The following is a 280,418-nucleotide window of genomic DNA, read 5'->3' on the forward strand; positions in this document are numbered from 1 at the left end:
TACGTCACATTGAATCTTACGTCACATACACGAAACATTAAATATAAATGAAAATAAAAACTAATTATACAATTTAGCTGTAAATCGCGAGACGAATTTTTTGATAGTTAGTCAATAATTAGATAATATTTATTACTAACAAATGAAAATGTTATACTACTGAAATTTAAAAATAATTCACATCTAAACAAGGCCCTACAAGTCGAGGCACAGCCCCTTGTGATTAGACGGGCTCAATCATTGCCGAACCGGCGGATCGGCCACCACCATGTGTTAACATTTATCGTGGGACACAACAATGCTTATTGCAGCTTCTCCCTCAATTCTCTCTCTCAATTATGCATGAAGTAGTTGGTGAAGCTATTTTACCAAACACTTTTTTCAAAACAATTCAACTTTATCTAGAAAGTCACTCATGAAACTATTTTCTAAAAAACCAGCTTCACTAGTGAAGTTGAGCTGTGCCAAACAAGCCCTTTGTTAGGATCGGCTTAAGTGGTTTGCTAATAAGCCCACGATGCCCTGTCTACTTTGCACAGTCTATTTTGCAGATGCTCTACTGTAAACGAGCAAGAGGAAGGACGTGCTTCCAATTTCCAATGTTGGCATTCCATTTGGATGCGTCTCATTACTATGGCCAGTCTCAATGTATAATTTCATGGTACAGTTATCAACGCTAGTAACTGAGCCACATGAAACTCCTATTTCGTCTGATAAAAATTCCTTCGTTTAATAACCATACTAAGTCAGCAATTTTATTTACGTGACACTCTATTTAATGTGTATGATATTACAATAAAACATACATTAAAACTAGCCTAAAACAATCTTCACAAAGATGATGAGCAGCACAGGTTTGTTGCTGCTCGGGCGCCGGCCCACCTCTGTCAGTCTCACTACCGCGCGGCGTGGGGTTCTTTTGTTTAGTTCCCAAAAAATTTTGCAAAATTTTTCAGATTTCCCGTCACATCGAATCTTTAGACACATGCATGAAATATTAAATATAGATAAAAATAAAAACTAATTGCACAGTTTGGTCGAAATTGACGAGACGAAACTTTTGAGTCTAGTTAGTCCATGATTGGACAATATTTGTCAAATACAAATGAAATAACTACAATATCAATTTTGTAAAATATTTTGGAACTAAACAAGGCCTTGTTTGTTTGTTAGTTCCATCATCATCTTCTTCCGGCGTCCGGTCGGCGGTCGCGCTTGCACGGAGAAGGGAAAAAGGGGGAAAAAAGAAAAAAGAGGAAAGAAAAAGAAAAAGAAAGAGGGTGGACGGCTCGAGGCAGGCCTTAGCGCAGGTGCAGATAGGGCCATACTTTCACGCAGCTTTTTCTTTTTTGGCTGGGCCCTCCTACTCCTCTTCTCCGGCCCAACTCCACCCGTGCCCGTGCCGCACGGAAAAAAATGACTGCGCATGGTGGTCCCACCTCTGCTCCTTCCATGGACGCACGCGGGCTGCACGCAGCGCAGGCGCAGCGAGGCCTCGTGGTCCAAGCAGGAATTCACACAAGCGGGGTGCACTGCAGACGTGCATGTGGACACGATATTTTTGACTCATAATACTCTCTCTCTCTCTCTCTCTCATCTACTGTGCTCAAGCAGGAATTCACGCGGGTGCACTCAAAGCAGGAATTCTGTGCTCTTTTCTCTGTCCTCTTTCACTTGCTAAATTTTAACTAACTAAAATTATTTTAGTTATTTTTAAATGATTAGTAAGACTAAATTATTTATGATTAATGAGACTAAATTATTTTAGCTTTTTTTAGTCAGTATATTTAGAAATTTAATTACTAAAATAACTAAAATTTAACCGATTAAAATTTAATAAAAGAAACCGAACAAGCGCTGAGAGTCAGAAACACGAGAGAAACAGGGTTTCCGTGGTCGGCCACATCGGCACAAGCACAAAACGCAGGCAGGTACAGTCCCGGCGCGGATGCTATGCGTTACAAACAATAAAAAAAGTGTAATCTAAAGGTCCAAAACAAAACTCATGCATCATCGATAACTAAATGCACGTATTGTTTATTTAATTTTAAGATACACATGGAACAAAAACTAATAACAAAAGGCGACACTGTAGCACTTTCGTTTGTTTGTGGTAATTATTATCTAATTATAGACTAACTAGGCTTAAAAGATTCGTCTCGTAAATTTTGACCAAAATGTGCAATTAGTTTTTATTTTCGTTTATATTTAATACTTTATGTATGCGTCTAAAGATTCGATATGACGGAAATCTTGAAAAGTTTTTGGATTTTGGGTGGAAGTAAACAAGGCCTAACTTGCCCATTGATCTTTTTCATTGCTTTATTTTGCAAATACGTACGTGCTATTACATTTACATCTACTATAAAAAAACAATAGCAAATACCAATCATGCTACGAATTAAAAAACAATTCACACATTCACAGTCCTGAGCCCTCACTTACGTTGTCGCTTGCCCCAGCCCGCAAGCCGCTGCTCGCCTGGTTTGTCTTGGAGGCTTGGAGCTTGTTTATTTTCCAAAATATTTTGCAAAAATTTTCACATTCCATATCACATCAAATCTTATGGCATATGCATGAAGCACTAAATATAGATAAAAGAAATAACTAACTACATAATTTACATGTAATTTATGAGACAAATCTTTTGAGCATAGTTAGTTTATAATTGGACAATTTGTCAAATACAAACGAAAATGCTACTATTTCTATTTTGCAAAAAAAATTGGAAGTAAACATAGTCTAGGAACAAAATGAGCCCTCCACCAAACGTTGAATCAAGGGTTGCACCCTCGCAATAATGGATGAGGACTACTCTAAGTTTGACTAGCCGCCGATGCATATCTTGCTTTTCAAAAAAAAAAACAATAACTTCTATGTCTGACTAAATTTATAAAAAATAAATAGTAAATAGATTCATGTATGATTAATCTAGTGATATTTATTTGACATCATAAATGTTACTATTTTTATATAGATTAAATATAATTTAATGAAATTATTGGAATATGAGATGTGCATATGTTGTTTGGTATTGACGTTTTATGTATTGTAAATTGTAAAAGTATCACTCTGGCAGTAGAGATAGCTGGCTGGATTGGGCCGTGAGCCCACCTTCTCCGCTGGGCCCCATAAAGGAGAGTTCGTGCTTCAGACCTGAACATCGTCAACATCAAGCCCGTGCAAAAATAGGCTCTGTAAGGCCCAACCAAATATCACGCCAACAATAACATCTGCCCACGCCGTCGGCGGCCCAGAGAGGAAACTGTGGACCCAGCCCAGGATTCCTGCGACAAGTGAGCACAGACAGGCCCAGTTGCTACTCCTAATTTTAGCCCATGCCAAATTTGGTGAGAGTGAACTACAGCAATCGTAAACCTACAGCAGTCGCACTACCTGTATTGCTATTTCCCTAATCGCCAATAATTATATATAACAATTATAACGGAAAAAATATTTCAGTAATATGGGCATGTGATGTGACATCACATCTGCTTCCGACAATTAATAAAAAAAAAATTCCTAAAAAGATGATGCACTATATGTCATGTCACCACCACTTGGAATTGCAATGTACTACGCCAACTTGCTGCAACGCCAATACAATGATACATACAGTTAAACCAATACTATTTGATCACTTCTGATATGCTACTTATCAAAATCTGACAGCGTTCCAAGACGATTCAGACGACAACTCGCTCATTGCCTCACTCTCAAATCAAGCCCTAGATCGACAAGATGAATATGAACATCTCCAGTTCCTCTTCCTCCTCCTACTACCCACCCCAATCTCAATTGTCATCCATGGCAAAAAGAACAATCACTAGCACTGTAACAAATAGGTAGCACTAAGCTGCTACAGTAACACGCTGCCACTACACTCACTACTACAGCTAGTCCGGTTCGACTAGCTCTACTAGCCTGGCAGCCACGCTCCCTTCAAAACTTGCACACGCGTCGTCGCCGTCACACTCACCCGGCGCGCCGCATCCTGCTCGACGACACGAGCGGGCACGCCGCCGCCTTGGCCCGCAGGATCTCGAGGCGGCGCCGCCGGGCACCCGCCGACACGGCCGCCTTCTGCAGCGCGGCACGCATCTGCACCTGCCGGTACCACTCCACCGCCGCCGCCGCCCGCGCCTGCGCCTGCTGCTGGAGCTGCTGCTGCTGCTCTTCCTCGCCCGCCGGCTCGTTCAGGTCCAGCACCACCAGTGGCGCCGGCGCCGGCGCCGGCACCGGCACCGGGTCCTGCTCCCTCCTCGCGACCTGCGAAAGCGACACGTAGCCGCGGCGTCAGTTCGAGATAATGGACGATTCATGATTGGAAATTTGGAACTGGCCCTATCTTCTTTTCACTGCTTCGTGTGCGTACGTAGGAGTACGTACGTATGCATCTGAGAGATTCTGAGCGTCGTTCGTGACGACACGGCGACAGGCGTTCCTAAATCGGGAAAGGCGTCATCCAAAACGAGGAAAGCCAATCACACAAGGGAAACAAACTCCACCCCCCCCTTTTTTTTTTGTTTTGGTAAGATGAACAGGATGATTTGTTTGGAAAGGTCGCAATTTTCGTTCCTTGTTGGGGACGGGGGTGGGCAAGCAGAGGTGGAGTGGTTGTGGTTGCCGTCCGTCCAACACGCAAGCAAGGGAAGGCAAGGCGAGCGCACAAGAATTGAGCAGCAAGAAACCGTGCCCGTCTCCGTGGCAATCACGGCTACCAGATTTGACGGAAAGCGACCGAGAGAGAGAAGGAATCCACCTCGTGCGAGTGCAACTGGTTCGTCAAGCTCTCGTCCGTTCCTGCTCATCCAGCTCTGCATCCGAGCTCGGGCGCTGTGCAGACACTGCTCCTCGATCTGCTGCTTGGCTTGGGCTTGGGCTTGGTTTGGTTTCTAATGGGGGGAACGAACGCGAAGCCGCAGCGCTTGAATTTCTAATCAATCGCTCGAGGTCACTAATCGCACAAGCAAGCAATCGACGGGCGACACGCACAGAGGAAAAAAGGGGGGAAAAAAAAATCTAATCTCTCGAGGAGGAAGAGGAAGAAAAGAGGTGGGGGGGCGCTGACCTGGAGTGGACGCGCGTTCTCTTGGGGCGGGGACAAGCTCGCCTCCGCCGCCGCCGCCGCCGCTTCGCCGTGCTGCTCCTCCGCCCACTGCGAGCAGTCAACGGCAGAAGATTAATCGTCACCCGACCGACCACTAGAGGATTTTTCTTCCTCCAATTTTTCTTTCAAAAAAAAAAGAAAAATCGGAAAGCGAAGCGACGGAGGAAGACACGCGGCGGCGGGCGGCTGAGGCGCGTGCGCGCGCAGATCTCGCGGGTGGGCGGCTCACCTGGTCCCGTGGGTGGACGGCGGCGACCTCGCCCTTCGCCTTCGGCGACGCGTCGTCCCCGCCGCTCTCCGGGTACGCGAGCGGGGTGTCGGGACTAGCGGCGTCGTCCCTCTCGGCGGCCGCGGGCACGGGCGCGGGAGCTGGTGCCGGGGGGTCAGGAGGCGGGACCTCCGGCATAGACCGCGGGCGGCGGCGGCCCCACGAGGGGATCACCGGGAACGCGGCCGCGACCGCGTCGCGCGCGCGGTCGCGCCGCCGCTTCCGCCGCTCCCGCGCCCGCATCAGTCTGCTCATGTTGCACAGAATGGCGGCCACCTCCAGCTGCACCGCGTCCGCCTCCTCCTCCTCCACCTTCACCTCCATGGGCGGCGCGAGCTGCGAGGAATCGGCGGCGGCGGCGGCGGCAGCAGAGCGCGATGTGAGCGAGCGAGCGAGCGAGCGGATTGCTTCCCTGGGCTGCCGAGGCCGTGTGGTTTAATAGGGGCGGGGGAGCGCCGTGGCGCCACGTGGCACCGGGGCCGTGGGGATTGGGTGGCCTCCGTGAGGATGACACGCGGGCCCCGCACCGCAGGGACTGAGGGACTGACTCGCGCCCGCGCCGTGTGGTGGTGGTGGTGCTAGGCTAGTGGCTGGCTGCCTGGTGCAGCACTCGCGGTGGGCCCCGCCGCCTCTTTCCTTTCCCTCTCCCCCCCCCCCTGCCCGGTCGCCTCGTCTCCGCTAGATTTTCTCTCCGTATTCCTTCCTCCGGTTGCAGTGTGGTGGACGGACTGGACTCGGCCCCCGGTTTTTGAGGTTTTTGGGGGGTTTGTATTGTTTTGTGTGTCTGCTGGTTGCCCTTTTCTCGTCTCTCCCTACATTTATCCAGCCTCAAAGCTGCCCTTTTTCATGCGCCATGCCGTTTACTTACTCGTGACATACTACATTTGATCTTTTTCTTCTTCTTTTTTGTGAGAAAAGTAAGTAAGTAAATAAGTAATTTACGTCAAAATAAAAGGGTCGAAATGTAGCACTATGATCAACCTTTGAGATCTACCATACATTGCACCGCGAAAAGAGTGGACAACCACATTAGTTGAGTGGTGCTAGGAGTGTGAGGTTCATGGATAACTGAGACAAGTAGTGAAAGAGGTGAATAAACCATATATATACGAGGTGTGATTGGTTATTTTTGTGTACTGGTTTATGCCGACTGTATGCAACTTCAATATATTTGCTGGCATGATCTAATGCTCGGGCTAGACTATACTTTGTGCGGTCGTATTGCTCGAGCCATAACATTCTTGTTTCTCGTGAGCCAAGTCCGACAAATGCAATTAAGGAGTACGCACATAGAGAATATGTCTAGCACTTACTGCTAAACAATTCCGCAACAGATTTAGATCCAGCATAAGTAAACAACTAAACGCTGGCGTATGTAGCCATATAGCCAGACTTGAGTTAGGCTAGCCGAGAGTTACGAGCCAGGTTAGGAGCATTCAATAAGTAACCAGTCGCGCCCAAAAGACTCGACTTATACTAGTTGAGAGTTACGAGCCAAGCTAGGAGCATTCAATAAGTAACCAATCACGCTCACATAGTGTGACTGGTTTCTAGCTGGAGCCTAGTCTGGCTCGTACATGGAACCAGGCTCGAGTTAGCCTGGCTGAGCCTATGTAAATTAGCTATGTTCAATTTCCTAATTACATATATCATAGTACAACTAATCACTGGCCTGTTGTTGGTTGCCTAGCTATGTTCACATACCAAGTGTTTCCTCTACCATCTTATTCTCCCCCACCCCACCATGTTCACACCGCGCACCACACAAGCTAGACTCCGTGGAAACAAGAATAATTTCCACACCGCGTGACTTGCATGAGCTAGGCTGGAGCGACGGTTTTGCATCACGCGGGCCAAGCTATAGGGATCCATTCGTGGCATCTAACCATGCACAGCTTGTATTGCCAATCCTGGCTATGGCTCAAACCAGACAACCAATCACATACATAACCAACTAGTAGTGTGGCTGGTGTGAAAAAATATGGCTGAAATTATTGTTAACTGATTTATTATGAGAGAAAAATACTGCTGGGTGGCAGAAAAAGTACGGCCGATAATAGAAGCGAATGGCAGAAAAAGTATCTCATTTATACATCCGTGACATCTCACCATAGTACTTTCTTGCTTCACCTGAGTTATAGAATCAGTGTGAGAACAGAGACAAATACATCGATGATCTATATAGTTGTCACCTTTACATGTGTAGTCCTTGTTGATGTAAATAGGCCTTGTTTAGATGCAAAAATTTTTTGGATTTTGACACTGTAGTATTTTCGTTTTTATTTAACAAACATTGTCTAATTATGGAGTAACTAGGCTTAAAAGATTCGTCTCGTGATTTACAGGTAAACTGTGTAATTAGTTATTCTTTTTATCTATATTTAATACTTCATGCATATGTCGTAAGATTCGATGTGACGGAGAATCTTGTAAAGTTTTAGGTTTTTAGGTGTATCTAAACAAGGCCATACTCTCTTCGTTTTCTACATATCGTCTTAGGTTTGACCTTTGTCAAACATTTCAAACCTTGATCGTCAATTTAAAAAAATCTGTATAGTTTCATAATAAATTTTATCTTGTTATGACAGAGAAATACATGGATTTTTTAAACTTAGAAGCTAATATGATATGTAAAGAAGTAGAGGGATTTTTTTAACTCAATAGAAGCAATATATCTTGAGACTTGAGAGCATGAACACAACAGCAGATGGATGGCACGGCACCGACCTTGGTACACAAGCCATTGCTTGGAGCACGGTATGTACACGTCATGCGTGCATGCAGGCCCCACATGTCAGGCAGGCCGACCATCCTGCAAGCTACGCATGCATGTCACGTGAACCTGGCGCCAGCGTGGTGAACCAGTCCCGCTTTTCAGATACAGAGAGCCTGCCTTGTACTAGTAGACTAGTACTAGCAGTGAACTGCACCAGAAATTAATACTGTCCGTTAATTATAGGGCTGGTTTAGTTCTCAAAATTATTTTTTAGTTTTAGCTACAGTAGTACTTTTATTTTTATTTAGTAATTATTGTCTAATTATAAACTAACTAAACTTAAAAAATTATCTCGTGATTTATAAATAAACTATAAATAAACAAATTTTTATTTCTTTCTATAAAAATGGAAGCAAAATTGTTGCGCTCTGTGTTTAAATGGAAATCGTAATTGCTATTGCTATGGGTGTGATAAATACAGACAAAACTATTGTGGTTGTGGGTATGTTAAATACTTAAATGGATTGCCCTGGCTGTATACAATGGTGAGGAATTTCTTCTTTTTGTTGTTTTCTTTTGCCCTTCATAGCTTCATGTTTTATCTATTTCTTGTCACCTGCTCCGCATGTACTTTCATTTCTCGTTTGTTTATAAGAATTAATGCAAACCTCTAGGTTGGTTTTGTTGCCATTTTGTTTGCCACAATTGATGGTATTCATTCACCCAGGACCCCAAAGCCCCAAGCCCCAAGATACAGCAGTGGTGGACACTCAGCGATGCAGGATATGGTGGCCACGCCAGGAGCTGCAGCTCAGGCATAAGCCTTCTCACCGAGACTCCTCCTGTTCGGATGGTTCTTCAGCATTGCTGGTTCTGTCGACATCGTCATCTCTGCAGTTGTGCCCCAAGTTCACATCTTGCGCTCTTTTGCCACACTCGACACCCTCCAGGTCAATACTGATGATTCAGATTAAACATAGTCTGCCATTGTTGCTTCATTATTGGATACTTTTTTGGTAGATGCGTGAACTCATGTTCAGTAATCTATGTGCCAAATGCAGTATTGTGAGATTCCGTAGTAAAATCTTAGTTGAAGGTGAGGAAGTGGTCCATTTTGCATTTTAATCCCAAAGTAATAAGACTGCTTTAATCCAATTTTGCAAAAACTTTTTGGAAACAAAACATGCCTTGTTTACTTCCATTTTTTTTTGCAAAATATGAACCGTAGCACTTTCATTTGTATTTAACAAATATTGTCCAATTATGGACTAATTAGGCTCAAAAGATTCATCTCGCAAATTACAGATAAACTGTGTAATTAGTTATTTCTTTTATCTGTACTTAGTGCTCTATATATATGCTGTAAGATTCGATGTGATGAAAAATATAAAAAAGATTGCAAAATATTTTGGGAACTAAACAAGGCCCAAGGCTACTACTACATTAATTCTGCAACTGCACCAGAAATTAAACCTGTTAATTACAGTTGAGCCCTCCCTCTTCGGTCTCCTCTGGTACCATGCATATAAAAACCCTGGTAACATTTTATGGATCTCTCTTTTTTTTTTGCAACATCCCATTTTTTTACTGCTAAGTAGTATATACTTCTCTATAAATTAGTACGTCTGAATATGTAGCACCAATAAGCTAATCAGCAGCAGAAGGGTGCCCAGCTACATCAACCTCAGCTGCTGAGGCTGCCTGCCACCTTGGTACGGCGCGCAGAAAAGCTCCATCTGCGGCGGCCGTGGCGACGGCGGCATCGGCGGGGGAGCAAGCATGCCCATCGGCCGCAGTGACGACGAAATGCCATGCCAGGCTGCTGCTGCCGCCGCTGACGACACCGGGGAAGGCGTAGCCTCCGGCCTCGGCTGCTGGTACTGAGAGACATGGTACTGCCACATCTGCTGCTGCTGCTGCATCGGCATGAGTTGCTGCAGCTGCTTCATCATCATCGCCGACGAGGTCGCGGCGGTGGCGAGGCCGGCGCGCGGGCCGTACCCCGGGCTGCACACGTACTGCTGTGGCACTGGCATCTGCGAGTCCACCCAGAAACGAGACAAGACGCGATCGGTCAGACGCCATTTGGGAATTCAGAACCGCAACGCAATGCAGCAGGCATTGTCAGAAACCAAGAAACCAGAAGCAATAGTGATGACAGGAAAAAGAAAAAAAAAAACTACCTGCTGGAGTGCCGCGGCGTGTCCCAGAGTCCCCCTGCTGTAAGCAGGGAGGTGAGGGAACGGGTACGGCGTCGCGTCCCGCGGCGGCGGCCGTGGCGCCATCTGATGGTGCTGCAGGTACTGGACATCCTGTGCTTGTGCCGTCGCCGGTAGTGCTGACGCCGCCGTGGCGGGCAGGTTCTGCCAGGAACCACCGCTGACCTGAAACGCGCAGCGGCACAGCAACGGCTTCGGTCAGACAAGAGTTCAAATGAGCTCAGTTACTGGTAGCAGCTAGCGTTTCAAGCAGCAGCAGTGCCGCCGCGGTAGCTGCCACGCTCTAGTGGAGTAGTGTCTGTCGCGCTCACAATCTTCTGCCGGCCGGCACCCACGTCGCAGATGCCGCCAGCGGACGGCTGCTGGTGAGCAGGGACGCGCACGTCGAAGTGCACCTTGTAGAACTTCTCGTCCCGCACGGCGGCGGCGGCGGCCTTGTGCGAGGTGGTGAAGCCACCGCTCGGAGGCCTCGAGGAGCGGGCGAGGGGCCTCTCCTCAAGCTTCGCTTGGATTTGTGACGACGACGCGGCGGCCTTCTCCTTGTTCACGTGCATCTGGATCACATGGCTCACGTACACATGGGTGATGCTTCTCTTCCATGCCTTTGGCGCGCCCACGTTTTTCACCAGAGGCTGCTGCAGACAACAGTGTTGCATCCGTACAAAAAATATTCAGTTTTCTCAGGAGCTTGGCCAAAACCGTTTTGGATTAGATGAACTTTAGCGATCAACCAGATGATATTTCTGGTCGCGTTTGCCCAATAAGCAAGTTATAAGAACCTAGGCAAAGAATGATGTAGATGGCACCTGCCTTGTTCTGATTTCCAGGTGTGGTGAAGTTAGTGGATTCAGAAATTGTATTGCCGCGAGCTGCCAGTTTGCTTGAAGAGGGCCTGAAAACAGTCATACATTTATCATCTTTTTAATTTTTAAAACAACCCAACTAATAATGTCTTCATAGGAAAGAAAATATGTAACTAGTTCAAACAGAAACTTACTTTATTAAGTACCCAGCTGGGGAAGGCAATGGAGTCTGGACCAGAGGTGCAATTTCTGATAGAAGTAGTAGTAGCAACATATTAGCAGATAAGTAACAAAAACAAGTATTTAGTATAAAAAACTTCAACTGTTATGGCGTTCTAGATTTGTACGAGTACCTTGTGCACTGTTGTTCTTCGCCTTTTCCCTCTCATGTGGCACACCCTCAGATTTATCAGGATTTACCTGTAGAAAAATCATATTTCAGGGAACCACGAATGAAGGTGTAGTTACACCTGTACTTTCAGACAGATAACAGTGCAGTACCAGCCAAAGAGGAGTCTCTGGGTTCTGTGCAGGGTGACATTTGCTATCATCAAACTGCACGTTCTGCTGCTTTTGCATGCTACAAACAGAAATAAACATGAGAATGCAGTTTAAATAAGGACAAGATGAGCGACCAAAGGGCATCCATGAGCAGTTATCTACCTGTTATTGGAGGTGTGTTTAGATGGGCTTGGCAAATTTACAGCCGTTCCCATAGAAAGGTCCTGTATTTGCTCAGTTGCTGACAAAGGTGGGCTTTTGTTGCTGGATTGATCTGTAGTGCCAGCCACTGGATTTACATTTGTAACGAGATCGGTTTGTTCCATCACTTTATCTATGCAGGCACTTTGGTTAGCCAGTTCATTAGCAGCACTTGGCAGTATGACTGTTTGGTCACCCTCCTTAGTAGCTTCTGCATGGGCAATCAACAAGGACTATGATCATATTCTAAAATCATAATACTTCCTTTTTAGTATGATAATCAGAAAAGACTCAAAGAGTGCAGACAAACCTTTTGAATAAGAAGTTGAAGCAACATTTGTGTTTGAACTATCTGCTATAGCCTTGTTGGCTGTGCGCTCACTATGAGAGGGTACTTGAGATAGGGACAGCAAAACATCAGCAATTGCTTCCTCTTGTTCTGTAAATAACTGTAAACAGAATGTGCATCTCACTACCAGTTTTCAGTCTTGCATCAAGAGAAAACAGAGGAAATTGTAGCAGTAGAAAAATATTTACCGAGCTCCCATTGGATCTTGTTTCCTGGTCTACAAAAGAAATTTGAGCACTGATAGCCGAAAGATGACGCCTCTTTTTGACATGACGTGGTGATGTAGAAGCAAATCGACCAGCTCGCTTGTTTATGGCTGAAAGTAGGATGACAAAAGTTGAAATATCATCTAAGCTCAAAAATCACAAATGAAACTACCCATCCCAATATGACATCGTGACATCTCACAATCAACTGCTTCTTATTAACTAATTACATGATGCCATCTGTGGATACAACAGAACACTTGGAAAGAAATTCAAGTACCCACAAACACATAACCACCAAAGGTTTTAGGTGATCACTAGCAATTGTTCCCTGTCTAACAATAACAACATTAACAAGTTTTTCCAGCCCAAAGTTAAACCATGTTGTTAACTTAAATTAGAAAATAACAATGGGTGAGGAAACCAGAATTCCTTTGCTCTGGCCATGCAGAAGAATAAATAATGCAGTTAATTGGTACCTGATCTTAATTTTCTTGGAACTGGTGGATCGACAGCATCACACTGCTCAGTCACCTTTGAAATAGAAAGATGAACTCAAAGATGCGCATAACGAACAAAAAGCAAATGATTGAACACGGACATGGTAAAAGGCAGGAAAGATACCTTCCCAAGGGTCCTCACTCTTTTCCAACTAACCAGACCGCCGAAGCTGGCTGTAGACAGTGAGCAGAGTACTGCATCATCACAGACCTGATCAGATCCCCCCGCCTCTACCTTGTTGTTCATGTCGCCGTTGCTTGATCTCCACTTGAAGGTCTTAGCCTTTAGTTTCTTCTTCTTCAATGCTGCCTTTTGATCTCCACCTTTTCTCTCCTTCCCGTTACAGCCTGGAGACAAGCAATATGCAACAGCAATTAGCATTACAAATCATGGCGTGGTAATTTAGCGGTTAAAACAGCTACGCCCAGTTTTACAAAGAGCTTTTTCTAAACAAGAAACGAAAGGGACAGTTGATTCCATCTGTCCTTTTGGAAATGATCGGAATCTGAAAAGTGCCGGATCATAAACTTTTACACTAATAAAAAAATAGAAAGCAATATATACAGTGGATCACGCAGGGGGGAAAACCTATATGATTGCGGTACCAAAAATCTTTGAAACAATTTTAAAAGATTTTTTTTTGGAACGACAGTGCCAAAAATCTGAAAAGTTGGAAAGAAGAGCTCTAAAGGCTCCATGTATTCACGTTTCATCAGGCAGCATGGATCCATGTTCCATGAGGGGAGCCACAACCACAAACAGCATCTGTGAAAAGGACAAGAGGCTGAAAACGAAGGCTTCAAGGCTCGCCTTGCGTGCATATCTATCTACACGTAGGCAGTAGGTGACAAGCGAGCGATAGGACCCAAGCCAGCCAGCCAGCCAGCATCACCGTATCTCAGGAAATTTCTTCACGAAAAACTTCACCCAAAACGAACCATCCAAAACCAGGAAAAATCTGGGGGCGCTCCACAGCAAACAAAGGGCTTCCTGTGGCTAGGAGATCACTAGGAACACAGCTCACCACGTGAGGGCGAAAGAAGCACAGAGCATGATCTCAAGATGGCAACCTCCATCCCTCCTACGGTTTTACGCTTACAGTTAACTTTTAACTCCCCCAAAATTTAAGTTCATGGAAATTTTATAGATCATCTATCTAAGAGCGAGGAAATTTGAGAAAATCAGTTTTACTAGTAGTGGCTAGTAGACAAATGCTGTGGGGGTCTCCAGCACGAGCCCAGTCCATGATAGTACTACTGCAGCCAATGCTGCTGCAGAGTCATTAGATAGCTCACACTCCTGTTCGTTCAGTCCTGTCTGAAGCCTTGAAGGCCCTGAACCAATAATAAAAGGAGGAGATTTCTCGGAGGAGAAAAATAAGATAGAACCTTTAAAACCAATCACAAGAACACACACACTATACTATATCAAGGTGGTCAGTGGGGCCCAGCTAGCGTCCCCACCGGGTGAGGAAAAGAGACCAGAAAAGTTTTGATCTTTTGAGGATGAGGGCGCATTAGGAGAAAGATAAGGGGCATTTTGGGGACGAGGACTACAGAGATGGAACAGCCGCCGCCGGGTTAGTGCACTGTGAGTCTGTGACCGTCGCTGCTTCTGCTCATCTGAACATCGGCCGGCGAGTCGGGGGGAGAGAGAGAGAGAGAGAGAAACACCAATGGAACAGCACGCAAGGCGACACATCACAACACAACACATACCAGCGGCAGCAGTTGGAGGAGGAGACGAGGTGGAGGAGGTGGAGCCACTCCCTATGGCGTGTCTCCTTGCGAGCTGCTGACGCCCAACCACCGGCTTCAGCTGCTTCTCCCTCTTCTCCATATCCACCACCACCACCCAGAAAGGTTCACTCACCGCTAGCTAGTCCTAGCCTAGCCTAGTCTAGTCTAGCTCCAAAAGATCTCACAGAGTCACAGTGCTCCTCCTCTCTCTCGTGACTTGTCTTCACTCTACACGGACTCAAGGAGAAGGAATGCAGCGAGAGGAAGAGGAGGGGAGGAGATGAGGCATGGACGGATAGACATGCACACACAATGCTTAACTTAGGGCAAAGTGAAGGGACGACAGCTATCTATAGGACTGCTGCGACTGGGACAAGGAGACAAGCATCCACAGCCCAGCAGTACACTCGAAGCAAAGCAAGGCAGCAGCAGCAGCAGCTGGGAAAAGATAGGAAGGATAGATAGGAGGAAAACATGCTGCTTGGTCAGTTGGTCCTATGAATGCAGAGGAATCAGATGCCTGGAAAGTGTGATGAGGGCATTGCAAAAGGCAGCAGGCTGACGGGAATTTTCTTTTTATTTTCTGTGGTGGTGTGCGTTGCTGCCTGAAAACGATTCATGGATCTTTATTAGACGACCCACCCGCTCCAACCCCCACTGCACACACACAAGAATCTCAAAAGGAGAGGGCAGTGCATTTCTATACCTTTACCCAGATCCACCGAAATATAAAACAAAATCTTTTCCCAAACTATTATATAGGCAGAAAAGGCAGAAAGGGGGGGAAACAAAATCAGATTTTTTTTGTTTCTTTGTTCAAGGATCAGATGATGATGATAGCTTCTAGTATTAACTACACGCCCACCACATCTTTACCCGGCCAGAAGGAAGGAGAAGATAGATGGTAGCTTTACTACTACTAGTTGGGTTGGGTGGGACAGAGTTCATCATATCTTGAGGATGGTTACATTTATTTAACACCAGAAATGGTTGGTTCGGCAGATTACATGCATAGTAACCGCCGAATTAATCCTGGTCCTGAGCAGGGAGATGAGATGCCCCCCCGAGGTCCCCATCTCTCATGATTCCAGGCATGCAGCAAAGCTCGTGTAACTAAAGAAAAAAAAACACAAAACAAAACAAGAGCAAAACTGAAGTGATAAGATAACAGCAAGAAACCAAGACGCTGCGCTTGCGACTGCGAGAGAACCGTCGCTTGGATTGGAATCCGCAGGCCGCAGCCACAGAACAGCATCGCAAGAAACAGAGCAGAGTCGTCGTTGCAGGAGAAGATGCGACGCGGCGCAGAGCAAAAGCCCGAAAAAAACGGAGCTTTTCCGCACAGAATCCTCCAAAAGCTGGAAACGTACGGGAGCGGGAGCGCACGGGGCTTACCTCCGATCTGCATCTCCTCGACTCGAGTGGTTGACGGCGGCGAGCAGCGGCGGAGTAGCAGGGGAGGAGGAAGCACGGAACGGGCAGATTGCGGGCGGCGGCTCGGAGGGCATGCGACGCCGAGAGCCGGGCGGCGGTTGAGTGCCGCGTCGAGGAGGATCCGAGCGAGGAGATGGAAGGGAAGGGAGGGGAAGAAGGTGAGCGGGTGAGTGGTAAATGCGAGGGGAGGGGAGGAGCAGCAGCGGCAGGCAGAGGCAGGCAGGCGGCTGCACGGCCTGCAGAGGAGAGGGGAGGAGGAGGAGCAGGGGCTTGCTGCTGTGGTGCGACGTGGCCCGCCCCTTTTTGTTGGCCGCTCCGCTCCGCTTGGCGCAAACGGAAAGCTGCGGCGGCCCTTCTTCTCACTTGCGGCCTTCTCCCTGTGTCCCACTTGTTGACACTAGAGAGAGATACATTATAGCATAAATATCTGAGTCAAACTAATTTAATAATAAAATTTATATAGAAGTGGCTATATTTAATTAAGTATCTTTATTTAGGTTCGTCATAAGATATGATTTTTATAGAATATCTCTCTTAAAATAAATACATATCTTGTTTTTATGAGAAATTGATATTGATATTTATATCTCTAAATAAATTGTTATAAAATATATCCCTGCTTGATTTAATGGTACTTATTATATATTATAATATTAATATATTAACTTTAAAAATTAACTCCTTAGAAAAAAAGAGATGTCTGTTCACTTTGAAATATATACTCCCTCAGTCCGAAAAGAATATCTTTTAGGTTTTCGTACCACAATTTTGACTCGATTTATAGAAAATATGTTTAATATTTGTATTTCTCAATAAATTTGTTAAAAAATTAGACTTAAAATTTTTTCCAATGATACTAATTATGTACTGTAAATATTAATATTTTTCACTATATATTTAGTTAATGTTATTTCTCGGAAAGCGTAAATGATATTTATTTTAGGACGGAGGGAGTAGAGTATAATTTTGTACTTAGTTAAGGCCTGGTTTAGTTTCTAAAAAATTTTAAGATTTTTTATCACATCGAATCTTTGGACGTATACACGAAGTATTAAATATAGATAAAAATAAAAACTAATTGTACAGTTTACCTATAATTTACGAAATAAACCTTTTAAACTTAGTTAGTCCGTGATTGGACAATAATTATTAAATATAAATAAAAATACTACAGTAGTCAAAGAAAAAAAAATCCCGAACTAAACAACGCCTAAATTCTAGAGAGCTTGACTAACGATAGAGCTAGAATTACGTCTTTTTTCTAGAGTAGCCACCAGTGGTATGTTGGTGCAGGACTGGCAAACGGATGGTGATTGGTGCGTGCTGATCTGCTGATGCTGCCGCCGCTTCTTTATCAGGCTCCAACATCCCCTTTATTCCTTGTTTGTTTGTTGCCTCTGAATCTCGCGATCAAATCATAATTGCTGCAATGAGTTCAATTAAACGACCAAGAAGATCGCATAGTTTGGAAAGTAGACTGCAAGCGGGCAGTACAGTGACCAAGTCTACATTACATGTTTGGCATGGTTTAGAGACATTGGCGAATCTAGCCGAGAACATCATAAGAGTCAGCTCCATTACATGATATAATTTTTCTTGAGCTTTAACAGTGTTTTGCTAAAGGATTTATAAATTTTGATAAACCCCTCTAAATTCACCCCTGTTTAGAGGCTCATGTTGCACTTTCAATTGCAATCTCTGATTTGGAGAGCTCATGCTGATCAAAGGAAAGCATCGCATATGGTTTCTTATGCAAGCAAAACAAAAATCTTGAGAGCTGATGATCAGGCAGAGGCAGAAAGTTTTTTTTTTGGCCGAGGGCGAGGCCATGTGGACACGTATGACCTTACGATGAAAGATTGGACCGGACCAAAGCATTTTAGATTCCTGGGACGCTCAACACTCCGGCACCTTTTGGTAGCATTTTTTATAGCTCCCCGTGGCCATGAACCAAATAGGGCCATGTTTGATTTCGGAAAAATTTCGTGACACTGTAGCACTTTCGTTTGTTTGTGATACATATTGTCTAATCATGAACTAACTAGGCTTAAAAGATTCGTCTCGTAAATTTTGACCAAACTATGCAATTAGTTTTTTATTTTTGTCTATATTTAATACTCCATGCATGCGTCTAAAGATTCGATGTAACGGAGAATCTTCAAAAATTTTAGGTTTTGGGTAGAAGTAAACAAAGCCTAGATCCTCTCTCCTCCACCTAAGAAACATGAGCTTGAGTCCATTGTAGCAGGAGCTAAAAAAACGTGAAGGCACGGCGAGGGATGATCGGATAAGAAAGAGATGGAAGGAGAAGAAAGGAGAGAATAGAATGAAAAAATAAAGGAAGAAAAAAAGGACATTACATATATTTCATCCTTTTATCCATTTTAAACTGTTAAAAGAAGTCATTTTACTTGATACATTTTCCAACCAGATGGGCTAGAGGAAAAAAGATGCTTAATCAAAGGAGTTGTAACCGGTGTCGTTTCTGAAATAGGCGGAGCCCTATCAAAGATACCCTCCATAGAATCTTGGTGGGTGGCTTCTTTTTAGGGGCATTGCACAAAGGCAACAAAGGGTGATGCTCCCAAGTTTCTAGCGAATACCGTTTGAAATATTTGGAAAGAGAGGACTATGAGAATATATTTCTAAAGGGAAGACGAATTCACCGGTACAAAGTTGTTGACAGCCAAAAGTGTCCAAGGCTTAAAAAGAACTTTATGACAATATTCCTAGTGTTGAAATAGTCGAGAAGAACATTTGGAACTTCGCATTCAGAGCTTGGAGGGTGAAGAAGAGAGAAACCAACGCGAATCTGTAGAACTGGCCTGGCCGGTTTTCCGATGAGGTCGTTTTGGGACCCGACCATTGCTGTATTTCTCGTCCTATTCCGAATCGATGTGGAAAACTTGATTATATAATATAGACATGTTTCATACTATGATAAGGCCACCCCTCTATGTAAATCGAGAGGATCATGAATTATTGAGGATCCAATATTCAATCAACTTTTTACATCTATTATACCTTTTGCCCTACTTTTCCAATCTCTTGTTATTCGTGGTATCTCCCTGTGAAAACCAATAATATTCTAGGTGGCCTTGCGGACCCTAGAGCAATCTCAGATGTGCATCTTCATGACGGGTCTTTCCGTGAAGTGTTCCCAAGTTCTTGCGGCGAAAAACGAGCTCCAAATCATCCTAACCGATTGTTTGATCGGTCTCATTGGATATCAGGCTGCTGTGTGTGTGTGATAGGCCGTTCGTGCGACCTCGGATGCGCTAGCCATTGCTGATGTGTGATCCAATTCGACATGGGCAAATAGTGTTTGTCCTTGATCAAGAACGAATCGGCGCGCTGCGAAGGGATGCTCCTTGCTCTGTGCTCTTGCTGTTTAGTTTATTTTTTAAAAATAAAAAAAAAATCCTGCAGATGGATAGGAGTAAACCAGCAAAAAGCTCTTCATCGACCTCCCTGACGACATTGAGTGATTTCGCTGGCCTAATTTTAGTGATGACTGAGTCAGTCTCATCTCTGCAAATCTGCTAATGAACATATATACATGTACAGGCCTCTCCCCTCCCCTGTCGTCCTGCGTGTGTACCGCGATCTTGCCATTGAAGACGAACATGCGGTGTTTCCCCTCCGATCTCCATCATTTCCTCCTCGTGATCGAGCGTTTAACGCCCCCACTCCACTCCCATCAGCTTGTTGCTTCGTCAGAGCAGAACACAGCATGGTTGAACTTGGATCGTACGTACGAGCTGTACTGGGCGCCGGAGTTACTCTTCACGCGTGTACCGCACAGCACAGCACAGCACAGCACATGCATGCATTCTTGCTGCACTATCGGTCGGAGCTGCTCTTTGGAATCCAGGCATTCAGATACTAGTAGCTACTCCTACCAGTCTTCTATCTGATGAGCTACAGCCTACAAGAGTACAAGTGATCCAATTCTCGCTTTTCCTAGTAGAGGTGTAAGATGTGCATGCATGTACTGTAGTAATAAGGTGGATTGTAGGAAGCTAAGGCCCTGTTTAGTTTCCTACCTAAAAATTTTTCATCCATCCTATCGAATCTTTGGACACATGTATGGAATATTAAATGTAGATAAAAAAATAAACTAATTACACAGTTTAGTTGAGAATCGCGAGACGAATCTTTTAGCCTAGTTACTCCATGATTAGCCTTAAGTGCTACAGTAACCCACATATGCTAATGACAGATTAATTATGCTTAATAAATTTGTCTTGCAGTTTCCTGACGAGCTATATAATTTGTTTTTTTATTAGTTTCTAAAAATCCCTCCCGACATCCTTCCGACACATCCGATGTGACATCCAAAAAATTTTCGTTCCCAATCTAAACAGGCCCTAAGACAAGAGTGATGGATGTGTTAAACTAAGCATGCATGCTTGCAGGTGCGGATAGAGGGGCCAAAAAAAAAGTACCGGAGACACACTAAATTCGACTATCAAGTCAATTTTATACACCCTCCCTGCATATAAAAAAGTCATTTAGGACAAAAACACAGCCTTTAAAGCCTAACTTTAACTCTTTATTTTTATAAAAAAATATTTATTGAAAAGTGTGGAATATGTATATTTTTATGAAAGTATATTTTTCAAGACAAATGTATTCATATATAAAAGTTATTCATGATTTATATTTTCAATGTTTGACTCAAATTTTGTCAAAACGACTTTCTTATAGGTACGGAGAAAATATCTAGTGATGTGCATAGATCTTATTAATCATTTGTGTGGAGGCACTCATGGGGGAAAAAAGCATATACTACTGCTAGCAAATTTTGTGCCACGGTATAACCTTTGGGTCCGGTAGTACAAAAGAGGAAACACTGAGGGCGTGCCCAACGCTACACTTTGGATGTGTGCTTCGACCTCTATGTTTGCATGTAGCGTCCAATTCAGTTCAGATGTTAACTTCGCAGGCTGTCAGTAGTGCTTGCAGGAGACACCACCGCTTGGTCTGACAAAAGGCTAGAGCCACTCCTCCAACACCCATTGTGGCCTTGTGGCTAGAAAAAAGGACTGCGCTGCAGCATGCAGCTGCGCTAGTCCCGCCCTTATATGCCTCCGCTATGGCATTTGATGCCTTGCTAGCACTTGATTTGCATGGATCTCTCTTTTAGGCGAAACCACTAGTAATAGCTTGCGTTGCTCCTGCCCTCATAGTGATGTGTACAGGACAAAATGAAGGAGCTTGGTCAGCAGGATCGAACGTCAGGATGGACCTGCGTGTTGGCTATCTGATCGGTGCACAAGCACATATCGGTCAGACGGTGTCCATGGCCCTGGCCGGGCGGCATGGCAGTCCTCAATTCGCTACCCTCGTCTCGGCCCATTCTTCTCTGCTTCGTGTGTCTGTAAAAATTGCATCGTTGGTTTCTGATGTAGCAAAGGTAAAGCATTTCATTACCCATTTCTAATCCTGTATCTATCTATTAAAAAAATATTAAATTATAGTATAAATATACATTGTACTATTTTAGCTATCTCGTCCCCTACTCGTATCCCTATCCATTTGGACAATGTGGGAGTGTCTACCCTTATCCATCATGACATTGTGAGATTATCTACTACTATTTAGCTTTGTTTCCTTTCCTTCCCACTCCCCTCTCGGACCTGAGACCTCATTGTGCTGCTTGAGCTCTCTCCATCGTCATTGGCCCTAGATGTTGTCATTGGGCATTGCCTCCCCCTCAGTCGAATCTAGACCTTGGGCCTATTGCCCAAGCTTTGTCCATAATCTTTATGTAGCCCCCACCACAACGTTGTCTCTCCCCAGGCTACCTCCTACTAGAGTTTTGATCAGAGAGAGGAGTGATGATGGTGTCGCAAGCGAGGCGTGGAGGTCACACTTGCGGTCATGGTTGAGGAAGGGGAGAGGTATGAAGAGGAGGTGGTGGTGGCAAAGCAAGTAGAGTTCCTGATTTGAAGCTACCGCTACAGTTTAGCACAAAAAGAGAAAACTGAAATATTATTTCAGCCTCTACAAGAGTTTTATCCAACACATCAGTATAGATCCAATCTTCAGCCGAGTAAAGACTCGAAACAAAACAAGGTTTTGAGACAAACTCAAATTCACTAATATAGTAAGCATTTAATCCATGTAGGACCGCCTATTACCATAGAGCATGTTTGGATGTCTCGCCATGTAGCCTCGCCTGGCCTGGCTTGGCAAAGCCAGCCTCGCTAACGAAGGTGAGCCAAATTGACTACAGTTAAATGATATAAGCTTCATTATTGTTTTGTTTTTTTTGAAAAATCATTACTGTTTTATTACGCTTCTTATGTTTGTTGTACTATAGTTAAGCGCAAAAGCCACCAGGACACCTATAAAAGTGACAAAAAAAAAACTCTACCAAATAAAAAGATAGTCCCCCTTTTTGGCTTATATATATTGCTAAAAACCCAAAATGATCTTCCAACCTCTGGGCCCAGTAAGTTCCCTCGTCCCGGACCAAACCGAGGCCTGGGCCCGGCGTCATCATTTCCACTCGACGCCTTCAAAGGCCCATCCTGCCTCTCGGCCCGCGGCCACGTCGAGATTTGTGGCGGCCCAGCCCAACGACGATCCAGCCGTTGCTCCGTCCAACGTGGACTGGCGCCTTTGCAACCCGAAGCAAGGCAAGGCAAGGCAAGAGGATAGAGATGCTTCCCCTCCCCGTGTCGGCTTGGGCTCTCCGCTCTCGGCCGGCCCGCCTCCTTCCCGAGCACGCACGCACGCCGCCTCCCCTCCCCTTCCAATTCTTCCCCATTCGGTTCGGAGTTCCTCCCTCCCTCTTCCTCGTCCGCTCCGCTCCCCTCCCCTCCCCTCCTGGGTTGCCGTGGAGCGCTGGGGGTTCCATTCCACCCCTATCCGGACCGAACCCCGGCGTCGGTTCCTTCGTCTCCCGGTAAGGAACCCTATCCTGCTACTACGACTGGCTGCTCGGACGGATTCCCTCCTCCTCCCCCTCCTTCTTCCTCTACTCTGCCTGCTTATATTATGTTATGCTGCTGCGAATGCGGGCAACCAATTTGAATGCTTCCTCCTCCGGTCGCGCGGATTTCTCCGCTTCGCTGGTACGCCGCTAAGCTAATCTAGTCCATCTGTGCGTCCTTGCGGCTCGTCGCCTTCTACTGCGGCCGTCGGCGGCTGCTGTTTCAGGGGGCGCGCGCGAGATCGGTTCGGTTGACCTGGTAGGGTAGGATGGGATGGGATAGGATGGGACGCAAACGCAACTGGTTGGTCTTCGACGGTGGGCTCTGCTCCTACGCTAGCCGCGGCGGCTAGCGCTACGGCGAGGGATTGGGATTCGTGTTTACTGCTGGGTTCCCACCATGCCCCCCACCTCGCCGATATCCCCTGTCCCTGCCCTTTGTGGCGGTTCCTGTTGCGATGAATCCGTCTGTACCTGCTCAAGGGGATCTCTCAAGTATGTATGTGTTGCTACGGGCATGGTTGCCTGATGGTTTGTTTGTTTTGAGGGCTGTTTGGATGACACATGATTGCCTGATGGTTTGTTTTGGAGTGCTGTTTGGATGACACCCTGGCCTAGAGGTCTTGCTTGACCAGGCAGCAAATCCTGTCCACAGGCGTTGGAAATCCGACGCCTGAGATTGCTGCCTGGTGCGGCAACTCTGCCTTGGGCACCAATCCAAACATGGCAGGCGTGGTGCTTGTGGTGCTGAGTGGGTAGAGGCTTAATATGGAGTGTCGGTTGCTAGTGTATTGGCCGCATTCAGTTTATCTGGGGTGATTTTGTGATGCGAAATGGCGTTATCTCTGCTATCCTTGTTCACTGCTGCTATTTTTATCTGTTTGTGTAACGGACGTTTAATGCGGTGCAGGGTTCAAGATGATTGGCTCATTCATTACCGGAATTCTAACGTAAGTAACGACACTGAGCGTTTTTTTTGTCTTTTATGTTCTGTGCTACGTAGCATTGTTCCTGGGTCATCTGACCTGTCATCTGTTCGATCTGTGTATTCCTGTCTTGCAGGCTTGTTCTCGGATACGCGTACCCAGCCTACGACTGCTACAAGACAGTGGAGCTGAACAGGCCTGAGGTCGAGCAGTTGCGGTTCTGGTGTCAGTACTGGTTCGTAAGGATGCCCCTTCTGTTTTGATGCAGACTTGCATATGCGATCCGCTTCATGTTGTGGGGTCTTGGCTTTTGCAGGATTTTACTTGCGTTTCTCACTGTACTGGAGAGAGTTGGGGAAAATTTCGTATCATGGTAATGCCATCCCCTGCTACTTTTGGAGTTGCTATTTTTGGTAGCCTTTGGTGTTTGGAATTGGGGATAATGACTTACCTTGTTGCTGACTGTTCTGTTCTTACACAGGTTGCCAATGTACAGTGAAGCAAAGCTGGCATTTATCGTGTACTTGTGGTATCCAAAGACACGGGTATATTATCCTGTTTTCTTTAATTTGTTAGCTTATATACTTTTCTCATGGTTTGTTTGTAACAACGAGTTATTTCAGGGGACTGCCTATGTATACGAGTCATTCTTCAAGCCATACATTGCAAAACATGAAACTGAGATTGATCGAAATCTGCTTGAGTTGAGGACAAGAGCCGGTGACATGGCAGTTCTTTACTTCCAGAGGGTTGCAAACTATGCTCAGACAAGGTCCTATGAAATTTTGCAGTATATTGCCTCACAGTCTCAGACTCAAAGATCTCGCCCTCAGGTATTGCTTCCTTGCATGCTATTTCTCTCTGCTATTACAGCTATTTTAGCAAGTGGACATATGCAATTCACGCTGCACTGCATAGTTAATGTCTGTACCTAAGTATTTCCATAAATATAGTATGTGTTAGTTAGGTTTCCTTGAGCTTGTGCTCAAATGTTTGTTCCACTATGTAACCTGGACTAACCATTCTCATATATTGAATTTATAAAGAGCCACCTGTATTCATCACTAGTTTTTGTTTTTACAACCTACTCTAGTTATGTTTTTGGGATGCTGGCACATCTAATTGCCAATGTAGAATACAGGAGAGCCATGATGCTGCAGCACCTCTCTCTCTCTCTCTGCTAGATAGCGTTTCCACATATTCAAACACGCTGATGTTTTGAAAGCACTAAAATTGATATTCCAGCAAATTGACAGATTCAATCCTTGCCATCGCCAATTATCATGCAAACCTTTTCCCAGAAACTTGTCCACATGTTGTGTCAACCATGAGATTTTCTATTTCATCCATGTTCAACTGATTTTTGGAACCAATGCTAATTAGTGCATACTAAATTCACTAATCACTACTTTTTGGGTAAACATGTGTTGCAAAGTTTGCTGATCATGTACTATTGAAAGTTTTGACACATGCATATCTCAATGCGGATTTTTCCTCTTGTTGCTAAGAACTTATGTGCTATTATCTATGAGCCTAAGATTGATTTAGTTGTTTTCATTCTCCTAATGTTAATATAGACGACATTGTCATTAATTTCACTGACTAGGCTATTTTTTTTTCTCAAACATGGACTAGGCTAAAACTTTATGCAATCAAACTGGCTAAATTTTTTGAGTTATTGGCCACTGATCTATTAACAGTTTCTGTTGTGGATGATGGCATTTGGTATGGTTTATGGTGTCATTTGCCTGTGATGTTGCGCACTTGCGCTTTCTCCCATCTTGTGTCTAATTGCTGCAGCTGCCCAGCCCGTCTAGGCAATTATTAAGTGCTATATGGCATAGTCCTGTCTAGTACCTAGAACATTTTAGAAAACTGTGGTTCTGTAGTTCCGTTAAGTTTCCGTACTGTTCTACCCCCCTATTCTGAAAAATATGCACCAGGACCATTTGTCCTATCCTATAGTCTGCTTTACTCAATTTCTTTAGCATTAGCATGAGGTCTCTCTGGCAGCCATATTGCTGCGTGTTTTTGGTTGCGTGGGCCTGGTAAGTCCAATGGGTTATTGGATATTTGGATTGCATTCTGCAAACTTTAAGAAGAGGATAGCAGACAGCCATATTGTTTTTTCCTCAAGAAATCGAACTATTGCTGTGAGGTTATTTAGGAGCCTTATTCAGGCTTAGCATGTCCAGAAAATGTGCTTTTGAAAGAACCAAAATGAAATAAAATGCTGGCGAATCAAGTCTGTCAGATAGCAATTCTTTATGGGCTTTTCAGAGAACCAAAATGAAATAAAATTCTGCTGAATCAAGTCTGACAGATAGCCAATTCTTTATGGGCTTTTCAAAGGACATGAAATTAAATGCTGCTGAATCAAATATGTCAGATAGCCAATTCTGTATGGGGTTCAGCGATTCTGTAGTTCTAGCATGAGGTGATGGAATTTTTTTTGAGATTAGACTTAGAGCAGACGTGAGCAAGAGTTATATTCATTAAGGTTGTGAGGTGGCATGTCAGCTAGCATTTTTTCCTTGATTAATTCTGAAAATTGATTCATTAAGGTTGCGCAGCATATTGATTTGACTTCACTGCCTCTTCTTTTCTGCAGGCACAGCAACAGCAGCAGCGCCCACCACCGCCACGGACTCGGCAAGTGAACCCTGCACCTCCACCTGTTCCTGCACCATCTGCGCCTCCGATGCCACCACAGCCTGCCCAAGCTCAAGTTCCTCCCACTCCAATGCCGCCCCCAATTCCAGTGGCCCCTCCTGGTGCAGTGCCTCCTGCCCAGCCACCACCACCACCACTTGCTCCTGAAGCCGCTGCTACCAACGGTCCTCAGGACACTGAAGCCATGCAGGTTGACCCACCCCGGGTGTCATTGAGTGGTGCACCGCCACCACTACCACCCGAGGAGACGCTCATCGAGGAGGCGATTCGGTTGACACGGGGTCGGCTCAGGAGGCGCTTGGTCGGGGGATCTGGACCACCACCGAATTAGCATCGACCGAGGTTCATTTCACGCGAATCCCACCACACTGGGCTGGTTCATATGCTTTACTGAGAAGAGGGGGATGTGAGTTGGTTGAACAGAGTTTGGGTTTCCTGGCACACATTCTCCAATGTACGAACTGGACCCGGTTTGGTCTTTGTTTCGTGGCTCAAATTGTGAATAGTATCCCAGAAACAGAAGTGGACGGTGTGATGCTAGCCATAGATCAATTCACAGGGTAGCGCTAGGAAAATCTGATTGGGAACCATCTTCTTCTGCGAAACGCCAAGGCATGGCATGTCTGAGTACGCCTGGTCTGGTTCTTGAAGAACAAAAAAAAAAATGCCTGTATGCATTAGCATTTAGCAGCGATGATGCTACTGGTTACAGTAGTCTGGAATCCAAATGCGAAGAACCAAAAAGAATCGTGCCTGAATCTGTATGTTTGCATCCCTCCTGGTGGATTGTGACCCATCATAGCATGTGATTCACGTTTTTTCTGTAGCATCAAGGGATTGTGACCCATCATAGCATGTGATTCACGTTTTTTCTGTAGCATCAAGTTGGACTGCTTGTACCACAGCATACCTGTCGTATGTTCCTGAATAAGACACCGTCATCCCCTCCTTTGGTTATATGTCTGCAGCCACGAAAGTATACCTGATGTCGTATATTTCTGAATAAGACACCGTGATGATGCTACCGTTGCAGCCACGAAAACCTACTTGCAGCATGAAGCCTAGCGATTCTTAGGCCTCCTTTGGTTCCCTGGGAACTCATTCCCAACCGGAATACTCCGTAGTTTCTAAGTGTGCTTCACTAATTTGCATAATTTTTTTTATCAAGCTGGAATGTTTCCTAGGCGCATTCCGGGCCTATTCCTGCCTTCCTAGCTAACCGAACGTAGCCTTAATTGGCCCAGAATATATAAGGATATCATCGACATAATTGATCTAGACATGTAAATAAACATAAACACACGTATATACTCCTTCCGCCCTTAAAATAAACGCACACAACTTGTAAGTTAACCTCCTTTCTAATCGTACCTTTGCCACAAAGGTTACATTAATGACCAACGACCCACGTCCCCCATAGATATATTTGGGGATAAAAAAACAAGTGCATGTGCTCCAAGTCTCCAACATATATAATGTGAAAATTCCACATCGCTATTCCGGGCACAAAAACTGATATTTGAACGTAGGGGACGTTCAGGTTACTCACTACGACCTCTGACCGTCCCGGTATGGATCTGCCAAATGCCAATCACATTTGCTTTTTTTTTGTCTGCAGCAGTATGTTGTTATTTGCACATCTCTCTCTCTCTCTCTCTCTCTCTCTCTCTCTCTCTCTCTCCTCCAAAAAAATCCAGTGTTATTAAGTCTCTCCAAAAAATTATCCAAAAAGACTAACTAAATTTACTGATTTAGCTACTCTCTAAAATAGATTTAACAAGAAAATACTAAAGTTTTTCAAGAGACTATATTAGATGGCTAGTGAGGTAGGCTATCTAAAAGTAGAGAACGAGGGAGGTGGGATGAAGAACTACTAAATTTAGAGAGTTATTTATATAGTCTGTTGGAGATATTTTTCTTTCAATAATAACCAAATTTATCTTTATAAAATAATTTGGCTAATTTCTTGGGAATGCTCTTAGTCTTCCTATTTTCAGCTTCGTTGAGTTTCGTTCTACTTGCTTTTAGAATGGCATTCGCTATCAGGGCCTGCTTTGAATTCCGCCTGCTAAAAACTAGCACTATATTTCGATGGTAATTAGAAGGGACAAACATGCTTTAATTTTAAAACTAATTACATAAGCAGTGACTAATTGATAAGACAAATATATTATCCCTAATTAGCTTTTGATTAGCTTATGTTTACTGTAGCATCGTATGAGCTAATTAGGATTGATATATTCGTTTCGCCCTTATGCAATTCGTTTTGAAACTAGTTCACGTTTGTTCCTTAGCATCTAAACATAGTGCTAACTTTTAGCAGGTTGGATTCAAAGAGGCCCTTAGTTATTGACACATTAATTCTAGAAGTGACCCTTCAAACTTCAAAGGAACCACTTCGCTATGTAATTCTAGAGATAGAAAATAGAAGCGCCAAATACTAATTACAGATTTGTAAAAGGGAAATACGGGGTTGTGCTTTAGTGTATTACATGTTAAAAGAAACCACTTTACTCTGTAATATTAAGTAGTGTAGATAGAGGTTTCCGTTACCGATATATTCACGTCAGGGGACTACCACACAGGGTGGCCCAACAACCTTTTGAGGCTCTCTTTGGAACCACGATCTACAACCGCGGTGTTGGGAAAATGCGTACTGCACTCTCCAGCAACACGGTGAATCGAGGGCCTCCTCACGCGATGCAGTGAGAGACTAAGCGACAGTGAACGGTGGTCTCAGTGAAAACAGTAAATGCTCTCTCTCTTTCTTAATGACGGTATCACTCCCCTTTTATAGGGCTCAGAAACCGACCTAAGACATTTACAGAAATACCCCGTAACGGTAAGGGAATATCCCAGCATATTCCTATATTACAGTCTACTGACCCTAAGTCATTTGTGTAATTTCACACTACGAGCTCCTCACGCATTCCTCGTCTAGGGCTTCAACCTGTCGAATGCTCGAATCCTCCGCCCAGCTGCCGATCCTTCGACGCTTCTATGTCGGAGGTTCCTCAGCCTGGCCACGCCGGAGGTTCCTCGGCCCGGCCACTCCGGAGGTTCCTCGGCTCAAACGCGCCGGAGGCTCGCCCCCTCCGCCGCGTCCTTCGCCATCCTCCGGCGCGGGAGGCTCGGAGGTTCCTTCCTTCTCCGCTTGTAGACCTCCGCCGATGCCTCGGTCCCTGCATACGCTCAGTATCACAAGAGAAGTCGTCGGCGTTAGTCTTTCTCAGGATCCTCCGCACGTACTCGTATGAAGGTCTCTCGGGTGAAAGATATCCTACGACGCTACCAGAGGGAAGGATGCGGCCAGCCCCCAACACGCGGTGCGGTATCCTATTCGTGGCTCCATGGTGAGGAATCAGAGGTGTAGTTTATTTTTTTGTTTTTCCTTTCACAGGCGGTTGTGAGAATCATGGCCACCATGAAATGTTTGGTGGATTTTTCCTGATTCTCGTGATGGAGCGTTAGAAATGTAATTGTAATCAGTTCAAAATAGACGAGAACAGAAGATAGGCGCGGCGGTGTGGAGAATGAATGAGACAATGAATGCTCCTTCGGTCAATTCTCACACACATTCTTTTCTTTTTTTTAAAAAAAATATAAATAGCCTCACTGATGACACTGAGCCTCAGCCACCTACCAGAGTGGTTGGAAATAATAAGATATAAGGAGCAAATATAATAGATCCTACTCAGCAGGCTACAAGGTAGCCCATGTCATCAAAATCTTACATGAAGGAAAGAGAAGGCAAGAGAGAAGCAAGCGGGCACTAATCTTACCACCCGGTGCAGCACACACAACGAGGGACATGCGCTCCGTTCTACCAGCTTGCGCAGGCGGAAAGCTCCTCTCTCAATTTGCTAGAGCACTAAATGTAGAACTTCCTTAGAGCAAGACTAATGATTTAGCCTGCTGGCTAAATGCAGTACAGCGGCAGCTCCCAGCTCTATTAGCCTTGCTCTAACGCCCTTTAGGAGGGGACTGATTATGACCTTCAAATTGCAAGCGTAACATATAGCACGTGATTCACATTGTATTAGGAATCTAGCTAGTATATATTCCTCCAAGGAGGCCGTTTTCAACCAGTAGTGCCACGGAGGCTGTTTTCAACATGTGCTGACTGGGCAACCACAGAGGCTGTTTTCAACCGGTGCCAGGTGCCAGAATCTGACAATGGACACATACAGACATATATCAGACATGGATAGCATAGGCTGCATAGCCAAGACATACCTTATATAGTAGTGCCGGGTCGTTGCCTCGTTTTATTCGTAGCTAGTTCCGTCATTTACAGACAAGTAAGTATGGCTATGGGTGCTGCCCCTGCACACATCTTCCCCACCACCGTGCAGCCTCTTCTCCTTCCTGCAGCTACACCGGTGGTGGCCGGGGATGGTAGGCGAGGCGGTGGTCGCCTCGGCAGCCGGAGCTGCCCTTCGCCGGCGGCAACCAAAACGTTGTTGCCTACTACTAGCGACCTTGATGTCCAGTTCCAGCTCCAGGTATAGCTTACATACAATATATGTCGTAGCACAATGCGTAGAGCTGATGCAGAGAGAAGTTTTTGGGTCGTACGTCCGCTACTAGTTTTCTCTAGACAAGTGAATTATATTGGTTAACTCTCCCATCACGAAAACTTGTTCGTTAGGAAAAGTTTTTTTAAACGATGTTTAGGACAAGCTAGTTTTGGCTAAACCTAAAAAACTACTCCCTCCATTATAAGATGTTTTCGCTTTTTCTAGTTTTAGAGCTTTGGCTATATATGTACTTAGGTATATACTATGTCTAAGTACATAAAAAACTTGTTGCTACATGTTCATGTCTCCTATAAGATTAATGTGTGTAAGTTTGTAACAAGCTGTAGCGCTATCGGGTGTACAACAAATCCTAGCGGAGTTATAACCACTTGGGATGAGGTCCCCCAACGTTTAGAGGGGTTGATGTGTGGCGATTTGGCTGAGACTGATGAGTAATCGAAAACCTTTCAACTTTAAAAAGACTTGATGTTCTATAAGTCAAAAAATATCCTAAAAAACTCTGACATTCTAAGAAAAAATAGTGGACATATATACTAGTGGACATACATTTTTTGTGCGTACCTCCATGCAACACATTTTAATTGGAAAATTTAACCATGACATCCCTCCTTTTAAGGAAATCTTCTATAACAAAACAGGGATACTGAAGTCATTTTTCTTCTCCACGCTAATCTATCTGAGAAATTCTAGATCATCAATTTGTTTTTCTTTTTTCTTTTTTTTTTTGGGGGGGGGGCACAATTTAGGATGTATTATATAAGTCATATGTCAATTTGTATTCGAAGTGCTTGCAAAATCTCTCATGTATTTAAAGGGTGGGATATATCATAGAAAAAACACACAAGGCTCAAGACAAATATCGAAGATCAGTATTATTTGTGTCCAAGGGATCGGCCGCGCGTCAGCATCACGTCGTAGGTTAGGTCCAAGAGTGTCACCATCATTTGATTTGGAAAAATATATAATAAACGCGCGCTCTCACTCTCCACCACTGACGCTTGCATTGGCACACCAGAGAGGCATCACGGATGTACGAAAGACTTTTCTTGGATGTGGACGGAGCGGCCGGGAGATGACGATGGCCACCGTCGACAACCTGAAGCGCCTCTGCATCGACCATTACTTCGAGGAAGAGATCGAGAGCGCCATGAGCAGCACATGCATGGATCTCCTCCACAGCGACGACCTCCTCGATGCAACCCTCTCCTTCAGGCTCATGAGAGAGACCGGGCATCATGTTTCAGCAGGTCAGTATTAATAAGTATATATACACATATATATGGTGTAGAGAGAGACCATCAAAACTCAAGATCCAAGCTAATGTTTTCCACATGTGCAATTCTGTCTCTATATATACTGTGCCAGTAGACCACATTGGCAATAATACTTCCTCAAAAAAAAAAAAACATTGGCAATAATAGACCCTGTGAAAAACATAGGCATAAATAAAGCCACTGAAACTAGTACGGCAATGGTGGCACATTAAACCAGAAATTTAAAAAGTTTCACAAAGTGATGGCAAGACTCTAAATATACATCACAGAGCAATAATGGCTAAAACCAAAACCGTAATTGACAGTGTCACAAACATACCAAATCCACTTTCAGTAGTTTCAAATTGTAAGCTCATCCGGCCTCAATAGACATTGGAAAGAAAATATATATACTGATGTTCATGGCTGAACAAATAGCTAGTTTGTATGACCCCTCTGAATCAACGTGCATATGAATGCAGATGACGTTCTCAGGAGGTTCACCAATGGCGCCGGCAAGTTCAGCCTTGCTCTCAGCAAGGACACCATGGGGCTCCTAAGCCTGCATGACATGTCACACCTGGACATCGGAGAAGAACAAACACTCCATGAGGCCAAGGAGTTCTCAAGAAAGCACCTTGCATCTGCCATCAGCAACATGGAGCCAGGCCTTGCGAGGTATGTGAGGCAGTCACTGGACCACCCCTACCACCTGAGCTTGATGCAGTACAAGGCAAGGCACCACCTCAGCTACCTGCAGAACCTGCCCAGTAGGAGCACTGCTGCAATGGAGGAGTTGGCAGTTGCAGAGTTCCAGCTTAACAAAATGCTGCATCAGATGGAAATGAAAGAGATCAAAAGGTACATTATATGCATAGATATATATATAAGCCATCGGTCGTCCTTGCTAGAAATGCATATTTTGACCTGTTGGCTTATTATTTTCTTAACTAATCGTCATGCTAATCTAATAGAATCGGTCGTCCTTACTTGTTTTTCCTTTTTCTAAGAGTCAAGTAAAAAAAAGTCTCTTTAAATATATATGAACCCTAATTATTGTTAGAGAAACCCCAACCCATGTAATGCAGATGGTGGATGAACTTAGGATTAGCTCAAGAAATACCGGTGGCTCGGGACCAGGTCCTCAAATGGTACACATGGTCCATGACTATACTCCAAGGATCTTCCTTCTCCAAATACAGAGTTGAGATCACAAAGATTATCTCGATCGCCTATGTTGTGGATGACATATTTGATCTTGTTGGCACCCTGGAGGAGCTCTCCCTCTTCACCGAGGCAATCAAAATGTAAGCTTGGATATGCATGCTTCTTTGCAAAATAACAATGCCACATATACAATCTGTGAGGTTCAGAATTATTTAAAAACTTATGTTACAATCTGTAGGTGGGATGTCGCAGCTGCTGATTCACTCCCCTGTTACATGAGATCATGCTACAAAGCTCTTTACACAGTTACAAATGAGATGGCAGATATGGCTGAGAATGAGCACGGGCTGAACCCTATCGATCATCTCAGGAAAGCTGTAAGTTGCACACACAAATATAATATCTCCAGAATTTTATTTGGATGATAAAATTAATTGTATATATAAAAAATGTTATCAATGTACATGATTCCTCAAAAAGATGTTGTAGATGTAGCTATGATTCCTAGCTAGTTACTGAATCTTACAAGCGTTACTGAATGGAGAAGAAGATTCAGAATACTTACCTCTGCCATTGCTACGTACTAACCACAGAAGAATTAACTACTTACTGAATGGAGAATAAGATTCAGAATATTTGCTTCTGCCATCGTTAATAACCACAAAAGAATTAATTATTATATTACTACATGGGCCCTTACTACATTTCTTTTTTGCAGTGGGCAATGCTGTTTGATGCGTTCATGGTTGAGGCAAAATGGCTAGCAACTGATCAGGTTCCTTCCGCAGATGAGTACTTGAGAAACGGTGTCATCACTTCAGTAGTGCCGCTCGCATTTGTGCACATACTCTTCCTTCTAGGGCATCACCATGCAGCGAGTGGCAACGCCGCAGAGCTCAGCGACAGCATCCCTCCAGCCATCACCAGCTTATCCAAAATCCTTAGACTCTGGGATGACATGGGTAGTGCCAAGGTCAGAATGATCGATTGTAATATTTTTTGAAATATAGCATAGATATAAATGGATTTTATTTTCTGATAATATAATAGTAATGCATAGAAGAACTAGCAGTAGGAGTATACCTGTTACAAATAGGAGCAGGAGAGATCATCAGATGAATCACTATCACTACACGTTGAATTAAAATAAACTCAACTTGTTGCATTATATTAGTTGGATTTTGCTGCTTGCAGGATGAAGCACAGGAAGGGTTGGATGGGTCATACAGGGAGCTGTACCTGAGGGAGCATCCTGCAGCCGCCGGCGACGTGGAAGAACACATGCGCAGGCTGATCGCCAAGGAGTGGCAGGAGCTCAACCGGGAGTGCTTCTCCAGGAGGACCTTCTCTTCCTGCTTGGCGCAGGCCTGCCTGAACGCCGCCAGGATGGTCAGCGTCATGTACATGTATGACAAGGAGCACAGGCTCCCTGTCCTTGAGGACTACATGAGGCTGCTGCTGCTTTGAAACCTACTGCTCCAGCCTCCAGCTCATCCTCATAGATGCGAATCCATGCATGCAAGATGGCAAGTGCGCTATTATGCTATTATTAAAACAAAGTGTGTTACTAACAACTAGCAGTATGTGAGAGATAGATATAGATTAGGGACTAAGGAGTAGACAGGAGAGGATAGATTTAATTAATCCAGTTTGTACCTGTATGGCATAATGGCATTTTTTCCTCCTCTGGTTCTCTGCTTTCATCGTGGACTATTTCACTATTACATAAGTGGGCTACAGTCCTGGTTAATTAGGAAAGACCTTTCATATTGTTTTTTTCGACCAAGACTGCGAATCCAGGATGTTATGTGGTTATGTACCGAAAATGTACATGTGGTTATGTGAGAATATATATGTGTGGTTAACTGGTTATGTACTCGAAATATATATAATTATGTACTCAAAATATACAATAAATAAACAAAACTCTGTTTTTGTTTTTTTGCAAGGGGTAAAACGGTCCATAGAGCAAATAAATTTTGTTTTGAGGCCATAAAGCCAAAATTTGGACACAATTTTGTTCATGTCTCCTATAAGATTAATGTGTGTGTAAGTTTGTACTTTCTTCATGGAAATAATAATTCTGCTTGGTCAATTTGAAAGTCGAGGAAAGATCAATTTTTTTTTTGAAACGAACCGGCAGGAGAGCTGCCTGCTATATTAAAAAGAGGAGAGTGCCAAGACAGGCAAAATACAAACACGAAAAAAAGCAGCACCCGCAGAGGGTGAAAGGAGAAAAAATATACACAGGAGTGCCAATCAAAACTGTAGACGGTGGTGATTCACGAAATCGTCCAGGTGCTTTGCTCCTGCCATGATCCACACTCTCACCCCCTCCTTGATCTTTTGGAGAACCCCCAAGTTTGTGGACTCCGCTCGTTGAAAAATTCTAGCATTCCTTCCAAATTTCCCAACAAATTAGGATGATAATCGACCGGAGGCCTCTCTTGTTTACACTAGGCACGTCTGATATGGCTGTCCACCACCTCTCTAGGTTGTCGCTAGGTGGCCAGGCATTTGGCTGTAATTCATGGTTTGCTGTCCAAACGGCGATTTCACTCCACAGACGTTTCGTGAACCTACAATCTTTGAAAAGGTGCAAGCCCGTTTCTGCATGTAGTCTACATAGAGGGCAGATCCTTTGGTTTGGCCAATTTCGTGCTTGTAATCTGTCAGCAGTCCAAATTCGGTTTTGTATGGCAAGCCAGCTGAAGAATTTGCATTTAGGCGGCGCCCATGCCTTCCAAATAATAGTTTCAAAATTATTGCGGGTTGTGCCTATAAACTGGGCGTGGTAGGCTGACGAAGCAGAGTAGTCACCATTTTTCTGGAATTTCCATGTGAGGGTATCTGGCGTCCCTGTTCTCAACGTGATGCGCCTGGCCTCTTGCCACAGATGCCTGTACTCAACAAAGTGCTGGGCAGAAAAGCTTGAATGTTGTAGGCTGATGTCATGTATCCAGTTGTTGTCGAGTAGAGCTTGATGCAGCGTTCTGTTTTTTTTCCTGGAAATAGAGTAAAAATGTGGCACTACATCACAGGGGCGCTGGCCATTTAGCCATGCACTCTTCCAGAAAGACGCTCGTTCTCCATTTCCAATTGTGAGCGTTGTGGAAGCCGCAAAGATTTAGACAACTGCAGCCATCAATTTGGACACAATTTAGGATGTATTATATAAGACATATATGTCAATTTGTATTCGAAGCTAGTGCTTGCAAAATCTCTCATGTACTTAAAGGGCGGGATATATCATAGAAAAAACACACAAGTGGCTCAAGACAAATATCGAAGATCATTCAAAATGAAATAAATTCAGAAAACACTGTCTCTGGAGGGGATCTGATGATAATAGCAGAATTAATGCTAAGGCTGCTTGGAGTCTGGTCGCTAGGACAAAACAGAATGGTGGACTTGGGGTTTTGGATTTGAGAACCCAGAACGAAGCCCTCCTTCTAAAACAGTTACACAAGTTCTTCAATCGAGCTGATATTCCTTGGGTGCATTTAGTTTGGGAAAAACACTATAACAATGGAAAGCTTCCTGGCCATACTAAGAAGGGGTCCTTCTGGTGGTGGGACGTTTTAAAACTGCTTGACAAGTTTAAAGGCATGGCAACCCCCCAAATCAATGATGGCGCCACTTGCCTCTTCTGGGATGATTGCTGGGCTGGCCAACCCCTCAAGCAGACATTCCCTGAACTTTTCTCGTTTGCCAAGAAAGCTGAAATCTCCCTTAAAAATACCCTTGCTGAAAGTCAGTTCTATAGGCTCTTTAATCTTCCTCTCAGCATCCAGGCCTTTGATCAGCTTCAGGAGTTACAAGAGTTCTAGCATAGTTTAAACCCCAGCTCTAATTTGGATGTTTGGAGATACATTTGGGGAGATAGCACATTCTCTCCTAAGCAAGCCTATAATCAACTCATGGGAACAAATGAAGTTCACCCTATCTTTAGCTGGATTTGGAAATCTTCATGTCATTTGGAAATCTTCATGTCAGCCGAAACATAAAGTCTTTTTCTGGCTTGTTCTCCTTGACAGAGTCAGCACCAGGAATCTTTTAAGAAGGAAGCAGATGTTTCTTCCTTCATATAACTGCGCTCTCTGTAATGATGACATGGAAGAATATGTTGATCATTTGTTTCTGGACTGCAGAATCGCCAGAGATTGTTGGGCGTTGATTGGATTATCAGTAACCAGCTCGCCTGACATGGTTCAAAAATTTGAAAATCTCAGAAACAAAATTGGTAAGAGATTCTTCATAGAGATAATTATCATTATGTGCTGGAGTATCTGGACCATCCGAAATGATGCCGTCTTCAGGGAAGTCCCAGCTTGCAGCCTCAGGTGTTTGGAAATCTTCAGAAGCACCTTCAAGCAACTCCTTTGGAGAGCGAAGAAAAAATACTTTCCTGCAATTGAACTATGGCTGAGCAAGCTGTATTCTAGTTTCAATTTTTTTTCTTTCCTTTTTTGTTCCCTAATGTTCCTTTCAGTCTGTTCTGTTTTGTTTATATCTTGTAAACGCTGGTTTTGTTTCTTTTTAATAAAATTCCCAGTAGAGGTCCTCCCGGACCTCTCCTGTTCGCTCAAAAAAGTATTATTTGTGACCAAGGGATCGGCCGCGCGTCAGCATCATGTCGTAGGTTAGGTCCAAGAGTGTCACCATCATTTGATTTTTGGAAAAATATATAATAAACGCGCGCTCTCACTCTCCACCACCACTGACGCTTGCATTGGCACACCAGAGAGGCATCACGGATGTACGAAAGACTTTTCTTGGATGTGGACGGAGCGGCCGGGAGATGATGGCCACCGTCGACAACCTGAAGCGCCTCTGCATCGATCACTACTTCGAGGAAGAGATCCACAGTGCCATGACCACCACATCCACATGCATGGATCTCCTCCACAGCCATGACCTCCTCGATGCAACCCTCTCCTTCAGGCTCATGAGAGAGACCGGGCATCATGTGCAACACTCGGCAAAAGAAGGGCACCCAGCAAAATAAAAGTAACCTGACGGCCGCCCCCGCGTACGCTGTTAAAAAATATGTATTTTGCCGAGAGCCGGCATAAGCACTCAGCGAAGACGCTTGCTTTGCCGAGTGCCGGGATGTGGCACTCGGCAAAGAGGCCTCTTCACCGTTTGCCGAGTGCAGCTGCCTAGCACTCGGTGAAGTTTTTTTTGTTTTTTGTTTTTTTGACCCATGTTTTTTATGAGGCATTACCACATTATTTAAAACTCTATCTTCAAATTTGGGACAACTTTGAGTTTTTTTTAATATATTTCTTTATTTTTCTCCTCTTGTTGAATTTTTTGGAATAATTCAAATTTGAACTGTATGTTTTCATGGAATAATCGAATTTGATCGTTATAAAAATGATATTTATGATTTTTGGTTTATGATGAGGCTGTATTCAGGATCTCACATGAAATGTCAAGCATTTTGTTGACCTAACATGACGAGGTATTTGCGAGAAAAGTGTTCTTAAATTATATAAAATCCGAACAAAGTTCAAAAATCACGAAACTTGTTGAGGCGTCATGTTATTGCATATAGAGGCTATGATAAAAAATGGAGAAGGTTTCGAGCAAGTTATGATGTCGAATGTCTAAAACTCACACATGATCACATGTGATCACACTCATCATATGTGTGGTCATGTTTAGGTTTTAGGCATTCGACGTGACAATGTTCTCCAAATCGTTTAAAATTTTTATCATAGCCTCTACATACGATAACATGAGACTTTGTCAAGATTCATGTTTTTTCGGACTTCGTTCACATTTTATATAATTTTAAAACATTTAGACCACAAGGCGATCGTCATGTTACATGAACAAGATGTTTAAAAATTCAGGCGAGTTCATGAATACAGCCTCAAAATACACTTAAAAATATGAATATTATTTTTTGAAACACTAAATTTCATTATTTCAAGCACCTATAGTTCAAATTAACTTTTTTGAGAATAATGTAAGGAAACAAAATAAATTAAAAAAATTAGGAAGCGAACTCAAACAAGTTTTAATATTTGAAAATAGAGTTATGAATAATGAGGAGAAAAGATATTCATTTTTTAAGAATTACAAACAACCATTTTCTCTGGGATCGCACGTTGGGGCGTCTCATCCCTCACACTCGCCGTGAGCCGCTTCGAATTCTTTTTTATGTATTGAACTTGTGAACTTGTGGACTATGAGTTGTGGTTTGTAACATATTGTGGATTTCGGACAAATTTAGTCTTTTTGGATATAAATTTGTGGTTTGTGATTATTTGCTGTTGAATCGTGGTATATATATATATATATATATATGCATTGTTGTCTACATGGGGAAACAAAAAAAATCAGAGGTGGCTTTGCCGAGTGCAATGGTCATGGCACTCGGCAAAGAAAATACCGAAACAATATTAAAACATGTCTTTGCCGAGTGTTGGGATAGGGCACTCGGCAAAGAAAATACTGAAAAAATATTAAAACAAGTCTTTGCCGAGTGTTGCACTCGGCAAAGAGAGTTTTAATTTTAAAAAATAAAAATCTTTGCCGAGTGTTGCACTCGGCAAAGAGCGTTAAATCTTTATCGAGTGTCACTGTGGCACTCGGTAACTCCTTTGCCGAGAGTCCGTATTTTGGCACTCGGTAAAGCCGGCTTTACCGTTAACATCTTCGCCGTAATTCTTTGCCGAGTGCAATTTTGCCTTTGCCGAGTGTAATAGACACTCGGCAAAGAATCAGCCTGCAGTAGTGACTTTATATATATATATATATATATATATATAGACACACACACACATTGTGTAGAGAGAAAATTCAAAAGAAACAAGCTAATGTTTTCCACATGTGCAGTTTTGTCTCTATACTGTCTCAGTAGACAACATAGAGGCATGTATACAAAAATACAAGTAGGGGCCTCCCTGCTGACCTTTAAAAAAAAAGTAGACAACATATAATAGACCCAGTCAAAAAACCAGAAATTGAAGTTTTACAAAGAGATTGCATGACTCTAAATATACATTATTACCAAACAAATAATGGCTAAAAAACAAAAAACCGTAATAGACCTCAGTTACATTGCGAAGAAAATATACTGTTGTTCATGGTTGTATGACCCCTCTGAATCAACGTGCATATGAATGCAGATGACAATGGCGCCGGCAAGTTCAGCCTTGCTCTCAGCAAGGACACCATGGGGCTGCTAAGCCTGCATGACATGTCGCACCTGGACATCGGAGAAGAACCAGCACTCCATGAGGCCAAGGAGTTCTCAAGAAAGCACCTTGCATCTGCCATCAGCAACATGGAGCCAGGCCTTGCGAGGTATGTGAGGCAGTCACTGGACCACCCCTACCACCTGAGCCTGATGCAGTACAAGGCAAGGCACCACCTCAGCTACCTGCAGAGCTTGCCCAATAGGAGCACTACTGCAATGGAGGAGTTGGCAGTTGCAGAGTTCCAGCTTAACAAAATGCTGCATCAGATGGAAATGAAAGAGATCAAAAGGTACATTATATGCATACATATATAAGCCATCGGTCGTGTCCTTGCTAGAAATGCATATATTGACCTGTTTGGCTTATTATTTTCTTAACTAATCGTCATGTTAATTAATTCTAATAGAATTGGAGGCTACTTGTTTTTTTTTCTAAGAGTCAAGTAAAAAAGTCTCTTTAAATATATATGGATCCTAATTATTGTTAGAGAAACCCCAACCCATGTATTGCAGATGGTGGATGAACCTAGGATTAGCTCAAGAAGTACCGGTGGCTCGGGACCAGGTCCTCAAATGGTACACATGGTCCATGACTATACTCCAAGGATCTTCCTTCTCCAAATACAGGGTTGAGATCACAAAGATTATCTCGATTGCCTATGTTGTGGATGACATATTTGATCTTGTTGGCACCCTGGAGGAGCTCTCCCTCTTCACCGAGGCAATCAAAATGTAAGCTTGGATATGCATGCTTCTTTGCAAAATAACAATGCCACATATACAATTACAATCTGTGAGATACAGATATGTATAACCTATATTTAAATTTCTGAATGTAACACGATTTATAGGTGGGATTTGGAAGCTGCTGATTCACTCCCGTGTTACATGAGATCATGCTACAGAGTTCTTTACACAGCTACAAATGAGATGGCAGATATGGCTGAGAAGGAGCATGGGCTGAACCCTGTCGATCATCTCAGGAAAGCTGTAAGTTACACGCACATATATAATATCTCCAGGATTTTATTTGGATGGTAAAATCAATTACATCAACATGTTTTCAACCTATATGATTGGATGGTAAAATCAATTACATCAAAATGTTTTCAACCTATATGATTCTCAGAAAGATGTTGTACATGTAGCTATATGTTATCAAACTATTTCGAAATGTAGATGTAGCTATATATGATTCCTAGTTACTGAATCTAGCTTAATTAATTACAAGGATACTGAATGGAGAAGAAGATTCAGAATATATAATGCTTCTACCATTATTGTTAATACACAGAAGAATTAACTACTACTACTTTTCTGTTGTAAAAAAAAAATACTACTTTTCTTCTTTTGCAGTGGGCAGTGTTGTTTGATGGGTTCATGGTTGAGGCGAAATGGCTAGCAACCGATCAGGTCCCTTCTGCAGATGAGTACCTGAGAAATGGTGTCATCACTTCAGGAGTGCCGCTCGCATTTGTGCACATACTCTTCCTTCTAGGGCATCACCATGCAGTGAGTGGTAATGCTGCAGAGCTCACCAACAGCATCCCTCCAGCCATCACTAGCGCCTCCAAAATCCTCAGACTCTGGGACGACATGGGCAGTGCCAAGGTCAGAACGCACAATTGTAAAAACTTTTGAAATAACAAATGTATAATTAAGAACTAGTAGCTAGTAGAGTAGCAGTAGGAGAGTGTACATATATACCTTTTCCAAGATAGGAGGCAGGAGAGATAAATCACTAGGTAATAACATGCATGTTGAAATATATATATATATCGTTTGTGGATTTAATTAATTTGCAGGATGAAGCACAGGAAGGATTGGATGGGTCATACAGGGAGCTGTACCTGTTGGAGCACCCTGCCGGCGACGTGGAAGAACACATGCGCAGGCTGATCGCCAAGGAGTGGCAGGAGCTCAACCGGGAGTGCTTCTCCAGGAGGACCTTCTCGTCCTGCTTCGCGCAGGCCTGCCTGAACGCCGCCAGGAGGATGGTCAGTGTCATGTACATGTATGACAAGGAGCAGAAGCTCCCCGTCCTTGAGGACTACATGAGGATGCTGCTGCTTTGAAATCAAACCTATATTACTGCTCCTAGCTCGTTTGGATATATAGAGATTAGGGATATATAGATTACGAGACGGGAGGATAGATTTATTTAATCCAATTTAATTTGCACACCATTACGGGTATATGGTTTCTTTTTCTCCTCGTTTGGATCTCTGCTTTGGTCGTGGATGATATCATGATGAATCTTTTGTTTCTTTTTCCGAAAGAACGCCGGGGGCACTCGTTTTTCTAGAGCCAGGCTCTGGCCAACCGTCCGTCCAGTTCGTGTCACCTTCCGATGGTGGAGTTCCGCACCTCAACGCCCAGCACCCTCTTTCATTTTGCTTCGCTCCAGTCTGGACAGTCATCGTCTTCCATCCCAATATCTCCTCGCCATTGCCACCGCACTGCCCAGATTCACGCCCTCATCGCTCAGATCCCGCATGGTACTGCCACTCCTTCTGCTACCACGAGGATGCAGCGGGGACCAGCGCCTCCAGGGAGTCCGAGTGGCGCATGGGCGAGTACAGCGAGAGGTGGTGTCGGCGTACACGCCCTCGCCGCTGCAGACCGTGCTCGTCGTGCTCGCCCTCCACAACGACGTTAGGCCGGCGGCGCCGTTCGCGATCGATGGCCGGAGACGGAGGAAGTGGTGGATTCGTGCCGTGGGCACAGATGCGTCTCGCTGATCCAGGAGGCAGCAGAGTCACCGAGGCCGAGCTGTTGCGAGTGCGGGTCTGATGATGGAGGCAGCAACGCCGCCTCGCTCTGGTCCATCACGGCGCCGAGGCAGGGCGAACTGCTGCTCTGAATGTCTCTTTGTTCTAAATGTCGCTATGTTCTGAATGCTCACTGCCTCCTATCTACTCTGAATGTATGCCTAATCTGAATGCCTGAATGTGGCTGAAAGCCTGAAATTCTGAAACCTGTTAGATGTTACTCTGAATGTTAGCTAATATACTCTGAAACCTGTTAGATGTTAACTGCAGATTACTCTGAATGTGTTTGATGTGTTACTGATATGTTAGCTAATATTCCTCATTGAGATGCTCACTATAGATTACTTAAGCATACAACAACGAGAAAATAGGTGATGATTTGCTGATGTCCTCCCCGCATCAACGACTCTTCAGAAAGCAAGCAAAGCCAATGGTATCTCAATTCTGAACATCTTAGAACGATTGTGCAGGAAGACCAACCATGCGCCAAAGAACGTTCCGGTTGCGCTGGACGGCACACTGAAAGACTTGCAAACTGGCTACGTGTATCTTTACCAACTCCAACCATGTGACATGTGTGCATTGTCACAAAAACTCAAAATGTAAGACTTGCTGGTGACATTTCGTCAGATGCATTGGTCGGTCAGAACAAAGAAAGATAACCAACCAAACACACTCTGGAGCTAGCCAGGCTAATGTAGTATAGACAACCAAACAATAAGAGGTTGGCTTAGTGAGAGCAGGCTAAGACTGCCCAGGCTAGAACTGTAACCAGGCTAGAAATAGACTAGGAAACCAAACACACCCGTTGTGTTGTTGTGTTGACGTCGGGGTCCAAATTCGGTCGACATGTAGGGTTGGATCAACAAGAGACTGTTATGAGTGGTGCAGCACCAGCGAAGGTTTTGCAGCTCCAAACGATAAATTGAAGCTAAGCCTATATGGACTCCTAATTAAATATTAGGTATTTGAAGTGGAGCAAATAAAGAAAGAGTGATGATCCCTCACAAGTTGTAATGTATATGATTATATAAATGCGATGTGGTAGAGATGGATATTCCCACTTCCTAAGCAAAATTGTAATATGTGTGGCTATATATATGTGCATTGGTGGATCTAGGATTTTAGAGTTAGGTATTCCCACACATCCCACACAAAATGAAATGATTTGTGTGTATTGTACCGCAGCAGAAATGTAACTCTAGCCTTTTTATAAATGAGCTTAGCACAATTGAACAAATATTGTTGGCTGATTTGTTGTAAGAAAAAAATACTGCTGAATGACTGACAGATTTAGCTGATAAGCTCAAGCGAACAGGCAATGTATACACTATATATTCGTACTTAATATACTCCATTTTTAGCAACATGCAGCCCACCACATGGCTCCGCTCAACATGGCATCTTACAACATTTTTCAATAGTGGGAGTTTTTGATATGAACACAATTACTTTAGGAAAACATGATCCCACTATATATGTTTTAGGACGAAACATCCTAGGATTTTGCTATTCATAAGGAGCGGAAATACTAGCTAGAAGCCGCCGACGACTACGACCGTGGACGACGACTGACTTGACCATCATCAGTGTGTACACGCAGGACGTACGTATACGCATGGTCGATCGATCGAGAGAACCTTTTCTGGTTTCTGCCGCGGGGGCAGTATGTGGTAAGGCCGCGCCGATCGAGTGCAAATGGTCGTTTCCTGCTGCCGGCCGGCCATGTACGAACCTCTCGTCCATTAGAGACTGTGTGTTCCCATTTAGATATTGTTTGGACGTAGTCAGATTCGTATTAATACATATATATTGGGGTGCGTTGTAGTGGAACTTGAACTAAATTCTACCCCAATCCACTCCAATACATATGGATTGAGGTGAATCCGACAACATCCAAAGCCTTAGGGATGTACGAACCTCTCTCGTCCATGGGTGCGTCCTGCGGGCTGTGTACACACTGATGATGGTCAAGTCAGTCCACGGTTGTCCTCGTCGTCGTCGGCGGCGTCGGCGGCTGCAGCTGTTGCTGCTTTTACACCTTGTTTAGTTATACATAAAATCTAAAAACTTTTCAAAATTTCTCATCGCATCGAATGTTACGGTACATGCATGGAGCACTAAAAATAACTAATTGCACAATTTACATATAATTTGCGAGATGAATTTTTTTAGCCTAGTTAGTCTATGATTGAATAATAATTACTAAATACAAACAAAAGTACTATAGTACCTACAAACTTTTCACTCAAGGAACTAGACCTTAGTATTTCTGCTCCTTGTGAATAGCATGCAATATAATGCAGTGTGATCAGTTGGAGAGAAGAGGGGTCGCCATTGCTGCTACATTATTCATCGCTTAGGCACGATCGAGAACACACTTAGTAGGGTCGTCGTCCAAGTCCAGCAACTTGGTCGTAACCATTTGTGGCCACGATCGAAGAAGCTGCTGATGCGTGCAGATAATATAAGCGACGACAATGCAAATAAATCATTGTCCTCGTCCGATCGGCTTGTAAATAAAAACGAACAAATCCCAAAAGTATAGCCTAAAATCTTATATAGGTTTCATAGTATGGTTATAGAGCCTTTTTTTAGTAGAAAGAGTTTCGGCTTCAAACTTCTTCAAAGAAGAAGCATCAGACCAAAAGTTTATATTACGACTCTAATTAAACTATGTTTATGATCATGATGATGTTCACTACTACAGAGAGGATCTTTGCCGAGGGCTTACGGCCTTCGGCAAAGGCTATAAGACCCTCGGCAAAGGCTTTGCCGAGGGCTGCCTTCGGCAAAGAGCCGTCGAGAAATTTTCCGTCGGTAAAGGGGTCTTTGCCGAGGGCTGTTTGTCGGGCACTCGGCAAAGATTTTGCCGAGGGCTGACGCCGGCCTTCGACGAAAAAAAGATGCCGTTAGGCCACTAGCTGCAACTGATGGCGTCTTTGCCGAGGGCCCAACGTTGGGCCCTCGGCAAAAATTTTTTTAAATTTTTATTTTGGTAATTTGTTTGCCGAGGGTTCCCATACAGGCCCTCGGCAAAGAATTTTAAAATTTTTATTTGGGTACTTTCTTTGCCGAGGGCTACCATGCAGGCCCTCGGCAAAGTATCTTTTTTTATTTTTTCTGGAGAATTCTTTGCCGAGGGCCTTGACCATAGCCCTCGGCAAAGACCTGTTTTCTATTTTTTCTGAGAAATTCTTTGCCGAGGGCTATGGTGAAGGCCCTCGGCAAAGACCAGAAAAATTTTAAATTTTTTTTGTTTGTTTATTTGCATCCAGACAATAGACAAATACATATATATACCATCACACAGAGAGAGTCCACAACGAGCACATACATCTCACGAACATCACAGATATATATCACAAACATCATGTATACACGAACATCACATATATATATATATATCACGACCATCCAGTAGTCCACAAGTTCACCAAATCGAACCAAAGTTCCAAACCGCCGACACGTACGCACCGTAGGGCTGCGAGAACTCACCATCGTCCCCAACCGTCCTGCCTCTGCGTCGAGGGTGGTGTGTCGAAGGCTCCAGGATCCGGTGACGTACGAGGCGGGTTATTGAATCCCGCTGTCGACTGAGGCTGCACAAACAGTTAGATGTTTATGTGAGATTGCAGTAATTATTTCTGCACTATAGTTACAAAGAAGAAGTTAACTTTGACACTTACAGTAGAACTAAACGGCGTCGGAAGCTGAGGCGCTGTAGCTGACATCGTGACGTCCACACCTGTATGCTGCCCCAGAGCGGCCAGGACCCTCATCATCTCAGCCATCCTCTGGTCCTGGGCCTCTCGCGCGAGACGCTCAGCCTCCAGCCGAGCAGTGAGGGCCGTGATCTGCTCCGTCTTCTGGGCGTTGTCGGCCTGTAAGATTACACTCCAATGTTTCAGTAATGCAAATGTAATTCAGTTGCGAGAATATTAATTTACTATGAGTGAACCTAGAATTACCTGGAGCGAAGCTAACATGCTCACTGTCGGAGTCGGCCGTGCACGGATGGACTGGCTGGAGCTCGTGCTCTGTGCTCTGAGCTGGCTGAGAGTGGGGGTGGTGTTGGGGTCGATGGCGGCGTTTGCGATCCAGGCCCGGCCGTGCTTTCTACCGCTACCGAGCCTCATGACGCCCTCGGCATCTAGTGGCTCGGTGCGGACGTCGTACTCTGGCCCGTGCCGCTCCCGTACCGCCGACGTGTACTCCTGGACCTTATCGTACACGTTGGGGTCGGAGTACGCCTCGCGAGGGGCAGCTGCGTCCCAGGTGCGTTGGCCTGCAGTCTGGTGAGACGCAGCCCAAGCCGTGAACATGGACACCTCCTCGTCCGGGTGCGCAGCCTCCTACGAGAAAAGCGACAGAGGGTGAGTAATCAAGCATACATTAAACGCGAAACTAAATAGAAGACAAATCACTTACATATGATTTTTTGAAGGCGGGGAGGCTCTTGCTGCCTTGGTGGTGAGTGGCAGCTGGTCTTTGCAGACGCAGTGCCCGCTGAGACTCGTGCCTGTCTAGGTAGTCCTGCGTGAACTACCTATCCACGATCGCAGCCCAAGCATCGGCATGCGCCCGACACCACCAGGGAATCACCTACAAGACAATGAGTGTTTGACAGATATGAAGATATAATTGAATATATTAAATTCAAAAAAGAGACAATCTGAATGTTATTCATCTACCTCCAGGTACTGCTTCTGGGTCATCGTCATCGTCCGCGCCTGAGCCTTCGTGATAGTCATACTACACGCCGACGCGTAGAAGTCTATCACTGCCTGGACGCGCGCCTCGTGGTGCATGTCGGTGACATACTTCCTACAGGAGGCGTGCGCCACAGACTCAGCCAGGGCCACGTCTTCGTCCTCCACCCTGAAGTACCTCTGCACAAAAGATAATACATCCAATCATTATTTAAAAAAAATAGATTTTAATGTAATGGATGAATTATTGTTGTGCGAAAGGAACTTACCCAAAACTCGGCCAGTATCCTCTCCTGGGGGTTGCGGTACGTGTCGTCCTCCCCTAAAGCGTACCTGTTCTAGGTGGTGGCCGGCTCGCGGGCCCCCGACGCCAACTCCACGAGGCCGGGGAAGTACTTCCGGCACAGGGTACCCAGGATGGTCGAGGGAGCGCGCACGGGAGTACCCGACACCAGATCCCAAGACCTGCACCAGTTAGAAAAAATAGTCAGTTTCTCTCTAAACCCTCAAACCTAAAAGATGAGGTAGTTGTGATATCATTTAGATTTACTTACTTGGGCGGTACAGGGCGAAGCAGTGCCCGACTCTGAGGTAGTGGGTATGGAGGGAGCTTCGCGGGACCTCGCTGGTAGACACCCGACGTCGCGCCTCCCTCGTCCTCGGGCGCCGCGCCGTGCTCCTCGTCATGGCCCTCGTCCTGGCCCTCGACCTGGTCCTCGTCCTGGTCCTCGTCCTCCTGGTACTCCTCCTCCAGCGTCGGAGCCACGGGGTCTGGGGTGGGACTCCGCGGCCTCCTACGCCCCTGGCTGGTACTCGTCGTGGAAGGCCTCCCCCTCCTGCGGCGTCCTGCGGCGGCTGCCCCTGACGACTCTGCCTCGCCAGTGAGGGAAGGGCGTCTCGCGTAGGCCGAGGGTGTGTCACGTCGTGGCCGCCTGCTCGCCATCTTTGATCAAACACCTGCACACACAAAGAATGAAACAAGACTTATTAGTAAGCATATTAGAGACTTGAAAATAAATAAACAAAACAAAAATGTCAATAATTTAAAAAAGACATAGTGTTACATGTATTACGAATAGTCCTCGTGGTTGGGATTATAGGTCTCGTCATCACTGTCAATATTATCCAAATAAGCGACACTATCTGAAGGTCCTACGTCATCGTCTTCGTCTTCATCACCAGCGACAAGTAATCGCTCAAGCATTTGTATGTCCTTGGCATTTTGCACCACGTCTCCATCATCCTCGTCATCAACCATTTCGTTGTCTTCTTCCATTTCGAGGGCCTGAGGTAGGAGTATCTGAAGTGTCCCCGATAGCCCATCTTCTTGATAGAACTCTCCATCATATGTGTTTGTGTTAAAGTTGTAATCGTCATCGTTTGGGGCTGGGAGTTTCCCGTGTGGAGAAACCTGGTGCACAATAGCCCACCCCTGAAGCTCTTGTTTGGCTTGATTCGCATATCTCGTGTAATACACCTGCACGGCCTGTTGAGCCACAATGTAGATATCCTTTCCTGGATATACAAAATCTTCTCGCACCTCGACTAGCCCAAGACTAGGGGTGAGTCTCGTTTCGCGAGGATTAAACCAGTGGCATTTAAACATGACAGGTTTCAGAGGTTTGTCACCATCAAATTCAAGTTGGTAGATGTCCTCAACTCTTCCATGGTAGTCGAGGCCATCAGTGCCGGGAGTACAAACTCAACTATTTGTGGTTTTCCGATTGGGCCGGATATTCTCGTATCTTGTTGTGTGGAAGCGATAACCGTTCACATCATATCCGGTAAATGACTTCACCCTAACTTGGCAGCCGTTTGCAACCTATTTCAACTCGACACTCATGGACGAGTCGGTCCGGGCCTTTCGTTTGAACCAAGAAATGAAATCAGGCCTATCCGCTCCCGGGCCCCGGGATAGAAGGATGTCTTGTTCTTGCGGGGTTGGATCTCTTTGTTCATTCCAAGATTCACGAACAAATTCCCCGATAAACGGTTGCACCTCAGTAAGGTTGTTGAACAAGTATAGCATGATACTGCGCCATTCGTTATTTGTCAAAATCTTCACGGTGGATGCACTTGCGCTACCGAGTTGTCCATGGAAAAGACTTAGAGTCGATTCATTTTCGTCGACATTGTAACGTGGAAGTGGGTTGTGATTGCTCGGCAGATTGGGCTTGTAATACTGTGTAGTGAAGTTTGCCACCTCCTCCCTCAGGTATGCCTCTGCAACGGAAGCCTCAATTCTGGCTTTATTTGTACATTTCTTGCGAAGAGTCTTCAGTACCCTCTCCACTGTAAAACACCAGCGAAACTGCACAGGCCCCCCCAAACGTACTTCAGTGGGAAGGTGCACGATCAAATGTTGCATCGACAAGAAAAAGCCCTGTGAGAAGATCTTCTCCAGCTTACAGACCAACACAGGTGCCTGTTTTTCTAACTCTATAGCGACGTTTCGAGATACCTCCTTAGCACACAACAGGTGGAAGAAATAGCTCAACTCAGCCAACACTTTCCAGACATGCTCAGGGACATACCCACGGACCATTGCAGGGAGAAGCCGCTCAATCCATACATGGTAGTCATGACTCTTCATCCCGTTGACTCGCAAAGTGGTTAAGTTCACTCCTCTGCTCAAATTAGCGGCATAGCCATCTGGAAACATCAAGTTCTTGATCCATTCAAGCACTTCTCTTCTCGCATCTATTTTCAAGACGAAATCCACCTTAGGCTTTTTCCACTTCTTGTTTTGACCACTAGGAGGTTGCATCTCTTGTTTATTTCTATCGCATAACGTCGACAAGTCCACTCTAGCCTTAACATTGTCCTTCGATTTCTCTGTGTTCATAAGAGTGCCCCAAAGGGCCTCGGCGATATTCTTTTCAGTGTGCATTACATCAATGTTATGCGGCAAAAGAAGGTCATCAAAATAGGGCAGCCTGGTCAACCCGGACTTATGAGTCCACATATGTTGCACACCATAACCCACAAAACCACCTCCTTCGGCGGGCACAAGAGCATCAATCTGAGCACGAATCTCGGCACCACTCTTGATGTGGGGTTTAGGGTCTGTCACTACCACATCTTTTCTAAAGTTCTTGACGTCCCTTCTGAATGGATGGCCAGCAGGAAGAAACTGACGATGCTGGTCAAACGACGAATACTTGCCACCCTTTTTCAACCAAATAAACCTCACAGCTTCCATGCATACGGGACACGGAAACTTCCCGTGAACACACCAGGCGCAGAATAACCCGTACGCCAGGAAATCATGTAGAGAGTAGTGATACCAAACATACAGTTTGAAGCTTGACCTTGTAGCTCGGTCGTATGTCCATACCCCTTCCCAAGCTTCAATCAATTCGTTAATCAGAGGCTCCATGAAGACCCCCATGTTGCTCCCTGGGTGTCCAGGAATTATCAAGGACAGAAAAACGTTTTGTCGTTGGAAGGCAATGCCAGGGGGAAGGTTGAGAGCGATAGTGAACACAGGCCAACATGTGTATGGGGAAGACATCATTCCATAAGGATTGAATCCATCTGTTGCAAAGGCCACACGTACATTCCGAGCCTCAGCTGCTTTCTCAGGATGTCGATCATTAAAGTATTGCCATGCTTCAGCATCGGATGGATGGACCATCTTGTCCGGATGGTACCGCTTGCCATTCTTATGCCAAGTCATCTGTTTCGCAGTTTCCTCGGTCATGAAAAGTCGTTGGATCCTCGCCATGAAAGGAAGGTGACGTAACACTCTAGCGGGGATGGTAAGCTGCACCTTCTGGCCATCACCGGATACTGCCTCGAGGTATCTTGAGGCTCCACACTTCGGACAATACTTTGCATTCTCGTGTTCTTTCCGAAATAGGACGCAACCTTTCGGACAACAATGTATCTTATCATATGGCATCTTGAGCGCACGAAGTAGTTTTTCTGACTCGTACAAGTTGGGGGGCAGAATATGATCCTTCGGTAGCATGGTGGCAAACACAGTCAACATCTTATCGAAGCCTTCTCGACTCAGGTTCAGCTCGGCCTTCAGCCCAATCACACGCCCAATGCCATCCAGCTGAGAAATAGTTGTATGCCCGTGAAGGGGTTTAAACGCCGACTCCAACATTTTGTAGAAGGCTTCTACGTTTGCCTCCATGTCCTCCTTATCACGTCCTTCAGCGAACTGAGCTTGGTGAGTGTCGTCTAGCATGTCGGCTACCCCAGCATCATCATTAAACGACTCAAGACGTGGTCTCACCACCTCCTCTCTGATACGGTCTTCACCATAGTAAATCCACCGGTAGTAGCCCGGCGTATAACCATGGTACACCAAATGTTTACCCATGGTCTCCTTGTTCACCCTCCTCTTGTTGTCACAGTGGCTGCACGGACACCAAACTAGCAAATGCCCTCTAGCTACAACTGCGCCAAATGCGTGGTTCAAGAAAGCATCTGTCCTCTTCACCCAATCCATGTCGTAATCATTTCGGCTTCTTCGCCCGGTGTACATCCACTGACGGTCCTCCATCCTTTGACAAATACGACACCAAGTAACGTAACCACCTAGCCGGTATTCCTACTGTCTAATAGGTGAGGATAGGTCCTAATCCCACCCGCGTATGCGTAGATGAGGTCAGTTTCCATGCTCCGCTACGATCCGAGACAGAATTTCGGCAGCACCTCCCCTCTGTTCTCCCAATACACGTCCTGCAAAGGAGTTTGTGTATTCGGAGAACAACGGAAAGGTGATGCCGAAATTCTGGCCAAGATCGGAGCGGAACATGGAAACTAACCTCATCTACGCATACGCGGGCTGTCCAAGAAACATGGACAATCCGAAACAGATACGATCGGATACACACACTGATCTATATGCATCCAATCGTATCTCTTTCGGACGGGAGACGCCTAACTCGTTTACGCATTATACGACAAAGACAAAGGAGTAGAGCTGGTTTATACCTAAGGTGGCGGTGGAGAAAGGGTAGCGAGGCAGTGACGAGTCGGGGCAGTGGCGAGTCGCAGCGGTGCAGGCAGACCAGCAGCACCGACGTAGACGATCAGCTCCTCCGAAGCTCCTCTCACGTCCTCTGATGTGTAAAATAAAAAAAAACATTAGTTAAAAATTTCGGCAAAACCTCCCCTGTACGGGGAGGTTCCCAAAACCTGTAAAACAAAATCGACTCGATGGCCGACACACAGAAACACGGTATGACGGCCGATATATTATCAATAAGAGGCACGAAGGCCATCCGCATCAAAAAAACGGCGCGATGGCCGAGAACCTACTACTACTACTACTGAAAATAAATTTTTGAACCTAACTAAAATTTCTAACTGTACTAACAAACTAAAAATTCCAACTATACTAACTAACTAACATTTCTAACCTAAGGCCTTGTTTAGTTCTCCCTGAAAACCAAAAAGTTTTTAAGATTCTCCGTCACAAAGAATCTTGTGGCACATACATGAAACATTAAATATAGACAAAAACTAAAACTAATTACACAGTTTAGCTGTAAATAACGAGACGAATCTTTTGATCCTACTTAGGGATAGTATTTGTCACAAACAAACGAAATCAAATGAAACAGGGGCTTACCTGCTGCTCACGAGGGAGATCGGGCCGGGCACCACCAGCGGCGGGGTCGGCCGGCTGCGGGCGGTCCTCGGGCGGGCGGCTGGTGGCGGCGTCGAAGCTCCGGCGAGCGGCGGGCGGCCGGCGCGCGCGGGTGGCGGGCGGGGGGCGCGCGGGCCGAAGCGGCGCGCGCAGGGCGGCCTGGCGAGCGCAGGGCGGCGAGCGCGAGCAGCCGTGAGCGGGGCGGGCGCGAGCGCGGGCCGGCGAGCGGCGTGCGGCGAGCGGCGGCGGCGTGCGGCGGCGGCGGGCGAGCGGGCGCTGGGAAGTCAAATGACCCCAGCGCCCGCTCGGGCGTTTTATTAACTTCGGCCTCTTTGCCGAGGGCCTAGATCCAGAGCCCTCGGCAAAGAGATTTTTTTTTTAATTAATTTCTTTGCCGAGGGCTTGACCTAGAGCCCTCGGCAAAGATTATTTTAAATATTTTTTCCCCGAGTTAGTCTTTGCTGAGGGCCTTGAATACGAGCCCTCGGCAAAGATACTATCTGGTGCCACATGACCACTCTTTGCCGAGGGCCTTTCTGTAGCCCTCGGCAAACAATTTAATATTTAAATTTCTAAATTCTTTGCCGAGGGCTACGCTATGGCCCTCGGCAAAGAATTTTTTTTTGTTTTTTTTATCTAGTTTTTTTTCTGTGGCACACCTACACATGTGAGATGTTTGAGTTTTGTGCACCAGACGTTACCACAGACTCAGAATTTTTTGAAATTTTTATCATAGCATCCACATGTGATAACATGTTATGTCGCCAAGTTTCGAGATTTTCTGAGTTTGTTTTCATTTTATATATTCAAAAAAACGATTTCACGCAACTTGGTCCACATGTTTCGGGGGGTAAACGTTCGATATTTCATGTGGCTTTCTGCATACGGCCTGGAAATGCACTAACAATCATGAATGTTATGATTGAAATAATTAAATACTATTATTTAATGCACCTGTAGTTTGAATTTGAAATTTATCGAAAAATTCAACAAATTCAAAAAATCCAAAAAATATACCAAAGTTATTTCAAAATGAACCAAACTTTAGCATGTACCTAGCCACAGAAAGAAAAAAAAACATGGATCCAAAAAACAAAAAAAAATTTGCCGAGGGCCCACTCCAGACCCTCGGCAAAGATGGGAGTTGCCGATGGCAGGCTGGCGGGCCTTCGGCAAAGCCTGACCTCCGCCAGAGCTTTGCCGAGGGCTTAACTACGGGCACTCGACAAAGCCTAACGCCCATAGCGCCGTTACTCTGGGCCCACACCGCCGAGCGCCCCTTCTTTGCCGAGGGCCCGGCCCTCGGCAAAGATGGGCCTTGACCGAGGGCGTTTCTCTGCCGAGGGCCCGGCCCTCGGCGAAGAAGCCTTTGCCGAAGGTCACTTTTTGCCGAGGATTGGCCCTCGACAAAGATGTCCTTTGCCGAGTGCCCGAAATCCGGCCCTCGGCAAATCAAATAACCCTCGGCAGCGTTGCTGTTTCCAGTAGTGGTTGTTTCTATCTCTAAATCTTTTTTATTAATTACATGTGAAAAGACAACAAAATTCTTAGGTGATCACAATCATTTAGTACGTGTTCATCATAATGCACAGCCCTGACAGCCAAATGATTTCGTGTCTGTCATCTTGTGGCTGGATTCTCCGAAAGTCCGAATCCATGATAATCCCTACAATGGGATTCCAACTCCCGGGAGCACCACGTACGTTTCTCACGATGACAGACACGCTTCCATGGATGTTTCAACTCCAAGAGCCCTATTCAACCTCTGTTCGCTAACACGTACGCTTCCAAACAAACTGAAACATCAAAAAAAGAAAGAATTGACAGTGTCTTGGAAAGCGATTACAGAACCTGCCAACTAAGCATGCAGTACTAGCTCACATGTGTTACAACTTTTTTTCTTATAGATTTAATGAAATTTAAAAATTGTTTGGCTCATAATTAAAAAAGGAGAATTGCATTGTTTTTAGGACCAAGGGAGTAGCAAATATACAGGGCATTTGAGTGGCTTATTTTAGTCCATGGACGTTTCATTCAGAAATATTCCCTCAGTCCAAAAAGAAATGTTGTTTTAATTTACCTATGATTCTGGACAAATATTATCTAAATTTATAACAAAAATTTGGAGGGTTTTAGGACGGAGGGAGCAGTGTTTTTCACATGGACCGGCCTCGCAGCAAATTGCAGATTCACAGTTTCACACGCACACACAATAGATCGAGACTGAAGGACTGAAGGTGATGTATGGCTGCAGCTAGCGACAGGATATTGACTGCATGCAGCTTTGATTGGAAGCCTGCTTCAGAAGCTGCATGCAACACCACAGCAAAGGGTATGTTGTATGTGGCTCACAGTTACAGGCTATTATATGTACATGTTACTGTAACACGTACTACTACAAGCTAAATAAGAAATGTTTTCAATAGTAAAACACGTACGTACGTGCTTGCGCTGTTATATTATTAGGAGGATATGCCTCTAATAATCTTATTCAATTGGAAGCGGTGTCGTCCTAGCACGATGCAACCACTGCACATTTTGGCGTATGTACCAAGACGTGTCCTCGTACGTCCGACTTATATAAGTATATGCTTAAACGGAGAGAACAATAAAAAGTGGTATTTTACTAGACAACAAACTGCACTCCAGATTATGGATTTGGCACCTATATGCATCGTTGGGTGGCCTGTGTCCCCTTCCAATATTGGAGCATGAGCTAGCATGCATATGGGTAGTTTCAGTGTACGTATATATACCAGCTGAAATGAATTAAACTACCATGCATGGTCTCTGCTTTGAAGTTGCACTTGTACGCCACTAATTGGAGCTAGCAGCAACAGAGTTGCAGGTTCGTTCACGCGCACACAGGAACAATAGAGAATGAAAACAAGAGCTAGCGAGTAGCGACAGGATATATATAATTGTCTGCAGCTTGATGGTGGCTTCAGAAGCTGCATGCAACACCACGTACACACCAGGGGCGGTTCTAGCATGGGGGGACAGCTGTCCCCCCAAATTTTTTTGAAAAACATTTAATATATATACTCTTTAATAATATATACATATATAATACATTGTTATACATAATTGTTAGTCTACTTAGCTTATATAACAACCTTAACACTCTATATTTCACAACTATTTTATCACCATTTAGTGATCTAATTATGTTATATGTTCATATCGATGAACTATATCGTTTTCGTTCGTACCCCCATGATTGAAATTCTAGATCCGCCACTGGTACACACCACAGAAAACTCGGTATCTAGCTAGCTCACATAATATCTAGCTAGGTAGTACACATGTTCTACCTATAAATTGGAGGGCCTGTGCACACTTCTATGCATCATATCACTCACAAGCAACAGGCATCAGGCAGCAACCACACACTGCATGCACACAGCACTCTCACATTATTACCAGCTAGCTAGCTTGCTTCGTTTTCTGATTAAGCTAGCTAGCTCTGTTTAGTTGCAATGTCTGCTGCACCGGCACGCATCTTCTCCTTCTCCTCCGTGGAGCCTCTTCTCCTTGCAGCTTCGCCGGCGGCAGCTAGAAACAACAGCCGGCAAGGCCGCCACCGTGGCGATTCCATCCGCCCTTCTTCGGCTGCAGCGGCCAACACGCTGCTGCTGCGTAATGACATCGACCTCCAGGTAGCCTAGAAAGCAATATCCATCTTTCTTTCCATCATTTGTAGATCAAACAGTCGTAAATGACTTGATTAAATTGTAGCACGTCCGAAGTTTCAGGTTCGAAAATATATATATACATGTGCTCACTCTCCATGAAACATGCACCTGCTGTAGGAGGGATTGACAGACATCCAAAAGATTCTGCATCAACGTCAGAAGAATGCCCGGGAGATGATGATCACCATCGATAACCTCAAGCGCCTCTGCATCGACCACTACTTTGAGGAAGAGATCGAGAGCGCCATGAGCAGCACATGCATGGATCTCATCCACAGCGATGATCTCTTCGATGCAACACTTGCATTCAGGCTCCTGAGAGAGGCCGGCCATGATGTTTCAGCAAGTTAGTAGACACCATTACATAAACAATAACAATTCCTATTTCCACACACACTAAAGATGATTTTTCTAGAAAATTTACTCATCATTCCAAAAAAATAATATATTCATGACAAATACTAAACGGTGTCCCGCTGCACAGCAGATGATGTTTTACGGAGGTTCACTGATGACAGTGGTGAATTCAAGCTTCCTCTTAGCATGGATATCAGAGGGCTCTTGAGCCTGCATGACATGTCTCACCTGGACATTGGAGGCGAGGTGTTGCTCTACAAGGCAAAAGAGTTCTCAAGCAAGCACCTTGCATCTGCCATTAGGTACTTGGAGCCAAGCCTTGCAGAGTATGTGAGACAGTCTCTGGACCACCCCTACCATCTAAGCCTAATGCAGTACAAAGCTAGGCATCACCTCACCTATCTACAGAGCATGCCCATTAGAGACACTGTAGTGGAGAAACTAGCAGTTGCAGAGTTTCAGCTCAATAAATTACTGCATCAGCAAGAAATTCAAGAGGTTAAAAGGTATGTAAATGAATGCTGATCTTGTGCTAGACCAGTCGTTGACTTCAGTAACTTATGTAAAAGTGTTTAGAAAATTATATATTCCACCTTTTTCTTTGCATAGAGTGAGTGGTAATTTATGAATTATAATGAGGAGGTATTGTTTGATATAATGTTATGCAGATGGTGGATGGACCTAGGATTGGTTCAAGAAATACCTGTGGTGCGGGACCAGGTGATGAAATGGTACATGTGGTCCATGACAGCAGTCCAAGGATGTTCGTTCTCCAGATACCGGGTTGAGATCACAAAAATAATCGCGCTTGTCTATGTTGTGGATGACATATTTGACCTTGTTGGCACATTAGAAGAGTTGTCCCTTTTCACGGAGGCCGTCAAAGTGTAAGCTTGCATAGAGTAGACGATATGTAATAATATTGTTGTCATATTAAGAATAATTATTTTATATAATGCTGATGTTTAAATATGCAATTGGCAGGTGGAATATGGCGGCTGCTGATTCACTCCCCAGATGCATGAGGTCATGCTACATGGCTCTTTACACGGTTACAAATGAGATCACAGATATGGTCGAAAAGGAGCATGGATTGAACCATGTTAATCATCTTAGAAAAGCAGTATGTTACCAAATAGTTTTACCTTATATATGCTTGTTCAACTTTATATGCATAAATAGTAATAAATAAAAAATGTAGCTCCATCTAGTTGTGGTGTCCTATGTTCTATAGCTAAAGTCTATAAATTTAATGATTTGAAACTTGTTAAAATGATTCATAGTAAAACTTGTTGATAAATGAGACCACAGTGAAGAACTGCTAACACTAGAAATCCCATAAATTTCCACAGTGGGCAGTGTTGTTTGATGGATTCATGGTTGAGGCGAAGTGGCTAGCAACTGAGCAGGTTCCAACTGCAGAGGACTACCTGAGAAATGGTGTTGTCACATCAGGAGTGCCGCTTACATTTGTACACATATTCATCATGCTAGGGTATGATCAAAGTATCGAAGCACTTATTGACCAGATGCCCTCTGTCATCTCTTGCCCAGCCAAGATCCTCCGGCTTTGGGATGACATGGGTAGTGCAAAGGTTAGTCAAGCATACACTTGTTAAATGTTTTCACCTTTTGCATGTCAAAAGTTCCAAATCCAATCTATCTATAATATTTAGGAGCAAACCTATATCACTTTTGTCCATGGACTTTGCAGGATGAAGCTCAAGAAGGATTAGATGGTTCATATATGGACTTCTATCTCATGGAGAACCCTAGATGTGGCCCTAGTGATGTTGAAGCACATATGCGAAACTTGATCGCAAGGGAGTGGGAGGAGCTGAATAGGGAGTGTTTATGCAAGAGGACATTCTCCTCTAACTTGACACAAACTTGCTTGAACGCCGCGAGAATGATCAGTGTCATGTACTCATACAACAAGGAACAGAGGCTTCTTGTCCTTGAGGACTATGCAAGGATGTTGATACTTTGAAGTTTTACTCCATAAGAATCCATGTGTCATGCCTGATTTATCTCACTCCTTATTAGTTGATACCAATGTAGAAATCAGATCATGCAAATTAGATAGCTAGGACTAGAATATTTGGGCAAAGGAAGATGATATATCCATCTTTATAGGTGTAACAATAATGTATGATACAATTTTCTTCTTAAAAATATAATATTGAACTATATATGCAATGCAAGTATAGCTATGTAGGAGCCACCACAACTATGAGGCATGGCAAGGTTACCATGGTATCTTAGGGCTATCATGAGTCCTATATAGAGAGGAAGCGGTGGGTCCTAGTTTATAGATAATAAAGGAAGAGTGTGTATGGTCTTTGTGAAATATGGTTGTGGTGTAGTAAGGTTATGTTCTTGTAGGCGTTAGTCTATCAATTAGGCTTGATATAGTTTGAATATACTTCTTACATAAAGTATTGTGATCCATCAAAGGTTGGCATCACCCACTGAACAAAAAATATTTTATCCTATCTTATTTAAAGAGGTGGTCTAAATATGTATGTGTATCCTAAACTAGCTACTAAATTTCTCGGACGATAGGAACATTTATGGAAATAGTCTAATGCGCACCTCTATAAATTGATTTTCGTTAGTAGGACTTCTACCAACGAAAATATTTGGTCTACCATTTTTTCCTTGAGTTGACATTGATTCCCTTTTGTTTGACGAGATTTTGTACACAATTTTGCTCACATGTGCGTATATTTATACTACTGCTTTGTGCTGTAAAGAAGCGTTTTGTACGTGAAGGCAACATACGTATACGTGTGCACGCGCGCCGACATTCATCTGTAACCCTAGTATAGGAGTATGTAACAAAAGCCCACCAAGCGCGGCCCACTGACTCTTGTTCTCCTCCCTCTTTCCCTCCCGGCCCGCCGCCTCTCACTTCCGCACCCCGCCTCCCGCACAGGCGCCGCCGTCCCTGAGGCCCTCCACCCTCTGTGTCTGCGACGACTGCCGCCGCCGCCGCTCTACCCCAGGTGGTGAGGCCTTTGCCTACCTCTTCGCCGACGATGAGCGCGGACCAGGTATTCCTACCACCTTTTCTCTTTCCTGTCTGCTGTGCGAAACCGAGTTTAACTGTAACCTACTATTTGGCTATTTGATGCCTGCTAACTTCTAATTTTTTTGCAAAAAAAATGTTGGGTGTATATGTGTGAGAACCCCCATGCTCCTTTACTATATCCGGCCCCTGATTTGATGCCTACTAACGTTTTGCAAAAATTATTTGGTGTAGTATTCGGCGTTGCGGGAGCTATTCCGGCCGCACGTGGAATCCTTTGATTACTTCCTCGATAAGGGGCTCGACGAGATGATTCAATCCATCCGCCCAATGGTGATCAGGGACCCCAACTCCAACAACACACTAAAAAATATCCTTCATGCTTCAAATTCGTTTTTTCTTCTTTTGCGTGCAGTTGTGCTGTTTGTCAGCGCAGATATCCTGTGAAGTTTGATGTTTTTGGCGATTGCTGCAAGTGTTTGAGCTAACATTGTCTCAATTTAAGTTGCTATTACTAGTCAGTAGACATAGCACGACATAGCCTAGCCTACTCCAACTTGTTTGGGACTAAAAGGCTTTGTTGTTGTTGCTGCTGCTGCTATTGCCTACTGCTAATTTCCCCTGAAATGATTCATGTCCAAGTGAAATTAAAATGTACTGGAGTTATTTTAAAAGTTAAACTTAGTCTCAATGGCTCAGTGTAAAACTACTGAAGCACTTACTGGATTTTTGTTTGACCTTTTATGTATTGCATTGAGACCAAACAGCACTTGAGTTGAGTACAGTTTGCCTGGAATGTTATAACAGCAAAACTTGCATGAAAAAAAAAATCTTTTTCCCGTTTGTTTACTTTCTTTTGTTCTTCTTAACTATTATGTTTACTAATCTTGGAAAAGGGTCATGTGCTCTCGCCGATGAGGGATGCCCGGTCTGGTGTACTACCCCTCTACCCCCAGGAGGTTTGTCAAGTTTCTTTATAGAATTATCTTAGACATTGGAAATTTATATTTTTTCTGTTTTACCAGAAACATACTCTTTTGTTACCTTTTTACTGGCCATCTCTTGAAAAATTTAGACAGGTATTTGCTAGTCTGATCCTTTCCCATTTTCTGTTGGTTGGAGCAGTGCAGGCAAGCAAGAATTACATATCACGGGGAATTTAAAGTCGATGTCTGCTTCCAGTATAATGAAGGGGCACAAATCAGGCATACCTTCAATTTTGGCCATTTGCCTATTATGTTGATGGTTGTTACCTTTCCTTTTTTACTCCTGTAGACACTTTGCTTAAAATACTTTTGTGATGCTTCTTTTGGTAGAGTTTGTAGGTGTAGAAGTGAGTTTGGGTCTGCTTGGATCCTTTGCTAGCACAGGCTGGGCAGGTAAGCTTTGCCCAACTTGGCTGAGCAAGGCGAAGCCAGAAAGGTCCTTATGTTTGGTTGTCAACCTTGCTTGTTTCCTTTCCTCCCTTTCCCATTTCCTCCTTTTCTTCAACCTTCGTTTAGACAAATCCAGAAAACGAACCAAGTGCTAGGATGTGAGCATGGGAAGAGCCACAACTTGAATTCTGAGCATGGGATAATGGGCATCCACATCCACCAAGAAGCAGCTCACGCCTTGTACAGTGGTAACTGCAAGCCTAGAACTCCGGTGATATTAGGCTCGGTTCCATGTCTGAATCGCATGGAAGAACATGATTCAGGCTAGTAGGAACTCGAATCGAGAAACAAGAGGCCAATTTGGGACGGTGGAACAGATTTGGTGCTGGATTGAGAGATTCTTGCTTCTGTGGCAGGACTGATGTGCGGCAAACACCGCTGGTTAGAGGATAAGTCAGAAGGAACGACGAGGAACTTTCTGGAATTTTTAGGAATCTGAAATCGATTTTGGATGTACCTGGATTCAATTTGCAGCAATAGAACTCGATTTTGGAGACATCCGTGGTTCAGTTTTCCATTCCATAAAACTTATTTGGAGAGCGAAACAAGGACGTGTGACGACTCAAGCCAAAGGCGGGCTCTCCTGCATGGGCAAGGAAAACCTTGCTCATCCAGGTAAGATTGCTAGGCAGGGTAAGATGTATGAGCACTACCAAACACCTGGCCTTGCCAAGCAAGGTGAGGTGAATGCTTGCTCAGAAACCAAGCATGCCCTTTATTTTAGTGCTTTGGTTGTCCTTTGCTGCCATCTTAGTGATTGACCCACTTAGGCACATAAGGGTGTCGTTTTGAACATTTTGTGATGTCTTCATCACTAATCTTTGACAGTTTTCTTAGGTTGTAATGTATTGTTATGGAACCTAATAAAATTATAGCATTATGGAAGTGGTTTTTGAGTCAAATCTTAGCATATCATTTTCACCCCTTATTTATAAGGATATCAAAACCACATATAAGTTGGACACATCCCTAACTTCAATTCTGCTCACAGGCGCAGGAGCTTGCTTCAACATTACTTTGTTTTTGATGGTTCAAATACCTGGGGGTTAATGTGGCATGGACATCAATACGATATATACATCTGTTTCCATAATGTTGAAATGTAAAGTGTCGAGAGGGCGTAGTTCTTGGCAGGATTTTATATCAAGGATTCTCAACAAAAAAGAAAAAAACAATTATATTTCAATTATCCACTTGACTATGAACGTTTTGCTGTATTGTAAACACAACAAGGCTCTTCAATCTCCTTGTTTGAAATAAGATCAATGTGCATTGTTCCTGGTCTGGTGCTTGTATGGGACGTTGAATCAATTAAGGCAATCATACATAGTGTTTGGATATATTTGGATTCTCGGAATTCTCACAAAAGACAGTTGCATATATCAATATATTCCCCATGGAAATATTGAATGATAGCATGGTTTCCAACTCCGCAAAGCATGGAACAACGAAAATACCTCTATTTTTTAAAGTGGGTTGATAAGTAAAGTTTCTTTCTTGAGTGGATGACGGTGGGGGTAGGGACTTCTGTTGTTTCTTGTTCTTTTAAGATGGTTTCTCGGTTCCATAGGAAGCCACATAGCATTTGCAGTTCTCTTCTCACTCCAGCCTAGGTCTCCAAGCCATTATATTTAGTAATGGTTGACAAGTTATTCTGGTTCATCCTCGCATATAACAATTGATTATTCTCCCTGACTTCATGCTCTTGCAATTCCAGTCAAAACTGTGTCATCTGAGAGGTGCTGATCCCCATAAATTAGTTTTCCATGGTGAAGAGGCAACTGAAATGGGCGGGTGAGTATGTTTCATTTGCATTCAGTTGACCTTACTAGCGTACTTTTGCTGTAATTTCTTAATATGCTAATATTGTTTAAGTACTTTGTATGGGAAATAGTGCACAACAATTATATGTAACTCTTCCACTGTATTTGTCTGCTTAACTTGCTATTTTCGAGACTATCATACTTTTGTGATTCTCATTAGGAGACTATCATACTTTTGTGATCCTCATTAGGATCACACTTCCTTTTTTATTCTTGTTCTTTTGCATATGTGGATGATGGAGTTTATGATCAGGTTTGCTGCATAGAGCTCTGAATTTGTCCCTGGGGAAAAGGACTATTTGTATAGTTAGGAAAAATACTTCAATTGCTTTTGGGCTGTTCAAAGTAATGAAATTATCTATCATGTTCTTGTCTGTCTTCGTGTAATCATGTTCTTCCAAAGGCAATACACTGAACTGAAAGTCTGAACTATACCATATTTGATTTGGATTGCCACATTTTGTGATAAAAACAATATAGTTTTTGAAGCATTTATTTTATGGATTCACATTTTGTGATAAAAACAATAGTTTTTGAAGCATTTATTTGGTCCGACCCAAGGGTGCACAGTGCAAATGTGGTATGCCTTTTCCTTTTGAACTTACTATATTGCTAAATGTAAATTTTGAATTCTAATAAAGCGTGGACCTTATGTTGTCCACTTTCCCTTGTGTTCTCATTTTTGTGCTAGACCAATACAGCAAAATGTATCTCTGTCATGACTTGTCATAGTTCCACTGTAGTTTGTGGACAACTTTGTTGACAATGTTTCATATGTTACTGGAGTAATTCTCACACAGTTCTGAAATTCTTTTTAGGTACTTCATATGCGGCGGGATGGAGAGACTTGTGCGTATTCTTATTTTACAAAAGCGTAACTATGTAAGACAGATTTGGCTTTGCTTGGAGTGTTATTTTACAACTCAAAAGGCCAGTACTTTGAACTATATAGCATCATTCTGATGACGAGTTGCTTTTCTTTTTTTTTTCAGCCTATGGGATTGGTTCGCAGTTCTTTTCTTAAACGTGGTGCTGGATACACTGACAAAGCAGTGGTCATAAGGTAGCACACTAACAGATGAGGCATATTAGTTGAATATCATATAGTTTAATCTTGGGCGTAGCTTATTTTGTCATTCAAGCAATATTCGGTTGCAGTGAAGCTATCTCTATTTTGACTCCAAGTTCACTTCATGTTTTCACATAGTTCCTACTTATATTGCTGTCCAATTCGATTGTCTCTGCAAATGCTTTTAAGTTTTGTGAATGCTGAATGTGTACCTAACAAAAAATAACTAGCCATAATAACTTTTTTTGGTGCTAATTTCGAAATATATTTTAGTTAAGGGTACAAAAGAAACTTATTGTATTTCTAAAATATAAGCTGTGCTACAATATTACAAGATAATGTACATGAAGCTAGGTAAAATTAAAGGAACAATTTCAGTTTTTTTGTAGTGACCAGATCTGAATATTTGTGATGCCAGGTCCTTCTCTTGTCTAGTATTTTTCTAGCGTGTCTCACATACACAAGTCCTGCACAGGAGGAGACAACATTGGACAATATCTTATTATTAGTGACTGAGTCATTGCCCCTTTCCTCTATATTTTCTTATTCTTAAAGAATCTTGTTTTACTGAGCTTTCCTGTTCTTTCAAATGTACCTGTGGCCTTAAACTAAACTGTTTGTCAATCTCATGAAAGTTACAAGTATTGCATACCCAGCCTTGTTGATTGCTAAGAACCTCTGTAAAACATCAAATATTCTATTTTGAGCATTGACTACTAGTTATGTCTTTAACATCAAAGCTAATGTTGTGTGTTTTGCCATGCTCTTTTTTTATTTTTTTTTATTTTGACAGATGTGTCCAACGTGACCAGTCCAGTGTGTCAATGAAGTTGTATTACCTCCAAAATGGAAGTGCAAGGCTTGGGTTTTGGTAAGTTCTGTGCTGGTATACAGTGAGTGAACAACGAGTAACTCTTTGGATCAATTTGACCTTTTGAATGTCTGTTGAATAGGTTGGGTGGCAGAGAGTTTCTGCTTCCTGTTGGGATTGTTCTCAAGGTATAATCTATTGCCATTTCCTTAAGAATGCTTATCATTTCAAACCAGCAATATGTTCCACAAACATTCATTGAGCATTGTGTGTGCAATGACATGTGCTGCATGGATAAAAGCTACTCCCTCCGTTCCTATGTACCAGGCGTATATCAGTTTTTCAATTTGACCATAATAGGAGGTGGAAGGGGGTTTCAACAGCCAATTAATTACTTGGAGTAAATACGAAACATTGCATGCATGGCTACCAACGTAGCATCAGCCACTGGGATTGGAATAGCACTGCATGCATGGGTTATCAACGAGAGAAGAGGGCCAATTAATGTTAGGATGCATGCCATGCGGTGATTACTAGCCCTGTCTTGGTATCTGGAATGAAGGCCTTCACGCTGGGTAAATGGGATGGAGGGAGTATGTAGCATACTAGCTTGGGTTAGAGCAGTGTTATACCGGTTAGAGCAGTGTTCTTGGGGGTCTCCCCTTGCTGGTCCATGTTTGAATCCTGGTACAGTTTCTTATTGCAATGTTCAGGGGGCGTTGCCCCCCCCCCCCCCCTGGGGCATTGGCAACCTTTTCATCAGGTGCACCCTGCTAATGTTGTATCCTTGGTGTATTGTATAATCAATAAAGAGAGCTTGGGTTCTCTGTTGATGCATTCCACTTTTAGCTGTTGAACTTTGTTTAACTAAATATACAATCCACAAACTTATTGTTGGAGTATGTGTGTAACAGGCCCATGTGGCTAGGCCCATGAGGCCCATGTATCCCTAATTATATGGCACCCTGGTTAGGGTTAGCCCAACTAATGAGAAACCCTAATTCTAACATGGTATCAGCCTAGGTTTTCTTCCTCCCAGCCGCCTGCAGGCAAGCAGCCGCCGCCGCCGGCCGGCCAGCTGCCTGGGCGCCGCCGCCGCCGCCATGGCAGGCCGGGAACCTCCTCCCCCTCCTCCTCTTCCCTACTTCCAGCAGTTTCCGGCGCTCCCCTACCCGTCCTGGGCCCGAGCCGCCGCGGGTGGCCAGCCCCGCCCTCCCCTGCAGCAGCCAGCGGGCGCGGACGCCGCGGCGCGCGGGGAGGCCGCGATGCACGCGGACGCGCAGCCAGCGGACGCGGCCCGCCCTTCCCTCCTCCTGGCGGCCGTCGCGGGCGCTGAACCAGCCGCCGCCGCCGCCGCCGCGGGTGGCCAACCCCGCCCTCCCCTGCAGCAGCCAGCGGGCGCGGACGCCGCGGCGCGCGGGGAGGCCGCGATGCACGCGGACGCGACTGCGCGCGCGGGGCGCACCAGGACCGCGTCCCTGCGGACGGAACGCGTGCAGACGCCGCCGAGGACGCCGCGGCCGCCTCTGAGCTCCAGCTGGGCACCAAGAACGACGCCGCCGCAGCAGCCTACGCCCGGGGAGCGGCTGCCGCCATTGCTGCAGGCCTTGGCATGCCCCTGGACATGACCGATCTGCCCAGGACGCTGCTCACAGCCGGGGGCGCCCTGTCCAGGGGGCTTGCTGCCGGCCCGCGTGCAGCTGTGGGCGCAGCCCCCTTCCCTGCACCGCCTCCGCCGCCTGTGATGCATCGTCCGGACTCCACACTCATCGCTGCTCTCGTCACTGCTCGGGCTGCGGCTGCGGAGGGCCGGGCCCGCGTGCGTGAGGCCGCTTTTGCTTGGGAACGCGAGCGCGACGCGGCCGACGCCTTGGCCCGCCAGATCGCCGACGCCGAGCAGTTCCTCGGCCTTTCAGCCTCGCCTGACGTCGGGACCACGTCCTCGGGATCGGCTTCGGTCGTCTGGCACGATCCGGCCGACCCCCACGTGGTGCAGCTCCACTACCAGGCAGGGGGCGTCCAGAACATCCGCCTCCTCGTCCCGGTCGTCCTCGAGCCCGAGTCGCCCTCCTACGCTCGCTGGAGGGACTTGGTCCTCCTCACCCTCCGCGCGGTGTCGAGGAGGACGTGGTCGTCGAGGGCGTAGCGGCGGAGGGTTCCTGGCTCCGGCAGCTCCTCGTCGAGCTCCACAACCCTCTCTCCCGGAGCGCACTGGTCTACTGCGACAACGTCAGTGCGGTGTACCTCTCCACCAACCCTGTGCAGCACCAGAGGACCAAGCATGTGGAGATCGATCTACACTTCGTTCGGGACCGGGTCGCTGTCGGCGATGTTCGGGTCCTCCATGTCCCGACCACCTCCCAGTTCGTCGACATCTTCACCAAGGGCCTCCCGTCCTCGACCTTCGCCGAGTTTCGCTCCAGCCTCAACATCACCAGTGGCTAGTTGTGTCTGTGGGGGGGGCTCGTGTGTGTGATTCTTTTCGAGTCCAGTCTGCAACTCCGCTGCGCCGGTAGTTCAGACTGCGGGGGGGTGTTGGAGTATGTGTGTAACAGGCCCATGTGGCTAGGCCCATGAGGCCCATGTATCCCTAATTATATGGCATCCTGGTTAGGGTTAGCCCAACTAATGAGAAACCCTAATTCTAACACTTATTTTGTCCTGTGCTCTATGGTTATCAATCTGCTGGTTTAATAGAAATTATTTATGTAATTTAGTGTGTTTCTATCTCTATCCTCATCTTCTGTTAGACTCAGGGTCTTTCCATTGAAGTAGGTATCATGTACTTTGTGGACTTGTGTTTGACATGTCGCATAGTATGCAAATCATTATGCTTCTATATTTGCAAAATTTTAGTTTAGATTAAAAGTATTGTTAATGTAACTTCAGCATTGCATTTACTTGATGATGAATTATCAATCACAGGCCCTTATCGATGCAAGTGACCGGGAAATCTTTACAAGCTTGACTTGCTGCTTCAGTGATAAACATGGAAAAGGAAAGGGAGTTGTCAGTACTCAACTAATTGGTGAAAGGGCACAAATAGTTCTTGACGAAGTCAGAAATCTGTCCCTTTTGACTCGCACACAGTGTTTGGTGCATATTGGTACGTTCTGAGCTTATTTGTTTTTCCTGTGCTTAAGATGCCTTGAAGATCTGATATGCCCTGACATTGACTTTTATCTTCCAAATGCAGGGCAATACTTCCGATCTGTGATGGAAGGATTTGAAAAAGATGACTATGAAACTGTAGTGTTTAATGTTTCCTCTGTGTTTACATTGACGTACTACTGAAATTTGGACCATGCTCACTTTGGCTGTTCTACATTGTTTAGGTTGCTGAAGCTGTTCTAAAGGACTATATTTTTGTACACTTGGAAAACAACCATGATAAATTTAATCTATTGATGTGAGTTTCCATTTTATGACATTATCTTTTGTGAACATTTTCCCCTCTTAACCTCTCATCATGTGTTTCTTATTTCATTTTCTGGTTTAGATTTATGCTGCAGAAACTTTATGCTCTGGTAGATCAAACTGCTTCACCTGACAATGCTGACGCACTACAATACCAGGAGGCTCTATTGCCTGGGCACTTAATCACAATTTTTCTGAAGGTTGCTCAACTCTCTGGTGCCTTTCATGTTTTTTTTTAAATCTCTGCAACACTGCAAAAATGCCCCTGTGAAAGTTCCTTGCATTGTAAAGTAGTACAGCTGACCGGTTCACCTTTTTTTTTAATGTCCCCACCTTTGCTACATTTCCCAAGTTCCAGTGAATAGTTGGTAGTTGTCAACTCTGGTTAGATCTTCATTATAAAACTGCCTGGAGCGGTTATCTCTCATTAGATTTAGGTGCCAAGGATGACCAAAGGTTCAGCATTTTGTGCCCAGCTTTACCACATACTCTGCCATCTCGAGCCAGCTGCCTCTCAGTGAAGGTGCTTCACCAACTGAAGTGATTTCTTTCATGGTTCTGGCCTTGTACACCTTGTTGTCTCCTTTATATTTTATCCTCTTATTACATTACCTAAGATTTGTAATAAGATAATTTGGGTAAAAAAGAGTGGTTAAGTTGGTTGAAAATGAAGCTTGGAGAAGGAACACATGAAGCTGAATAATTTACTTAAATGGCACCTTTTCCTTACTGTCAGACTTTCCCCCTGTTTATTTGATGCTTGCTGTTGTTTCATTGTTTTATACTTGAGCTGTGATTCTTTTAGTGCAAAACCTGATTCTTAATATCTAATGTTGCTCTTTTAATCATTTATATTTGTTGGTGATATCTGCAGGATAGGCTTCAGGATTGGCTAAGAAAGTCTAAGCGTTTAATCATTGAAGAGGTTGCAAAGAACAAAGGTTTTGACCTCGGTAATGGTGAGTTATTCTGTTAATGTTATTATGCCAAAAACTTTAGCATTTGTACACTGGCACTGTGTTCTTACGGCAAAACAGTTGAATTTAGGAGTGGTTTCTCTGCATTAGAATGGCGATGATAATTCTATGCCTGTTTCTTTTTATAAGGTGCACATACTTTTGCGATTTGACTTTCAAAATCTTTGATCATCATTTAACCTAAGAATTTGCACATATGACAACTTTAGTCACTGGATTCAGCACTTTCATATGGTATTGAATATTGATCTTATGATTGCGAATTCTGTAATACAAGGGATATTAATTGTAAATGTTCAGTGTTGGAGACTGTACCTAGTCAAGCCACACCTTATATTTTGTGAAGACGCGTGGGGTGGGGTCAGAGTGACAAAACTACTGATAATAGTGTTTGTAGTTGTATCTCCATTAGTTTTGTGGTTCTAGATTCAGCTAAATAATATTTGTTGTAAGATCTGCTGTGGATGTGGTGACATGAGGATGAATAATATAAATAAATAGTAAGCCCTATATTTGGCTTTGGGTCCTCGGAAAAAGGAGAGTTCAATGCAATATTATGCGAGAATGAAAAAATGACCCTTGTTTACAACTTTACATGACCACTTGGTAATACGAGAATTTAAAGCGTATCTCATTCTTTATCCTTTTTCTTACGAAACGAGGACTGAATTGGATGATTGTATTGAGGCCAATGAGTATAAAGGAACATGAGCGGGAAACCCTAGACTAGGAGATTACCATTGTTTATGAGGCGTCGCCTAGGAGACAAGGCGTGGTAGAGGCACTGGGCGTTGGGGGCGCCACGACTTGCGTGTGTATGGTGTCCGCCATATGAGATTAGGCGTGGAAAGGCATCGAGCGAGTGCCTGTAGGCCTGTGGCGAACGTCGGAGCAGCAAATCGAGAGGAAGGCGGAATTGGGTGGGGAATCGAGTGGAAACGATGAAAATTGGTGGGAATCGACCACGTGCGATGAAAGTTGGGCGGCAAATCAACCGCGCGTCCGCGCTAAAAGGAAAAGGGAGGGAATCGACCACATATATGCTGTTGCGCGCAGCAAATCTCCCGCTTGGGGGCTTTTACCGCGGGTGTGGGCAGCTGCAGCTTCACAGAGAGAGGAGAGGAAAAAGAGGCGGCGGCGGTCCTGCTTCTTGGCAATGGAGGCAGAGGTGGAGGCTTGCCGCTCCTTGCTCGAGTCCACCGGCTGCGCCCCTCCTGCAAGTCCGCCCCTGCATCTCCGCCTGGCTGCTTGAGTCCACCAGGGGTTCCGTCCGCACTGCACCTGCAGCTCCTGCCCGTCCACACCGGCTCGCCTGCTTCCGTCGACCATCTGCCTGTCCGCCTCGTATGCTCCCTGCCTCCTCTCTAGTCTCTTCTGCAGCCCTGCTTCCCTCCTCTTCCTCTGTTTCTTTCTCTCTTCTTCTGTTTCTTTCCTGCCTCTCGTGCTCTGTTTTGCCCTAGCAGAACTAGTCATTAAGTTATACTATGTTATCAGTGACTAATTTGTTGCTATTGAGTGATGAGAGATGTCATATTTGCTATTTTGCTACTTTATGTTGTGCACTAGCACTGTGGTTGCATTATTTATTATGGAATTACATGCTAAGACTTGCAATATTAAGGTATGATTTACTTCTGAAATTTAGTAGCATTATATATTAAGATGATCATATGGTGCCTAAAATGTGTGTATGGCATCGCCTAGGTGTCCGCCATAAACGCCTAGGTGTTGTGAAGGGGGTAGGGCGCCGTGCGTCGCCGCAGCGCCTCAAAAAGACAAAAACAATGGTGATTACACTAATACCCTTGATTATTACACCTTAGAGACCATAATACCCTATCTTAAATGCGATGCGAATGCAATATCATTGCATTTGGAGAGTTCATGGTTGATACTATGCACTAGACATGAAAAAAGTAAGTAAAACTAGTACATCCAAAATCCAAAATCCAAAATCCAAAATCGAAGACGTCGTTGGATCGTGCAACTCTTGAACAGTGTCCATGTACAAAATGACCTTATCCACAAGAGGGTACTGCTTTCACAACCTGTACTTCAGCAAATACCTCGAATCTTCACAAACAATAGTTCAACTCTTCAAATACGAACCTTTGCTTTGGAGACTGAACCCGACCAGAATAGAGAAATGCGTCAAATCAAGCCAAAGAAAGAATATAAAGATCATTGCTCCATGATTGCAAGCAGCAGGACAGTTAGGTGATGGCAACAAATAAACTGCCATGACCACGGTATGTTGCAAAATGGCTACGAAAAGGACCACGAGGGCATAGTCGCATCAGCGATCATGATGATGATTAGCTAAATCAACGTGACTCAGATAACCATAAAGCAAAATGAAGAAATTGGTGGACAGACAATGAATTTGTGGACACACACGGTTTTGACCAACTTTACATAGGTGGACTTGGATTGACGCTGATGTAACTGAATTGGATCACAATACCTAGAGCTGTGATACTGTTACGAGTAATGATGACTGAATTGGATAATTGTATTCTGGCCAATGGGTACTATATATAGAGTACATGAGAGATATCAGAGGGAAACCCTAGACTAGAGATTACACTAATACCCTTGACTATTAAACGGTAACAGTTGTCACCTAATGCCTCTTGCATAAAACTTATTTTCTAGCATTTGGGTTGAGTGACAATACATGCTGTATTTGAACCTGAGTTTTCTATATATTTTTGTTATATTCTGGCAGTTGAATATTGCCATAAACTGAGCTAATTGAACACTGAATAATGAGGTAACATGACTGCTTTTGGGCTGGTCAAAGTCTTATGGACCAATTAAGTTTGGTATACTGTGGTTCAATTAGATTGTTTACTTCAATTTATTTGCTCACATAATTATTTACTCTTTATCTGTTTGTAGTCTTTTGCACTGTTCTTCTGGATGAGATGTGCATGTTGCGCTCTATCAGTGTTAACTTTTTTTTTGTGGTATATCACATGTTTTACATTCAGTCAGTAATAATATACTGTTATTTGTGTAGCATTGGAGATAAGGAAATTTGTAACTAAATATACATCATCTGTCAGTAGAGCTATCGAGAGTATGATAAAGGTTGGGAAAGTGAATGCACAATCAGGATTGGATCTTCCACAGGTGTATCTCTTACAATGCCTGCTTTATTCATAGAAGTACTGCTTAGTTTTAATGCATCATTTCCCTTGAACTTTATTGATGAATTTGCTTCTTTTTCTTGGGATTAGAGAAGCATGACATGTGTTGCAAGTAATGCTACCTGTTTTTGTAAAGCTGAATGTTTACAATAATGGTTTCCAATAGGCATCTGATCTTTCTGGTGCTTACATTGTTTCTGCGGAATATTTGGAGCTAATAATGGCTTTTCTGTTAAATTTGCAGAGAGATGGGATGACCATTCAAGCTGAACGGCTCAACTTTCATCGTTATATCTCACACTTCCGTTCTGTTCATAGGGGCTCTGCTTTTGCTAAAATGCGTACAACATCTGTTAGAAAGTTACTCCCAGAGTATGTTTATCCTCTTAATGCCATTATGCTGTTGTTTGCTTGCATCCATTGTACCACTACTGAAAATGTCATTGTAGATCATGGGGTTTCCTGTGTCCAGTCCATACACCTGATGGAGAGCCTTGTGGTTTACTGAATCATATGACTTCTACATGCCGTAAGATATTCTCATCTTGTCATTTCTCTTCATTTCTTGCTTCTCTTTCATCTTTGGCAGCGCATTGCATCTGCATTCTTCTGTCTAAATGTTTTTATATTTGTGTGCTTGTCTTTTTTTGGGGCAGTACAACTAAAGTTTATAGTGAGCTATCATTTCCTTAGCTTCAGTTATATTCGATGTGTCAGGTATTTCATCGTTCTACAACTCAGAAGGGGTGGTTAAAAATTTTGGGGAAATGAAGAAGTTGCTTTCTGCTGAGTTGGTTCGTGTTGGAATGAACCCAGTGTTACCAAAGATTGAGCGAACTGGTCCCCCAGAAGTACTCCATGTCCATTTGGATGGGCGCATCCTTGGTACTATTGCTTCTGCCACGATTGAGAAAGCAGTTAATTATCTTCGTACATTGAAACTTCTGGCACACTCAGGGGTCTGTTCTCTTATGTTATCATATTTTTGTATATATTGACATTTTTTTTTTGAAAATTTGTGCTGAGTTCTAACTCAAGAACATACTTAATTTTTTTTAGATTCCTGAAGACCTGGAAGTTGGTTATGTCCCACTTAGTTTTAGTGGAGCTTTTCCTGGCTTGTACCTCTTTACAAATCCAGCTAGATTTGTTCGACCTGTCAGAAATCTTTTTATTCTATCTGATGGAAAGCAAAGTATTGAGCTTATTGGACCATTTGAACAGGTTGCTTTTAATCAACTCCTTATTCGTTATAACTTGTTACCAATAGCACAATAATTTATTTTGAACTATAAATTAGGCATTTATGGAGATACGTTGTCCTGATGGTGGGGATGGTGGGAGACAAGAACAATTCCCTGCAACTCATGAAGAGATCCATCCTACAGCTATTCTCAGTGTAGTTGCCAATCTGACACCTTGGTCTGATCACAACCAAAGTCCTAGGAACATGTACCAATGCCAGGTTGGTACTCAGATCTAGACCTTATAGTGATTGTTTGATCATGCTTTCCTTTTTGGATTAATCAGTCATCCTCCTTGTCCGCAGATGGCAAAGCAAACTATGGGTTTTTGTGGACAAGCTCTAAAATTCCGTACTGATGTAAAAGCATTCCACCTACAGGTCTGTTTTTTGTAGACAGAAGAGCATACTGGTTGTTTCAAGTTGCTTTGTTGGGACATGTAGATTATTTTCCTGATAGCATACAGATCTGCATGTTTCTCGAGGAAGTAATAATTAGGAACACTTGACCACACACTTATATTTTTGGTAGTCGTATTGTAGCCAGGGTTACCAGATAGTTCTATGTTATCACTATTGGTAATCTCTGCCTGATTTGAATTCCAGTGTAGGGAGAATGCTTTGCAATGTGTTGGGGCCAGCTATATCTAATTAATCTGCCAGAATCGATAAATCTGTGTTTTTTTGCATAATCTACAGTTATTCATGATATTATGCAATAGTTTTAAGGAAATGTGACATCAAACCATTTCCATGTTGGTAGGATTTATTTATGACTAGCACTTCAGGTTAAACCAGAATATGGGTGTACCACATCAAACTCGTCTGAATTCGGAAACAAGATCTGACCTCTTTTTGGGAGTAAAGCCTATTTTTTGACCATGGTACTTCCGCTCGAGTCCGATTTTGGCAATCCAACTTGAAAACTTGATACCATTGACCATCGAACTATGTAAACAGGACAAATTTGGCCATCTAGCTAGTTTGAAAGGTGGTTTTGTATTTTCTGAAAATAACAAAATATAGTTTAATCTCCAAAAAAGTCATAACACTGATTGCTGGAAAGTACTGCTAACCTGCTCTTCTGTCTTGATGCTCTCTGTAGACCCCTCAGACACCAATTGTTCGGACAGGTACATATAACAAATATAATATGGATGAATTTCCATCTGGAACGAATGCTATTGTTGCAGTGCTATCATACACAGGGTAAGCCTTTCAATTTTGTATGAACTTTTTTTTTTTTAAAAAAATTGCTTGATACGATGAAAATCACACCTGACAGTTATGACATGGAGGATGCCATGATTTTGAATAAATCAGCTGTTGATCGTGGAATGTTCCGTGGACATATTTACCAGGCAAGTTATGTTTCTTTGGTTATATATTATAACTACCTGTGATCTGATATGTAATCTACATGCACATCCAAGGCATGCTTTAGCGCCTTACTGCCTTAGAATTTGCACGCTGCTATTTTATTTTATTTTATTTTATTTTATATTTTATTTTATTTTATTTTCCAAATTTTCTTTCATGATATCAGTGATGTTGGCTGAATTGTCATTTGGTCTGATTAGCTGAAAAATCAACTTAGTCTTGAATAATATTTCTCTTCGTCATGATTTGTATAAATGAGTTCAAAGTCGTAAATGTAAGTCTCCAGTACTCTGGTTTCACAATATGTCCATGCCCACCATTGTGCACAGACCAAAGAAACCAAACTCGATGAAAAAAAAACATTAAATCGACACAATTTGGTGTCCACCCCTTGAAACACGCAAACCTACCTTTATGTGCATTTTTTTCCCATCAAAAGCTTAATTTCACATTCCTTTGAAGACAAGAGGGCAATCCTCATTGTGGAATAGATAGATACTCATGGTGCCCATGCATACATCGCTTGTAGTAGGACGGAGTATTTTCTATGAGCATAAGATGGTATGCAACTATACAATACCTGTGTTAATTGAATTTGAGGGCATCTGGTCTGTTGTATTATATTGTAGTTTGAACATCAAAAGATTTCTGTTCACATCAAAACAAGAGCACATGGCACCCTATTTATATTCTTTTTCTTAAAAAAATTGTTTGCATGAAAATGTCAGTATTGGAATTGGTTTATTTGGTATAGAATTCCTCCAAGATGTGCATTAGAAAGATGCTCCGATAGGAAGCTTGGATAAATGTGTAATTTGGAACAAATATTTCTCAGCCCTTCAGTTTCAAAGCATTTAAAGTAATCCTTTTCTTGTGAATACTTTATGCAGACTGAATGCATTGACTTATCAACAAAAAGCAGAGATAATGTTCCAGAAACCTTTGCAAAGAGTGTATTATCCAGGGACACAAGTTCTGCAATTGATTCAGATGGTCTTCCTCGACTTGGACAGGTAGCTATGTGTTCGTTTTATATTAAAAGTTATTTTCTCATGCAAGAACAGCTATTGGATTCCTATAACACATGTATTTTCATGGACAGACTGTACATCCAAACGAGCAGTACTATAGTGTCCATAATAGCCTCACAGGCGTGATAAGGCCTGTCAGACTAAAAGGCACAGAGCCAGCATTTATTGACTATGTTGCTGTCAATGGGGCAGGCTCAAAACATGGCCTGCAGAAGGTAAGCCAACATTCAAGTAACCTTCAGTAGAATTTCAATTGGCTGAAAATTATCAGAGCAATCACACAGGTGTTGTGGATCCTCTATATATTTCTTTAAAACACATAACACCCTTTGCATTTTGTCTTGAACTCAAATAGCATTTTGTGTAGTGAGTTTTAGAAATGCTAGTATTTCTGATTCCAACCGTTACAAATTTGTTTTTGTGATCTTATCATGTGTTTCGCTACTTGATCTTTTTGCAGGCGAACATTCGTTTGCGTCGTGTGAGAAACCCTATAATTGGTGACAAGTTCAGCAGCCGACATGGGCAGAAGGGTGTTTGCTCTCAGTTGTGGCCTGACATTGACATGCCATTCTCTGCAAATACTGGCATGAGACCAGATCTGATTATCAATCCTCACGCGTTTCCATCAAGAATGACTATAGCAATGCTTTTAGAGTCTATGGCAGCGAAGGTACAAATATTTTCTTCTCTCACAGTTATAAGCCATAATAATTCTTTAACACCGTATAATCTGTTTCAGAGAACAGCCGGAATGAAGTTAATTTGACACTAATGAAATTTAACACTGTAATCATTCTTTTTCCCTTTTCATTAATGCAAATTTGTTGGCATGTTGACTTTTCTGGAGCTGCTGGCTTGAACATTATTCTATTCAGCTGGAGCGTAGCTTTTTCTTTGATCTTATAGTTTCTTGAAAAAAATATTTCTTTCACTTATGCGCTCCTGAAAACCTAATTAGCACAAATTTAGAACAGTATTATTTATTTTCTACTAATCGTCGATGGTTGCACTTTATTCACTTTGGAAACTGCCCCTTTTCACCTTTTGAGGACATTGACATACTTTCTAGACAAGTTGTCCTCCTAATGTCCTACTATAGCACTGTCGATCTTTGTAAAGATATATTGGTTTTGTCCTCACAGGCTGGAAGTCTACATGGAAAGTTCATTGATGCAACACCTTTTGCAAACTCAGTCAAACAGGACAAGGATCCCCGCAAGCCTAATTCGATTGTGGACGAATTGGGTCCCATGCTTGCATCTTATGGGTTTAATTATCATGGAAAAGAGGTCCTTTATAGTGGAGTTTTTGGCACTGAGATGGACTGTGAGATTTTCATCGGACCTGTTTATTACCAGCGTCTTCGTCATATGGTCTCAGATAAATTCCAGGTGATTGTTTTTTGTTCTATATTAAACAGGACCTACATCAATATTTTCATGCACCCTATATCCTTCCAGTTAGCCCTTTTTAGTTCTTTTAAAAATTAAAAAAGAATGAGGCTGTGAGTTTTCTCCAAAGTACTTTAGTTTCTCTCTTTTCTTTGGTACTGGATGCTGGATTGTAGAACTGTGGATAGTGCCCCCCATCTATTTATTAGACTGACTGTGGAAAAATTAAGCCCAATAACTGTACCTGACAAGTGATTTGGAAAGTGTAATTTTGCTCTCTTTATACCAGCATTACTATTTGGAATTTGGGATTCTCACTGAATACTAACGCTACTTATGTATTCAGGTCCGCACTACTGGTCGTATAGACCAGATAACAAGACAACCCATAGGAGGAAGGAAGCATGGTGGAGGGATCCGATTCGGCGAGATGGAGCGTGATGCCCTCCTTGCCCATGGGTCTTCCTACCTCTTGCATGACAGGCTCCACTCCTGCTCGGACTACCACATTGCGGATGTGTGCTCCTTGTGCGGGAGTCTGCTGACTGCGACAATGATCGAATCCAATAACCAGAAGAAAGCCAAGCACGAGATGCTTGGGCTCCCCACTGTGAGACCGCCAAAGAACTTTGCATGCCAGGCCTGCAAAACAAGCAAGGGGATGGAGACCGTGGCGATGCCGTATGTGTTCAGGTACCTGGCTGCTGAGCTGGCTGCCATGAACATAAAGTTGGAGCTCCGGTTGAGCAACAAATCAGGATTGCTTCCCAGCCAAGAATCATGAAGTTCCTCGTTCGTTCATCTCTTGGGGTGTTTGGCAGGAGAAAAGCTTAAATGTAGCCATTGGTCAGGTATGTTGTTCCATATGTAGGCGTGATGTTCTGATGTTTGTAAGAAAAACATCAATGCCAATCCGAGTTACAGTTTTTGAATGGTCGTTTTTTTTCATTGTCATGTTGTTATATACAATTGGATGGCGAGATTTGGCTATTCTGCTGCAGTGCCGAGTAAATATTTTAGAGGAATCTTTTTACATTGTATAGCCAAATGAACATATGGATGGTGAGATTTGGACAGGCTGCTGGAGATGCTCTTATGTTGTGATGAATTTGAATCACGACCGTTTGTCCTGTTTCCTTGAGGCCTGTTGGGAGGTGACATGAGAAGCTCATGCGGCAACGGTGCCTAGGCCGCTAAGCCTGTATCGTGTGGGTTGGTGTTTTTGGTGGTGGTTTCTGTTACCAGCCTCGACGATATTTTAATGTCTGCAGTCTTCTGTAGGTTTGATCCATACCTAATTTATCTTGTAAATAAGAAAAATGGATAGTGAAGGAAGCAGCACAAGGGCCCATAAGGCCAAGAAGAGAAAAAAAAAATAATAGTAAGGGAAAAGGAGCTCAGACTGAGGTGGTCACAAATTGTGGCTTCTCTTTATGTTCATTTTGCGAGGAGAGAGAAAAACGGTTTCTATGAACTACAAAAGTTTGTTGTGTGAGGAGCCAGGGCCGCAAGAAGTTGTGCCAACGAGACCCTGAAGCTAGACAAAGGAGCTGAACCAAGTAGAGAAAGACTGTTTTAACACAACATTTATGTCAATACAACGAAGCTTCCTCGGAGAAATTGTTTTTCCAATTTTGAAAGGAATGTGTGATCTGAAGATGTAATAATTTCTCAGCTTCCAGATGGTCCTGGGGTGGCAATGAAAAAAGACATCAAGGGGCTCGAAATTCATCTCTTAGCTTTTATGCACCAGGCCTAGTTTTGTTAATTCCCTACTCAGATCTTGTTTAGGTCTCTAAAGCCACTTCATTCCGCACTGGACTACGAATGAGATCCTTCTGGGTTGATGATATCCATGGTCTAGTCCATTGTTTTGTCCCTATGCTTGTGAGCTTAGCCCAAGAACAAAACGACACAGTACCTGGCCACACGCCTTGTCTTGAAACCAAAACCCTCCAGTTTAGGCCTTAATTCGGTTGTTAGGGTAAGGGCTTTGTTATCCCTGCAGGGTTACCCTGTTTACACTTTGATCCCTGTTGGGTTCAAAACCTCTTACCATTTAATCCCCTCACCTGTTTGATCTATTCGGTTACATAGGGTTTGCAGGGGTTGGGTTATACAAAATTTGCTGGGGTTTTAGAGCAGCAAAAGGGATTAAAACAGGTGGCACGCTGACATGGATAGACCATAATAAATTATAGCACGACAAATGAAAAGTAGCATTCTACAAGGAATAGTGTGTATGGTCTTGTGAAATATGGTTGTGGTGCAGTAAAGGTTATGTTCTTGTAGGCATTAGTCTGGATTAGATGCTATATAAGCCGTACTTTTTCTGCCAGCCAATAATGTTTTTCTCTCTTAATAAATCAGTAAACAATATTTACAGCCATGATTTTTTTCCAGACCAACGAACAAGAATGTACTTCTTGTAGATCCATTGAAAGGATGGCATCACCCACTACACAAAAATGATTTTAAGAGATATCCTATCTTATTTAAAGAGGTGGTTGGTCTAAATATGTATGTGTCTTCTAAAGTAGCTAGCAAATTTCTTGGACGATAAAAGCATTTATGGAGACAGTCTAATGTGCACCTTCTCTATAAACTGGTTTACATTGCCAAGCTTTCTAACATGACTGCCTCTGTAAATAGAGGTATTTATAAAGATGGGCCTCAACTATGTTGCTAAGGGTAGTCCCAATGCTAAAAACTACATATACTTTTTATATCTATTAATTAATTTCTATAGACACTATATATAGAAATCATGGTCCCAAGATAGTTTGTACATAATTTTTTTATCCAATCACATTCATTCTCTTTCCATTCTCAACCAATCATATCACTTCATGTCTTGGATCTCGTATAGAAATGGTTTGTAACTTAGGCCTGGTTTCTATGATTTTTGCTCTCTCTCTTCAATAACTATCTTGCCACATCAGCAAAATACATAGGTGTCACTATAACTAATGTCTATAGAAACTATAATTTCTGCATTGAGAGTGCTCTAATGCTCCATCCCTTTGCCCCGTGGATCTAGGTGGGAGCAATGTTTTTCCTAAACGACTAAACAGATGATTAAACGAAAACGGTGTTCCACTATGTAGCGTTTACACGATGTTTAAATGGTCTAAACGCCGTTTAGGCGAAAAGTGGGTGGGAGTAGCTCGAGGAGGAGGATGAAGGTGATATCAAGTTTGTCATTGTTGTGTCATCTTCTTCTACACCATCATCATCCCTGCACTATAGCAAGGGCACCAGTAGCAGCCTAGGATGGTGGGCTTAGCGACCGTCACATTAGCGGGCTTTCGTGCTTGGCTAGATCAGGGCGGCCTCTTTGGTTGTTCTTTTTTCTGATTTACGGAGGCAAATGTGCTTGCGATTTCTGTTTTTCTCTGAAAGAGAGTGAAAAGGTGGATGAGCGCCCCTCCTTTGAAAAGAGACTTTGCCCATCTCTATTAATGCAATGCTTACTGTACTAGTGTCTCTCTTTGTAGAAACAAAGTGGACACATGCAAAGTGATATGAGCATCACCGATGATGAAACCGCATCAGTAGTAGTTGGCCTATTTGGATCAGCGCCTAGGCAACAGGTTGCCTGGCCAGGCAGCTTTCCAGTCCATTGATTTTGAGCACCTAGTGGCTGAGATTGCTGTCTGCTGGCCAACAAACTGCCTGGCAGGTCATGATCCAAGCAAGACCGTGCGTTGCCACAAATATCAAACAGGAGTCGCATCCAAGGAATATATCAAAACATTAGCACTTGAGTCTGAATCTAATACAATCGTACGGTAGAGATTAGTTTTCAAGAAAATAGTTTGGTCAGTCATGAAATGGACAAGACTTGTGGCATCTGGCATGTCATCATATGTATGAAACCGCACTTGGTTGCGGCTTCAGTATCTAAATGTACATATTGTGATATCGATGAAAGCTGCATTGCTGAATCCAGGTTGAATTCTCATATTTGAAGTCACAAAAACTAGCAGCACACACACATCCAAAATTGACTTGACCTATGAAACCTCATAGGATCCCTGAACATCCGACATGTCTATGTATAGCCAGGAGGGGCCTGCTACGGGTGTGTTTGGTTTGTTGGTTTACTATAGCCTGGCTAGGAATCTTAGCCTGGGCACCACAAGCCTGTTTCCAGGGAGCCAAGAGGTGTTTGTTTGGTTGCTTGCGATGCTGAGCCTGGCTAAGATGAGCTCGTGTTTGGTTTGCTGTGCAAAGGGAATAGAATCACCTCTTTCTTCAACAGGTAAGTCTACCTTCTCTCAGTCATTTCACCAAGCACCTGCAGCACGGCCATGGCGGACTCCAAAGGGAGCCGCGCCCCTGCTGCCGGCGAGCGAGGAGGGGCAGAGGGGCGAGGGGCATGGAGGAGGAACATTGGGACCTTGCTGCAAGCATGGAGGAGGCGGAAGAGGAGGAGGAGCTCACCAGAGTCATTCAATCGGATGAGGAGGCGGAGGAGAAGCTCGTCGGAGTCGTTCGGCCGGATCTAGAGGAGGTGGAGAAGGAGCTCGCCAGAGTTGAGGATCCCGTCTGCGCCACTGTTGGGGCCGCCAACGCCATCTCCATGCCCCTCCTCGGACCGGATCTGGAGGAGGAGCTCGCCGGAGTTGAGGATCCCGTCCGCGCCACTGTTGGGGCAGCCAACGCCATCTCCATGCCCCTCCTCGGGCCGGAACTGGGGGAGGTGGAGGAGGAGCTCGCCGGAGTTGAGGATCCCGTCCGCGCCACTGTTGGGGCAGCCAACGCCATCTCCGTGCCCCTCCTCGGGCCGGAACTGGAGGAGGTGGAGGAGGAGCTCGCCGGGATGTGCTCTGGTGGGGGGAGCAGGGGATGGGTGCGGCGTCGGCTGTGTGTGCGCTCGTCGGCGGCGAGTTCGCTGCCACACCGGGCAGTGAGATGGATGGGACACGGGCTAGCTCAGGCCTGGCTCCACGAAAACGGCCAGCCTCTCCGTTCTTTCGTAGCCTGGCTAAGAGCTCCTTTTTGGCTCGCTGGAGCCTGGCTAACAAGCTGGATCGGCCAACCAAACAGGAGGAAGTTGGCTTCGAGAAGCCTGGTTTCGTGATAGCCAGGGAACCAAACAGGCCCTACAGATCCAAAATCTGAGTGTGTTTGCTCTTTATAATTGATCACAATTCACAACACTGACTTGAGCCAAACACTAACAACTGACCACACATTGACCAATATATATGTCATTTTTCAAGAAGTCAAATAATTTTTTATTAAAATTATAAAAATAATAATATTTTTTATGCCCAGGGTCTTAGGTTGTGTTTGGAACCATGTATCTCGTGGTGACGGTCGATGGAAGCGAAGAACGCCCCCAAATGTTGCACTCGGTCTGCTCTACGTAACCGTGTCTGACTCAACAACCACGGGAATGAACTACAAAGATGATTTTGTATATTTCATCTCGTGCAATATGGCAATCTGTTCGTTTGGCTGAAAAGTTATGATTGAAAATACTATTTGCTAATTTAGTGTGAGAGAAAATACTGCCGAATAGCTGGCTGATTTGGCTGATAAGCTCATCTTAGACAGTACTGAAACATGTAATATAATGTTCCTGGCTAGTACTATACATTACAGAGCTTATTCACCAAATAAGCTTTCCTCGGATTCAGGCAACGTGATCCCTGCGGACAACTGTACCCCTTCGCCTTAGACGACCTCGGCCGATAGACGCCTCAAGCGCTTCACCAAGCGAGTTACAAATGCAAGACAACTGCTACTTCTCGAGTTGCCTGGTGATGAGGCGGCCCTCGTCGGACGTGCACCGCCTTCGCTCTCGCTCCCCAAGCGAAGTAGACAGATAGCGGCACACGAAAACTCATCCCAACAACCAAGCAAGGTGAGTACCTTGTCATGAAACGTCTGGGACTCTCGATTGGGATGCCGCCTCCATTAATATCGACGATGACAGACGATGAGGTATTCAATGGTGACCCAGCTCATATGCATACTTTGCTTGAGTTGTTTCCTCTGGTTTTGGTGTTCAACAAGGCTGTGTTCATGAAAAAAAGCCACTAGGAATCTGTCAAGTTTTACCATGATTGGTTCTCGCCGCTCATTGCTCCATGTGAATTTGTGATTTTTTTGAGGTGGATCTTAACAAGGTCGCATTCGTTCCACGCTGCAGGAAACTGACGCATCAGCACGGTTTTGTAAATAAGATTGAAATCACCCAGGCCAAGAGACGAGCCAACAACCGGCCGGTTGCCGTGGTTTAGGCTTTAGTGCTCCCAATTCGTCAAAAGGAAGCGCGAACACAGATCAATAATGTTGCTCAATTTACGTTTCTTGGAGACATGTGATATTATGGATGCCAGGGAGCAGAGGCTATATGTACGGTCTCGTTTAGACCACGGAAACGTTCCAGCATATGGTGTCAACTGTCAAGGTGTCTCTGGTCCTATCATCAACCTGTGTGTGTGTGTGTCATCACGCACACAGTTGCAGATTCCTAGCATGCATGATGCACACTTTGGCATATATGTACCTAGACGTGTGTGTAGCGTGTCCACACACGTACGATTAAATTATTATATCTTAACTAATTAATAGTGTCTTCACAAAAAAGAATTAACAGTGTCTTTCATTCCAAAGCGATTACAGAACTAACTTGGACCAACTAAGCATGTATCACTCCCAATTAAATTATAAGACGTTTTGATTTTTCTACATGAATTGCTTTAACTATGTATCTAGACATAGTGTATATTTAAATGCATAGTAAAAATTATGTATCTAAAAAAGAAAAACATCTTATAATTTGGAATTGAGGGAGTACTATATACTCCTATATTGTTATATTTACTACTTAATTTGTACCAAATATATATGGCACATTATTTGAGTAGTTTATATATATATATATATATATAATCCATCGACGTTTCATTCAGAACTAGTAGATATTTTTCACATGCAGCAAATTGGAGCAGCTACACACAGTAGCAGATTCAAACGCACACAGGGATCGGATAAGAAACTGAAGGTGATGTATATATATGCCCTAATCGATGTGAGAGAACAAACCAGACATTTGTGCATGCGACTACAGCATTTGGACTGCAGTTTGATGCTGCCTGCTTCGGAAGCTTCATCTGCATGCAAACACGGTATCTGCATGGCTCACATAAATATCTAAGAAGCTAAGACGAGCTACTAATATAAGCTACATGGCTCACACAATATGTTTAACAGTGTGTCTTCGGGTTCTAGCTAGAATTACATGTGCTATGAGGCCTTGTTTAGGCCTTGTTTAGATGCGATTTTTTTTTGAATTTCGCTACTGTAGCACTTTCGTTTGTTTGTGGCAAATATTGTCCAATCATGGACTAACTAAGATCAAAAGATTCGTCTCGTGATTTACAGTCAAATTGTGTTATTAGTTTTTGTTTTCATCTATATTTAATGCTTAATGCATGTGCCGCAAGATTCGATGTAACGGAGAATCTTGAAAAGTTTTTGGTTTTTGGGGTGAACTAAACAAGGCCTTTCCACAAAAATTTTCAGATTTGTCGTCACGTCAAATCTTCTGGCACATGTATATAACATTAAATATAGATAAAGAAAATAACTAATTACACAGTTTATCTATAATTTACGAGACGAATTTTTTGAGTCTAATTAGTCTATTATTGAATAATATTTATCAAATACAAACGAAAATGCTACCAAGTATATTTTTGCAAAAAAAAATGGAACTATCACTAGGCTCTCCCTGTAATAAATTGCCGGGCCTGCATGCGCTCACCTCGATGCATATCTTCACTCACAAGCAGGCAGCTGCAACCACCAGTCCACCGCTACTGCATGCACCACGGCAAAATATACATATAGGCAAAAAATATACACAGGGAAATCAGGGATGCATACCACAGCTTGGTTGTTTTCTCTACCAGGAGCAATAATGTTTGCTGCACCTGCACGCATCATCTTCTCCTTCTCATCCATGGAGCCTCTTCTCCTTGCAACAAATTCGCCGGCGGCAGCTGCAAACAACAGCCGCCAAGGCCGCCACCGTGGTGACTTCATCCGCCCTATGGCGATGTCCAACAGCCTGCTGCGCAATGACTTTGATCTCCAGGTAGCCTAGCAAGCCATGTCCATTTCTTTTCATTATTTCCAGATGAACTGTGTTAACTCTAGTTAATTAATTAGATTTTCTTCCCAATACAATATGTGCTGACTCTCCATGAAACAAACTACCCTGTAGGAGGGCCTGACGGACGTCCAAAAGATTCTGCATCAACGTCAGAAGAATGCCCGGGAGATGATGATCACCATCGATAACCTCAAGCGCCTCTGCATCGACCACTACTTCAAGGAAGAGATCGAGAGCGTCATGAGCAGCACATGCATGGATCTCATCCACAGCGATGATCTCTTCGATGCAACACTTGCATTCAGGCTCCTGAGAGAGGCCGGCCATGATGTTTCAGCAAGTTAGTAAACACAAACAATATATTCCTCCTCCCAAATATATATATAATATTCATGTCAGTCAAAATTATAAACGGTATCCACCTATGAACATGTTTGCATAACAGATGATGTTTCACAGAGGTTCACTAAGGACGACAGCTGTGAATTCAAGCTTCCTCTTAGCAAGGACATCAGAGGGCTCCTGAGCCTGCATGACATGTCTCACCTGAACATTGGAGGAGAGGCATTGCTCTACAAGGCAAAAGAGTTCTCAAGCAAGCACCTTGCATCTGCCATTAGGTACTTGGAGCCAAGCCTAGCAGAGTATGTGAGACAGTCCTTGGACCACCCCTACCACCTCAGCCTAATGCAGTACAAAGCTAGGCATCATCTCACCTACCTACAGAGCCTGCCCATCAGAGACACTGCAGTGGAGAAACTAGCAGTCACAGAGTTCCAGCTCAACAAATTGATGCATCAAAAAGAAATACAAGAGATTAAAAGGTTTGTAAATGCATGAGTGCTGATCTTGTTCACTAGACAAGTCGACTTCAGTAACTTATGTAAAAGTGTTTAGAAAATTATATTCCACCTTTTTTTGCACAGAGTAAGTGGTAATTTAAGAATTATAATGCGGAGATATTTGATATTATGTGATGCAGATGGTGGATGGACCTAGGATTGGTTCAAGAAATACCTATTGTGCGGGACCAGGTTCTAAAATGGTACATGTGGTCCATGACAACGCTCCAAGGATATTCCTTCTCCAGATACCGGGTTGAGATCACAAAAATAATCGCGCTAATCTATGTTGTGGACGACATATTTGATCTTGTTGGCACACTAGAGGAGCTCTCCCACTTCACGGAGGCGGTCAAAGTGTAAGCTTGCATAGAGTATATGATATGTAATCATATTTTTGTCATATTAAAAATACTTAATTTATAGAATGCTGATTTTTAAATATGCAATTGGCAGGTGGAATACGGCAGCTGCTGATTCACTCCCCAGTTACATGAGATCATGCTACAAGGCTCTTTACACCATTACAAATGAGATTGCAGATATGGCCAAACAGGAGCATGGATTGAACCCTGTTAATCATCTGAGGAAAGCAGTATGTTACTAAGTAGCTTTATCTTATATATAGTTTTTCAAATTTATCTGCACTAATAAAAAAAATTCTACATCCATCTAGCTATGGCGTCCCGCATTAAATAGCTAATTAAGTCTACATTACCAATTTAAAATTTGTTCAAGTGATAATAAAATTTATTGTTAAATGAAACCATGGTGAACAATGCTAACAATAGAAATTCCATAACTTTCTACAGTGGGTGGTGTTGTTTGACGCATTCATGGTTGAGGCAAAATGGCTAACCATGGATCAGGTTCCTACTGCAGAGGACTACCTAAGAAATGGTGTTGTCACATCAGGATTGCCACTTACATTAGTACACATATTCATCATGCTAGGATGTGACCAAAGTACTGAAACATTGATTGACCACATGCCCTCGGTTATCTCTTGCCCTGCCAAGATCCTCAGGCTTTGGGATGACATGGGTAGTGCAAAGGTTAGTCAAACATATACTTGTTCAATGGTTTCACCTTTGCACATCAAAAATTCAATTCCAACCTGCCTATAATAATTAGCAGCAAACCTTTAATAGTTTTGTTCATGGACATTGTAGGATGAAGCTCAGGAAGGAATTGATGGATCATATAGGGACTTCTACCTCATGGAGAACCCTAGATGTGGCCCTAGTGATGCAGAAGCACATATGCGTAGCTTGATTGCAAGGGAGTGGGAGGAGCTCAATAGGGAGTGTTTATGCAGGAGGACCTTCTCCTCTAACTTCACACATGCCTGCTTGAACATCACTAGAATGATCAGCGTCATGTACTCATACAACAAGGAACATAGGCTTCTTGTCCTTGAGGACTTTGCGAGGATGTTGCTCCATGAAAATACATGTGCCAAGCCTGATTTATTTCACTCCTTATTAGTTGATACCAATGTAGACATCAAATCATGTAAATTAGATAGCTAGGATTAGAATATTTGGGCAAAGGAAGACGATATATCCATCTCTAGAGCAGTAATAATAATGTGTAGCCGATATAACCATCTTCTTGAAAATTCTAATGTTAAAATATGCAACGTAAGTACTCCCTCCGTCCATGAAAGAATACAATTCTCTCTTTTTTGATGAGTCAAACCGTTTGAACTTTGACTAAATTTATGTAAAACTACTATCATTCATAATATAAAATAAATACTATTAAATTAATTGTAAAATATATTTTTATAAAAAAATTATATAGAGACATAAATGCTAATATTATTTACTATAAATTCAATAAAAATTGAGTTGCTTTGACTGGCATGGATCTCATAATTACATTCTTTCTTGGATGGAGGGAGTAATAATTGTGTAGGAGCCACCACATGACACATGGCAAGGTTACCATGGTGGCTTAGGGCTACCATGATTCTTATATAGAGAGGATAGGTAGGTGGTAGTATAGACACTAAGGGAAGAGTGTGATGGGCCTTCTTTCCCATGCTCTTGTAAGTATTACTCTACTTCTTGAATGAATTATTGTGATCCATTGAAGGTTGGAATCACACCCTCTATTATAAAAACGACTTTTGGAATATAACCCCTTTTATTTACAGAGGTGGTCTAAATATGTTTGTATCTCCTAAAGTAGCAAGTGAATTTCAGATGTAATAGAAGCATTTATTGAGATAGTCTAATGAGTATTGCCTCTGTAAATCGATTTATAGTTGTAGACCTTCTAACATGGAAACCTCTATAAATAGAGGCATTTACAAAGATGGGCCTCCGGCCCGTCTCAGGGAAAACACACGATCCATTAAAAAGACTACCCCAACAGAAACATAGTGGACATATGCAAAGCGACACAAACATGACCAAAAGCTACACCAGTAGTTTGCATGCATGGCTTGTTATCAAATAGGAGTCGCATCCAACGAATGCATCGAAAGTTCGAAACATTCACACTTGAAGCTGAGGGCCTGTTTAGATGGTTTCAGAATTTCAGAAGTTTATAAGATTTCTCGTCGCATCGAATCTTTAGACACATGCATGAAACATTAAATATAGATTAAAATAATAACTAATTACACAATTTACTTATAATTTACGAGATAAAACTTTTGAGTTTAGATAGTCTATGATTAGACAATAATTATCAAATGCAAATGAAAGTGCTATAGTGTCCAAAATCTTAAAAAAAATTGGATCTAAACATGCCGTGAATCTAGGACAGCTGAGCTGCAGACACTAGTTTCCAGTCTATAGTTTGCATTGGTCAGTCATTCAATGGACGTTTGTGGCAGGCAGGTTATATGTGTGGAAGCAGTAGTTGGTTGCGGCTCCAGCATCTAAGGCCCAGTTTAGTTCTCCCCGAGAAATTTTAACATGGTTGGAAAGAATATAGAGCATTATATTCATTAAACGAGATCAGACGATAGAAAAATAAGAGGTACCTAACTGAAAGTACCTAGAGATGTACTAAATAGATAAACATAGTACCAAATTAGGTTGGTCCAGTATCAAAATATATGGAGTAAATAAATCTATTTTTCGTTTTATATTTTACTTTTGAATAGAGATAAATCAGTCATTTAAGGGTAAAAATAGGATTTCCCGTGTCATCTTCTCTGTAACACGAATTAGCAGGTCAAGAGTTTGTGGTCCTCCTTGGTCTTGATTCTTCTCTTATTCCGGTGGTAGGCAAGGCAAGCGAGGAGCTGCCGCCGTCGTGGGTCTCGGCGGATCGGAGGGCCACCGCCACCGGCCTCGCGAGCGTCCAGCGGCCGGCTCCCTGCAGGCTGGTGGAGCCGTACGTGGTTCAATTCAATGCTTCGTTAAGACGCTGACTGCTGAGGAAATCGTTTCGCTAGCTGTGCAATTGCGATCGCCAGCTGACGGTCTGCTTGGCCGCCGTTTCGCTAGCTATTATTGCTACAGTAACACAAATGTGATAATAACATATTAATTAGGCTTAATAAATTTGTCTCGCAATTTTCACAAATTATGTTTTTAATTAGCATTCGAATACCTTTTCCGACGTCCTATAAAATATCTGATGTGACATCCCAAAACTTTTCATCCATAAACTAAACAAGGTCATGTACGTCGTGATAACAATGAAAGTTACATTGCTGAATTAATTGTCGTATCTGCGGTCACACAACCTAGCAGCACGAAGATCCAAATTGACTTGACCTATATGAAACCTCAGGGTTCCCCTGAACAACGGCATGCATTAGCCAGAACCAGTTATCCCTACGGTAACCAAATCTGAGTGGTTACCAGCAGTCCGTTGTCAGCCAACCAATGACGACCGACCACCACATTGACTGACGGATTGCATCCTACTCCCTTGGTCAAAAACAAAGTATAACAAAAAGTATACTTCAATTTCTAAAATCTATATCAGTCAAACTTTTTTAAGTTTGATCAATTTTATAAAAAAAAACATCAATATCTATAACATAAAATAAGTATCTTATAAAAATATATTCTATGATAAATCTAATGGTACTAATTTGGTACTATAAATTTTAATATTTTTTTTCTAAAAATTTGATCAAAGTTTTAAAAGTTTGACTTAAGACAACTCTAGGAATTGAAGCTTTCAGAGACAGATGGAGTAATTTTGATGGGTTTAGAAGTAAATAATTTTACGTTTGATAAAATCTTTACAAAAATTTACCAACATTTCTGATTAATATAATAAGTAATATATTAGATTAATTATGAAATACTATTTCATAGTAATCCTATTTAGTTATATAAATGTTGATTCTACTTTCTGTAAACTTATCAAACTTAATTAATAAAAATTGATTTATGAACCAAGAATTATATTCTTTTGGGGACAAAAGGATCACTAGTGATTGTGTAGTGTAGTGGTAAGGAGATGTTCTAGTTGAGCAGTAAGTAGATTGCGGGTTTGAATCTCAATGACACTAATTTTGTTTTTTGGATTTTCTGGAAACCATTTTCTGCTCCTCTGTAAATGGCATTAGCAGAGGCGATGTCAGACTTTAGCTAAAGAGAAGCCAGACGAAAAATTAAGCTGAGTTTTTTCCTTTTTAGTATTAGTTTGAGATTTACTGAGGTGGTCGCATGCCTACCTCTAAGAAATATAGCTGATGTTAGACGTTGTTAATTGATTTACTGAGGTGGTCTTATGCCTACCTCTAAAAAATATATATAGCCGAATGACAGTGAATATCAGCTAGACCGGACGCAGTATGAAAATCGATTTTGCTTGCCTCCAGAAAAAATATATATTATGCTGTAGTGCAAACAAATTTAATATATCGCATGAATGTCCCAGCAAATGAGTTGCCATGAACCAAAGAAGTCGCCATCGAACCCACATATAGTTTTAGACGACATTTCCCGTTCAACCTGCTGGGCACATGTTGTAATGTTCTCGGCTAGTACTTTGGAGCTTATATTCTAGGAACACGATATCCCACCTATGCAAAATGTTATAAGATGGCATGCATGTTGTATAATATATATATAACTAAAAAAATGCTGATCAGGAAAAGTAAAGAAACTTGTTTGAATATAAACTATGCTCCAGATAAATTTACTAATCCCCGTACAGCTGTACACATATATTGGGTGTATACAGTGTACATCAATTAAATCTTACAAAAATCCAAACTTGACCACTGTAGACGATGACTGCTCCCCTGACCCCAGGCGCCTCAGGCCTTGTTTAGTTCTGAAATTTTTTTGATTTTCGGGACTATAGCACTTTCGTTTTTATTTGACAAACATTGTCCAATCATGAAGTAACTAGGCTTAAAAGATTCATCTCGCGATTTACAGTTAAACTGTGCAATTAGTTTTTATTTTAATTTATGTATGTACCGCAAGATTTGATGTGACGGAAAATCTTGAAAAGTTTTTGGTTTTTGGGTGAACTAAACAAGGCCTCAATCGTTTTCATGTAATAAACGTGCTACAGGCAGAATATACAGTGACTTCAACAGTGACGTCTTTATTATGCCCCATATATAATATATTTAATAGCCAAAGATGGGAAATGTATATAACGTCTTTTTCTTACACGATATCGGGGACCAATTGCAGTCACATTTCTATACATGGAGCTTATTGGCAGCATGCATAATGCATATATATAATATGGTGGCCTGGTTCGAAGTTCGATTTAATTTGTAGGATACTGCATATATACATATACATATATTGTACTCGAAACAATTTTCTATTTTCCTCTTTTATGGAAAATACCAGTGACATTATTCTCGAAAAAACAAATACCTGTGTAACAACAATATAATCCCAGTGAAAGAAAAAAAAGACAACGAATTAAGTTCAAGACCAGCTAGATCAGAAAACATCTATGTGTGTCGTCATAACTTGTTAGCAAATAAAGTGAGAACAACGGATGCACAAATATATATACTTGAGTAATTTCAGCCTCATCTTTGGAAGAATAATGTGTGATGGAATCGTGTCCTGAAATTAAGTTCCATTTGTGTTTCCTGTAGGACTTGAGGTCAACACTATCTATGGTAGAACTACACGTACAATAGAGATATTTTATCCATTGCAACAAGAAAGAAGTTGCGATGTGAGTAGCGTATATATGCATACACACACGAAGCCAATGCAATGATCAAACATTATGTTGTGTTAAACAATGTATCCTAAAATCAAATTGTTAAACATTATTAGTTTCATAACTATTTGTAAGTGAAAAAGTTGCTAAAAATAATGCATATGAAAGAATGTTCGGTGGACAATCTTCTCATACCATATTTTTATGTGTTAAATCCCAAACCACTGATGTGAACCATTAGTCATCAAAGTTTTTAAATGGTATGAATGAAGAGAGAGTAATTAACCTGTAAGCAAACTGAACACAGGGACACATAAATTTGCAGATTTTGGTCTCATTCAAATGTGGAATGACAACCGTTTCCTAAAAAAATGTATCACGTGTTCCCATTCAGGCCTTTCCTTTTCCAAGTACTAGTAGCTAGAGTGCTGTTTAGCAACGATAGTAGTGCTTGTGGTACAAGTACAACGACTATTCAACCTCTGTTCGCTTACAAGAGCTTTCATATGGTATGTAGTAAGGAGAAACAAACTGAAACATCACAAAAGAATTAACAGTGTCTTCAAAAGCGATTGCAGAACCTGCTAACTAAGCATATGTGCTACTCCATCCGCTTCAAATTATAAGTTGCTTTAAATTATTTATTTCATCTATTTTGCTATGTATCTAAACATATTATTATATCTAGATGCATATAGAAAAAATAAATTGCCAAAAAAATCAAAGCGACTTATAATTTGAAATAGAGAAAGTAATATATATATTTACTTAATTTGTAGCAAATATATAGCGTTTGAGTGGCTTATTATAATCTGTCGACGTTTCATTCAGAACTAGCTTAGTGTTTTTCACATGGGTCTCGCAGAAGGTGATGTATCTGTATATATATGCCCTGAGAAGAGAACGAACGAAGAGACCTATCACCTATACTAACGACAGGATTTGGACTCCAGTTTGATGCTGGCTTCGGAAGCTACATGCAAACACCACAGCTAACACGGTATGTGGCTCACATAAACACCATAGCAAACATGTGTATCCTAGCTAGGCACACATGTTCTACATTCATACGTACTACGCTCGCCCTATAAATTGGCCGAGGGCCTGCGCTCACCTCGATGCATATCACTCACACAAGCAGCCATACAACAAAATCATACACATAGGCATCATTAGTAGCTTTGCTTGGTTTCTGATTAGGTTGTTTAGTTAGTTCGAGTAGTTGCACTCTCTACCAGGAGCAATAATGGTTGCTGCACCTGCGCGCATCATCTTCTCCTTCTCCTCTGTGGAGCCTCTTCTCATTGCAGCTTCGCCGGCAGCAGCTAGAAACAGCCGGCAAGGCCGCCACCGTGGCCAATTCATCCGCCCTTTGGCGGCATCCAACACTCTGCTGGGCAATGATTTTGATCTCCAGGTATAGCCTATAGCAAGCCATATCCATTTCTTTTCATTAGTTCCAGATGAACTGATGTGTAACCCTAACTCTAGTCAATTAGACTTTCTTCACAACATAATAATGACTTGATAAAAACTGTAGCACTCCATAAGTTTCATATACTATATGTGCTCACTCTCCATGAAACAAACTACCTTGTAGGAGGGCCTGACGGACGTCCAAAAGATTCTTCATCAACGTCAAAAGAGCAACCGGGAGATGATGGTCACCATCGATAACCTCAAGCGCCTCTGCGTCGACCACTACTTCGAAGAAGAGATCGAGAGCGCCATGAGTGCTTGCATGAATCTCGTCCACAGCAATGATCTCTTCGATGCAACCCTTGCATTCAGGCTCCTGAGAGAGGCAGGCTATGATGTTTCAGCAAGTTAGTAAACGCAGACAATAATTAATCGTTCCTCCCAAATGTATATATATTAAGCTCTTTTTTTCATGAACATCGAGCTATACATATTAACATAATTTTCTAGAAAATGTACTCATCGTTATTTTCGAAAAAAAAGGATATATATCCACGTCCAAATTATAAATGGTTTCTACAAACATCGATGTGCAGAAGATGATGTTTTATGGAGGTTCACTGACAACAGCGGCGAATTCAAGCTTCCTCTTAGCAAGGACATCCGAGGGCTCCTAAGCCTGCATGACATGTCTCACATGAACATTGGAGGAGAGGCATTGCTCGACAAGGCAAAAGAGTTCTCAAGCAAGCACCTTGCATCTGCCATTAGGTACCTGGAGCCAAGCCTTGCAGAGTATGTGAGGCAGTCCCTGGACCACCCTTACCACCTGAGCGTGATGCCGTACAAAGCTAGGCATCACCTCACCTACCTGCAGAGCCTGCCCACCAGAGACACGGCGGTGGAGAAACTAGCAATTGCAGAGTTTCAGCTCAACAAATTGCTGCATCAGAAAGAAATGCAAGAGATTAAAAGGTATGCAAATGAGTGCTGATCTTCCTAGCTAGTTAGTCATATGATGCATATATGCTATTGTATTATAGATCAGTTGCGTGATAATTTCTTCGGAAATTTATGTAAAACTGTTTAGGAATTTATATTCCAGATTTTTTTTTCTAAGAGTGAGTGGTAATTATTTCCTGTCTTATGAATTATAATGGTGAGATATTTCATTATTTGATGCAGATGGTGGATGGACCTAGGATTGGCTCAAGAAATACCTGTGGTGCGGGACCAGGTGCTGAAATGGTACATGTGGTCCATGACAGCCCTCCAAGGATATTCTTTCTCCAGATATCGGGTTGAGATGACAAAGATAATCTCGCTTGTCTATGTTGTGGACGACATATTTGACCTTGTTGGCACACTAGAGGAGCTCTCTCTCTTCACTGAAGCTGTCAAAATGTAAGATTATATATATGGTAAATGATATGTATAATTATTATTGTCATATTAAAAATAGCAAATTTCAATGATGTTAATTTTAAAAACATAATTGGCAGGTGGAATACTGCGGCTGCTGATTCACTCCCTAGTTACATGAGATCATGCTACAAGGCTCTTTACACCATTACAAATGAGATTGCAGATATGGCTGAAAAGGAGCATGGATTGAACCCAGCTAATAATCTTAGAAAAGCAGTATGTTTCTTAATAATTTTATCTTGTATGCACTTCTTCAATTTATCTACATAAATAGTAATAAAAAATTTACCAACTTAAAACTTGCTAAAATGATTCATAAGAAAATTTATTTAAAAATACAAATGAAACCACACTAACAATTGCTGACGCTAGAAATTCCACAATTTTCTGCAGTGGACGGTGTTGTTTGATGGATTTATGGTTGAGGCAAAATGGCTAGCAAACCATCAGGTTCCTACTGCAGAGGATTACCTGAGAAATGGTGTTGTCACGTCAGGAGTGCCGCTTACATTTGTACACATATTCATTATGCTAGGGTGTGATCAAAATAGTGAAGCACTCATTGACCACATGCCCTCTGTCATCTCTTGCCCAGCCAAGATTCTCCGACTTTGGGATGACATGGGCAGTGCAGAGGTTAGTTGAATAAACACTTGTTAAATGTTTTCACCTTTTGCACATCAAAATTTTCAAATCGGCAAACCTTTAGCACTTTTGTTCATGGACTTTTTAGGATGAATCTCAGGAAGGATTCGATGGATCGTATAAAAATTTCTACCTCATGGAGAACCCTAGATGCAGCCCTACTGATGCGGAAGCACATATGCGTAGCTTGATCGCAAGGGAGTGGGAGGAGCTCAATAGGGAGTGTTTATGCACGAGGACCTTCTCCTCTAACTTCACACAGGTCTGCTTGAACATCGCGAGAATGGTCAGTGTCATGTACTCGTACAACAAGGAACAAAGGCTTCTTGTCCTTGAGGACTATGCAAGAATGTTGATACTTTGAAGCTTTGCTCCATGCAAGTCCATGTGCCATGCCTAATTTATCTCACTCCTTGTTAGTTGAGACCAATATAGAAATCAGAGCATGTAAGTTAGATAGATGGATTAAAATATTTGGGCAAAGAAGGATGATATATCCATCTTCTTGAAAAATGTATTGTTGAAATATGCAATGGAAGTAACAGTTTTGTAAGAGCCACCACAAATATGAGGCATGTCAACAAGGTTACCAATGGCATTTTAGAGCTACCATGGGTACTATATACAGAGGAAGGGGTGAGTGCTAGTATAGACACTAAAGGAAGATGTGTATGGTCTTGTGCAATACTATTGTGCTGTAATAAAGTTATGTTCTTGTAAGTGTTAGTCAATTGATTAAGTTGTATAATTTGGAAGTACTTATTGCATAAGTTATTGTGATCCATTGAAAGTTGGCATCACCTATTAGACTACTACTACAAAATGATTTTCATAAAAAATCCTTTTATTTACAGAGTCGCTCTAAAAATGTATGGGTCTCCTAAAATAGCTAGTGAATTTAAGAGGCAATAGGAGCATTTATGGAGACAACCGAATATGCACCATCTCCACTATAAACTTACTTATGGAGATAGACGTTTAACATAACCCCTTTGTAAATAGAGGCATTTACAAAGACAGAAATATTAGGAGATTTGTCCCTACAAAATCCATGACCCATTACAAAAAGTTCCCAACCCTAACTTACTCTCTCAATGCCTCTCTCTCTCTCTCTCATCCCCAGCATGATGCAGCCCAGCTAGCTCCCTAGCATGGTCGACTAAGGGCCTGAGCGGTGGCTTGGTTAGCATGAGCGGTGCGAGGGCTTGCGGCATGGATGCACCAAGGTGTGGCAACACAGGTGGCCTAGGATGACGAAGGCGACATCAACTTTGTCCTCTTGATTGCTATGCCATCTCCTACTACATCCCCATCATTGTGACACCAGGGCAAGGGCACTAGCATCAACCCTAGGTTTGATCTTGCTTGATCATAAACCTGATTTGATCACAATAGAAAGATTGATGAGTCACCGGTTTGATGCCCTTGGTCGTGTGGCTACCGGTTCGTATGTCAGCCACCACTTTTATTGATGGCTTGTTCCTTCATCTTTAAGTTCTCGAGTTTAATGAGTCAAACAATCAATCAAATAAGTACTAACAGTTATCATAAAATTAGTTATAGAATATATTTTTATAGTAAACTTATTGGAGACATAAATATTGATACTTTTTTTACAAAAAACATATTTAAGAAAAATTTTTGTCAGCCAAACATATGTTGGCCAAACCCTAGGATGCACCGGTGGTGATAAGATTATCACTATTTCTTATATATATGTCTGCGGGACATAATTTTTTACTACTTTTATTTATTAGGATATGTTTATCAAACAAGAATTAAGTGTATTAAAATATTTAAAATACTACTCAATCCATCCCAAATTGTAAGTCGTTTGACTTTTTTAATATCAAGTTTGACTACTCGTCTTATTCAAAGTTTTGTATAAAATATCACTTTTTTTTTGTGTATTGGTTTATTAATAAAAGTTTTTCAAGAATGACTTAAATTTGACTATATTTGTACAAATTTTTTTGAATAAGACGAGTGGTCAAACTTGGAGTAAAAAAAGTCAAACGACTTACAATTTGGGATGGAGGGAGTAGTTTCAAAGGGGAAACACTTTTATTAGTATTTCCAAATAACAAAACTCAATTCACAAAATAAGTAGCTCCTCCACTTCAAAATATAAGGTATTTTAATTTTTCAGATTGTTTTTGTTATACATTTAAATATACATTATATCTAAATAAAATAAAAATATTTATATTCATTTCTTAGAAATCACCCACGCGAGCGTTACAAAGTTTAACCAAAATTCATTAAAAAAAACGAGTGCAGAAACTGAGAGAAACGAGCGCGGCGTCATTTCCCGTCGACTCTAATGGGCGCGGGCGCACCGCCGGAGGCGGCGTCCGTGGCGGCGGCGCGGAAGCTGCACCACCTCCTCCGCTCCCGCGACCTCCGCCCGGCGCTCACGTACCTCCGCACCCTCCCTTCCCCCTTCACCCTCCTCCCCAACCACGCCCTCAACGCGCTCCTCCGGGCCCTCGCCGCCGCTGGCCGCGTCCGCGCCGCCACCTCCCTCTTCCGTTCCATCCCCGTGCCCACCCCGCACTCCTTCAACTCCCTCCTCGCCGCGCTCCTCCGGCGAGGCCGACGCCGCGCGGCGTCCGCGCTGCTCGCCGCTTTCCTGCGCTCCCCCGACGCCTCCCCTGACGTGGCCACACTCAACACCCTCATCCACGGCCTCTCCACCGCCTCGCCGCGCCCGTCCGCTCCCACGCTCTTCAAGCTCTTCCTCTTCCTGCCGGAGACCTATGCCTTCGCGCCCGATGTCATCACGTACAACTCCATGCTGTCTGCTCTGTGCCGAGCGGGCGACTTGGCCACCGCGCACAAGCTGTTCGACGGAATGCGCGTGAGCGGACAAGGCGGGAAAGCTGACGCCTTCCCTAACGTTGTCACCTACACTACCATGATCAGGGCGTGCTGTGCAAAGCGGCTTGCTGATGAGGCATTGTCACTCTTCAAGATGATGGTCGCAGATGGTGTGCCGCCGAACAGGATCACCTACAATACGATGGTGCAGGGCTTCTGCGAGGCCGGAAGGATGGAGCTAGTGAAGGAGGTGTTTGGGATGGACTCGTTTAAGCCAGACACGTGCACATTCAATACGCTGATGGCTGCGCATTGTAGAGAAGGGCGGATAGAGGATGCGATGAAGGTGTTCGATCAAATGATGGAGCTCCGTGTGAGACGTGACTCTGCGAGTTACAGCATGGTGATCCGGGCATTGTGTGAGAATGGTGAGTTTGGTCGAGTAGAGGAGTTTGTGGACGACCTCTTGGAGAAAGAGGTGCTCAAGAAAAAAGGTGGTTGTGTGCCACTCATTGCAGCTTACAGTCCAGTTTTGAAGTACTTCTGTGAGAATGGAAAGGCAAAGAAGGCCAGAGTGCTATTCGGGCAGCTGTTGGATAGGAGGAGCAAGGTCGATTTCCTAGCATTCAAGACATTGATCCTAGGACATTGTAAGGAGGGAGATTTTGAAGAAGGGTACCAGCTGGTGCTCTCAATGTTGAAGAGGGATCTTAGGCCTGACACTGAGTGCTATATTGCTGTAATAGATGGCTTTATGCAGAAGGGAAGGATGAAATCTGCTTGGGAAGCTCTTCACAGGATGTTAAATAGTGGTCTTCAGCCTAGCACAAGTACATTCCACTCTGTTCTTTTGGGACTTCTGAAGAAAGATGGCTGTGCGAAAGAAGCCGGCGATTTGATTGAAATCATGCTAGAGAGAAAAATCAGGCAGAATGTTGATCTTTCTACTAATCTGATTGGTGTATTGTTCAAAAGTGATCTTAATGATCGTGCATACAAGATTACTAAGCGTCTTTATGATAATGGTTATTACATTAAGATGGAAAAAGTAATCGCAACACTTTGTCAGGATAAGAAGTTCATAGATGCAGCGGAGTTTACTTTGTTTAGCTTGCAGAAGCGCCATGAACTGGGTGTGGAAGTTCACAGCCTGGTTCTGGATGGCCTTTGCTCAGATGGTAGAACTTCAGAGGCATTCCAGCTTTTCTATGAGCTAATGGAGAACAGAAGCACTTCTGCAGTTGCTGCACCCCGCAGCCTAGTCTTGCTTCATCATGCTCTTGAGGAAGCTGGAAAGGTGAAAGAAGCTGATTTTGTTGCTAAACAGATGAGACGTGCCACTGCCAGAATCAGGCAAAGGAGCTAAGGATTTACTCCATGCTTTTTTAGCATCTAGAGGGGACGATTCCCACCTGGATATTGGTGCAAAACCAGGGATGGCCTGCTGGCTCAACCACCAGGAGCTCATGCCACTACACTACATGTGGGGTTACTCCATGTTTGTTCCAAGAAAACTTGGGAGATCTTCACAACAAACTATGCAATGTGATCTGTGAAGAGAAAGGATGCTGAAACTGGATGACAATCTGGTTGCCTTTCCTCAGCTGATTAGCAAGGGAATGGTTGGTCATTCAACAAGGGTTGTTTGATGATGGAAGATTGCGTATGAAATTAAAGGATCTGTAAATGATTTTATTTTCTTGAATTTACTCCTATCAACAGATATTCAGATTGCACAAGCTCATCTGATGGTCAATCCTAAAGACAAATTAAAGCCTGTATTTCCTGATACTGATATACTGTGGTATTTACATCTCACTACTCCTGGTTAAAGGAAGTGCAGGTGACACAATAGAGCTGCTGCTTCTTCCTGTCCAACTGGATAAGAGTTGTGAAAATCAAAGTGTCTGAAAGTAAAAAGGTAACTCCTGGTAGAATGCTAGTGAGGTATCGTGAGTTGTACTGCTTTTAACTGCTGTGGAATGTTAAGAACACTTCAATCTGTCATGATATGTAGCAAGCAGTGACATCATTTCCCAATGTGCTGTGTGTAGGTGCTCATGCATAACATTTTCATCTGCAGAGAATGTAGCTGTTCTTCTCACCTATGGAGTAAAGTCAAACCACTTCCAGTCGAGAGAAAAAAAAAATCACTTCCAGTCATCCAGTGTCAAACACCCTGGGAAGTTTTTGTGTTTGGAAGGTGACAGACCCTGTGAATGTTAAGCAATCATGTTGCTGTAGCCCAAGTTGTCGACGTGCTGATTACTGGAGCAGATGACATATATGTCTGGGACTCAATTCCTGATAGATCGAGCAACTTGAGAAGTTGGGCGTGAAACTTCAGAATCAGAGCAACATGCCAGCGGGAGTCCTGTTGTTGCCTTATAGTTTGCTTGGTGAGGGAAAAAAAGTGTCATGGTTAGGTAATTGAGAAAATCTCTGTATTTTGGTTGCCGCATTTAAAACGCTTGTTACCTGCCTATGAGAAATGGCTGTAATTCATGCCTCAATTTCTTTTGCATTCAATCAGATGCATTACAATTGTATACTGTTTATAACTATTCATAAAGAGATAATTCTGGTCCATTAGCCCGGTTTGAAGATTTGTGCAAACTTCATGGAAAGATCCACCCAAGCAAAACTCTTGTCCCAAACGCCAAAGATACGATGTCAGTTTTTTTTGTCTGATCACACTAGCTTTGCAATCAAGGATACAAATTTGGCCCTCCAGAAACATGTGGCGTTTTGTGTACAATAGGTTCATCAGGATACATCGAATCAGCAAAGGCATACACGTTATATTTTCTTTTTGGAATAAATAAATAAATAAATAATATTTTGGTTTATTTTATTTGCTTGGTTGCGTCCATGAAGCAATTCAGTTGTTTAGGCCTTATTTAATTTCTCCTCCAAAAGTTTGCACCCTATTTCATCAAATGTCTAGACACATGCATGGAGTATTAAGGCCTTATTTAGTTCCAAATTTTTTTGCAAAATCAGCATTGTAGCACTTTTGTTTGTATTTGACAAATATTGTCCAATCATGGACTAACTAGGCTCAAAAGATTCGTCTCGCAAATTAAGGTAAACTGTGTAATTAATTAATTTTTTTATCTATATTTAATGTTTCATGCATGTGCCGCAAGATTTGATGTGACGAGAAATCTGAAAAATTTTGTAAAATTTTTTGGAACTAAACAAGGTCTAAATATAGACTAAAAAATAACTAATTGCATAGATTGCGGCTACTTTGCGAGACGAATCTTTTAAGCCTAATTATTTTATAATTTGACAATAAAGTGCTACAACAACACATGTGTTAATGACGGATTAATTAGGCTTAATAAATTCATCTCGTAGTTTACTATTGGATTCTATAATTTTTTTTATTAGTATCCGAATAACGCGACACATGATAGCCATGCAAGGACGTTCCTTCTCCAATAACGAGTTGAGATCACAAAAATAATCTCGCTTGTCTATGTTGTGGATGACATATTTGACCTTATTGGCACACTAGAGGAGCTCTTACTCTTCACTAAGGCAATCAAAATGTACAGCTTAGAACAGTAGTCTCAAACTTGCACAGTAAATTAAATGATATAAAGTAGTTGTCAAGTACAGACGCATATGCACATTGTAACTGATTTACATAATGTTAAAATGCAATGTAGGTGGAATACTGCAGCTGATAATTCACTGCCTAGTTGCATGAGATCATGCTTCATGGCTCTTTACACCATTACGAATGAGATCACAGATATGGTTGAAAAGGAGCATGAACTGAACCTTGTCAATCATCTCAAGAAAGCAGTATGTTACCCAATTGCTTTTTCGGATCTGCGTAAACAGTTCTTACTGCAAATATGATAATTGGACTACACTTAATAACATTTACTAACATAGGAAACCTATTCCACCATTCTATGCAGTGGGTAGTGTTGTTTGATGGATTCATGGTTGAAGCAAAATGGCTAGCAACAAATCAGGTTCCTACTGCAGAGGACTACCTAAGAAATGGTGTCATCACTTCAGGAGTGCCACTTGCATTTGTACACCTACTTGTCCTGCTAGGTATGGTCAAAGTATTGAAGCACTCATTGACCACATCCCTTCTGTCATCTTTTGCCCTGACCAAGATTGTCCGACTTTGGGATGACATGGGCAGCGCCGAGGTTAGCTGAATGTACAGTTCTTAAATGTTTTTGCCATTTACATATTAAGATTTCCATACCCATTTTTCTGTAAATTTAGTAGCAAACTATCAGCATTTTTGGTCATCGATTTTGCAGGATGAAGCACAGGAAGGATTTGATGGTTCATACAGGGACTTCTACCTCATGGAGAACCCTGGATGTACCCCCCAACGATGTTGAAGCATATATGCCCATCTTCATTGTAAAAGGGTGGGAGGAGCTCAACAGGGAGTGCTGACCTTTTCCTCCAGCTTCACGCTGATATGCTTGAATGCTGTCAGGATGATCAGTGTCATGTATTTGTACGACAAGGAAAAGAGCCTCCTTGTCCTTGAGGATTATTCGAGGATTTTGCTGCTTTGAAGTCATGCTCCATGAAAATCCCTGCATGTTCCATGATGATGATATGCCTCTCTTTATTAGCTAGCCTTTGTGGAGAGATCGAGAAGAAGCGCATTCGAAGAAAATGAACACTCAAGCGGTTTCAACAGATATATCTGATTGCCAAGCAGCAGCTTATTTTGCCAACAGTTTTCGGCTTTTCACAGCATGTGTAAAATCGAACAGATGTTTGAATTTTTAATTTTCTGCTTTGAAGTCATAGCTACTATTCACCCTATGGTTCTTCGGTTTCATACGGAAGAGAGCAGACTCTGTCCGCTCATGCATTAGATCGGACGCTTTCTTGTACATGCTCGGCCAGCATTTGTAGTCTGAGAATAACTGTAACCATATCCATTTGTCCTAATTTCACCTCAATCCTTATACTGGCCAAGAAAATTAAGACTACACTGCAGCTGTTATGATCATCTCACCTGATTCTGTGTGGGTGTAAATATCAGTCAGCCCAACTAAACATTCTCCATTGAAAACGCACGTTGTCCAGATTTGGAAACTTCAGGCACCACAGAGGCACAGATAAGTGCCATATTATACAAGCAAAAGCAACCATACCAGAAGCCTTGCTCAGTTGCTCGTTCGAAGTGTCTAGGTAATTAATTTGATACTACCAGTATTACAGACAATTTTGGTTCCACTTCCTAGTGCTAACAGAAATTCAACCCTTGATTGTTGCAACTAAAGCCTTTTGACATCACAGCAGTTACATCTGGTACAGTCGCTGAATTCATTGTGGGCACCGTCTACATGATTGCAACGCTCAAGTAATCACCAATCTGCAGAACAAGGCAGCATAGATAAATATTTTGTGCACTGACCAAAAGTGTAACCTGCAGTAGCACAATACAGCATTCGTATGTACCTGGAACCCGAGCTCTGCAAGAGTTTTGGCATCATCACCTCTTCCATGACCATATGCGAAGGTCGAACCCACCTTCAAATATTCAAGAAGACAGGTCATGAATGAAGGGGCAACAATGCAATGGTAAAAATGAACTAACCAAGTAACGGGCAGTATTTCAGTAAAAGTCCATGACCATCATGATGTAACAGCAAACTTGCATTAATAGACAACGGAAAGGGACCAGAGTTTTGCTAATGCATTCAGCTGATGCCAAGTGTTAAGTACGTCTACCTAAGAACATAATTGTTTGATGTCAAAAGTAGAAAATTGTTTTTAAGAGAAACAAGCGAAAGATTCACTGGGCCTAAGCTCATATGATAAGACAACATATCAGCATTAACACCTAGGAGCTTAGCATTTTAGCATTAATGACATAAGCTCATTCCACAACAGAACTCTGAATATATTTTTTTATTAAAAAAAAGTGGCAGTTGTATCTGCATCTAGACTAATGTAAAAAGAAATTTGAACTGTGTGCTTTGAGAAATAATGCTTTAAATATGAGTTGCAGTACTGTTCCAAATAATCATGCAAATTCTGAGTTGTCATGTGTGGGAGATGACTGGGAACTTTGTGATATGGCAGCCCCAGGAAGTGGAAAGTCTCCTCTATTTCAAACAGAAAATCCAGAAGAGTGAGGAGGCCTTGATTCTAAGGGAGATGCATCATGAGGCTGTGCTCAAAGAATTAACAAAAAGAGATATGTTTTAAGTTCACAGGAAAACAAATCTGAAACAAGTACCACAAGCTTAAGGGAGAATGGAAGGTAATTGTAGATGGAAAGCCTACAGGTGGTGCTAGTTTTGATGGTGTCCAGAAGATAATCCATGAATAAAGGTTGTGTAGATGAAATCTAAGTATGCATGTCTAAAATGTCTTGTTAGATACAGGTTTTTTATTACACACTGGATAAGTACTAAAGAAACTCGAACACAGGGGGAAGACACCCCATGGGCATTGCAAATAAGAAGCTATTATATGTCAAAATCAAATATAGGATGTCAACAGGAGAGCCAAATGCTACAATGTTCCAATTCCCTTCTATGATGAGATGGAGTTTATTTATGTTCACAAGAAAACAAACTATTGGAGAATTTAGTGTGCTTCAAGCATCTTTTGATGGCTGACCAAGACATAATGATGATCTCAATTGCAATGGGAGAAAGTCAAGAACAAGTAGATGTGCACAATGATCCTTCTCAGCAATATGATTCTGATACTCTACTAGATTCTAATGGTCCTGGCACAGGTAGCTCTAAGGGGAAGCCTAAAGATTACTAGAAGAAAAGGAAGAACGAAAAGAATGATTATGCCATGGTTCAAGACGTCACTGGTGCTAAGAACAAGTCTGAGACTATTCACTTCACTCATGCCACTGACCCAAATAAGGGAATTGACAGGATCATCAATAACATGGAGTATCCTTTGCTAGTGTGCCTTTGATTTGCAGACTTATCTTGCTGAAAATGTTAGGATTGCTGCATGTTGAAGGGGCAGCTGGAGGAAATCATCCAATAGTGGGTGGCATGGTGGGTCATGGATCACTATCCTATGGATTAAACAATTCAAATAACTTTGGTTAATGCTCATGGACTGACTAGTTTAGCTTTTAAAAGTATGAAGCACTATGACATACTGTGTTTTTGGCACTTTGAAACTAATGATGCACGGTATATGTTTTGTCCATATGAACCTATATAGGGCATAATGTGCATAGGGCATAATGTGTATGAGGTTTAATATGCATTTTGGACATATGAAACTATATATAGCACAGTGTATTTTGGGTATATGACGTGAGGAAGATTGTATCGATGGTAATGCTTGTGATGGTTCTCTCATTGCCTTGTATATATGTACGTGAATTACTGAAAATTTCCAAGCAGCTTTTGTTCATTTAGATGGATGGAGGCAATCTCACTTAAAGCAATTTGGTGAGTGTATATTCATGAGCAAGAGTACCTAGCAGTTAAACCACAAAGCTTGCCAGCAAAAACAAGTTTTTAACTAGGAAACCAAACAGCGCCTATAGCATTGCCCACCCAGGGAACGAACCAAGCATCCACCTTGCCTGGCAACAGCAAAGCAAGGCGAGGTGGAGTTAAGGGTCGAAACATGCCCAAATTCTTATGGCCTTACCTGTCTGACAACAAAACGACCATTCTTGTCTGGGTATACAAATGCAAAAGAAAGCCTCGCATTCCTTTTCCTTGCTGGAAGAGCAACCTCTTTCACCTGAAAAATAATCATAATGCACTGATAAGATTTAACATGTTATTGACATGCAGGCTCAGGTTCCACTAGCCATTGCTCAAACCCAGTGGTATGGTATTATAAGACATGAAACCCTAGTTTCCTCAAGCAAGTTCAAGTCTGTAGAAAGGACTTACAAGATCAGTGAGCTCGCGGAGAGTGGCATCCTTCCATGTGTAAATCTGAACTTCATCCTTTGGTTCCTTCCCTCTCACAGCAAACTCTTCATTTTGATGGTGACCAGCAACCTGAAAATAGTAACCAATGATCAGCTTTCTGCAGTACATGGTGCTTTATTATCAATCTCTACTGCAAGACATGTAAGATAAGACGTGTACGAATATATGTAGCACTCTTAATGGTACATTTGTGCAGATCACCCACATAAAGATGTATTCCCAACTTCTAGATTCTAATGTATCATGAGATTACTACTGTACTTTCCAAGAAGGATTAGGAATGATAAATGGCCACCTAGAATCTAAATAGGCAATATAATTTCCATTGAAGAGCTCCCACTGACCCAGTAAACCTTCAGGCCAGCTAAATAAAAACTGACACTAGAAATGTGCTAACAGAACACCAACAGAACAAATCCTGGAGCAGTGGATGGCTAAGATGTATTACTGCACTCAACAACTCTATATATAATTAAATATGAAGTGCAGGCCTCTAAACAAGATAAACATTTCAACCCTTGATTTAAGCATATCAACTTTTTCCAGAATCGTTCCAAAACAAGTAGAGACCACATTATGTTTGTTCCCCTCAGTGACACTAATTAACTAAGGCCTTGTGTGTAACTAAAACATCGCTGATTATTCATTGGTTTCACCATCAAATCACTATTTCCAGAATCATCCCAGAATAGGTAGAGCGGATTAAGTAGCTTCCCCTTTATGAAACTAATTAACCAAAGCTTGTGTTTAACTAAAATTTCACTGATTATTCATTTGTTTCACAATCAAATAATTATACTGTTAGTTATGCAATCATTTTAAAGCGTAGATTTCTGAATAAATTCCCAGTGTAAGTAAACTGGCAGTAAATTGCCTTTTAAAAAGAAGGCATAGTTTGATGATGAAAACCTTTCTGCTGATTCCACCATGCACCATAGGTATAACAAAATCAACCAAAAAGTTGCAGTAGCGATGCAAACAAGTAAATCAAGTATACTACAGGCTCTCAAATCTTACTCAATACACTGAAGTGCTAATCAGAACAGGGTAACCAATAAATAAATTCGTTGGGATTGAAACAAAAAGGAATGAGCATGCTTACCCTTGTGAAAACCCTGAGCAGCAGAGGACAGGTCTGCACACAAAATAAAATGTTATGAGTAAGATTAGTCAGCATTCATATTCCTCTGGACGGAAACAAAACCTAACCTAATGCTGTGTGGAGTTCCATATCAGTGTTCACTTGTGAAAGTGCAATCCACCAAAAGTATAATCCCATGAGTAATTAGAACTTAGAAGAACTTAGAAGACTGACACCGGGATCAAGGGGACAAAGGGTATAAGAACTGACCTTCTCACGGTCGATTGGTTCGGGGCGGAGGCGCGCCATCGGCGGCGGCCCGCGGTGCTGCATCGGCGGGCCCGGACGCGCCGGCCTCATCGGCATATCTCCCATGCCCGCCATCTCCCCCTCCTCAGCAACGAGGCTCTGCGAGTTTGAACAGAAGCACACGCATCAAACCAACCCTATTGGTTGCAAGAAGACAAGGTTTTGCCAAATCGATCAGTGGAGAACGAGGATTCGAGTTGACCTGCTCTGCCGCCGGGTGGACTTCGACAAGGGAAGGCGCTCGCCGCCGCCGCCGATCCTTCGCGGGGAGAGGTGGAGGTGGGGAGGGGGAGGAGCCGACGGCGTGGGTGAGGCAAACAAAACCCTAAATTTTGCAGTTCCAGATCAATGAGAATTGCGTAATTGCAATTCGGTCCGCTTTCTTTTAGATACCCATCAGTCCATCACCGCTGCGGTCCGTTTTGGCGGTTAAATGACTCGAGTCTAGTACTCTTTCACACCGTCTTGGCACCTTGCCTCAAATTTCAAAAGTTGTTTGAGAAAATAATGTTGTCATAGACTGTTTTATGCAGCATGTAACCGCTATTAATCGACATGTATATAGTACAGTTTATAGTTTAAATTGTTGATTTATGGTCCTATATATGGTTTTATGTGATAAAAAATACTGCTTAATGGCTGGCAAATTCGGCAGATAAAGTGGATTGATAGGTGGTTAGTGGAATGTAAATATACATACAACTAGCATAGGGCGATATTGTTAGCCTGCTCTTGATAGTCGTACAAACAAAGTATTTATGATTTTTTATTAATATTTTAACAATAACTCTATTTAGCTTTTTTAAAGTAACCATTTAGTTTGATCGAGTCAAGAGATTTAGTACAATAAAACCACATTGATGTGTTATTAGTGTATGGCCCAATAAAACATGCCAGTGTAGCGCGTCGTAGGTCCTACACTACCATGTCACACACCAACCTTCTGGCATAGAATGGGCATGTATCCTCTTACCTGTCCATCTCCCCTTCTCCTTTCACGTGTCATCACTCATAAACAATTTTGATTGACAATGATGTTAAAACTAAAAAATGATTTGGAATAAACTTAAATAGATACGATTTTGATCGAAGTATCATTATACTCCCTCCGGCAATTAGAAAAGTGTGTTTCAAGATTCCAAACTTTGATTGCATTGTATACTTCTTTCAAAAGGTGAGTTTTGATATTTGAACACCACATGCTTAGATTTTGTCTCAAAACGTAATTTGATATAAAATAGTATACGTTGTTGAATCATATAAATATTTTCTTAGATTTGACATTTAGATATATGAATTTTGCTTTGTATCCAAATATAGCTAGCGTGTATTTTATGTGTGTAGTAAAAGCTATACACGTAGGAAAAAGGCTAAAACGACATATAATTTGAAACAAAGAAGTCTGCTTTTGCATTTAGATGAAAAACATATTATGATGCAGGGAAGTCCTGGCGAGCCATTTGGAACCTCCGTAAATAGGATGGACAAAGATCAATGTCGACGGTTCATACATGGAACATATGGGAAAATGGGTCGAGGTCATTGCCTGAGACAGGAACGGTGATGTTCTATTCACAGCTTGAAAATGCTTCCGCAAATGTGCTAACGTGCTAGAGGTGGAAGCTTTGGCCAGTTGAAAGGTCCAAATGGCTAGAGGGAGGTGAATAGCCTATTTAAAATTTCTATAAACTTCAACTAGACAAGTTAATTAGTAAAACAAAAGGCGAAGCTATTCTAGCACTGGCACAACTAAGCTATGCAAGCCACCTACACAAGTCTAGCAAGAAAGCTAAACACTAGTTACAACAAGAAAGCACAACTAGAAGCTTGCTACACTCCTAAACAAGAAAGCTAGGCTAAACAAGCTACACAACTAGCAAGGTATGCACATAAGTAACGGAGAGGTGAGTGATTGTTATACCAACGTTGTAGAATAGAAATATAGCCAATCAAACAATCACAATTATAAGAGAATCCTCGGCAAGAGATGACACAAGATTTTTTACCGAGGTTCACTTGCTTCCCTTGCAAGCTAGTCCTCGTTGTGGCGATACACCCACTTGATGGATCACGAGCTAATTGGCAATCCAAAGCCAAGCCCTCAGCGGGTGCCGCACATCCACTTACAAGATGGGGATCCTCCAAGCCACGAGCAATCCACTAGAGTAGCCAATTGCGATCTCCCACGGGGAAGGCTCAAGAACCCCTCACAAATCACTTGGTGAGGCTCGAAACAATCTCCAATCACGAGCTCAACACCACCGCTGCTCCAAGCCGTCTAGGGCGTCGGGAAACACCCAAGAGTAACAAGAAATCCGCAGCAAACTCAAGAATCAAGTGCCACTAAATGCAACTCTCAAAGCAATGCACTTGAATCTCACTCAATCTCACTAGGATTAGCAATCAAGCGAGGAGATGAGTGGAGGGAGTGTTCTCTAGCTCAATGAATGTCTCAAGTAACCAAAATGCAAGAGAGAACCTCCCAAAGCCGGCCACCCTCAATTTATAAGCCCCTCAAAGAAACTAGCCGTTGGCCACTTTCGCTGGGCTAAAATCGGGGGCACCGGACGCTACCAAGTGATCACCGGACGCTCGACCTCCAGCGTCCGGTGCTCAGGGGTTGGCCACGTGTCCTTCTTGAATCTCGCGTGTCAGATTCTAACGGTCACCTGCGGACCACCGGACGCTCTGCAAGTCCACACCGGACGCGTCCGGTGCACACCGGACTCATGCGCAGAGAGTTCCGCAAACCTGCGGGTCACCGGACGCTAAGCACCGGTAGCGTCTGGTGCTCACCGGACCCATGCGTAGAGAGGGTCGCAAAACATCCGCACACCGGACGCTAACCACCGGACGCTCTCAGAGTGCGTCCGGTGCTCAACCCTAGTAGGGTCAAGCACACCGGACTCTGAGGCCAGCGTCCGATGCCTCCGCACTCAGCGTCCAGTGAGTGTTTCTCAGTGAGAAAACACTCCCACGACTTCTCCAATTTTTCCACCGGCGCAATAGAAAATATACACTTATTTTTCTCAAAAGCGCCGAGCTCGGCGGGAGGGAGAGAGGAACCCAAACCCCTCTCAACCCTAGGAACTCCACCTCCTTTGCAAATGTGCTAACACCAATAGGTGTCCACCACCAAAGTGCAAGTGTGTTCGCTTTTCACAAACATTTTCACCAAAGGAGTTGAGTTAGCACTATACTAGATCCTAATGCATATGCTCAAGATGTAGACCTAGTAGCACTTGATTCGAGAGATGACCGTGATTTTCCCTCTTGATAGTCGGCTATTTATCCTAAACCCGGTCAATCACTTCTCTACTCATCTTAGACCGGCAAAAGTAAAACCCTATGTTTATACCTTTGCCTTGATAACTTTGCTCCTCGTCTATCACCATGATCTCCACTTCATGCTTCATCCCTTTGTGATCGTGTGGCCACCTTTCCATGCCACCATGCTCCTTCATCACATGTGTTGCTATGCCTAACTCAAGTCACTTAAACAAAAGACATTAGCAACTTGGTGTCATTAATTACTAAAACCAAACTTGGGCTTTCTCCTGTACTAAGGGCCTCCGATCTATCCGAAGCATTGTTCATCATAGCCGACATAATCCTTGAATCAGACTGTGCAAGAATTATGCCGGCTATGATGAACAATGCTTCGGATAGATCAGAGGTCAGTTCTATCATCGAAGAGACGAGAAGCTAGATGTGTTTGTTGAATGGGTGCATCATCTCCCAAGTGAAAAGAGAGGGTAATAGTACGCAACGAATGCTTTCGCTTTATTTGCTACACATTGTAAACATTTTAGGGCTTGGTTGGGTCAAAGCATCTGTGTGTGCTCTGGATCTCCTCAATGCCAACTGTAATCGTCCTGCATCTAGCCAGTAAAGATCTCTCTTCACTCGGCAAAAAAAAGAGACATTTTGCATGCAATGAAATCATGATCCATCGGCACACCTAACGCTCATTCACACTGGCAATCTCAAAAGTACACTAGTTCAGTCAACATTTGCGTTCAGATCAGAAACGCATTATGGCAAGCACTTGCGTGTTTACACACTACTAGCTGTGAATTTAATTTGACACAAGTCGGTACAAATGCAAAATGTGCTACAATGATCAAATGCAACTGCTCCGCCTATTCTTCTGCGAGAAGACACTGGTGTACGGAGGGAAGCGCAAAGGAGAGTCGCAGGTGGAGGTGGGGTGGCGGCCCTTTCAAAAAGGCGAGCGAGGGCCGAAAGCCGGAAGCTGCTCTGCTCTCCTCTCCTCTCCTCTCCTCTCCTGCCCCCACACGCTCACGCCTTCCTCGCCCACGCCACCAGACGAACCACCACCTCGCCTCGCCCATGGCCGGCGGCGACGACGCCCAGGACCACGCCGCCACCGAGGACCCGCCGCAACGCGCCCCGGACCCCTTCCTCCGCTTCCTCATCCCGGCCCCGAAGCCGCGCCGGGCCGCGCCCACCGCGCTTCTCCAGCCGCCGCACCGCCTCATCGCGCCGCCGGAGCTGGTGATGCGCCCCGAGGAGCGCCTCTTCATCGTCCCGCCCACGCGCCCCGACTGGCTCCCGCCTCCTCCCCGCAGTTACCAGCATTCTCCCTCCTCCTCCTCCTCGACGGGCGCGGTGGCGCGCCCACGCCCGCCCGTCCCGCCGCCGCCGCCGCCGCCTTCTCCCTCCCGCCGTTACCATTCTTCTTCCCCCTCGCCGCGCCCGCGCCCCCGGCCGCCCTTCCCGCCGCCCACGAACGACCCCTGGGCGCGCAATGCGGGCCGCTTCGCTCGGCAGTTCGCTGGTGTGCATGTCAACGGCAATGCGAGGCGCGGCAGGAGCCCCGTCGTCCCGCTCCCGCACGACGGCGGAGCCCGCTTCCTCCCCGTCCCACTCCCGCACGACGTTGGTTTCCAGAGGCCCAAGGCGGCGGCGGCGGCGCCGCACAAGGAGAAGGAGAAGAAGGCGTGGGTCGCCGTGCAGAGGAAGGCCGAGAGTGGTGCGCGTGACGAGGATCGCGCCGCGGCGCTCAGCGAAGGATACTCCGGTGGGGACGAGGGGAGCGTTGAAGCCGAGGACGTACTCCAACCACAGGGCAAGGGCGAGCAGCAGGAGGACGACGATGCTAACCGTCGCCTGCTTCTCATTGACCAGCAAGACGACGACGTCGAGAGTTCTCTGCCCACGGATGGTACTCTGGACTGTTCCGGCCGCGCCGGCGGCGGTGATCGGCCAAGCGAGGTACGAGAAATAATCAAGCAAACTTTAGACAATGTCAGTTCAAACGCAATCCATTCATCGGAGCAATCACATCGCATTTTCTGAAACGCTGGCATTTGCTTCTGTTCATCTCTTCTCAGGTCACGCCTGGACCGGATCAAGTTCCACGCCTGCAGGGCAGAATGCGCAGGCCAGAGGCGGAATGCCGCCACGACATCGACACCTTCACGCCTGGCTTGCTCGCGCTCTACGAGTCCCTGAAGCCATCAGAAGAGCACAGGTCCAAGCAGAAGCAGCTCGTGGACTCCCTCGCCAAGTCTGTCAGCAAAGAGTGGCCCAATGCTCAGATGCATCTCTACGGATCGTGCGCCAATTCGTTTGGAACGTCGCACAGCGACGTGGATGTCTGTCTCGAGATGGAAACTGGCACCCAGGACGCGATTGAGGTTCTTGTGAAATTGGCAGATGTGTTGAGGACTGACGGTTTCGAGAACGTGGAGGTAACTCCTTAAAGTTTTGCAACTGAATTATGCATTGTTTGTCTGTTTCTAAAGTCTCATCAGAGTTTTACACCTGAGTGGCTATGCATTGTTTGTCTATCTCTTGCCTTCAGTTCAATGCTTACTGCATATTATCATCTTTGAAATTAAAACTCAAGACTCGCCTTCTCTGTTCCTGCCTGATTGAGTGTCTGTTGTTCCTCTCGGTCTCTGATAATATATACTTTGAAATTCATGTAGGCAATTACCAGTGCTAGAGTTCCGATCGTAAGGATGTCGGATCCAGGAAGTGGTTTCTCATGTGACATATGCATCAACAATCTCCTCGCTGTTGCCAACACAAAGCTTCTGAAGGATTACGCTCAGATAGACCAGAGGTTGCTTCAGCTGGCCTTTCTTGTGAAGCATTGGGCCAAACAGAGAGGCGTGAACGAAACATACCGTGGAACGCTCTCTAGCTATGCGTGAGTAAAAATTGATATATGCACTACATTCGTATTTCCCTTTTCTTGTCGCCGCCATGCAGTTTTCTTTCTTTACAAATTTGGGTTCTAATCTTTGTTTTACATGAACCTACAGGTATGTTCTTATGTGCATCAACTTCTTGCAGCAATGCGAGCCAAAGATTCTACCATGCCTGCAGGTTTTCTGTACCCAACTTTATGGAATTCATTATTTTGCATGTAGCATATTTTAAGATAATTAAGATCACTCCTCAATTTCCCTGCATTTGGTTCATTCATGGTGTTAATGTAGGTAAAGCAACCAGTTTTTTGAATTTCAAGCCCTTTGATTTATTTTTATTTTGTTTTCATTTGATAGTGGAGTGCTATGGTCGGGGATTTGCACAGTTTCACACTCCATATGCTTGCTTCTTTTTGGATGGCTCCCTCATCCTTCCATTATGGTTGGTTGTTTTTTCTTTTTCATCTTTTCCCTTCTTCTGTTTTTTTTTGTTGGGAAAGTAGGTCCATTGGATTTATGGTTTTCAGTTTTACATGTGATTCAACTATCACTGTGGAGTTCATTCAGGATTAAAATGGCTCGTCTAGTTCGGAAGGCACGCCAAATTTCAACACATGTCATGTCATTAGTGATTAGCCTTATGATTTGCATTTGTTTGTCAATTTCATCCTGATCCAACCTCCACCCTGCTCAACAATTTCTGCAGGCCATGGAGCCAACATATAAACTGACCGTTGACGGCACTGAATGCGCCTACTTCGACAAAGTTGACCAACTCCAAGGTTTCGGCGCTGACAACAAGGCCAGCGTCGCCGAATTGCTGTGGGGGTTCTTCCACTACTGGGCGTCCCAGCACCACTACAAGCGCGACGTCATCTCCGTCCGCTTGGGGAAGACAATCAGGTAATAGTAATGATGATATCAAGACTCCATGGTCTTTTCCAAACCACAAACTTTGAACAAGCATTCGATTCCGCCGAATTCCATGCGGATTTTAGGTTTCAGATAATTGTATTTATAATTACAGGCTCGTTTTAAAACCTTGGCTTGTGATTTGTTGTGGAATGGCAGCAAGCAGGAGAAGAGGTGGACGACTCGCGTCGGGAACGACCGCCATCTGGTGTGCATCGAGGACCCGTTCGAGGTCAGCCATGATCTCGGCCGTGTGGTTGACCGGCAGACGATCAGGATCCTCAGGGAGGAGATGGAGCGAGCCGCCGTCGTGCTGCAGCACGACGACGACCCCTGCGTCACTCTGTTCGAGCCCTACGGTTGTGAAAACTGATTGATTTGTTGATTGATCGGCATGGCCGCATGGGAACTGAGAACCCGGTTGCTGCTGCTTGATGTCTGCTTAGTTGTCTGAACTGCACATAAATAAGGCCTGTCAAAACCAAAAAAATTTCGCGAACTAAACAAAGCCTAAGGCTTCAGATGATAGTAAAAAATTGTGAAGAGAACTGAAATGATATCTCGTCTCTTAGAATTTGGCTTATGCTGAGTAAAATGATATCTCGTTGCAGTTAGGAAAGTACTAGAAATTGTATCAGGTGCATTTTAGTTGCCACAAGAATTGTGCAGGCAGCTACAGTTCACCGTCGCCGTCACTTCAGCACTTGCACGCTGTATGCTTTGAACACCTTGGGAAAAAGAAGCAAAATCACGAAGCTGGCTCGTACAGTTGTACTGGATCAACATTTTTGCGATCCCACTTTCCATGTTTTCTGGACAGCTTCAATAATAGCATTAACCTTCTCGTAATTCTTACTAACAGTTACTAACAAGAAAGAAATTGAGCACTCTGCAAACGCTCGCTTACTTCATTCTACGGGTGCGAAGTGTTGGAAAGCGTGGCCACTAACTACCATTCTCGCTTCCAGGAATCTGTGAGGTATAATTCCTAGGACAAAGGAAAGCTAACACCCTACGTAACATGATCTTGTGTAGTGTAGCCCTGATTCCCTAGCTACTTAGCTAGTAGGAGTATCCAACTCCCTGCTCCTGCACATTCCCCTAACAGAGGCATAGAGATTAGGCCGACTGGACAACTTCTGTACGAAACTGACTGCAGAATGATCTTTCCAGGGTTTTGTGACTCCTTCGAAATCTTCATCTTTGCAGGTTTTTGTGGTTCCTTTTTACATCTTCATTCATTATTATCAAACCTCATCTGATGACATCTTCACGTGGCTTTTGCCTCGACGTACTCAGCCTGGTTGAAGTTTTTGTTGAACAGCATGCCCGTTGGAGAAATAAGTCGTAGTAAAGCACTTCCGAACCGACTCTGGAATGGCAACATTGTTCAAAGACACGACACCAGGTTAGGACTAGTTATGATTATGACAGTACGTGCTAAATGTAAGGTATTCAACATATAGAAATGCCCATACCCACTGAAACAAGACGAGTACCCACCAGCATCCTGGCAGGCTACCTTTGTTGCGGAGAAGCTTTCAAGAATCAAGATGAAACAAGAACAGAAAATTCATCATTGTCAGAAAGCCTTTCGAATTTCAAACTGAGGACTTTGGACTCTCGCTAGTTTACATGCTGGGTAATCAATCTCACAGCCTTGACAGCTGACAGCATTCAAAAAGTGATGGTAGACAGTAAACTGTATTCTTAGCATTGATGGTTTAGATCTCAAATTCATGAATGGCCTGATCCGCTTTTTAATTGACGTAGAACAATTTCACATGGTCTCCCAGCAATGAGTTGAATGAAAAAAGCGAAGAAACAGGCATACCATCAAGAGAACTGTTCCAATGGAAAAGCAGACACCCATTGATTGACTCAAATATCTCAAATCCCTTCCAGCCTAAAATAGGACAAAAAAAAAAAGATGTCAGTACATTGTCCATCAAATGGTAGGCAAGCATATGCTGGCCTTACAAATATACTACTACCATCTCATAAACATTGAAGATTATTCCCCTTACTATACTGCAACTGCTATGTGTTTTTTGTCTGGAAATAGTACAGAGAGCTCTATTGGTCTGTTGCTTATTGCAAAAGCAATCCAAGCATGCAGATTAATGTGGCATGGTGTATTTGGTCTGTGCCAAATCTACCACTGAAAAATTTGGGTAGCCCCAGGAGTTTGGATGGTTGCTAAAATTTAGCAAAAATCCATGGCTTATGGTTCATATCCCATGCATTTTCCTGCAAACGCTTGGCCAAATGCATGTCAAACCAAAAGCTCGGCTGAAATTATTGCTAAAGTTTGGCAGAGCTATTTTTGGGTATAAATCAAACAAGTTTAGTCAACCAGTGTAAATTACATGAGAATCAGTGTGGGTCAGATAGATGAAATAAAGATTATCAGCTTACCAATAGTGTTCCCTCGAGGGAGTGTATTGAAGGAGTCACCACCAATACACTGAAATACGGAGCCAGTACTCGGTGCATCTGTTGAGAATATAATGCAGACTTGATGAGTTGCAGATGATGGTTGAGAAAATAATTACGTATAGGCAAAATTCAATGATAGAAACTAGTGCCTAGTGGTGAAGCAAGAATAATATATAAAAAATGTAAAGCAATGTATCAGACCTGCTGGATGACCATTTGGTCATTGGTAAAGACACTGGGGAAAAGCCATGGAACAAGTGTCCCTACTGCCCCCAAAGTCAATCCAGTTATCGCACCAATGATCACAAGTGACTTCAATAGCATCCTTGCCTAGATTAAAAAATTTTGCTTTAGGATCTTACAAAGTAATGAACAAAATCTCCATACAGTTTTACTAGAGGGAAAAGGAAGAACTGTGAAAATACACTTCCATACAAAGCATAGTACGTTTGTTGATAAACTAACTGATTAGGAGAGGCTAACTGTATCATTGATTCACTGGGGGTAATGAGTTCCATTTAGCTGAACCATATGAAATAAGATTCATAGTTGCACATGGACACACGATCATGAAATGACACATTGCTATCATTGCCAGTAAGGGTGACCATTTTGTTATCTGCATAAATTTGAACACAGTAATCAATAGGTACCTTGGTCAAATTCTGATTAGCACCATATATCAGCTCAGGCATGAATGACTGTGCAGTTTGAGACAGAGGCTCGCCCCAAACAGTACACATGCACAAGACATTGATCATAACCTTCAAAAGAATCAAGTAAATGGCACATTTGTCAAAATCCCTTTTTATAAATATTCCCTTGCGAGCAATCATTTCATGAGTTACAAAGTACAAACCTGATGGGCTGCAAGAGTTATTGCTCCCATAGAAGTCGCAGAATATGTGAGCAACGCATAGAATGCTACCTACAGAGAATTTTGAAATAATTCCTTACAGTGACATAAGGAAAGGATGCAAGATTGCCAGACCTCAAAATGTTACCTTGGACGTCATTGTCACAAAAACAGGAGCTGCAATTTCAAATATCTGCAACAGCTCTCTTACTGATGGGATCGTAAATGAGAAAGCTCGAAAACCCTTATTGCTTAGATTTTGCATCATCATGAAAGCTGCAACAACCTGATAGTGTGTGAAAAAATAGTCACTCTAGAAAACAATTGAATAATCAATCATGAAGAAAGAGGGGGGAAAAACTTGCTGATAAGCAATTAAGTTTCCGGTATCAATATGAACCACATAGGCTTCTGAAATGGAGTGAAAAAGGAAAAACTTTTACTAATGTGTGTTTCACTTATGAGCAAGTCAGATGATGTGCTTATTAAGCTAAAGAGTGGATGATCAACAACCCTGTGGAATCATGCTCACTTGCTCAGTGCTTATGAAGCTACACAATGGATGATCAACAACTTTGTCATGCTCAAGTTGTTACATTCTTGTTGGGATGTGGCTCGCCTGGGCCAAGCCTATGGCATAGCAAGAAGAAAGAATTTTCTTTCTAGTTCTTGCTTGCCCCTCATTGATTATCTCCTTTCCCTTAAATTGAGAGGAACATCCTTCCATAGGTACAAACCATTCTTTTTCAAGTTCTTGTGTGCCTGATTATATCCTTTCCCTTAAATTGAGATGAGTATCCTTCCATAGGTACAAACCATTCATTTTCAATTAAACCAATAAAAAATTTCAATTTCTAGCATAATGTGCAAGATGGCATAACAAGTCCTTCTACCTTAAAAATTCTCAAACATGCCTTCCTTAAAAATAGAGAGGAGTGCCATATAACGAGTTAAAAGTGCCATCAAGGAGAAATCACATGGTGATTAGGAAAGTGTCGAGTGTGTCTGTACCTGTGAAACCATAGTTGCCCAGGCAGCACCAGCAATTCCATAGCCACAAACAGAGCAAAGAAATATATCGCCAACACCATTTATAACACTAGCAGCTGCCAACGCCTTCAAAGGACCCCAAGAATCCTTCATGCCCAGACTGAGTTATAACAAACAACTATATAATAAGAGAAGCATCCAATCAAGAATGGTTGTAGTATAAAAGACTTAAGTGTTTATTACTATCTGAACCATTGTATTCATGTAAGCGTTTAGCAGTGTAGACCATGTCTGTTTATTCGTGGCAATAGGAAGAATAGGTAATTATAAGTGATGACTATTCTTGAAAGTACGTGTCAAACTCAAAGAGATACCAACCAGTGTTCAACTAGTTCTCACCTCACTGGAGCTCTTGAGACTTATATCCAGGTTTTCAATGCTCTACCACAAATACGCAATAATAGCATTGAAAGACAAGTAGGGATCTTGACTGGAGATATAACTTTTAGGTCTCATTCAAAATTCCACATCATGACTTGGATTAACTTTTAGCATACTTTATTTTGTTTACTTTTCAAATCTGAATAACACAAGCTGTAGTTTGACAAAGGAAGAAACATGGGACAAATCTACCAGGTACAAAACAAAAGAACTACCAAATCATATACAAAATAAATAAGAGAAGAGAATGGGCACAAGTACCTAGCACTTTGAGCAACTAAGCCAACAAGAACTGCAGGCCATGCGAAACCCCTTATCTGAAAGCAAGTATACATATTGATATACGTTACTGCAAACAAAAAGGAAAGGTTAACTCTATAACCTATAATATCTTACATGTAGACTTCATATGCAGGATTTTATTATTATTATTTTTTGTAACATGCATTTCTTTTCTGCCTCCTTCCCACTCTCATGCACAAGCCTCTGAGGTTTTATTCGACATACAACATAAAGCTGAACTTTTGAACCATATCAACTTATACTACTAATCCTCTTTACTGCTAATGCTCAATAAAAGAAAAGCTCAAAAATCAAAACCGCAAGATGCTAGCTTTACCCCAGAAATATTTCCTTTCCTAGCAATTAAATTGGGGCGATAACGCGATAATATTGCAGAGAGAAATGGTCAACTATAGTTACCTGTGCATATGTATTGGCCGAAGAAATAAGTTCATAATTCCCAGATCCAGTAAAAGCTGCAGAGGAGAACAAAGGAAAGAAGTTATAATATTATAGAGTTTATGAAGCAATGTATCATGAGGAGCAAGAAACTATATGCCAAAGAATAAACCGACAGGACAAATTCAAATGTATCTTGTACTTTCTAGATTCTAACAAAATGTCCTAATCTGACAATCGATTTAAAATAAGATCAGTAGTAAAGATAAAAAAAAAACATGTAGTCCCTATTTGCATGCTTAGTTGGTTGAGTCTAGGACAAGGCAGCAAAGCAGAAAATGAGATAACACAGTGGAAAAAAATAAGCCTCAGTTTTTTTTTCATTAGAAAATACAGACACGATCAGCACTTCCAAGGAAGTATGAAAAACAATATGATAGTTTGCAGGTTCACAGAATACATTTTTGTAGAGTCTTACCAGTCAATACTTGAGTACCAAACACCTTGGTGAACAAAAACATTCCTATGCCACAAGCAAGAGCAAGAAACAGTAACATAGACACTTGATGTTGTGCAAGTTCTTCATCCTGCGCATGGTTACTGCAACCAGATTAGGCAACAGATCCAAGAAGGTGATTGACATTTGACACATTGCTAAAGACTACTTGTAAGTAAACCTAGTCACATGCTTGTGTGGAGAGGGAGCAAACTTATATCAAAACAGGTAGCCATCTAAATCTAGTTTGGGAAGAACTTTATGTGGGTAAATGCCACAGAAGCATTGTTGGTAGCTATGGTGATATCCTCTTCGCCTGGCAGACTGCACCACAAACTGTTTTGCTACCACAGAAGAACATGCTCAGATAGAATTAGACAGAGGGTGCACCTTTTTGGCTAAGGAGGTGGCCACCATGTTCGATGTTGCGACCGAAAGGAACATGAATATGTAGCTTAGGTAGTCGCAGAACACTGTCCCAGGCCCTGAAAGGGAAGGAGAGCAAAACAGAACAAAATAAGAAGAATATACGGAGCTATGATGCAAATTTACAGATGTAGCTACTTTTATAGATGGAGCTATTTTGCAAATCTATGGACATTATAGTATATGAATTAAAGATATGTATGTGGCGAGCAATGCCGTGTCTCGCGCTTAGCTCGCTATGGGGGGAAAAACACAGAAAGTAATGTACAAAATTCAGCTAGAGAAAGGTTTGCATCGGGGTTGGATGACGAAGAGACGCTGAATATCAGTCGGCTGTTACAAAACTTACAATTACAATTCACAGTATCGCAGGACGATGCCTGTACGGAGATGATGGAGAAAGCATAGAGAGGAGGAGTGGAGGGCGAACCTAGCGCGGCGAGCTGAAGCGCGGAGGTCTGGCCGATGACCATGGTGTCGATGAGGCTCATGAGCGGGCCGCAGATCCAGAGCCCCAGCGCGGGGCCGGCGAACACGACGATGTCCCGCACCTGCTCCCATATCCCCGCCCCCGCCGCCTCTTCGCCGCCGTCGCCGCCGTCCTCGGCAGCCCGCGCGACCGCCGAGGCCTCCGCGGCACAGCGAACGGCGCGGGCGAAGCGCGCCTGGCTCCCCCCGAGCCGCGGCGGCCGCAGCAGCAGCCGGAGGCGGGTCCCGGGAGGAGGAGGGAGGCGGAAGCGGAGGCGGTGGTGGGAGGCGGGCGCGGGCGCGGAGACGGGGGCGGGTGGGCGGTGGGCGGCCGAGAGTAGGCGGAGGTGCGCGGACATGGCTGCGTGCGCGCGCCGCCGGCCGCCGCCTTACGCGCCCGTCGTCGTAGCCTCGTAGGGGAGGGAGGAGACTCGGAGTCGGAGTAGTGTGGTGGTGGTTCGCTCGAGCGGAGCGCTCCCCGCCGCCCCTTGTTCCCCTCCCCTCGTGCTGCTGCGGCCTGCGGCGGCGGGCGTCTCAAGGCAAGGTAGCCGCCCGCCGAAAATGGTGTGCCCACGGGCGGGCGGGCTCGACGGCGGCGGCGGTAACTGGTAAGGTTTGACGTGCACGTGCTGCTCTGCTCGCTCCCTCAGGATCGTGTGGAAGGGAAGCCAAGAGGGACTAGCAGGCGACTACTAGGGGTGGAGTGGCGGCCAGTGCGAGCAGGAGCAGGAGCAGGAGCAGCCAGCCGCCGTTGCTGTCGCTGTAGCTCAAACTACTCTGCACAAGAGGACGCGTACCTGTAGCATTGTACACTACGCATACGCCAACGACATGTACGTGTACGGGTACAATACACGTATGTTGCTGATACGGTGCCTCCTCAGGGTATGTTGCTGTATTGGGGAAGCCAAATGTTGGCAAGAGCACGCTTATATACCAAATGGTTGGTCAGAAGCTTTCGATTGTAACCGCATAGCATTGTTGTGAGAGAAAAATACTGTTGAATAAGCTCTAGCGACGAACAAGATGTTGGTATATGTTGTGAACCAGAGTACCAGGTATCAGAATTTTAATTCAGTTCAGTGCAATGCAAAACTAAGGTCCTCGCAAGTTTCTGGTCCCACTTATTTATCATCAAGGGGATCGGCAGTATGATGATGAAGAATGTTAGGGGTGCTATCGGCAGTGCTGAGCTGACTGTGTGCTTGTTGTTGCTGATGCTTGCAAAGCACCTGAAAAGGTAAGGTATTGCCAGCAATATGAAAGGAAGTATAAATCCATCCTGACATTCAACCGTTTTTACCTTACATCTTGCAAAGCTTTGAGCTTTTAGATTGATGAAATGCTTGAAGAAGGTGTGGGAAACAAAGATATTGGACTTCCTGTACTGCTGGTATTGAACAAGAAAGATCTCATAAAACCAGGAGAAATCGCAAAGAAACTTGACGTACGACGAACCTGATACAAATTGATGAAAGGTGTTTCATAACCTGTTTCTTTTGTGCTTTCCTCTGCATGCAGTTGCAGTTGGTACTGATTTCTGGACAACCCTTTTGACAGTGGTACCAAAAATTTACTAATGTTGATGACGTTATACCAATAAGTGCTAAATTTGGTAATGGGGTGGATGATATCAAGGAGTGGATATTGTCAAAGCTCCCTCTGGGTCCTGCTTACTATCCCAAGGTATCAGCAAAGACCATTCATATTTTTCTAATGGCATCTCCCCCGTGCTTTGTTTACCTTTATAAATGTCATTGTGTGTCCTCGTATATATTATAAACCGAGATAGTCAGGTTCAGACGCTCAGAACATTTTAGTAAATATTTTTGTCTGTGTGGTAAAGAGTGTGCTCCTGAATATCATTATACATATATAATTATACATGATGCTGGCTGTTTCCCTACAAATTTTAAAATACATACATGAGATAGAAATTAGGATATTTTTTTCAAACTAAGATTAAATCTATTGTAAAAAAAAGGAAATAGGCCATGAATTCCCCACCGGACCCCGGTCTGTGTTGTCTAATAATAATAGCAAAATATTCCCCTAACATGCATGTCCGATGGATGCAGGATGGCAAAGCCATAAAGATGTTGGCAACCACATCAAGGCTTGACATTGAGGATTTCCTACAAAAGAAAGTCTACCTTGAGGTTGTTACATCTTCTTCACTTGTTATGTGGTTGATTGCTGTGGACTTTGCCGGCCATCTCCTGCTGCAATGCAACTGACTATCGTGGAGATGTTTCTGTCTAACGCTAATGCGTGACTCCTCCTTCCTTGTACAAATAGAGGTCAAAGTGAAGGAAAACTGGCGGCAAGACGAGCGACTTCTGAAGCGGTATGGCTATGGCGGCGAGATTCGAGTGCTGTGAGCCTGTCACTGGATATGTAACCTGTGGAACTGATAGCGCATGTTTTTTTTTCGAGAACATGCATGGCATGTATTTGATTAAGCAGAGAATGGGAGTTAAACAACAACAATAAAAGTCCCGAAGACACCCAAACCCGACTCACTCACTGCTTAAAAACACATGAAACATGAAACAACTAAGCATTGTTTAGTTCATCCTAAAAATAAAAAACTTTTCAAGATTTTCCGTTATATCTAATCTTGCAGCACATCCATGGAGCATTATATAGATGAAAATAAAAACTAATTGCACAATTTGACTGTAAATCGCGAGACGAATCTTTTAAGCAGACAATGTTTGTCAAATAAAAACGAAAATGCTATAGTGTTAAAATCCAAAAACTTTTTATGTCTAGGCCTAACTTGCTACTGAGGGAGAAGAAACCGAGCCGGCACATCAGCCTACTGGCGAAGAGCATCGAAAGCCGACAGCGCCCTGAAGCCAGCTGCAATCCACAGGGACGCTTCCTTCAGGATGGTGTGCAGCACCTCTGCCGGCTGCCGAGGAGTGCCGTCGAAGGTCCACGCGTTTCGTTCCTTCCATAAATTCCATCCGACAAGGAAGAATGTTGTTAGTCAGGTCCTCCTCTCAGCAAGTTTTGTGCTCTGGTCCTGTTGTTTTGTTCTGTGGAACTGATTTTGCTGAAGTGAGCATGGTTGAACTCTCTGTAGTCTGATTTGTTTTAGGCACTATTCTCTCAGATGAATTAACTAATCCATCAAGTGAATTCGAATGAAAGCGTCTCTGAAATGAATCAACTGCTCTCTCAAGTGAGTTGGAAACAAAGCGCCAGTTTTTTTTTTTTTTTGGCCGAATGAATCAGAACTGTTCTCTCAAGTGAATTCGACACAGGTGCCCTATTCATTCGTATTGAGCAGCGTCTTTCTTAACATCCGTGCAGCAACCTACCCTAGCACCCTCTGTGCAGGTGCAGCAAATAAGTACCAAGCACGCCACCAGTGTCTTGTGAGTTCGAGCGTCCAGCCAGCAACAATCATAGATGCAGCCAACCATACAAATTCACAAATGACGGGTGCAGTTTTACTCAAAAAGAAATATGCTGGTGCAATTGGAGTGGTTAGCGGATCACATACAATCTCCAGAAACAACGGACAGTCATCATACAACTTGAAACAAACACAAGCGAGACACCCTCCAGGGATTACTTGCATAACTCACGCAGTAATAACCAGATAGTACAAGGTACGTATAGTACAGTTGGCCAAAAGAAAAATAAATATGCAATGTTAAAAAATAAATTACCACGAAGATTCAAGGACAAGAAAACACCTGTGGATCCATTCCAGACCACAGGTGCTCTTCTTATCCAGCAGAGTCAAAAATCATCCTCAAACAGATAGCGCATATTCCACGCAATAGTATGCCAGCTATGCCGCAAAATCTAGTGATATATTCTCTGCTTGCCAAAGGTATACATGACAGGAACCAACTATTCCCTTCCAGCAAAATCACATGAAGTCGTACTCGTCCGGATCATCATAGCCACCACCCCGTCCGGGGATGAAGTCGTCATCTCCTTTCTCGATGTGGAGTTGCTTCTTTTTCGCTCCTGCAAAAGAATTCCATTCAGTATCAACATCAGTGATCATGTGCTGGTTACTAGATCTGCCTTCGAAACATGAACACCTTGAGGTGAGGTATATTCATAGTTGAAGATTGTTACCTTGTTTCTTTTTGCCTGCTGCAGCCTCTTTCTCAGCCTTGATCTTCTCGTTAGCAATTGCTGTCACGGATGAAGATATTTCTTTTGCGTCCGCACCTTTCAACGATGTCATGGAAAGTCTCATGACATTCTTAAGGAGAGCCATATAGTGAAAGCTTTTCTGCAAATGCAAACATGAAACCAACAAGGTCAGATATATCCTGCTGAAAAAGGGTGCAAAACCAGAGACATGCAGTGTTGACAGTGTTATTAACATACCTCATAGGGGCGCAGTTTATTTGCAATAAGCTCCGCATATTCTGCAAAGTCACTCTCGGACTTCGGGATAAAAGTATCTAGTGACTTTTGCTCACCACCCTTCTTTGCAAAAAGTTCTGTGGTTGACTTGAAGTCAGCTTCTTCCACAAGCCTGTAGCAAATAAATATTGTAACCATGCAAAACTAGAGCTTCTTCCACTTAGCAGCATCACATGGTTAAATTTTTATGCTAAGTACCAAAAATATTGGCTATAGAAGCTCCATATACCTTTGTTGGCGAATTTTCTCTGAAGTGGGACTAAGAGGGGGCTCATCTGGTTCTGCAGCACTTGTTGATGCTTGCTGTTTTCCCTTTTTAGCAGGAGCCTTAGTGCTAGGTTTCGCCGCAGCCTTTTCCACAGGCGCTGGCTTTGGTTTCTACAGGATGCAGTAAAACAAAATGACAGACAGCGTTCAATCAGTGACAGTTCAATATTATTAACTTATATAAGTGGTTGGCATCCACTCAATCATGCAACTGATAGTATGGTGCTCATCATTGGCTTACAATCACCAAATTACATTTCTTTGGAAGTTCATTTTTCAATAATGAGAAACAACATTTTACTGTAAAATTACATTGAATAATTCAAGCCCTTGAGGATAACTGTTTGAACTATTCAACTACTCATATAATCATCAGCTAATTGAAGGTTAGGTATGCAAACAGAATGGTAGTGAACAAGAAATCACACCTACACAGAAAAGATGAAGGCATATAGAACCGAGCATATGCATCAAGTATCTCCAACAAATTATTTCCAACAACTAACCAGTGGAAAAATAATAATTATTGACTAACGTTATCAGCGTGCAGGCATCGTGCTTATAGCTCTCTCAACTACATAGAGATAGAATTATGATATAAATAAAGAAGAGTGAATTTACTATTGCCTTAACAAAGAACCAACGTTAAATAAAAAGAGTTGTGTGATGCATCAATTAACAAATCATATATTTTCATTTTACCTCCTCCTCCTCTTCTTCCCACGATTCTTTTACATCATCTTCTTCAACATCTTCATCAGCCCACTGATTTTTAAGTGGCTCAGCTTTCACAACAGGGGCAACTGGCTGGAAATCTTCAGAATCTGAAATGCAGTGTAGATTAGTTTCCATAACACACCAACATCAGAACTTGATGCCTAAAACTCAATAAACTAACACAGTTTCGCAAAGGAACCCTGAGGAGTTTGTCAACGTATACTCACTTCCTCTAACAGAGGCATAAGGACGTTGCAGAATTAAGCAGGCAGCAAAAGGTAGCAAACACTTATAGGGGTGTGATTTTTTAACAATCATGTTAATCCAATCAGAGCACTACTACTTAAGAAACACGTAAAAACTTAAAAGGAATGGATTACTGATTTGCAAAGAAGGCCACTTCAACCGGCAGGAACAGATGCCAGAATCTTTAGCATTGGGCACCGAACAACAAAAAGACTGCTATTCTATCTCGCTATTCTTAGTTGATGCACTAAATTAGACCTATACAGAGATGCATACGACCAGATATATCCATGTCACTATGTCAGTAGACACAAAACATCCCAAACCCTTTACCATTTGCCTAGGCTAAAACGGAACGGATATCGCCACAGCTCACAAACAAATGGTCTCCGAACAAATCCTGCAAGCCCTTAAACTACGCCCCAGAAACCAAACCTAACTTCAGGCATAAGCCTAACGGATATCGCGCGTGCCTAGGGTCCGAGAACTCCCTTCTCTAGATTCGGAACCCGCCGTAGGACGGCGCGAGTACAGAACCCCGTCACGAGCCGCGCATCGCAACACCGAACTACTCGCGTCGGGGGAAACACCGGCGCACAGATCGGGGGAGTCGAGGGAAGGAGGGCGGAGCTCACCCCAGTCCTCCATCGTGGCTCCTGACGGTCTCGAGATCCGATCGCTTCGGCGGTGCCGGCGGCAGGTACGACGGCGGCGGGGCGCCCGGTGCGCGGAGGGCCGGAGGTGGCTAGGGTTTCCGCGGCCCTGGCTGCGGCGGCGGTGGCGGTGGCGGCGGCGGCGCGGGAGGGGAGGGCGGAAGCTTCTCGAGGGTTGTGGAACGGGAAGGGGAACCGTGCGAACGGATGAGTCGAAGTCGCGCTCTGCTGGCTGCCGCCCTCTTTGGGTTTTTTTTGCTCTGTCACGCGGCCTGGTGGGGTGGTGCTGGTGCGTTTTCTCTTCTGGGAACTCTGATCGCCCATTGGACGGCCACGATCTCCCATGATATAAAGGCCTTCTTCGCACACGAAGTCGAGCCGGAAACGAACGGTTATTATTATTTTTCTCTCACTCTCTTTTTTTTCTCTTCCTTTCAAAAAATTCCGAGACGAGGTCGAAACGGGGCCGATACACACAAAAGATTGGGCCTATCAAAAAACCCAAAAAAAATTAAAAATGGGCAAAGCCAGCTGCTCGTAATATGCAGTTTCAGCCAGAGATTACCATGCGAATATATAGTATTTGTGGAATGAGAATAAAGAAGTACTACCGACTTTATTTTCGAGGCAGCTACTATCTCATTTTCCTACAAATCTTTTTTTTTTTGGCGAAGAATCATTTTCCTACAAATCAGAAATCACAGTGAGCCAAGCTTTCTGATGTGGTAAGCAGTGACCTTTGTCTGATGCAGTGATGTGGTAAGCAATGATGCACTGCAGCCTTCGTTAGGATCTATTGTTTGTTTCAGAAGAAAAATCTGACCTAGTAATAGTAACACCAAATTATCTCTATCAATACAAACTAGATGACAAATTCTCTCGGCCTCAGGAACTCATCACTAATCAACCTAACCAAACTCTCTCCAGGAGAGAAAAGAACCTGTGCTCACACTGTTTATTTACATACACTGGTGCAAAAGAAAAAAGAATGGGAGTTGAGCAACCCCTACTCGCCTACTCCTGCTGCACGACCGTTCTACGACTTGAGGACTGCTCCTTCGGTGATCCTCCACCCTCCGGACTTGGAGTAGCTCATCTCGTACCGAGCGGTGTACTTTGTGTCGTAGGCGTCGTTGTTCTTTGGGTCTGCTACGTCGGTAAGTTGGCCCATCTCCTCAATCGTCGCCTCCACAGTTGCCCGTCGACCGTCCATGGAGACGGTGATACTGTCGATCGTCACGTCGGAGAGTGTGTATTCCCAGAACCAACCGTGACGCTCAATCTCTGTGGCTCGGTCCATCCATACCTTCAGCATGTTGCCATCGAGGATCTGTTGGAGGATGAATTGGAAATAACATCATTAAACAGTGGCACTGGATTAATAATATAAGGACAGGTTAAATAAGAAGCCTCCACCATTTGAATGTTGTGAAACCCAAAATAGCATAAGTGGTTGCACCATTATGACTAGAACTCTTGAATGTAATAGCATAAGTTCTAAGGATACATCCAAAGTGTCTCTAGCAACATATGTAGGGTATTGTTCCGGACAAACCAACAAGGCTAGCCAGCTATAAAGATCGAATTTTTGGACCTCACCTCTTGCAATGCCGTGACAGTGTGTTCTGGCCCCAAAGCCTTGGACTTGATACTTTGCCACTTGCGAACAATATCTTCAGCCAACTTTGCATCCATTCTAGGAATTTCTAGTGGCTCTTCATCTGCTCCCAGACCTTCAACAAACAATAATTGAAGGATTAACTTTCGTGACGGGCATTACACAGTTAATAAATAATACAGTTTTTTAAGTGTTTTATTTATGCACTTATATGATGTACATCACAGATAGAAATAGGGTGTATTATGGTCCCAGGCACATTTAATGTGCAATACTTGGTATACAGCTTTGTTCTTCAAACAAAACCCAATGGCTAGAAGAAAGTAACGACACTTGATCACAAGTTTACTCACCATCAACAGAGTCAGCAACTGCCACAGACCCATATTCGCTCTTAAGAGCAGGAAGTGACTTCTTACGAGGCAAGCACTTCAGACCTATTACTGCAAATAGTGCAAACAGTGCACCAGCAGAGATAATCTTCAAAGCGGCATTTTTGGAATCATGGATAGCATCTCCAGCAACACTTTCTTGGGCAAGTTTTTCAAGAGATTTCTCAAGATCATCACCTGGGGTATCCTTGCCTGATCTGTCTAGCTGTTCTATCAATGGGAAAACCTTGCTGAAAGCTTGAAGAGCACTTGATTTTACCGTACCAAGCGCGGCAGTAGCTTGGGCACCAAGTTTCGCTATAGCAGCAGCTGCGGCCAAATGAGAAGCTCCACCACCTTCCATCCTTTCTAAGTAGCTTAAAACTTTTGGGTCGTCATAATAGTCTCCCAGTCTGAACTGCATCCCTCGAGTATCTCTGCTCCTTGGGAATACCTCGGAGACAAGCCAAGTCTCCAAAAGCTTGCACAGCCCTGGAAGAAGATCATTCTCTTCATCGATACTAGAGTTATTCACCACAAACTCAATAATTTTGGGGTCCCTATATGGCGAGGACTCATTATCAATTCCAAGCCACATTCTGCAGTTGCTGATATCTCCCACCAGTAACGAGCAGAGTGCCCGTTCTAATGCAAGGTTCATCTCATTTTCATAAGGATATTGAGAACCTATATTGAACTTCTGAAGTTGTTCAAAGAGGTCATCTGCCATCATGATGAATTGTGGCCTTTTACTTGCAATTGCTTGAGCAATATGGGCAAGTGCCACACTATAGATTTCAAACCATTCAGGTGGTATGCTATTCGGTGTTTTAGAGAAGAAATCCATCTGAGATATATAACATAAAATGAGTGAGGACTTCTAAACATTGTGTTCAAGTAAAATGGACAGACTACAGCATGCTGCTGCTCATTAAACTTGATCGACACAAACCTGCTCGGCTGATGTCATCTGCAAAAAAGCCTCATTCATGAAGGCCTCACGAGAAAATCCTCCTCCAACAGTAGCGATACCACCTTGGCCAACACTCCACAATATGTTTCTTGCACCTTGCAGACCTTCTTGGCGTTTATTTTTATGTTTTTCATCAGTAGGAAGAGCAAGAAGCTCCAATACACAGCGAGGTGTAATCTCCTCCAAAGTTTCATCAATCTGTGCAAGCAGTTCAGGTGCAAGATTGCTTGCACCATCCTCCTGAAGTAAAATGTTTCCGTTAGTACTGCTTCCCAAGATATCTCTCTAATCAAGAAAGAGCCTATAAACCGATCTTAACACACTGATCTTATAACAAGTGAAAAGAAATTGATAGCTAAAATGCACCAGGCATTTTTTGTGCTAGCAGCTTGCAATAATGGAATTCAAATATTTAAGAGGGGGGGACGAGAAAATACTAGAACATTTCATTATCTCTAAGCAGGAGTTGCTAGTAGCTTAATGCCAGATTGGTTTTACAGTGTAATAGGATTAATGTCCATGCCATGATGTAGCTAATGGTTTCAGAATTATGAAAAATGACATTGATGCAGTCCCTACAGAGATCTAAAGTACAGTAATAAGTACTGTTGCAACTGATGCTTACCCAAAGCGACTTTGTTCACCAAAGAAAACAAGTGGTAATCAGTATCAACAGCAAGCAATTATATAAAACCTGGAGCATGCTATCTACAAAATATGGTATGTACAGTGCTAATAAATGACAAATTTCTTCCGTAACAGTGAACATGTCACATTAAGATTAATTGACAACTATGCGTACACAGCCACCTCAAGACATATTGGATCTGCAACCTTAAAACAAACTAGTTCACCTGCAGGAGCTTAAGTGCCCTCTCGAGCACCTCACAACAACAGATTACATCTGGAGGGCTTGCTGCCATAGCGTCCCTTGATAGGTCCACATAAGCCAATGCCATTGCTAGCACCAAATCCTGCTTGAACCGCTTAGGTGGACGGTCCTGAAGCAGCTGCTCTCCAGTTGCTAACACCAGTTGTGCCTCCCCAGCCTCCTGAAGCACACACAGCACACCTGGTACCTGCTTGGCAAGTTACCGAAGAGAGGCAGCAACCAGTTACACGCCTGCGTTATTTAAAAATTCTAGAAGAACAGAGAACATTGTTTGCACGTTTACTTTCCTATAACCTCACCTTATCCCAGGCAACATCCATGGTGAGTGCCGCATCACGATCCTCAGAAAGCGCACGGTCGTACTCAGTACGGGAGCTCTGGTTTGTGAGAGTATCATGCGCAATCTGCAGCATCTGCCGACGCCCAACGAGAGCTTCCGTGCTGTAGCCGTACTGAGGTGGCTTGGCTATCCGCGACTCAAATGCCCTCCGAATGCCATCGCCTAGGAAATGTGGCTCCGCACCGAGAATCTGAGCATAGTGACACCAACAGATCATTTCGCAAAATAAAACATGCAGGATTGCAGGTTATGTTTGTTCTGGACATTGGAACGCAACAATGCTAACTCTCTACAGAAGACCATCTATTCTGTATATTAAATTAAATGGGTGCAACGTAGGTTGCCAGATATGGTGGATTTGAAACCTAGAGAACTGACATTGATACTAGGGTGTCCACTAGCCATACAGAAAACAGTGAAGAATGCAAATTTTCATAAGACTGGTGTGTTCAAAAGCCCCTGCTATACAGAAATGTGGCGTTTCTACGGAGCAGTATTCCCTCCTGCCCCTGCCACTGCTAACAAGGTTCCCCCATTTTGTCCCCCCTATCAAAGTATCAATCACGAGTGGGCCTGACCTTGTAGAAGTCGACCGGGAGGGGCAAGGCGCGGTCGGCGGCGTCGGGGAAGAGCGGGACGAACGGGGACGAGGAGGGGGCCGCGGCCGGCGGGTCGGCGGCGGCGGTGGCGGTAGGGAGGAGGTGGAAGTCGGCGAAGAGGCGGTCGGCCCAGCGGCTGGCGGCGCGGCAGGCGGAGGGGCCAGGCGGTGGCGGCCTGTGGTGCCTGCGGAGGGGCGGCTGGGAGAAGGCGAACGGCGCGGAGTTGGGCCGGGCCAGGAGGCTGTGGACGCCCTCCATTGCCGGCGGCCGGCGGGGGCGGCGAGATTGTGAGCGAGGGTTATGCACAGTTGCACACGAGATACTGGGTCGTGCCGTCTTGTTGAGGCCTGGTTTACTTTTAAAAAATTTTGTAAAATAGAAATAGTATCACTTTGGTTTGTATTTAACAAATATTATTTAATTATAGACTAACTAGGTTTAAAAGATTCGTCTCACTAATTCCGACCAAACTGTACAGTTAGTTTTTATTTTCATCTATATTTAATACTCCATACATACGTTTAAAGATTCGATGTGACGGGAAATCTGAAAAAAATTACAAAATTTTTGGGGAATTAAACAAGGCCTTAGTTCACCCTTTTCAAGCAAAAACTAATTGTACAGTTTGTCTGTAAATCGCGAGACGAATCTTATAAGCCTAGTTACTCTATGATTAAAAAATAATTGTCAAATAAAAACGAAAGTGCTACAATATTAAAATTCAAAAAAAATTGAATCTAAATAAGACCTTAGTGTACACTGTACTTAGTATAGTAATAAGTAAATAGTACACACTAGGAGTCGCTACAAATTTTAATTTAGGACCTAGGTCATTCCAATTCCAAATTTTAAAAGAGTCAAGCATCTCAAATTTGATAAAAATTATAGATTTATTTAGTTTTATTCTTATTAAATCTATGTTTTATATATAACTAAGTGATACATTATACAATAATTTACCATAGTTCAAGCATAAAATAATGAGTCCACCATAAAAAGTTTACCATAATGGACCATATGAACTACATATATGAATTATTTGAATTAATTATAGAAGAACATAGATTTAAAACTACAGTCAAAACTTTGTACTAAAGTGTACCATATTATATATTCAATGGGTAGATCTACTCATTAAAAGTCCAATAAAATTGAAATTTTCATTTTATGTTTTTTTGTGATTTATTATGATTATTAAAGATTTAGAAATAAAAAAAAGAAAAAGACAAAATCACCCTCTAAAACCACTCGAGGGGGTTATTTTGTGCGATTTTGAAAATTTTTCAGAGGTAGAATATCTGGTTTTATAGTTCGGGAATGAAGTAGTTCACCCTACATAGTTTGAGGGGTTATATAGACTTTTCCCCTTTGTAATATGGTAATTCTTCTCCCACTCCTGTACTGTGCTTTATAATTATTATTATATATATAAAGCAATTGTTGTCAAAAAAAACTTTTGATAAGAGAGGGAGAAATTAAAAAGGGACGAATGGAAGGAGGTTTTTATCCGAGAGTTCGGGCCGGCCAACCCAGAAACTGGATTCACGAGCTTGTCTGAAGAAACTGGCCTGGGCCACGTGTCATGCCCAGGAAACCTCCCAAACGCTTGGGCTGGGTTTCTCTGAGCTGTGTATATTTGGCCCAATTTTAATCCTTTTCAAATACTTTTGACTTTCCTTGTTCATCTCTGACAAACATATTTGGCTGTCAACAGGAGGGAGTATATATACAGAGTAAACCAAACACAAACAATTCTTACTGCAATCAATGCTGGTAGATTATGACAATTCAATTTCGACCTCCGTATTTCTTTTCCTTTTTCCCTTTTTTTTGTAAAATTTCTAGTGTCTAGGAAAAAAGTGCACTCGAATATAATTAACGTGTGTTAACACATGTTAGATAAATATTTTTAACTTTCACATCAACAAACTCTGTGCACTATGGTTTTGTGCACTGTGGAGTGTGGTTAATTAGTTAAGTCGTATAGTTTGGTTTGTATAGAAACAGTTCTCCGTAAGATAAAATCACTAGCTGGACCATGGGAATGAATGTATCTTCCATTTACCCACAAGGCCATACATAGGAATGTTCAAATAAAGCTTTAAGACCCTAAGCAGGTTGAGAGATCGAATGGATGTTTCAGACTAGTTGGATGAACACCTCACAACGGAACGGCTTGATCACAGCCACCTGATGACCTGAATAAGCAACATATATAGCAGATTAACAGTACACCTCCACCAACCTAGCTAGCTAGAGTACTCAGACTATTCATCACACTGAGATATCACCAAAACCGCATTACATATGGGCGAGGGAGACGAGTGTTCCACCGACTTGTACCCATCCGATCCGTAGGGGTGTTACTGAGGAAGACATTATTCTGGGTCTTGGGGAAATAGTAGGAGTCCACTGCATCTGGTGGATCGATCAGATGACGCCCAGGCTGCGGTCCAGGAGCATGTACCTCTCATGTTCTCCTGGTACATGAGGCTCAGTGAACGAACGTCGATCTCCTCCTGGGCAGTTGTACCCGTAACATGTGACGCAATATATGGTTTATGATTGGAACGATCGACCAGGTAGAACCAGGGTAACCCCTCCCTTATGTAGTGGTGGTCGCCGGGAAGCCGCCGGTAGGGCTCATTTGCAGCACCTGTGGCAGGTCGTAGTGTTTCTGCAGTCCATAGCATAGCACAACTGATGGGCTGAAATCGAGACAATCACAAATATGCTCACGGCATGCATAGCATTGCCCTCTCGGCTTCGAAAGTGCTTGGAGCAGTGAGCGGCATTGGCCTAGCACGGTAGGGGATCACAGAGGTACCCAGTGCAAACTAAGGCATCGGCGTCGTGGTCCAGGAGCCGGTAGCGCTGGTCGCCTTGGAGGTGAGAGATGGCTCCATCGAGCGGGATCCCGTAGGATGCTACCAGGTCATCCATATCCATCAGCGACGCACCACGAGCAGTAAGGAAACCTTTAGCTATGGCGAGGTGCAGAAGTCGTGGAAGGTCCACAGCAATGTCATTGGTGCCAAAGGATGACCGCATGCAGGTTAGCAGTCATGGCCTCTGAATAGGAATGTACAGCGCAGGAACCCCCTACACACAACAAACTATATAATGTTAGTAAATTAATTGGACCGTAACAGCTCAGAGAGCCTCAGATATATATGCATAATTAAGTAGCAGCGTAGGGGATTTAAACATCTTACCCCACGCCGCTGGAAGAACCTCAGAGAGCTGCTGCGAAGGAGGCGGCATGAACTCCTCCCAAGTTCGGGTATCGTAGCGCTTCCATTGACGATGGGGCAGGAGCTCGTCCCAATCAACGTCTTCCATTCTTGTAGACACTAGGCAAACATAAACAAAGTTGACATAAATGCAAGTTGCATTGAGAGAGGGACCCCCCAAAAGAAAAAAAAATACACATAACCTACCATAATTAAGAGCATCATTAGCTAAATATACATACATATAGTTGATCTCCTGTGTGTTTTGGTAGTGTGGTGTACATTTTTGTGCTCTCTTCCAAGTTCCAACAGCTACATTTCAATTTCTTCCATCACTCTTCCCTCCTGTGCATTATGCACTCTACGTTAACTACAATTTCAGACCACATTAATTTAAACCTTTACAAATATAATAGACCCCATACAATTCCATAAAACTTCAAATCCATAAATTTGAAGTTCAAACCCTCTTGTGCATGTGCACTCTATGTTAACTACAATTTCAGACCACATGAATTTAAACTTTTACAGACAGACCCCATACAATTCAATAAAACTTCAAGTCCATAAATTTGAAATTCAAATTGACGCGCGCGCGCGCGCACACACACACACACACACACACACACACACACACACACACACACACACACACACACACACACACACACACACACACACACACACACACACACACACACACACACACACACACACACACACACACACACACACACACACACACACACACACACACACACACACACACACACACACACACACACATATATATATATATATATATATATATATATATATATATATATATATATATATATATATATATATAGTCCATGCCAAAGTGAAGATCATCAGCTGTTCACATAGGAAGTTACTGGGTTCACAGCATGACAAAGTGAAGATCAGCTGCAATCTGGACCAGAGGAATGTGGCAAAACAAAAATTCACATATGTTCGTCTAATAATTCGCAGCATGCCAAAGCGGAGTACGTACTGATGGGTTCAAGTACAGCAAGCCAAAGTGAAGATCAGCGCTGCAATCAAGTTCTGAACGGAGGAATGTGGCAAGGAAAAATTCACATATGGTCTAATTCACAGCATGACAAAAAAAACACAGCATGAGGCCTCTGAAACTAACAAACAGCTGAAAATACGGTTGAGCAATTTGCTCCTACCTCCCCCGCCCGCCGATTCTCCGCCACTGCGCGCTGCTACCCCTCCCACAACAATTTTTTTTCCCGATGACATGCGCATGCATATCTTAGCGAGCCCGGCCGGGGAGAGGAGCACCGTCTCTTGCCCCGAAGAGAGAGAGAGAGAGAGAGAGAGAGAGGTTTTGCCGCGGCGTATACCTCTGGTGAGTAGCAACGGGACCGAAGGATGATGGTGCGCGGAGGCGATGGAGTCTCGTCGTCGACCTTCCCGCCTTCTTCCTCCGCTCCGCACCTTCCCACCCTCTTCCTCCGCCCCGCTTCGCAGGGAATGGCGAGATCCCGCGCTTCCTGGCTCCTGGGAGTAAGAGGCACAGGAAGGTTCTAGAAAAGAGAGAAGGGAGGGGTAGCGTCCGGGCCGACCGATCCGTTTGGTTGGGCTGTGACTTTTGGAAAAGCTACTGTGAGCTTTGAGCTTTTGAAAAGCTGCTGTGGATGTGGGTTTTGAGAAACCCAAAAGTCAATTCGTTGGTCACTCGTGGCTTTTGGAAAAAAAACTGAACGGATCCCAAAAGTCAGTGAAAGCAGGGGGTGAGGTGCTTTTGGATTTGTACTACGAGAAAAGCTGCTTTTGGGCAAAAGCACTCGTGGCTTTTGGGCCCTTTGGTTGGCTTTTGATTTTTACAAAAGTAAAAGCAGGTTCAAAAGCCAAAGGACTTAGGGCACGTACAGCGGTCGTCTCTTCCCCGTCTCTAACTCAGTGATTTTGTGAAAAGGTCCCTTGTTTCGCTTGGAGACGGACTCCTCGTCGTCTCACGAGACGACGCAGAAGGCTCGTGCTCCGAGGTTGAATCGACGAGGAGCGCTGCGTTGTATGACATCGTCTTCTCGAGTCAATGTCGTACTTGGATCATGCACGGGTCGCTTGTGGATTGTGGTTTGATTACGCGATTTTGCTCTGCTCCTCGTTACGCTGGCCGCACTGCACCTTGCCGACTGTGCTTTGAGCAATGGCGAGGCCACAACACCAATTCATCGAGGAAGCTACTCGGCAGCGGCACCCATTGGTCGCAGAAGCTCTCCCAAGAGCCACTGCTGCATGCTGCCCTCCCGTTTGGGTCCGGCGAGATGTTGAAGGGCAGCTCGTCCTCGCCAGCTATCCTCCGCGTTAGCCCTTGCGCGGCATCACTAGTCAGCCATGTGCTCGAGCGATTATTTGTGGGTGTTGATTTCATGATTTGCTTCTGATTACGGCTGGTACTTCATCCTTCGTTTCCGTGTTCCTAGCTTGCTACTGTCTGTAGTTTAGGTGCTCGTTGAAATGTCCATTCAAGATATTATACACAATATATTATTTATATTGATGATTTAAAAAAAATACAATCATGTTCATCTTATGTAAATATAATCATATTTTATCAATTAGCAACACAATGGTTACGCAAAATAGTGTTCACAGTTGATCTAAGCTACATGCACAACTTTAAATAGTATGTAGACAATGAAAAAGATTGTCCATTGTATAACCTGTCTTTTTAGTTATCTCTACATTAGATTCGAGACATTTAGAGACAACCCCTGTGTATCAATTGTACATGCCCTTACTCACCGATCGACTTCCCCGTCGTCTTGGTCTGACCAGCATAGACCCCCGTCTATCTTCGGTGGGCTCTCTGGGCCGGTCGCCTTTCCTTTTTTCCGGTTAATTCGGAGAATATATTTATTTATTTATATCTATTACTACGTATATCAACTCCCCCCGGGGTCGCATCGCACCAGGCCAAGTTCCTTCTTCTAACGCTAACCCAAGCAGCAACCGATCGGCTCGGATCGGAGCAGCCATGGCCGCGGAGACGGAGACTAGTCCCCTCGTTGGAGTCGTGCCAGCGCCGGATACCAAGGCCCCCCGCGCCGCCGCATCCGCGCCCTGCGCGCCGCCGCAGCTGAGGAGAGGGAGAAGATGTTGCTTCCCCGGCCACGGCCACGGCCAGCACCCGGGCCCTTCTCTCGCCTCGCGCGGCTGTGGCGCCGGTTCTTCGTCCGATTTGATCCCGACTCCATCCCCGTCTGTCATCCGCTGGATCGCGAACAGCTCGAAATGCTTGAACGGTAACTCCTCGCTCCATCCCCACATATCCTTCCGATTCCGGTTTTCGCTTTCGCTTGTGTATATATTCAACTGTGTTCTATTCTGTTGAAGACAAAAAACGCCTGGGTACTTCGAGGGATTGGCTTGGGATCGCCAGCTTGTCACGGAATGCCTGCAGCACTACAACTCTATGCATTCGGTTCGTGATCTATCTATCCTACATTACGCTTTGCATAGGCCCAATTTGCATTGCACGCACTGATTAAATGGACGAATGGTAGGGGCGCAAGCCCCTCCAGTTTCACAAAATAAAATAAATAATTACATAATGAATGAATGAATGAATGAATGAATGAAATGTATGGCAAACTGCCCTGTCACCGGTCTGAATTGGTGGGTTAACCATAGGCAGCAATAGAATATGAATCACCAATACATGTGAAATATCTATTGTTTCTGTTTGACAGTTTCTATTTGACACATGAAAACCAGTTAGTAGATCTTTCTGTTTGACACAACTTTGGCAAACTTTTCTGGCAATAATAATAATAATTTTTTTAAAAAAAAATGCTCTAAGTTGTGTTGGGTACCGTCGATGGTCTAGTGACTAGTGACAAGTATAAAAGAGCTGACGTAATAAGGGAATGGACCAATATGCATACTGTGTCAGCCAAAGTTGGCTTCTAATGCAGGGGAGGTAACAGTTTTAGCTGGTAGTACCCTTAAGTGCTGGTGGCTTGGGCTGCCTCTCTTCCTGGACCCTGGGTGCCTAGGAGAGATGGCTTTAGCATTACTTTTGCATGGTTTGTCATACGTTTCACAAAACTTTGTATTTTCATTGCATTCAGTAATGAAATTTGGTTTCAACCGTGGTGGAAAAAAATAAGGGAATGGACAAGTGAACTCAAATCATTCGTGCTTCTTTATTTATTTATTTGTTTGTTTGTTTTTCTGTTTACCTCACTGCACTTACCAATTTCCTTACCGTGTGGATGATGATTGGTTGAGTCAGGGCGATGAGTATGAGCCTGCTCCTGGCAAGGTGTCTCAGCATCCCCATTTTCACAATGGCATTTGCTGGACTCATGGAAACTTCGTGGCTCGTAAGAAGCGCTCTGGTTGCTTCTCATTCCTGCCTGCTCCACGGACTCTCTTCTTCTTCGAGCTTGCTTATAGAAATGGTTTCAATGGAGTCGTCACTTGCACCGCCTTAGGTTTGGTCTACTTCTTTCCAGCTTCATTGATGCAGCATCTTCTCTCTTGTTTCTCTTACAGCACACTTATCTCATATGTACTGATTGGATGGAAGATCATTCTCTTTTGCTAGTGCCAAATGTAGAAAAAAAAATAGAGGGACGATACACCATAAGAGATCCTCATAAGAAGGCATGCCCGACATAGGGAAACAAAGCAACCGCTGAATGCCCAAGATTCACCTTTGTGCATATTTTAGGACCTGTGTTATCGTAGATCATGACTGATGCATTTGACGACTATGATTTGAAAAGTAATAGTTGTGCAAAGGCATACTCCAAATTTTTTAGCCACTTCCATGTGGCCACCACCTCACACATTGCTGCTGTCCACCTTTCCCTTCCTGCACTTGCATAGTTTTATGGAGAACAAGAGGAAGTGATACAATTGGGGCCTCGTCTTTATAGTTTGTATACGGTGTATTTGCAATTAGAATTGTTGCTACAATTATGATCTGTTTGCACTTTTTTATATAATAAACAAACCTGATTAGTGCCTCTGCTATTACATTATAATTCTTTCTGCAGAAATTAATTTCTGCCTCTTGTTTTCAGATGAACCAGTTACTGAAGCCTACAGTGTCTTGGGTTTCCCTCTTTGGTGCTCTGCACGTCGGACTGGCATATGTATGAACCCCCCCCCCCCCCTCTTCCCAAACAACCAACGCACACACTTCATGATTGTTCACTGGACTTATTTTTGTGTAGGAAAATTATATGGCTCCTTTAGGTAAAATATTGTGTTGCAATGTTTCAGAAAAATCATGCATGCACCAAAACCTAAGTTAAACGTAGATGCAACAATTCAGTTTGAAATTCAGCTTTGATGTTGAGATTCAAAAAACACAAGTGTCACTATCACATGATGAACAGTACCAATCTGCCTGCTTGTCTGTTTATTTCCTGACACCTGATTAGCAGCCATATTTAATTAACTTTATGTTTAGTACATACATGATTTTTTGAAACATTGCAACCTGATGGTGCTCGGCTGCACTTCTGCAGCTGTGGCTGCTTGATTTGCACAGTGGTTACTGAGGGATGCAGCACTGCAGAATCACTACCGATCAGAGCAGATATTTTACCCAACAGTGGGTGCCAAATCTGCATTTTTTTAATATATCGCCCGGCTTTCTGTGTTATTGCAGTTGATTTCGTTTGCAAGACATGCTACTGTCGCTTTGATGTTCCACGTCCTGGCATGCAGAAGATGTTTGCGTGTGGACATAACAATGTGGGGAAGGTCTGTGAGATGTGCTATCGTCGCTCCCATGTGCTGCATCCATACCCAGGAGAATTTGCGTTTGGCTATCATGATCCTTACCACCCGTACTCTGCTGAGTGCTGAGCACTGATACTATCAATCGCTGTGGATGGGAAACTGGCGTCATAAATACTCGTTTTATTTGGCTTGCTGGTTGGAATGACTATGTAAGGAACTTAACGTGATGCTCTCTTTCCATGTATTGAGTAACTTGAAGCTACAAATTAGCCAAGTTTCTACGACTTGGAGAACTGTTTGCATATATATGCTTCTGCTGCTGGAAACGTGTGAAAAATGTTAGCCTTTTCCACTGCTGCATTTTTTTTCCCCTTTTTATCATTAATCTAGAAGACTTTGCTGATGTGATTTCGGGTCATCTATGATGATGTAGGCTGCTTGTAAAACTTGACTTCTTGGAATGCTAAATAGTCTGTTTTGTAATGTCCTGCATAAGCGAGCAAACACTGATCTAAGCGTGCCTTTATAGCTTCTAAATCCGAAAGCCAAAAGCTTGTTTATTCCAACTTCTGACTGCACCAGCCAACAGGGGGTGAAACAGATGGATAATAATTGTCACATATTCACATGTTCTTGCAAGCGTTTATTCCAACTTCTGAATGTTTTTTGGGCCAAATTCAGAGCTCAGTACCAGTTAGTTTTGTGGAGTTTGGTAGTATATAATTTTTTGCCAAATTCAGAGTCGAGTTTTGAGTACAAACCACAATGCACAGCAGGTCAGCAGCAGTGTTGTATTCCCTGATCCAAATTAAAATTCTAGCTCTGTAGCTTTTGTTACACACTTTAATATACATTGTAGTCAGATATGCTACAATGAGTTACAATTTGAAACAGAGGGTAGTGCCGACTATGATCCTTGTCCTTCAATTCATAACATGGAACTTAATATACTATTGCATAGATTTTGGTGATTCAACTAAGGCCTTGTTTAGATGCGAAAAGATTTTGAATTTTACTACTGTAGCATTTTCGTTTATTTATGGCAAATATTGTCTAATCATGGACTAACTAGGATTAGAAGATTCGTCTCGTGATTTACAGTTAAACTGTGCAATTAGTTTTTATTTTTGTCTATATTTAATGCTTTATGCATGTGCCGAAAGATATATATTTAATGTTTTATGCATGTGCCGAGAGATTCAATGTGATAAGAAATTTTGAAAATTTTTTGGTTTTTGGGGTGAACTAAACAAGGCCTAAACTAAAGGCCTGTTTGGTACAAGTTTCATGAGATGTTGTGAACTGTTTTTTTTACAAACACTTATTTGCAAAACAACTTTATGGATGAAGCTGTTTTTCCCCTTCTCTCACAAAGACATAAAGTAGCTTATTACAGCTTTCTCCTTCATTTCTCTCTCTCAACTATGCATAAAGTGGTTGGTAAAGCTATTTTGCCAAATACTTTTTCCAAAACAGCTCAGCTTCATCTAGAAAGTAACTCGTGAAGCTATTTTCTAAAAAAACAGATAAGTCAGAGCTTTGTGCTGCAAAACGAGCTCTTATTTCTCGTGTAGTGTATAAAGAAGGAACATGGATCGACTTGGACAGGCCAAGGAAACAACCTAGTAATACATGGAGAATGAATTGATTTCGAGAACTCAACATACACGGGCGCGGCTAGCAAAAAGTCATCAACAACCTATACACCAGTAGTACGTAATTAGCAATGGGACGGAACGGAAGAGATGAGAAGAGACATGCAGAGCGATCGAGGGGTGAGCTGAGCACGCAGGAACAGGATGCGCATGGCAAGCATATATATGGTGGTGATTCACTCATGGCCATGTGGTGAACTCGAAGACCTTGCCGACGATCTCGAGCCCAGTGGGGATCTGCCAGACGAAGAGCAGCACGTTGACGGCGTTGAGCGCGATGTGGAGGCTGCGTGCGGTCTCGTCCCCCTTCTGCATCGCCGGGACGAGCGCCGCCGCGGCCGCCCACAGGACGGTGATAGCGGCGCCCGCGAAGAGGTGCGGGCCCGGGAACAGCTTGCCGGTGCGGAACCAGGTGTTGAGCGCGCCGCCGACGGACTCGAGCACGCCGAGGCCCAGCAGGATGGACCCCGCGTTGAAATGCCGGTCGCGGAACGAGCCCTTGATCAGCGCCTTCCGCTCCTCCGTCAGCTCCTCGATCTTGATCTCCACCGGCGACTTGGGACTAGCCGCCGGCGGTGAGGAGGAGGAGGAGTCCGCGCCGGCGCCCACCGCGGCGGGCGTGGCGGCGGGCTTGAGCTGCTTCTTGAGCTCGTTGACCTCGTCCTGGATGGTGCGCACGCGGCGCCACTGCCAGCCGAGGTACCCGGCCCAGAGCGTGTAGGCGAAGAGCCCGCCCATGACGAGCGGGTGCAGCAACGCGAAGCTCCGCCCCTCCAGGATCCCGAACTCGCCGCCCACCGCCAGCGCCTCGTCCGGCGACAGCGCCAGCATCATCGCTGCCACCGCCGCGGCGGCGGCGGACGGCGCCGGCGCAGGCGCCTCCAGGCGTAGCAGGGGAGGAGCGGTGGTGCCGGTGGTTGGTAGTGGTAGTAGATGCGGCGGCCTGTTGCTGCTGTTCTTGGACGGCGGTGGAGGCCCGCCGGTACCGGCGGCCGTGCAGCAGGTCACCGGGAGCAGCCGGGCACGGACGGCCGTGAGCGGCGCGGCCATGGCGGCGCTGCTGGTGACCACTGGTTGGTGGGGATGATGGAGCGAGGGCGGGGGAGGAGGAGGAGATAAGGCGGGCGCGGGCGATGGACCGAGTGGACGAGACGACAAGTGTGCAGCAGTGCAGGCCGCAGGCACAGGAGCGGCAGGCAGCGTGTGCTCTGCTCGCTCCCGCTCTCTCTGGAGGAGCGGAGAAGAGCGTGCGTGGGGCACGCGAGTCCACGCCGCGACCGCGAGGGACGTGGCGTTCGCTTTGGGAGTTGGGTCTTTTGGTTGCCGCCGTTTTCCTCGTGCGGTGCGGCGGAGGAAGCCGACGACGTGGCCATCTCCGGCGCGTGGCGTCTGCCGTCTGGCGTGAGAGTGAAACGAGACCCGGTCCCGGTCCGGCCCGGCCCAACTGTAGGTCCCACGCGGGCCAGCCGGCAGTCCTGGCCTGCTGCTGCTTGGTGGCCCAACCTGTAGAGCAACTATTTCAAAAAAAAAAAGGTTTTCGTTATACTTTTTTAGACTTAAGGTCTTGTTTAGATGCGAAAAAATTTTGGATTTCGCTATTGTACTACTTTCGTTTGTTTGTGGTAAATATTATCCAATCACAGACTAACTAGGGTCAAAAGATTCGTCTCGCGATTTTTACAGTCAAACTGTGTAATTAGTTTTTATTTTCGTCTATATTTAATGCTTCATGCATGAGCCACAAGATTTGATGTGACAGGGAATCTTGAAAACTTTTTGGATTTCGGAGTGAATTAAACAAGGCCTTAGTTAGAGAGCATATAGGTTGTGTTCTTCAGATTTGTTTGTGTGACGCTAGGTGTTGGCTCTACAGTCTACATGTTTTGAAGAGTTTTCCCTTCACTTAAATCTTTCACCCTTTTTAATCATGGAAACGTATCTAGTGGAAACCACAACCTTCGTGAAAACCCGTGCAAACCACAACAAAAAAGTCGTCTAAATTCACCAAAAAAATCACACGTGTAGATGATATGATGATACATAACACTGTAAAATATCTTGTCCAAACTCGAAATCGTTTGTGAGATATAAAAATAACAAATTTCTAACAGATCCTGTGGACAGCTTTCTGGCTTGAAATTTGTTATTTTTATATCTCACAAACGAATTCGAATTTGGATAAGATATTTTACAAGGTTGTGTATAATCATATCATCTATATGTGTGATTTTTTTTTGATGAATTTAGATAATTTGTTTGCTGTGGTTTGCACGAGTTTTCACGAAAGTTGTGGTTTCCACTAGATATGTTCCCTTTTATCACAAGGTGTTTGGATATAATAATCTTTGTAGTTTTAAAAAACATGGTATTGCTAAACACATGGCACTGCTGAGGCGGCCTTGGAGGGCAAGTCAGTAAAAAAACTTGATCTTTGTGGGGACAGAGGCTTTCCACATGAGGCGTGCTCTCGGGAGGGACGTCATGCCGATGAAGAACACCCGATAAGCCATGGAACTTTTACTTTAAACTCAGTTTCATCCCCTCAACTATCTAAATGATTAATTTGGTCCTCTAACTTTGGCCTTCTTTAGTTTCTTTTTTTTGTTTTGTGTACTGTAGGACTTTCGTTTTTATTTGGTAATTATTGTCCAATCATAGACTAATTAGACTCAAAAGATTCATTTCGTGATTTACAGGCAAACTGTATAATTATAAGTTTTTGGCTATATTTAATGCTCTATGCATGTGTCGCAAGATTCGATGTGACGAAAAATCTTGAAAAAAATTTAGTTTTTGGAGTGAACTCAACAAGGACTTTTTATCTTTGGCTTGACCTCATCCTTCCCCGCATGCATTGATGCATGGAACGCCAATTGTCATGTGATCATGTCTTGTCATCAAAGACTTGTACGATTCCATGATTGCTATGCACATACAAGGAACCATTTGCGGTGTAGTAATTTCAAAATCCAAACTGATTTTGGCATCCTAGATTCCAGTAATATCTCATATCGAAGTAGTTCATCATTCGCAGTGTAGAAATTTATTTCTTGTTCGTTTGGCTAATAAACTATGGTAAAAAGTACTGTTGGCTAATTTATTGCGAGAGAAAAACACTGCTGAATGACTGTCAGATTCGGCTGGTAAGCTCAAACGAACAATACACTAATCTAGCGGTATCTGTGTTATGCTGATAAAATTCCAAGTCGCTTCCAATTCTTTAGTTTGAAAGCATTACAAAGCATGCTAAAAAATTTCCAACCTATGACGACGCTATTTGGCTATTGCTTACAAGTTTTCTCCTGCTAGAGTCCTTGTCAGTACCAAAAAAAAAGAAAAGAAAAGAAAAACTCTTTCCTTTTTTATTCCTCGACAAGTAGACAACAGAAAGTGTAGATTTCACGCTCACACTGTCACTGTTTTGACAGAAAATTAGTTACTCCAGTTTTGGAGCTAGGCTTGAAGTCTTGAACACCAACATCGATCTGAAACCCCAGTTTGCAGGAATATAATTCTCATAGTTATTATTAGTAATTACCTTATTTTTATTACTACATGAAGTACGAAGTAGTACATCGAAGAAGAGTCACCACCGTAATTCGATCATACAGTAATAACCAACCAACACGACGAGTGGTAGTTTTAATTACAAAAACAAGGTAATTAAGCACGAAAAGGTCACTGAGTGTAATCACGGCACAGACTAATACACGTGCGTGGACCGACCAATGCATCGATCAAACCGACGACCGGCGGGCGGCGGTAGCAGGAGCACCACCAGCAGGGCCGGCGGCGGCGTGGTCTTGGCCACCGGCGGCACCATGACCGTCGTCATCCGCATCAGCATCAGCATCCATGTCCATGTCATCATCCACCATCTGCAGCTCGTCGGCGATGGCGTCGGCGAGCCAGGCCTCGGCGTCGGCCATGATCCCGGGGCTAAGCCGCACCATGAGGACGCAGAACTCGGCCTCGCTGAGCGCGCCGTCGGCGTCGGCGTCGCCCTCCCGCACCATGGCGTCCGCCTCGGCGTGCGACATCCCGGCCACGCCCAGCGCCGCCGCGGCCCCGCGCCGCAGGCTGTCCGGCGTGATGGCGCCCCGCGCCGGGTCCGCCAGCAGCCGGAACCCCGCGCGCAGCTCCGCTAGCAGGCCCGCCGTGCCCAGCCTCTCCCCCATCACCGGCAGCAGGTCCTCGTACGCCGCCGCCGGCTCCTCGCCGCCAGCGCCGGCGCGGGGTCGGCTCGCGGACGCCGCCATGTGTGTGCCGTGCGATGCGTGCGACGGGCGCTAGCTGCGGGAGGAGGAAGCTTCGGTTGTGTCTGGGTGTGGGCGTGGGTTGACATGGGCGTGCGTATCTGCTGCGTTTTTAACGATGGAAATGGGACAGGTTTGGACGCAGACGGACGGCACGAGAGAGGACGCCCGCCGCGGCGAGGCATGGTTGATCCATTCCATTCCAGTCACATCGTCACCTCCGGCAGACCGGCGGCGTTAGGATTTTCTCTAGGGACTGTCCCACGCAATGCTGGTTCGCTCGAGCTTATCTCATAAATTTGTCATCAGTAAATCAATGAATAGTATTTTCAGTTATAGTTTTTCAGATAATCGAGCGAATAGTTATTAAACTATCATATGTTTTAAAATAAAGAATTGCAAAAAAAAAACCATGATGTTAAAATAATTACTATTAGATTCATCAGAAATGAAATTACCTACTATTGTCATAAATATGGACATTTTTCACTAAACAGAGCTGAAAATGTACAATAGTAGTAGCAGGACTAGAGTAGTCGTCGTTAGAATTAGAATGACATACTATTACCTAGCTAGGTTTGTGTTTGAATGACCTACAAGAGTAGTCGTCGTCAATACTAGCTAGCATCAAATTAATTAACTAACAATTCTCAGAGGTAATTAACTAGAAGATGGTTAGACCAAACACGCCCTAATAACGTGAGCAATTCTACGTGAACATTGTATTCTGTTGGAAGGAAATTGACAATGAAGCCACACATGACATAGTCAATTATATATATGAACAGAACAGTGGCTACGGGTACAAGAGAATGATGCTGATGCTGGTGAGCAGGACAAGGATATGGTGGCGGGCAGCGTAAGCGACGTTAGGACCAACACCATCAGCAGATTTCAGACATGAAGCCGAAGGCGAGCTTCCACGAAGCTTCCCCGCGAGCTGATCAGGGGAGATCTTTTGTACATACACACACTAGAACATATAGCATCTTCGATCACGCCCAGCTAACAACAGTTAATGAATTAGCTGCAAAATGTCAGCTAATCTCTGATTTCTGTTTATAATGTCTCTACATGGTTTTTTAAGAGATGTATAAATTAACTGTGGGGTTTTTTTTAGTATTGAGATTGTCATAACGTTGATTTGAAACTAGCCGGTCTTCAGCCCTGTTTGCTTGAGCTACTTCAGCAATATTTTCACCGAAAAAATAACAATAATGTTTTTCTCTTTCAACGAATTAGTATGAGCTAAATTTGAGCAAAGCCAACAATGAGTACTCCTAGCATTGCTGCCGTACGTGCAGCTAGCTACGAATTGAATGCAGTGATGGAGAGTGGATCATCAGGGTGATGGATTGCTTGATGTGCGTCGCTGTCCAAGGAAGCTTCCCAGAAGGCAGCAGGACGGTCACGGAATCAAGACCAGGACAATCAGCTGCCTCCAAAGTTTCCGTAGAGAGTAGTACTGTATAGAGAAACAACGAACTAATTAACGACCAATGACTGCACTAATAGGCGACTATCTAGATGCAAAGGTGATTGGATGAGAGCCAAGAAGACCTGACTTTATTCTTGTTGAGATTTTTTTTTCAAGGATACGGGATGTGCGTCCCCGTCCCAAGAAATCAGACGAAGGATGAGAAGATAAAAGCATATGTTTTTGAGGGTAAAAAAAACTACGTTCGTCCTTGTTTGAGAACAAATAAATCTGAGAAGACGGATCACGCGCATAAGGCAACCATGGGCTTCTATCACGAAATTAAGGACCTGTTTAGATTAGAATTAAAAACATTTTTGGATATCACATCAAATGTGTCGAAAAGATGTTAGGAGCTAAGGTTTTTAGAAACTAATAAGAAAACAAATTACATAACTCGTCTGGAAATTGCAAGACAAATCTATTAAGCATAATTAATCTATCATTAGCACATGTTGTCTACTGTAGCACTTAAGGCTAATCATGGACTAACTAGGCTTAAAAGATCCGTCTCGTGATTTTTAACCAAACTATGTAATTAGTTTATTTTTTTATCTACATTTAATGTTTCATGCATGTGTCCAAAGATTCGATGGGATGGATGAAAAAAAATTTTAGATGCGAGTGTGCGCGTGTAAAATCGTCCAATATAGTCACGTGTACCCACGTGGCTTGCCACGTCGTCAATTATAATGCTTTTCTTTTTGAATTTGGTTGATTCATTACTCCACTGACAAAACGTCAGCAATGATTACAAAAACATCATCTAGAATGGAGCTAGATATCAGCATCTCCCCCTTAATAAGGTCTTGTTTAGTTTCTAAAAAAATTTGCAAAAAAATTCAGATTCTCCGTCATATCGAATCTTTAGACGTATGCATAGAGTATTAAATATAGACGAAAATAAAAACTAATTGCACAATTTGGTCAGAATTGACGAGATGAATCTTTTGAGCCTAGTTTGTCCATGATCGGACAATATTTATAAAAAACAAACGAAAATACTACAGTATCGATTTCCTGAAATTTTTTAAAACTAAACAAGGCCTAATGCATCTATAACCCAAATCGGCAGCCCTATTATCAGCTGTACCTAGAAATTTACATTCGAAAACACTAAAGTTTAACCTTGCCAAGGATTGGGTCTCTTCGATCAGACCACCTTCCGGTCTTGCATCAAAACTTTGTTTCATTAAAGCCTGCTGCACATTAAGCACATATGTCTCCAGAAGTATATTTGATCTTAGTCATGTTATATTCGCGATGCAGGCCAGGTCCAGGTCCTGGATGGATCTGGGCTGGGCTACTGAAACTTATTGCTTGGTGTATGCTGACAACCTCTGTTTCCTTATACCAAACAAAAAAAAAAAAAAAAACTAAGTACGAGCCTCACCGTATACCACCTAGTCCTCAAACCAAACAAACATTATGTGTGCCAACAGCACGCCACCACCGCAGGGGTGTGCCTGTTGTACTAGCTAGGTTCACACTTCACACTATTCCTAAATCCTAATGAGTGTTGATATGCGTACTTGGCATCTACTCTGATCCCTCTATCTTAAAAAAATGTGATCATCATTTCTTGATGAGTTAAATAGCTTTAAATTTCACCATACCTAAAACAAAATATTTTCTAATATTTGTGACACCAAATAAATATCATTAAATTATTTATAGAATATATTTTTATAGAAACCATATTTAAATACATAAATGTTGATACTATGTTAAACTGCAAATTAATTGTATTAACCGACATATATACTTCCTTAGTTTAATTTTATAGATCATTTTGGCTTGTCTAAATGCATAAATTTTATTATGTATTTGGACATATCATATATCGAGGTGCTCATCTAGAAAAGCCAAAACAACCTATACTTTTGAAAAAAAGGGTGGTAAATGTTAACACTACTAATTTCATTGTTGCGTTAACATTACATAATTTTAGGAAAAACAAAGCGTATTTTTTGGGGGATAATAAAAGTCAGCACAAAAAAAAAAAACTGGACCACACTCCACACCATACGATATCGTACCACGCGACGCTAGAATGAGATGAAAATCAGCAATTTTGTTTTACGTCAATGCTCATGTTGATTTTCTTTAAGAGAAAAACATATTCGTTTGCTGAAAGGTACTGTTATTAAACGGCAGCAAATTAAAGCGCGTAGTATCCTAGTACTACTGTATTCCACGGCACATATACATAAACCCAGCGCCCAATTCAAGTACGCGTACGCTACGTGTTATTAGCATCCGCCAGTTTAGTCCACGCGGGCAGTATTGAATATTTGTATAGTTGAAAAACTGCACTGCCACGAACTCACGAGTCACGAATCTACTCCGTTGATGCAATGACGCTCTTTTGGCCTTAATTAGAGTCTGTTCACGAATCTACTCCGTTGATGCAATGACGCTCTTTTGGGCCTTAATTAGAGTCTGTTCGCTGGTCTAAAAAATTAAAAAATATATGGCTAATAAGACAAGCAAACACTCTTAATCTTTTACTCCTACTCTGCCGGCCCAATAATGTAGTCTACTGATTCTAGCGGTCAACCTGTCACAATATTCATCAGATATATTTTTCAGAAAAAAAAATTCTTGCTTCGTATAGAAATTGTGTAGCAATTACCCTAAAATTGCACTAATGATAAGAGGGACTTTTGTATACTACTACTAATATATCCTTTTGTCATTATTTCTTGGTTCTATTTGAACGTGTTGTCTTTTGCGTCAAGTAGATATAAATATATAGCTTAAATATATATAATTTAGCTTTGTCTTTGATAACAGAAATGACGAAAGACAAAGTCGTGCATCGATTTAAAAAAAGGACACCAAAGGAGCGACTAAATTCAACAAAGTATCAGCCACGAGCCACCTAAGGAATACTTTTTTTTTTAGATTACCTAAGGAATACATCATAACCCATCTATATTTTCCTTTTTTAAAAGATATTTTTTTGAAGAGACACCTCTATTTTCTGTAGGATGTCAAGTTTAATGTACCCCCTCTCCTACTCTAAACTATAATTAAGACGTTATGTTCTTTTCTAGATATATAGATTTTCTTATGTACTTACATATATATGTGTTAATACATAGATTGTACTAAGCATCTAGATAGACACCTATATAAAATCAATGGATCTAGAAAAGCTCAGTCTCATCTTATAATTTGGAATGAAAGAAGTAATAATAAAAATAATGTATTAGAAAATCTGAGTATCTTATAATTTGGATGGAAGGAGTATTATTGAAAAACATGTCCAGAGAACCACCTGTCTGCAGTGCGTACTTGCAGGTGCAGACATGCATGATGCAGGGAAATCACATAGAACATGCATGTTGTTAGGAGGTATTTTGGTTCACGCGGTCCGTACTCGGTACTGCTCTACCATTTCGTGCAAGTAAAGCAACATGTGGTAAAGATTACCATCCGTCACATCGAATATTTAGATACATATATAAAGTATATTAAATATAGATTATTTATGAAATTAAAAACATGACTAGAAAATAATTTATGAGACAAATTTTTTGAGTCTAGTTAGTCCATGATTGGACATTAATTTCCAAATAAAACAAAAATACAACTGTAGTGTTTAAACTTTAACAGCCCCAACCAAACACATCCACGAGCCTATATATATAGGATAACAAACATGATGGGACAATGTGCTCCAAAATCAAAGACGATCGATGGAGTCGCTGAGCAGCGTGCGCACCATCATGGGGATCATGCAGGACATCTTGGCAGCAGTGGAGACGGCGAGCCGGAACAAGAGCCGCTGCAAGAAGCTCGCCTAGTGTGTCCGTTGCCTCAAGGACATCTTAGAGGCGACGCCGGACGGGTCGACGTCGACGGCGGCGGCGGCGGCGACGACGACGACGCGGAGGCTGCAGGACAGGCTGGAGGAGGTGCTGGGCCGCACGCTGCAGGTGGTGCGCCGGTACCAGCGAGGCGGCAGCAGCTTCCTTCGCAGCGTCATCGTTGTCGTCGCCGGCGAGCGAGCGGATGGCGGACCCGCTTGACGCGGTGGAAGCCGAGATCGACCGGTGCATTCTCGACCTCACCGTAGCCAACTCTCTTCGCATTGCTCGCCTCGAGACGACACTCCTCGTTCGTCAGCAGCAGCACAACGTGGCGGCGGTGGCAGCAGCCAGCACGGAAGCACACAACGACAAGAGGAAGAAGAAGGGTTCTGTTGCCGAGAGCGTCGTCTCTGACAAGATGATGGACGACGACCATGAGAGCACCACGGCGGCGACTGCGATTGGTGTTCCAGTCTACACGGTGACTGCAGCAGCCGTACACGAGAACGAGTACGAGCAGAGGCACGAGATGGTGCCGCCGCCGCCGCCGCCGCCGTGTTACTGGTACGGCGGGTATGGTTACAGGAGCTGCCATGGCTACTGCTACTGGCGAAATCATGGCGGTTGCGCCTGTGACTGCCGCTGCGGCTGGGATGACGGCAATGCTGGTGAGCCGTCCGATGTTGCGTTCTACCACACCCAGTACTCATCGTACCCGTCGATGTTCAGCGATGACAACCCCAACTCCTGCTCCATCTTGTGAGCTCCTGTCTCCTAGCTAGAACATCATGATAGCAAAGTAGAGGAACTAGGTCCAGATAGTTATACTTAAATTTTGTATTAAGCCTGAAGGAGGATTTCGTGGAAGTGTAAATTCACAATAAGATGATAGTGGGGTTTTGAACGAAATTGTTACATTAACAAAGAGCATGCTGATGTTCTTAGTTCCCCAAATTGACTGACAGTAGAACCTTTGTGCATCTCAAATATTTTAAACAAAACATTCGAACACGCCTTATACGCAGCGCCAAGCATGCCGTTGGATATATGCCGAAGAGGCAATCATCCATATTCATACCACTCTAATGGGCCTTTAGGGTAAAAACCCATTTTGTGGTGGTCTATATATAGAAGGGGCAAGGGGCTATGGTTGGGTGACACTCTACACCATACAACCAAGCAGCCGCTACCGCCTCTATTTCTCTCTAAGGCTACGGACGCTCAAGATGTCGCCACCGTTCTTCCATTCGTTGCACACATGGTGCTAGTAGTGTCACGGCGTTCCATCCTTGCACCTATGGACACCATGGAGATGCTATTGTTGTTGTGGTGTTAATCGACAACGAACATGAGGTGCATGGTGAACGTGTAAGACTACTTCCACTACATCGACGTGCTTCTTTTCCGCTGCGTTGCGCGTCTAGTGGTAATAATCTATGATCCTCTGCTCACATATATGTTATCTTGGTGGGTGAACGTGGTAGATGTGCTAGCGCGTAGCGAACTCAATCATTTTTCAAGACACACCACTTCATAGCCTTCTTGAGCTCCTTCGCCATCAATGCTTCTGCCACCTCCGCAACAGACACCATGGGAGATGGCAAGGCTTAGCAGCCTTCTTGACCACTATCCGCGAGCTATGGCTAGGGCGCTGCAAATGGCAAGCTTTAGCAGCCTTCCTGATCACTATCTAGTGTTCCACGGTTGTAGCGGCCGCCGGATTGCGGTGCAGGGCAGCTATGGCTAGGCCTCCGCATTTCGCCTCCACACCCGTCAGCCTTAGGCTTGAAATCTCAATTGGGAATGATTTAATTGATTGGCAAAGAAGGACGATCGAGTTTATTTGTTGCGATTTGGTGGACTGCAGGGATTCAAATTTTGAACTAGTATAAGGCAGGAGAGCCATGTTTTGAAATAAACTGTCTGACGGCTAGTTTCCATCATTTTCCTTTTTACAGAGAACAAGGCTAGTTTCCATCTACTGGCAAGGAAAAAAAAAGAACGTGTCACGTGCGACTACCAAAATGTCCATGAAACCTCTTGTCCCGGCCCATTCAGCGCCGGAATGAATGGCCCAGCACTGGAGTCGCTCCACAAAGGCCCATCCACCCCTCCCGGCTCCCGCCCACCCTCGTCACCCAGGCCGGGTCCGGGTCGGGTCCGATCCGGGCCGGGCTACCGAATTCCTTGGCGCGCGCTGACCTCCGTTCCCGCGAAAGCCGAAACCCCGTGCGCGCCAAAATCCCCGCCTTCTCCCGCCACCATTCCTATTTACCCCACCTCCTCCCTTTCTTCCGTACCCCAGACGCTCACACCTCTCCACTCCACCACCCTCCTCGTTCCCCCCGCCGGCCATCTCGGATCTCGCGTGGGTACACAGATGGGCGCCGCGGGGCAGCTCCGTCGCCGGACCCGCGCGCGGACGCCGCCAGGGCCAAGACCGGAGGCCGCCGCTGCCGGCGACGACGACGATGTGAGGTGCGAGGCGTGCGGGTCCGGGGATGCGGCCCCGGAGCTGATGCTGTGCGATGGGTGTGACCGCGGGTTCCACATCTTCTGCCTCCGCCCCATCCTCCCCCGCGTCCCTGCCGGCGACTGGTACTGTCCGTCCTGTCGCTCCCCGGCCTCCTCCAAATCCCAATCCGCCGCCGCTGCTGCTCACACCGTCGTCGCCAAGAAGCCTAAGCGTGAGTTCCTGCATTTTCTTTGCGATTTCAGTTTCAATTAGCCATTTGCGCATCTCCACTCAACAATCGGTGATTTGTTTATGGTCTGTCGCAGAATTCCCGCTGGTCCAGACGAAGATCGTGGATTTCTTCAAGATCCAGCGGGGCCCGACGGCGCCGGCCGATGCGTCGGCGGAGCTGAAGAAGCGGAAGCGGAAGTCCGGGGGCACGGTGGTGGCGTCCAAGAAGAAGAGTCGGAGACTGCTGCCCTTCATCCCGAGCTCGGATCCGGCGCAGCGGCTGCGTCAGATGGCGTCGCTGGCGACGGCGCTGACGGCGACGGGGGCCGCGTTCAGCAACGAGCTCACCTACCAGCCCGGTATGGCGCCACGCTCCGCGAACCGCGCGGCGCTGGAGGCCGGCGGGATGCAGGTGATGAACCGGGAGGACGCGGAGACTCTGGCGCGGTGCCAGCGGATGATGGCGCGCGGGGAGTGGCCGCCGCTGGTGGTGGCGTACGACCCCGTGGAAGGGTTCACGGTGGAGGCGGACCGCTGCATCCGGGACCTCACCATCATCACCGAGTACGTCGGCGACGTCGACTTCCTCCACAACCGGGAGCACGACGACGGCGACAGCATCATGACGCTGCTGTCGGCAGCGTCCCCGGCGCGGAGCCTCGTCATCTGCCCCGACCGCCGCAGCAACATCGCGCGGTTCATCAACGGCATCAACAACCACACGCCGGAGGGGAGGAAGAAGCAGAACCTCAAGTGCGTGCGGTTCGACGTCGGCGGCGAGTGCCGCGTGCTGCTGGTGGCCAACAGGGACATCTCCAAGGGGGAGAGGCTCTACTACGACTACAATGGCTCGGAGCACGAGTACCCAACGCACCATTTCGTGTGACGGTTGTGACCACAGCACCAAGAGCGGCAAGGCGAGGCGATCGGAGTCTGCCATTGCAGCTCCAGCTCTGATCTCACTACCAAAATTGGACCTTCGAACTGGCCATTGGGGAAAGGGATTGTAATGTCAGAGGTTTCCTGTTGTACAACATTCTAGATGGCTTTTGGATGAACCAGCATCATCAGTGTTTTGGGCCAGTTTGAATTAGCTAAGGCTAGTTAATAGTTGAAGCTATAAGTCAGCCTAAATTAGCTAAGGTTAGCTGGCTAGTTGGCTAACAACTGAGTAGTTGTTATTCCCTTGTTTAGATGGATTAGAGCTAAAATTAGCTCTATGCATCCAATCAGGCCTTATGAAAGCAATGGCAAAGGCCAACAAGTTCACCATCTCATACCTTGTTTCATCTGTTTCCAGTGTTCTTTTATACTTCCAAATCCGAAACGACAGTAAAGTAAAGGTAAAGAGAAGCGGAAAAAATGGATTGCATATTGTGGTTTGGATATCAGTGTCTCTGAAACATGTTTCTGCTGTACTAATGTTTGCAGACATAGTAAAAAATGAACTTTGTAAAACTACTTTTCAAGGCAAATTTACTCATGTCACTTTCAAACATAAAAAAGGGGCTACTAAGCTGGAAGTTGTCTGCTTTTTGTGCATCAATAGTCTTGTTGCGTCAGCTTGGAAGTTGAAATTGTAAAGGCAAATTTACTAGTTGAGCTAAAAATTAGCGCGAATTTATTAGTTGAGCTAAAAATTAGCGCAAATTTATTAGTTGAGCTAAAAATTAGTCTAAATTACCTAGAATTAGCTAGCTGGTTGACTAACAGCTAGTTGAAGACTTGTTAAAAAGCTAGCACACCCTTGTTTGGCTGGGTTAGAGCTAAAATTATCTGGCTAACAATTAGCCATATGCATATAATCAGGCAGGCCTTATGAAAGCAATGGCAAAGGCCAGCAAGTTTGCCAGCTCATACCTTGTTTCATCTGTTTCCAGTGTTCTTATACTTCCAAAATCCAATTGGACAGTGAAGGTAAAGAGGAACGAAGTACTACCCCCTGCAGTCACATATAGCCATATAGTGAAGATAAAGATATCGACTGCACTTTATGCGTATAGTATTGTTACGTCGGCTTTGAACTTTTGTTGGTCTTTGCTGTAGGAAACATAATACATCAACAAAGGAAGATAACGTCGACTCTTGCATAACAGCACCCACTTGACAGATGTAGCAATGTAAAGATTCATCAGCATAATGGTACAATCGGTAGCCAGAAAATAACGCAACAAAGGTTCAATCGAGTACTGAAACCTATTCAATACTACAACGCCAACAAAAGTTCAAACGAGTACCATTCAGTCCTACATGAATTACATTCTGGAGTCGCTTCATACTGAAATGGGAAGTGATAAGCTAACTTGGAAAGTCAACACCACCTAACGCACATAGTACACAGGTTTCCTGCTGGCTAACATCACCAACTTCAACATAACATTACTTGCACATTCATCTGTTGCCGGAGGCTTGATGCTTGAGCACAGGCATGGAATGCGTCTAGTCTCTCTCGTCCCTCCCAGGTGAGCGGCTACACAATGCAAACAAGTCATTATTCACTGTGACGCATTATCGCAACATGCAAAGATACGAGATGACAACAAAGGGTATTGCTAACCTGGGGGACCTGTCATAGCCGGGGCTGGCTTCTCGGCGCTCACGGCGAGGGCTAGCTTCCCGACGCTCGCGATCATAGTCAGGGCTGCGTCCTCCCCTGCCATGATCGCCTCTGCCACCATTGGCTGGGCTTACTCCACGGCCATTCTCGGGGCTGTGTCCTCCACGGCCATTATCAGGGCTGCGTCCTCCCCTGCCATAGTCTGGGCTACCCCTCTCCTTGCTTCTTCCGTAGTCTGGGCTACCTCTCTCCCGCCCTCTGCCGTAAGGACTAGGAGAACGCCTTCTACCTGGAGATCTTTCACGACCTCTCCTGTCTGGGCTGTATCCGTTCCCTCTTTCACCTTTTTCATCGTCATCACGAAGTGCATACTCAACTGAGATGACCCTGTCCATGAAATGGCTGCCACAAGAATGCCAGATTCAATCAAGGTGTAACATGCAGATACACAAATTCAACTAAAGATGGTACAGCAAACTATGAATAAAATACCATGGCTAAAATATTCTGAACAAGTAAAAGACAAAGCATGAACAAGTACCTTCCATTAGTACCCTCCAATGCTCTAGTAGCATCCTCCTGCACCTCAAACTGGACAAAGGCAAAGTTCTTTTTGATTCTTACATTTGCAACCCTGCCATATTTATCAAAGTGCCTCTCCAGATCTCGAATTCTTGTGTTGATTGGGTCAAAGTTGATCACAAATAAGGTTTTGGTCGGCCTTGCTTGTGTTGGAGATCTCCTTGAGCTGCCTCTTCGACCAGCAGTGCGATCCTCCTGAAAAATAATGGACATGATAATTCAGTAAAACAAGACTAAGTTATAACGTGCTAATGGGTCAATATTCTCTTCCATATATGATTATATGCTCACCTTTGTCCACTCAACTCTGATTCTCCTTCCTTTTCTGCCAAAATCAATTCCATCAAGTCTATGGATGGCATCTTCAGCATCACGTTCATCTTCCATGTAGACAAATGCAAACCCTTCATGTTGAACACAAGGTAAAAGGAGAAGTGACTGGTTGTTCAAAGAAATTGCAGTGTGGTCCAAGACGTAAATAGGCAACAAGATGAATCATGATGCAGTCTCTGTTGGAAACTTTCTAAGATCACCTCGCAAAACTACAGTCTGATACACTAGAATAAACAGGAACAGACCTTGTATATGTTGAACTAAATGATGTCAGAGTAGTAGAGTGCAACAATCCAAACATTCGTGGTACATCAAAGAATTGGTGGTGCAACCTCCACTTCTCTCCACTCTCCAGCCGGCCATGAGATTGGCATGGTTGGATTGGCGAGGAAATGGTGATGAGGCGGGGGAGGAGGATGCAATGTTGATCGTAAAAGTAAGACATCGGTCACGAGGTGGTCGTTTCCATGTGAACAGATGCCATGGTGGACTGTGAACTCCTGGAGATGGACAAGGCATGAGGTGGGGGCTCAGGCAGAGGCAGTAAAGGTAGAGCCAGTCCAACCAGGAAGAGCACATATGCTCCATGATATTCCTGCGGCAAAGAAATAATTGAGTACCGGACCTAAATTTTAAGAAAGAAACATCTTTTTTTTTCTAAATTTATCCTGATACACACTTGTCCAATGACTTATAACAAAACATAAACATAATCTGATTTTGCTGAAACTCCTTCGGCTTTCGCATCGGGCGAACAACTTGGTCTGTTTGCAGCTTCGTACACCAGGAATGGTTGAAGGAAGATCGACAATCTCTGTCGCGTCATGGTGATAGCAGTTTCCACATGAAGATCACATTCTTAGAGGAGTTATGTGAAGTTCACGTATTTGTGATGATTAAAACGATAAAAATTAAAATTTGAACAAAGGCATTGTTATGTTTTTGGATGGCATTGTCTTTATGAATATATTCAGTAATGCTTCAGTATCTAAATTGAAGCAACAAAATGGTTCAAAGCTGCAACTGCTGACATTGGATGTAATTCACTTGCTGAAATAAAGCACTGCCTTTGACCAAAAACAACATATATTTGCAGCTGCAATTGTTGTTCTGCTAACATAGATCATAAATTTGAGAACAGAGTTCCAAACTAACCTGTCTTCAGATCCACTCGTTCCACCCTTCCATACTTCCCGAAAAGGCGCTCGACCTCAGAGATGCGAACATCATAGTCAAGGTTTCCACAAAAAACTGGCCTCATTCTACAGGTCAAAATTGTATTCCATGAATCAGTACAACAGTAGTAAAAACATTAGTTCGGGAATACAATACAGTATCCAACATTCAGCAAGCCGAACAGCATTAACAGCAGATGCTGCAGTCAATCAACCGACTTCATCCTTTAGGATGAGGAATCATACCATTTTATTACAAAAGTCAAACCACAACGACTCAAGCGAGTTTACTACACAAATCCGACTCGTGAGTCAGAAGAAAATTGAGAAACAAACAGAACGACCCAAAAGATAAGTACATTTCGCCTCCTTCATTGGATACAAGATATGCTGCTTGTCTAAACACTAATAAGATGTCCAACTGGACAGGTCATTCAACCTGCAGACTGGTCAACGCTAGTACATAGTATACCCGTCTAATCTAAACAAACAAAAATTAACACTTGCAATTTATTTGAGTTCACAAACCAACTACTATTCAAAATGTACACATATTCTGCATTGGGGGAAAGATTATTTCAAATGGGAGCGAAGGAAACTGGGTGAAACATTCTATACACATAGTAGCAACACAAGTGAGCAGAATTGAAGAAAAAGATAGGTGGGAGGACCCATGGTGTAATTTTGGCCAAAAAAAATCGAAGATAGTAGGCATAATACACGTATACACTCGTAACTAGATCAGATCCAAATACAAACATCAAGTAGCTTAGGTTAGGGTTCGGTCAGCGGCGGAACCAGCAAAGGGCATAGGCATGCACGTGCAAACCCAATAATATTTGCAGAAAAATGAAAGATAGTACCCATAATACATGCCTATGCTTGTAACTAGATTCAGATCCGAATACAAATACCCAGATAGCTCAAAGTTAGGGTTCGGGCGCTCAGTTTCCCGCGGCAGGAAGGGGCGAGAAGGGGTGCGCATACCTGGTGGGTGCTCGTCTCCGGGGAAGACCTCGCGGAGTGAACGGCGAAGACCTGGGCACCTAGGGTAGGGCGGCGGCGGCGGGTCGCCCGGTTGTCGCCGAGAGTGAGAGAAAGAGGGAGGTGGGGGGAGCAGGCGGGTGAACGGATGAAGAAAAGGCAGGGTTGAACGGACCCTAGAAATTTAGCTGGGCCTGGAGCGGGCCGGATTTTGATCCCGACACTCCGACAGCGTGTCTAGGCCCAGACGCCCAGTTGTTTAAAAACGTCCCCTCAAAAAAAAAAGTTTTTAAATAGTTTGTCTTTATATATACTGTATTTTTTTAAACAAAAAAAAACAGATTGTCTTGTTATTAAACCTTATATATTAGTTAAGTGTAATAACTAGCATAATAAGCATACATGTGCCGGTCAGATACTAATTGTGTTTTTATTTTAAAATAAAAATCACATACTTGCATAATAAAAGCAATGTATATTTAGAAAAACCAAAACGTCTTATAATTGAAATGGATAGAGTACTATTTTACTATTTTTTGGCCAAAAAATGTGTAATTGGAAAAACAATGAGATGAAAGGGATAAGGTAATATGATAATACTCGATCTGTTTCGAATTATAAGTCGAGTTGATTTTTTTGGTACATTGAATTTGCAATGTATGTAGACTAGCAAATTCGATGTACCAAAAAAGTCAAACTGACTTATAATTTGATGAAATGGATGGAGTACTAAAGAATAGTTGCCTCCCATTGCTTAGCTACTGTATAAGTGTTGAAACATTCAGGCCGCATGCGCAACAGAGTAGGAGGAATATAACCGGCTAGTTTTTTACAGGACGCTAAGACTGCGTTTTGCTTTGATGCCCGCATGGAGAAAAGGAAGGCAAAGAAGCTGAAGGAAAATGCTACCAATCCTCTAAATTTCATCTATTTTTCATACATTTCAATGAGACCGAAATATTCGAAGATGTCATGTACTCAGAGAAATCAAAGATGTCCATTCAGTAGAGTTTCTGATTGACGTCTACGCACAAAATACAACAAGACCTCTTTATCTATCAATAGGTGCTATGCACATGCACCGGCAAACCATCATTGATATGCATTCGCATTGCTCCAGCATCTTTTGGCCTTCTTTAATTTGCGAAGGGATGAACCAGCAGATCCCGTTATGTACATCATAGATCGTGAACTGTAAATACGCGGCACACGTAGATGTAGCACCCTTCTTTTCAGGACGATTCTGCATTTTCCATGGCATGGAAATCTGTTGGTTTGAAGTTTGAACATGATCAACTATGCAGGAGAACTGCAGCCTGCACGCCAGAATACCAAACCTGTGCTGCGGCAGCTGAGCTGAAGGCACCTGTAATCCATGAAGGTAAAAACAGCTGATTACTGGTGGTTAGCAGAATCTCAAATGTCAGGATCAGAACATGTGAATTCAAGCTAGTTGCGAGATCCTGTCTTTTTACCTGCAGAGCAACTCTCAGGCGGTCAGGCCTAAGTTACTTCAACTGTTCAACACCATGCCAACAAGCAATTCCTTAGGCATTTTGAAGGCACTCTATAGTCATACTTTCGTCAAATGGTTGTGCAATCTCACGAAATCATCCAAAATTAGATCAGAAGGTCTAGCCTGCCAGCAGTTGACAAGTGAGCACAACAGCACATGCACGCAGAGAGTGGGAGGAGGGGATAAAGAAGAAGGGAGTGGGAGCTTACTGTAACTGGAAGACCAATGTTGTCAAGAGCAGCCTCGATCTCAGAAGAAGAGCATAGATGTTGAAGAGATTTTCTAAGCATCTTGCGCTTCCCCATGAAAGCAGAATTCACCTGGAAATCAAGGATGTGAGCCAATCTTAATGGTAGTTAGTAGTTACAAACATGGGGGAATTAATTTCAACCACAGAAAGCAATTCAGATCTGGACAAGTTTCTGCACATCATGGCCCCATGACCCATTACTCACCATTGAAAAGAAGCTTTTGGGGGAACTAACTGGCGGATACTCCTCCGCATTCTTTAGTTTGAAGCTGATAACAGCACCATTAACCTGCGAATGGAAATGGCCAAGAACAGTGTAGACTTGAAATAAGGTTCGTGAAACTCTGGGAAACTTGTAAGAAATGTTATTCCCCAAACTAAGTCACACGTGTAAGAAATAAATTACCTTTGGCCGAGGGAAAAAATTCTCTCTGTCCACTCTGAACTTGTATTCAGGTTCTGAAAAGAAGAAAAGTAATATATTCCTGTCAACAAATGCAAGCTAGTGACTGTTAATAGCCACACAAACATTGTTAGGGCTATATTGCTCACATTTCAAAATATTTCGATTGATCTCCTTACGCAGAATCCTAAGATAACGCGCTCTCCCAATTTAACTAAGCAACATAGAACTAGAAGCGAACTTTACAGCACAATTTAATTAAACCCTTTAAGATCTGAGTTTGTATTTTTCCAGTTTTTATTTTTATTTTTATTTTTGCTCTCCTCAGTCCCTCATACTTTTACATAGAGCTTCCTTTATTCTCCTCGGTAAAAAGAGATACTCAGAAGCCTGGCTCTTTATATGAAACAAATATATAAGATGTAAATATACTCTCAACACTAATCGAAGTCCCTCAACATGTTCCATACAAAAACTTACTTGAGTAGAAATTCACAAACACGTTGATAGGTCGGTACTCCGGAATTTGTATTGAAGCATCAGCAAGGCGTACCGCTGTTTCATCCTGGAAATGAGGATACGAGAATGAAGTATAATGAGTCAATAACAATATTAAAAAGTAATTCATTCAAACAGAAAGTGGAGATAAAATAAGATAGATTGAAATGGCCCCTTAACAAAAATGGGTAGTGTTTCTAAAATTGAAATCACACAGAAATACATGATAGTCAAAACTCAAAAGTTCTATATCTTCTGAAATCTGGACCACCACTGGCTCATATTATTAACTGTCTGCAACATTAGCCATTGCAAAAGTGAATGTAATAGCTGTCTCAAACCTGAAGCATAAGCACCACGACAGAGAAAACATCCCCCATTGGGAGTAGTAGTTTGACAACTTCGGAGCTGACATTGAATGGTAAGTTTGATACAACCTGCAAAGTAGAACTGGAACATGATCACAAAAACAAGCTCCATATAGATTTCTGTGGATGAGCATCAAGCTCACCTTTGCAAGTTTTTTGGTGGCATGGTATTTCTCCTTCATGAAAGGAAGAAAATGGGAACGGATGTGAAATTTTGTGATGTCTTCCTCGATGACCTGCACCAGATTTGTACTATCAACACAGATCGAGTGTAAGGTAACTGTAAGCTTTACTAAAAGCAATACTTTTGATACATTTTGAGCTTCTGATTTCCTATTACTTGACGGAATTATTCATCTGTAATGAATGATGACAGATAGAGATCTTTTAGGTTGTTTAAAGGACATTAGTGTACATCTTGGTGTCCTGGAGAGCAACAAGAGAATATTGCACATCATATTTGTTAAGGAAGAATGACATGTCAAATGAAGAACTAGATGCTACCTTCAACTGTTCTGTAGATCCAAACCTATCTTTAACGAGGGTAGCCATATGCTTGTCCTGTTACCAAAAAGAACAGAACACGATGATGCAGGCTATGGTGGATCCTCAATACAAATGATTTCCAGACTTCAACTGTTAAAGCTCCCCAAATGAGAAGAAAATTGCAACTACTTTCACCAGCCCAAAAAGGCAATCACAACTGGAATATCAGGGGAGTGACTTCTATTTGGACCGATGCACCCCAACTCCTCAAGTTCAGCTTCACGTTTGACTATAGACTACTCCCTCCATCCCAAATTATAATTTATAAGTCATTTCAAGAATCTTGGAGCGTTAAAGCATCTCAAGTTTAACCAAAGTTATAGAAAGAATTACAAAGCTTTATGACATCAAATAGATATACTATGAAAATATAATTAATGAAGAACCTAATGATACTTAGCTGGTACCATAAATGTTAATATCTTTTTCTATAAACTTGGTCAAACTTGAGATGCTTTGACTCTCCGAGATTCTTGGAATAACTTATCATTTGGGATGGAGGGAGTATAATAATTATTTACAGGAGCCAAAAAAAGACAGATCAGTCTATATAAAATAACTTCTTCCAATCTTTCGCAAGTAACTGAAAGACCACACTATTGGCACATCATTCATAACTCAGTCTCAGGTTTTGAGGCATCAACGATCAAGACACCGATGATAGTATCATTCACCCACTAGAAATAAACCGACACCTTCCTTCACCCAAACACGCTGAACCATTTGAACGATTTCGTTTCAGGAGCTCTCTCTCACTTTCAGCAGACAGCAGTCAGGCAGTCAGCACAGAGCCCAGCTACGGACCACCACGCAAACTAGCAATGCAACGTTACGGACCTTCTCGACGGCGAAGACGGTAGCGCCCGCCTGTAGCAGCGCGGCGGTGAGCGAGCCGGTGCCCGGGCCGATCTCGAGCACGACGTCCCCCTCCTCCACCCCGGCCGCCGCCACCAGCTCCTCGTTCACCTTGGAGTTGAGCATGTAGTTCTGCGGGGAGACGAGAGCCGCGTCGGTACGCGGTGAATGGTGAGCTTGTCTGTGGGGGGCGGTTCTAGGGGGGCGAATCTCGAGGTGAGCGGGAGGACCTGCCCGAGGGATTTTCGGGGGACGTGGCGGCCGCGGGAGTTGAGGGAGCGGATGGTGGAGTGGTAGTCGTCAGCGCCAGGCGTGGCGGCCGCGGCAGTCGCGGCGCGTAGGATCCTCCCGCGACGACGTGACGAGGCATAGACATGAGGTTTCGGCGCCGGCGGCCGGCGGCGAGGAGTCGCCGGAGACGGAGAAGGGCGCGGTGGCCCAGGGGATAAGGAGGTGAGCGCCACCATTTTCGAAGGCTTTCGGTTTTCCTCGCCTTTTTTTAATTCTATTTTCCTTCCATTTTCGAGTTGTACTTTTTTTTTTAAAAAAAAAGGCGCTGTTATGGTGTGCCGGGCCGGGCCGGCTTCGTACCTGTCATTTTCCTCAAGGACAATATCAATTGATGGGCTTTTGCAAAAGGAAAAAAAATCCAAATACTCCCCTCAAGTTTGGTATATATCCTGATTAGTCCCTAAACTTACATTTGGTTCAATTTACTCCCTCCAACTATTTCAGTTGGTCTAGTTTACCCCTTAATATGATTTGTTATTTCTGTTTTTCCACATATTAGTTGAGTTTTAATATCAACTTTTGTGATATGATGGAGAATATCATAAGTTATGTTAGAAAAAATATATCTTAACTTTTTACACAAAATTTTGATAGCTTAGGAAATTTAACAATAAATTAACAGTAGAGATACAATATCATATATATATAACATAATGATGAAAAAATTATAATGCATTTTTCTAACACAAAATACAATGTCCTCTATCACCTCACAAATTTTGAATCTAAAATATAATTTGTGCATAGAGAAACAAAAAAAAAAGAATCTTTTTAAGGTATTAGTTGGACCAACTTAAATAGTTGAAGGGAGTAAATTGAACCAAATGTTAGTTTAGGGAGTTGTTTGGATATAGGACAAACTTGGAGGGAGTAATATAGACTTCTTCCTTTGCAAAATTTTGTAGCTTTTTTCTGTTAATAAAAAAGAAATATTTAGAGCTTGATGAAAGCTTCCACTCAAAGTTTGGGTGGTATTGGTAAATCAGGCTCTAACAGGCTGTTTGATTTGCCGGATTAGCCCTCAAGGTTAGATGATGTGGGTTATATAATTCTCAAAAAAAAAAGATGGTGTGGGTTATATAGTATTAACTCCATCACAAATTATAAGACATTTGACTTTTTTCACCCCAAATTTGACCAATAATCTTATTTTAAATAATTTGTACAAACATTGTTAAATTTAAGTCATTCTTGAATAACTTTTATTAATAAATAAAGCCACGACAAAAGAAGTGATGATTTTATATAAATTTTTGAATAAGACAAGTGGTCAAACTTGGTATGAAAAAAGTCAAATGTCTTATAATTTAGAATATAGTGAGCATAGTACATGGGGCTTATTTTAGAGTTTGGCACAAACTCCGGTTTATGCAGAGTATCAAGAAACTCCAGTTTCTTCTTTGTAAAACAAGAGACGGAAGAAACAAAGAAACTTGAGTATCAGAGACAGCCTGGGAACCGTCATCAGTGGTTGCTTCAACATCCAACTTCCAACCACTCCCATATCACAATTATTGTTAATTGCCCCCATAATCTGCGATCCGAAATGATCTTGCACTGCTCCCACATACGCTGCCGTGGAGCATCCATCCAGTCGGCACGATGAGCATGAGGATTATCATCGAGAATGTGAAAGCAAAACAAAACAAAAAGGGTGACGACGTACGCAAGCAGCTGCGCTCAATTAAGCCCTAGACTAACATGAATGAATCCTTGTGCGCTCAATTACCATCGTCTAAGTTCATGCGAACTCACATGAATGAATGCTGCTACTGGCTGCCGCCGCCTGCCAGTGCTATCCAATATCCATATCACCTCCACGGGCAACTAAAGCCTTAGACATGCATGTATCATGCCATTGCACATTTGCACGGTAACAGCTTCATTCACACCATAAATCTACTCCCAAGTCAAGAGAAATGCCATCATATCAGAGCTGGAGAAGAATAAAGATGCATGCTTGGCAACTCAAGCATATGTTGGCTTGCTGCCTTGCTTAAAAGAGCAAAAGGAATACGCACGACCTTATTACATGCATATAAAGCTTATCTCAAATTTTAGGAATATATATGCACCACTGGCAGGTGTCCACAGATCTTCTAATCTAAACACCGAACGTGATAACGTCCAGTCGTCCACCCTGGTTACTCTCTACATTGTTAGCCATTTAACCTGTACACTTTACAAGTCTCGTGCCCATGCCCATGGACTGCCTACCCAAAAACTGCTTTCCAGGACAGGAGCCAAGTGCCCGAGATCAGGGATACCAAAATCTGTCACCATTTCCCATCTTCCTGAGAATCCAACAGAGGCACGGTGCATGGACCCTTGTGTCGATTACTGCAACCATACGATGGCAAAAAATTCCGTTTGCGAACTCCTACAATCCTCACCGTGGCATCTGTGTCACTGTCGCAGCTGTCACAAACTACATCTGGAATTCGCGAGCGACCAATGATCTCATCATTCCCCTCCGATCTTTCCGGCGATTCGATTACAATCAAATCACCTTCTTTCTCAGCTTTTGAGCTGCCAGAATCTGCTTTTACCGTACCTTCTTCGTCTTTGACGCTATCCGAAAATGAAGCTGCTTCTGATAGAACACAGGCTGTGGCCTTCTTTTCGCGTTTGTAGCTGCCAGTTGAAGCTTTGTCTGATACTGCAACCTCAGAGTCAGAGATGTCTTCCATAATCTTATTGACGTATCCAGACTCTGCACTTGCTCCTTCTGACACTGCAACCTTGTTGCCTTTGTTAGTTTTACCAGCTTCTCCAAACTCCCCACTTGCTTCATCTGATTTGGAAACATTGATGCCTCCTATAGTCTTACCAGCATCTCTAGACCCTTCACTTGCTTCTTCTGGTTCTGCAGCATTGATGCCTTTAATATTCTTACCAGCATCCACGGACTCTCCACTTGTGGTCTTCCTTTTGTGTTTGTAGCTGCTAGTTGGAGCTTCGTCTAACACTGCAACATCAGAGTCCGAGATGTCTTCCATACTCTTATCAGTGTATCCAGACACACTTGCTCCTTCTGACACTGCAACCCTGGTGCCTTTGTTGGTCTTACTGGTCTCTCCAAACTCCCTACATGCTTCATCTGATTCTGCAACGTTGATGCCTTCAATACTCTTTTCTTCTGATGTTGCAACAATGCCTTCAGTACTCTTACCAGCATCTCCTGACTCTCCACTTGCCTCTTCTGATGCTACAACCTTGATGCCTTCATTGCTCTTGACAGTGCTTCCCAACCCTCCTACCTCTACGACCATTTCTGAACTGTCAGAAGGTGCATCTGGTTTCAGTTCTCCATCCTTTGCGCTGTCATCGGGATCAGATGCATCTGCTCCTGATAAAGCATCATCCAGCTTGGCACTTTCAAATTCTTCCAGCAGTAGCTCTCTTATTCTCTGCCTTAGATCAGATGCTTCTTCAGGTTTGAACCAACTCCGGCCAAACTGTGTAACAAACACAAGTTCATTATTGAAATCTCTCAAACAATCTTAAAAGTTGAACATAAATAGCAAACAAGAACTGAACAAGTACAGAAAAGAGATGGCAGCACTAACCATATCAAGTTTATCATTTGTGAATCTTTCTGGTGCCTCTTCTATAAACCGTTCAATATAATAAAGCATGAAGATGCCACAGTCGTACTCATTATTCTGCCGCGGAACCTAACAGTTTTTGAAAACATGTTATATTGATTTCTGAGTAAACTTAAGTAGTCGCAGTCTCAATAAATATTTAACACATACATCTGTAAACCTATGTGCCAAGGAGAACTGGAAGGACAGTGTTACTTTGCATATTGTTAAAATGTATGTACCTCGACGCTTTCCTTGTGTATATTACTTTTCAGATCCTCCCATGTTGTCCCTAAATTTGATGATAATTGGCGCCATTCTTTTTCAAGATATCTGCAACATGTTGTTGGCATTGTCAGTGTTGCGCAGAGTGTAGGTCACTTGCACTAAAACTCGCATCAGACAAGTCTGCGACATTCTAGAATTTCTTGCCTTTTAGCAAAAAAGAAAATAGCTAGACAACTATAGCTGAAGTAGTGAAGTCGTTACTTGCCTCTCAACTGTCTTCAAGATCTTAGTACTGGGATGCATCGCTAGGGAGTCCAGATGAAGTATGATTGGTCCTGAAATACTCTCTTTTGCAGGAATGCAAATGATTACCAAGCTCCAGTGCGCCCTGGTTTACAAATGTAAAGAGACATTTTTTTCATAAATATATTATACACAAAGGTACAGCGTGAAAGACGTGATTGTAGGTTTACAAAGCATTGAGCATATGCTAAAGGGCAACAGTTCAGGCGATAAAAAAGGTTTAACAACAGTACAGATATAAGCACAATATTAGGAATCTCAAGAGCCACATTCAAGATCTAAGATAATTCAAAGGGGGTCCAGATGAACCATGAAAATTGCTAACAAGCTGATAATGTCTTAAACATATAAAAGTGTGGCTTTGAGAAAAAAATATATTGCATGGATCTGTATAATAGTATTTTGGCTTCATATTGTAAATGTCTTGTTCAGTATTCACTTACGTCCCATGGATCGGCAAGATGATGTATGCTTTATTTAATATATTGACACCTTTCCACCATCTTCTCAACTTTGAGAACTTATCCTGGAACAAAATCCAACAAAAACATAATTTAGCCATCTAAGATATCATGTTAAGATAATAAAAAAAAACAAACAAGTAGAACAAAAGATAATGTCAACACATGAACACAAGAGAAATGAGAGAAAAAAACAGGAGAGAATACTTTAATTCAATTTGAATTTGGAAAAAGAAGAGGATCAAATTTTGTGAAGGACTATTGGGAAAATAGTGTAAAATGACTGGATTGAAATGTAGTTGAATAAAACTCAAATATGCATCCAACCCTTGAGCATTGTAGGTCATAAGGGGTACAAGAAAAAAATGGTAATTCCACACTCAAGAAAAAGATAATTGGTTAGTTGTAGTTCCTCCCACAAGAAGGCGGGCCTGGAGCACTGGTACAATCTCTACTTATGCCTCGGACATCCTGGGTTGAAACCAGACTCCTTGCACAAAAAGAAAGAGTAAGGCTTTCTAGAAATTCCCTTTGCCAGACCCCGTCTTGTATGGGAGCTTTCAGGACTGGGTATGCCATTTTTTAATTGTAATTCCACCCAAGAAAAGGAGCTGTCTCATAGCAACTGGCAAGGAAGAACAAAAACTGTCTGTTGGCATGGCATTTATCCTATCTCCTTCCAAGAATAGTGGTGTGCTCTGGCACAATCAACAGATGAACCCCTAACCCTGGCTGAAAGGTTTTAATTTGCTGGCCATTTTGGTTGTCCGGCTTCTTTCAAAACACCACAAGTGTGTGTTCAGGAGTCAACTGAGTACCTCAGCTGGGGTCAAGGGTTTAGAGAAAAAATTGAGGCAGTGCAGACTGCCTGTGAGTGCATGAGTTTAATCGGGGGTGCAATTGTGCAAATAAGGTGAAAAATCTATAGCAATAAGTAATTTCTTGTTTATAGGCCTGGGTATGAACACACCCAAATAGGCCTATATGGATCCGCCGCTGGCTGTGGTCCATGCGATCCTTGAAGGTTCACTCTCGACAGGAGCTTCCGGTTTGAGCTCCATGATGCCACATTGCCACATATCTGTTGATTGGGTAGCGTTTCTCTCGAACATGTTACATGTCACATATGCATGTTTAACAGTTTGAGTTTGTGCGTGTTCGTTTTTCCTTCTTTGCTTTAGTACTGTACTAGTGTCCATACCTAAGGCCCTGTTTGGATCCATAAAGGTAATACTTAGCTGCTAATAATTAACTCCTTTGGATCCAAATGGGTCCAGCCAATAGTCTATCTATTTGTTAGCTGAATACCCAACAAACAACTATCTCACTAGTTGGGCCAAACCAGCTAATAGTTAGCTACTAATATTAGCTAGCTAACTATTACTCCAGTCCAAATTTTAAGACATTTTGACTTTTCTAGATGCATATTGCTTTTACTATATATCTAGACAGTGTATATCTAATTGCATAGCAAAATCAATGTATCTACAAAACCCAAAACGTCTTATAATTTAGAATGGCGGGAGTAGTAGCTAAACAAGGCCTTAATAGGGGGACTGACATCTCTCCTGCCAGTTTGAGGTAAAAATGAACAAAAACTTCTATTACAAGGCACTCATGTATTATGCACCCAGAAGTTATCCCAATTTTGAACAAAGACATAGTGCAAAGCCATTTAGTAAGAGAAGCATGACTTCATGGCACAAACGATCGTACCGGACAATACAATGCTTCTTCAAGCTTTCCATAAAAATACGTGTTAAATATGTAGAATTTGTCTCTCAAATCTTCAGTGCACAATCTGTTCCTTTTGATGTACCTGCACAGTAACATCAAGGAAAGAATACGGAGTATCTTTTAATACCTCGCTGGAAATAGCATAGCTCAGAGTTCACATAATACTTACTTTACAAATTCTTCAGCTAAACAGCCCACAGTAAATAGTTTGATGGCATTCAAGACTTTACATTTTACAATATGAGACTGTGAGTAGCAGTAGAAGAGCAAACATTAACACCTAAATATTCCCATACCGAATCTTTCATTGGTTGCTTCCTATTTGTTTGAAAAATAAGCGATACACTGGAGCAGTTTAAGTAAAAAATCATAATACAAATTCGCGACTTACTGGATGTAGAAGTTTATCACCGGTGACGACAAATATACTCCAGGATCAAGACATTTAATATCAGATCTGGTGAGCTCCACAGATTCTCTATTATCTCTGTTCATAATAAAGTCAAAAGAAGGTGAACACCAGCCATGAATTCATGAACTTCAGAAGAAGAAAAAAAGCACAATATTCACCTTGATGGGTAGTAGATCTTCGGTTCATTCCTGAAAATACAATTGGTTCAGTTGAAACACAAACTAAAAGCTCAGCTAACAGTTTACATGATGAATACAACACCAGAGAGAAGCTTACCGTCTGTCAGAAATCTCACAGTTTACTTCTTCCTCAGGTTTCATATCTTCGTCATCCAATAGAACCACATCTTGAACCTTATAGGCAACTCAGGTTAACGTATAAGGTCAAAATTGCATGTAAAAGTGGTGCCATGATCAAACTACTATGAGAAAGTATAGCATAGTGCCCGACAGATGGCCTGTCTCTTGCCAATGCCACACATGACAGCCAAACTTATTATGAACAAATAATACCATGGCAAAATTAGCAGGGTCTATTAAAGAAGGTAATAACTACCTGACCTTTCTGAAAACAAGATTTAGAGCGAAACACAAAGCTTTGTGAACTCATGTTAACAAAGGGAGTTTATTTTTCTCAACCTTGCCCAGCATTGCTAGTGAGCAATCGTCAATGCAATGAACCCATCAATAACCCCAAGAAATGTCCTTGATAGTAAACACCAACACTCACTATGTTCTCTACAGATCTTATGACCACTGAAGTCAAACATGATATGCTCATTACGCATTGCATGCAGTAGGATTACATTGAAATGCAACATAATATAGTTTGAGCATTTCGCAGCTAATCCGAAATGAGGATCGTGAGAATTTAACATTCAAGCAGCAGGAAAGTATGGAATTATGGATGATTAGTTATGGAATAGGAAACTAAAGGAGAAATTCGCAGAGTACTCAGTATCAGCATGCCAACCTTTCGAGAATAAACGGAAGATGAATTCTGAAGCTGTTCCTTCCTCCTGCATAGAAGAATTGAAAATGAGCTGCTGATTCATACTTCTAGATGGATCAAAGTAATATTAAGCTATATATATACAATAATGATACATCATAGATGCCAATGTATATGACCACATGTGTGTAATATGTAAATGCTTTGTGCAACATAAGCAAGGCACAGAATATATTTAATAATCTACAAATTTCCATAAATCGTCACATTTTCATTAACAAATATTGGACAGTTGTACAAAATGGAAAGATAAAATTACTAGTTAGAAACGTGACATAAATAGCTTTGTCTGTAAACACAAGGAAAATGGAAGCCAACCTCTTAGAGAATCTTCTGGGGAGGACACTCTGAACCTTCTGACATTTTTCATGGTCAGACACCTCTGGATCAATGGCATGAGTCCTCTTTGCAGATAAAGATGTGGAGCTTGGTTGGCTCGAGTACATCTTATCCACCGATATAGGATTCCTTTTCCCCGCACGCCCTTGGCTTTTCAGTGTATTCAAAGGTAACTGCATCCACAATTCCCTTGTAACAGCTTCCAAGAGAGAGATTCGTACAGTTCAACAAGACACTAAAAAAAAGGGAGAAAGAAAAAAAATGTGCTGTACCTGGCAATATTTAGTTTTCTGAATGGGAGGTGACCTTGAAAGGAACCTGTTGCCCTCATGTCCCACCTGCTCATCTTCCAGGCCTACAAACAAATGACACATAACAAATCAATGACAGTTTGTATCAGTGAACAGCTGTAACAGATTCAACTGATGCTTTTATTCTGATGATTCATACTCCACACGGATAGCATGCATTTCCCGTGATAAATCCAGTAACCATGACATGTGCATAACGTCTCCCAATCCACCTTTTGCGGCTAGCAGAGGTACAAGGTTAGAAATGATAAATACAGCAAGGGTGGAAACTTACTGAAAGCAAACACATCCTTAGAAGTGGAATGAGCATCCTGTTCCCGACCACCAGCAGCCTGCAAACCAAAACAAGCAATGGTACTCGGAATCACCGATGCAATGTAGTAGCTCTGCAGAAGAAAGGGGGACAAAAGACCTACGCGCACACCACACCTGAGGAACAGTATGCGAAACAACCGCGAGGGTTCATCCATCCGTAATCAAACACCCCAGTCCGACACAACCACAGGAGAGCGGGCGTACACGCGTACCTTGGCGGCCGCGCGGGTCACTGGTCGGCGCGCCCCAACATCCACGTTCGCGGCGGTGCGGCGCTCGGCCACGCACCAGCCGACATCGTCGCGGCGCGTCCGGAACGTCCTCCGGTGGCTGCTGCTGTCTGGGGACCCCCGCCTCCGCTCGTCGCCCGATAACGCCCTCGCGACGCCCAACGCCCGCGCCTTCGTCGCCGCCTTCGCCCCGGAGGCGCGCGGCGCCGACGAGGGGGAGGCGAAGCAGACTTCGGCGTCGAGGTCGCGGGACGGTGAGCCGCGAAAGACCTCCTCCCAATCGATTTTGATTTTGATCCGCTCCATCGCCGCCGATCGGCCTGCGATCGGGGAGGAGAGGGATGGGGTTTTGCCCTTTTGGGGGTTTGTGTGGGAGGGAAACCCAAAAGAGTGGGGGGAGGAACCGAGGAAGAAGTGGAGGTTGCCGCTTAATTGCTCGGCGAAACCATCATTCGTTCACCAGCTTACGCCGGAAGGAAGACGGAGACGGGTTGCGGCGTGGGAGGAGACGGGACGGGTTCAGCATAGTAGTGGGCCTGATGGGCCAGTGTCGTTCATCAGATACTGTTAGTTAGGCCCAGGTCAGCTAAGTGGTATGTATGGGAAAAGGAAGAAGTCCACTTTACGTCCCTCAACTTTCGCAAAAGTCTAATTTTCATCTCTAAACTTTAAAACCGGGTAAAATATATCCCTCAATTTTTGAAACCATGCATATTACGTCCCTGACATGGTTATGAGCGGTTTTGAAAGCAGTTTTGTCTTTTTCATTTTTATTTATTTTGGCTAAATATTTGTTAAATTATAGTAAATCACATAAAATTTATAAAATAGTAAATCTGATTTTGTTGGACTCCAGATAAGTAGATCTACATAGTGAACATATAATATAGTATGTTTTAGTATAAAATTTTTATTGTAGCTTTAGAACTGTTTTTTCTATAATTAATTAGAATAATTCATAGCTATAGTTTGTATGGTCCAATTGTGGTGAATTTTTTATGTTAGACTAATTATTATATGTTTAAACTATGGTAAAAAAATCATACTCATTAGATCATGTATAACTTAGTTATAGATTTATTATAATTTAACAAGCATAAACCTAAATAAATCTATAACTAAGTAATACATGATTCAATGAGTATAAAATTTTTTCTATAACTCAAACATAGAATAATTAGCTCACCATATAAATTTCATCACAATTAGACCATAGAAAATGTAGCTATAATTAGTCTAATTAATTACAGAAAAAAACATAGATCTAAAGATGCATCAAAAAAATTGTACTAGAACATACTATATTATATATTCAATGTGTAGATCTACTGATCTAAAGTCTAACAAAATTGAGTTTTCTATTTTATGATTTTTATGTGATGTACTGTGATTTTTCAAAAAAAATCAGCCAAAATAAATAAAAAGAAAAAGGTAAAACCGCTTTCAAAACCATGTCAAGGATGTAATGTGCACGGTTTAAAAGTTGAGGGATGTATTTTTATCTGATTTTAGAGTTCAAGGATGAAAATCAGACTTTCGCGAAAGTTGAGAGACCTAAAGTAGACTTTTTCCTATAGGAAAACTAAATATTGGGCTGTGGGTTGTATAGTGATGGGTTGATCTGGGCTGGCCAGGCGTCTAAGGCCTTGTTTAGTTCCCAATTTTTTTTTTCAAAATTCTCGATCAAATCGAAGAGTATTAAATATAGATTAAAATATAATTATTTGTATAATTTATCTATAATTTGCAAGACGAATATTTTGAGCATAATTAATCTATAATTAGACAATAATTACAAAATACAAACAAAAGTGTTACAGTAGTCAAAATCAAAATGTTTCCCATATAAACAAGGCCTAAATGAAATTGTGGACTTATGCCTTTAGACCCTCATTGGCACAAGAAGTTTTTTTGGAAAAAAAACTTTTTGGTGAACTTTCTAGATAAAGCTAAGTTATATTTAAAAAGGTTGTTTGGTAAGAAAGAAATAGGGAAGAGAGTTAGGATAAGCTATTTTTTCAGTTTCATTCTAACTCATGTCTTTGTGAGGAGAAGAAAAATAACTTCACTCATGAAGTTGTTTTGGAAAAAAGTATTTGGCAAAAGAAAAACAGTTTGTGAAGCTATTATGAGTTATGCCAAACTGACCCTTAATTTGAACTCAAATTACAAACCTTTACGGATTACGGAAACAATTTGGGCATGTTATGATGAAGTACTATTAAATTATTAAAGAGCAGTAATGGAGGATTACAGCATATAATAAGCTCGAGGTATACGACGAGTTGGCAACATGTCCCACAAGGAAAAAAAACAGGCATGACCCATATTCTCTATTATTGGAAAATATAATAATGAGAGATGTACCTGACTTCACCTCCATCGAGGAGAATTTAGACCAGCTCACTAGTACATTGTCTTTTTCTATATATATAAATTTTACTCTGTACTTAAATACATATAGTAAAAAAATATATCTAGAAAATTTAATATGTTATAATTTGAAATAGGAGAGTACGATTTTTAACAATTGGTAAACTAAATTCGTAGTTTAAAACAAAATCAACTCAAGAGCTACTAATGCGTCACGGACACACGGCTCACGACCTCACGTGTCACGTGCACCGCTCGAAAGGCAGAGCGCGCTGCGGGATAAGGAGTGGGCCCACGCTCGGTTTACGGGGGTTAGGCGGGCGGTTGACGTCGTAGGTCACGTTTCCCGCGCTTTTAGCGCAAAACTGAAAGCGGGCGCCTAATTAGGATCGGGTGGGGGCCTTGGGCGCCTGGGAATCTGGGATGGACTCGCTGACTTGGCATGGCAGTTGGCAGCTCAGAGTTTTCATGGTGGCCTCGGCTGCTCAGCTGCTGACTGTTGTCGATCGCGTGATAGCTTAGGCCTTAGGCTGCTACGGACATAATCACATAACAGTATTCTAAGTTAGGGCATGTTTAGATCCCTTCAAAATTATAAAAGTTACAAGATTTTTCACCGCATCGAAATTTACATTAAGCACTAAATATAGAGAAAAAAATTAATTGTACAGTTTATCTGTAAAATCGTGAGACGAATCTTTTGAGCTTTCATAGACATTGTTTGTCAAATACAAATGAAAGTGATACAATATCAAAATTTTAAAAAGTTAGACCTAAATACGCCTTTAGTAACTTTAGGTAATGTAATGTTTCATCGAAGAAAAAACGACCTGCATGTATAGAAGCAGTACTGTAGAAGCTTATTTTATTTCTCTAAACGACAGTTTAGTCGTTAGACACCCATAGATACCTCATCGAGGCCGAAATAGTAAGCCTAAGACCATCAGCATTCTATTATAACTCAATTTTATTTAAATTTAAATGACAATATACATAAAAAAATATAATATTAAGATATACTCTAGGTAATATCTCGAACGAAAAAGTACTCTATTAATACATGCACAAAAAAATCTTGCTAGTGCCTTTTGAAAAAATACCTCAAACGAAAATAACAATAAACTAAGCAAAACTGATGAAAAAGGTTGAATTATGACATTTATATATTATATAAACAAATAAACGCTTATCTCCGTTCACATGGAATACTACTACAAAATAACGAAGATCCGATTTGGCACGGTGCCAAAACGGCCTGAACCTTTTGCTACAACAGTGTATAGAAGAGCCCAACTCCTCCTGTTTTACTTCGAGACGAGAGGTAATTTTTTTTTTGAAACTACGAGAGGTAATAATAATAATAATCCAATGAAGCGACGGCGTGACAGCGGGCGAGAGCAATAACACGGCGCCGGGGCAACCCGTGCCGTGCACGCGCGGTCCATGACACGACGCCCAGCCCCGAGCTGAGACCGTGAGACGTGACCTGGCGGCATCGGCCGTTCGGCCGTTCCGTCGTCCGTCCCCCGTGGCCGTGGCTGCCTTGTTTACAAGTCAACTGACGCCCGCGTCCGCGGCCTCATTTGGCGGCACGGCATTTGGGGCCGGGGTGACGCGCGGCCCCCCGCGCCCCGCGCGAGCGATGATTGATTTCGTCTGCGTTTTTAAAATGACAGCGACGACACCCACGAGCCACAAAAAGAAGAGCCGATCCAGTTGCTGAGGAGGAGGCTGGGGGCTCAGCTCGAGAGAGTCCACACGCACCACCCCCAGGTCCCAGACTCCCAGTCCCCACCCACCACTCCTCCTCCTCCTCCTCCCCTCGCCGCCGCCGCCAGTTCCCGTCCGATCCGCCCGGATCGCCCCGCCATGGACCAGGTGAGCGCGCCTCGCCGTCTCCGATCGCTCCGCTACTACTGCCGCCCTCCTCCCCTCTCCCTTCTCCACCGGCCGCAGTCGCGCGCGGCGGCGAGCGAGCTCTGTCTGTCTGTCTGTCTGTCTGTGATGTGTCCCTGACTCCCTGTAATGTAATGCAATGTAACGCGGGCGGCGGGAATGAATGGTGTGGCGCAGTACGAGAAGACGGAGAAGATCGGGGAAGGCACGTACGGGGTGGTGTACAAGGGCAAGGACCGCCACACCAACGAGACGATCGCGCTCAAGAAGATCCGCCTCGAGCAGGAGGACGAAGGCGTCCCTTCCACCGCCATCCGCGAGATCTCACTCCTCAAGGAGATGCAGCACCGCAACATCGTCAGGTACTTACTACTACTTGTAACTTATCACTTACTCCATGCCAGTGTGTGTGTGCGCGCGCGCGCGCGCGCGGAACATTGCCCCGGCCCCGGGCGTTTCTACCTGCTGCTGCCTGCTGCTGATGCGCTCTGCCGTGCAGGCTGCAGGACGTGGTGCACAACGACAAGTGCATCTACCTCATCTTCGAGTACCTCGACCTCGACCTGAAGAAGCACATGGACTCCTCCGCCGACTTCAAGAACCACCGCATAGTCAAAGTCAGGCTCGTTTCCCTTCCTCTCCATTTGCTTTGAATTGAGCCGCCGTACGGTACTCTTGTTATACCGTACCACCTACTACCCCCAGCAGACAACTGTGTGGATGATAATTGCGAGACATGAAATGCAAATTGTAATGCCGGACTATGCTCCTTGTGCTGTGCTGTGCCGTGTAGTCCTACCTCTACCAGATTCTGCGGGGCCTCGCCTACTGCCACTCCCACCGCGTGCTCCACCGCGATCTCAAGCCACAGAACCTGCTGCTCGATCGCCGCAACAACATCTTGAAGCTCGCCGACTTTGGATTGGCGAGGGCATTTGGCATCCCTGTCCGGACTTTCACTCACGAGGTACGTTTTCACTCACGCCCCGATGACATGCTGTCGGTCTGGTAGTACGCTGACTTAAGGTGCCTGCATTAGTCAATCCGCGGTAGCTGCAAAATTGCCATGACATGTTATTTAGCGTATTGGAAAAGGAACGCAGTTATTCACTCATGAACGCCACAAAAATGCTATTAGAATCGTCGCCTTTGTTGCACAGAAGTTTGTAACTGTTCAATTCGTTAGGCCAGATGCATATGCGTTTCTTCATTTTAGATAATGGAACAAGGTTCCAGCCTCTACCAACATATGCGTTTCTTCATGGCGTACTGTTACCACTGTCTTAATCGCTTGCACGCTTCAAACTGTTTTGTAACTGCCGGTAACGCCATTCCCGTGTGCTTTTGTGTAGTGCACCTTAAGATTGTTTACCTTTGCAGTTTGCATATGACATAGAAAATGAGCAAGCATTGAAGCTAATAATGGACACACCTAAATAGGATTCTATATTTATATAAAATTGGAAAGGCCGTTACGAAGGAGAGCTCTAGGACAATAACCGAATTTGTCATCTGCTTGGTGATAGTGCAGTACGAGATGCGATCATTCTTGGGTAATTTCAAATTTAAGGTTGCCTTTGGATTGGCGATAGTGCTGACTTTGTTGGCAAGGGTGTTTGACATTCCTGTCCTGACTTTTATTCATGAGGTATATTTTACAGCTTGACCACATGTTCTTGGTCTGGTACGCTGACTTAAGGTACCTGCCTGAGTCAAGCCATGGCAGATGAAAAATTGTCTTGCCATGTTAGCGTCCTAGCACAGGAACACTGTTACAAAATGCTTTTGTTGTTGCCTTTGTTGCACAACTGTTCATAGTTGTTCAGTTTGTTAGGCCACATGCATATGCATTTCATCATATGGCGTACTGATACCACTGTCTGACTGGCTTGCACGCTTTTTGTATTTGTGCAAAAACTACTTGTAACTGCCAGTAACACTATTTGTGTGTGCTTTTCTGTAGTACGCCTTAAGATTGTTTACTTTTGTCCTGTGCACACAACATAGCAAGTATTGAAGCTAAAAATGGAAAGAGAAACGGAACACACGTTTATGCATATACATATCTAAATGGGCCTTTGTATACACTGGAAATGCTGTTAAGGAAGTTCTAAAAAAATCACTCATCTGCTTGGCGATAGTGCAATTGTGGTGATCACTGTTGCATAACAAATCGTAATTGCCATTTTGTTAGGCTACATGCATAGTATGTTTTTCTTCACATGGTGTACAAGTACCACTGCCTGACTCATTTCAGCTCCTTTCATATTCGAGCGAAGGCTAGTTAGTAATTGCTGGTAACACCATTCCTGTGTGCTTTTCTGTAGTACGCCTTAGGATTGCTTACTTTGTCCTGTGCATACGACAGAGCAAGTGTTGAAGCTAAAAACGGAAAGAGAAATGGAACACATGCTTATGCATAATTGCATATACATATACATGTCTTACTAGGGTTTTGTTTAAAACTGCAAAGGCTGTTTTAAGAAGGAAACTTCTAGAAAAACCACTCATCTGCTTGGCGAGAGTGCAGTTCTTTTCTAGAGGTCACATTGATCTTGTTCTTGGGTGATTTCAAATTTGGTGTCGTCTTTGAGTTGATGCAAACATCGTTGGGGCTGGCATTTATATGAAAGAACTGTTACCATGATGCTCTGTACCTTCTCCTTTCCTTTTGAGCTTGCCATCATTTAATTGGAACTGAACTTTTTTTTAGGTGGTGACACTCTGGTATAGAGCACCGGAAATTCTTCTTGGTGCAAGGCATTATTCCACCCCTGTTGATGTGTGGTCAGTTGGTTGCATTTTTGCTGAAATGGTGAACCAGAAGCCACTTTTTCCTGGTGACTCTGAGATTGATGAGCTGTTTAAGATTTTCAGGTCTTATTTACAGGAGTTGTTCAAACTTTCTTTAGTTTGTTGCATGTTGCAGGGAAAAAATCTTATCTGGGCTGTGTATTCTTCTCTGTTAATGCAGAATTTTGGGCACTCCAACTGAAGGAACATGGCCAGGTGTTGCTACATTACCTGATTACAAGTCAACTTTCCCAAAGTGGCCATCTATGGTAAATAATAAACAAGTTCTTTTTATTATTGCAAACAGTGGGATAGGGTTCTGAGTTGTGGGTGTGGATGAAAACTTGTACCGTGTTCTGCTCTGTTATAGTTAAGTTTGGGATCTCCTTTTTTGCTTGTGTATGAGGGTAATCCAATGTTACAGCGATTTCCATTTTTTTGCTCTAACATGCAGTTCATGCTGTAGGATCTTGCAACTGTGGTCCCAACACTTGAACCGGCAGGAATCGATCTTCTATCTGTAAGTCAGACTAATGAATTCTTTGCATTTTTTACTTAGCTTTAGTGTTTACTTATGTTCTCCGCTTTTCCTCAGTCTACTAGATCATCTTCTGTTTTTTACCCATGTCATTAGTTATTCTTAATGAATAGATGACATGGCCTTCTTTGTGGGTTTACACGAAGGCTGGAAAATCTGTTTGCATTTGAGTAGCCCAAGGTTTTATCCAATGGTAGAAGTGAAAACTGAAAACCTAGCGTGATAAGTTTCTACCCTTTTTTGTGGTCATCTGAAGTCTCTGTGCACTTACATTATTTTGCATTATTGAGGCTGCAACCTGCAAATGTTGCATATAGCAGGTTAGCAGCATTGTAGGTCTGTTGTTTTAACACGATGTTCAGCCTAGTCTGTGCAGAAAATTCCCTCTTTTCCCTAGCACATATTTGCTATCTTGGAAACACTTGCGCGCTTGTGGGGCTGCAAGTGCATCAGGATTGTAGCATTGTAGGCATATCTTCCAATATTGGTTCAGACTCATTTCTCTTCAAACATGCACATCTAAATGCACAGGGGTCATTTTTTTGTTAAGGTATTGCAATTTGTCCTGCCACACTGGGTAGTGGTCTAGTGGACAGACACCAAACTGGAATCTTGAAACTGCATTGCTTTTTTTGTACAACTGCCAGTAGTAGGGTTGAATGTCAACTTACTGATTCTCCCTCCCTTTTATGTACGTCCTGTGTTACACCACCGCATGCTGATTTGCTACATGTCAATGCCAGAGAACATAATCAGACTAGACGATTGCATTATTCGCTCACGCTAGCCTTTCATTTTCACTGCCCCGAATTCTGTACGATTTGTATCAGTGTGCACCTTAACGTGGCTGACTTGACTTCTCCCCACCGTTGTCCCTTGCAGAAGATGGTGCGGCTAGATCCCAGCAAGAGAATCACCGCCCGTGCCGCCCTCGAGCATGAGTACTTCAGGGACCTCGAGCACGCCTACTAGATGATGGATGAACCATTCATTCCTTCCCTTCACTTGCCCTGCCCCTCTGTAAATTAAGGTCATAATGCTTGGGCCCGGCGAGTAACCCATTTTGGCCGCTGCTGCGTTAATCTATAATAATAAGAACTAAGATGGTGTGCTGTGCTATCCCGACCATGCAATTTTCTTTGATTTTTTCTTTTTTTGGCTGTGTAGAGAAATGAGAACGGTGATCCGGAGATCGATCCTTGTCGCGGTTTTGTCTATCAATTGCTTGTTTCTGGAGCCTAGATGGCTGGATGCTGGATTCCGGTGGAAAGAGAGCTTGCCCTGGTTCAGAAAAGTTGGTCCTGGTATGCTTGGCTGTCTGCTGTCAGCCTGTCGCGGTCTGTTAGCCGATGCATGTAATGGTGTTTCTGATGCACGGTCTTGGTAGCGGTAAGCAACGTGGTCGGTCGTCATTTGTGGGATCTGATGCTGTGCCCGTTGACCTGTCGCCTTGAGATCACTAGTCAGCGATCGATCTGGTGCCGTCATTTCTGTAACCGAAATTGGCACCTGGTCATGGTATGAAATTGGCAGTTGAGAAATGCATACACACGCCGCGCAGACCTCACATGCGATGAGGATTTGGTGTGGTGTGTGGACTTGGGGGTGGACACTGGACAGCCAGTGAGTTCATGGCTTCATGCTCATGTGCAGCTGCTGCTGTTGGCCGTGCAAGCAGCAGCAGAGTGCCGACGGAGTGGTCACTGCGACTGCGAGTTGGACCGACCGTAGCGGACCATGGCCTTGTTTAGCTGAAAATCAAAAAGTTTTCAAGATTCTCCGTCACATCAAATCTTGTATCACATGCATGAAACATTATTAAATATAGATAAAAATAAAAACTAATTACACAGTTTAGCTGTAAATCACGAGACGAATATTTTGACCCTAGTTAGTCTATAATTGGATAACATTTGTCACAAACAAACGAAAGTGCTATAATACCGAAAACTTTTCACTTTTCGGAACTAAACAAGGCCCATGGCACAGCCGCACAGGCGAACATCTTTGCATCACATCGCTTTGGTTGACGGTTAGGCTTGGGCACGCCTTTTTGGTGCAGGAATTTCGCTTTCGCACGAATTGCACCTGCAACAAATCGCATGGCATGTCCTGGTTCTGTTGGGTGTTGGCAGGGCGGATGGATGGCCGGGGCCGCGGCAGACAAGACAACAAAGGCCTTGTTTAATCTGATTTTTTTTTAGATTTTACTACTGTACCATTTTTGTTTATTTGTGGCAAATATTATCTAATTATAAACTAACTAGAGTCAAAAAATTCGTCTCGCGATTTACAAGTAAACTGTGTAATTAGTTTTTATTTTCGTCTATATTTAATGCTTCATGCATATGCCAGAAGATTCGATGTGACGGTGAAACTTGAAAACCTTTTAGTTTTTGGAGTGAAATAAACAAGGCCCAAGTAAAAGCACTGAGAGCGACGCAGCATGGCGTTCTTTTGCAATTCTGCCCCACGTTTTCTGAAATTTTTACATCAAATCTTTGAACATATGTGTGCCAAACACAGGGTCGATCAATTTGTCTTCCAAAACAAATTGCATGTATTCAAAGATTTGATGCTCTATGCATGCTTGATTGGCACTTTGTTTGTGACAACTGACAATGATAATTGTACAGAAATTTCAGATGATTTAATTCATTCTTACGGGAGAAACAACGTCAACATGAATGAATAATCGAAATCAACTCCGGCAAAAAGCAAAAGAAGAAAAAGGAGCTTCAAATCGAATCCGCTGCGCAGGCGGCCCCACCAGTCAGAGTCTAACGAGTTACCAGGCTGACGCCGTCACAGGTCGCGTCTTTACGAGAGCAGAGAGAGAGAGAGAGAGAGAGAGAGAGAGACGGAGAGAGCCAATCCTCCCTTCCCATCCGGACCGCCGCCCCCACCTCCTCCGCGGCCGCCTCGCCGCGATTCCACTCGCCCCCGACTCCGATCGCAGGGGCATCATCGTCACCTCCTCCGCCAGCTCCCTTCCTCTTCCGGAGCTTCTCGTGCGGAGAGGAGCCGAGGAGGCGGCGGTGGTGGCGCCCGAACGCCGCCGACGCCGCTGCCAGCCGCCATGGAGGCGTACAAGCTCTGGGTGCGCAGGAACAGGGACCTCGTCCGCTCCCTCGAGTCCCTCGCCAACGTAATCCCTCGATCCCGCTTCCCGCTCGGTTATAATCATTTTCTGCTCTCCGTTGGTCCTGTAAAGCTTAGTCCGCGCGTAGCGTATCTCGTCGATTCCGGGGATGATGCATGCGCTTGCTAATAGGGATGCGTGCCTCGCTTCGGGTTTGTTGAACTTGAATCGCGCAGTCTCGTGGTTACTCGGTTGGGGCCTGCGCGAATTCATGTGATTCCGCTCTTCCTCGCGACTCCATGCCCTGTTCCTCACCACGGATGAGTACTGGTTTCGCGTCTCCGCAAATTTCTCTAGGTTCTGCTCTACGTTGCTGGTGCTTGTTTTGGGGTTGCAGATTCTTATCGCAGCTGCTTTAGCTAATCGATATGAATATGAGGCCTAGGAGGAGTGAGTTGCCACTTTGCTTATGCTTGCTCCAACTCTTTTCAGGGGTTGACATGGATACTCCCCGAGCGCTTCGCCAACTCCGAGATCGCGCCGGAAGCAGGTGATCTCAATGATCCTTCCTTCTGTTGGGAGTACCATTTAGTTCCACTGTGTGGTTTTTGATATCTGAATATATTGCTGGTCATGTATATATGTTTAGTGTCTCATAGATTTGGAATTTGAGCTGTACCAGTGCCTTATCTTTGTTAATGCAATCCTTTAAGTGTGAACTTGTATGATTTGGAAAATAGGAGCTGCAACTTTTATGCTGCAAATATATTGAGCTGCTAGAAGTAGAACATACTGAAATAGTTATGATTTAAGAGGCAATAGGTGGCATATCTTGTGATATGCTTTATTACGTAGTGACTGTTAAGATATATGGATGCCCAGATTTCAAATTAGGGCGGGTAAAGTTGACGAGTGCTTGTCGCATGTGATTCCACGTGTCAAAGCCCCCCTTTTCTTCCATAATTATTAATAAGTGATGTTATATAGACAACATATGGCGACAAAAAAATTGACAACTGTCATATTGGATCGTGTTTCCTATTTGGGTGTTACCGTTACTATAACTGCTTTCCTAGGTTTCTGCGATCTCATGTCTGCATTCATGGAGTGATAAATGATCTTTTGTGCTTGACACCAGAATGTCATCAATATCGTTGTGCCAAAATAATCTGTTTGTTACACTACCACCCAAGTGCAAACTGCAAACCATCTTTTCCTGTTTGATATTGCTCTAATATCACCTAGGTACCCGAAGTCCAGTGTGCTCACTATGTGAGTTATCTCATAAAGGAAATGAATGTTATTTGCTACTATCAGGCCATTTATTTCTATGGAACCCATTTAATCTTATACAGCTGCCTAGGATGGCCTTAGCACTAGTGTGATTAAACTTATTTCAGAATTTGTGTTCGCATTTTTGTCCTGGCATCTTCCATTGTTACCTAAAAAGAATCACTATTGTTGTATGCTCATTTTGTGCTATTCGATGTAAGAGACCATTGGAATATATTTCACTGACCAGTCTGACTAAGCCTTAATGTTTAATATTTCTGCATTGAGCATGTATGTTTTGCTTCAAGGTATTATGTCTCAGGGAATCAAATTCTTTGCTATTACTAAAAATATATAATTGCATACTGTTTGCCCAACTATTCTGGTACTGATCCGAGATAAGATATTGTAGATCTTAGCTCTTGAATTTACTATAATCTTGTCTAGGTGACTCAATTCCCTATGCAACAAATCAATGTTTTGTTCAGTTCGTAACATATGCATACTGATATGTTTTCAAGAATCAAGACATTGTTTACAGTTTTGATTGAGAGAAGTCTATTTTGGGTGGTATATGCTTGATTTCTTCACATTAACACACACTTCACTATCTGAACAGTATATGCACTACTGGGTGTTGTGAGTTCTGTCAATCAGCACATAATTGATGCGCCCACTGAGAATCACTCATTTGCCTCCAAGGAGCAATCTATCCCATGGGGTCTTGTTGTCTCTGTACTAAAGGATGTGGAGGCAGTTGTTGAGGTTGCTGCCCAGCACTTTGTTGGCGATGATCGCAAGTGGAGCTTTCTTGCTGTTACGGAAGCAGTGAAGTAAGACAGTTACTTTTTTGTTTGGTTAGTTGCATATCTACTGTCGTTGTTCAGAGTCAGACAAAATGATAACAATTATGCAATATTTCAGAGCAGGTGTCAGGTTAGCTGCTTTTCGGGAGAGTGGATACAAGATGCTCTTACAAGGAGGGGAGGTGGCAAATGAAGAAGAGGTGACTGTTCTTGAAAATAATTATGGAGTAAATGGTAATGGAGTTCCAGCCATCTATCCAATGGATAGACATTCCGGAAATGGTCACAAAGGTATGACCAAGGGTCTGGATGGAAAAAATGGATTTGTATCTAAGAGTCTTGAGAAAAGAGCAGTAGCTGCTTTGAACAAATTTGGTGAGAATGCAAAGATGATGTCTGATCCTATGTGGATGCAGAGGCTCCAACCTACTCCTGAGCCAACTGGTAATAAAGTTTAAACTACAAAGAAGTTCCATTTTTGGCCTCTAACTATCATGACAGTCTGATTTTGTTCCCCAAACTCAAAATACCACACAACTTGGCCTCTCAGCTGTTTTGAAGCTGTTTTTTGCTGGATGGAGGAAAAAAATAAGAGAGCCGAATTTAATGGTGAAACCATCCTTGTGGTATTCAGACGTACTGCTCTCATGGTGAAACCATCACGACGCCAGCAAAAACCAGTTTCGAAACAGCTGAAGGGCCAAAAACAAATGGTTTGAATAGTTGAAGGGCCAAAACTGTCTGATATTTGAGTTTGGGGCCAAAATCGGACCCTCGTGATAGTTCAAGCTCATGGGCCAATAATTGACTTCCATCTATACAATTATCTTGATATTTCTACTTGATGCTTCTGGGTCTATGGGTTTTCTTTTCTTATAGCGAGTTAAACCTTCTGCGCTGTGCAGTGATGGTGGTCGAGAAGCCAACTTTGGCAAGTATTTGGTCGGCTAAAGGTGGTACTGGGCGCTTATTTGTTTTAGGGGAGGTTGTTCACATATTCAGGCCACTTGTATATGTACTTCTGATCAGAAAGTTTGGAATCAAATCATGGACCCCATGGTTAGTGTCACTAGCTGTGGAACTCACAAGTCTAGGCATCCATTCCCATGCGACCGATCTGAATCACAGATTAGGGAAAGTGCATCATCTAAGTTCTGCTGAGAGGGATGAGGCAAGTTGATTTCAGTCCTCTAACTAGTTAAATACTTCAATTTTGTTTCATTTTATCCTCACTGTTGCTGAACTAACTACTCCTTGGTTCGATTCCATCTCAGTTGAAAAGGCGAAAGATGATGTGGGCCCTTTATTTGATGCGAGACCCTTTCTTTGCCAGTTACACCAAGTAATGAACACCCTGCCCTAAGATGATCATTGCTCGATTGAAATTGAACCTTGTATGCTCATGCCTGCATTGTGTCCTGACAGACGTCATCTCCAAAAGGCTGAACAGGTCCTGAATCCGGTGCCATTGATTGGCTTCCTTACAGGTATGCACACCTTGTTTATGCCTTCGATGTATTTGTGTTCTGTGAAAGCACATTGCAATAAGCTTCTTGTTGCTTGATTCATCGCAGGGAAACTTATAGAGCTACTGGAGGGGGTTCAGACAAGATATACATACACATCAGGTTCATAGAGATGGCAAGTCCGAGCTTGCTGCTTGCCTCTCGATCTGCCCGGGAGGACCTGTACTTTGTGCGAGTTGGTTGATGGGTTTTGTTTGAATGGCTGAGAACTTGTGCCCAAACCTGAAACATGTACTGCCGTTTCTTTGCCAAATGTGGCATCCTTGTCTTGTGGATGCGAAGCTGCAGCCACTTCGTGTATCACGGCAGATGAGAGAATTCAGAATCTAAGTATATAGTAAATACTGGTTTAACGCTAAGAATTGACATATTTACCATTTATCATGAATGACTTATTACCTTGTTGGAAAATAATATGTCTACAATAAATTTGTTCTTTAACAGCGAAATTTGGATGCCAGTAAGCTTAGAGGTAAGTAATGGTAACACTGATCTGTGCCTGAATCTGATCAGGATCTTGAAAGTCTATCAGTATTGCTTATTGTTAAAATGGGATTAGGTAGATCAATACCGATCCAAATGAGCATTATAAATACCGGAGAACACAATGTATGTTTTAATGCTCATTGAAAAACTTTGCATTTTACCCCAAATGCAACCGCAATTTGGCAGTGTGCAAAGCGAAGGGTCAACAATCCTTGCAACATTTTTTTCTTCCTTTGGTGCCTCCTTCAGCTGCACCTTCTGTGTCCATACCTTCAATTAACATCTCTCTATCCACCTCCTGGTATAACCCTGTCCAGTATCACATAAAAGCACATGCGTAATACAACAGTGCAACACTTCAGCAGGATGTTTAATCATTTTATTTTTCGAAGCAAACTTTATTTCTTCATCTCCATATTCCCCAGCAAACTGTTGCAATGCCAAACACATGGAATTTTGGGAGCTTTTGGTGAACCGTTTCTTAGTCCAAGCCCAAGCCTGTTTCATCTGTCAGATGCCCCAAGGCTGAAAGCAATAATGGACCAAATACCTACAGGGCAAAAGAACAAGAGATGACAAGAACTTTCCTCCTGATCACAGAAATAATACAGAGGGATCTCCCTTCCATTTCCTTTTGAGCATATTGTCTTTGGTTGAAATATCAATCCTTGCAACATGCACCTATTCTACTCACTTATGCACTTGCAACACGCATCCGTTTTCCGTATTATGTACTGCTAGTTTTACAAGCATTGGTATCACAAGCGTGCCATGGCTCTGTTCAGGGTCAGTTCATCGCTTGCTACGGATGCAGCAGCACTCATGGCCTTGCTGTGAGATTCACGGCTCGACTGCGAGCTTAGGTAGGAGAGGGACTGCAGCCACGAAACAAGTACTGGCTTCCGAGTGACATCGTCAGACTCAGCGACATGGGCATGCATGTCATCGAGCAGTGCATCCTGGCCTTCCTTTGGTAGCAGGGTCACGAATTCTGCCAGCTCCTTCAGCAGGTAGGGGAATGACTGCAAAGCGAAGAAAATCCTGTTACTACAGAACATTGAACATCTTGGCTTTCAAGAGTCATCGGAAAACAAGTCAAAGTTAGGCTCCATCTTTACCAACATTCAGCCAGCACATGAGAAATATTTGACACTTCTCTTAGCTACTTTAGTATGAACTATTGTTAGAGAAAAGTCACTTTTATGTTTCTAACATTCTGCAAACTGATAAAGATACCCCCAATGCAACGATTGAGCTAGCTACTGTTGCTATAGAACTAGAGCTACATGAGAGGGAAAGAAGGTGACCATATTCTAACCTGAATATCCACAAGGAAGATCAGTCTCAGCAACAGATCCAACATTTTCTTACATGGATCTGTGCTCTCTTCCCATGATCTCCACAAGGATTTGTTCTGAGCCTTTGCAACCTCACAGAGATCTTTAGCCTTGACAACAAGGCTATGAATACAAAAAAGAATGGCAGCGCTGCCTGCCGGAAGATGTCGAACAAGTGCTGCAACTCCTGATGCTAATCCATCAAATGGTGTTACCCCAGGATAAGCCTATTAATGAAGAAAGTCAGAAATGAGTCATCTTCCAGTTGAAAATTAGATAACGAAAAAGATGCCAAATAAACTACCTCCAAAGATCTCTTGATGTAGTAAAAGGTAAGTTGCTCTTTCAAAGCTGCTCGGGCATCCTGATCAGTATCACTGCCAGATGATGAGAACGATGCCATCACAGAGTGTGAAGCACTTGTAACTTTCTCATTTGAATGCTGTAGATATCTTTTTCATGCTAAGGGTCACATCATTTGTTAATACTGAAAGTCTTGATATACAGATTAAAAAATAATAAATAAGAAGACAAAACAATAGAATGGGATGCAAAAAAAAGGATACAAGAACATGATTGAAGCCACTTTATCCTGAATCATATGAACTGGAATGAGGCCAACACAAGTTGGCACAACCCGCAAGTAAAATAGTATGCGTGATGTCTGAACCTCATCTCTGTGCCAGATATACTTTGTTCCAGCCAAGGTTGGTAAATCTGTAACACACCAAACATGAATCTTAACCAACAATTGCTAGCACATCCTAGTAGCAACCGCAACATAGCAGCAAGAGAAGTGTCATTGAAATAACCTGGTTTACTTGTCAAGTCAGTATACGAGGGCATTGACTGGATGAACAAAGCAGCAGCAGCTGCATCCTCTTGAATGGCAAGTACAGCACTCCGGACTGCCTCAGTGTACTCAGGAAGACGCAGTCGTCTTAGATGTTCCACACAAGAGAACGCCACCAAGATTCTAGCAGCAACCTCTGGTTGGAAGCCCTCAGAGGACTTAGCATTTAGCCTGTGTTTAGTGACCTCGGCTGCAAAGACTACAACCATAAGAAATGAGGCCTCAGCAATCTTGTCAATCACAGTAATCAAGTCATCCTGCTTTCCCCGGTGCAGCAACACTGCTGCACGAAGATGACAATAAATCTCCTGTGCATACTCCCACACACAAGTTTCAGCGAAACTTTTAGCCTTGTCATTGGCATATGAATACTGGTTGCATAGAACCCCAGTCACCGGGCCTGCCTCTTTGAAAAGAACACTATCAAGGTGTTGATTGACCTGAGCCTTGACAAACTCCGCTGAATTCCCTTCTGCATTTTCAACTGACATCCTGAGCAAATCAGGAAGCGGGAGGAGCTCCTTCAGCAATCCCGTACAGACACACTGTAACACAGACTCATGAAACGCAACCTGTCCACACCGTGTCAGTCCCAATGCAACACACTGAACAAGGATATGCTGATCATCGGCAGGCCTCCCTTCTGAAACAGCCTGCTCAGATGCAAACTGAATTGTCCACTCAGGCGCTTGCTTCAGCTGTGGATCAAAGTCCAGCCGGTATCTTGCCGAAGCAACCCTCAATGCCCGTAATCCACCGCAGGCCGCCATCACCACTGGAAACAGCACATAACCCTCAGCCTCACACTTCTCTGGTGAAATCAGCTCAAAGAGCACCTGAACCTTCCGCATCTTCCTCGACTCAACGAACCCCATTACCAGCCACTCCATCAGCTTAAGCACCCGAACACCAGTAGCCAGATTCCCAGTCCTCCCACAAATCCGAAGCAAGCACACAAGAATCCTTCTGAACTGGACCTCATCAGCAGGCGCCAGCGCGTAACCAACACCTGTAAGCGCGAGGTGGTCGAGATCATCGATGCTCTGATCGCCCCGCTCCACATCTTCAAGGATGCGGCTCACAGCCACAACAGGGTCATCGTCATAACCACTGGTAGACTCACCGCTGCCGGGATTCTTCGCGGTAGAAGCGGGTTTCCCGAAGCTGGCATGGCCGAGGAGATCCTTGGCGGAGGCACGGGCGCCGAGGAGGAGGAGGCGAGGTGCGAAGGGGAGGGAGGCCGGGACGGAGGCGGGGACGAGGTGCGGGGCCGCGGCGAGCAGCGGGGCGACGAGGCGGGGGTGTAGCGGGAGAAGCGGGAGCAGGAGCGAGGCGTGCGCGGGGGAGAGGCGGAGAGCGCGGCGGTGGTGGTGGAGCGTCTGTAGCGCGGCGAGGGCGTCGGCGGGGGAGGTGGAAGGGTCCCGGAGGCGCGACCACGCGGTGAGGATTGTGGTGGGGGAGGGCGGCGGCGGAGGGGGAGGGGGTGGCGCGAAAGCCGCGGACTCGAGGTGGTCGGCGAGGTGAACCGCCGCCGCCGCGGCCGGTCCCGGTCGCGGCGGAGCTGTCGTCATTGCTGGGGTGGGGACTTGAGACTTGTGTGAAGAAGACTCCGACGAGACCGTATTCTTTTTTTTTTTTTTTGCGAAGACGACGAGACCGTATTCGTGTCCACTTTGAAAGGATAAGTTTGAATTTTTAAAATTTCAATGAATTTGCAACTGCGTTCAGAAATGTCTTCCTTGTTACAAATTATAACTCGTTTCAGTTTTGTTCTAAACCAAACTTGTCTAATTTTAACTAGATCTATGAAAAAGATATTGAAATCTATGATACTAAGTAAAAAAAATACAAATATGTTTTATAGTGAGGCCTTATTTAGTTCGTAAATTTTTTTTAGATTTAGCTGTTGTAGTATTTTTGTTTTATTTGCAATTAGTGTCTAATAATGGATTATTTTTTATCTATATTTAATACTCCATGCATCTGTCCAAATATTTAATATAGTAAATAAAAAAATGAACGAAGAACTAAACAAGGTCTGAGTCAATGTATAGAGTAATTTTTTAGTGATAATAAATGAGGTGTATGTCAATAATAAGATAAACTTTGTTAATCTTAAGATTTATCAGCTTTCTCGTCTCGAAAATGCATGCTTAGGACGTGGAAACTATGCCTCTAAGTGACACTAAGATCATTTTAGGTTTTCGAAAAAAACACTAAGATCATTTTTCTATCTTTCTTCTACTCTAAGTCATTCCACACCTAAAAGAAATTTCTAGATCCAGAGCAAGTCGAGCCGGTGATCACCAAATTTATTTTGTTCATTTACGGTGTGCTTGCACATCTGGATCTCTGCTATGCTTTATAATTGAAAATAATTTAGGATATTTGGGCCTTGTTTAGTTCTCAAAAATTTTTGCAAAATTTTTTAGATTCCCCGTCACATCGAATCTTTAGACGCATGCATGGAGTATTAAATATAGACGAAAATAAAAACTAATTGCATAGTTTGGTCGGAATTGACGAGACGAATCTTTTGAGCCTAGTTAGTCCATGATTGGACAATATTTGTCAAATACAAACGAAAGTGCTACAGTGCCTGTTTTGCAAAAATTTTTGGAACTAAACAAGGCCTTGGTAAAGTTCCATGCAGATCTAGATTTAAAAAATAGCTTCACTGTCAATTTTTTTTCATTCAAATGTCCAAACTCTGCGAACTCTAGATCTGTCAAAAATCTAATCTAGCTGTCGAATCCATAAAATCTAAGAGCACCCTCAAGAAGTGCTCTCAAAATATTAATTCCTTGGCGTTGATGAAAACCATCCACCAAGCCACTCGTTACATAGGTACCGGTTTGATTTCTTCTTTTCTCTCTCATTGCTGCAACAGGATGAATTCATCGGGTATTGGTTTGTGCCCCCGCGCGTTCATGGTCTTGCAGCCGGTAGTCCCGACTCCGGGTGGTGCATGGGATGTCCACCATGGCTGCATAAGGAGGAAGAATATGTTTTTTTTTCATTTTTATCTTTGATTATGGTTTTAAAATTACAAATAAGTCTATTTTAGAACTGGAGCTCTACCAAATAGTTTGGTGAGAGCCTAGCTCCATCGTGGAGTGCGCACATGCTTCGGAGCTAGTTTTTTTCGAGCTAGAGCCATGCTAAACATGCTCAAAGAATGCTATGGTGCAGGGTGAGAGCAAACTCAGGTTCACCTACTCTAATGGAATATTTTAGGTTTTTTTTGATTCATATCATATAATTTTGAAGTTTGGAGAAATATCATTATTATTCGTCTATTTTGAAGCTTATCATTATACAATTCTTTATTTTCCACATGAGTGTTATAGGAATATGTATGAAGACGACTTGGATCCGGCTGCACATGTATACGACTACGCTGTGTATTCTGGTATAATATGGGGTCTAATTGATTGGCTACCAAAATTTACCATACTACGGATTTAGCAAACCAAAAGTTAGGCAAAAGAATTTCAAAAAGTTGGCAAGCCAAATGTGAAAAGTTAACAAGTTTTGGTTGTCAATCAATTATGAGATCTCATCAATTATTAGATAAAACCATTGCTTGCCAAATCTTTTGACATGACAAATTTTGGTAGCCTGCTTTCTTAGGGTTCCGTTCATCCACCCGACCCCATCTCACACCGCCACCCGAGCTGGCGCCTGCGGCCTCCACTTCGAACACCTCACTCTACCTCCCAACTTCATGCCTCACCATCCCACCCCCAACCAAAAAAAATCCCAAGTCCCTTCCCTCCGCCATCAGTTGGGCCTCCATGGCCGCCAAGCGCCGCGCCTGCCGGCCAAGATCCAACGATTCCAAGGAGTTGGGCCGCAACGGTGGCTATGAGGGTCCGGAGGAGAGCAGCAAGTCCGGCGAGACCGCCATGTTTGCCGAGCCCAAGGAGATGCCGTTGAAGCAAGCTGAGCAACGTCGTCCACGAAGGATGTTGGGGCCCGGTGTAAGGTTAGAGAAGGGGATGAATAGCCTATTTAAATTTCTACAAACTTAACTCAACAAGTCTGTTAGTAAAACAAAAGACAAAGCTATTCTAGCACTAGCTCAACTAAACTAAGCAAGCCACCTACACAAGTCTAGTACAAAAGACTAAACACTAACTACAGCAACAAGGCAAGACTACACTTAGCTCTACTCCTTAACCTAGAAACAAAACTACACAATTCCCGAAAGATTTAAAAAAAAATGTTGTTAGTAATTTGTTAAACCTACCAGTAAATATATGCACGGAATGTAAGAAAAACTGTGGATAATCGTCGGCAAACGCTGCGTAGTCTACGTGGTGATGAAGCAGAGCTGAAAGAGAAAGGAACATGTGGTTATGACAAAACGCCAACATCAACCACACAGTCACACACACACGTGATGGAAGATGAGGATCGAAATCCTTATTATTGATGCTATCTGGGCCCTGGGAGCAACAGATGGAGCAATGGTTCAGGAATAATGTCCACACACCGTACCACACATATGGGAGGCTGAGACTGAGATGCATGCAGCTGAAATAAGCTAAGCAAACAGGTCGATGCCCCAGAATTTGGCAGGCTGGTTAGTCCGGTACTTCCTGTCGACGGCCTTCATCTTCTCCATGTCCTCGCCGGAGATGTCGAAATCGAAGACCTCAAAGTTCTCCTGCAGCCTCTCCAACTTGGAGGTCTTGGGGATCACCACCGTGTTCCGCTGCAGACCCCACCGGAGGACAAGCTGTGCTGGTGTCTTGCCGTACTTCTCAGCCAAGCTCTGCAAATTGTAGTGTAGCCACAATGCAAAGTTAGCAGATCACATTGGCACCAGAATAGATGACATTGCAGGGTAACCAAATAAAATGTACTAGTATTTGTTAAACAAGGATGACGATGTAATGGAGGTTTGAAATGGCAACTACCTTGATGACAGGGTCGTCAAGGCACGAGACCGACCCGAACCACTCGGTGTTGGCAGTGGAGCCACCCAAGGGGGTATGCGCGGTGACGCAGATCCCATGCTTCTGGCAGAACTTGACAAGAGAATCGCGCTGGAAGTAGGGGTGCACCTCGATTTGGTTCACTGCAGGCTTTATCTTGGCATAGGCCAAGCAGTCTCTAGTGAGGAAGATGTCGTAGTTGCTGCACCAGTAATAACTCTATTATTATTGTGTGGCTTCCTCCAGCATGAAAATTAAATCTCCAAGCACGGAAAAAGTCGCAGCAAGAAAATTTTAGTGCAAGATTTATTATACTCCAATTCAGGCTATTTCAAAACTAAACTACCCTTTCAAGACCAGCAATATTCCTAGTACAGGAGGACTGACAAAGACCACTCGGTGTCTGGAAACAAGGGATTAGCGCAAAACAACAAACATGATATTGGATTGCATAGCCGACACCCATTTTTACAGGTCCTTGAAGACAGACAAACAAGATCCAACACTCTAACAGAGCTCCCATTTTCCCAAAGAAAGAGCTGGGGATCAATGAAAGAACATAAGCAAATATTAATAGAAACTAAAAATTTTTATGCAGGCAACAACCTAAACTTTAGCTTAACATGATTAATACGTTCATGATTCTGATTAAGCATGGACCAAGAAAAACTACAAGACAAGTAAGCATGCACTTTTCACAAGAAAAGGAATGAAGATAAAGTGGAGGGTGACAGGAGTAAGGAATGAATTTGCACGCAACCATATGCAATGAAACTGAGGGCTTGTTTAGATGCAAAAACTTTTTGAATTTTGACACTGTAGCACTTTCGTTTTTATTTGACAAACATTGTCCAATCATGGAGTAACTAGGCTTAAAAGATTCGTCTCGCGATTTACAGACAAACTGTGTAATTAGTTTTTATTTTTATCTATATTTAATGCTTCATGCATGTGTCACAAGATTCGATGTGATGGGGAATCTTGTAAAGTTTTGGGTTTTTGGGTGCATCTAAACAAGGCCTGAAGAGATCTGGAAGAACAAAACCATTCTATACTTTGTGCTGTAAAGCTTAAGGGAATATATGAACTAAATGTTTCTGTATCTGCAAAACTATGACTACAGCAAGATCACATTTATCTACTACTCTGTCAATGTAATGAATCATAATAAAAAGGGAAGCTTGCCAAGACTAAATATCTCAAATGTCAAACAGGTGCCAACACAACAGAGAAAATTGCTGGTTCGGTTTACCTGATTCCGATGCTGCGCACTAGTCCCATGGAAACAAGTTCTTCCATTGCATGCCATGTTGTTTCCAATGAGATAGTGGTATCAATGTCTAGTACGCCATCATCACCGAGAGCGCTAGAAGTTGTGCCAACTCCTGCAGAAATACACATTTCTATGAGGTACCCACTGAATCTTTCTAAATATTATGCAAATGGCAAGGAAATTACCTGTATGCCTGGTAGCTACTGGGAAGTGAATAAGATAGAGATCGAGATAATCTAGCTGTAGCTTCTTCAAGCTATCCTTGCAGGCTTCAAGCACATGGCCGTGATCTGAGTTCCAAAGCTGCAATGAGAACAGATGCCAAACTTTCAACTACATGAAGATTATGGAGCAGAATGGGTCACAAAAAAAACTGTAGTGGTGTAGTAGAATGGAAACTCAGAAACATTGCCTAATTAAAAAATCGAGGGACATCTTGGTTGAGTCAAAATCAGGTGTTCCAGTTTAAGACAAGACAACTTTAGTTTCGTTGAGTGATATCAGAGTTCTGATCATACCACATGCTGGCCACAACAATTCCAAATATGCTAAAATGCAGGGTAACGATTGGAACTAAGTATGATCGACTCATTTTCAGTAGCTGCTGATACGGATGGGAAACCAACTGCTGCTTTTAAACCAATTCATGGGCATAATTTTAATGGCCACAAACATTTGGAAAGGGCAGTTTTCCACAATACAGAAGGTAGCGCGTTCTGTAATTCACATTACCTTGGTTGTGATGAACAGATCCTCCCTCTTGACAAGTCCAGTCTGAAATGCCTCTGCGAGTGCATCACCAACTTCTGCTTCATTTTGGTAGTCAGCTGCAGAGCAAGTTACCAAACATGCAGACAGTAAATCACCAAGTAGAAAAGGAAAACTCCTGTGCTGACACTAGTAGTTGGGACCATATTAGCATACTTCATGATTGACAAAGAAATCTTAGTCATGGACAGCACAGTGCGGTGTCTAAGCATGTCTGTATCATTCGTACTATGAATCAAGTGTTTATCAAGACAAACAGAACAGCGATTGTCTAATTGACACACAGAAACTCATGTGGCACTGAAAGAAACATTCAATAATTTGATTGTTACAGTACAACAGATCAGGATCGCAAAAGAAATCTCACATTCTCACTAATCCACAGCAGAGCGCACTGTCCAAGCATGCCTGTGCCATTGATAGTACCAGATAGCTAAAGAAATCTATTAGCAAATATTAGAACACTATAACTTCTATTCATATTTGGATATTCCATGACTGCCAAAGAAATTTCAGTCACATACATTACAGTGCACACTATCTAAGCATACTAGTATTGAGTTGCATGCACCGACCAGTTCAACCCAAAAGCTTGTGGGCAATTCACTTATATTCCAACACTCCCCCTCACGTGGAGGCTCCCTCAGGCCTCAGACGTGGAATAGGAGCGAGCAGCAATTATTTTATTTAATTGCGCTAACCAGGATTCGAACTCGAGACATCCGGCTTTGGTACCATATTGAGTTGCATGCACCGACCAATTCAACCCAAAAGCTTAAGCTGATGGGGAGAGGTGGGCAATTCAATATTCCAACAACTAGTACCACTCAGACAAGCACACAAACCTAGTTTTTGTCTAGACAAACAAAGAGTGATGGACACACGAACAATCACAAGGCATCGAAAGAAACATTCGACAATTCGATCGGTACAGCACAAGTGCACGACAGAGCAAGAGTGGCAAATAAATCTTAGTCGTGGACAGCACAGTGCGGTGTCTTAGCATGCATGTATCATTCGTACTATGAATCAAGTGTTTATCAAGACAAACGGAACAATGATTGTCTAGTTGACACACAGACACTCATGTGGCACTGAAAGAAACATTCAATTTGATTGGGACATTCAGACAAGCACACAAACCTAGTGTTTGTCTAGACAAAAGAGGATTGATGGACACACAAACACTCATGAGGCACCGAAAGAAACATCCATCAATTTGATCGGTACAACAACAGACCAAGAATGGCAAAGAAACCATGCTCATCTAATCGGCAACACAGCACACTGTATAACCACGCCTGAACCATCCATAATGTCAGTCAGTCTCTCAGACAACTAAAAGTACAAATCTGCGAGTATTTGTAATCAAATTCATTTATGAAATCAGCTGGAGACCACGGTAGACACACCCAACCAAACAGTGACCGTCTGATGGACACACAAACACACTCATGTGGCAATGAAAGAAGCACTCAATGATTCGATCGTTACAGTTACAGTACAACAAACAAAGATCGCCAAAGAAACATCATTCCTGCACCGTTGATAGTTAGCATTATAATTAGCAAAGGAGTCATGAAATGTACGACATGGAAGCGTGCTGTCTTAATTAAGCACATACGAGTGTAGTGTCTAACTTGTCAAAAAGAAAAAAAAATGAAAAACGAAGAGCGCTCGACACACAAACACAAACAGTCAGTGGTTTGGATCGGTACAGTACAGCAGACGAACATCGCCAAAGAAATCCCGCTCATCGATCTCATCACCATCAGCAATGTTAGGGCACTGTTAAGCACGCCTGCATCATTGGCAGCCCGAGACAAGGATTCGCCACTTGCGAGGACAAGAGCGCCCAAGTGGACTGACAAACGCGAACTGCTACGGCGGACCTCGACGGCTCGACCTCGACCTCGACCCAACTATTCATCCGATCCGTACGCTGATGCCAGCACGGACAGGGCCGGCTACTCGCGGTGGTTTGGGCGGTCGGGTTCCGGTGGATTTCGGATTTCGCTTACCGGCGCAGTCGAGGTGGCGGTAGCCGAGTCGGAGCGCGGCGTGGATGAGGCCGCGGACGTCCGGCTTGTCCATCCGCCACACGCCCAGCCCCACCGCCGGCATCCGGTACCCGCTGCTCAGCGTCACCGCCGCGTCCTTCGCCGCCGCCGCCGCCGCCATGGCGCCCTCGGCCCTCCCCTCACCTCCGGCTCCGCGCGCAGACGCTGGATTGGCCCGGCAGCTTCGCCTCGCTCGTTGGAACTTGGAAGTGGCAGTGGGACTCTTTTCTCTTTGGGTTTTTGTGTGTGGTTTTTATTCCTTGTTTGACTTTTTTAATGCTTGGATACTCCCCGGCTGACGTGGCGTATTCTGAGCCATTTACAGTGGGCCGGCCCAGGCCGGTTGGAGGCTGTGCAGCCTGCAAGATCAAAAGTAGTTTAATTGGGCCGGCGACAGGATGTTCCGTTAATAAAAATATTACTATCTCCATTCGGTTTTAACACTTGAAGGGTGTCGTGTAGTGCCTATGAATCTATGATAGGAGTTGGAAGGGGTAGAGAATTTTGATTTCTTCAAAAGTAAAAGATCCTGTTTGGAAGGTCTTTTTTTTCTCTTTCAAAACAGCTCTTGTTTTTTAGGAAATATTTTGCATTGGAGTAAGAACTGTTCGCTTGAGTTTGTTAGCCGAATCAGCCAGCCATTCATCAGCAGTGTTTTTCCTCTTAGAACAAATTAGCTAATAGTACTTTCTGCCACGGTGAAAGCCCAAGTTTGATTTTGGTAATTAATGACACCAAGTTGTTAATGCCTTGTGTTCAAGTGATTGAGTTAGGCATGGCAACACATGTGATGAAGGGGCATGGAGACATGGAGAGATGGCCACATGATCACAAAGGGATGAAGCATGAAGTAAAGATCATGGTGATAGACGAGGAGCAAAGTTATCAAGGCAAAGGTATAAACATAGGGTTTTACTTTTGCCGGTCTAAGATGAGTAGAGAAGTGATTGACCGGGTTTAGGATAAATAGCCGACTATCAAGAGGGAAAATCACGGTCATCTCTCGAATCAAGTGCTACTAGGTCTACATCTTGAGCATATGCATTAGGATCTAGTAAAGTGCTAACTTAACTCCTTTGGGTAAATATTTGTGAAAAGCTAACACACATGCACTTTGGTGGTGGACACTTGTTGGTGTTAGCACATTTTCAAAGGAGGTGGAGTTCCTAAGGTTGAGAGGGGTGTGGGTTCCTCTCTCCCTCCCGTCGAGCTTGCGAGGCGGGATTCGGCGCTTTTGAGAAAATTAAGTGCATATTTTCCATTGCGCCGATGGGAAATTTGTAGAAGTCGCGGGAGTGTTTTCTCACTGAGAAACACTCACCGGACGCTGAGTGTGGAGGCACCGGACGCTGGCCTCAGAGTCCGGTGGTTAGCGTCCGGTGTGAGGGTGTTTTGCAAACCTCTCTGGGTATGAGTCCGGTGAGCACCGGACGCTACCGGTGCCTAGCGTCCGGTGACCCTGCAGGTTTGCAGAACTCTCTGCGCATGAGTCCGGTGTGCACCGGACGCGTCCGGTGTGGACTTGCAGAGCGTTCGGTGTGTTGCAGATAGCCGTTAGAAACTGACATGCGAAATCGGGGAAGGATACGTGGCCAACCCCAGTGCACCGGATGCAGGGGGTCGAGCGTCCGGTGCTCACTTGGTAGCGTCCGGTGCCCCCGATTTCAGCCCAATGAAAGTAGCCAACGGCTAGTTCTTTGAGGGGATTATAAATAGTTGGTGGCCGGCTTTGGGAGGTTCTCTCTTGCACATTTGATTACTTGAGGCATACATTGAGCTAGAGAACACTCCCTCCACTCATCTCCTTGCTTGATTGCTCATCCTAGTGAGATTGAGTGAGATTCAAGTGCATTGCTTTGAGAGTTGCATTTAGTGGCACTTGATTCTTGAGTTTGCTGCGGATTTCTTGTTACTCTTGGGTGTTTTCCGACGCCCTAGACGGCTTGGAGCAGCGGTGGTGTTGAGCTCGTGATTGGAGATTGTTTCGAGCCTCACCAAGTGATTTGTGAGGGGTTCTTGAGCCTTCCCCGCGGGAGATTGCAATTGGCTACTCTAGTGGATTGCTCGTGGCTTGGAGGATCCCCATCTTGTGAGTGGATGTGCGGCACCCGCTGAGGGTTTGGCTTTGGATTGCCAATTAGCTCGTGATCCATCTAGTGGGTGTATCGCCACAACGAGGAGTAGCTTGCCGGGAAGCAAGTGAACCTCGGTAAAAAATCTTGTGTCATCTCTTGCCGAGGTCTCTCTTGTGATTGTGTACGTGATTGATTGGATATATCTCTTCTCTACAACGTCGGTATAACAATCACTCTCCTCTCTTTACATACTTGCCTACCTGTTAGTTTAGCTTGTGTAGCTTAGTTCTTGTTAGTATAGAGTTGTTGTGTAGCCTTCTCTAGTTGTTGTGTTTTAGTGTTTAGCCTTCTTGCTAGACTTGTATAGGTGGCTTGCATAGCTTAGTTGTGCTAGTGCTAGAATAGCTTCGCCACTTATTTTACTAACTCACTTGTTTAGTAAAGTTTGTAGATTTTTAAATAGGCTATTCACCCCCCCTCTAGCCATTTGAACCTTTCACACGGCTTATCAGCCAAATGAACAAGACATTTTTTTCTTTCTCTTTTATAAATGAACTGAGAGTCCATAAAGCCAGTAAAACACCAAAGCTGAAAAAAAAACTGCCAAACATACCCAAGCAGAGTGTAAAGTTGAGTATGCTTTGAGAGTCTGTTTAATTTAGATAGAGTCTGCTCCATCATAGAGATTTCAAACTAGAACTAAAAAACATAGAAATAAACTATCCTAACCAACCCGCATTTTTTAAATATAATATTTAAGTGGAGAACTTTTGTGTCTTTATGTTATTCTAGTAACGAAAAGGACTATATAATCGTTTTGAGTAAGAATGTGCAAGTCCGACATTTGAAGAGCATAACATGCTGCATTTTTTTGAGTTGTCGAACTAACTTCTAAACTTCCATATTTTGAGTAGGCAACACTGTTCCGTCTTCTCTAGTGTGCTAGAAGTCTATCCTCCTCGGAAATAAAACTGTATGGACCTGGGGTCCAATTCTCTCCCATAGACTTCTACTCTCGATGGATGACACGTGACATCTTTGGAAAAACACCAGATGGCAGGATGGTTATGTGCAAAACTCCTTAGAGTCTGGAATATACTTTATTCATTTTTCTTAAAAAAATCACCTAGATTTAGGATAATTCTGATTTTATCCTCGAATCAAACACACGTTGTTATATTAGTAGGAGAAGATGTGGAAAATAGTAAGACCTCGTTTGGATGTTGTCGGATTTGTGTTGGGGTAGATTGTGATGGAATCTAGTTTAAATTTCACTCTAATCTACCCTAAATTTTCAATATATGTAGATTGATACGAATCTGACTACAACCAAAGACGACGTAGGAAGGAAACCAAAGGATAAAAAAAAAACCCCTAGGAGACCTACATAGATCACCACCGTGAATTTCTTTGGGCTGCGGTAATGGGGCCTCGCAAGTCGTGGGCTACAATTCCTTGGAAACAAAGAAAAAAAAAGAGTTGTGGGCTGCAATTGAATTGGTGTTTCAGGCCCTCCCGTGATCTCGACTCGCTCTCGCTCTCTTCTCCCTTGTGGTCACGGGTAACTCACGCGCGCGCGGCGGCGCGGGCACTCCCGTGAGCCCTGAATCTCCATGGCTGCCTGCTCCAGCTCCACGACGGCCGCCTCGGATCCCGCGCGCCCGCCCGTGAGTTGGTCCGGGAAGCAATGCAAGCCGCCGCGATTAACGACGACTAGCTAATTAATCTCAAGTAAATTAAGCTAAGACAGCCGAAAATAAATGAATTAAGAGCAAGTATTATAGCAGGCTGTAAGCCAGCTAAATGCTGATGTGGAGGAGAGAGAAGAGGAAAGAGAGTAAAAGCGGACTGCAAGCTTACACCCGGCCCAGACACAAAAACCAAAAAAAATCTGTGACACAGACAAGTAGGCCATGTATTAATAGTGATGAGCTAACCATTATATGGGTGAGCTACAAAAATGCTGAGGCCTCTGCCCGTCCGGGCCATCGATCCTTTGCTTGCTTGTTGGTGGATGTGTGTAACCGGCTGGCCGGCAGGCACCGGTAATTCCGTGCCTGACCGCCGGACGCGGGGCGAGGCTGGAGCTGGATTCGCGCCGGCGGCCGGCCGGTAATAACTGCGTGCGCCGGATTACCGGCCTCTGACTCGGACCCGCGTTGTAATACGTATGCGTGCGACGCAAATGTAACTTGTACATGTTAGTATCAATCAATTTGGACTCTACAGTCCATTCTTCGACGGTAACAGTGCGGTACTTGCCCCTCAAGACGATTTTAGATATCTAATCTAATAGTCAAACTATTTAAAGTTTGATCAATTCTAATATACTCCCTCCGTCCCCAAATACTACTATTTCTAACCGATTTCAGACAGATTAGTGTGGCAAACAAAAGATTATTCTACCCTCAATTAATTTGGGCTCCACCATTTAATCATGCATGTTAAGCCATGGTTTTCTGGTTCCAACGAGCTGCATTTAATGCCAACTAAACAAACTCAAACAATTACCATGCGCCAAAGTACTACTCCCTGGCGCCAAAATACTACTGCTCCCAAGCGCGGTAAATGCACGTGGACCACAAAAGTTCCGAGGAGAAATAGTGGACCGAGTATGCTAGTAGAAATAGCAGTATTTGTGGACAATATTTTCTTCTAGAAATGACAGTATTTAGGGACACAGGGAGTATATACTCCCGTAACCGTAAAGAAAGTCGTTTTGAATAGGATTTGGGTTAAATATTGAGAATATAAATCATGAATAATTTTTAGGTTGTTGAGTTTAGAAATATAAAAACCATATGAATAGCTTTGTCTTGAAAAATACTTTCATAAAAAATATATATTTTTATTTTTTGATAAATATTTTTATAAAATAAGAAGTCAAAGTTAAGCTTTAAAGATTGTGTCGTTATATGGGGTAATAGATATACTATTCATTGCAGGCTTAGTACCTTTCCTTGAGTCCCGAGGGACTCACTCTTTGTGGCTTTGGCCGCAGTGACGGGGGAACTCACTCGTCTACCTCAAAACCAAAGAACATGTCTATGATCAGCTTAACTCACAGAGCTACGATGCCGCTATATAAAGATGAGGTAGAGGTTCAGAAGTTTTCTCCATCAACGTGAGAAATTTTTTTTCTTAAGCCGAAATATCAGGAGGGGTTTGTCTAGCCACCGCAAATCAAGGTTTTTAATAGATATACTATGAGAACCCTTTTCAGCGTGACTCTAATGACACTCATTTGGTATTACATTCTATAAATTTGTTTAATTTTAAAATGGTGCCCTTTTAGGATTGAGTAGCTAGTTTCACTCTAATTAAGACGGAGGAACTAGGAAGTAATAATACTTTAGAAGAAGAAGAATGACAAGGCAGTGCCAGTCCGGAAGAAAGGACAACCAGACAAATGTCAGCGAATGAAGTAAGGCTTACACACGAAATATGCATGTAACGTCTCTTCTTTTTCTGGATTTGATATTCCGGCTGGTACTCAACGAATTGAGATGAACCGTATGGGCTATCCGAAAGGAACCCCTAGCATTGAATGACAAACTTATACCTAGCTTAGGCGCTCCACAACACGTGCGTCAAGTGATGCCAAGCGAAGATAGAGGATTACGGCTTCGCTCATCACATTGTAGCAAGCCAAGCTAACATCTAGCAATGACAACAAAATAGGGAGCGATGTGCATGTTCTTGCACCGGTGTCAGCTGATGCCCAATTGATGTTTGTCAATCTCTCATCCTATATCACAAGAATGGAGGTGGGTGTTTTTTTAGTGCAACACCAGGATGGAGGGGAGGGGGACGAATAGTCCCCACCTGAATATATACCACAGATTCCAGACGGGTCTGGAGAGGGTGGTGGGTAAAGGACCCCAAAGTTTGGCTTGGCGCAACTTGACAAAGGGGAGAGAGTAGAGTTACAACATTTAACAAACACAATATGATTTAGCTACCAACTCTGCCTATTGGCTGAAGCGAGTGCAAGCACTACTTGCTAACATATGCCACCACCAATGACGTACTCTGGAGAACGTGGAGAGCGTGGGCTATTATCGTAACAAACTTATCATAGGGATTAGGGGTGAAGCTATATACATGGTAGTGGGTGCAGGCACACACCTACACCAAAATGAAAAACAGTTGATTATGATCAAAATTTTATCATATACACACTCCCACCACAAGAATCTTTATATCGATCCATAGGGCAAGCACAACCTCTTCGGTTAAAATTTGCTTTACCTCTGTTCCCTAAAGGTTTCTCTAAGAAAACTTTATTATCTCAAAGGGCAAATTTACCACTGCTTGTTTAGACGCTTGAAATGGTAAAGATGAAAGAATTAAGCAATACGTCTAACTGAATTTTAACAAATACTATTGTCGGGCTTCTATTGGAGAAACCTCTAGCTTTGAATGACAAACTCATCACTATCTTAGTTGCTCTTAATGCAAATCCTTAGGCCTTAGCTTAGAATAGCAAACTCATAGTCAAATCGTAACAAACTCAGAGCTTCGAATGGCAAATTCATATCTAGCTTAGTTGCTTGAAATGATAAAGATATAGGAGCAATCCAAGATGAAATAAGCAATAGTATGTCTAATAACTAGTATATTTTAACAAACAAAGATGATGTAGGGGTTCTCTAAAAGATACCTCTAGTTACTCCTTTTGTCCTGTAATATAGTGAATTGTAACACTAAAAAATATTCTCAATTACTTTATATTTATCAACCAATCATTATTAACCACGTTGATGATAATATTTAATTAAGAAATAAAATAAGGGTACATGTGTCTTTTATATTCTCTCTTAATTTATTTTAAAAATTTTTAAAACGCACTAGACAAAGGAAGTAGTTTTGAATGATAAACTCGATCACCACGAGCTTATTAGTTGCTCTAACTAAATGCAGATGCTATACGTACACTCCACAAATAAAAAAACAAAAACAAGTAAGGCAGTATATATACATCTTAGCTAGCCTCTTGTGAGCTCATCTCGAAACTCGTTTCGGGTTCACCCTTCACGAGTCGTGGTGGTGGTCCATATATGCATGCATGGCTACAAGCCCGGAGTCCCGGACTGCCTGCCTCCGCCGCAAGTCGCCGCCGGACGGTCGGCCCGTGACCCGGCCTGCAGCTGCAGCTGCTCTCACTCACAGTTACACAGCAGTGTTTGACCACTCGATCGGCATGCACTCAACTGCTCCGCAACAGACGCCACCTTTTCAGTTGCTTCCAACGAACAACTACCATACCTGTCGTCTGCTTGCGTGTAGTCGTCACACTATTGCTCCACTGGCCGGCCTATATATATTCCACCTGATTAACACCCTGACAGCATGCATCCACTCCTAGCTAGCTAGCTCCAAATACGTGCATATCGAGCTTGCTAGTAGCAAGCCAATGGCGCCCATGAGGAGGAGCTCTTCCAAGGCCATGGTGTCCTCCCTCGCCGTCGCCCTCGCCGCCGTCCTGTGCCTCACGGCCGGCGGCAACGGTGTGGCGGCGTTCAACTACGCGGACGCGCTGGACAAGGCGCTGCTCTTCTTCGAGGCGCAGCGGTCCGGGAAGCTCCCGCCGCGGCCGTTGCAGCGCGTGACGTGGCGCGGCGACTCCGGCCTGTCCGACGGCTCCGCGGCAGGGGTAGACCTGTCCGGCGGCTACTACGACGCCGGGGACAACGTCAAGTTCGGCCTGCCCATGGCCTTCACCGTCACCATGCTCTCCTGGAGCGTCCTCGAGTTCATGCCCGGCGCCGCCGCCGGCAGGGCCGCCGTGCGCTGGGGCGCCGACTACCTGCTCAAGGCGGCCGCGGCGGCGCCCCACGCGCTGTACGTGCAGGTGGCCGACCCGAACCGTGACCACCAGTGCTGGGAGCGGCCCGAGGACATGGACACCCCGCGCGACGTCTACAAGGTCACCCCCGACATGCCTGGCTCCGACGTCGCCGGCGAGACCGCCGCCGCGCTCGCCGCCGCGTCGCTCGTGTTCCGGACCTGTGACCCCGCCTACTCCGCCAAGCTGCTCCAGACTGCTCAGAAGGTACATGTACATGCATGCATGAACTCACATGTCACATGACACATGCATTCTCTTGGGCGGCGGGTCGGCGGCGTGCCGCCCGTGACGCGACGTGCTAGCTCCGGCCTCTGATCCACCGTCGTCGTGTCGTGCCGTGGCGTGCCGCGTGCAGGTGTTCGACTTCGCGGACCGGTACAGGGGCTCCTACAGCGACTCGCTCAGCTCCGTCGCCTGCCCGTTCTACTGCTCCTACTCTGGCTACCATGTAAGCATTCTGACCGCTACAGCTTTAATTTCACTCTTTTGTCCTTGCTTTCAGTTTTCTGTTGTTGTTGCATGCAATCGACAGAACTGAATTCAGTTACATCCAAAACCTGTTACTTGTTGTCTAATCCACACAATGCATGCAATGCAGGACGAGCTGCTGTGGGCGGCGGCGTGGCTGCACATGGCGACGGCGGCGGCGGCTGCGCCGGCCGGGAACTCGTCGTCGGACGTCTACCTGTCGTACATCTACTCCAACGGGCACAACCTGGGAGCGGAGCAGGACGACTTCACCTTCAGCTGGGACGACAAGCGCGTGGGCACCAAGGTCCTCCTCTCCAAGGCCTTCCTACAGGGCAAGGGCAACGTGGACGCGCTGCGGGTCTACAAGGCGCACGCCGACACCTATGTGTGCTCGCTCGTGCCGGGCGCCGGCGGCTCCCAGTCGTCGTCGTCGCAGTTCACGCCGGGGGGACTCCTGTTCAAGGAAGGCGACAGCAACATGCAGTACGTCACCTCCACGGCGTTCCTCCTCCTGGCGCACGCCAAATCCCTCGCCGGCGCTGGCGCTATGGTCTCCTGCGGCGGCGCCGCGGTGCCGGCGTCCGCGCTGGTCGCCGTCGCCAAGCGGCAGGTGGACTACATCCTGGGCGCCAACCCGGCGGCGATGTCCTACATGGTCGGCTTCGGCGCGCGGTACCCGCGGCACGTGCACCACCGCGGCGCGTCCATGCCGTCGGTGCGTGACCACCCCGCGCGCATCGCCTGCGACGAGGGGTTCCGGTACCTGCACTCGTCGGACCCCGACGCCAACGTGCTCGTCGGCGCCGTCGTCGGCGGGCCTGACGGCAGTGACGCCTTCACTGACAGCCGCGACAACTTCGCACAGACAGAGCCTTCTACCTACACCAACGCGCCGCTCGTCGGCGCGCTCGCCTTCTTCGCCGCCGGCCGCCACCGCTGAAGGAAATTGAAGTCAGCACGTGAAGATGAGATCGATTTATATGATTTTAATAGCGCCTGCTGCAGCACTGCACATGAACAAGTGCCATGTGCATGTAGGTGTTTGGTATTGTATACCAGGTGTCTATGTTACGCGGATACTAAGGGGATGACGTATCCCTATCCGATACTCGTTGGATACGTAGATATGGATACTCGAATACACCATTTTAATGGGATTTGTTTTTAGAAAGTGCGTATCCGCGTATCCGATACGTATTGTATCCGATACTCGTATCCGTACTCGTGTAAGGTAGCCTGGTGTGTTGTGTATGTGTCAAGCGTGTAGTGTACATGCATCGGCCTCAAAGAGTGAAAGGTGCGTACTACCTTACTATGGCCCTGTTTGGTACAGCTTATTCATGAGCTGTTGTGAGCTGTTTTTTTTGTCAAACACTTATTTCCAAAACAGTTTCATGGGTGAAGCTGTTTTTCTCCTCGTCTCACAAAAACATAAGTTGGATGAAGCTGAAAAAAAGTAGCTTATTGTAGCTTCTCCCTCATTTCTCTCTCTCAACTATGCATGAAGTAGTTGGTGAAGCTATTTTGCCAAACATTTTTTCCAAAACAGCTTAGCTTCATCTAGAAAGTCACTCATGAAGCTATTTTCTAAAAAAACAGCTTTACTAGTGAAGTTGAGCTGTGCCAAACAAGCCCTATATATGAAAATCGTGAGCTTTTTTTAACTAACAAACTATAAAAAAATATTAAAACAAGTTTGGAGGATCGGTCATAGCACACACAGTTTGTTCACTTGAGCTTATCAGTCGAATCGATCAACAAGCTTGAGGGATCCAGAAGCGTAAAAAATGAAATTAAAGAAGAATCTAGATAGAATATATACCGTTTTTGTTTCAGTTTTTCAGGAGTAATTTGGAGATATATTGTACAAAATTTTAATATAATTGCCTCTTCCCTTTGAAAAAAGATATGCTTCTGCTTCTGTTTTTATTCTAGTATATATAAACCAAAGATTGCACTTTTTTCGAAGAAAAAATATGCATAGTAATACTCCTGGGCAGATCTATATAGTAAATTGTGAATGCGGCTACACCCACACAAAAATGAAAAACATTGATAATGTTTAAATCTTCCCTATAATTACACCCTCATGATAAAAACCTACGCAAGTACAAGATAATAGCACACCTCTCTCAAATTTGCTTTAACTTTGCCTAGGCTATTACTCCGGTAAGTAGATGATAGGCTTTACCCACGGTATATACAGTGACGACAAGCCACTCGCTCGGTTGCTGAGTCCAAGGCAGACAGGCAGTACTCGTCAGTCGTCAAGCATGCATGACAACACCAAATCACGTATCATCCCGTAATAAGTACGTACGTGTCACATGCGGCATGCTCTCATGCATGCATTTCAGAACAGTGTTGAGCCATCGATTTCCCATATATATAGACAGACAGATACACGCCGCCGTGCACGTAAAATTAAAGATAGGAAAAGGAAAGGCTGATGAGGCCGCCATATACGTACGTGGGTGAAACCGATGATGCTCCATCGCCCCATCGCTAACCCTATAAATAATGGCCACGCGCCTGACCACGCTGCTTTCATCATCCATTTTATCAGGTACGCAAGCGCAGGTAGCTGAACGCAGTTTTTTTTTCCCTTTATAAGGGTATATGCTCCCACTCTCTCCATCACTGGATTCGCATTGAGAAGTGTGCAAACACACATCTCAAAACAGATTTGCCTTGAGATGTGTGTTTGCACACTTCTCAATGCGAATCCAGTGATAGAGAGAGTGGGAGCACATGCCTTAAGGGCAAAATTAACTTTCCCGCAGGTAGCTAGCTAGATCAACCAAAAACTATGGGCAGGAGCTTGCTGGCGGCGGTGAGCAGCGCCGGCGCCGCCGTCGTCGACGACGACCAGAAGTCGTCGTGGCCGGAGATGGTCGATCGGGAAGCACTTTGTGGAGGCAGCCTTCGTCGTCAAGTCAGAGAGGCAGGACGTCATCGTGGAGTTCCACACCGCCGACGACCCCCAGCCGCCGGACTTCGACGCCCACCGCGTCTGCGTCTTCGTCGACGCCAGCCAACTTGATCGTCGTCAGGACGCCCGTCGTCGGCTAGAACTGGCCGACGACACGTACGTACGCCTTCAATTTAAGGGTACACGCGCAAGGATGCATGCATGCATTATCGGACGTTCTGTACGTTTGTGGGTGTGATTGTCTGATTGAGATCGTTTGTGTGTGATCGATCGTAATAAGTATTTACTGTACGTGATCAGACAGTATATAGAGTGTGCAAAATAATGGTGTACCTGTACCCGACTAGTAGGGTGTACGTGTCGAGTCAGCCGTCATCGCTATATATACATACATGGATCGATGATGCCTGCCCATTTTGTGCTTACTCTACTTGCGACGTTGTAGCTACTCATCAGTGAAGAAGCCATAAAAAAAAAAATTAGGGAGCTAAATAAAAGTGCTACATCGACTTAACTCTATTATAACCCTCATAATAGAAAAAATATATTAGCTTGAATAGTCTTATATTAAAAACATCGATCAACGATGAAATTCATAAAATATATCTAAAAAATAAAGATCTCAGCCCACCCTATTTTTATAAATTTATATCTAAAATTAGAAGGGGAGCACTAGAGGCTCCATTGGTGCAGGAGCAGTAGGGGGGAGGGGGGGCTGGAGGCCCCCTAGCCCCACCGCTAGCTTCGTCCCTGCTACTCATTTCTGTTTTGTTTAGAGAAGTCCCCGCTTGGAAGTGGTGTGATGTGCAGGCGAAGGTCCCTGATCAGAGCTTGATTGGGGCCTTCGCCACCGAAGGCCAGGCGACCTCGCGCCTAGTCGACCCTCTCTGTCGTAACCCATTGTCCCAACAGCCATAACAATAGAGCTCACTCTTATGGAAGTTGATTTTATGTCCTTGACAATTGCTCAAAGTACTTAGCACTGGTTCAAAAAAATTTGGCATCGTTTAGAAATGTTGCATAACAAGGATGGTGTCATCCGGTTGGAGTAACCTTGGCTCTTTCAGTGAGAACCACCAACATATCAGCTAATAAGTTGAAAAGAAGAGAGATAAAGGACCTTTCTTAGTCTAAGAATAGTGGCAAATGTCCTGATGTCCTCATTCTCATGCTACCCCCTCTCACAATTTGGTCAATGCATTTAGCCATTTACAACATTGTCCTCATCCTTAATTCCCACGCTACGCCCTCTCACAATTTGGTCAATCCATTTACAGTGTAAATCCTTTTATTCTCAATGTTTGTTAAAGGAAAGACCAATTAACCTTGTCATACGCCTTCTCAATTGAAGTCTAGTTTTAAAATTACCCCAATTTTTTTCTTGTGCAACTCACGACGGTTCCATGTAAAATGACCACACCTTCCATGATATTTATACTAGAGTGGTTCGGGAAGGTCTTACAACCTTTTCAGGCACTATAGCCACCCTATTTGCCATGACCTTGGTGAAAATCTTAAAGCTTACATTGAATAAATAAATGGGATGAAAGTTGAATTTATTTAGCTTCTTTTTGTTTTGGTACTAGTGTGATAATACCAAAATTGAGGCTGCACAGTGGTATAGCGGCTTTGTGAAACTCAGCAAAAAGGGTCATTAATTAGGCCCCCATTGATGAGTTCCAAGAAGGCTTGATAAAACTCGATGGGGAAATTAAACCATCTGGTCCCGACGCCTTGTTATGAAAAACGACCTTCTTCGTCTCCCTCTTTGGTAAAACACACATTGAGAATATCATTCTCTACCTCAAATACTTGAGGGATATCCTCTCTATTCGATCCTATCATGGTGAAATTATTCTCCTCAGAAGCACCAAAGAGGGCTTTTATAATAGTTAATGATGTAACGTTTTAAGTTTTCATCACCTTCAATTCTTTGTGCCCCACCTCTTGTTCAAGTTATTGGAAGATGCTTGTCTCCCTATATATGCTTACCATTATTTGCCACCAGTTGGAAATATTTGGTATTTCAATCGCTTTGTAACAGCTTAGTCGTCGTCTTGATTCTTTGATACCATTTTATCTCCTCCTCCCGTAGCAACCGAGAGCTAACCGTTGTTTTAAACAATGTTTGAAATAAATTTCTATAGTATACGCAGATGATAGTATTTATGGTAGCCTCTACACGCACTATACAGCGACGACAAATCTACTCGCTCGGTTGCTCCAAGGCAGTACCGCCAAGCATGAATGAGAACACCAAAGCACGTACGTACGTGACGTGTCACATATACACCGAGACTGTCATTCATGCGTCATGATGCATGCATTTTACTCCTAGAACAGTGTTGAACCGTCGATTTCCGATATAGACAGATACACGTCGCCGTGCACGCGTAAAAAATTTAAGATCAGATAGGAAAAGATAGACAAGGTCGATGAATGTATCAATTCAATCCCGATGAGGGCCGCCATATATGGGTACGGTGAAACCGATGCTGCATCGCCCCATTGCCAACCCTATAAATAATGGCCACACCTGACCAGCTGCTTCATCATCCATTACCACGCAAAAGCGCACCTACAACTGCATTGACGTACTTGGGGTCGCCGGCGGGCAGCTAGCCGAGGGCGTGAGAGATCATCAACGGACCAAAGCTATGGGCAGGGGCTTGTTGCCGGCGGCGGCGGGCAGCACCGTCGACGATGGGGGCAAGTTGAAGTCCTCGTGGCCGGAGATGGTCGGGAAGCACATGGTGGAGGCGGCCTTCACCATCAAGTCGGAGAGGCAGGACGTCGTCTTGGAGTTCCACACCGCCGACGACTCCCAGCCGCCGGACTTTGACGCCCACCGCGTCTGCATCTTCGTCGACGACAACTTGATTGTCGTCAGGACGCCTGTCGTCGGCTAGCTAGCGCTAGGCCGACGACGTGCGTCTTCAATTTACGGGTACACAAGAATGTTTGATTAATTAGTTGGACGTACTATACGTGTGACGGTGTGTGATGAGAACGTGTGATGGATCGAAATAAGTATTTACCGTACGTGGTGATGTGTGCATGCGTGTGTAGAGTAATGGAGTGTGCAAAATAACGCTGTATCTGTGTGTGTACCCGACTGCTGTGTTGATTCAGCCGTCGTCGCTATATATACATATACATATACATGGATGATGCTGTCCATTTTGTGCTTACTATACCTTGCCACACTAATACTGATTTCTTTTTTTTCTAAAGCTAAATGATACTCCCACTTTCTAGAAATGATAAGCCTATATTTTGACTAGGGAAATGTCAAACAAAATAGATTTTGATCCTTAATTTCTCTTACGATATAAGATCAATTGTTAAAAAAACTCTATCATCTTAGAGTTGAGAGGCATTGATGAAACTTACATTTAATTTTGATTACTTATTGTTGTCAAACTTTACAAATCTTGACATTTTCCTGATCAAGATATGCTTATCGTTTATGAATGGAGGGATTATTTTCCCTTCAAAAAATGGAGGGGTTATTATTCATTAAGATAATAAGTGAGACATAATGATGGGACTATGGGGGTGTTTGGGACTGCTCTGCTCCACGTTTTTCAGCTTCGCTTCACGTTTTTTAGCCAAACGGTTTCAGCTCCACGCACTCAGTTCGAGGAAAAATGGTGGAGTTGTGAGAGCACCTAAAGAGGTACTCCATAAACTCCAGTTTTTTGTTGAGCAGTCTCAAACACCCCCTATAATCCTTTCATTGAGAGCTTGTATATGCTTGCTACACAAAAGAGTAGGATGGTGTAAGAGCTGAAGCTTCACAATAACAAGGATACATGGCACAAGATTTGCTTATCCATTTTGAATACATAACCTAGACCCACCTCTCTTTATAAAAGAACTCCCTTGTCTCGTACAAAATTTTATTTTGCAACAATTAGGCAGAGGTGATGACGTGAGCGACAAGGTGAAAGCTTCACTGGCAGAGATCATGAGGAACCCTAAAAGACCTCCGCTAACAAGGAGTGAGTTCCCACAGAGCCACAACATCAGGCCATGGCCCGCCTAGCTACAGGCCTGCGGCTACGACCCAAAGAAGCAAAGGGGGTGGAAGAAGAGAAGACTTGAGCTACCCTTAGCAATCTGTAACTCAGGTCTACTACACTCCAACGGTCGCACTCTATAACTCCGACGACGGCTGCATATATAGTTACATTTTATTATTTTTAAAGATTTTGATCCTAGATAGAATCGTCTAGATCGAAGGCATATGATTTTTCCACAAAATATATGGTGGTACATGGGATTTATAATAATGTGTTATAAAGGTAGAACATAATTTGTATACAATACTACAAGAGTGATTTTGTGAGGCGGTGTCTTTTTATTAATCGAGGCATTTATAAATTCCAACTCTCTCAAGTAATGCCTGCGATTACTTGAGACAGTTATTTTCATTAACCGAGGCGATCAGAATTATCCATCCACAAAATTGATTTATGGAGCCGGATAAAAAATAACTGTCTCCTAAAATCTATTTACGGAATGTCTCCATCTCCAGAGACAGGCCACTTAAAAAGCCCACCACCATGCGAGGCGAGGCGTCAGCGCTCCTCCTCCACCTCTCCATCAGCTCTGAAGTTGGGAGGCTGGATTCGGTGGTAGAGACGCCAGATACGGCAAGTGACGGCGACACGTTCCATGGAAAGGGCTCAGCGGGCTTATGGATGGGTTCGCTAGGCTTGTCCACAGGATTTTTTTTTTGGTTTTTTGTTTGATTTACCGAGACAGACATTTTACCTGCCTTGATAAATAACGATTAACCATGACGTTTAGACCAAAGCAGGCGTGATGCTCACCTCAGTTAATTCATTTTGCCTGCCCCGGTTAAATTTCTACAGTAGTGGATCCTTGTCTTCCTATATAAATATTTGTAAATTCACTACAAAAATGGTGCTTTACATGATGTTTTTTGGTGATCTTATTAGAAATCATCACAAAATTACATTGTCTATGCCAAGGATGATACAACCATGATGATTAAACGTCACAGAGTAACGTGGCAACTCAACATGGACAATCCTACGTGGACAGGTTGGACATTGAGTGTAATAGGGATGGTGGGACCCACCTGTCGGTCTAGTTAAAATGTGCAAAAAATATTATTGATCCCAAGAATTGAACCTTGGATCTCTTTTAAAGGACTCAAGAGTGCTAACCACCAAACTGGTGTTTTACTATTGAGTATTGCCTATCCTTATTTAACATATACATATTCACTGCATTGAGATTAAGAAGTAACGTACAACAAATTTCACGCTCGGCTGCTCCGCGCCGCAATCCTGCAGAACACGCTCGCCCCCGCCAGTCCGGCGACCAGTGCCACCTTTGACCTCCCCTACTACGGCCGACTCGCCCCTACCCCCTTCCCCTTCCCCTCCCCATTGCAGCTCGCCCCAGCTCGCGTCCTGCGCCTGCAGCGCTGCCCCTTCAAACTGTTGCGGCTGCCTCCTCCCAAAGTGCCACGACCCGCGAAGGAGGTGTTGATGCAAAACTGATCTGCAAACACAAAGGGCTAATACCCGATTCAAACGTTAAGGCGTGCCAGCCGATTTGACCTTGCTATCGGCAAAGGTGATAACTCGAATACTTTAGTCCTGACAACAGCGATGCACCCGGATGTCACGGCTAAGAGGTACTCACGCGGAACTCGAGAACACGCCGAGCTTAAGTCGACGAATTCCTAAGAACTCGTAATAAATAAAAAAAAAATATGACGAAGTCGTCGAAAAGTAGATGCTGGAATATGAGTAAAACGTATGTTTGATTGATTTCTTGATAGATGTCCTGATTACAAGGTCTTAGGGCTTATATTTATACCCTGCTCAAAGAGCTACGACCAGACACGATTAGAATTCGAATTCCAAATTACACGGAACCCGTATACAAAACGATACGAATAACATAAGGAAATAATAAAACCATCCTTCGTGACAAACCGAAACTCCTCCACATGACAACTGGCAGCTTCCGGACTCCTCCTTCGCGTCATCGGCAATCCCCTTGCCATAGTCATCGGCAGACCCTTTTACTTGGTCATCGGCACCATATTACTGTCTGAGGACTTAGTCACATTCAACCTTTCCCTCATCGGCAACCATCCTTACCAGCAACCCGCATCGTACTGCCACCCTGTCCTGCCATCCTGGACACGTGCCCAAAAATGGTGTCAACACATGCCCCCCAGTTTCGGAGTATAAAACTATTAATGCTCCGAAATTCTCTGCAGTAATGATGTCTTCTCCGCAATTAATGCTCCTAATCTGGTAACCGACAACCTCAATCTGGGCAACTCTGATCCTAATCCTCCGCAGATCCCTCGAAATCCACAACTTCCCAAACGGGCACCTCTCTTAGTCGTACATCGGCAACAATACCGTTACAAAGATCTGCCGATGCTCTGCCCAGGATATTCGCAAAAACGGTTACTTCCCCTCTATCCGCCCATCGGCAGGACGACCGTTATAGAATATCACCGATGGACCGACCAGGAGATCGCGCACAGTAAAATATCTTTAGATAATGACCGCTTCCTGTCAAATCACCTGCACAATCCCTGGATTATCGTGCGAACAGTTACCATATCCACTTGAGTACCCTCGGGTTTCTCGGATGCGGCAAAGAAATAAGTCAGATTTGCCCTTGTCCATCTTGCCCTATAAATAGTTCCTTCTTGGGTACTCCTCCCCCATTACATCATTCTGCCATCCAACTTCACTTTTCCAGCGGCGGCGCCATTCTCAATCCTCAAGATCTCCGACAAGCATTCTTCTTCATCAACTCCGGCGTCTTCCATCGTCCCCTTCACGACAAGATGGCCGTTGGCTTCGTCGTCCCTGAGGTCAGACTTCCATCTCATCTGCCGTACCTTTTTCCTGCATTCCTGTTCATCTGCGATTTACCTTACCGAATATTTCCTTCTCCTTTTTCTTTGTATCTTTATTCCCCAAAACACCAGGAGTTATCCAACAAAATTGTCATTCCTACCGATCAACCACATCTTCAATGCCTCGGCCCTCTAGGGGATCCGGATCCAACCGACCTTATCAACGCAGAAACCAACAGGATTCCCTTTAGAGCTGAAAACTTTGCTCTAGATCTATGGAAGGACACCTTTCGCTCTTGGCCTAGCCCTACTGTAGGGTGGAAAGACTGGTTCTTGAGGGTCAGCAACTCTTATGAAGTTCAATGGGGTGAGAGGAAATTAGCTCAATGCATTAGGCTGTCCATTGCCGATATGCACAGGAACGAGTCATTGCTGATAGCCGCATCTTACTTTTGGTCAGACACTCTCAACGCTTTTGTTTTTGGCCACGGCCCTGCTTCTCCTACCCTTGCCGATGTAGCCATGCTTACTGGGTTAGACATATCTTCTGCCGATAGCACCCACTTTTTTGATACCGCCCCCAGTGCCAAAGTGGAGACTCGCGCTATCGGCGGCTGGTCAGGGTACATCCAGAAGTACCGCGGGAGAGGGCCTGTCACCATAAAGGAACAAACCACTTTCCTGAACATGTGGCTAGACAAGTTTGTATTCTGTGGTCGATCGGCAGGACCGACTTCTGTCTATCTATCGGCAGCAGAAAGACTGGCTAGCGGTGGTCAATTTCCTCTCGGCCGTTATTTGCTCGGCGCTGTTTATCACCTTCTTCATCAGATAGTCCAGAAACTCCTGCTCGGCCAACCTATCGGCAACTTGGGAGGTCCTTGGTGGTTTATTAATATGTGGCTCAATCTGCACCTGCACAAGCGCCTCGATCTCAACTTGTTCTCTCAGCACTTCCCAAGAGATATAGCCGAGAACCATGTGTTGGGTGAAGAGGAATCGGCAACACGTGCCCCCCTGAACTTTGGCGAAGCTGTTATAGTTTTACCCGGTTCAGGGAACACTCCGGATCAGATCGGCCGATTCTTCGAAACGCTGTATGAGGGTCTGGCCAGAGATGAACGACCATGGCTGGCTTATGACGACCCAGATAGCATGCTCCCTCTGACCTTCAATCCGTTCGACGAAGCTCTTGATAGGGACAATGAGGTGATGATGGCAATCGTGACTCCCAGAGCCATACCAGTGAACTTCTTCGGCAGCACGAAAACTTCTCCCCAAACTTATGAATTTTATAATCCATCGGCATTAGCTCGCCAGCTAGCTTTCGGCCAATTGCCGATCGCACTTCCTTATGCCGATGTAATAAAGCCCAGAGAACCCATCGCTAACCTCCTCGAGTGGACTCGAGTAGCCCAGCTACCACCAAATGCCGATACAGATGTAGATCTGTCAGAATGGGTTCCAGCTGCCTTTATCACTCAAGCATACAAGCTATGGTGGGCAGAATGGAAGGAGAATCTATTCTGCAGATCGGCCCTCTCATACCGTGGCATGATCGACCCCGAATACGAAGTCCCTGACGACACTGTAAGTATTTTAAACCGATGTCTCATTTTCCAATACTATTCCCATCGGTAACTTACCCCTGTATTCTTTTTGCAGATTGACAACACCCCCCCATCGGTTAGCAGGAGTGGCAAGCCGATCGACTTATTCCCATCAGGCCCGATCTCCTCAATCGGCCACAATGCCCCCACTCTGGCTTCCATCGTGCACCGGGGTGCGCGTCTCAAGAAAGTTACCACCAGGAAAACTCAGACATCACCAACGGTAACTGCTTCCACTCTGGCGCAAGCTTTCAAGGCAATCTGTTAAAACCCTTTTTTATTTATGCTGACTATCTTTATATCGGTTATCTGTGCTCATAAACTCTTTATCGTTGTTGCAGCAAACTGGTGCATCGGCAAAAGCCAAACGCCAAGGTGCCGATCCCCCCCAGTCTAGCCAGCCAAAGAGGAAAGGCGTCCAAGGTGCTAAGACTGGAACAAAGCGTCAGAAAGTGGCAACTCCTCCTCCTCCTCCGGTGTCTCCAATCCCGGTGGAATCTTCCCCTTCTCCTCCAGAAGTCCAGGCACAGCAAGCACCATCTCCTCAATCAATACAGGAAGCACCACAGATGGAAGAACCTCAGCAAGAAGAACCTCAAACGGCAGGTACGTCAGCTGACGTAGGTGAACAAACAACTGGCCCGGCAGGTCCAGTTATATCATCGGCGGTTTCCTCAATTCAAACAACTGTTGTTCCTCTTCCGGGTAACATATCCCAACAATACTCCTACCGATAAACTTATTTTCATTTATTCTTATAATCCTTCCTGTCCTCTTTCAGGCGATATCGTTCTATCGGCAACATTTGCCGATCAACCTGCAGCTCCATCGGCCTCTCTGAGTCAACGGCAGGAAATCGCCTTGAAGCAAGTAAGTCACCCACTTTTCCATCGGTATCATCTGCCGAAGTTTTGACCATAAAATTGACCTATTTCATTTTCATGTTCAGGAACAAGATTCTCCCGACAGCTTGTTCTCCTTCGCTATTGATATCTTCGAAGAAGAAGGCGAGGAAGCAAGCTCCTCTCGGGCAGTTGGAATTGTATCGGCAGAAACCAGAGCTAGGCTGGAGGAGCTATCGGCCATACTTCATCAAGACACAACTCAACTGGTCGACGATTCTGACCCAGCCAAGGCCCTGTTCAAGACTCTTAGAGGCCAAATTCCTGCCGATGCCGAAGAAGCACTCTTCCACGCTGCACACCTAGAAAGCCGCCAGCTACAGTACCAGAGAGCTACTCGACGCCTTGCCGACAGAGCTGCTCAAATCCAGCTCTCTGAGGAGATGATGAAAGAAAAACTCTTAGCCGATGAGAAACATAAGAACATCGGCATCTTAAAGTCCTCAGGTGATGCACTGAAGCAGAAAATGTCTGATCTATCGGCAAAAAGAGAAGCTCTGCTGGCTGAACTCAAGCAAGTAGAAGACGCCCTGTCCCAAGCCCAGCAAGAAGATAGTCAACTGCCGGAGACCATCAAGCAACTTGAACAGGAACGAAACGTCCATGGTCGTAAAGCGCTGCAACTGAAGAGGAAGCTGAAGCCAATTGAAGGTTCTGCCGATGACGATATCAAAGAGATAGAGACAGCCAACCAGATTCGGCTGCGCGCCATATCTGCAATCCAGGCGCTGCTGAACATCTGAAGCTTTCATCGGCGACACACCTTTGTTTCTCCGTTTTTAGCTTTTAGTCTAGCCGATAAGACTGTTATCGGCATCTTTTGAAACATTAAGTCTGCCCTTGAACATTTAAATTCAGCCGATAGGAGTGTTATCGGCACTTAACCTTTTATGCATCGATCCATATGCTGGGGTAGTACTTCTTCAAATATTTGCCATTTAACACTCTGGGAAATTCAACTCCTTCGAGAGTTTCTAGAATATAGGCATTACCAGGAGCTGAGCGTTTTATCCGATAAGGACCTTCCCAATTAGGAGACCACTTCCCAAACTTTGAACTTTTAGTCCCGACTGGCAAAATCAACTTCCATACCAAATCCCCATCGGCAAACTCCTTAGCCTTCACCTTTTTATCATACCATCTGGCAACTCTCTTCTTATTTTCTTCTATACTCATTAAAGCCTTTAACCGATGCCCTGCTAAATCATCTAACTCATCGGTCATTAAAGTGGCATAATCATCGGCAGCCAATTGATCTTGAAAAGATAATCGCCTAGATCCAGCCTTAATCTCCCAAGGCAAAACTGCATCATGTCCATACACCAATTGATAAGGTGACACCTTGGTTGATCCATGACAAGCCATCCGATAAGACCACAGTGCTTCATTCAACAATGTATGCCACCGCCTAGGATTTTCTTCAATCTTTCGTTTAATAAGCTTGATAATTCCCTTGTTAGACGCTTCGGCCTGCCCATTGGCTTGAGCATAGTAAGGAGAAGAATTCAACACTTTAATTCCCATACCGATTGCGAATTCATCGAACTCCCCCGACGTGAACATGGTGCCCTGATCGGTAGTAATCGTCTGGGGAATCCCAAATCGGTAAATAATATGCTCCTTCACAAAATCAATCATATTGGCCGATGTGACTTTCTTCAAAGGAATAGCTTCGACCCACTTGGTGAAATAGTCAGTGGCAACTAGAATGAATTTATGCCCTTTGCTAGATGGTGGATAAATCTGGCCGATCAGATCGATGGCCCACCCCCGGAACGGCCAAGGTTTTATTATAGGATTCATAGCCGATGCGGGTGCTCTCTGGATATTACCGAACTTTTGACAACCTTGACATCCCTTGAAATATTTAAAACAATCTTCAAGTATGGTTGGCCAAAAATATCCATTCCTTCGAATCATCCACTTCATCTTAAAAGCTGACTGATGCGCTCCACACACTCCTTCATGGATTTCTCCCATCAAACTTCTGGCTTCATCATCACCCAAGCATCGGAGAAGAATTCCGTCGATAGTTCGATAATACAATTCATTTTCAAGGATCACATACTTGGTTGCTTGAAATCGAACCCGTCTTTCAACTTTTTTGGATGGATCTTTTAGATAATCAATAATTTCTTCCCTCCAATCACCGGCACTGACTACCGATGTCGCATTAATCATTGGCTGATATCCCGAGGCATGCTGGGCTAACCGATTAGCGTCTTCATTATGCAATCGGGGAATATGCTCCAATCGGAAGTTCTTGAATTCCTTTAACAGTTGTATACTTCTCTCGAAATAGGTTATGAGAACTTCACTCCGGCATTCATAGCTTCCGGCCAATTGATTTATAACCAACATGGAATCTCCGAATACTTCAACAGCATCAGCACGAACTTCTCTTAACAACTCCAATCCCCTGATCAGAGCTTGATACTCAGCCTGATTATTTGTTGATGTAGCAACAATCGGCAAAGAAAATTCGTACTTCCTCCCCTTAGGAGAAACTAATATAATGCCGATTCCTGCTCCCCGGTCACAGGTAGATCCATCAAAGAAGAGCGTCCAGGGTGCAATTTCCAAGGTTTCCACTAGACCGCAATGCTGAGTCACAAAATCGGCCATAACCTGCCCTTTGACCGCCTTAGCCGATTCGTAACGCAAATCGAACTCCGACAGCGCCAAAATCCATTTACCGATCCTACCGCTCATAATCGGCATAGATAGCATGTATCGGACCATGTCATCTTTGCAAACAACAGCACATTCGGTCGACAACAGGTAATGTCTTAGCTTGATACATGAAAAATATAAGCATAAGCACAGCTTCTCAATGGCCGAATACCTGGTTTCAGCATCAATTAACCTCCTACTCAAATAATAAATTACCCTCTCTTTCCCTTCAAATTCTTGAACCAAAGCTGAACCGATAACCGATCCGTCGGTAGATAAATATAATTTGAAGGGTTTCCCTTGTTGAGGTGGAACTAAAACTGGAGGGTTTACTAGATACCTTTTGATTTCATCTAGAGCCAACTGCTGTTCTTTTCCCCAAACAAACTCCTGATCGGCTTTCAATTTAAGAAGAGGACTGAAAGCACGAATTCTCCCAGATAAATTCGATATAAATCTTCTGATAAAATTCACTTTGCCGATCAAAGATTGGAGCTCGGTTTTATTGGTAGGGGCCACTATTTTATTGATAGCATCAATAGATCTTCGACTAATTTCAATACCCCTCTGATGTACCATGAAACCAAGAAACTGCCCTGCCGATACGCCAAATGCACACTTGTTGGGATTCATCTTCAATCCATGCTTCCTTGTGCACTCCAACACTCTTCGTAAATCGGCAAGATGCTTTGAGAAATCTCCAGACTTGACCACCACATCATCAATATAAATTTCTACGATCTTGCCGATGAACTCATGAAATATAAAATTCATAGCCCTTTGATAAGTAGCACCGGCATTCCTTAACCCAAAAGTCATGACTATCCATTCAAATAGTCCAACATGACCAGGACACCTGAATGCGGTTTTTGGAATATCTTCTTCTGCCATGAATATTTGATTGTAACCCGCATTACCATCCATGAAGCTGATGACCCGATGGCCAGCCGCAGCATCAACCAGCAGATCGGCGACAGGCATTGGATATCCATCCATCGGCGTAGCTTTATTGAGATTCCTGAAATCAATGCACACCCGAAGCTTCCCGTTCTTCTTGTAAACCGGGACGACATTGGAAATCCATTCAGCATACCGACACTGCCGAATAAACTTAGCTTCAATAAGTTTAGTGATTTCGGCCTTAATATCAGGTAGAATGTTAGGATTACATCGGCGGGTTGGTTGCTGATGTGGCCGAAATCCAGACTTAATGGGTAACCGATGTTCAACAATTGATCGGTCTAAACCAGGCATCTCTGTATAATCCCAAGCAAAGCAATCTTTATATTCCTTTAACAAACTAGTTAATTGCCGTTTACACTCAGGATCTAGTTTAGCGCTAATAAAAGTAGGCCTAGGCCTATCACCACTACCTATATCTACTTCTACCAAATCATCGGCCGATGTGAATCCCTGGCCTAATTTTCCATCATCGGCGAATCTGTCCATTAAAAACCATCGTCAGAACCGACTGCTTGGATCGGTGGAATCTCATAATCGGCAACTTTGAGAAAATCTTTCTCCCAAACTTCTCCTGAAATGCACCTAGTCTTTTCATAAGTATCCGCTTCTGCTGATGCGATAACATAAGAAGAATCCCCTGGGACGATCTCAATCTTGTCACCTACCCACTGAACCAAGCACTGATGCATTGTAGATGGGACACAACAATTGGCATGAATCCAATCTCTCCCCAATAATAAATTGTAGGCACCTTTTCCGCTGATCACGAAAAAGGTTGTCGGCAAGGTTTTGCTGCCGATGGTCAACTCCGCACATATCGCCCCCTTGACCGGAGACACGTTTCCCTCGAAGTCCTTGAGCATCATATCGGTCTTGGTCAAATCTTGATCCCCTTTCCCAAGCTTCCGATATACTGCATATGGCATAATATTAATAGCAGCCCCACCATCAACTAGGATCTTAGTCATTGGCTGCCCATCAACCCTTCCTTTGAGGAACAAAGCTTTAAGATGCTGCCTCTCGTTATCGGCAGGTTTCTCAAAGATAGCCGTCATTGGATCCAGAGCCAACTGAGCTATCTGATCAGAAAATCCCAACTCATCGTCACTGGCCGGTGCAAGAAACTCCATCGGCAACATGAATACCATGTTGACGCCTGCCGATGGACCTTCTTTCTTAGCGTCTGACGGCTGCCGACTCCCAGAGTTCTCTCCTTTATTTAGCTCTTCCTGCCTTTCACGTTGCAATCTCCTTTTCTGTGTCTTGGTTAATCCTTGAGGGCACCATGGAGGAAGTGGCCTTTGTCTTGCCGTCGGGCGTTGGTTCTCTCTTGACTCCATGCGATGCGTGTTAGTATCCCTGCAAAATATGAATTCATCGGGAACCCGCGCATCAGCCATTCTTTCAAGCTCCTCTTGGTTCCTGGGAAAATACTGGACACGGTCACCGAGCCGATCGTGAACGCTAAGCCTGCCCCCCAGCCGATCATGAACTGCCGCCCTTCCTCTGATCGGCCCATTAAATCGTCGTTCATCATCATGATAACGCCGATCGTTCCTGTCGTACCGATCATAACCGTTGCACTCAGGGCAGTCTCTGACAGTAGGGAGCTTGATATTTTCCTCCCAACAATGGATGAAGAATGGGCAATTCCAATGATCCCTGTGCCGATTCCACTCCTGTCGGCGTCTTTCTTCCTCCCGTTGATAATCTTCCTGCTGGCGCCGATATCGATCTTCCCGTTGTTGCCATCTCTCTCGAGGCCTTCTATGAGTTATGACAATACCAGACCGAGGAAGTCTTCCTGAGCTAGCCCCTTCCTGGACCAAGCCCTTACTTCTTGCATCGGCGGTAGTAACTTGATGCTGAGGATCTACCGATGCACTCTTCTCAGCTGTCTCCGACGTTAAGACCTTAGCCTTCCCCTTAGCGTCCAACATGTTTGTCGGGAAAGGATGTTGGTCTATCTTCATCGGCTTCTAGGCTTTAGAACTGTCAAACTTGATTCTCCCTGACTCTATGGCCGATTGCAGCTGTTGTCTGAATACTTTACACTCATTGGTATCATGTGAAGTTGCATTATGCCACTTGCAATACCTCATCCTCTTCAACTCTTCTGCCGACGGGATCACGTGGTTAGGTGACAATTTGATTTGACCTTCCTGAAGTAGAAAGTCAAATATCCTATCGGCCTTGGCGGTGTCAAATGCAAACTTCTCTGGTTCCTTCTGCCCAAAAGGACAAGACATCGGCTTCTTGTTTTTTACCCATTCTGCCAAACCGATTACTGGTTCTTCATCGGAATCTGAGCTTGTTGCTTCATCAACGAATGAGACTTTCTTATTCCATGCCCTCTTAGGCTCGAAAGGCTTGATGTCTTGATCGGATATCCTCTGCACCAAGTGACTTAAACTTTCAAACTCCTGAGAGGCATACTTATCCCTGATGTGTGGCAACAAACCCTGGAAAGCCAAATCGGCTAGCTGCCGATCATCCAGAACCAGGCTATAGCATTTATTTTTGACCTCTCGTATCCTCTGCACAAATCCCTCAACCGACTCATCATTACGTTGCCTCAACTTGACCAAGTCGGTGATCTTCTTCTCATGAACCCCCGAGAAGAAGTATCTGTGGAATTGCTTCTCTAGATCGGCCCAAGTAATTACTGAATTGGGAGGCAATGATATGAACCAAGTAAAGGCCGATCCAGACAATGATGATGAAAATAGACGAACCCTTAATTCGTCCCTGTTACCAGCTTCTCCACATTGAATAATGAACCTGTTGACATGCTCCATGGTTGACGTGTCGTCCTGTCCGGAAAACTTTGTAAAATCCGGTACCTTGTACCGATGTGGAAGCGGGATCAAATCATACGCTGGAGGATACGGTGTCCGGTAAGAATAAGTGTTGACTTTGGGTTTTATCCCAAATTGTTCCTTCATTACTTCAGCAATCTTATCGGCCCAATAAGCATCGGCATCTTGCCGATGAGGCAGCTGCGGATCCGGCACTTGGTGGCGAACCTCCACGTGTCTGTTTGGGACCTGACCTGTATGGAACATCGTATTGGTCACCTGTCCTCCAATCTGCGGACTACCAAACTGCTGTCCACCGACTGGCTGTCCTCCGAGTTGCTGTCCAAAATTTATTGGCTGGTTGGACATTCCCTGACCTTGGAACCCGGGATAAACCTGCCCTTGCTGGAACCCCGTAGTCTGATAACCCTGCTGGGGCGACTGTGGAAAGGCTTGCTGTCCAAGCCATCCATTATTAGCGTTCATCGGCATAGGTGCTGCCGATGATTGGTAATTGGGTATCGTCGTTGAATTGACATACCCCGACTGGGCCATAGGCCTCTGTTGCATCAGCATTGACTCTGCCGATGCGTTGGGCATCTGGAACATTGAATCTTGAGGATTTCCAGTGTGAGGCCTTGCAGTAGTAGTTGTGGTATACCGAGGACTCTGGTTCACCGGCACATTGGAAGGTACCGACGTCATAGGAGTTTTGCCCCTCATGTCAGTTGTCTGTGATGTTCCCGGCGTCAACTCTGGAGGCATACCATAACCCCACCAGTTGGGGGAAAGATTTAACCCTGACATTGCCGATGCCAACATATCTGTCGTCAGTTTATGCTGCCCAACTGAAATTTGGGGGTTGGTTGCCATCGGCATAGATAGTGCACCGGTAGTCCCCAATGTACTTGGAGGGACGGCAGACTGTGCGCTTGCACTCGTCAAGGCAGCCGATGGAGCCGTGACCTCTGGTGCCGTGGGTTGATGATGGGAAGGGCCCACATAATCCGGCGGGATTTGTCCTTCCTTGAAAGTTCTTGCCACGGCGTTGAACACCGTGTTAGACAGTACACCAGCTTGGTTGATCAGCGCTCGATTGATGGCATTGTCAACCATGTCTTGAAGCTTGCCAGGATTAGCGTCGAAGGTGACCTGCCGTGGTGCCGGCAGTGCATCTTTCTGGACTACTTCGCCGCTTCTGTTTATGCTGAAAGACTTCAGGCACTGCTGCTTGAACTCTTCCATGGCTTGGGCAATAGCTTGCTTCTGCTCATCCTTAAGGTTAGCTTCCGTCACGGGGATGACGTTGTCTTGATCGAGGTCAGAGATCGACATGCTGATCTTGATCTTGAATCTGTCCCACTGGGCGTGCCAAAAGATGTGTTGATGCAAAACTGATCTGCAAACACAAAGGGCTAATACCCGATTCAAACGTTAAGGCGTGCCAGCCGATTTGACCTTGCTATCGGCAAAGGTGATAACTCGAATACTTTAGTCCTGACAACAGCGATGCGCCCGGATGTCACGGCTAAGAGGTACTCACGCGGAACTCGAGAACACGCCGAGCTTAAGTCGACGAATTCCTAAGAACTCGTAATAAATAAAAAAAAAATATGACGAAGTCGTCGAAAAGTAGATGCTGGAATATGAGTAAAACGTATGTTTGATTGATTTCTTGATAGATGTCCTGATTACAAGGTCTTAGGGCTTATATTTATACCCTGCTCAAAGAGCTACGACCAGACACGATTAGAATTCGAATTCCAAATTACACGGAACCCGTATACAAAACGATACGAATAACATAAGGAAATAATAAAACCATCCTTCGTGACAAACCGAAACTCCTCCACATGACAACTGGCAGCTTCCGGACTCCTCCTTCGCGTCATCGGCAATCCCCTTGCCATAGTCATCGGCAGACCCTTTTACTTGGTCATCGGCACCATATTACTGTCTGAGGACTTAGTCACATTCAACCTTTCCCTCATCGGCAACCATCCTTACCAGCAACCCGCATCGTACTGCCACCCTGTCCTGCCATCCTGGACACGTGCCCAAAAATGGTGTCAACAGGAGGCGGCTACCAGCGGCCGCGGCGGTGGCGCACCTTTTGCAGTACCATATGTTCCTCAGCGGCTTCAAGCAATGAGCAGAGCAGATGCAGAACACTTTAATCCCTAGATCCACTCTTCAGTCAACTGTGGACAAATTATATATTTCAATTGTACACTAGAAAATTTGGGGCGTGGCGTTGTCTTGCCGCGCCATGTTGAGGTAGCCAGTGGTGATTGGGATTCATGATTTTTAGAATTTCATGGGATTCACGATGTTTAGAGTTGTATTTGTTCTATGCCTGATTACCTTTTTATCAACGAGGAAACGAAATGAAAGAAGCTTCGTAGCAATAGTGCAAGCGTAAATGTTTGATTATTTGTTCTTCTGATCTGTTGACTGACAGTGCAAATGTATGACGTGCGATACATGATGGATTTTTCCATCGTCATGGCAAGTTACTCGTGACATATTTTTGAATGTTTATGACAAAAGTAATCATCATGTAAAGCACCGTTCTTTGTAGTGATTGTTAATTGTCTTTGCACTAATATAAATCAAATTTTGTTAGGGTTATGGTTTTGTCTAATGAGTTTTTTAGTCTTGGCATCGAAAATTGCAGATTATGCCTATAAAAAATTTAATGAGCGAAACCTACAATTTTAATATAAAATATATGCAATACTTCGGAACCTGTAATGAAAATATCCTGAATTTTAGCAAGTCCCCTATATTCATCGGAAACACTTCTATTAGTGTATAGGATCGGCAGAATATAGAACTGTTTTTTTTTTCGATTGGCAAAACTTAGGATACGTGATGTGATCAAATACGTACTAATGCATGCATATAGAGCAATCAAAAAAGTTTTTGATGAAAGGAGGCATACGCATTCGTACTCTTACCTAGCTATGACCGGCCCCGGGCGCTAAATTTATATTGGCAGCTCTCTAACTTTTTAGCAGAACGTACCTTCATATTGTCGTCAGTAAAGTCGTACGTGGAGCTCCCGTACTAGTATATAAATACACACACGTGTCTTCGTAAAGGTACGGTATCTGAGCGAGTATCTACTGTCTCATAACACTGAGCTATCGATCGCGTGGTACATAGTGGGCCGCAGGGCAAGATGAGCGTGCCGATCACCGGGAAGTCGTCGTGGCCGGAGCTGGTGGGCGTGCAGGCGACGCTGGCGGCGACGGCGATCGCCCACGACAGGCCGGACGTGTCCGTCGAGGTGCTCCCGCCGGGGTCGCCGGTCATCCCGGACTTCAACCCCACGCGCGTCCGCGTCTTCATCAACAACGGCGGTTTTGTCAACCAGGTCCCCGTCATCGGCTAGCTGTATAGCTAGCTAGCGCCGCCGCCGCCGGCCAGCCGCCGCTGCCGGTTTTGTTTGCATTGGATCGGAGTCGTCATTTGTGTGTCGTCGTCGTCGTCGTCGTCGTCGTCGTCTGCTCGTCAGTCCCGTCACACGGTGGCGCGATCGACCTGTGTGTGGTGTGTGTAATGGAATAAATACCTGCTGCTGTTGCCTATTGCATTGCTTGCCTGTTGTATATATGTACTCTCTTTCGGCTGGGATATATGCATGTGTACGTGTGATTGCCGGCAGTTCATCAACTCTCTCCTTCCTACGTGTGGGAGGAATCGAAGAACGAACTACCGGTGTTTTGTTAGCATTGTTATTAGGTAACAAATCTCCACGTGTCTATATACACTACTACAGGAAGGATGATCACCGTACTGATTTTCACCGCCGGTTACGTGAGAACCGATGACGATGCATTTCACCACTGGTCCATAGGCTGAGGAGATCGACGGGGTGACTTACCGACGGTCGTCATGAATGTTTTCACCGCCGGCCGGTTCGACGTATATTCTGGCGCGGTTAATATCGGTCTTCACCGCCGTATCACACGCACGCTGAATCGATGGTGAAAACATTTAGCACCGCTGGTTAGTCACCCAAAGCGCGACGCACTTTAAACCTAATAGAAAATTTCATCACCGATTTGAATATGGAAGGCTCTGCAGTGTCCGTTAAACCTGGCAGTGAAAATCGATGGTTAGGGCATTCTATACCTATTAATTTTTATAGACACTATATATAGAAAACTATAATCCCAATCGATAGTTTTATAGAATATTTTTTATTCAATCACATCCATTTTCTCTCCATTCTCGGCTAATTATATCACTTCATATTGGATTTTGTGTAGACATGGTTTCTAATTTAGATCCAATTTTTATGATTTTTGCTCTCTCTCTTCAATAACTCTCTTGCCACATTAGCAAAATGCTTAGGTGACACTACAATTAATGTCTACAGAAACCACAATGGTTTCTGCATTGGGAGTGCCCTTATACATTTGTTTTTGTTTTTATTACAAAAGAGTATTAATGATTTCATTGATTGCAATGTCTGTAATATGTTTTAATATATTATAATAATCTTACAATGGTAACTTTACATAAATGTTTCTAAAAGTTTAAAATCCCATATACTGTATCTTTTTAATTGTAGCTTCGCACTTTACGTGGTTTTTGTGCCTACAGAATTGTAGAAACAAGCCCTACATGTTAGCAGTAGCTAGCCTTTAGGTCTTTGTAATGTTTGATATACTGAGTTTAGTTTATTTATTATATATGCCTGGTTGATGTCTCGTCATGAAGGCCAATCACTTTCCGTGAATCACAAGCAAAAACGCCCCCCCCCCCCGCACAGCGATTCATTTAAAACATTTATATTTATAGCATAAGAAATATTAATTTCACCTATTTTTTTTTAAAATATTAGGTATTTTGATAAGCAATAGTGTAACAATTTTTTTTAAAAAATCTTCAAACATATAATTATGTATATTTTATCACACTAAAAAATATGATCATATTTGTTCGTTCTCCCTTAATCAAAATCGCTGATTCCGCCACTGAGAAAGACAATTCAATTCGCAGAAAATGATTAGCCACACAAGTCGGGGTTTCACAAACCTATATACAGTGAAACTGTTTGATTACAGATTAATAATCTAAGCAAAATATATTGTATTAGGGGTGGATAAGGACCACTGGATGTGTCCATAATGGACTTCGATGCGATAAATGACCCAACAACCTAAAAGAAGGTGATGCAACACTCTGATAGATTATGTACATACAGTTGTTTCAACAATTGCCATTGACTCGTAAGGATTTGGCTTGAACTATTTCTATTGGAAAACTTATCGGTGTTGGTTTTAGTATGAGTTGCTCATGCAGTCTGAGATGGAACGGAACTTGATAGGGATTGAGCCTCTAAATTGGTTTGGACAAGACATGCTGATCTTGGCCTTGTTTAGGTCTTGTTTAGTTGTGAAAAGTTTTGGGATTTTGACACTGTAGCACTTTCATTTGTATTTGATAAATATTTTTCAATTATAGATTAACTAGGCTCAAAGGATTTGTCTTGTAAATTATAGATAAATTGTGTAATTAGTTTTTGTTTTCATGTATATTTAATGCTCCATGCATTTGTCACAAGATTTGATGTGACGGAAAATTTTGAAAAGTATTTGAAATTTGAGGTGAACTAAATAAGGCCTTAGTTTCCAAAAAATTTTGCAAAATTTTTCATATTCCCCATCACATCGAATCTTTAGACATATACATGGAGTACTAAATATAGACAAAAATAAAAACTATACAATTCCCCTGTAATTTGTGAGATGAATATTTTGAACCTAGTTGGTCCATGATTAGATAATATTTATCAAATATAAACGAAAATGCTACAATGTCTATTTTGCAAAAAAATTTTGGAACTAAACAAGGCTGCCTCCATGCCTTTAATTTCTCCATGTGTGCTTTCTTGATCCTATGTGTGAAGGTACTCGTCATGTACTGTGTATATATATACAGCGCGACGACAAGCTACTCGTTCGATTGCTCCAAGACAGTACTCGCCAAGCATGCATGACAACACCAAAGCGTATCGTCGCGTACATACGTGTCAGATCGAGGATGGACGCATGGGAGTGCGCCAATGTAACGTTGGACAGCGAAAGCAAAAATAGAAATTATGTACGTGCACCTCACATCACACTTGTACATCGTTGTCTTGCCAGCTAGCTGTATAGTATTTGTAAAGGTTGTGTGTGATCCTAGGTAGAATGTCATTTGGAGTGTTTGGTTAAAGTATGGATCGGATCGTAAAATGAACTTATATAGGGATTTTGTATGTTTCTCAACAAAATATTTGCATAAGGTTCATAATATCTTACGAAGATCGAAGCATGTTAATTGATTCATACTCCCTCCGTTCTAAATTATAAGTCATTCCAAAAATCTTGGAAAATCAAAGCATTTTCAAGTTTGACCAAAAATATAGAGAGAAATATTAAGATTTATGTCATAAAATAGGTACATTATGAAAATATAACTAACAAAGAATCTAATAATACTTGGTTGGTACCAAAAATTTTATTATTTTGCTATATAAATTTGGTAAAACTTAAAAAACTTTGACTCTACAAGATTTTTGGAATGACTTATAATTTGAGACGGAGGGACTTTATTAATTTATTTGTTTTTTTTTTCTAATTTTTAAGTGGACAGTTTGAAGTAACATTTCCAGTACAAAATAATTTTAAGTAATTTATATCAATCAAATGATGTAATGAAACTTTAAAATAGGTTCCATTCCAGGCCACAGATGGTTTTATTGAAGCATGAGACTACAAAACTCCACTTCTCCTATACGTCTACTTGACTTTTTGTTGTTGTTTGGACAATGTGCAATATTTGATATTATTTGGCAAAATAAAAGAAATTATGAATTATGTTTTGTGAATTTTTTCTTTTTGTTGTACTGATGGATCGTGCAAAATTATTTTTGACCGAAATCTTGTAAAATTGTTGGCTAAAAATTTCTAAAAAATTTCAATGACCTAAAATATAGAAACTCTTGTTTGAGTAGGACGATAGTAACTGGGATTGTACTTTAGTATCCTTATAATTCGTATCTGATCATGTCAATCAAACCTTCGCTGCATGCGCCCGGTGAGCTCAAACACAGCAAACAAAAACTTCCTGATGAAACGAGGCATGCATACGCATGTCTACTTTTAATTACTTTTACATTTTTTTTTTACCTGTGACGGCGCGCCAAAATTAAGTAGCGTTAACTTTTAGGCATCAATTAATGACGTGGCGCCCTAGCTCGATCTGCATGCCGTGTATATATATGTGTCGTGGAGGCAGTATCTGAGTATCTGATCACACTGACTCACTGAGAGAGCTAGAGCTAGCTATACATCCGATCGGCCGACGGAACAAGATGAGCGTGCCGATTCCCGGGAAATCGTCATGGCCGGAGCTGGTGGGCGTGAATGCGACGCTGGCGGCGACGGCGATCGCCCATGACAGGCCGGACGTGGCCGTGGAGGTGCTCCCGCCGGGGGCGCCGGTCATCCCAGACTACAACCCCTTGCGCGTCCGTGTCTTCATCGACAACAACAACCTTGTCTCCCAGGTCCCCGTCATCGGCTAGGGCTCTAGCTAGCCAGCAGGCACCAGGCGCTCTGCAACCGGCCAGCAGCTGGTTTTGATGTGTTTGGGAGTCATGTGTGTCGTCGTCGTCGTCGGCGGCAGCTCGATCGTCAGTCATCACGGTGCCGCGATCGAGCTGTGTGTGTGTGGTGTGATGGAATAAGTTAATACCGGCTGGTGTTGCCTGCATGCATGGCCTCGCTCTCCCTCGGCTGGGACATGTATGTGTACCTCTGTGAGATTACCGGAAAGTCATATACACTACTGTGCTACTGGTGTTCATACAATGCTTGTCTTCTACCTCTCGCTCAGATTATCAGTGATCCTAAACAAAACAAAGGCTATTTCATTTCTATTTTGAATTTGAATGCAGAAAAAACAGTATTGTCAAGGGGGATACAAATTGGCAAGCTTAAGAGAAATTAAGTGCTAACTACCTATCCAACAAACAGCTAGCTAGGGTCCCAAGTAAAAGCCAAAGCCAAAAAAAGCTTAACTCTTAATATTTCTAGACTTCATGGAAGTTCAGTGTTTAAGTGCAGAACTTCCTCACTTAATGGTTGATCGTCTAATAAAAGGGAAGGTATACAAATATACTCTCGTCCCTTCTTCCCCAATGGTCATCAGCGACATTACTCACTCACCTGCCCGCGGATAGCTCTCTCTCACCCCAATGAAGGATCCCCACAATCTCTCCCATTGATTCTTAGTAAAATCCCTTGAGAGATTGCATCTAGAAGTAAGTTAGAGAGCTTGTGAACAAGGTTTTCAGATGTTCTTGCCTCCTAGCAGTTGGTTTGTGTTCTTTTTCTCTAGGAGCTCGGCCTCATAGATGGCTGGAAGCTACCATGGATTTCCCATTCGTTGTGGTTGAGCACCGGAAAGTTTGAAATGCCCTTGTGAAGCTATTGAAAACCCCCAAGCTCGATCTTTGACGTGGTTCTCTTGAGAAGAGGATAGGAGTAGAAAAGACCCAAAGCCTTTGTGGCATCCTCAACAACGAGGATGTAGACAAGCTTTGGTGGCTTTGCTGGACCTCAGGGTAAATCATGTGTCTTGTCCTTTATTGATGTTGATTTGTGCTATACCTTTTGTTTGAATCTATATATCTTTATTAACGTATAGTGTGTTGTAGCTACAGGAACTTGGTGATAAGGGAAGCTCATACACTTAGGAGGCTTGGTATTTAACTTAACATATGTTTAGACCCTATTCAATTTAGTTTTAGCTAGCTAGGTCGCGCAAAACTTCTGTGGATTGGTCCGAAACTTCTGCAATGTGGAAGTTCCATATCTACAGAACCTTCACATTTTGCTAATCCACTGTACCAAATTTAGGTTTTTACAAGCCTATTCACTCCCTTAACCCTTGACTGAACCTTACAACAGCTAAGTGAGCACTGTAGAACTCAGACAAGCCACTTTACATGGGCTGGCTCCATCCATTCTGCAGTCGTAAAGAGCCTATTTGACCTTAAGTAGGAGCCAAGAGCAAGTATTATAATCGACTCGAAGCCGGCGGAGAGGGAGTCCACATCATCTGAACACAGAGAAAGATTGCAGAGCAGGCGGTATTCTCTTTGCGTGGCTATAGCGCATCGTACGATGGAAAAACGCCTTCTTCCAGCCTGCACCGAGCGAGAAGCCAGCTAAATAGTTAAACGCCTTCTTTCTGAGAACATTAAATACTCATCATCTCTACTATAGCCAGTTAATAAATAGCCAACCCATAACATTAACAGGCTGGAAATGACATGGCAAGCTTATAGCCGGCTGCTGGCTAAATTATAATACTTGGTCTAAAGGGAATTGTTGCTTGGGAGCTTCATAGTCTTTCCATGCATGTCCCCAAACGTATGGGTCAGCCCTATGGTCTGAGCTCTTACAGTACTGTGTAATATAATTAGTAGAAGTAATGGTAGTCATTGGCAGGAGGTGAAAACTTTCCCACTTTATTACCCATGCATGACAAGGCATATATGCCAAGTTTGCTCTCTCATTTGCCAAGTTGTCCAAAATGCAAACTCCAAATGCAAAACTATTGGATACTTTTTTTTTATGATTTTTGGCAAATTATAAGAATACCAAGTCCAAATGCAAAATTCTTGGAGATGCTCTAACAAAATCGTCGTGGCAAGATATCTCTAGTGCTAAATAGACATATCCAGTAAACCCATAATATGTCATAAAAAGTATACCCCAGATACGCGGGCTGACACGGCACGGCCTGGTCCACAAAGCACGGCCCGGCATAGCACAACACGACCTCCTCGCATGGCCTGCTAAGAGCCCACCCAATTCCCTAAGACCTAACCCCCCCACCACACCTCAATGAGATTCAACTTTATATAGTTTTGAGTTTTATATTTGAGGTTGTTAAGATACTTGAGAAATTAATATAATATTTCAGCAGCATATTAATTATGTATCAGGGCTTGTCATCCCACGGAAATGAAGATACTTTTTATATTAAAGTTGTAGGTATCAATGAGATCAACAATTTTTTAGATTTGAAACTTTTCATTTGATGTTCCATGTTTTCATGATTGATATTGAGGGATATCATTAATCATGCGGAAAGAACTCTGAAGTACAATACAAACCTCAGGTCCTCAATTAAATCGTTTGGCTAGAAATTCAATCAAGACCATAAACATGTGCAAGTAGATATATTCTGGTGATGCACTTTTGCTTTTGAACTTAGAATGTTGAAATAGATCCTAAATTGGAAGGGTGTATTAGTTGACACTAACCTTTTGTCGTAGATCCCATTTTCGGCATTGATTCATATATAGTTGTGGTAAGAGCAACTCCAGCCCAGCATGCAAATTGGGCCCCTACCTTTTCTATTTGCATGTTGGTCTGCAAAAAATAGAGACCCAAAATCCATTGCAACTCCAGCCCAACACCCTATTTCTCTCCTAAAAAGAAACTGTCCCGTCCGCTCCTACCCCGCCCCGTCCGCTCCTACTCCGCTCGCTCGTCGCGCCGCCTGCTCTGGCGCCCCGCCCGCCGCACCGTCTGCTCCGGCGCGCCTCACGCGCGCCACGCCGCCGCCTGCTCTGGCGCCCCATCCGCGCGCCGCCGGCCGCCCTGGCTGCGTGCAGGTGCTGCTGGAGAACGGCGCCCTCACCTGGGGAGCAGATCGTCTCCAAAGGGATTCGGCAGGGTGAGCACAAATCATCTCTGTTCTCTTTCAACTTGGTCATGTGTCAAGCATGCAAGATTTCAGAGGAAAGGAAATCAACTTGGTCATCTGTGTTCTCTATTGTCTGTTCTTACTAGCAGTTTCGTCCTTACTGATGATTCTTGTCTGCTATGTGCACAATAAAACCATGTCATCAGGAGGAATCTGAGGTTTATTTCTTCATATATTGAGGTTGGGTGGTAGTACTACCAAAAATGAGTTGATAGGCTGATTCTGATTGGGTACACATCTTGAAGTTGATGTGCCGTGAGAGGAGAAAAAGAAAGGGACATGGGCAGGAGTTTAGTGTAGAAATTTTTCACATGTACATATACATTTGCAGCCAGCCTGAAATTTGCAGATGCAGATGCAGATGCAATGCCATAATTATTTATATTAAAGCTTGTGACATAAGCACATTCATAGTTGATTAGTTGACATTGTACGTAACTAACAATTTCTAAAGATGTGATAAGCATGATACTTCCAAAGGAGACTGTATTTGATGAGCTTCCTATTTTATCATTACAGACCGGAAACCATAGTATATAAATTGGTATATTGCTGAGTCCATAACACATTTCTTGTTAGTAATTTACCTATTCTCACTCAGTTTAGTTCATGACTTTGGGTTAGCATCAATCAGGGGCGGGCCCAGGCCTAGGGCTAGTAAGGCCACGGCCCTAGTCGTGGCCCAGAATTCCTGGGAGCAAGTATTCAATTTTGGCCCAAGAAAAAGCCCATCAAGAAGGGCAAACACTCAGGCCTCCAGGGGCACCGTGCGCCGTCCCTCTCTCGGCTCTCGCTCGCACGCGGCACGTGCCCCCCCCCCCCCCGCGGCGTCGCCCCTGCATGCCGCCGCTCCGGCCTTGCAGCGTGGCTCGCGCGCCCGCGCCCTCGCCTGGCTCAGCTCCGGCCTCCCTCCTCTTCCTCTGCGCGCTGCTTCGCCCTCGCCTCCCTCGGCCTCGAGCCCTCGACCGCATCCAGACAGACGGGCGGGCGGCCAGACGCCCAGACGCGCTCGGACCTCCGACTCTCCGAGTAGCCTCGGACTCATTGGCGGACGCACGAGGGGGGCTGGGGTGGCTGCAGCCCCCCTCTTAGGCTCAAACTTTTTTTAATATGTTTTCCTTTTTAGAAAAAGAATTCATGTATTTGATATTTGTCTATGCTTATTTTATAAATCTTTGCCTTTGAATACTTTGAATCAATATTGAATTATCAATTTTAGCTATATCTATTAGGCCTTGTTTAGTTCCCAAAATATTTTGCAAAATTTCTCATATTTTCCATCACATCGAATCTTGCAGCACATACATGAAGCACTAAATGTAGATAAAAGAAATAACTAATTACAAAGTTTACCTGTAATTTGCGAGACGAATCTTTTAAGCCTAGTTAGTCAATGATCGGATAATATTTGTCAAATACAAACGAAAATACTAATATTCCTATTTTGAAAAAAAATTGAAATTAAACAAGACCTTAGTGTATTGGATTGAGCGAGAAAAAAAATTAACATATGTTATTTAGCCCCCTTTTTGATCTATTTCTGGATGCTCGGACTCCTCGGCTGCAGGCGGCGGCCTACGGCCAGAGCCTAGAGCGGCAGAGACGCAGAGCCCAGAGGCCAGAGCCTCAGACACGCGGCCGCCCCTGCCCCCTGCCGAAGCTGTCCGCCTGTCCGGGTGCTCACTGCCTAGTGAGTGAAGGTAAGTATTATTTCAATTGTATTTCAGATCTTTTTTTTATTTCAGTTACTAATTGTGAAATTTTGATTCCAATTAGATGAAGAGGACAAGAACTATTGCATCATATTTTTCTCGAGTTGGTGAACAAGAACAACGAATCATTCATCTTTCACTGCCAGATCCAGAGCAAGAGCAAGCAGAAAGCGTCATCTCAAGGTGCAGAAGCAGACCAAGAGTCACTAGACAATAGGTATTTATTTTTTCGATGTTCATTGATATTTCGTAGCTATTGTATCGTACTATTAATTATATAATTTAAAATTTTCTCTGGATTTGCAAACTTTGCTTGAGAATTTTTATTTTCTGTGATATACGTATGTGTATATATATCAATATATGGTCCTATATACTATACTATAGACTGTAGCTTTTGGATTTTGGTCACTAGAATTTGGCCACTGGCATCAATTCCAGTCTTGTTACTATCAACATTTTGATCAGCAGAAACTACCAAATTTGTTTCTTACCATCAGTATGCCATATTTTAGTCTGGAACTAAGCATTGCATCTACAAATTGATAGTGAATCCTTTGATGGGTTACTGATGGCTATCATTTTTCACATGACTGTACATATACATTTAGTGTAGAAATTTTCTAATTATCTGTGCAGCCGGCCTGCTAAGAACAGGTTGTGCTAAATCATTGTGCTGAGCTGAACAACCATATTGTTGATTCTTTCGTTTAACTGTCATGTTGCTGAAATAACGCTTGTTAACTTTCTCCTTTTTTGTTGCTATGGCAGATGTCTAGGTCTTTAGGCTTCGTCGTTGGTGGGACGAGGAGGATGAATCTGAGGATGACGAGTTCTTCATCATTGCTGGTCTTCTTGAGGGCTTTAGGAGGAACAAGCGCAAGAAAAAGTTCCGTGGATCTTTGTCGGGTCGCCGCAAAGTGCCACGAGACATTTTGGGAGGTCACGATCGCATCTACCAGGACTACTTCGCAGACCAATGTGTATACACCGAGAGACATTTCAGAACAAGGTTTCGGATGTCCAAGTTTAGTCTCATGATGATTACTTCCGTCAGAAGCCCGATGCCATGGGAACTCTTGGCGCTTCTCCCATACAAAAGGTTGTAGCCGCCGTTCGGATGGTTGCCTACGGTACTTCGGCCGACTTCTTGGATGATTCACTTTGTTGAGAACATGAGGTTTCAGTATAATTTATCATTGTTGAGTGAATGCTCAGCTCAGTGAATATTGTATGGGAGAGCATCCGAACATAGGTCTTCTGGGCGGCACGGCGAGCGGGCGCCGGTGCTGGCGCGGCACGCGGACGGGGTAGGAGCGGACGGGACGGTTTCTTTTTAAAAGAGAAATAGGGTGTTGGGCTAGAGTTGCAATGGATTTTGAGTCCTTATTTTTTGCAGGCCAGCATGCAAATGAAAAAAGTAGAGGCCCAATTTGCATGTTGGGCTGGAGTTGCTCTAAGGGACAAACGTGCTTATGTTGTGTTGTTTGGGGTCAGTCTGGTGGCAGCGGCAGGTGTTGTTTGGGGCACTCCCAGCTGTAGGTGCACCTTGGTTGTTCCGACGGCAAACGTCGTTTGGGGGCACTCCTGGCGGCAGGTGCACCTTGGCTGTTACAGTGGTGAACGGTGTCGTCGATTGTCTCTAGAACTTTCTCAATGGTGGTCCATGCTTTCTTGATTGATATGAGGGATAAATCCCTTTTCGGCATTGTGATTCATATATAATTGTCGTAAGGGACAAGCTTGCTTAACGTGTGTTTTTTGGGTCATAGTCTGGGCGTCTGGCGGCAGCTAGCGGCCGGCGGGTGTTGTTTGGGGCACTCCCCAGCTGCAGCTGCACCTTCATTGTGGAGACCGGCGAGCTCTAACAGCAAAACAAAAAATTCCTGATGAAACGAGGCATACTCGTGCGTTCCTACAATTTACCTGTGACTGGGTGCTAAATGAAGTTAGCGTTTTGGGTAGCCTATCGTACGTCGCGTAAGGAATTCGTCGCGTATACCCGGCCGTGTGCGTCTATATATACACATGTCGTAGAGGTATCTGAATATCTACGGCGACGAGACGTACGTCGACGACTGTCTCACACTAGCTTGAGCTCTCATCAGCTAGAGCTAACTAGTGACAGTAGGTCGTCGAGCAGCCGGCCGGCAAAAGCTAAGACGATGACGAAGACGTTCGCGCCGCCGAAGGACCACGGGGAGAAGGAGTCGTGGCCGGAGGTGAAGGGCTGGCCGGCGACGCAGGCGGCGCAGACGATCGCCCACGAGAGGCCCGACGTGGCCGTCGAGGTGCTCCCGCCGGGGTCGTACGTGATCCCGGGCTACAACGGCAAGCGCGTCCGCGTCCACATCGACGACAGCGGCAATGTCTCCGAGATTCCCAAGATCGGCTAGCTGCTGCTACGGATGGCCGGCTAACCAGGCAACAGGGCCCAGCTGCTGCGGTAAAGTTTTTTTTTTGCCTTTGAGGGCATTAGTTTGTTTGGTGTCGTCGTGTGTCCTCGTTGTCGTCGTCGTCGTCTGCTCATCAGTCATCACCGCATGCACAATGCACTGGTGGTGCCACGATCGAGCTATACGTGTGTGTGGCGTGTGTAATAGTGGAATAAATACCTGCTGCGTCTTCTCTAGCTGTTGCCCTGTTGTGCAGGGCCTCGCTCGTGCGCGCCTGAGACGGACATGCATGTACACGTGTACGTGTGATATGTTGGATTTTATGGGGGTTGGCTTTAAGTTTATTCATTTAAAATAAAATAAATTCTAAAGTTCGGATTAAATGGTGGCCGGGTTGATTGTGGTTGATTGCTGAGACTTGTAACTGTCATGTTTATGATTGTGGCTACTAGTAAAACTCATATTAATCATGGCTGTAGCTGCTGGTAACTCCCATATTCATATATAGCACCGTTACTATAGTAACTAATGAGCATTTTATGACATTATTCAAGTTCATCCTCTACACTTCAGCTTTCATCCTCCGCGTCTATAAGAAAGGTGTGCTCGTCTTCAGCCGCGCGGGCGAGTACACTGCACCCTCTTCTCACTTATCACTGTTTAGTTACTCCTGAGTTTTCCCATCCCAATCCTCTGTGCGCACAGAGAGTTGGGAGGCAGGCCTCCACCGTTTGCATTTGGGATGCCTGCCCGAGTATGCGGACGATTAGTTTTTTGGGGAGCGTTGTCATGATTGCTCAGTGTTCGTGAACATCTTGTTCCTGTTGGTGCTGATCATGATCGGATCATCTTCCTCTTCTTACTCGTGGACGCCCGAGAGATTATACGATGAATTCTTTGCTTTCTGCATCAATTGTGGTTTGTGACTTCGAGCAACACACGATGAGAACACATGTGAATGGAACCACAGGTGCCTTGATCATGGGTCCCACCATAGGATAATCCCTTCCTTGAATTTGTTAAATTTAATATCATTTCCTCTATGATTAGCATGTTATTCGATCATGTACGTATTTGCTACAGTTGCGAGTAGTAATATTGCACAAGTTCACATACATATCAACACAAATTGCTATGGTTTTTCTGCATTACATTAAACATGAATTTGCCTAATTTCCTTACAATCCGAAAACTTGATTTTTGACAATTTTTTATTAGTAGTTTGCTGCTGCTTTAGAGTAGGATGATTTTGATATGACAAAGCATAAGGGATGGCGTGATAAGATGTTCTTGTGGTTGACAACTATGAACTACTATCACACTGCATAGAGAAAGCCCGAATCATTTACTCCTAAGAAAGACCAAAAGTTCGAGGCTACTAATAACCTTTTTCGAGGCACTATGGTTAGCGCTCTTCATAGCAAATACGTGGACTTACGTAACATGCATGACAAACGAAGAATTATGGGATGCTTAGGTGTTTTCTAATGTTGGTAGCGAGGTGTATGTCATGGAACAACTGTATGACTATAGGATGGTTGAGAATTATTTCGTAGTGGAACAGGCTTGAGATACAGGTAGCTAATTAAGGAACTCTCTCTGTGGTGCTTGCTGCACTGTCTGCGGTCTGGCAAGCGCGGCAGTGCCGCGCCCTGCTGACAGCAGCAGATGTTTTTGCTCTGAATTGAACTATCATATACATCACGTACATTTTATTGACACCTTGTGCAGCACCCCACAGGAGGCATGAACCCCATTCACTTGCTAAATTGTGAACATTGGTTTTTCATACCAATTCTTGGAATTCAAATCCAATTCACACATTTAGAGGGAGGTCCTATATTCATGTCTCGAAAAGTTCTCAGCCTTGATTATATCCATTTGTAAGCTCTAATTAGGTTGTCATCAATCACCAAAAAGGGGGAGATTGTAAGGACAATCAAGCCTATTGTGGGTTTTGGCGTTGATGACCACCGAATTAGGGAACTAATGAGAATTGTTGAGATGATAAGCAGGGAATCATTTGAATAAGGATGATGAACAGGTTGGAGGGTCCCCATTTATAAAAGGAGGCTTTTGCTGAATTTCAAGGACCTTTATTTATATTTTCGGTTTGAATTTGAGTTTAGGAAAAGCCGCACTATCAAGAGGGATCCAAGGTTGTTAGTCAAAAGTGTGGCAAATGCACATACCTTTAAAACCAAATCATCCAAGCCACCAGAACAGCTATAACCTTTTTCCTTTTCCTCGCTGGTTCTGGCAGGCACGGCAGTGCCGCGCCTAGGCGCGACAGTGCAGCGCCCTAAAGTGACCGTTGGTCCCAGGGGGTATTTATATCCTCATGTCGGCCAGCTCACTAACCACTTCGTCTACCTCGTGACATAACCGTTGTGAAGCACCAGAAAGCTCTCCTTTCTCTCTCTCCACTGCTCCCCAAGCTCCAAACTCAATCCCCTTGATTCCACCACGGATTCTTGAGGAAAAGGGTAGCAAACTTCGATTGGAGAGTGGATCTACTGATTCCCACTGTCAAAAGAGCGTTTGGTGCACGTTTGGCCGGCAGCCTAGGGTTTGTTACTCTTGGAGCTTTGCTCCTAGCCGGCTAGGCGTCGCCCTAGAGCTGCCAACTTGTGTGGCTGCCTAGGGAGGTCTGCAACCTCATCCCAATACTAAGAAATCACCCCTCATCTCAAGAGTTAACTCCCTTGACTTGAGAACGAGGAGCAAGCTAACCTTTGTGGTAAAGCTTCAAGCCGGTGGGCTTCCTCAACAACGTGGACATAGGCCAGCCTTGGTGGCGAGCTGAACCACGGGTCAAATACCTGTGTCACGTGTGCTTCATCTTGTGATTGACTTGTTGTTGAGGTGCTTTTAGGTTTTGGGGCCGATCTACTTGCTCCTACCTGTCGAGCTTTGTTTAGCTCTCGATCTGTACTCTGTGTAGGTGCTGGAAGCTTGAGGAGTTGGTTGCACAACCTATGGTCGCTTAGATTATTGCATTATATATCTTGTTGTAGCTGTATAGCACGGCAGTGCCGCGGGTAAGCTTAGGTTCGAGTTTTGTTTGACAGGCCTATTCACCCCCCCTCTAGGCCACTTATCCTCTTCGAGAGATCCTACACTAACCCCCCCTCCCCCCACCACACCTCAATAATATCAACAACTTTATATAGTTTTGAGTTTTATATTTGTGGTTGTTAAGATACTTGAGAAATTAATATAATATTTCAGCAGCATATTTTTAGATTTAAAACTTTTCATTTGATGTTCCATGTTTTCGTGATTGATATTGAGGGATATCATTAATCATGCGGAAAGAACTCTGAAGTACAATACAAACCTCAGGTCCTCAATTAAATCGTATGGCTAGAAATTCAATAAAGACCATAAACATGTGCAAGTAGATATATTCTTGTGATGCACTTTTGCTTTTGAACTTAGAATGTTGAAATAGATCCTAAATTGGAAGGGTGTATTAGTTGACACTAACCTTTTGTCGTAGATCCCATTTTCGGCATTGATTCATATATAGTTGTGGTAAGAGCAACTCCAACCCAGCATGCAAATTGGTCCCCTACTTTTCTCATTTGCATACTGGTCTGCAAACAAAAGGGACCCAAAATCCATTGCAACTCCAGCCCAACACTCTATTTTTCTCCTAAAAAGAAACCGCCCCGCCCGTGCGCCGCCAGCGCTCGCCGCGCCGCCTGCTCCGGCGCCCCGCCCGCGCGCCGCTGGCCGCCTGGCTGCGTGCAGGTGCTGCTGGAGAACGGCGCCCTCACCTGGGGAGCATATCGTCTCCAGAGGGATTCAGCAGGGTGAGCACAAATCATCTCTGTTCTCTTTCAACTTGGTCATGTGTCAAGCATGCAAGATTTCAGTGGAAAGGAAATCAACTTGGTCATCTCTGTTCTCTGTTGTCTGTTCTTACTAGCAGTTTGGTCCTTACTGATGATTCTTATTGTCTGCTATTGCACAGTAAAACCATGTCATCAGGAGGAATCTGAGGTTTATTTCTTTTGAGGTTGGGTGGTAGTAGTACCAAAAATGAGTTGATAGGCTGATTCTGATTGGGTACACATCTTGAAGTTGATGTGCCGTGAGAGGAGAAAAAGAAAGGGACATGGGCAGGAGTTTAGTGTAGAATTTTTTCACAAGACTGTACATATACATTTGCAGCCAGCCTGAAATTTGCAGATGCAAATGCAATGCTATAATTGCTATTTCTATTAAAGCTTGTGACATAAGCACATTCATAGTTGATTAGTTGACATTGTATGTAACTAACAATTTCTAAAGATGTGGTAAGCATGATACTTCCAAAGGAGACTGTATTTGATGAGCTTCCTATTTTATGATTACAAACTGGAAACCATAGTATATAAATTGGTATCCTGCTGAGTCCATAACACATTTCTTGTTAGTAATTTACGTATTCTTACCCAGTTTAGTTCATGACTTTGGGTTAGCATCAATTCTAGTCTTATTACTATCAACATTTTGATCAGCAGAAACTACCAAATTTGTTTCTTACCATCAGTATGCCATATTTTAGTCTGGAACTAAGCATTGCATCTGCAAATTGATAGTGAATCCTTTGATGGGTTACTGATGATGGCTATCATTTTTCACATGACTGTACATATACATTTAGTGTAGAAATTTTCTAATTATCTGTGCAGCCAGCCTGCTAAGAACAGGTTGTGCTAAGTCATTGTGCTGAGCTGAACAACCATGTTGTTGAATTCTTTCGTTTAACTGTCATGTTGCTGAAATAATGCTTGTTAACTTTTCCCTTTTTGTTGCTATGACAGATGTCTAGGTCTTTAGGCTTCGTCGTTGGTGGGACGAGGAGGATGAATCTGATGATGACGACCTCTTCATCATTGCTGGTTTTCTTGAGGGCTCTAGGAGGAACAAGCGCAAGAAAAAGTTCCGTAGATCTTTGCCGGGTCGCCGCAAAGTGCCACGAGACATTTCGGGAGGTCACGATCGCATCTACCAAGACTACTTCGCAGACCAATGTGTATACACCGAGAGACATTTTAGAAGAAGGTTTTGGATGTCCAAGTTTCTCTTTCTGTGGACAGTGAATGCAGTGGAGTCTCATGATGATTACTTCCGTCAGAAGCCCGATGCCATGGGAACTCTTGGCGCCTCTCCCATACAAAAGGTTGTAGCCGCCGTTCAGATGGTTGCCTACGGTACTTCGGCCGACTTCTTGGATGATTCACTTTGTTGAGAACATGAGGTTTCAGTATAATTTATCATTGTTGAGTGAATGCTCAGCTCAGTGAATATTGTATGGGAGAGCATCCGAACATAGGTCTTCTGGGCGGCACGGCGAGCGGGCGCCGGTGCTGGCGCGGCACGCGGACGGGGTAGGAGCGGACGGGACGGTTTCTTTTTAAAAGAGAAATAGGGTGTTGGGCTAGAGTTGCAATGGATTTTGAGTCCCTATTTTTTGCAGGCCAGCATGCAAATGAAAAAAGTAGAGGCCCAATTTGCATGTTGTGCTGGAGTTGCTCTAAGGGACAAACGTGCTTATGTTGTGTTGTTTGGGGTCAGTCTGGTGGCAGCGGCAGGTGTTGTTTTGGGCACTCCCAGCTGTAGGTGCACCTTGGTTGTTCCGACGGCAAACGTCGTTTGGGGGGCACTCCTGGCTGCAGGTGCACCTTGGCTGTTACAGTGGTGGACGGTGTCGTCGATTGGATCTAGAACTTTCTCAATGGTGGTCCATGCTTTCTTGATTGATATGAGGGATAAATCCCTTTTCGGCATTGTGATTCATATATAATTGTCGTAAGGGACAAGCTTGCTTAACGTGTGTTTTTTGGGTCATAGTCTGGGCGTCTGGCGGCAGCTAGCGGCCGGCGGGTGTTGTTTGGGGCACACTCCCCAGCTGCAGGTGCACCTTCATTGTGGAGACCGGCGAGCTCTAACAGCAAAACAAAAAATTCCTGATGAAACGAGGCATACTCGAGCGTTCCTACAATTTACCTGTGACTCGGTGCCAAATGAAGTTAGCGTTTTGGGTAGCCTATCGTACGTCGCGTAAGGAAACCGTCGCGTATACCCGGCCGTGTGCGTCTATATATACACGTGTCGTAGAGGTATGTGAATATCTACGACGACGAGACGTACGTCGACGACTGTCGATCTCACACTAGCTTGAGCTCGCATCACAGCTAGAGCTAAGTACTAGTGACAGTATAGTTCGTCGAGCAGCCGGCCGGCAAAAGCTAAGACGATGACGAAGACGTTCGCGCCGCCGAAGGACCACGGGGAGAAGACGAAGGAGTCGTGGCCGGAGGTGAAGGGCTGGCCGGCGACGCAGGCGGCGCAGACGATCGCCCACGAGAGGCCCGACGTGGCCGTCGAGGTGCTCCCGCCGGGGTCGTACGTGATCCCGGGCTACAACGGCAAGCGCGTCCGCGTCCACATCGACGACAGCGGCAATGTCTCCGAGATTCCCAAGATCGGCTAGCTGCTGCTACGGCTGGCCGGCTAGCCAGGCAACAGGCCCAGCTGCTGCGGTAAAGTTTTTTTTTTTTTTGCCTTTGAGGGCATTAGTTTGTTTGGTGTCGTCATGTGTCCTCGTCGTCGTCGTCGTCTGCTCATCAGTCATCACCGCATGCACAATGCACTGGTGGTGCCACGATCGAGCTATACGTGTGTGTGTGGCGTGTGTAATAGTGGAATAAATACCATGCTAAGTCTTCTCTAGCTGTTGCCCTGTTGTGCAGGGCCTCGCTCGCGCGCGGCTGAGACGGACAGGCATGTACAAGTGTACGTGTGATATGTTGGATTTTATTGGGGTTTGGCTTTAATTTTATTCATTTAAAATAAATAAATTCTAAAGTTCGGATTAAATGGCGGCCGGGTTGATTGTGGTTGATTGCTGACTTGTAACTGTCATGTTTATGGTTGTGGTTACTAGTAAAACTTGTATTAATCATGGCTGTAGCTGCTGGTAACTGCCATATTCATATATAGCACCGTTACTATAGTAACTAATGAGCATTTTATGACATTATTCAAGTTCATCCTCTACACTTCAGCTTTCATCCTCCGCGTCTATAAGAAAAGTGTGCTCATCTTCAGCCGCGCGGGCGAGTACACTGCACCCTCTTCTCACTTATCACTGTTTAGTTACTCCCGAGTTTTCCCATCCCAATCCTTTGTGCGCATGGAGAGTTGGGAGGCAGGCCTCCACAGTTTGCATTTGCGACGCCTGTCCGAGTGTGCGAACGATCAGGTTCTTGGAGAGCGTCACCATGATTGCTCACCGTTCGTGAACATCTTGTTCCTGGTGACGCTGATCATGATCAGATCGTCTTCCTCTTCTTACTTGTGGATGCCCGAGAGACTATACGATGAATTCCTTGCTTTCTGCATCAACTGTGGTCCGTGACTTCAAGCAACACATAATGACAACAAGTGTGAATGGAACCACACGGGTGCCTTGATCATGGGTCCCACCATAGGATAATCCCTTCTTTGAACTTGTTAAATTTAATATCATTTTCTCTGTGATTAGCATGTTATTCATGTACGTATCTGCTATAGTTGCGAGTAGTAATATTGCACACGTTCATATACATAGCATCACAAATTTGCTATGTTGTTTCTGCATTACATTAAACATGAATTTGCCTAATTTCTTTACAATAAAAAAACTTGATTTTTGACAATTTTCTATTAGTGGTTGCTGCTGCTTTGAAGTAGGATGGTTTTGATATGACAAACTATAAGGGATGGTGTGATAAGATGTTCTTGTGGTTGATAGCTATGAACTACTATCATACCGCGCAGGGAAAGCCCGAATAATTTACTCCTAAGGAAGAGCAAAAGTTCGAGACTACTCATAACCTTTTTCAAGGCATCCGGGTTAGCGCTCTTCATAGCAAATACATGGACTCTTACATAACATGCATGACAAACGAAGAATTATGGGATGCACTTGATGGAAAGTTAAGTGTTTTCTAATGCTAGTAGCGAGGTGTATGTCATGGAGCAACTGTATGACTATAGAATGGTTGAGAATGTTTCGTAGTGAAACAAGCTCATGAGATACAGGGTAGCTAAGGAACTCGAACGATTTCTATGCACGTGTTTGGTCAACAAGTTTATAGCCGACGTTATTATCACTAAGCTACTGCCTTCTTGGAGGGATTTTGCTACCTCTCTAAAAAAAATAAGAGACAAGAATTTAGCATGGCTTAGCTTATTGGGTCTCTTGATGTTGAGAAAAGGGCGAGAGCAAAAGGCATATATGAAAAATGGGTTGAGTCTTCTACTGCTAATAATATGGGAGAGGAAAAACTCTAATACATAATAAAAAGAAGAACAAGTAAAAGAACAACTCGAAGGCTAAGCAAACAACCATTTTTAGGAAAAAAAGAACAAAGAAGGTGGCTGCTTTGTTTGCAGGAACGATGAGCATTGGGCAAGAGTGTGCCTAGACCCCAAAGAAAAGAAATCAGCAAACATTGTTGTTAGTGAGGTTGAAGGAGAAATATCTATATACATAAATTCTTTACCTACGTTGTGCTTTCACTTGAGTGGTGGATGGACAATGGGGTTAATATTCATGTGTGGGTTGATGTTTCTCTGTTTTCTTCTTATCAGGTCCGTGGGACTCGAACGGATCCCATGCGTATGTTCTTGTTGTTGGTACGGTCATTCTGAACTTCACTTCGGGAAAGATGATGTTGCTAAAGAACGTGTAACATGTTCCCTCCTTAAAAAAGAATCTAGCTAGCTACTTTCAGTTGTGTCGAGATGGTTGCAAAATTGTCTTTGAGTCAACTAAATATGGACTATCAAAGTATGGGACATTTGTTGGTAAAAGACTATAATTATGGAGACTTGTTCTACTTATCTTTGCATGATGATGTGTGTAATAGGGTTGTGAACATTGCTATTATTCCTGATGAGTAAAATATTTGACATTCATGACTTTGTCATGTTAGGTTTGGATGTATATCACAGTACAGTGGCTAGCAAATCTAAATTTAATACCGAATTTTAATTTATTCAAAGGTTTGCCATGTGTGTGTGCAATCAAAGCGACCTTGCAACCCTCATATGGCCATGGAGTTGTGGAACTTAGCACCATTAGAACTTGTTCATTCTGATTTGTGCGAGATGAACAATAAATTTATTAAATGTGGTAAAACATACTTAATGACTTTTATAGATGATTATACTAGAATTTACTACGTGTACTTACTAAAATCAAAAGATAAAGTGTTGCATTATTTTAAAACCTATATATAAAGCTGACATACAAAATCAACTTCAGATGAAAATTAAATAGTTTAGGTCTGATCATTGTGGAGAATACTTTTTAAGTGAATTTTCTAAATTTTGTATAGAACATTAATTACTCATGAGAGAACACCGCTATACTCACCACAATCCAACAATATTTCTAAAAGAAAGAAACACTCTAATTGAGTTGGTTAACACCATGTTAGAGACAATGAGACTATCTAAGAAATTATGGGGTGATGTTATTTATACATCGTGTCATGTCCCGAATAGAGTTCCTATAAATAATAAAGAAATCACACCATTCGAGGAATTGTAGAACAAAGAAAAATTTAAATCTCTCTTATTTGTGCACTTATGGTTGCTTGGCCAAGGTGAATGCACCAACTAACAAGAAGTGCAAACTTAGACCTAAATCTGTTGAGGTGTATTCCTTTATTATGCTATTCACAGCGTTGTATGTAATAATAAATTCTGGAGTATCCGATATGCATGTTGGTAGTATAACACTGTCGAGAGATGCTACCTTTTCCAAAAGTAAATTTCCTATAAATGCAACTAGCACATCTAGTCATGAACCTATATGACCAATTTATTCCTATAGAACATATTGTGAAACACCACGTGCCAAATCCTCAGGAAGATGACACTATAGTTACTCGAAAGAGTAAGAGACAAAGTAATGCAAACTCTTTTGGTGATGACTTGTGTACCTTGTGATAACACACCAAGAACCGTTGAAGAAGAATATTCCTCACTTGATGCTGACCTCTGGAAGGAAGCAGTACCGGTGAGATAGATTCAATTATATCTAATGGAACTTGAGAAGTTGTTGAACGTCCTTATGGTTGTAAACCTATATGATGCAAATGGGTGTTCAATAAAAAGCTTTGGCTTGATGGTACTATTGAGAGATACAAGGCTTGGGGAAGGCTTTTTCATTACTAATTCACCTATTGCTCGATTGACCACAATTCGAGTGTTGCTTTCCCTAGTAGCCTCACATGGTCTTCTGGTTCATCAGATAGATGTTAAGACAATTTTTCTAAACAGAGAGTTAGTGGATGAGATAAATATGGATCAGCTAGAGATGGCTTTGTAGCAACAATTAGGAAGGCATGGTGTATAAATTACTGAAAGTCCTTATATGACCTAAAACAAGCTCCTAAGCAATGGGAGTTTGACCATGTGGCTGTCCAGTGTCCAGTGGGGTCTCTCTTGATATTAACTTTTTCCCTATTTTTCAGCTCATATTTTAGATTTTCTAGAAACCACATCATTATTGGTTTTTTTACAATCGACAGTGATGGTTACCTCCATCACTGTCAGTTTGGTTGTGTCGATTCAAAATCCGGTAATGAAGGGGGGTTTTGAACCGACACTGATTTGAAGATCTGGGTAGTGGCAAACCTCAATTCATTTGGCTAGAAACTCAATCAAGACTGTAAACACATAGAATTAGAAAGATTCTTGTGTTGCTTTTTCGTTTTGAATTTAGGATGTTGAAATAAATCCTAAATTTGCTAAGCTAATTTCATAGATCCCCTTTTCGGCATTGATTCACATAGAATTGTGGTAGGGACAAAACGTGCTTACTGTGTTGTTTGGGGTCACAGTCTGGCGGCAGCAGCAGGTGTTCTTTGGGCACTGCTGTAGGTGCACCTTGGTTGTTCCGGCCGGTTGCGAGCATAGTAAGGGCACTCTTGGCGGTGGTGGTGCACCGCCTTGGCTGTTCTGGTGGCGAACGGTGTCGCCAATTGTCTTTAGCGTTTTCTCATCGATAGTCCATGTGTTTTCTTGATTGATATTGACGGATATTATTAATCATGCAGAAAAAACTCTGAAGTAGAAACCTCTAAATTCTAGTAGCTACTATATTATCGTATCAGGCTGAATCAAATAAACCATGGCTTTATACGGGCATATATCTATCCCATAAATAATTCTCATTGGAATACGGCCGGGGACATGCATATTGTGGTGACCGGCCGGCGAGAGCGGCTAGAGCTCTAACAGCAAAACAAAAGCTTCCTGATGAAACGAGGCATACGCGTTCTTCCTCTTAGCTAGCTATATTTACCTGTGACTGGGTGCCAAAATGATGCATCGTTGACGTTTTGCGTGGCGTGTGACGTCCGGAAGGGCGTCACGAAGTTTATATAATCCACGTGTCGTAGTGAGGAATAATATCGATCCGCCGGCCGTACCCGTACGTCGTCTATCTATATATATGCACGTGTCGTAGAGGTATCTGAATATCTACGACGACGAGACGTACGTCGACGACTGTCTCACACTAGCTTGAGCTCTCATCAGCTAGAGCTAAGTACTAGTGACAGTAGTTCGTCGAGCAGCCGGCCGGCAAAAGCTAAGACGATGACGAAGACGTTCGCGCCGCCGAAGGACCACGGGGAGAAGAAGGAGTCGTGGCCGGAGGTGAAGGGCTGGCCGGCGACGCAGGCGGCGCAGACGATCGCCCACGAGAGGCCCGACGTGGCCGTCGAGGTGCTCCCGCCGGGGTCGTACGTGATCCCGGGCTACAACGCCAAGCGCGTCCGCGTCCACATCGACGACAACGGCAATGTCTCCGAGGTCCCCGTCATCGGCTAGCTGCTACGGATCGGATGGCCGGTTAGCCAGGCAACAGGCCCAGCTGCTGCTGCTTTAGTTTGTTTGGTGTCGTCGTGTGTCCTTCTCGTCGTCGTCGTCGTGTTGTCTTCTGCTCATCAGTCATCACCGCATGCACAATGCACTGGTGGTGCCACGTTCGAGCTATACGTGTGTGTGCAGTGTGTAATAGTGGAATAAATACCTGCTGCGTCTTCTCTAGCTGTTGGGCCTCGCTCGCGCGCGGCTGAGACGGACAGGCATGTACATGTGTAGATATGTTGGATTTTATTGGGGTTTGGCTTTAATTTTATTCATTTAAAATAAAATAAATTCTAAAGTTCGGATTAAATGGCGGCCGGGTTGATTGTGGTTGATTGTTGACTTGTAACTGTCATGTTTATGGTTGTGGCTACTAATAAAACTCGTATTAATCATGGCTGTAGCTGCTGGTAACTACCATATTCATATATAGCACCCTTACTATAGTAACTAATGAGCATTTTATGACATTATTCAAGTTCATCCTCAACACTTCAGCTTTCATCCTCCGCGTCTATAAGAAAGGTGTGCTTGTCTTCAGCCGCGCGGGCGAGTACACTGCACCCTCTTCTCACTTATCACTGTTTAGTTACTCCTGAGTTTTTCCATCCCAATCCTCTGTGCGCACAGAGAGTTGGGAGGCAGGCCTCCACCGTTTGCATTTGGGATGCCTGCCTGAGTATGCGGACGATTATGTTTTTGGGGAGCGTTGTCATGATTGCTCAGTGTTCGTGAACATCTTGTTCCTATTGGTGCTGATCATGATCGGATCATCTTCCTCTTCTTACTCGTGGACGCTCGAGAGATTATATGATGAATTCTTTGCTTTCTGCATCAATTGTGGTCTACGACTTCGAGCAACACACGATGAGAACACATGTGAATGGAACCACAGGTGCCTTGATCATGGGTCCCACCATAGGATAATCCCTTCCTTGAATTTGTTAAATTTAATATCATTTCCTCTATGATTAGCATGTTATTCGATCATGTACGTATTTGCTACAGTTGCGAGTAGTAATATTGCACAAGTTCACATACATATCAACACAAATTTGCTATGGTTTTTCTGCATTACATTAAACATGAATTTGCCTAATTTCCTTACAATCCAAAAACTTGATTTTTGACAATTTTTTATTAGTAGTTTGCTGCTGCTTTAGAGTAGGATGATTTTGATATGACAAACCATAAGGGATGGCGTGATAAGATGTTCTTGTGGTTGACAACTATGAACTACTATCACGCTGCATATAGAGAAAGCCCGAATCATTTACTCCTAAGAAAGACCAAAAGTTCGAGGCTACTAATAACCTTTTTCGAGGCACTATGGTTAGCGCTCTTCATAGCAAATACGTGGACTTACGTAACATGCATGACAAACGAAGAATTATGTGATGCTTAGGTGTTTTCTAATGTTGGTAGCGAGGTGTATGTCATGGAACAACTGTATGACTATAGGATGGTTGAGAATTATTTCGTAGTGGAACAGGCTCGAGATACAGGTAGCTAATTAAGAAACTCTCTGTGTGGTGCTTGCTGCACTGTCTGCGGTCTAGCAAGCGCGGCAGTGCCGCGCCCTGCTGACAGCAGCACATGTTTTTGCTCTGAATTGAACTATCATATACATCACGTACATTTTATTGACACCTTGTGCAGCACCCCACAGGAGGCATGAACATAGGGATCCCCATTCACTTGCTAAATTGTGAACATTGGTTTTTCATACCAATTCTTGGAATTCAAATCCAATTCACACATTTAGGGGGAGGTCCTATATTCATGTCTCGAAAAGTTCTCAGTCTTGATTATATCCATTTGTAAGCTCTAATTAGGTTGTCATCAATCACCAAAAAGGGGGAGATTGTAAGGACAATCAAGCCTATTGTGGGTTTTGGCGTTGATGACCACCGAATTAGGGAACTAATGAGAATTGTTGAGATGATAAGCAGGGAATCATTTGAATAAGGATGATGAACAGGTTGGAGGGTCCCCATTTATAAAAGGAGGCTTTTGCTGAATTTCAAGGACCTTTATTTATATTTTCGGTTTGAATTTGAGTTTAGGAAAAGCCGCACTATCAAGAGGGATCCAAGGTTGTTAGTCAAAAGTGTGCCAAATGCTCATACCTTTAAAACCAAATCATCCAAGCCACCAGAACAGCTATAACCTTTTTCCTTTTCCTCGTTGGTTCTGGCAGGCGCGGCAGTGCAGCGCCCTAAAGTGACCGTTGGTCCCAGGGGGTATTTATATCCTCCTGTCGGCCAGCTCACTAACCACTTCGTCTACCTCGCGACATAACCGTTGTGAAGCACCAGAAAGCTCTCCTTTCTCTCTCTCCACTGCTCCCCAAGCTCCAAACTCAATCCCCTTGATTCCACCACGGATTTTTGAGGAAAAGGGCAACAAACTTCGATTGGAGAGTGGATCTACTGATTCCCACTGTCAAAAGAGCGTTTGGTGCACGTTTGGCCGGCAGCCTAGGGTTTGTTACTCTTGGAGCTTTGCTCCTAACCGGCTAGGCGTCGCCCTAGAGCTGCCAACTTGTGTGGCTGCCTAGGGAGGTCTGCAACTTCATCCCAATACTAAGAAATCACCCCTCATCTCAAGAGTTAACTCCCTTGACTTGAGAACGAGGAGCAAGCTAACCTTTGTGGTAAAGCTTCAAGCCGGTGGGCTTCCTCAACAACGTGGACGTAGGCCAGCCTTGGTGGCGAGCTGAACCACGGGTCAAATACTTGTGTCACGTGTGCTTCATCTTGTGATTGACTTGTTGTTGAGGTGCTTTTAGGTTTTGGGGCCGATCTACTTGGTCCTACCTGTCGAGCTTTGTTTAGCTCTCGATCTGTACTCTCTGCAGGTGCTGGAAGCTTGAGGAGTTGGTTGCACAACCTATGGTCGCTTAGATTATTGCATTATATATCTTGTTGTAGCTGTATAGCGCGGCAGTGCCGCGCCCTGTGCTGACAGAGGTTTGAGTTTTGTTTGACAGGCCTATTAACCCCCCTCTAGGCCACTTATCCTCTTCCAGAGATCCTACACTAACCCCCCTCCCCCCACCACACCTCAATAAAATCAACAACTTTATATAGTTTTGAGTTTTATATTTGAGGTTGTTAAGATACTTGAGAAATTAATATAATATTTCAGCAGCATATTTTTAGATTTAAAACTTTTCATTTGATGTTCCATGTTTTCGTGATTGATATTGAGGGATATCATTAATAATGCGGAAAGAACTCTGAAGTACAATACAAACCTCAGGTCCTCAATTAAATCGTATGGCTAGAAATTCAATAAAGACCATAAACATGTGCAAGTAGATATATTCTTGTGATGCACTTTTGCTTTTGAACTTAGAATGTTGAAATAGATCCTAAATTGGAAGGGTGTATTAGTTGACACTAACCTTTTGTTGTAGATCCCATTTTCGGCATTGATTCATATATAGTTGTGGTAAGAGCAACTCCAACCAAATTGGTCCCCTACTTTTCTCATTTGCATACTGGTCTACAAAAAATAGGGATCCAAAATCCATTGCAACTCCAGCCCAACACTCTATTTCTCTCCTAAAAAGAAACCGCCCCGCCCGTGCGCCGCCAGCGCTCGCCGCGCCGCCTGCTCCGCAGCTCCGGCGCCCCGCCCGCGCGCCGCTGGCCGCCTGGCTGCGTGCAGGTGCTGCTGGAGAACGGCGCCCTCACCTGGGGAGCATATCGTCTCCAGAGGGATTCAGCAGGGTGAGCACAAATCATCTCTGTTCTCTTTCAACTTGGTCATGTGTCAAGCATGCAAGATTTCAGTGGAAAGGAAATCAACTTGGTCATCTCTGTTCTCTGTTGTCTGTTCTTACTAGCAGTTTCGTCCTTACTGATGATTCTTATTGTCTACTATTGCACAGTAAAACCATGTCATCAGGAGGAATCTGAGGTTTATTTCTTTTGAGGTTGGGTGGTAGTAGTACCAAAAATGAGTTGATAGGCTGATTCTGATTGGGTACACATCTTGAAGTTGATGTGCCGTGAGAGGAGAAAAAGAAAGGGACATGGGCAGGAGTTTAGTGTAGAATTTTTTCACATGACTGTACATATACATTTGCAGCCAGCCTGAAATTTGCAGATGCAAATGCAATGCTATAATTGCTATTTCTATTAAAGCTTGTGACATAAGCACATTCATAGTTGATTAGTTGACATTGTACGTAACTAACAATTTCTAAAGATGTGGTAAGCATGATACTTCCAAAGGAGACTGTATTTCATGAGCTTCCTATTTTATGATTACAAACTGGAAACCATAGTATATAAATTGGTATCCTGCTGAGTCCATAACACATTTCTTGTTAGTAATTTACGTATTCTTACCCAGTTTAGTTCATGACTTTGGGTTAGCATCAATTCTTGTCTTATTACTATCAACATTTTGATCAGCAGAAACTAACAAATTTGTTTCTTACCATCAGTATGCCATATTTTAGTCTGGAACTAAGCATTGCATCTGCAAATTGATAGTGAATCCTTTGATGGGTTACTGATGATGGCTATCATTTTTCACATGACTGTACATATACATTTAGTGTAGAAATTTTCTAATTATCTGTGCAGCCAGCCTGCTAAGAACAGGTTGTGCTAAATCATTGTGCTGAGCTGAACAACCATGTTGTTGAATGCTTTCGTTTAACTGTCATGTTGCTGAAATAATGCTTGTTAACTTTTTCCCTTTTTGTTGCTATGACAGATGTCTAGGTCTTTAGGCTTCGTCGTTGGTGGGACGAGGAGGAATCTGATGATGACGACCTCTTCATGATTGCTGGTCTTCTTGAGGGCTCTAGGAGGAACAAGCGCAAGAAAAAGTTCCGTAGATCTTTGTCGGGTCGCCGCAAAGTGCCACGAGACATTTCGGGAGGTCACGATCGCATCTACCAAGACTATTTCGCAGACCAATGTGTATACACCGAGAGACATTTCAGAAGAAGGTTTCGGATGTCCAAGTCTCTCTTTCTGTGGATAGTGAATGCAGTGGAGTCTCATGATGATTACTTCCGTCAGTAGCCCGATGCCATGGGAACTCTTGGCGCCTCTCCCATACAAAAGGTTGTAGCCGCCGTTCGGATGGTTGCCTACGGTACTTCGGCCGACTTCTTGGATGATTCACTTTGTTGAGAACATGAGGTTTCAGTATAATTTATCATTGTTGAGTGAATGCTCAGCTCAGTGAATATTGTATGGGAGAGCATCCGAACATAGATCTTCTGGGCGGCACGGCGAGCGGGCACCGGTGCTGGCGGCACGCGGACGGGGTAGGAGCGGACGGGACGGTTTCTTTTTAAAAGAGAAATAGGGTGTTGGGCTAGAGTTGCAATGGATTTTGAGTCCCTATTTTTTGCAGGCCAGCATGCAAATGAAAAAAGTAGAGGCCCAATTTGCATGTTGTGCTGGAGTTGCTCTAAGGGACAAACGTGCTTATGTTGTGTTGTTTGGGGTCAGTCTGGTGGCAGCGGCAGGTGTTGTTTTGGGCACTCCCAGCTGTAGGTGCACCTTGGTTGTTCCGACGGCAAACGTCGTTTGGGGGGCACTCCTGGCTGCAGGTGCACCTTGGCTGTTACAGTGGTGGACGGTGTCGTCGATTGGATCTAGAACTTTCTCAATGGTGGTCCATGCTTTCTTGATTGATATGAGGGATAAATCCCTTTTCGGCATTGTGATTCATATATAATTGTCGTAAGGGACAAGCTTGCTTAACGTGTGTTTTTTGGGTCATAGTCTGGGCGTCTGGCGGCAGCTAGCGGCCGGCGGGTGTTGTTTGGGGCACACTCCCCAGCTGCAGGTGCACCTTCATTGTGGAGACCGGCGAGCTCTAACAGCAAAACAAAAAATTCCTGATGAAACGAGGCATACTCGAGCGTTCCTACAATTTACCTGTGACTCGGTGCCAAATGAAGTTAGCGTTTTGGGTAGCCTATCGTACGTCGCGTAAGGAAACCGTCGCGTATACCCGGCCGTGTGCGTCTATATATACACGTGTCGTAGAGGTATGTGAATATCTACGACGACGAGACGTACGTCGACGACTGTCGATCTCACACTAGCTTGAGCTCGCATCACAGCTAGAGCTAAGTACTAGTGACAGTATAGTTCGTCGAGCAGCCGGCCGGCAAAAGCTAAGACGATGACGAAGACGTTCGCGCCGCCGAAGGACCACGGGGAGAAGACGAAGGAGTCGTGGCCGGAGGTGAAGGGCTGGCCGGCGACGCAGGCGGCGCAGACGATCGCCCACGAGAGGCCCGACGTGGCCGTCGAGGTGCTCCCGCCGGGGTCGTACGTGATCCCGGGCTACAACGGCAAGCGCGTCCGCGTCCACATCGACGACAGCGGCAATGTCTCCGAGATTCCCAAGATCGGCTAGCTGCTGCTACGGCTGGCCGGCTAGCCAGGCAACAGGCCCAGCTGCTGCGGTAAAGTTTTTTTTTTTTTTTTTTGCCTTTGAGGGCATTAGTTTGTTTGGTGTCGTCATGTGTCCTCGTCGTCGTCGTCGTCTGCTCATCAGTCATCACCGCATGCACAATGCACTGGTGGTGCCACGATCGAGCTATACGTGTGTGTGTGGCGTGTGTAATAGTGGAATAAATACCATGCTAAGTCTTCTCTAGCTGTTGCCCTGTTGTGCAGGGCCTCGCTCGCGCGCGGCTGAGACGGACAGGCATGTACAAGTGTACGTGTGATATGTTGGATTTTATTGGGGTTTGGCTTTAATTTTATTCATTTAAAATAAATAAATTCTAAAGTTCGGATTAAATGGCGGCCGGGTTGATTGTGGTTGATTGCTGACTTGTAACTGTCATGTTTATGGTTGTGGTTACTAGTAAAACTTGTATTAATCATGGCTGTAGCTGCTGGTAACTGCCATATTCATATATAGCACCGTTACTATAGTAACTAATGAGCATTTTATGACATTATTCAAGTTCATCCTCTACACTTCAGCTTTCATCCTCCGCGTCTATAAGAAAAGTGTGCTCATCTTCAGCCGCGCGGGCGAGTACACTGCACCCTCTTCTCACTTATCACTGTTTAGTTACTCCCGAGTTTTCCCATCCCAATCCTTTGTGCGCATGGAGAGTTGGGAGGCAGGCCTCCACAGTTTGCATTTGCGACGCCTGTCCGAGTGTGCGAACGATCAGGTTCTTGGAGAGCGTCACCATGATTGCTCACCGTTCGTGAACATCTTGTTCCTGGTGACGCTGATCATGATCAGATCGTCTTCCTCTTCTTACTTGTGGATGCCCGAGAGACTATACGATGAATTTCTTGCTTTCTGCATCAACTGTGGTCCGTGACTTCAAGCAACACATAATGACAACAAGTGTGAATGGAACCACACGGGTGCCTTGATCATGGGTCCCACCACAGGATAATCCCTTCTTTGAACTTGTTAAATTTAATATCATTTTCTCTGTGATTAGCATGTTATTCATGTACGTATCTGCTATAGTTGCGAGTAGTAATATTGCACACGTTCATATACATAGCATCACAAATTTGCTATGTTGTTTCTGCATTACATTAAACATGAATTTGCCTAATTTCTTTACAATAAAAAAAAACTTGATTTTTGACAATTTTCTATTAGTGGTTGCTGCTGCTTTGAAGTAGGATGGTTTTGATATGACAAACTATAAGGGATGGTGTGATAAGATGTTCTTGTGGTTGATAGCTATGAACTACTATCATACCGCGCAGGGAAAGCCCGAATAATTTACTCCTAAGGAAGAGCAAAAGTTCGAGACTACTCATAACCTTTTTCAAGGCACCCGGGTTAGCGCTCATCATAGCAAATACATGGACTCTTACATAACATGCATGACAAACGAAGAATTATGGGATGCACTTGATGGAAAGTTAAGTGTTTTCTAATGCTAGTAGCGAGGTGTATGTCATGGAGCAACTGTATGACTATAGAATGGTTGAGAATGTTTCGTAGTGAAACAAGCTCATGAGATACAGGGTAGCTAAGGAACTCGAACGATTTCTATGCACGTGTTTGGTCAACAAGTTTATAGCCGACGTTATTATCACTAAGCTACTGCCTTCTTGGAGGGATTTTGCTACCTCTCTAAAAAAAATAAGAGACAAGAATTTAGCATGGCTTAGCTTATTGGGTCTCTTGATGTTGAGAAAAGAGCGAGAGCAAAAGGCATATATGAAAAATGGGTTGAGTCTTCTACTGCTAATAATATGGGAGAGGAAAAACTCTAATACATAATAAAAAGAAGAACAAGTAAAAGAACAACTCGAAGGCTAAGCAAACAACCATTTTTAGGAAAAAAAGAACAAAGAAGGTGGCTGCTTTGTTTGCAGGAACGATGAGCATTGGGCAAGAGTGTGCCTAGACCCCAAAGAAAAGAAATCAGCAAACATTGTTGTTAGTGAGGTTGAAGGAGAAATATCTATATACATAAATTCTTTACCTACGTTGTGCTTTCACTTGAGTGGTGGATGGACAATGGGGTTAATATTCATGTGTGGGTTGATGTTTCTCTGTTTTCTTCTTATCAGGTCCGTGGGACTCGAACGGATCCCATGCGTATGTTCTTGTTGTTGGTACGGTCATTCTGAACTTCACTTCGGGAAAGATGATGTTGCTAAAGAACGTGTAACATGTTCCCTCCTTAAAAAAGAATCTAGCTAGCTACTTTCAGTTGTGTCGAGATGGTTGCAAAATTGTCTTTGAGTCAACTAAATATGGACTATCAAAGTATGGGACATTTGTTGGTAAAAGACTATAATTATGGAGACTTGTTCTACTTATCTTTGCATGATGATGTGTGTAATAGGGTTGTGAACATTGCTATTATTCCTGATGAGTAAAATATTTGACATTCATGACTTTGTCATGTTAGGTTTGGATGTATATCACAGTACAGTGGCTAGCAAATCTAAATTTAATACCGAATTTTAATTTATTCAAAGGTTTGCCATGTGTGTGTGCAATCAAAGCGACCTTGCAACCCTCATATGGCCATGGAGTTGTGGAACTTAGCACCATTAGAACTTGTTCATTCTGATTTGTGCGAGATGAACAATAAATTTATTAAATGTGGTAAAACATACTTAATGACTTTTATAGATGATTATACTAGAATTTACTACGTGTACTTACTAAAATCAAAAGATAAAGTGTTGCATTATTTTAAAACCTATATATAAAGCTGACATACAAAATCAACTTCAGATGAAAATTAAATAGTTTAGGTCTGATCATTGTGGAGAATACTTTTTAAGTGAATTTTCTAAATTTTGTATAGAACATTAATTACTCATGAGAGAACACCGCTATACTCACCACAATCCAACAATATTTCTAAAAGAAAGAAACACTCTAATTGAGTTGGTTAACACCATGTTAGAGACAATGAGACTATCTAAGAAATTATGGGGTGATGTTATTTATACATTGTGTCATGTCCCGAATAGAGTTCGTACAAATAATAAAGAAATCACACCATTCGAGGAATTGTAGAACAAAGAAAAATTTAAATCTCTCTTATTTGTGCACTTATGGTTGCTTGGCCAAGGTGAATGCACCAACTAACAAGAAGTGCAAACTTAGACCTAAATCTGTTGAGGTGTATTCCTTTATTATGCTATTCACAGCGTTGTATGTAATAATAAATTCTGGAGTATCCGATATGCATGTTGGTAGTATAACACTGTCGAGAGATGCTACCTTTTCCAAAAGTAAATTTCCTATAAATGCAACTAGCACATCTAGTCATGAACCTATATGACCAATTTATTCCTATAGAACATATTGTGAAACACCACGTGCCAAATCCTCAGGAAGATGACACTATAGTTACTCGAAAGAGTAAGAGACAAAGTAATGCAAACTCTTTTGGTGATGACTTGTGTACCTTGTGATAACACACCAAGAACCGTTGAAGAAGAATATTCCTCACTTGATGCTGACCTCTGGAAGGAAGCAGTACCGGTGAGATAGATTCAATTATATCTAATGGAACTTGAGAAGTTGTTGAACGTCCTTATGGTTGTAAACCTATATGATGCAAATGGGTGTTCAATAAAAAGCTTTGGCTTGATGGTACTATTGAGAGATACAAGGCTTGGGGAAGGCTTTTTCATTACTAATTCACCTATTGCTCGATTGACCACAATTCGAGTGTTGCTTTCCCTAGTAGCCTCACATGGTCTTCTGGTTCATCAGATAGATGTTAAGACAATTTTTCTAAACAGAGAGTTAGTGGATGAGATAAATATGGATCAGCTAGAGATGGCTTTGTAGCAACAATTAGGAAGGCATGGTGTATAAATTACTGAAAGTCCTTATATGACCTAAAACAAGCTCCTAAGCAATGGGAGTTTGACCATGTGGCTGTCCAGTGTCCAGTGGGGTCTCTCTTGATATTAACTTTTTCCCTATTTTTCAGCTCATATTTTAGATTTTCTAGAAACCACATCATTATTGGTTTTTTTACAATCGACAGTGATGGTTACCTCCATCACTGTCAGTTTGGTTGTGTCGATTCAAAATCCGGTAATGAAGGGGGGTTTTGAACCGACACTGATTTGAAGATCTGGGTAGTGGCAAACCTCAATTCATTTGGCTAGAAACTCAATCAAGACTGTAAACACATAGAATTAGAAAGATTCTTGTGTTGCTTTTTCGTTTTGAATTTAGGATGTTGAAATAAATCCTAAATTTGCTAAGCTAATTTCATAGATCCCCTTTTCGGCATTGATTCACATAGAATTGTGGTAGGGACAAAACGTGCTTACTGTGTTGTTTGGGGTCACAGTCTGGCGGCAGCAGCAGGTGTTCTTTGGGCACTGCTGTAGGTGCACCTTGGTTGTTCCGGCCGGTTGCGAGCATAGTAAGGGCACTCTTGGCGGTGGTGGTGCACCGCCTTGGCTGTTCTGGTGGCGAACGGTGTCGCCAATTGTCTTTAGCGTTTTCTCATCGATAGTCCATGTGTTTTCTTGATTGATATTGACGGATATTATTAATCATGCAGAAAAAACTCTGAAGTAGAAACCTCTAAATTCTAGTAGCTACTATATTATCGTATCAGGCTGAATCAAATAAACCATGGCTTTATACGGGCATATATCTATCCCATAAATAATTCTCATTGGAATACGGCCGGGGACATGCATATTGTGGTGACCGGCCGGCGAGAGCGGCTAGAGCTCTAACAGCAAAACAAAAGCTTCCTGATGAAACGAGGCATACGCGTTCTTCCTCTTAGCTAGCTATATTTACCTGTGACTGGGTGCCAAAATGATGCATCGTTGACGTTTTGCGTGGCGTGTGACGTCCGGAAGGGCGTCACGAAGTTTATATAATCCACGTGTCGTAGTGAGGAATAATATCGATCCGCCGGCCGTACCCGTACGTCGTCTATCTATATATATGCACGTGTCGTAGAGGTATCTGAATATCTACGACGACGAGACGTACGTCGACGACTGTCTCACACTAGCTTGAGCTCTCATCAGCTAGAGCTAAGTACTAGTGACAGTAGTTCGTCGAGCAGCCGGCCGGCAAAAGCTAAGACGATGACGAAGACGTTCGCGCCGCCGAAGGACCACGGGGAGAAGAAGGAGTCGTGGCCGGAGGTGAAGGGCTGGCCGGCGACGCAGGCGGCGCAGACGATCGCCCACGAGAGGCCCGACGTGGCCGTCGAGGTGCTCCCGCCGGGGTCGTACGTGATCCCGGGCTACAACGCCAAGCGCGTCCGCGTCCACATCGACGACAACGGCAATGTCTCCGAGGTCCCCGTCATCGGCTAGCTGCTACGGATCGGATGGCCGGTTAGCCAGGCAACAGGCCCAGCTGCTGCTGCTTTAGTTTGTTTGGTGTCGTCGTGTGTCCTTCTCCGAGGTCCCTGTCATCGGCTAGCTGCTACGGCTGGCCGGCTAGCCAGCAGGCAACAGGCCCAGCTGCTGCTTTTAGTTTGTTTGGTGTCGTCGTGTGTCCCTCCTCGTCGTCGTCGTCGTCGTTGTCGTCTGCTCATCAGTCATCATAACCGCATGCGCCGGTGGTGCCGCGATCGAGCTTACGTGTGTGTGTGGAGTGTAATAATGGAATAAATACCTGCAGCTGCGTCTTCTAGCTAGCTAGCTAGCTGTTGCCCTGTTGTGCATGGCGCCATGGCCTGCAGGGACGGACATGCATGTACATGTGTGTACGTGTGATTTGTTGGATTTTATTGAGCTTGGCCTAATTTTATTCAATTGAAATCAAATAAATTTGGTTCAGATTAAATGCTAGGTGCAATATATATTTAACAGAGACTAGCTAAATGGCAGGTCGATTGTGCATGGTTGATGGCTGACTTGTAACGGTCATGTTTATGACTAAGGTTCCTAGTAATCATGTGATTATGACCGATGGTTAATAATATTCATAGCAGCGGCTACTAGTAATTGATGAGCATTTCATGACGTCGAGGTTCATCCTTTACATGTACTTCACCTTCCACCTACTGCGTCTATAAAGAAAGGTGTGCTCGCCTTCAGCCGCGCGGACTTGACACAATACACTGCATCCTCTTCTCACCGTTGAGTTGCTTCCGAGTTTTCCCGTCCTAATCCTCTGCGTGCACAGGGAGTTAGGAGAGCAGGTCTTTGAAACTGCCATTTGCATTTGCGATACCTGCTTATTAGGTATGCGGATGATCAGGGAGCATCGTCGCTACTGCTCGTTGTTCGTGAACATCTTCTTCCTGGTGGCGCTACATATTAGATTGTCTTCTTCCTAGTGGATGCTCGAAGGATTGCACGGCAAACACTTTCCAGTATCAACTGTGGTCTACGACTTAAAGCAAGAGCCACCAAAGCTTTGAGCATAAGTCTCTCTGCAGGGTATAATCCCTTCTTTGAATTTGTTAAATTCAATATCATTTCTTCTATGATTAGCATGCTGTTCATGTATGTATCTACTACTACTAACAGTAGAATATTACACTACACGTGCACATACATGTTGTCATAAATTTGCTATGGTTTTTCTAGATTAAGTTAAACATGAATGTGCCTAATTTCCTTACAATCTAAAAGGCTGATTTTAGGCAATTTTCTGTTAGTAGTTTTGCGGCTGCTCCAGATGATTTTGATGGGACAAACTATAAGACATGGCATGCTAAGATGGTTCTATGGTTGACGGCGATGAACTTCTATCACACTGCATAGTGGAAGCCTGAACAATTTATTGAAGGTTGTTTTTTTTTATAGAACTGGAGGGGTTTGCACCCCTGCAGGAAACTTTATTTAAAGGAAAACGTTTCAAGATTACAAGGTTGAAGGTTGTTTCCTCCAGCCGATGTTTTCTTAATGATACTAGATCTCATTGTCTATAGCGAGTGGCTATTTCGGTCTTCAAACCCTTGCTTGTTTGATGGGGGGTGTTTGCAGATGTTCTTTTTCTTTGTCGTCTTCACAGTATGATCTTCAAATCCAGACAAACAGTGGACACTTTTTTTTTCTGAGAAATCGACGTGAGGAGAATCCCAGCACCATGCTGTGGCAATGTCGTCTCTACTTCAGTCTTGCATGCCGTGAGATCGAGTTTCTGCGATGGATGTTTGCTCGGACCTGAAAACTTTGTTGTTTCTCCTCTTCCATACGTGCCACTGTGCCAGCAACAAAGGAGCAGGAACGTGCTAAAGTATTTGCTTGGATCCAGGTTTGGTGGCACCTGAATTTCCATGACTGCTTGAACCGGGCCAGTCTTCTTCAGTTGTTATTTGGAAGGCACTCCAGATTTCTTTTGCATTTGGACATCCAAATAAGATATGTGCGGCCGTCTTCAGGATGTGCGGCAAAGTTCACAGACCGTGTTCTCCACAATTCCTTTGTTCCCCAGAGCCGCTTTGGATTGGATTTTATTCTGTGACAGCAGCCACGCAAAGAATTTGACGCGCGGCTGCGCTTTGTTCTGCCACACGAATTTGTTGCCCATGCATCCGGCCGGAGGTCCATGTGCACTCTTGAGAGCTCGATAGAGCATTGCAGCATCAAGGTCGCCATTCTTTTTCATCATATCTGGCAGCGGTGTTTGTCTCTGCCCTCTGTAAGAGTGTGTCCTTGATTCCGATTAGCTGATTCAGTTGTATTGTGGCTTGAGGCGTGTACCTGGCCATTAGGGATCGGCTCATCTCACCATCAAATGCCTGCCTGATGACACAGATTTTTTTGTTTTTTTTTAATAATGCAGACTTGTTTAAATTTGCTTCCATGGAGAATCGAAACAAGGTCTGCTGGTGCTACTCACTGATTTCTTTGTTTATGCTGTGACTAATTAGTAACTCCGGGATCAGAACCTCTCGGCAAAGCATTCATGTGTCCATCCCATACATTATGCCAGAGGCCCAAAATGATGTTGTGTTTCCATCATTGACCTCGACTGTTGTGACCTCAGAGTGTTCCAGTGGTTTCCATGCAGATTCCCTGTCAAAGATGCAATGTTTGCATTTTGGTGGACCCATCGGTTATCGCGCCCAAGAGGAAGCCTCTTCTTCTCCGATCGACCTGATCAGTGATGCCTGGTGGAATTTCTAGTGCAGCCATTGCATAGATCAGCTGATCGACTGTCGAGTACTGAGTCCACTAGTGGACGATCGAAGGAGAAGACTTGTTTTGATCTTTGGTGTACACTTATTTTTCAAGGTCTCATTTTGTGTCTTATGATCCATCGTTTATACCACAACACTACATAAAAAAATAACAAAGATGTTTGGTTTTTGGCCTCCGAGGCGGTTGGACCTGTTGCCTCCTCGGTTATTCGTGACCGGGCAGCTAGCCCACCAAACTGAGGCGCTTGCCATAACACAACTGCTTCTGTAAATTAATTTACGGAGGTGATTGTCTTAAGAGACACGCCTCAAAAAATACAAACTATTTTCATAGTCGGACCTCCATAAATATTCCTAAGGCCCAGACAAAGCTCAATACAACACTTAATGGGCTTACATAAATTGAGGACTTAGGGTTTCTCAGCTCATCCTCACGCCTCCACGCAGCCACGCACCTCCCTCCCCTCGTGACGCACGGCGCGCCTACCTCGCACCACTCTCTTCCTCACTCTCTCTCCCTTCCCTCGAATCTTCTTCATCCCTCGTCGATGCTCGTGCTTGAGCAGCTCGTAGCTCGGTGGCACCACCCCTACCCTCCCTTTCTGGTGGCGCCACCCCTCGAGGATGGCAGCTGGTGTGGCAGATCCGGCGGCTGGAGCTCCTCCCCTCGCGGCATGGCTGCTAGAGGCGCAGATCTGGTGGCCGGAGCTCCACCCCTCGTGCCAGGGCAGTTGGAGGCGTAGATCTAGTGGCTAGAGCTTCTTCCCTCACAGCACGGCGGTTGGAGGCGCAAATGCAGCGGCCGGAGCTCCTCCCCAGTCCCCGCGCATCTGGAGGCACACATTCGGTGGTCTAGCAAGGATGTAGGCACCAGCGCGTGGTGGCGGCAGCTACGGCATGTGGATGGGCTCGACAGCTGACACTAGATGTGCTTGTGTTTGGGCTCGTTGTCTTTTATTATATTTTTGATTTTATTAACCAAGACGGACGACTAGTCCACCTCAGTAAATCACTAATTTACCATGACCCTTAGACCGAGTTGGATGGGTTGCCCGCCTCTCGTTAAACCATTTTTGTCCGCCTTAGTTAAATTTATCGTAGTAGTGCAAATCTTTGTTTTTCTTGAAATATATCAGATGTGACACAATCACACAATATTAAGTGTCTTAATTTATAAGAAAAAACTAGAGCATACATGCACCCTTGCACTTGCATGCATCATGCAAGCACGCGACAACAACGACGTACAGTACAAATTAAACCACTAATGTAATTCCTTTTTCAGACAGACAAAAAAACTCACGATCGAAGACACATCATACCAGACAACACAAAATGATGCTAGGTAGCAGCTTCTGCGCCGCCACCAACCGAGACGACGAAGCAGACCAGCAGCAACTAACCAACGACGGGAGTGTAAAGGACGGGGCCGTTGGCGTTGCCGGCGTCGAAGTAGACGCGGACGCGGAAGGCGTTGTACCCTGGCGCAACGTTGGTGCCGTCCTGGACCACTTCGATGGCCACGTCGGGCCTGTCGCTGTTGATCTGCGTCACCGCCGCCGCCGCCGGCCAGCCCACCACCTCCGGCCACGACGTCTTCTGGCTGCTCATTCTCTCTCTGCCCCCGGCCCCTTCTTCCTCCCTCTACTGATTCAGAGAACAAGTGCTGCGTGCGTGCACTCTGTTAGTATGGTACTCCTACTACTGCTAATGAGCTAGGATCGGAATGAAGTTGGATACATGGATGCATCATCTTGGTGGTATTTATAGGATCACCGTACTTGGACGTCCATGCATGGATTGGAAGCCTCGGTATTGTCACCCCGATCGATCTGCTGGCGTTTTACTTTTTCCGATTCATTCGTTTGCTGACAATTAAGTGATGACAATACAGCCGGATAAACTACTGTCCTTTGCAACATCCAACGTTCGAAAACGTTAGGGGGTGTTTGGTTTGGATGGTAAAGTTTAACAAGTAATGTAGCAGTTTCGCCTTATTGGACAATTAGTATCCAATCATGGACTAATTAGGGCTTAAAAGATTCGTCTCTCAAATTACTCTCCAGCTGTGTTTTTAGTTTCATAATTAATTTATATTTAGTACTCCATGCAACATTCGATGTGACGGGCGGTAAAGTTTAACAGGGCAAACCAAACACCCTCTAATATCAGTAAGAGATAGCACTGATTAAAACACTAAAACCAAGGCAATCCCTTTCTGCTCTTTGAATAAGTAAACGCCGGTACTGCTGCTGCTTCTGCTGGCACAATGGGCTTGTTTGGTAGTCTCCAGCCCCAGCAACTCAAAAAGCCTTAGAGCTGGAGCTAAGAGCACACATTAAAGGAATTGAGTAATTTTTAGGATTGGTTTAGATTCTCTAGTCTAAATTTTAGTTGACTAAGGTTCAATGACAAAGCCACGTTCAATTTACCTGGTGCATAGGCACCAGAGTAAAAAATTTGCCGAAGAAGACGTTGTGGCCGGAGCTGCGGCACTTTAGCCGGTGGCCTCTTTGCCAAGTACCTGTTGCATTTGGCAAAGGCCCTTTTCACTCGCAAAGCCTTTGTCGAGTGGAACACTCGGCAAAGAGCTGCGTCAAAGAGCTTCACGGTAAAGGGAACTTTGCAACACTCGCTTACTCGCCAAAGGCTTTGCTTTGCCGAATGCCAGACGCCATCCATCCAAGGGTCACGTCGTCTTCTTTTTTAAAAATTCTTTGCCGAGTGGAACAATCGGCAAAGAATTTTCTTTCTTTTAAAAAAACTCTTTGCCAAGTGCCACGGTGCCGACACTCGGCAAAGAAATTTGTTTTTTTTTAAAAACCCTCTTTACCGAGTGCCACGGGCCGACACTCGGCAAGCCTGTTTTTATTGTTTTAAATTTTTTCTTTGCCGAGTGCAATGGCCAATGCACTCGGCAGAACCACCTCTAAAAATTCTTTCTTTTCGTTTTTTTGCTTTTACATGTAAACAATTATATATATATATATTTATATTTATATATATATATATAGAGGGTGGGTTTTTTATACTCCCGGGAGTAACTACTCCCACCGAGAGTATACTCGTGAAGCAGGTCTCGCGGCAAGTTAACGGGCGGAGTAAACATGTTGAGTAATATGGATCCGTTTGTACGTTATACAGCTTCCGAATTTATCTGGACGTATATACGTGAATTAAAAAAGGCCGGTGTCCATTTAATTACCGGCAAAAACGGATCTGGGAAACGGTGGCTTGCTTATATATGGATGTTGCTTTGTTTTTGTTTACGTTCGGCTTAAGGTTTCTGTAGATCGAAAGTTGGGTCTTGTGATTCAGGTTGATCGTGCCAGTATGGATAAAGACGACGTTGTGGAGATCATCGTCGTGGAGGATTCTCTGGAGTATGAGTACATACGTAAGAGATCCATACTTGTTTGAATGGCTGGTATACGGCTGTATGTATATATTCTGGTATGCACGTACACATACTCTAATATAGGAGTATATACGTATATGCATGTGTAGGGATACGTTACTATACAGGTTTTCTAGCTATTGGCCCTTTACAACATCATTGAATAAAGTATGGATGCATACTTTTAATAAGAAAAATGAGTATATATTTATATACACTTGTATGTGCAGTGGAAGTATATCTATATACTTAGGGAATTATTTTAGTGTTTATATCTTATACAAGTATAACTTTTTGGCAGATTATTAGTACGTACACATTAACATGCAGTACATACTATTTATATGAGTACACACTTTAATTATACAAATGAATATATTTGCATACTTGTATTTGAAGAGTATATCCATATACTCAGAGTTTATCTCATATAGAGTATGAATTGATACTCTAATCCGTGATAGAACTATAGAAGTATCCAATGATATATATAGTAATTTGAAAGAAGCAAAGATTGCCTAAGAGACAGGGAGCCTCGTCTCCGAGCGACTACCGACCCATCTCGATGATCCACAGCTTCGGCAAGCTCGTCTCCAAACTCCTAGCGTCGAGGTTAGCGCCGCGGCTCAAGGAAATCATATCGCCCAACCAGAACGCCTTCATCCAAGGAAGAACAATCCACGACAACTTCAAATTTGTTCAGCGAGCAGCAGTCTATCTCAAAAAGAACATGACACCTATGGCGCTGCTCAAGCTCGACATCTCAAAGGCGTTTGACACGGTCGCTTGGCCATTCTTGCTTGACACCCTGAGGGCCTTCGGCTTTGGGGAACACTGGCGCAGATGGGTAGCCGCTCTGCTATCCTCGGCTTCCTCCCGCATACTGCTTAACGGAAGACCAGGCAGGCCCATACGACACTTGCGCAGGGTACGACAGGGCGACTCGCTCTCCCCGATGCTGTTCATCATCGCAATGGAGGTGTTCGCGAGGCTGCTCAAGACGGCTGTGGATGACAGACTGCTTAGGCCACAGCAGTCGCTTGCTATCAAGCATCACTGCAGTATATATGCGGACGACGTCATCATCTTCCTGCACCCACACGTTGACGATGCCAGAGCGATCAAGGAGATCCTGCGCATCTTTGGCGAAGCCTCCGGCCTGAGGACCAACCTCGCCAAATGCTCCATCACGCCAATCCACGTTCCAGACGACAGTATGCCTCAGCTGCAAGAAATCCTAGGGTGCCAAGCAACACAATTTCCCATCACATACCTTGGCGACCGTCGACGCGATCAGCAGGAGGCTACCTAGCTGCCACGGCCCACTTATGGCCAAGAGCGGTCGGCTAGTTTGGATCAAATCCGTCCTCTCCGCGATCCCCATCTACACCATCATCGCGGACGGGCTGCCGCCGTGGGCGATACAGGAGATAGACAGCATCTGCCGTAGATTCCTCTGGACAGGGAAGGAGGGGTCAATAAGGGGAAAATGCGCGGTCGCTTGGACAGCAATCTGCCGGCCAACCGATCTTGGCGGCCTGGGCCTCCCGGATCTTCGCCTCGCTTCCATCGCACTGCAGGCCCGCTGGCTGTGGCTCAAGCACACCGACGCCACCAGAGCCTGGGCACAGCTGCCAATCAAGGCGTCCAGGGAGGTGGCCGCCTTCTTCGACGCCTCCACGTTCACCTTGATCGGCAACGGGCAGTCCACAGCTTTTTGGACCGCACGCTGGATCCAGGGCAAGGCTGTCAAGGATATCGCACCGACCCTGCTGGAGTTCGTCAGCCGGAGAGACATTGTCGAAACAACCGTCGCCGCGGGGCTGGAAAACCGATCATGGGTGCGGCAAATCAAGGGGGGGATCACCGTTCCAGCCGTTGTCGAGTACCTAAGGCTGTGGGATCTCCTAACCACAATAACCTTAGGCACAGGAGAAGACAAGCTCATTTGGCGCTGGACAGCAGATGGGCTCTACTCCTCCAAATCAGCATATCGTGCTCTACTCGCGGCTTCTAGCCCGGTCTACGGCTGCCCTCTGATCTGGAAAACTTGGGCACCTCTACGCGTCAAAATCTTCCTATGGCTCGCCATCAGAAGACGCCACTGGACAGCCGACAGAAGACGCCGACACGGGCTGGAGGCAGCTGACCGGTGCTACCTCTGTGACCAGGAGCCCGAGACGATCGACCACATCATCGCCACCTGTTCGTTCTCGCGGCAAATTTGGTGGATCGTCTTGGCCACTCTGGGTTCCGACGCGTCGCAGATCGGGGCTGATAACTGGCTAACTTGGTGGGAGAACTGGAGGCTCAGATGGCACGGAGATAAACGTAAAGGAGCGGACACTTTATTCGCCTTGGTTGCTTGGGAGATTTGGAAAGAACGCAATGCGCGTTGCATCAGGGGCTCCCCGGCCACAGTTGGTCAGCTTCTGTCCACCATAAGAATCTCTAGAGATCTCTAGATACAAGCCGGGGCTCGGAACTTAGGTTGTCTAGTTCGGGAGTAGTTAGCATGTCGTGTGCGGGGAGGGTAATGTCCTTGTACCACCTGTAAAACCTCCGCCACCAGCGCCTCGGCGCTTTTGTAAAAAACATACTTCTACTTAATACAAAGATGCGCAAACCTTTTGCGTATTCGAGAAAAAAAAACTATTCTCTGAAACATAGTACGGAAAAGCAACTAACAGTTTTCTACAGGTTCTTGTTTCTGTAGATTTGCTCACAACTGCGTGTGCTCTTGAATCTTGTCCCTGTCGCCGGCTTGAGAAATTAAGCACGTAGAGTAGTAGTTCTTGCATGGCATCAATGGAAGGGCCGCCGTCGTCCTCAGCCCCGTCTGCGTGTTGGGAGTAGCCCGTGCTCTCTATCGCACCCAAGAAGATAGCGCAAATCGCGGAGCCGACGAGTGCCCGCCTCGCGGTCGCGGGCGCGCCCGCTTCACTGCACTGCCGCGGCCGCCGCTGCGTCCGATCCGCCACCTCCTCCATACCACCTTCTCCTTCTCCCCCGCTCACGGCTCACCTCCCCATCCTGGCAGGTCGTCGATGGCCGTCTCGTGACCCAGCCGACACCACCACCTCTCGCGGCGCCGCGTCTACCGGCGGCGACCGGCGTCCAGCAGCCTCCAGCGGCGCCACCTTCACTGCCGTACTGTTGCGGTGTGCTGCAGCGCGGGCAAGGCCGCAAGCGATGATAGCGGCAATGAACTAGATGAGGAACGAGATATGGTAGCGTATGGATGAATTTGAATGGAAGCTGTACCATCTTAGTTAGCGATTCCAACGGAGGGATAATTAATGATTAAAAAAACCATTTAATGGTATATAGGTGTATATGGGATGGGCATGCGCCGTATACATGTCGATCTATCGATATCGGGCTTACTTGATCGTGAATCTAACCCGCTAAGACAAATGTGGACGTGGGCAAGTCTGGTTAGCAGGAGAGAGTAACTACTCTCTGGGAGTAGAAAAAATTTACCCTATATATATATGAAACCATAATTCAACAACAATATATCACAAACCACATATTTATATCACAAACAAATTTGTCACGACAAGTCCGAAATTCACAATATCTTACAAACCAAAAGTTCAAAGTTCATAAGTTCATTGTATAAAAAACAACTCCCCAAGCTGCTCACGGTGACTGTGAGGGTTGGGATGGCCCAAGGTGCGATCTCGATGACGGTCCGGGTGGGGAATAGCCCGACGTGCGATGCCGACGACCCTCCATAATGGTTCGATGCCTCCGTCTGATTGATGCTGCACAAAAGAGAAGAGATTGCACGTGAATGACAAGATAAATATGTAAGTAGTTTAAAGAAAAGTTAAAAAATTCAGCATCACCTCCCATGCATGGGGAGGTTTCCAAAACCTACAAGAAAAACGTCGGCATGAAGGTCGACAACCACAGTTCCGGTATGAAGGCCGACACATCAAAAAATTCAGCACGAAGGCCCAGACATTCACAAATCCGGCACGAAGGCCATCACTAGGTTTGACACTAAGCATGAGCATAGAAAATAAAACATTCGTACTCATCACCAGGCAGAGGCACTCGGCAAAGAAGCTTACTTTGCCGAGTGCTAAGTCCTAGCACTCAGCAAAGCTTAACAGCGTGGGTGGGATCGACTGTCACTTGATGCTGTTTTTGCCGAGGGCCAGCATTGCTGAGTGTTGCACTCGACAAAAAAGGCCTTTGCCGAGTGTCACTCTTTGCCAAGTGCGAGGTACTCGATGGCACTCGACAAAGGCCTATTATGCCGAGTGCAACACTCGGCAAACTAAGGATTTGCTGTGTGCCCATGTTAACTCGACAAAGCCTCCTGCACTCACCAAACAGCACAATCCCCCGGATTCCCTCATCCAAAGGCGTCGGCGTCGATCATGTGGTTACTGGCACCTATGTCCAACACCCACACACCGTTAGGGACATCCCACGGGACCGCGTTCTCCGCTAGGTGAACAATGTATGTCGGCCTGCGTATGATGTCACGTTGCCAGCATGAGCATCGGCCCCATGCTGCCCACGGCCACGTCCCTTCCGATTAGTGTCTCCCTTGGTGAGGACAGATGACCTTCGGTGAACCTCGATTAAAGATGTCAATGGGGGCCCACGATCCGCGACCCGATGGGTATTTACTCTATTAGTGTATCAATATGGAGTGAAACCAGTACCCATGGGTACATAAACGGAGCAAACCCTTTACCCATTGGGTACGCGGGTATGGGGACGTTCTAGTAGTCCCCATACCCATTTACCCATGGGTGAAAAATACCCAGTCTAAAACTAAAGAAGCCCACCAGCCACCAGTCCACCGGCAGCCCATACATTGAAACCCTATGTAGTGCTAGCAAAGTACTACTCTCTACTATGTGATTTGTATGGACAATGAACTATTATGGTGTTGTGACTAGTGGTTGCAGCAGAAATTATTATGTTGCTATTTGCTAGGTATATGGTGGGGTGGCTATGTGACGATGCTTGTGAATGGCTATGTGACGATGCTTGTGAATTGCTACTACGTGACTGGTGCTTGTGAATTGTTGATGTTTGGCGGGTATGGGTGACCCGCTGGGTCTAATTTACCCACCCGGGTATGGGTCTGGAGAAATTCCCCCACCCATCACTGTATATGGGGATACCCGTGGTGTCATATTGTTGTCATGGGGATGGGTCTGGGGAGTTCATACCCGATGGGAATTTACCCATTGCCAACACTAACCTCGATGGCTATAGGTCGGAGTGCCGTCATCGAAGTGAGGAACACCCAAGCACCCCAAAGGTCTTAATGGACCTTCATCGTGGCTCGACTAGGGCCCATGAGGAAAGGCGTTTTTTGCAAGAGAAAGTCGACGATGCTCTTTGTGTGAGAACTCTATGAATAGGGAATATTCGGCAATATACCCTAGCTAGCGGAGGGTAGAAGCATACAAGAAAATACATATAATAACGATACCCTATAAAAGAGGGACTCGGGTTTCAATTAAGAGAGAGCATTTTTTTTTGCTTAGAAACGACCTTGGAGCTTTAGCCTCGGTAATCGTGTAGTCATCTGACAATGGAGGCCCCCAGGCTCGTGTCAAGGGACTTCATTGTCGAAAGTTCGAACCGCCCCATGTTCAACCTCCTCCTTGTCACTTGTTCAGGAGATCGAAACCACTCTGGCCCTGTTTAGATTGGAGATGAAAATTTTTTGGGTGTCACATCGGATATGTCGGAAGGATGTCGGGAGAGGTTTTTAGATACTAATAAAAAAACAAATTACATAGCTCGTCAGAAAACTGCAAGACAAATCTATTAAGCATAATTAATTTGTCATTAACACATGTTGGTTACTGTAGCACTTAAAGCTAATCATGGAGTAACTAGACTTAAAAGATTCGTCTCGCGATTTTCAACCAAACTGTGTAATTATTTTATTTTTTTAATGTACATT

At 43.9% G+C, this 280,418-nt stretch overlaps 30 protein-coding genes and 2 pseudogenes across 43 annotated transcripts; 18 read left to right on the forward strand and 14 right to left on the reverse strand.

Annotated features, from left to right (window-relative positions):
• LOC8085229 (atherin) lies at positions 3,544-5,794 on the reverse strand. Its single transcript, XM_002453171.2, has 3 exons — positions 5,340-5,794; positions 5,072-5,158; positions 3,544-4,269 (listed from the first exon to the last, which is right to left on the reverse strand). Exons 1-3 carry the CDS (start codon positions 5,700-5,702, stop codon positions 3,976-3,978), a joined length of 744 nt encoding a protein of 247 aa, XP_002453216.2. The 5' UTR covers positions 5,703-5,794; the 3' UTR covers positions 3,544-3,975.
• LOC8068261 lies at positions 9,473-15,231 on the reverse strand. 3 transcript variants are annotated; one of them, XM_021460164.1, is made up of 13 exons: positions 14,593-15,231; positions 12,998-13,221; positions 12,853-12,907; positions 12,356-12,483; positions 12,129-12,267; positions 11,780-12,029; positions 11,618-11,696; positions 11,470-11,536; positions 11,311-11,365; positions 11,124-11,205; positions 10,625-10,945; positions 10,278-10,478; positions 9,473-10,130 (listed from the first exon to the last, which is right to left on the reverse strand). In XM_021460164.1, exons 1-13 carry the CDS (start codon positions 14,711-14,713, stop codon positions 9,768-9,770), a joined length of 2,085 nt encoding a protein of 694 aa, XP_021315839.1. In that variant the 5' UTR covers positions 14,714-15,231; the 3' UTR covers positions 9,473-9,767. The 3 variants fall into 3 exon arrangements, with proteins under 3 accessions (XP_021315839.1, XP_021315837.1, XP_021315840.1); XM_021460162.1 differs by having other exon boundaries at positions 10,625-10,948; positions 14,593-15,230; XM_021460165.1 differs by lacking the exon at positions 14,593-15,231 and adding an exon at positions 13,463-13,583 and having other exon boundaries at positions 10,625-10,948.
• On the forward strand, positions 22,703-27,513 carry LOC8068262 (putative HVA22-like protein g). The gene is made up of 7 exons (XM_002451368.2): positions 22,703-22,963; positions 23,901-23,940; positions 24,053-24,151; positions 24,233-24,289; positions 24,398-24,461; positions 24,540-24,749; positions 26,528-27,513. The coding sequence occupies exons 2-7, from the start codon at positions 23,909-23,911 to the stop codon at positions 26,918-26,920; spliced, it is 855 nt and encodes a 284-aa protein (XP_002451413.1). The 5' UTR covers positions 22,703-22,963; positions 23,901-23,908; the 3' UTR covers positions 26,921-27,513.
• Positions 30,870-35,401, forward strand: LOC8085230 (S-(+)-linalool synthase, chloroplastic). 2 transcript variants are annotated; one of them, XM_021458889.1, is made up of 7 exons: positions 30,870-31,094; positions 32,146-32,377; positions 32,866-33,244; positions 33,472-33,690; positions 33,789-33,927; positions 34,269-34,523; positions 34,745-35,401. In XM_021458889.1, the coding sequence occupies exons 1-7, from the start codon at positions 30,897-30,899 to the stop codon at positions 35,015-35,017; spliced, it is 1,695 nt and encodes a 564-aa protein (XP_021314564.1). In that variant the 5' UTR covers positions 30,870-30,896; the 3' UTR covers positions 35,018-35,401. The 2 variants fall into 2 exon arrangements, with proteins under 2 accessions (XP_021314564.1, XP_002451414.2); XM_002451369.2 differs by lacking the exon at positions 30,870-31,094 and adding an exon at positions 32,027-32,048 and having other exon boundaries at positions 34,745-35,399.
• LOC8085231 (S-(+)-linalool synthase, chloroplastic) lies at positions 37,972-42,838 on the forward strand. Its single transcript, XM_002451370.2, is given in 7 exon segments — positions 37,972-37,986; positions 38,295-38,519; positions 40,620-41,053; positions 41,277-41,495; positions 41,615-41,753; positions 42,120-42,374; positions 42,569-42,838. Coding segments are annotated over 7 exon segments (1,557 nt in total).
• Positions 48,217-49,195, reverse strand: LOC8075628. Its single transcript, XM_002445463.2, has 3 exons — positions 48,801-49,195; positions 48,627-48,711; positions 48,217-48,426 (listed from the first exon to the last, which is right to left on the reverse strand). The coding sequence occupies exons 1-3, from the start codon at positions 49,187-49,189 to the stop codon at positions 48,217-48,219; spliced, it is 684 nt and encodes a 227-aa protein (XP_002445508.2). The 5' UTR covers positions 49,190-49,195.
• On the forward strand, positions 57,212-60,105 carry LOC8085232 (S-(+)-linalool synthase, chloroplastic). 2 transcript variants are annotated; one of them, XM_021458777.1, is made up of 7 exons: positions 57,212-57,513; positions 57,667-57,895; positions 58,034-58,412; positions 58,575-58,793; positions 58,891-59,029; positions 59,259-59,501; positions 59,621-60,105. In XM_021458777.1, exons 1-7 carry the CDS (start codon positions 57,334-57,336, stop codon positions 59,894-59,896), a joined length of 1,665 nt encoding a protein of 554 aa, XP_021314452.1. In that variant the 5' UTR covers positions 57,212-57,333; the 3' UTR covers positions 59,897-60,105. The 2 variants fall into 2 exon arrangements, with proteins under 2 accessions (XP_021314452.1, XP_002451416.1); XM_002451371.2 differs by having other exon boundaries at positions 58,037-58,412.
• Positions 60,778-79,787, forward strand: LOC8085233 (DNA-directed RNA polymerase I subunit 2). Of its 2 annotated transcripts, XM_021459040.1 has the most exons (28): positions 60,778-60,962; positions 61,172-61,307; positions 61,820-61,896; positions 62,063-62,182; positions 64,091-64,167; positions 65,015-65,078; positions 65,189-65,259; positions 66,059-66,136; positions 66,219-66,264; positions 69,002-69,182; positions 69,273-69,325; positions 69,412-69,485; positions 69,576-69,693; positions 70,368-70,452; positions 73,493-73,605; positions 73,867-73,994; positions 74,072-74,151; positions 74,340-74,581; positions 74,682-74,846; positions 74,923-75,087; positions 75,172-75,246; positions 75,971-76,074; positions 76,151-76,226; positions 77,136-77,258; positions 77,348-77,491; positions 77,737-77,949; positions 78,422-78,670; positions 79,017-79,787. In XM_021459040.1, the coding sequence occupies exons 1-28, from the start codon at positions 60,948-60,950 to the stop codon at positions 79,452-79,454; spliced, it is 3,510 nt and encodes a 1,169-aa protein (XP_021314715.1). In that variant the 5' UTR covers positions 60,778-60,947; the 3' UTR covers positions 79,455-79,787. The 2 variants fall into 2 exon arrangements, with proteins under 2 accessions (XP_021314715.1, XP_002451417.2); XM_002451372.2 differs by lacking the exon at positions 60,778-60,962 and having other exon boundaries at positions 61,174-61,307; positions 62,068-62,182; positions 79,017-79,778.
• On the forward strand, positions 86,478-89,215 carry LOC8085234 (S-(+)-linalool synthase, chloroplastic). 2 transcript variants are annotated; one of them, XM_002451373.2, is made up of 7 exons: positions 86,478-86,786; positions 86,916-87,144; positions 87,250-87,628; positions 87,787-88,005; positions 88,103-88,241; positions 88,459-88,701; positions 88,819-89,215. In XM_002451373.2, exons 1-7 carry the CDS (start codon positions 86,568-86,570, stop codon positions 89,176-89,178), a joined length of 1,788 nt encoding a protein of 595 aa, XP_002451418.1. In that variant the 5' UTR covers positions 86,478-86,567; the 3' UTR covers positions 89,179-89,215. The 2 variants fall into 2 exon arrangements, with proteins under 2 accessions (XP_002451418.1, XP_021315927.1); XM_021460252.1 differs by having other exon boundaries at positions 88,516-88,701.
• On the forward strand, positions 94,736-98,013 carry LOC110434455 (S-(+)-linalool synthase, chloroplastic-like). Its single transcript, XM_021458533.1, has 7 exons — positions 94,736-95,186; positions 95,370-95,595; positions 95,785-96,163; positions 96,374-96,592; positions 96,691-96,829; positions 97,007-97,249; positions 97,347-98,013. Exons 1-7 carry the CDS (start codon positions 95,016-95,018, stop codon positions 97,620-97,622), a joined length of 1,653 nt encoding a protein of 550 aa, XP_021314208.1. The 5' UTR covers positions 94,736-95,015; the 3' UTR covers positions 97,623-98,013.
• Positions 99,541-102,684, forward strand: LOC8054270 (pentatricopeptide repeat-containing protein At1g02060, chloroplastic). Of its 3 annotated transcripts, none has more exons than XM_021458315.1 (2): positions 99,541-102,025; positions 102,133-102,684. In XM_021458315.1, exon 1 carries the CDS (start codon positions 99,582-99,584, stop codon positions 101,442-101,444), a length of 1,863 nt encoding a protein of 620 aa, XP_021313990.1. In that variant the 5' UTR covers positions 99,541-99,581; the 3' UTR covers positions 101,445-102,025; positions 102,133-102,684. The 3 variants fall into 3 exon arrangements, with proteins under 3 accessions (XP_021313990.1, XP_002451419.2, XP_021313991.1); XM_002451374.2 differs by having other exon boundaries at positions 99,541-101,999; XM_021458316.1 differs by having other exon boundaries at positions 99,541-101,999; positions 102,162-102,684.
• Positions 101,515-104,747, forward strand: LOC110434581 (S-(+)-linalool synthase, chloroplastic-like). The gene is made up of 6 exons (XM_021458878.1): positions 101,515-101,623; positions 101,801-101,882; positions 103,756-103,894; positions 104,014-104,256; positions 104,374-104,437; positions 104,701-104,747. The coding sequence occupies exons 1-6, from the start codon at positions 101,515-101,517 to the stop codon at positions 104,745-104,747; spliced, it is 684 nt and encodes a 227-aa protein (XP_021314553.1).
• LOC8055038 (histone deacetylase complex subunit SAP18) lies at positions 105,102-109,765 on the reverse strand. Its single transcript, XM_002453173.2, has 7 exons — positions 109,605-109,765; positions 109,364-109,501; positions 109,115-109,147; positions 107,971-108,081; positions 107,720-107,815; positions 105,539-105,610; positions 105,102-105,452 (listed from the first exon to the last, which is right to left on the reverse strand). Exons 2-7 carry the CDS (start codon positions 109,475-109,477, stop codon positions 105,420-105,422), a joined length of 459 nt encoding a protein of 152 aa, XP_002453218.1. The 5' UTR covers positions 109,478-109,501; positions 109,605-109,765; the 3' UTR covers positions 105,102-105,419.
• On the forward strand, positions 113,696-117,062 carry LOC8068263 (UTP:RNA uridylyltransferase 1). The gene is made up of 6 exons (XM_002451375.2): positions 113,696-114,640; positions 114,760-115,119; positions 115,360-115,583; positions 115,699-115,762; positions 116,291-116,487; positions 116,656-117,062. The coding sequence occupies exons 1-6, from the start codon at positions 113,756-113,758 to the stop codon at positions 116,867-116,869; spliced, it is 1,944 nt and encodes a 647-aa protein (XP_002451420.1). The 5' UTR covers positions 113,696-113,755; the 3' UTR covers positions 116,870-117,062.
• Positions 117,077-123,997, reverse strand: LOC8055039 (protein DETOXIFICATION 46, chloroplastic). Its single transcript, XM_021460182.1, has 14 exons — positions 123,256-123,997; positions 122,790-122,884; positions 122,382-122,490; positions 121,925-121,980; positions 121,484-121,539; positions 120,803-120,941; positions 119,940-120,077; positions 119,795-119,863; positions 119,589-119,699; positions 119,137-119,265; positions 118,915-118,992; positions 118,331-118,402; positions 117,975-118,034; positions 117,077-117,868 (listed from the first exon to the last, which is right to left on the reverse strand). The coding sequence occupies exons 1-14, from the start codon at positions 123,650-123,652 to the stop codon at positions 117,767-117,769; spliced, it is 1,611 nt and encodes a 536-aa protein (XP_021315857.1). The 5' UTR covers positions 123,653-123,997; the 3' UTR covers positions 117,077-117,766.
• On the forward strand, positions 123,855-125,674 carry LOC8068264 (annotated as a pseudogene).
• On the reverse strand, positions 126,849-129,861 carry LOC8055041 (eukaryotic translation initiation factor 3 subunit J-A). The gene is made up of 6 exons (XM_002453175.2): positions 129,560-129,861; positions 128,664-128,785; positions 127,924-128,072; positions 127,656-127,806; positions 127,398-127,557; positions 126,849-127,283 (listed from the first exon to the last, which is right to left on the reverse strand). The coding sequence occupies exons 1-6, from the start codon at positions 129,570-129,572 to the stop codon at positions 127,183-127,185; spliced, it is 696 nt and encodes a 231-aa protein (XP_002453220.1). The 5' UTR covers positions 129,573-129,861; the 3' UTR covers positions 126,849-127,182.
• Positions 130,335-134,696, reverse strand: LOC8068265 (protein ACCUMULATION AND REPLICATION OF CHLOROPLASTS 6, chloroplastic). Its single transcript, XM_002453176.2, has 7 exons — positions 134,350-134,696; positions 133,731-133,961; positions 133,394-133,618; positions 132,519-132,779; positions 131,549-132,413; positions 131,177-131,310; positions 130,335-130,907 (listed from the first exon to the last, which is right to left on the reverse strand). The coding sequence occupies exons 1-7, from the start codon at positions 134,626-134,628 to the stop codon at positions 130,614-130,616; spliced, it is 2,289 nt and encodes a 762-aa protein (XP_002453221.1). The 5' UTR covers positions 134,629-134,696; the 3' UTR covers positions 130,335-130,613.
• On the forward strand, positions 140,576-143,691 carry LOC8055042. Its single transcript, XM_002451379.2, has 5 exons — positions 140,576-140,884; positions 140,976-141,063; positions 141,877-142,078; positions 142,673-142,744; positions 143,266-143,691. Exons 1-5 carry the CDS (start codon positions 140,736-140,738, stop codon positions 143,463-143,465), a joined length of 711 nt encoding a protein of 236 aa, XP_002451424.2. The 5' UTR covers positions 140,576-140,735; the 3' UTR covers positions 143,466-143,691.
• LOC8055043 lies at positions 144,878-146,279 on the reverse strand. Its single transcript, XM_002453177.2, has one exon. It carries the CDS (start codon positions 146,042-146,044, stop codon positions 145,175-145,177), a length of 870 nt encoding a protein of 289 aa, XP_002453222.1. The 5' UTR covers positions 146,045-146,279; the 3' UTR covers positions 144,878-145,174.
• On the reverse strand, positions 148,492-149,490 carry LOC8068267 (calcium-binding protein KIC). The gene has a single exon (XM_002453178.2). The coding sequence runs from the start codon at positions 149,251-149,253 to the stop codon at positions 148,732-148,734; it is 522 nt and encodes a 173-aa protein (XP_002453223.1). The 5' UTR covers positions 149,254-149,490; the 3' UTR covers positions 148,492-148,731.
• On the forward strand, positions 156,851-158,508 carry LOC8055044 (histone-lysine N-methyltransferase ATXR6). Its single transcript, XM_002451381.2, has 2 exons — positions 156,851-157,232; positions 157,327-158,508. Exons 1-2 carry the CDS (start codon positions 156,926-156,928, stop codon positions 158,115-158,117), a joined length of 1,098 nt encoding a protein of 365 aa, XP_002451426.1. The 5' UTR covers positions 156,851-156,925; the 3' UTR covers positions 158,118-158,508.
• LOC8055045 (serine/arginine-rich splicing factor RS41) lies at positions 159,300-163,023 on the reverse strand. 3 transcript variants are annotated; one of them, XM_021459899.1, is made up of 7 exons: positions 162,866-163,010; positions 161,859-161,965; positions 161,036-161,298; positions 160,662-160,774; positions 160,330-160,565; positions 159,789-160,190; positions 159,300-159,701 (listed from the first exon to the last, which is right to left on the reverse strand). In XM_021459899.1, the coding sequence occupies exons 3-7, from the start codon at positions 161,289-161,291 to the stop codon at positions 159,671-159,673; spliced, it is 1,038 nt and encodes a 345-aa protein (XP_021315574.1). In that variant the 5' UTR covers positions 161,292-161,298; positions 161,859-161,965; positions 162,866-163,010; the 3' UTR covers positions 159,300-159,670. The 3 variants fall into 3 exon arrangements, with proteins under 3 accessions (XP_021315574.1, XP_002453224.1, XP_021315575.1); XM_002453179.2 differs by lacking the exon at positions 161,036-161,298 and having other exon boundaries at positions 162,866-163,023; XM_021459900.1 differs by lacking the exon at positions 162,866-163,010 and having other exon boundaries at positions 160,949-161,298; positions 161,859-161,877.
• On the reverse strand, positions 163,756-167,816 carry LOC8068269 (ribosomal RNA small subunit methyltransferase, chloroplastic). 4 transcript variants are annotated; one of them, XM_021458508.1, is made up of 11 exons: positions 167,529-167,816; positions 167,281-167,430; positions 166,402-166,458; positions 166,041-166,133; positions 165,871-165,966; positions 165,512-165,596; positions 165,035-165,087; positions 164,834-164,917; positions 164,588-164,698; positions 164,338-164,501; positions 163,756-164,228 (listed from the first exon to the last, which is right to left on the reverse strand). In XM_021458508.1, exons 1-10 carry the CDS (start codon positions 167,763-167,765, stop codon positions 164,436-164,438), a joined length of 1,032 nt encoding a protein of 343 aa, XP_021314183.1. In that variant the 5' UTR covers positions 167,766-167,816; the 3' UTR covers positions 163,756-164,228; positions 164,338-164,435. The 4 variants fall into 4 exon arrangements, with proteins under 4 accessions (XP_021314183.1, XP_021314184.1, XP_021314185.1 ...); XM_021458509.1 differs by having other exon boundaries at positions 163,756-164,253; XM_021458510.1 differs by lacking the exon at positions 166,402-166,458.
• On the reverse strand, positions 169,520-177,216 carry LOC8068270 (ubiquitin-like-specific protease 1C). The gene is made up of 14 exons (XM_021460246.1): positions 176,506-177,216; positions 176,253-176,310; positions 175,940-176,022; positions 175,647-175,840; positions 175,290-175,335; positions 174,594-174,670; positions 174,476-174,505; positions 174,297-174,392; positions 173,885-173,987; positions 172,151-172,233; positions 171,670-171,792; positions 171,419-171,509; positions 171,159-171,266; positions 169,520-171,047 (listed from the first exon to the last, which is right to left on the reverse strand). Exons 1-14 carry the CDS (start codon positions 176,827-176,829, stop codon positions 169,866-169,868), a joined length of 2,598 nt encoding a protein of 865 aa, XP_021315921.1. The 5' UTR covers positions 176,830-177,216; the 3' UTR covers positions 169,520-169,865.
• On the forward strand, positions 180,575-185,364 carry LOC8068271 (cyclin-dependent kinase A-2). Its single transcript, XM_002451382.2, has 8 exons — positions 180,575-180,774; positions 180,970-181,154; positions 181,292-181,409; positions 181,586-181,759; positions 183,506-183,669; positions 183,767-183,854; positions 184,052-184,105; positions 185,006-185,364. Exons 1-8 carry the CDS (start codon positions 180,766-180,768, stop codon positions 185,093-185,095), a joined length of 882 nt encoding a protein of 293 aa, XP_002451427.1. The 5' UTR covers positions 180,575-180,765; the 3' UTR covers positions 185,096-185,364.
• LOC8055046 (peroxisome biogenesis protein 16) lies at positions 186,952-191,238 on the forward strand. Its single transcript, XM_002451383.2, has 8 exons — positions 186,952-187,271; positions 187,698-187,755; positions 189,097-189,310; positions 189,402-189,727; positions 190,189-190,454; positions 190,558-190,625; positions 190,709-190,770; positions 190,858-191,238. The coding sequence occupies exons 1-8, from the start codon at positions 187,203-187,205 to the stop codon at positions 190,917-190,919; spliced, it is 1,125 nt and encodes a 374-aa protein (XP_002451428.1). The 5' UTR covers positions 186,952-187,202; the 3' UTR covers positions 190,920-191,238.
• Positions 191,867-195,110, reverse strand: LOC8055047. The gene is made up of 5 exons (XM_002453182.2): positions 193,445-195,110; positions 193,199-193,349; positions 192,937-193,084; positions 192,614-192,859; positions 191,867-192,317 (listed from the first exon to the last, which is right to left on the reverse strand). Exons 1-5 carry the CDS (start codon positions 195,054-195,056, stop codon positions 192,054-192,056), a joined length of 2,421 nt encoding a protein of 806 aa, XP_002453227.1. The 5' UTR covers positions 195,057-195,110; the 3' UTR covers positions 191,867-192,053.
• LOC8068272 (NADP-dependent D-sorbitol-6-phosphate dehydrogenase) lies at positions 197,823-202,771 on the reverse strand. The gene is made up of 6 exons (XM_002453183.2): positions 202,491-202,771; positions 200,434-200,528; positions 199,887-200,004; positions 199,681-199,813; positions 198,411-198,630; positions 197,823-198,265 (listed from the first exon to the last, which is right to left on the reverse strand). Exons 1-6 carry the CDS (start codon positions 202,648-202,650, stop codon positions 198,035-198,037), a joined length of 957 nt encoding a protein of 318 aa, XP_002453228.1. The 5' UTR covers positions 202,651-202,771; the 3' UTR covers positions 197,823-198,034.
• Positions 210,003-212,241, forward strand: LOC8068273 (endoglucanase 4). The gene is made up of 3 exons (XM_002451384.2): positions 210,003-210,659; positions 210,811-210,903; positions 211,054-212,241. The coding sequence occupies exons 1-3, from the start codon at positions 210,021-210,023 to the stop codon at positions 211,864-211,866; spliced, it is 1,545 nt and encodes a 514-aa protein (XP_002451429.1). The 5' UTR covers positions 210,003-210,020; the 3' UTR covers positions 211,867-212,241.
• Positions 213,447-213,998, forward strand: LOC110434584 (annotated as a pseudogene).
• On the forward strand, positions 216,516-216,767 carry LOC110434665 (chymotrypsin inhibitor-like). Its single transcript, XM_021459242.1, has one exon. It carries the CDS (start codon positions 216,516-216,518, stop codon positions 216,765-216,767), a length of 252 nt encoding a protein of 83 aa, XP_021314917.1.

This window comes from Sorghum bicolor, chromosome 4, assembly GCF_000003195.3.
Source record: "Sorghum bicolor cultivar BTx623 chromosome 4, Sorghum_bicolor_NCBIv3, whole genome shotgun sequence".
NCBI lineage: Eukaryota > Viridiplantae > Streptophyta > Magnoliopsida > Poales > Poaceae > Sorghum > Sorghum bicolor.

Bases quoted from the DNA above. Each gene is read 5' to 3' on its own strand.
- LOC8085229 (XM_002453171.2), bottom strand. From the start codon at position 5,702: ATGGAGGTGAAGGTGGAGGAGGAGGAGGCGGACGCGGTGCAGCTGGAG. The intron at 5,159-5,339 runs GTGAGCCGCCCA...GACTGCTCGCAG, and splicing joins CCGTCCACCCACGGGACCAG to TGGGCGGAGGAGCAGCACGG. The intron at 4,270-5,071 runs GTCAGCGCCCCC...TCGCTTTCGCAG, and splicing joins AGAACGCGCGTCCACTCCAG to GTCGCGAGGAGGGAGCAGGA.
- LOC8068261 (XM_021460162.1), bottom strand. From the start codon at position 14,713: ATGGAGAAGAGGGAGAAGCAGCTGAAGCCGGTGGTTGGGCGTCAGCAG. The intron at 11,537-11,617 runs GTACTGCACTGT...ATTTTTCTACAG, and splicing joins CAGAGACTCCTCTTTGGCTG to GTAAATCCTGATAAATCTGA. The intron at 10,949-11,123 runs GCAGGTGCCATC...TGTTGTCTGCAG, and splicing joins CACCTGGAAATCAGAACAAG to CAGCCTCTGGTGAAAAACGT.
- LOC8068262 (XM_002451368.2), top strand. From the start codon at position 23,909: ATGATTGGCTCATTCATTACCGGAATTCTAAC. The intron at 24,290-24,397 runs GTAATGCCATCC...GTTCTTACACAG, and splicing joins GGGGAAAATTTCGTATCATG to GTTGCCAATGTACAGTGAAG. The intron at 24,750-26,527 runs GTATTGCTTCCT...TCTTTTCTGCAG, and splicing joins CTCAAAGATCTCGCCCTCAG to GCACAGCAACAGCAGCAGCG.
- LOC8085230 (XM_021458889.1), top strand. From the start codon at position 30,897: ATGGCTATGGGTGCTGCCCCTGCACACATCTTCCCCACCACCGTGCAG. The intron at 32,378-32,865 runs GTCAGTATTAAT...ATATGAATGCAG, and splicing joins CGGGCATCATGTTTCAGCAG to ATGACGTTCTCAGGAGGTTC. The intron at 33,691-33,788 runs GTAAGCTTGGAT...TACAATCTGTAG, and splicing joins TTCACCGAGGCAATCAAAAT to GTGGGATGTCGCAGCTGCTG.
- LOC8075628 (XM_002445463.2), bottom strand. From the start codon at position 49,189: ATGGCGAGCAGGCGGCCACGACGTGACACACCCTCGGCCTACGCGAGA. The intron at 48,712-48,800 runs GTAAGTAAATCT...TAACTGGTGCAG, and splicing joins CTTCGCCCTGTACCGCCCAA to GTCTTGGGATCTGGTGTCGG. The intron at 48,427-48,626 runs GTGGAGTTGGCG...TCTTTTGTGCAG, and splicing joins GGAAGTACTTCCCCGGCCTC to AGGTACTTCAGGGTGGAGGA.
- LOC8085232 (XM_021458777.1), top strand. From the start codon at position 57,334: ATGTCTGCTGCACCGGCACGCATCTTCTCCTTCTCCTCCGTGGAGCCT. The intron at 57,896-58,033 runs GTTAGTAGACAC...CCCGCTGCACAG, and splicing joins CGGCCATGATGTTTCAGCAA to CAGATGATGTTTTACGGAGG. The intron at 59,030-59,258 runs GTATGTTACCAA...AAATTTCCACAG, and splicing joins TTAATCATCTTAGAAAAGCA to TGGGCAGTGTTGTTTGATGG.
- LOC8085233 (XM_021459040.1), top strand. The intron at 66,265-69,001 runs GTATAATCTATT...TATCAATCACAG, and splicing joins CTGTTGGGATTGTTCTCAAG to GCCCTTATCGATGCAAGTGA. The intron at 70,453-73,492 runs GTGAGTTATTCT...TTATTTGTGTAG, and splicing joins AGGTTTTGACCTCGGTAATG to CATTGGAGATAAGGAAATTT.
- LOC8085234 (XM_002451373.2), top strand. From the start codon at position 86,568: ATGCATACCACAGCTTGGTTGTTTTCTCTACCAGGAGCAATAATGTTT. The intron at 86,787-86,915 runs GTAGCCTAGCAA...ACTACCCTGTAG, and splicing joins GCAATGACTTTGATCTCCAG to GAGGGCCTGACGGACGTCCA. The intron at 88,702-88,818 runs GTTAGTCAAACA...TGGACATTGTAG, and splicing joins ATGACATGGGTAGTGCAAAG to GATGAAGCTCAGGAAGGAAT.
- LOC110434455 (XM_021458533.1), top strand. From the start codon at position 95,016: ATGGTTGCTGCACCTGCGCGCATCATCTTCTCCTTCTCCTCTGTGGAG. The intron at 96,593-96,690 runs GTAAGATTATAT...CATAATTGGCAG, and splicing joins TTCACTGAAGCTGTCAAAAT to GTGGAATACTGCGGCTGCTG. The intron at 96,830-97,006 runs GTATGTTTCTTA...AATTTTCTGCAG, and splicing joins CTAATAATCTTAGAAAAGCA to TGGACGGTGTTGTTTGATGG.
- LOC8054270 (XM_021458315.1), top strand. From the start codon at position 99,582: ATGGGCGCGGGCGCACCGCCGGAGGCGGCGTCCGTGGCGGCGGCGCGG.
- LOC110434581 (XM_021458878.1), top strand. From the start codon at position 101,515: ATGGCCTGCTGGCTCAACCACCAGGAGCTCATGCCACTACACTACATG. The intron at 101,624-101,800 runs GTGATCTGTGAA...TCCTATCAACAG, and splicing joins TTCACAACAAACTATGCAAT to ATATTCAGATTGCACAAGCT. The intron at 101,883-103,755 runs GTATTTACATCT...AATGCAATGTAG, and splicing joins CCTGATACTGATATACTGTG to GTGGAATACTGCAGCTGATA.
- LOC8055038 (XM_002453173.2), bottom strand. From the start codon at position 109,477: ATGGCGGGCATGGGAGATATGCCGATGAGGCCGGCGCGTCCGGGCCCG. The intron at 105,611-107,719 runs GTAAGGCCATAA...GAATATTTGAAG, and splicing joins GTCGTTTTGTTGTCAGACAG to GTGGGTTCGACCTTCGCATA. The intron at 105,453-105,538 runs GTACATACGAAT...CTTGTTCTGCAG, and splicing joins TTGCAGAGCTCGGGTTCCAG to ATTGGTGATTACTTGAGCGT.
- LOC8068263 (XM_002451375.2), top strand. From the start codon at position 113,756: ATGGCCGGCGGCGACGACGCCCAGGACCACGCCGCCACCGAGGACCCG. The intron at 115,120-115,359 runs GTAACTCCTTAA...AAATTCATGTAG, and splicing joins ACGGTTTCGAGAACGTGGAG to GCAATTACCAGTGCTAGAGT. The intron at 115,763-116,290 runs GTTTTCTGTACC...CAATTTCTGCAG, and splicing joins AGATTCTACCATGCCTGCAG to GCCATGGAGCCAACATATAA.
- LOC8055039 (XM_021460182.1), bottom strand. From the start codon at position 123,652: ATGTCCGCGCACCTCCGCCTACTCTCGGCCGCCCACCGCCCACCCGCC. The intron at 118,993-119,136 runs GTCTGATACATT...TATTCTCAACAG, and splicing joins ACCAAATGGTCATCCAGCAG to ATGCACCGAGTACTGGCTCC. The intron at 118,035-118,330 runs GTATGCCTGTTT...GATTCTTGAAAG, and splicing joins TTGGAACAGTTCTCTTGATG to CTTCTCCGCAACAAAGGTAG.
- LOC8055041 (XM_002453175.2), bottom strand. The intron at 127,558-127,655 runs GTATGTTAATAA...TTGCATTTGCAG, and splicing joins ATAAACTGCGCCCCTATGAG to AAAAGCTTTCACTATATGGC. The intron at 127,284-127,397 runs GTAACAATCTTC...ATTCTTTTGCAG, and splicing joins AGCAGGCAAAAAGAAACAAG to GAGCGAAAAAGAAGCAACTC.
- LOC8068265 (XM_002453176.2), bottom strand. From the start codon at position 134,628: ATGGAGGGCGTCCACAGCCTCCTGGCCCGGCCCAACTCCGCGCCGTTC. The intron at 133,962-134,349 runs GTCAGGCCCACT...CACTATGCTCAG, and splicing joins TCCCGGTCGACTTCTACAAG to ATTCTCGGTGCGGAGCCACA. The intron at 132,414-132,518 runs GTTTGTGTCGAT...TATATATCTCAG, and splicing joins AGATGACATCAGCCGAGCAG to ATGGATTTCTTCTCTAAAAC.
- LOC8055042 (XM_002451379.2), top strand. From the start codon at position 140,736: ATGTTGCTTCCCCGGCCACGGCCACGGCCAGCACCCGGGCCCTTCTCT. The intron at 141,064-141,876 runs GTTCGTGATCTA...TGGTTGAGTCAG, and splicing joins ACTACAACTCTATGCATTCG to GGCGATGAGTATGAGCCTGC. The intron at 142,079-142,672 runs GTTTGGTCTACT...TCTTGTTTTCAG, and splicing joins CGTCACTTGCACCGCCTTAG to ATGAACCAGTTACTGAAGCC.
- LOC8055043 (XM_002453177.2), bottom strand. From the start codon at position 146,044: ATGGCCGCGCCGCTCACGGCCGTCCGTGCCCGGCTGCTCCCGGTGACC.
- LOC8068267 (XM_002453178.2), bottom strand. From the start codon at position 149,253: ATGGCGGCGTCCGCGAGCCGACCCCGCGCCGGCGCTGGCGGCGAGGAG.
- LOC8055044 (XM_002451381.2), top strand. From the start codon at position 156,926: ATGGGCGCCGCGGGGCAGCTCCGTCGCCGGACCCGCGCGCGGACGCCG. The intron at 157,233-157,326 runs GTGAGTTCCTGC...GGTCTGTCGCAG, and splicing joins CGTCGCCAAGAAGCCTAAGC to AATTCCCGCTGGTCCAGACG.
- LOC8055045 (XM_021459899.1), bottom strand. From the start codon at position 161,291: ATGGAGCATATGTGCTCTTCCTGGTTGGACTGGCTCTACCTTTACTGC. The intron at 160,191-160,329 runs GTACTTGTTCAT...TTCTTGTGGCAG, and splicing joins TTGGAGGGTACTAATGGAAG to CCATTTCATGGACAGGGTCA. The intron at 159,702-159,788 runs GTTAGCAATACC...TGCATTGTGTAG, and splicing joins GGCTATGACAGGTCCCCCAG to CCGCTCACCTGGGAGGGACG.
- LOC8068269 (XM_021458508.1), bottom strand. From the start codon at position 167,765: ATGGTGGCGCTCACCTCCTTATCCCCTGGGCCACCGCGCCCTTCTCCG. The intron at 164,918-165,034 runs GTAATTTATTTC...TTCCATTCGCAG, and splicing joins ATTTTTTCCCTCGGCCAAAG to GTTAATGGTGCTGTTATCAG. The intron at 164,502-164,587 runs GTAAGCTCCCAC...AACTGCTGGCAG, and splicing joins ACATTGGTCTTCCAGTTACA to GCTAGACCTTCTGATCTAAT.
- LOC8068270 (XM_021460246.1), bottom strand. From the start codon at position 176,829: ATGGAGCGGATCAAAATCAAAATCGATTGGGAGGAGGTCTTTCGCGGC. The intron at 176,023-176,252 runs GTAAGTTTCCAC...ATTTGTTTGTAG, and splicing joins TAAGGATGTGTTTGCTTTCA to GCCTGGAAGATGAGCAGGTG. The intron at 171,048-171,158 runs GTTAGTGCTGCC...TTTGTTACACAG, and splicing joins CAAATGATAAACTTGATATG to TTTGGCCGGAGTTGGTTCAA.
- LOC8068271 (XM_002451382.2), top strand. The intron at 181,410-181,585 runs GTCAGGCTCGTT...TGTGCCGTGTAG, and splicing joins AGAACCACCGCATAGTCAAA to TCCTACCTCTACCAGATTCT. The intron at 183,855-184,051 runs GTAAATAATAAA...TTCATGCTGTAG, and splicing joins TCCCAAAGTGGCCATCTATG to GATCTTGCAACTGTGGTCCC.
- LOC8055046 (XM_002451383.2), top strand. From the start codon at position 187,203: ATGGAGGCGTACAAGCTCTGGGTGCGCAGGAACAGGGACCTCGTCCGC. The intron at 187,756-189,096 runs GTGATCTCAATG...CTATCTGAACAG, and splicing joins CGAGATCGCGCCGGAAGCAG to TATATGCACTACTGGGTGTT. The intron at 189,311-189,401 runs GTAAGACAGTTA...GCAATATTTCAG, and splicing joins GCTGTTACGGAAGCAGTGAA to AGCAGGTGTCAGGTTAGCTG.
- LOC8055047 (XM_002453182.2), bottom strand. From the start codon at position 195,056: ATGACGACAGCTCCGCCGCGACCGGGACCGGCCGCGGCGGCGGCGGTT. The intron at 192,860-192,936 runs GTAGTTTATTTG...CTTCATTAATAG, and splicing joins ACATCAAGAGATCTTTGGAG to GCTTATCCTGGGGTAACACC. The intron at 192,318-192,613 runs GTTAGAATATGG...TTCGCTTTGCAG, and splicing joins TCTTCCTTGTGGATATTCAG to TCATTCCCCTACCTGCTGAA.
- LOC8068272 (XM_002453183.2), bottom strand. From the start codon at position 202,650: ATGGCGGCGGCGGCGGCGGCGAAGGACGCGGCGGTGACGCTGAGCAGC. The intron at 199,814-199,886 runs GTAATTTCCTTG...GTATTTCTGCAG, and splicing joins AGTAGCTACCAGGCATACAG to GAGTTGGCACAACTTCTAGC. The intron at 198,631-199,680 runs GTAAACCGAACC...TTACTGGTGCAG, and splicing joins GTGCGCAGCATCGGAATCAG to CAACTACGACATCTTCCTCA.
- LOC8068273 (XM_002451384.2), top strand. From the start codon at position 210,021: ATGGCGCCCATGAGGAGGAGCTCTTCCAAGGCCATGGTGTCCTCCCTC. The intron at 210,660-210,810 runs GTACATGTACAT...TGCCGCGTGCAG, and splicing joins TGCTCCAGACTGCTCAGAAG to GTGTTCGACTTCGCGGACCG. The intron at 210,904-211,053 runs GTAAGCATTCTG...CATGCAATGCAG, and splicing joins GCTCCTACTCTGGCTACCAT to GACGAGCTGCTGTGGGCGGC.
- LOC110434665 (XM_021459242.1), top strand. From the start codon at position 216,516: ATGGGCAGGGGCTTGTTGCCGGCGGCGGCGGGCAGCACCGTCGACGAT.